We start from the raw sequence: 235,727 nt of genomic DNA, 5'->3' as shown, positions 1-235,727 counted from the left end.
ATTGACACAGATCAGATAATTATTAAATCAACAATGTACAATGCACAGTGAGTTTGTCAATGCTGCTTGTTCATTTGTCAACACAAATGGAACAATTGTGGTGCGCTCATTCACTAGTGGAGAATATTATTTTTGAGCTGAGTCTTGAAGGTAGAGACATTTGTAGGATGCTTTCATTTATTACAGAAAAAATATATTAATTATTATTGTATTTTTATAGAAAATTTCAAGCACAAAAGTAGAGGAAATATTGAAATAAGCATGCATGAATCCACTACCCAACCTCAATTATCATTAACTCATGACCATTCTTTTTATTCTATATTTCCGTCCACTTCATACCCCAATGAGTTGTTTATCCATTAAAAACCCCAGACTTCATCATGAGGTCAAGCGATTGAGACCATCCTGACCAACATGGTGAAACCCCGTCTCTACTACAAATGCAAAAATTAGCTGGGCGTGGTGGCACGCGCCTGTAGTCCCAGCTACTTGGGAAGCTGAGGCAGGAGAATCACTTGAACCCGGGAGGTGGAGGTTGCAGTGAGCCAAGGTCACACCACTGCACTCCAGCCTGTGAACAGAGAGAGACTCTGTCAAACAAACAAACAAACAACAACAACAACAAAAACCCAGACTTCATACCATTTCATCCATAAGTATGTCAAAGTATGTCAGTATATTTATGTAAAAGATAAGGATTATTTTTTCTAATGTTACTGCAATGCTTTTAACATACCTCCTCCTCATTATAATAATGCCATAGTATCATCAAATATCCAGTCAGATTCAAATTTCCCCCTCTTGCCTCATACTGTAAATATTTTTACAGTTGGTTTACTTGAACCACGATTGCATTTGGTTGACATGTGAGAGACACATATGAGTAAGAATGGAAGGGCAGATGTTGCAAGGTTTTCTTTGACTTCCTAGATGAGATCATTTCTTCCTCAGGATACCATGCACACTCCCAGTTGGGCATATATCCCATATGCTGCTTTGTGTAGATGCTTTCTTTCTCCTTATTTCCAAAATAATAAATACATATTGAAGGAAAAACTTCCGAAAATACAGATAAGGAAAAAGGGGAAATATCTGATAGTGATAACCAATGCAAACTTTAGGGGTATGTCCTGTTGTTGCACATTTTTTCTAAGAAAACTTTACACATATATTTATAAAATTATATCTCTCACTGTGATTACATGCTTACATATCTGGCTTTCTACCACACTAGACTGTGAATTTTTCAAGGAAAGGATCTTGTTTCACTCATCTTTGATTTCTCAGCCCTTCTTACAGTGTCTAGAAATCCATCTGCTTAAATAAATGAAGGGATGGGGGGTTTCCTGTTTACCTTTGGTCTTCAAATCCTGAGGCTATGATGGCTATCCCACATTGGAGGATCTTGACACTGTCAGGACAATTCTCCACTCAGCACTTTCATTACAAAGGCGTAGTCTCACAGAAGAGATGTTCATGAAAGGGCTAAGAATAGAGAGCCTGAGCTGGCAAGGCCCTTGCAGTTACAGAGTTATAGGAATGGATCTGTTGCTGTGAAAGAGACTGACACAGGATGCCAGCACTAGAGGTGGCTGCTGATATAGACGAAAGGAGAAATAAATGTGAAATCTAGAAATTCACCATCAGAGGAAAGTTGAAATAACAAAGAATAATGTAAATGAGCAAATAACAAGACTTAAGGAAAGTGAAGGCATGGAAATGAAAAGAAAAGGGCACATGAATAAGGAAAGTGGGCCCAAATGACAAGATCATATAGGCCACCTACAGACTGAAAGGTGCCAGAAATAAATCTGAGAGTGGGTAGGAGGAGAAAGTAGTAAACTTGTCTTGTTCACTTATCTTGCTTGTACCATAGTTGAACCAGATTGGGTCAGTCACCTACCCTGGGGGCATAGGAGGAAGATGCAAGAACTATGTTTGAGTGTTCACTCCAGAACCACAAGGGTAGAATGGCTTCCCAGAAGGAATCAGGGTGAGGCTATAAAGTAAACAGAAAACAACAGATGCACATGACACCATTAAATATAGTATTTAAAATGAATTAGCATTATTGAGTGAAAATATCAGGTTGCCTATCAGCAATGTGTTTCCTATTATAGAAAGTGTGTGTGGCTGGGCGCAGGGGCTCAGGCCTGCAATCCCAACGCTTAAGGAGGCTGAGGCAGGAGAATCTCTTGAGTCCAGGAGTTTGAGACTGGCCTGGGCAACATAGGGAGACCCCATCTCTCCTACCCCCACAAAATAAATAAATAAATAAATAGATAAATAAATAAGCTGGGCATGGTGGCGCATGCCAGTAGTCCCAGCTACTCAGGAGGCTGAGGTGAGAGGGTCACTTGAGCCCCGGGTCTGTAGTGAGCCATGATTGCAACACTGCACTCCAGCCTTGTTGATAGAGTGAGACCCTGCCTCAAAAACAAAAAAACAACAACAACAAAAAAGTGTGTGTGTGTGTGCACATGCTCATACCTAGAAATTTATCTGGAAGTCTATTTCCCATAATATTTACAATGGTTACCTGGTTAGGATTTTTCTTTGTTCATTATGCAGTTCTGAGCTCCTTATATTTTCAACATGAGTATGTACTATGCTGTTTTATAATCAGAAAAGAACAATAAAACAACACAGTCTATGTAAATAATTTTATATACTACAATGTTTCATATTCCATTATGTTTCAGACAATTGTAATAAACTGTTTTCATTTGGGATGTGAGAACACATTGTGATAAGGTCAGTGGAAGGGAAATTAAAATTTGGTGGGAGGGTTTTTTTGTCTTCTCTGACACTCTGCTACTACTTGAGTGCCATTCTAAACAGTTTTTCACAGTGTACTGTCATTACTTACATGTCCTTTTCATTGTAACCTCCTAGAGGGGAGGGACTTGTCAGTACTCATCTATTTACCTCAGTGCCTAGCGTATGTAGTAAAGAGGTCATAAGTGTTTGTTGAATGGAATCTTATCATCTTATGAATCTATCTATAGCAGTTCTCTTACATGAGACTTGGTACCTTTTTTCCACGTGTATTCCAGGAGTATATTTCAAGTGGCCAAACCGCACAAATTCCTCATTAGCCCTGCCCATTCCCTCATTTTCCAGGGACAATGCCGCCAGGTAGACATGGGCATGCTTGAGGTGGGCTAAGACTTCCCAAATGCTCCTCAGGTTAGCACCCACCCTCTGCCCTGTGAGGCTCTGGAGCTGGGATTTGTGGCACTAGGAATTTGGAATAGGAAACTATTCTAGTTCTTCCCCCTGTTCAGTGATGCAGGTATGGGGGTTAGCAGGGAGGGAGATAAAAGGTACAAAGTGGCGTTTCTTTCTATAGGGTTCAGCCTTGGGGAATCTGCTAAAATACAGAGGGGATGTGCTCCCTTTTGAATCTTCACAAGGTACTAGCCATGCAACGTGTGTTCAGCTTGCATGAAGTTAAGGCCATTCTTGACCCCCTTCATTAGTGTGGTGGTCAGGCTGGCCCTGAGTGAGCTGCTTCAAACTCTTAGAAGTGTTGGTCAAGATCATCTGGATTTCTAAGGAGGAGAGAGTAAGCATCAGAAGCTTGGCCTCTGGCTGCTGGAAGGCACCTTTCTCTGGGTTGTGCAGAGGTGACAGAGCAGTAGGTGCACCAGAGTCATCCTTCATGGACCTCTGAGGTCAGGTAGAGGACAAGGTGGAGAAGGGCACCTGCCCTGACTCACCCCTGTCCTGGAGGTCATACAGATGCTGATTAGTAGCATAGGAATGTGGCAGGGCTAAAGGAGTTAGAGACTTTGCTCAAAGTAAGGGGCTCCACGAAATCACTGCTCTCTGGGCCTACTGTGACTATTACAGGGTGGCAGGAATTGGGATTCCTCTGTCATTAGGTGTGGTGGGCTTTGAGCATGAGTTGTTTCTGCTCCATGGTTATAATGAGTGAAGATGATGAACAAGTGCCAAGAATCATGTCTTAAAGGAAGGCATGATTGGAGTTGTGATCAATGGCATAAACTGGGTCACCAAAGCAAGAGATCCAAAAGCAAGAACCAGAGCTCACTGCTTAAAGGGGCAGCGAAACTCAGTGAATTGATGAACCGGAGTACTAGGAAGAAGGTTGGTCTGGAAGAATTTTTGACTTGGTGCTTAGGCACCTACAGTAGCTTTTTATGCAGGTTGTTTCCTGCTTTGACTGGTTGTGCCAGATCCATTAAAGGAACTGAAATGGACTGGCTGGGATATGTAGAAATGGGTACAGTCTAAGCGTCACGCCAGCACTCATGGCAGACCTTAGCTCTCCATTTCTCTTCTTTATGAACGCAGTGAGAGGTCTCCACAGGGCAGAAGGATTCCCATTTTAAGTTCTGGGTTTTTTTTTTTAATGTTATAAAAAGTATTTGTTTGTTTGTTTGTTTGCTTTTTTGAGACTGGGTCTCGCTCCATCACCCAGGCTGGAGTACAGTGGCATGATCTTGGCTCACTTGAGTCTCAACTTCCTGGGCTCAAGCGATCCTCCTGCCTCAGCCTCCTAAGTAGCTGGGACTACAGGCGTGCGCCACCAAACCTGGCTAATTTTTTTTTTGTAGAGATGGAGTTTTGCCATGTTGTTCGGGCTGGTCTCAAATTCCTGGGCTCAAGCAATCCACTTGCCTTAGCCTCCCAAAGTGCTGGGACTACAGGTGTGAGCCACCACAACTGGCCCCTTTTTAAGTTCTTATCTATAGATTCTAAGAGAGTCTAAGTTTCTAAATTTCAGATTCCATGAAGTAGTATTTCCTCTACATCAGTATCTGGGGCCTGGATGTGATAACTCAAAGAGAATTTCTCCCTAGAGGTCAACCCAACCATAGACAGTGGGAAGCAGCTTCTATCTAGTTGTACCAGATCCTGGTTGATAAAAAATGATAGCAAGGGACTGAGGAATCAATGTCCAGATGCAGGCAGTCTCCAATGGACCAAGGTGACAGTTCTTGTTCCTTGCCTTGGCTCCATGTTAGATTCCTCGGAGGGAGCTTCTAAAGTCTTCCCAAAGAAAAACAATGACCTAGAGACTGATGAAACTCTGGCCCGGTAGCACTAGAGCATTGTCCAAAGCTGGGCTCTCAAGTGAGTGGTAATGGTGGCTTAGAAGCCCCTCTTATGTGTGGCACGAGGGCTTCCTTGATCCATGTGGGTTTAATCCACTTACCTGACTCATGGTTCTGGAAGATTAAAAATATCTGGAAATCTTGCCTAGAAAGTTGAAGCAGCTCTGAGAAAAAACCAAGTCCTTAAATGGTGTGTATGTCTCTACACTTTTTGGTTCCCTGCTTTAACCCTGATTTCATCTTTTATTGCTGTCTCCCTTGCTTTCTTTAATCCAGCCATGTTAGGTTCCTTGCTTTTGCTCACACACAACAGGCCTGCTTCTTCTACCTCAGGATCTTTGCTGTTGCTGTTTTCTCTTCCTGGAATGCTCTTCCCCTAGATATTTCCATGACTCAGTCCCCTACATACATTATCTTTCTGCTCAAAAGTCATGTTCTTAGGAAGTCCTACTGTCTCAAGTTGGGTTTCCTGGAAAGCCAACTCTGAAGTGGAAATTAGTATGCAGGAAGTTTGTTAGGGAGTGCTCTTGAACCAACTCCTATGGAAGAGAAGGAATGGGAAAGAAGTAGGATTTGGCAGAGGGACAAATTGAGCTGCAATGCAGTCTCAATAGAAGACCTTGCCAAACCTACAAGGAATTCTAAAGATGAGAGGACTCTTCAGAGCTGTCCTGAGCTGGAGTGGGAGGGCTCAGCTTTTACATTTCTGTGTAGATCAGTCACGGGGTGTGAGCCTTTCCAGCATGACCTCGGATGAAGAGGTTCTTTTCAGCAGCTGGAGGAATAAGTCTTTGTGTCCTGAAGGGGGATCTGAGGAGTGTATCTCAATGCTCACCACACATACTCTGGCCCCCTATTTAAAATTGTAACCCCTTCCCCTGCAATCCCCCTTCTTATCAGTTGCTTGTTATTTCTCCATTGCACTTACCACCATCCAGTGTATTGCACCTTCACTTATTGTTTTTATTTGTTATCTCTCCCCCACATCTAGAATGTGAGATTTATGTGGACTGGGATTTTTGTCTGCATACTATTTTTCATTGCTGTATTCCTAGCATCTACAATAGCATCTGACTTATAGTAAGTGCTCAACAGATATTGATGCCTGGAATTTGCTTTAAAATACCCAAGAAAAGAAAATACACAGTTAGATAAATAGATAAAGAGAAAAAATAAGAGTGGCTATTAGTTGATAATTATTGTTTCTTGGCAATGAATACACAGGCGTTCAATATACTATCCTCTCAAAATTTTTCACAATAAAAAGCTTTGTACAAAAGGTTTATTTTAAATTTACTCCTCACTGAGGGAGGGAGTAGTAAGAGAGACTATTCTTCTTTCCTCTTCCTTCTCCCAGTGGTATTCTGAAAATACAATTTAACATCTTCCTCAGTGGAGCAGAAAATCAATAACGTTGCTCTGGTGCTCTAAAGCCCATCCTCCAGCCAGTCGTCCTCCGGTGACCCAAAGTGACTTAGCTGCCAACTCTTCTGCAAGATTAGTGGTGCAATTAACAATCCTTGAAGAATTAGGCCAGCATTTCTTGTCAGACACTACATAGGTATACTTCGAATGAATGTAATCTGAGAAACTAAGAGTGATTAGTGATTCCCCCCGGCCCCACCTCCCGCCCCGCTTTCAATAAGGCATGAAACAGTGGCCAGGAGGAGCCTGTGTGAAAGTCCTCAGCTCTTCCCAAAAGAGAGGATGGGTTGTTGACTCATGGAGGGGGCGGGGTGGGGGCAGGGAAGAGAAACCAGCAGTTCCTTTTTCTCTGCTGCTCCTGTGGCCTGTCTGACCTTCTTTCTTTCTACTCTCCCTAGCTCCCTGAGCTCCAGGCACACTGGCCTCTGCTGCTGCTGACATGGCCAGACCCACCCTTACGTTGGAGCCTTGACTGTGACCCTCTTGTCTACATGGTTTATTTCCTCACCTTCCCCAAGCCTTAGCTCAAATGTCACCTTCTCAGTGATGGGCTTTTTAAAATTGCACCCTCTTTCTCCACTCCTGTACTCCAAACCCCATGACCTTGTTCTACTTTTTAATTATTCCTTGCCACTTGTCTCGTTCAAGCATGCTATATAATTTATTTATCCATCTATTTATTATTATATAATTTATTTATCTAATAATATAATGTATTGATCCATCTATTCTGAGTGCCTATAGTAGTGCCTGGCATGTAAATAGTCATGGAAAAAGTTGAAAGAATAAATGGAGTTGAGTCCTGTGTTTCTCAGTATCTATACATTCAAGATTTCTTCCAAGTCAGTCTTGGTTTTAATTACATTACTATCAGTCTCTCTCTGCTTCCCTTCCTCTTGCCGTATACCTCCATCCCTCCAGTTCATACTTTAAAGCAACCAGGGTGATCTTTAAAAAATGAGTCTGATCAAAGATAAGTGTGGAGTTTAGGCAAAGCAACATGGGAAGTTTTATCCCCCTATGCCCAGTCACAGCAGGGAGCCATTACCACCCAAAGCCTGAGCCTGGTGTGAGAACTGACAGGACCTGCAGCCTTCAGTAGAGGATGCAGCCAGCAGGAGACAACCCATCAGAAAGGCAGCCAAGGAAATAAATCTCCTGACTCCACTCTCCTCCCTTCCTCTCATTTCCTACAAGTGCCCCCCAGTGACTGAACTCAACCAGAAACTAGAGGACAAGGGTGCCATTGAGGCAACCCTTAGAAGTCAGCCTTCTTGGGCACAGGGCAAGGTGGACAGTGGAAGTTAGGAGAAGGAGAACATGGAAGATACCCACTTTTTCTCTTCTATCATGTTGCTCTGGTCCCAAGGCCACCCTTCATATCACTCCCAAAATATGACAAGCTTTGTCCCAACTCAGGACTTTTGCACCTGCTCTTCTTTCTGCTTATAGCTTGCCTTTACAAAATTAGCTCCTCATCCTGTCCTTACTCAATTATCTTCTATTACATCACCCTATTTCTTTCTTTCTTGGTATTTATGACAACATTTAATAAATTTGCTTCATGGTCCATCTCCTCCTCTAGACTATGCAAGCTCTTTGAGGCCAGGAACCTTGTCTATCTCATATTCCAACACGTGGAACAGAGTCTGGCATGGAGTAGGTGCTCAATAAACATTTTTTGAGTGAATGAACACATAAATGAATAAGCAAGAAAGTTTTAAAAGAAAATGAAGGTGAGCTGGCTGGCCAGATATTAAATTATAAAGCTAAAGTAACTAAAACAATTTGGCCCCAGCACAGGGATAGAAAAAAACAGTCCAGAAATAGAACCACTGTCATAGCTTTCTAACTAGTTTCCCTGCAATATGGTGGTTTAGTACACTGTACAAGTGGCATTTAAAATCAATCTGTTTTGTGCTGCTATAACAGAATACCTGAGACTGGATAAGTTATAAACAATAGGAGTTTATTTGCCTCATGGTTCTGGAGCTGGGAAGTCCAAGATCAAGGGGTCACACCTGGTGAGGGCCTTCTTGTTGCGTCATAACATGGTGGAAGGCATCACATGCAAGACAGTGTGCAAGAGAGTTGAACTCACTTTTACAACAAACCCATTCCCACGATAAGGACATTAGTCCATTAATCCCATTAATTCCAGGGTTAGGCTCTGTCCTCATGACATAATCACTTCTTAAAGGTCCCACTTCACAACACTGTTGCACTGGTGATTAAGTTTTCAACACATGAACATTGGAGGGCACATTTAAATGATGTTTGTATGATTAGCTAACAATTTTTTATTAAAATGTTTGGGAGGCCAAGGTGGGTGGATTGCTTGAGCCCAGGATTTTGACACCAGCCTGGACAACACAGTGAAACCCCATCGCTACAAAAAATAAAACATTAGCCAGATGTGGTGGCATGAATCTGTAATCTCCGCTACTAGGGAGGCTGAGGTGATAGGATCACCTGAGTCTAGGGAGATCAAGGTTGCAGTGAGCCATGATTGTGTCACAGCATTCCAGCCTGGGCGGCAGAGTGAGACCCTGTCTAAAAGAAAACAAAAAAGAAAAAGAAAAATGAATGTATTCCTCACACCTTCATTGAAATAAATTGTATACAGATCAAACATGTAAAGTGAAAACATGAAAAAAAATGTGTGAATACTTTTACAGTCTTTTTGTTTGTGTGCTTTTTTGAGACAGGGTCTCACTCTGTTACCCAGGCTGGAGTGCAGTGACATGATTATGGCTCACTGTAGCCTTGATGTCTCAGGCTCAAGCAATCCTCCCATCTTAGCCTCTTGAGTAGCTGGGACTGCAGATGTGAGCCAACATGCCCAGCTAATTTTTTAATTTTTCGCAGAGACAGGGCATCCCTACATTAACCAGGCTTGTCTCAAACCCCTGGGCTCAAGAGATCTTCCTGACTTGGTCTCCCAAAGTGCTGGGATTACAGGCATAAGCCACTATGCTCAGCCTACTTTCATAATCTTGAGAAGAAAAACACTATCCTAAACATTACAGATAGAAAACATAAAGGGCTGGGTGCTGTGACTCATACCTGTAATCCCAGAACTTTAGAAGCCAAGGTGGGAGGATCACTCGAGGCCAGGACAATATAGCCTGGACAATAAGCCAGACCCTGTCTCTACAAAAAATAAATATATTAACAGGGCATGGTAGTGCATGCCTGTAGTCCTAGCTACTCCACAGAGGGTAAAGAGGGAGGATCCCTTGAGCTCGGAAGTTGAAACTGCAGTGAACTGTGATTATGTCACTGCACTCCTGTCTGGGAGATAGAGTAAGACCTTGCCTTAAAAGAAAGAAAGAAAGAAAGAAAAGTAAACATAAAGAAAAAGAATGATAAGATATCTAAAATTCATGTTTTAAAAAATTACAAAAGTGTTATAAGTTTGAAAAACCAGGAAAATACCTGCAAAACTTAATTTCCATAATATATAAAAAGCTCATATAAATCAACGATAAAATGGAAACACTCTAAAAGAAAAATAGGAAAAGGACACAAACAGAAATTCAAAAATAGGAAGAAAATTCATTAAGTTATAAAATGTTCATTTTACAATGAATATAAAATATCATTTTTGAATTTTCAAATTAGCAACAATTGAAAATATTGACAACACTAAATGTTGACCAGTATATTAGTTTCTTACTGCTTCTGAAACAAACTACCCCAAATTTAGGGGCTTAAGATGACAAAAATTTATTATCTTATGGTTTTGTAGGTCAGAATTCCAATACTTGTTTCACTGGGCTGAAATCAAGGCGTCGGAAAGGTTGCCTTCCTTCTGGAGACAGTAGGGGAGACTCTAAAGAAACTCCGTTTCCTTGCTTTTCCCAGCTCCCAGCAGCTGCCGCATTCATTGCTCATGGCCCCTTCCTCCATCTTCAAGGCCAGCGAGTTTGCTTCTCCCTCTGACCTTTCTTCAGTGGTCACATCTCCCTCTGACAACAGCCTGAAAAGGTTCTCTCCTTTAAGGACCCATGTGATTAGGCTGGGCCTACCCAGATAATCCAGGATAATCTTCTCATCATGAGGATGTGATCATCCTCATGACTTAATCACATCTGTAGAGTCCCTTTTGTCGTAGAAGGTAACATACAGGTTCCACATATTAAGACAAGAACATCTTTGGGGGTGGGATGAGGTGGAAGAAGATGTATAATTCGGCTTACCACAGCCAAGGTGAGGGAAAAAAAGGGACATTTCATTTAGTTTTCCTGATAAATCTTACTTTAAGAATGTGCTCTAAGGCAGAATAACCCAAATTGTGTTCTTCAGAACTTTATATAAATTTTCCTCTTAGGAACACAGGAATATTAGAAGATTCGCATTACACATTAGCATCATAAAGTTTATGAGGTCCACAATTTAAAAAACAAAACAAAAATAGTTTTTAACATTTCCTAAACTTCTTTAGCCATGGAATCTACTTTCTTGCATAACATTGGTTAACATTCAATTACTAAAAGTTATAATATAATTGAACTTTACATTCATATGTATAAATACAATACATACTATACATATATAATTATAACAAAGGGTTGTGTTCCTATTTTGTCTCCACAACTAGCTCAGTCTTTGAAAAGAACACTCAGAAAGAAATATTGCAAATAATAAATATGTGAGTGGTCAAAAACTTATGAAAAATAACACCCAATGAGTAATAAGAGAAGCACAATGTTTCAAAGGAAGAAACTATTAGTTTTCTTTCAAATTTAGGAAAGGTTTTTGAAAAGATAAATGCTAGATTTGGCAAGGATATGGAAGAACGTGTCCTTAAGTATATCGTTCTGGTGAGAGAGCAATTGGCATAAGCCTTTTGGAAAGCAGGTGGGTTATATAAATCAAAAGCCTAAAAATACATATGCCAGATGCCTGAGATGAAAAGATATGTACCCCTTGGTTTAGCAGTTTCATTTCTGAAGTGATCAGCGGTAGAAAAGAATGAGCTACTGCCACATGCAACAACAGGAATACATCTCGCACACATAATGACGAGTGAAAGAAGCCAGACACAAAAGAACACGTGTTTTTGTTTATATGAAGTTCAAGAATGGGCTAATTTATCTATGGTGGTAGAAGTCAGAATGGTGATTATTCTGGGTCTGGGGGTAAGTATTGGTAGGGAAGGGACATGAAGGAGCCTTCTAGGGTACTGGAAATAGTAAATATCTTGATCTGAGTGTAATTACATGGCTGTATACGTATTTAAAAATTCCTCAAGCTGTAATTAGGTCCTCTATTGTGTGTATATTATATCTGAATTTAAAAAAAACTAACATATATATATATATATATGAAGACCCAAGGCCATGTTTAAAGTGATCCTCGATTAGCAAAGTCAAGACAATTTTAGCATTAAAATAATGACTGTAGTGACTGAGGATATCTGAGAGTAATACTTTGGACAAATAAAAATCCATGAATCCATAATGGATACTCAAAAAAAACAAAAAACAAAAAAACGGTAGGGGCTGGGGAGTAATCCTTCTTCTTTACAGAAGAATGCAAGCTAACAAATCAGAAAAGAATTCTAGAACTAGAAAATCATCACTTTACAACCTCATATTACAAGAATTATCAATGACCGCTTAAACCATTAGGTGAAAAATGATTGGGGAACAGAGTAGTCACAAGATTTCAAAATATCACCCCACAGATTACTTGCTAATTGCAAACAGAAAATACGCCTTGCAACGGAGTGACTTAGTAGGCATCATTTTAATTTGGTGACCAAATTCAGCATCAGTCACTGGCATCAACTCAACATTATGTGCCTCTTGATGTGTTGTGAGGTTAAGTACACAAGCATCACTATCAGCTGTTATATGCTGCCTAAGATGCTAATTTCTCTGGTATGGAATAGAACCTGGACGCTGACGTTGGAAGTCTTCACAAGCTCCCCAGAAGAACTTAGTATGCAGTTAAATTAGAGACAGAACCATTAATTTAAATATTTGCAAGGTACATATTGAGTACCTCTATAAATTATTTTGTAATTGCATACTAGAGTCCTATTGAAATGAGCTGAGGGAAAAAACACAAGTGCGATGGAAGACTACCTTCCTGATTTTGGTAAGCAGCCAAGTAATCTTTTTCAAAGACCCTTTCCCTTCTTTTTGCACTATCATAAATTTTTAAAGAATATGTGTCTTTAAAATATGCCATAGTAAGAAATTACAAGTCAATGGGAAAAAAGGTTTCTACAGATCAAAGGTAGTTAAGTGCTACTTAAGGATATTTTGGCTGAGCGCAATGGCTTGCGCCTGTAATCCCGGCACTTTGGGAGCCCAAGGTGGGCGGATCACTTGAGGCCAGGAGTTCAAGACCAGCCTGGCTAACATGGTGAAACCCCCACTCTACTAAAAATACAAAAAATTAGCTGGGCGCGATGGCGGATCCCTGTCATCCCAGCTACTTGGTAGGCTGAGGCAGGAGAATCACTTAAACCCAGGAGCCGGAGGTTGCAGTGAGCAGAGATCGCACCACTACACTCCAGCCTGGGCAACAGTGCACAACTCTATCTCAAAAGAAAAAAAAACGATATTTGATATAATATTTTAATTTTAAAACTGTGTATTTTGAAAGTAGAATGGTGTTTGCCAGAGGATGATGGGAGGAGAAAATAGGGAGTTATTGTTTAATGGGTATGGAGTTTCAGTTTTACAAGATGAAAAGAGTTATGGAGATGGTTGGTGGTTATGGTTGCACAACATTATGAATGTATTTAATGCCACTGACCAGTGCACTTAAAAATTGGTGAAGATGATAAATTTTATGTTATATTTACTTTACCACAATTTTTAAAATTGGAAAAAATATGTATTTTTCCTCTCACTGCCCAATATAAACACTATCAGAAAAGAAGGTTTTCACTATTTAAATAATATTTGCCCTGACAGATTACTGCTAGTCATGAGGCAATGAATGGCAGGGTGCAATTTTACAATGCAAAAGTCAGGCTGTTACCACATATTGTATAATTCTATTTATATAAAATGTCCAGAATGGATAAATCTTATAGTGACAAAGAGTAGATTAGTGGTTGCTCAAGGCTGGGGGTGGTGGTGGTGGTAGTTGGGAAGTGGGGGTGATGCCTGCTAATGAGTATAGGGTTTCTTTCTGGGGTGTTGAAGATGTTCTGAAAATATTTACAGTGATGGTTACGCAGCACCGTGAATAGACTAGAAATCACCGAGCTATACACTTTAAATAGGTGAATTGCATGGTATATGAATTATATTTGAATAAGGCTGTTATTTTTTAAAGAAATCAGTCTGTCACTCCCTGAATCTAGGGATCAATCTTAACATCACAAATAGTGGAACAACCAGACATATGGGCATCCTGCTATAATGCAATTTAAAGTACCACTAAAATAGTCTTGCCAAAAAAAGTTTACTTGAATCTAATAAGTCCTTTAGATCTAAATTCCAGGGGCTAGAGGAATAAATCCTGCCTCCGTGAGGAAGCAATGAGACAACTCCAGAAGGTGGAAAATTCTACCAGACTGTTAATAGAAGAGACTACTTTTCTAGCCTCCTCAACAAGTCACTGTCATGGGAGGATAAGTGTGGACTGAAACTGTTCCAGATTGCACAAGACTTAAGAGATGTAACAAATGCAAATTGTGGGCTTTGATTGGATGCCATTTTGAACAAACCTCTAGAAAGAATATTTTTGTACAATTGGAAAATTCAGATATAGAATGGGTATTTTATGATATAAAAGGAATTATTGTTAATTTCATTAGGGATTGTTGTTACATGTTCTTAATTTTTAGAGATGCCTACTAAAATCTTTAGAGCATGAAAAAACATGATCTTTATGATTTACCTTAAGAAACATCAGAAAAAATATAGAGGAAGCAATTATGGCAAAATGTTAATCATTGTCAAGTTTAGATGAGTATATGGGGGTTAATTTTACTATTTCCTCTCCTTTCCGTAGGAAAATTCTCATTAAAAGAAAAACCTGTAAGGCCAGGAAATTGTAAAATCTGTAATAATAATCCAAAAGAATTATCCAAAGATTTCTCTAAAAGATGTTTGATTAAATACAGGAGTATAAGTACTTTTTGACAAAAATGAGGGCTATATAAAAGTACAGGTCGACCAGGCGTGGTGGCTCATGCCTGTAATCCCGGCACTTTGGGAGGCCAAGGAAGGCAGATCACTTGAGACCAGGAGTCTAAGACCAGCCTGGCCAACATGGGGAAACCCTGTCTCTTCTAAAAACACAAAAACTTGCTGGGTGTGGTGGCACATGCCTGTAATCCCAGCTACTCAGGAGGCTGAGGCACAATAATCACTTGAATCTGGGAGGCAAAGGTTGCAGTGAGCAGAGATCGTGCCACTGTACTCCAGCCTGGGTGACAGAGCAAGACTCTGTAAAAAAAAAAAAAAAGAAAGAAAGAAAAGACAACTCAAATGTTATAGAATTTTGTATTGCATTTCATTTCATAAAACATTATTCTTTCTAAAATGAAGGGAATTTAAAATACATATAACTAAATAATTTTTATACCAATGTATGTAAAACTTTTCATGCACATAAATTAACAAATCAGGAAAAACCTGTTATTACATTGTCATTTCTACATTGAGATTACAAAATAGGGCAATTTTAGCCATATATAAAATTTAGAAGTATTATATTCATAAAATCCCAACAGAGGTCAACAGACAACAGTAGGGAAAAAAGAACTTGTTCTAAATTTTCCGATATACTAATCTAGGGTTCCACAGTCCAGTTGCCTCTCTTGCCCTGTCCACTCAAAGATCTCTGTCTTATTTGTAATATTTATTATCATTCAGATAATCTGGGGAAGCAGAGGTCCATAGTCAGATTCTCTCAACAGGGTCAGCAGCAAATCATAATTGAATGGCTATTTTACCCTACTTCTGCTCAAGCCATTATTAGCCATACTCAAAACAGGTTTACTGTGAAGCTAGTGAAGCTTACTTAAGGTTGTACAAGCCCCTTCCAAGGCCCAGGGAAAAGCCCTAGCTAGTTCACATAGCCATATACTTTCACACAATTTTAAAAAGTAAATCTTTAAAACTCAATTAGTTCAGAACTCTGTACTCTAACTTCCCACCAAATTTCTCCCCATGTTGGATGTTGGGTGAATAGCCATAGGCATTTCTGGAAGTTAGATAAAGGAAAGTTAAGTTGGGATATATTGAGTTTAGTAGGATAATTTAAGTGTCTCATAGTCACTTCCATGTTGAGTTAGATTATTGCTAGTCTGGCTGATATAAGAATGGATTCCTAGAACACGCCTACTGCCAACTGTGCCAACTCATCTGGTATCCAGGCACAAAAGTGCATGGCTAGAGGTCCCATCACAATGTGAATGTGTCCTATAGCTTCTGGCACCAAAGTAGTATGTCAACAGTGGAGGAGAAACAACACCCAAAGTGCGATGTAGTAACTGGGATGACCAACATTGCTGCAGAGAACAATATGAGGAGCATGCAAGCGGACTAAATACTCCAACCTGAAGACAAAGAGTCAGACCAGTAAAACAATAACCCAACTGTATGCTGTTCATCAGATACATACTTTAAAAATAAGGACATGGAAAAGTTGAAAGTAAAAAGAGAACCATATTGAGCCCAAGCTACCATGTGGAAAATTCTTCTAATCATCAGAAGTGTAAAATTATAAATAGCAGATTTAGTTCCTTGTCAAAATGAAGTTTTTTTTTTCAAGTATATATTTGATAATGCTGGGTAAACAGCTTTAAATACATGTTTTTTTCTGATAGGGATCTCACATTATAGACTTGATCATAATTCCTGTGTTTGTGGATCATAAATAGTAGCAGTATTACAAACAGAGAGTATGTTCTTGTGTAACATTGTATGTTTTAAGCATCTCAACAAACAAAAATTTAAAAAACCAAATTTTGATCAACATGCTATAGGACAGATTGAGCTTTTTTCTATTCTCTCCATGTAAACTGATACTATAAAATCAATGTCATATGAAAAAATTTGCAGCCAAAAATGGGGAAGAAGGGTGGTATAAAGATGTATTAGGCAGTTAATGAAAATTTTATGCTTTTTAAGGATTTTGTGATGTTTTGCTGTTTGTCAGCTTTTCAAAATCTGTATTGTGTTATCATTTCTTTTCTTATCAAACTAAATACTCAACTTTTCCAAAGAAGACATACATGGCCGGGTATGGTGGCTCACGCTTGTAATCCCAGCCCTTTCGGAGGCCAAAACAGCAGATCACTTGAGGTCAGGAGTTCAAGACCAGCCTGGCCAACATGGTGAAACCCTGTCTCTACTAAAAATACAGGACTGGGTGTGGTGGCTCACAACCTGTAATCCCAGCACTTTGGGAGGCCGAGGTGGGCGGATCATGAGGTCAGGAATTCGAGACCAGTCTGGCCAACATAGTGAAACCCCATCTCTACTAAAAATACAAAAAATTATCTGGGCATGGTGGCGGGTGCCTGTAATCCCAGCTACTTGGGAGGCTGAAGCAGCGGAATCGCTTGAACCCAGGAAGCAGAGGTTGCAGTGAGCTGAGATTGCGCCACTGCACTCCAGCCTGGGCGACAGTGTGAGATTCCGTCTCAAAAAAGAAAAAAAAATTAGCTGGGCATGGTGGTGCAAGCCTGTAATCTCAGCTACTTGGGAGGCTGAGGCAAGGGAATTGCTTGAACCTGGGAGGCTGAGATTGCAGGGAGCCGAGATCGTGCCACTGTACTCCAGCCTGGGTGACAGAGCGTGACTCTGTCTCAAAAAAAACAAACCATGATATCAAAGAGATATCTGCATTCCACCATTCATTGCAGTACTGTTCATAATTGCCAATATATGGAAACAACCTAAGTGTCCATCAATGGATGAATAGATAGATAAAGGAAATGTGGCATATATACACAATGGAATACTACTCACCCTTAAGAAAGCAAAAAATTCTGTCATTTATGACAACACAGATGAACCTAGAGGATGTTGTGTTTCCCACCTTGGGAGCCTTTGCACAAACAAGCTCTGACTGGAAGTCTCTTTCATAGGCTCCTTGCCCGACTGGCATCTACCTTCAGGTCTCAGCTAAAATGACACCTCTAAAAAAGACCTTCCCTAATCCCACCTTAAAGTCATTTTTCTCTAGTCTCTATCACATCACCCTATTTTCTTCACTTATCATGATCTATAGCTATATTTTATATCTAAGCGCTTCAGTAAGCATCTCTAAGGTATAAAGACATTTTCTTATGTCCTGTCAAAGAACAAGACCACTATTCAACATCTGAAACACAAAGCACAAAGCTGTATTTATCACTTACTTAAGTAAATGAGTGGGATGCTGGTCAGGGACAATCTATCTGTGTAGAACTGATTGACGACCTTGTATTGGGTTTTTAAAAAGAGTGTAGTTCAGAGATTGGTGCATTTTTAGAAGTGGGATTAGGTTTTCATCAGCTGTAGACACAAGGTCACTCAGATGAGCCTGTTTCTGATGGCTTGGCATTCAGAAACATGTTCATTGGAATCAGTCTCAATGGACTGACTTTCAGAAGCAGGAGATTCACAAATGGATTAAATTGCAAATTGGGCCAAGGCAAATTGTCATTGATTGATTAAATGGATTTAAAACCAATTCTGTGTAAATTAGTACAACCTCCATGGAAAACAGTATGGAGATTTCTCAAAGAACTAAAAACAGAGCCACCATTTGACCCAGCAATCTCACTGTTGGGTATCTATCCAAAGGAAAATATCATTATATCAAAAATATACCTGCACTCGTATATTTATCACAGCACTATTCACAATAGCAAAGACATGGAATCAACCTAGGTGCCCATCAATAGAGGATTGGATCAACAAAATATGGTACACATACACAATGGAATACTATTTCGTCATAAAAAAGAATGAAATTCTGTCATTTGCAGCAATGTGGATGGAACCAGAGGCCATTATCTTAAGTGAAACAACTCAGACACAGAAAGACAAATATCGCATGTTCTCACCTATAAGTGGAAGCTAAGTAATGTGTACATATAAAAGCAGAATGTGGAATGATGGGCAATGGGGATTTGAGGGCTGGGAAGATGGGAAGATGGGTGGGAGGTTGCTTGGTAGGTACAATGTGTGTTGCTCCAGTGATGGATGCACTGAAGGCCTTGACTTCACCACAATGCAATATATCAATGTAGCAAAATTGCACATATACCTCATGAATATACACTATATATGCACACACAGACACACAAATACATATATATGCTTATATATGTGTATATGTATATATAAATAGTGCTTGCAGTTATTTTTACCATGATTACAGAACTATAATTTATTTATTAAGCAGGTTAAAAAGCAGTTGTAGTGGCTACTTGTTACAATAGCTTTGGTACAATCAGTCTTTTCCTAGAAATGTCAGGACTTTTTCTATTCTCTACCATTATCATTATCATTACCATTATCAGTGGTTCTGGTCATAAACCATTGTCTGTCTGTGAAGAAATGTGTAAAGAAACTGAGAATAGCCATTTAGAAGTAAGTACAACAATTTCACAGGATAATTTTATGTCTGTTGACTCCAACAATAGTAAAAACAATGACTCTTGTTTGTTGTGCATCTTTTATTTACTTCATTTTTCTACTAATTAATTTTTATTTTATTTCACAACTGTAACTTTCTGCAATGGATTGGGGAAAAACTGTTCCTTCACCACAGGTGGAGAAACACTGACCCAATGCCCACTACATACTGAAATTTTCCCAATTATTCCCAATAATGTTATTTTTAGTTGGTTTGCTCAAACCATTTGATTATTGTATCTCTTAAATTCTTGTACTCTAGAACAGTCTTCCCTTCCCCGCTTCTTTCTCTCATGCCATTGACTTGTAAAGAAACCAGGCCAAGAAGGAGGATATTGAATGTTTCCAACATAAAGAAAGGATAAATATTTGAGATGATGGATATGCTAATTACCGTAATCTGATTGCTATGAATTATTTTTATCAAAACATCACTATATACCCCATGAATATGCACAATTATTATTTTCTAATAATTTTTTTAAAGACACCAGGTCAATTGTCTTGTAAAGTTACCTTCTCCTTAAAAACCCCATTCTGGTTTGTTTGATTGCTTTCTCAATATTTTTTCCCAGCCTGTGGCTTGCTTTTTCATTTTCTTTTCTCTTGAAAAACAGATTTTAATTTTGATAGTCTAGTTTACTGATTTTTGTCTTTTATAGTTTGTGACTTTTGAGTTATATTTAAGGTAGCCATAGGCCAAAAAAAATCCTCCAACCTCACACCATATGCTAAAACTAACTCAAAATGAATAATAGGCCTAAATGTAAAAGCTAAAACTATAAAAAATCCAGAAGAAAACATAAGAAAAAATCTTGCCCTTGTATTTGGCAAAGATTTCCCCAGGTTATTTGGATGAGCTGCCAGGATTGAGAACAACTAATTCATTTCTGATAGCAACCCAGGTCAATGTGACTTAAGAGGAAGTTTCTTAAGTTTCAGTGTTTCTTAAATATTAATGTATATGTTACTGGTGGAGGGTCTTGACGAGTCATCTAGGTTCTTGGTGTTTTGAACAAGGAATTGGACAAAACACACAAACAAAGCAACAAAAAACCAGATGAACGAAAGAAGCAATGAAAGCACAGATGTATTGAAAGGAAAGTACACTCCACAGAGTGGGAGTGGCTTAAGCAAGAAGCTCAAGAGCACCTGTTGCAAAATCTTCTGGGGTTTCATTACTCTTTAGAGGTTTCCTATTGGTTACACCCTATGTAAATGAAGACATGGCCCACAAGCAATCAGAGGCTGAAGTGGAGTTATGCCCTGTGAAAATGAAGACTTGGCCTGCGACCAATCAGAGGCTGAAGTGAAGGTTCCCTGTCTCCAGACCTTATTCTCTTGCTTCATATATACATATCACCTGTTTTTCTAAAAAAAACAAAACCAAACTATTTAGTAAGTCTTGGAATTGCCTTACCGCTGGTCTTTATTTTTATTTATTTATTTACTTTTTTGAGACAGTCTCCCTCTATTGTCCAGGCTGGAGTGCAGTGGTGCAATCTCAGCTCACGGCAACCTACACCTCCCCGCTCAAGTGATTCTCATGCCTAAGCCTCCCGAGTAGCTGGGACTGTAGATGCGTGCCACCATGCCCAGCTAATTTTTATATTTTTTTGTAGAGACGGGGTTTTGCCATGTTTCCCAGGCTGGTTTCGAACTCCTGGCCTTAAGTGATCTGCCTGCCTCAGCCTCCCAAAGTGCTGAGATTAGAGGGGTGAGCCACCCCACCCAGATTTCTCTGGTCTTTTTGTTATGTGGAGACATTATTTAAACTTTAAGCCACTTTTAGTTGGGTGTACAACACTCATCTGTAAGCATCTTAACAGTCATGTTTTTATAATCTCATTTTTAATGTCTACAAATAGCTCACTGAGTGGGTGTATCACACTTCTTTTTAAGAAAAGAATCACTTTCCTTCATAGACTTCTAGGAGGGACTTTACTGAATCAAAGAGTATAATAATTTTATGATTTCTTGTTTATATTGCCAAATTTCTTTCCAAAGAGTTTGTATCAAAAACTGTCCACTCTCTTGATATGAAATACAAATCAATTTAGGTTAAAATATCAATTAAAAGGGAAAATAAATAAAACCATTTATTCATAAATAACATGTGTGGGAGACCAGAATACACCACCACAAATATGCCTCTGGCATAAGGATTGTTGAGCTAAAGGTAATTAAGAAACAGTAGGTGCAGGAAAACTTTCTATCATCCCTATATTTCCATAGAAGCAGAACATACCTTGACAAAGACAAGAGGTATGACCCCATGCTCCACACACATACACTTTCTACCAGAGAGAACAAAAGTTAACCATTGAAAACAACTGTAGACCCTTATGGGTCTGGAGACGGCATCAGAGAGCTCTACATTAACAAGCATTACTGGCCGGGCCCGGTGGCTCACGCCTGTAATCCCAGCACTTTGGGAGGCTGAGGCAGGTGGATCACGAGGTCAGGAAATCGAGGCCAGCCTGGCTAACATGGTGAAACCCTGTCTCTACTAAAAATACAAAAAAATTAGCCGGGTGCAGTGGTGGGCGCCTGTAGTTCCAGCTACTCAGGAGGCTGAGGCAGGAGAATGGCGTGAACCCGGGAGGCAGAGTTTGCAGTGAGCCGAGATAGCACCACTGCACTCCAGCCTGGGTGATAGAGCGAGACTCTGTCAAAAAAAAAAAAAAAAGTATTACTAACTGGCCTTTTTATTTGCCTTCTCACAAGTTACCTCCCCTAGAGACTCAAAGTCCTTTTCCTATGTCTTGTCATTTCTCCAAAAATTTGCCATTCTTTGTTGAAAATAGTATATAGGCTGGAATTCAAAGCTAGTTCTTTGAGAACCACTCATTTCCTGGGTCTCTCCCAGGTATATATGAAATGTACTTGTTAATAAACATCTGTTTGCTTTTCTCTTGTTAATCTTTTATTTATTTATTTACTTATTTTGACACGAAGTCTTGCTCTTTCGCCCAGGCAGGCTGGAGTGCAGTGGCGTGATCTGGGCTCACTGCAACCTCCGCCTCCTGGGTTCAAGCAGTTCTCCTGCCTCAGCTTCCCAAGTAGCTGGGATTACAGGCACACGCCACCACGTCTGGCTAATTTTTGTATTTTTGGTAGAGATGGGGTTTCACTATGTTGGCCAGGCTGGTCTCGAACTCCTGATCTCAGGTGATCCACCCGCTTCAGCTTCCCAAAATGCTAGGATTACAGGCGTGATCCACTATGTCTGGCCATTGTTAATCTGTCTTTTGTTACGGGGGTCCATTTCAACTAAGAATTTATGACAGTTGAGTAAAAAATTATTTTTCTTCTCCTACACATGATTGTGTATGTAGAAAAGCCAACAGAGTCTAGTTGTTGTTTTTTTTTTTTTTTTTGAGACGGAGTCTCACTCTGTCGCCCAGGCTCCAGGCTGGAATTCAGTGGCGTGATCTCAGCTCACTGCAAGCTCTGCCTCCCAGGTTCAAGCAATTCTCCTGCCTCAGCCTTCCAAGTAGCTGGGACTACAGGTGCCCGCCACCATGCCTGGCTACTTTTTTGTATTTTTAGTAGAGACAGGGTTTCACCATGTTGGCCAGGATGGTCTTGAGCTCCTGGCCTCGTGATCCACCCGCCTCGGTCTCCCAAAGTGCTGGGATTACAGGTGTGAGCCACCGCGCCTGGCCTAGAGTCAAGTTTTTTAACGGAATAAATGAATTTAGCAAAATTGCAGAATACAAAATAAATACCTGAAACTTTCCTATATTTCTAGAGACAGTCAGTCATTCGTATCCATGGGATCTGCACGCACAGGCTAAACCACCCATAGATTGAAAATCTTCAGAAACAAAATTCTACAACGTTCCAAAAGCAAAACTGGAATTTGCCATGTGCTGAGTGCTATGCTGAATCACGCAAATGAAGTGATTTATAGGCATTGTATTCTGTATTATAAGTAACCTAGAGATGATTTAAAGTATACAGGAGGATGTGAGTAGGTTATATTCAAATACTATGTCATTTTGAGAGACAGGACTAGCTGGATTTCCTAGGCCAACTAAGAATCCCTAAGCCTAGCTGGGAAGGTGACCGCTTCCACCTTTAAACACGTGGCTTGCAACTTAGCTCACACCCAACCAGTCAGGTAGGAAAAAGAGCTCACTAAAATGCTAATTAGGCTAAACAGGAAGTAAAGAAATAGCCAATCATCTATCGCCTGAGAACACAGTGGGCGGGACAATAATCGGGGGATATAAACCCAGGCATTCCAGCCAGCAACTGCTACCCTCTTTGGGTCCCCTCCATTTGTATGCGAGCTCTGTTTTCACTCTATTTCACTCTATTAAATCTCCCAACTGCACTCTTCTGGTCTGTGTTTGTTACGGCTGGAGCTGAGCTTTCGCTCGCCGTCCACCATTGCTGTTTGCCGCCGCCACAGACCTGCCGCTGACTTCCATCCCTCCGGATCCGGCAGGGTGTCTGCTGTGCTCCTGATCCAGTGAGGCGCCCCTTGCCGCTCCCGATTGGGCTAACGGCTTGAGATTGCTCCTGCACGGCTAAGTGCCCAGGTTCGTCCTTATCGAGCTGAACACTAGTCACTGGGTTCCATGGTTCTCTTCCGTGACCCACGGCTTCTAATAGAGCTGTAACACTCACTGCATGGCTCAAGATTCCATTCCTTGGAATCCGTGAGGCCAAGAACCCCAGGTCAGAGAACATGAGGCTTGCCACCATCTTGGAAGTGGCCCACTGCCATCTTGGGAGCTCTGGGAGCAAGGACCCCCCGGTAACAGTTTTATATAAAGGACTTTAACATCCATGAATTTTGGTAACTGTAGGGGATGGGGGTGGTCTGGAACCAATCTCAAATGGATACTGAAGTATGACTATACTTGTAACAATTAGAAAATAAATAATTTTAAAAATACAGAATTTTTAAAATACAATTTACAAGAGCCTTAAAAAACATCAGATGGGCCGGGCACAGTGGTTTGTGCCTGTAATCCCAGCACTTTGGGAGACTAAGGCAGGTGGATCACTTGAGGTCAGGAGTTTGAGACCAGCCTGGCCAACATGGTGAAAACCCATCTCTGCTAAAAATAGAAAAATTAGCCAGGTGTGATGGTGCATGCCTGTAATCCCAGCTACTTGGGAGGCTGAGGCAGGGGAATCACTTAAACCCAGGAGGCTGAGGTTGCAGTGAGCCGAGAGAGTGCCAGGGCATTCCAGCCTGGGCGATAGAGTGAGGCTCTGTCTCAAAACAAAACAAAACAGAACAAAACAAAAACCCAAAACCAACCAACCAAACAAAAAAAATTCAAATGTCCAGGGATATATCTAACAAAATGTGCAAGATCCTTATGCTGAAACTGTAACATCGCTGAAATTTTAAGAGACTTTAATAAATGGAGAGAAAGGGAATGTTCATATATTGGAAGGCTCAACATTGTTAAGATTTCCATTCTCCCCACATTGACCTATGGATTTCACACAGCCCTAATCAAAATCCCCGCAAGGTCTTTTGAAGAAATTGACAAGCTGATTCTTAAATTTGCATACGAAAATGCAAAGGAATTGAAGAGCCAAAACCATTTTGAAAAAGAATAGAGTTGGATTTCTTATACCACTTGAGTCTGAAAGTTACTGTGAGTTACATATGTAAAGTTATGTAATCAACTAGATGAATATCAATGGAGCAGAATAAAGAATCTAGCAATAGGCTCAAGGTGCCAAGTCCATTCAATAGAGAAGGAAAGTCATTTTTGTTTGTTTGTTTGTTTTTTCAAGACGGAGTCTCACTCCGTCACCCAGGCTGGAGTGCAATGGTGCAATCTCAGCTCACTGCATCCTCCACCTCCTGGGTTCAAGTGATTCTCCTGCCTCGGCCTCCCCAGTAGCCGGGACTACAGGCGCTCGCTGCTACGTCCGGCTAATTTTTTGTATTTTAGTAGAGACAGGGTTTCACTGTGTTGCCCAGGCTGGTTGCAAACTCCTGAGTTCAGGCAGTCCACCCCCATTGGCCTCCCAAAGTGCTGGAATTACAGGTGTGAGCCACCGCACCTGGCCAGGAAAGTCATTTTAACAAATGGCACTGAAGATTTAATTTTTTGATACTGAATATAAACAAATTTTGATAGTCACTCATTCCATATACAAAAAATAGTTCAAGATGGATAATAGGCCACATAGCAAAGGCTGAAATCATAAAGCTTTTAGAATTTCACTATTCCTGTAGTAGCTGCTAGCCACATGTGGGCTGTGGAGCACTTGAAATGTGATTAATCCAAATTGAGATGGGCTGAATTTCAAAGACTCGGTGTGAAAGAAAAACTATGCAAAAATCTGATTAATCATTTTTTGCATTGATTACATATTGAAATGATAATATGTTGGAAACACTTGGTTTAATTAAAGTCAATTTCAGTCTTTTTTTTTTTGCTTTTTTTAAATAATGGGGCTACTACCACATTTTAAATTATGTATGTTGAATCTATAGGCAATGACACTCCAACAGCAATGAGCATGTCTAATGCAGAAATCTTGGTTTCTAACACCATCCTTCAATAAAAGGAATCAAGGATCCTTGGAGAAGCAGGTGATTGTAAGACGGGCAGAAGATATACAAGACGACCCTGCAGCATCTTGTAGTGCCTGAAAGTAAGAAAGTGTTCAAAACAAATCTACATTGATGGAGGCATGAAAGCCAACTGAAAGAGCTCCCAATGGTCAAAACTGGAAAGATTCGAGGGAGAAATGACTGCCATAAGATAACCAGCAGTGTTTGCCACACCGGGTAATAACGTGGATTATGTTTCAGATGGAACTTCTTTCACCTGCCCTCCCCTGGCCACTTGCTATCTGAGCATTTATTGAGCACCCATTTTGTGTTAGTGCTGAGAATATGATGTTGAACAAAATATGGTCCTTGACCTCAGGAGTCATGGTGCTCTCATTAGGTGGTCTGGTGGAGAGAGGTGTTGCTAACGTAAGGAGGCAGGAAAAATTCAAGAAGTGAGGGAGTTAGGGGTAAGTATGTCCAAGGCAGTGAAAAAGGGATTATTTAGGTATTAATGAGGCTTTAGGGCCTTCAAAATCAGGAACCGAATCACCTTTCCTCAGCATGTATATATATGTATATATATACATATATATATACACACATATATATATATTCCCCAGCATGTATATATGTGTGTGTGTATATATATATACGTGTATATATATATATATATATACGTATATATATATATGATAGTCCTGAGGTGGTAATGATACTGATGGGCTGGGGTAGGTCCACAAACACTAGTGGGACCTTGACCTCAACCGGTATCCAGGCTCTTGACACCATCACAAGAAGAAATTCAGGGATGAGTCAGAAAATAGTGAAAAGATGAAGATTTATTGCAAAGCGAAAAGTACACACTCAAGAAAGGGGAGTGCAGGTGTACTCAAGAGAGTTGCACACAAGGTTTTCGGGTACTATCTTTATGGGTTTCTGTAACCAAGGGGTGACATATTCATGAAGATTCCTGGAAAAAGGTGAAGATTTCTCAAAACTGTGGTGCCACCCACTTTTGCACTAAATAATGGGTGTTCCTGGAAGTGTCATGGTGCTGGTGGGCATGTGATTACGTTAATGAGCATATAATGAGGTTCTAGGAGAAACCTACGTCAAATCCAGTGACATGTTGGGTTCAGTCAGTCTTAGCCATCTTGGTCCACACCCTGTTTCTCAGGGTCTTATCAGCCCATAGCCTCTGCAGCTATTTCAACAGTTGCCTTTTGCTAGTCATATGAAATTGTTGCCTGGAATTTTCTAATCTCCTACGGCCACCTTATATTATTCCTCTCTCAGTAGTATAACTCTGACTATAAAATTAAGATCTAATCATCTACAGCACTCATAGACATTATCTTTAAACTAATTCCACAGGCAAAAGGCTAATTACAGGGTTTTTGTAGCCTTTTGTTGGTATATAGAACTCTATATGCTGTATGTTTTTATGGAGGCTGCCTGGAATTTGCTGTATTGTTTCTGAGGCTGTCCTTTACACTTCAAAAATTTCTTATGAGCATTTATGTCAAGATTAAGGAAGCCAAGGTAATAGAAATAGGCCAACACTTGGTGAATTATTGGAAAGTTTATATAGGCAGCTACATACATAAGATTAGCCATCCTTGGAAGATTGAACTCATTTCATTTACTCTCTCCCCAATAATAATGAAGATTCTACAATGGAAACAGGAGTAAATATGTAATGTATTTTTTATTGATATTAAAATACATGAGATAATATTATTTGTATTTCCAGACTTGAGGCCATCCTCTGTATCTCCACCCCTGACCACTCCCTTGACCACATACATATCCAGTTACCTAGAGCACTGGATGACCGGCAAGCATCTCAAGTCTCAAATGCAACTACTCAAGCTCCTTCCTCCCTCACTCATGCTGCATCTCAAGAAGATGTAAGCCAATTATCCAGAGGCACTGAGGGTCCTATGCGACTGCACCATCATATCCCACAACCTGCTATTCACTGTTATTCTGCTTGTCCAGTCCATCTCCCTCCTCTCAATCTCCCCTCTGCCCTAGTTCAGGCTGCCATCATTTATTCGTTTATTTGTTCAGTAAGTATTTCTTGAGTACATATCATGTGCCATTCATATTCTGTGCCTCAAATAGAATAAGCAGTGAACAAAACACTCAGTGAACGTCACTGAACAAAACTGACACAAAACCTGCCTTCACAGAGTTTGCATTCAGGTGGAAAGGGAAATAAAACAGATAAGCAAAATACACATTGCTAGAAAGTTATGGGTGTATAGGAGAAAAAATAAAGCAGAGAAGAAGGACATGACATTTAGAGGTGGGGTTGAAAGGTCTCAATAAGGAGGTGACTTTTGTGTAGACTTGAGAAGGAAATGAGGGGGCTAGCGTTGTGGATATCTGGGGCAAAGCCTCCAGAGGAAAGAGTATGGTAAAAGTCCCTGGAGTGAGATTATGCCTGGCCTGTTCTAGGCATGGCAAAGGGGCCAGTGGGAATGGAGTAAAGTGAGCAAGGAGGAAAGGAGTAGAGAGGGATGGAGTGAAGTCAGAGAGCTAATAAAGACAAGATGCCGTAGGTCATTTTCTCAGTGAATGGGAAGCAAAGCCATCAACTGAGAATTGAAGTGATGTTCCTGTAAACAATTTAGTACCTTTGCCTTTTTTGTTTGTTTGTTTTGTTTTTCTTGGTACCTTTGCATTTTGAGGCACATTTTTATACCTATTTGTTGGAGATTCACCTAGGGATAGAAATGTGGGGTTGTATAGGATGTAAATGGAATCAAATAGATTTTTTAGGATTAAATTTTTTCTGATTTTAAAAGTAGGAAATACAAAAGTGTTTAAAGAAGTAAATATCACCTGTGACCACCTCTCCCAGAAATAAGTATATTTTATAAGTATACTTTAATATATTTTATTTAAGTATATTAATTTTTCAATGTGATTAATGCCAAAAGGAGAGTATAAGCCAATTTTATGTATAGCTTGATTACAATTATAAAAATGTGCTTAGAGAAAAAAGGATCAGAAAGGAGCATAACAATATGCTAACGGGTTATGTTAGTAAAAATATATGTGACTTCCTTTCTCTATTTCTAAAAATGTCTGCAATCTTATAATATTCTTAATGAGAAAAATTAATTTTACAAGCTTTTTAAAAATAGCTTTTTTTTTTTTTGTTTTTAAACAAAGATATTTGTTTTGGCAGTCCTCAAAGGAAACTTCTAGAATTACTATACAACTGTATTGACCTAGCGTTTGCCAGAATAATTCTTTTTTTCATTCATTGTGACATGGTACACCACTTTATAGGACTGGATTTGCATAGAAAATACTATTGAAATAACAGAAGGTACCTATTACTGCCTGTATATTCTGCCAACGTTTAGGAAATACTGCCACCAGGTGGATGGTAGGAATTTAGCTTTTGTCCCTTGATTTCATGTATCCTTCCTGTTGCCTTAATTCTGTACAGAAAGTAAGAACAGACAAAACTGACTCTCTGTGTGTGTGTATGTGTGTGTGTGTGTTTAAACACTGGGGGCTTTGGTTGAACCAGGAGGGTAAGCTCAGACAGTTGCTTATGTATGTGTGAACCAAGGAGGAAAGATGAAATCCCAACTAAGAGGACAGCTGAAGTGGAAATCTTGGACAGACTGGATTTCACATCCAGCACACTGAGTAATGCATGCTGATTCTAATTTTAGGGTCTATCCTAAAGAAATAATTATGGATACTTTAAGATTTAACACTGATGCTGCAAAGACTTAACATTGGTGTTTATTGCAGTGTTTATTTTTACTAAGTAAAACAAGAATCTAAATATCTTGCGATTGAGGATTAATTGAATAAATAATGATACGTCTCTGCAATTAACCACTCTTTGACCATTAAAATGAGGTTTAAAAGTATGTAATGACAATGAATGATGTTTATGATATACTTTTGAGTGAAAAATGGAGATAACAAAGTAGTATATGCCACACACAGCTAAAAAACTATAAGGGTATACATAAAAATATTAGCAATAACAATAGTAATTAACATATATTCAGTGCTTACTATGTGCCAGAGAAATTAAAATACCTATCTTGGACCTGCCTTGTCCTCCCTTCTCTAATTTAGTCCTTCTAGTGCTTCTCACTGCTTTTATATCAGTTTCTATTGGGCTCTAGACCCTTTGGAAAATCTTGTAGAGCATATGGGCCCCAGAGAGACATTTAAAAACACATAATATGAAATACAAAGCATTAAACAGGAAATCAATTACATTGGAATACAGTTATTAAAATATCAAAAAATCAAATTTGTGATATAGTTTTATATATACACATACATCTTTTTTTATTATTATACTTTAAGTTCTAGGGTAGATGTGCACAACGTGCAGGTTTGTTTACATGTGCCATGTTGGTTTGCTGCACCCATCAACTCATCATTTACATTAGGTATTTCTCCTAATGCTGTCCCTCCCCCAGCCCCCCATCCCCCAACAGGCCCCAGTGTGTGATGTTCCCCACCCTGTGTCCAAGTGTTCTTATTGTTCAGTTCCCACCTATGAGTGAGAACATGCAACGTTTGGTTTTCTGTCTTTGTGATAGTTTGCTGGGAATGATGGTTTCCAGCTTCATCCATGTCCCTGCAAAGGACATGAACTCGTCCTTTTTTATAGCTGCATAGTATTCCATGGTGTATATGTGCCACATTTTTCTTAATCCAGCCTATCATTGATGGACATTTGGGTTAGTTCCAAGTTTTTGCTATTGTGAATAGTGCCGCAATAAACATACGTGTGCATGTGTCTTTATAGTAGCATGATTTATAATCCTATAGGTATATACCTATACCTATAGGTATAGGTATTGGTATAGGTATTGGTATAGGTATAGGTACAGGTATACCTATACCAATCCCAGTAATGGGATTGCTGGGTCAAATGGTATTTGTAGTTCTAGATCCTTCAGGAATTGCCACACTGTCTTCCACAATGGTTGAACTAATTTATACTCCCACAAACAGTGTAAAAGTGTTCCTATTTCTCCACATCCTCTCCAGCATCTGTTGTTTCCTGACTTTTTAATGATCGCCATTCTAACTGGCATGAGATGGTATCTCATTGTGGTTTTGATTTGCATTTCTCTGATGACCAGTGATGATGAGCATTTTTCCATGTGTCTGTTGGCTGCATAAATGTCTTCTTTTGAGAAGTGTCTGTTCATACCCTTTGCCCACTTTTTGATGGGGTTGTTTGTTTTCTTCTTGTAAATTTGTTTAAGTTCTTTGTAGATTCTGGATATTAGCTCTTTGTCAGATGGTAGATTGCAAAAATTTTCTCCCATTCTGTAGGTTGCCTGTTCACTCTGAATACACATACATACTTCTTTATTAATTCATTTAATAACAAGCTATAGTACAAGGTCTAATAATTTCTGAATAGATCTATTCATAAATGATATTTTAAGATAATTACAATAATCATTATCTATAAAAAAGTGTGCAGAGGCTCACGCCTGTAATCCCAACACTTTGGGAGGCCGAAGCAGGCAGTTCCCTTAAGGTCAGGAGTTTGAGACCAGCCTGTCCAACATGGTAAAACCCCGTCTCTACTAAAAATACAAAAAAATTAGGCGGGCGTAGTGGCGGGCGCCTGTAATCCCAGCTATTCTGGAGGCTGAGGCATAAGAATCGCTTGAACCCAGGAGGCAGAGGTTGCAGTGAGCTGAGATCACGCCACTGCACTCCAGCCTGGGCGATAGAGCAAGACTCCATCTCAAAAAAAAAAAAAAAGTGATATTCATTGGTGACAAAGTCACAGGTACTGCTAAATACAATTGTGTTTTGTTGTCTATATTTATGACTGAAATGTTAAATTGCAGCTGATGCTTAGAGAAAATAGATGTATTTTTTTCCCCATCCAGCCATGTTCCAGCCAGCTGTCACACTATGTCATTCCTTTTTCAAACCCCTTAAATGGCTTTCTGTGTCACTTAAGTCAAAATCCTTACCCCAAGCAGATCTGGTCTGAAGTTCCCTTTCTGATTTCACTTCCTGCCATTTCCTACTAGTCTCACCCTCTCTCCCTGCCATCCAGCCACACTGGCTTCCTTCCAGTTCGTTGATCACAAGCCAACCACAGGCCTGACTCAGGGCCTTTACTCTTGCCATTATCTATTCCAGGGCGTTTTCCCCTTAGATAATGGTAGGGCTTGCTCCCTTATATCAGGGGTCAACAATCATTTTGCATAAAGAGCCAGATGGTAAATATTTTAGGCTTTGTGGGCCATATGGTCTCAAATCTGCTGTGATAATGCAAGAGCAGCCATGGAGAATAAGTAAATAAATGAGTGCGGATGTGTCCCAATAAAACTTTATTTTTGGATGCTGAAATTTGAATTGCATATAATTTTCCCATGTCAAAAAGTATTATTCTCTAAAAAATTTTTTTGTTAACTATTTTAAAAATATAAAAACCATTCTTAGCTCTCGAGCCACACAAAAACAGGTGTGCAGTCAAATTTGGCCCACTGTTCATAGTTTGCTGAACCCTGCCTTACATCGTTCAGGTCTTTGTTCAAATGTCATCTGTTTGGAGAGGTCTGCTTTGGCCACTTCCTCCCAAAAGCCCTTCCCTTCTCTTCTATTACTTTACCTGGCTTTATTTTTCTTCATTGAACTTCCTGGGCCCTAACATATTATATTTTTATTTGTTCATTTTCTGTATTCCTTCTAGAATATAAGTACCATGAGGCAGGGCCTTAGTCGTTTTCCTTGCTGCTATACCCCCATCAGCATGACAGTGCCCAGCACAAAGTAAATGCTCAAATACTTGTTGAATGAATGAATTAGTACTGGTCATCTCGCTGTGAATATACTTACCAGAATTATAAGTTTTCTTAAACTGTGGTGGCCAGAATTGAAAATTGTTTCCCAGTTACAGTCTGAATCAATGCAGAGTAGGATTTAAAAATGCTTATTTTAATGCAGTCATTTTTATAAACCTGTGTATTCAAATTGAAATTTTGGCAAACCAGATTACTCCAAAACTGTACTTGTGAGTGATGTTTTCTGAACCTATATCTAGTTCTCAATGTCTATATTGTTGGTTTGATTTTGTGCTTCAGTCTGCTTTAAATTCTTATAAATTTTGATTCTGTTAGCTTTCACATCAGCTATTCTGGCCATCTATAGATTTGACAATTATACTGTGTCTTCAGCCACACCTTTCAGACCAAGGCAGAGAGGAGGACTGACTCTTGTGACTCCTCCAGGTGGCCAGAACACCATTAATCCAGACATCTGGGATAAATCCTGCAGGTCACCCATTAGGCCAGGGTAATATCGAAGTCGTTCGTGCAAGAACTGGAAATGGAGGTACAGGGGGATTTCAGATAATTCAACTAAAACCCAAAAGCTGTGATATGCAAGCATATCCTTAAAAAGGGAAACGCCTAAGATTAATATTATCATGTCTAAATAAAATGGTGCTTTGTTGCAATGTCTATCACCCAAATTCATAAACTATATTCATACAATGGAGTACTGCTTAGCAGTAAAAAAAAAAACAAACAAACAAAATGCTGATACACGTAACAATGTAAATGAATTTCAAAAATATAGTGTAGAGTATAAGAAGCTAGACACAAAAGGATGCATAGTGTAAAATCCCCTGTATGTAAAGCTCAAGATCAGGTAAAACTAATCCCTGGTGGTAGAAACGAGAAAGCTATTGAGGTGGAGGTATTGGCCAGAAAGGGGGATGAGGAACTTTTCTGGAATGATTGATGGTTATACCAGTATATATATATTTATTTGTGAGAATTCTCCAAGCTGTTCACTAAAGATTTGTGTTTCTTTCTATATGTAAAATACATTTCAATATAGTATGACTTTTCAATAAAAAGTGGCTGGTTTTAGTCATTAGTTTCTTGTGGGCTTTGTAAGCATGAGGAAATTAAATTTCTGAGTTGGCCAGGCTGAAGTTAGAGTCTCATCAATGGTAAATTTGCCAAGGGATCTGCCGTTTTATAGAGGCCTGTGGGGGCCTTGGTCAGCATAATATTTTGGTGTGATAATCAGTAGGGATTTTGTCATATTTTTCACGGAAAGAAAATAAAAGATGTCTATGGCATTAGTTTTGCTGTTGAAAACTAGACTAAATAAATTTGACATGACTTGCTCTTGGTGAATCCTTGTTGGCTCCTGATAAATATATTTCTTTTTTAAATTGCCACAAATTGTGTTTTATTCTCCATTAAAGATTTTTCCAGGTTTACTAGTTTGTAGTTTTTGGTACCCACAACATTCTTTTTAGAAAATTAATACATTATTTGCCTGAATTAAACCTTCTGGCATTTCTTATTAAGAGGCAAGTTGGAGTCATAAAATGTATTTACTTTTTCATGGAATTGAAAGGAAACGTCCTAGGCAAGTTCATTAAGAATCCAAAGAAGATCTCTTCTTTTGAGGTAAGCAATCAAGAACAGTGATCAAGTAGTTTTGCTTCCCATTTAGATCTGGTTTGAATCTTAGCTCACAGATGTGTCACCTTAGGCAAGTTTCTTAACCTTTCCAAACCCCATTTTTTCTAATCTGTAAGAGGGATTGCTATGGCAATTACACAGGGAAATTTTTGTAAAGCACTTAACACAGCACCCGACACATAGTAGCTATCATCATCAACATTATCAGCAGTCTCATCCTCCTCATCTTCATTAACAGGAGCCAGCCCCTCTTGGATTGATTTTCCAGGGCAGTATTTTGTGAACCTCAGTAGAGTGCTCCATGGGCACTTGATTTTTTTCTGCCGACTGACTGACTGAGTTCAGAAGGATCAATTCACACATCAAATTCACAAGAAACTGCTTATTTATTCATTTGTAATGACAAAAGACAGCTGCATCAATATATTCTTTCCTTACACATATAATAGGGAAGCCAAATTATCTATGAAGGTGGTTTGATTAGTACAGGCTCATTGTTCCTTCCACTGGAAACACCCCTTTCCTCTTAGGCACCAAACTAGGTTACAGCTATAGACATGCCAATAGAATTGTGCTCACTGGAGATGACACACAGGCACCCATTTAGACCTTACTGCTGACTGTAAATGATCTTTGTGGGTAGATAATTAATCTTACCCATTACATGTTCATTTTTATCATTTCATTTTTGGAACCTCTATCTTGTGGGCTTTTGGGGGTACATCATTGTCTTTAATTGTTCATACTTCGTCTTTGACTAACTTCAACAATTTCTTCCTTAAAAACTAGCTCTGAAATACCATGCTTTATAGTTGGATAAGAAGGTAGTGAAAGGTGAGAAGTGGGGGGTTGAAGGATATAACTGTACTGTCTTTCTGTTCAAAATATCTTTCTGTGGCCGGGCATGGTGGCTCACGCCTCTAATCCCAGCACTTTGGGAGGCCAAGGCAGGTGGATCACCTGACATAAGGAGGTTGAGACCAGCCTGGCCAACGTGGTGAAACCCCCTCTCTACTAAAAATACAAAAATTAGCTGGTTTTGGTGGTGCATACCTGTAATGCCAACTATTCGGGAGGCTGAGGCAGGAGGATCACTTGAACTCAGGAGGCTGAGGTTGCAGTGAGCCAAGATCATGCCACTGCACGGTAACAGAGCAAGACTCCGTCTAAAAAAAAAAAAAAAAAAAGCCCAAAAAACAAAAACAAAAAAACCCAAAATGTCTTTGTGTATTTATATTATTTAAAAAATCATCAAAAATGTTCCAACTACATAGAGGTAATGTTAGAAAATAGGTAATAGCCGGGTGCAGTGGCTCACGCCTGTAATCCCAGCACTTTGGGAGACTGAGGCAGGTGGATCACCTGACATCAGGAGTTAGAGACCATCCTGACCAACATGGTGAAACCCCATCTCCACTAAAAATACAAAAATTAGCTGGGCATGGTGGAATGCACCCGTAATTCCAACTGCTGGGAAGGCTGAGGCAGGAGAATCACCTGAGCCCGGGAGGCAAAGGTTGCAGTCAGCCGAGATTACATCATTGCACTCCAGCCTGGGCAACAAGAGCAAGACTCTGTCTCAAAAAAAAAAAAAAAAGTAAATAGGTGATAATGGCTACTTTTTTTTTTTCTTTTTGACATGGAGTCTCGCTCTGTCGCCCAGGCTGGAGTGCAGTGACGCGATCTCAGCTCACTGCAAGCTCCATCTCCCAGGTTCACACTATTCTCCTGCCTCAGCCTCCCGAGTAGCTGGGACTACAGGTGCATTCCACTATGCCCAGCTAATTTTTGTATTTTTAGTAGAGACGGGGTTTCACCATGTTGGTCAGGCTGGTCTCGAACTCCTGACCTCAGGTGATCCACCTGCCTCGGTCTCCCAAAGTACTGGGATTACAGGCATGAGCCACCGCACCCGGCTATAATGGCTACTTTTATTGAGCAACCATTGTGTGCCAGATCCTAAGAATAGCCATATATTATTACATTTAGTCCTTACACTCAGAAATGTAGTTTTATTCTCATTATTCAGATGAAAACACTGAAGATCAGAGAAATAAACTGCCTAAGATTACACAGTGAGTAGCTGGCAGAAGCAGCGTCTGAACAGCCCTCTGATTCTACAGCCTGTGCCCTTTCCTCCACATTACATTCAGGAAACAAGTCCTGTCCTGTTTTTAAGATCATTGGTTCTTCAACATCTTAGTTTTGAATCACAGAAAAGTAGAGCATTAGGTAGACAGGATTTCATAAGAAAAACAATTTAATAAGATAAACAAATTATTGGACAAGATCATAGTACAGGATAAGATCTGATCTTGCTTTGGGAAGTTTGAGAACAGTCATTACACTACTTATGGTGACTGGGTTCAAGCCCGGAGATGTCTTAAATAAGTGAGTAAGTCAACGTCATTGATGTCCCAAATGTCTATGGATCTCACTCTCTGATAACAGTTTCCAGACTTTTGAACTTCAGAGATATAAATAAATAACAAAGTGGGAAAAGGAATAAAAATAACCTTGCAAACTTTTTTATTTTGCCCAGTAAGGATGTTTTTAAAAAAGTCACACTACTCTGTACTATGACCTTTGTTTCCATAAAGATTAAACATTTTAGCGCTCCTCTCCTCCCAAACTGGAAAAATATAATTTGAAAACAAAGGATTGTTCCTCCAAAGAAAGAATAGTTGGTAACCTTAGTCTCCATATATATTCCCCATTGTCATTATTTTTGTCATATTTGCAGTAAAGGGGAGAACTCTGTCTTTTAGTGGTTCTGGTATTGGATAAATGAACTTACTTCATAGTTCCCAGAAATAATCTTTGTGTAAATTACAACTAAATCAGGAAAATGGAACAAGGTAAAGATCATATAGAAAGCTAATTGATCTTGCTTTGCATATAGACCTTCAAGTTTAATTTTTAAAAGTTGTTGAGTGACATTTCCATTTCTGGTATTTATTAAAAATTTGCAGGGTAAAGCATAAAGTTTTAATCTGTTAATCATTTGTTTAAGGTGGTAACTAATCTTTGAGAGCTTGAGGCCCAATGTATTTGTATTTCGACATTAGCCTGAGCCAGGGGTAAGTCAAGAACTAGCAGGAACTTCTCAATTTACAAATCCTAAGAGAAGAAAACAAGGAAGTTTCATTGCTTCAACCAAAAATGTTTACTAAGTGCTTATTTTAGTTTTGGACATAGGCACTAATAATATAGTTTATGGAGCCACTAGACCCCGAGCTCTTTAAGAGCAGACTCTGTGTAGTCCCAGCTGCTAACAGGTCCCAAGCCAAGTGAGGAGCACAAATAAAGTTTGTTGAATGAATGCGAGAATAAATAACAAGCACTTCTAAAAATCACAACAAAGACAGGATGAAAGGAAGCTTGTTTACTTAAACACGACTAACTAGAATCAAGGGATATGCCTTGACATTTATGAGGTAAATTTAGGAGAAATAAAGGAAACACAGGATAAAATAAAAATAAAGTAAAAGTGGGCAAAACCAAAATAATCCTAAACTGAAGCCAAAAACAAAGTCTTTCCCTCCCAGCAGCTCTGGATCCAATATTGGAGATGGACCCTTATTTAAGAAAACTGGAATTAGGCATTCTCATCATAAAATATATAAGTGGAATTTTGTTATTATAAAAAAGATATGTAGTATTTGCCAGAGAGGGCTCAGTGAGAGGGGTATTTTTTCTACTTCTACTGATTTTACTAGAAGATAGGACATGGATTTATATATATCTATATTTATTTATTTTCTTTCTTTCTTTCTTATTTATTTATTTATTTTTTTTAGATGAAGTCTTGCTCTGTTGCCCAGGGTGGAGTGCAGTGACGTGATCTCGGCTCACTGCAAGCTCCGCCTCCTGGGTTCACGTCATTGTCCTGCCTCAGCCTCCTGAGTAGCTGGGACTACAGGCACCCGCCACCTCACCTGGCTAATTTTATGTATTTTTAGTACAGACAGGGTTTCACCGTGTTAGCCAGGATGGTCTCGATCTCCTGACCTTGTGATCCGCCTGCCTCGGCCTCCCAAAGTCCTGGGATTACAGACTTGAGCCACCGTGCCTGGCCTAGTTTGTTTTCTTTTTACTTTTTTTTTGTTTTTGAGATGGAGTTTCGCTCTGTCGCCCAGGCTGGAGTGCAGTGGCGCAGTCTTGGCTCACTGCAACCTCCGCCTCCCAGGTTCAAGCAATTCTCCTGCCTCAGCCTCCCGAGTAGCTGGGATTACAGGCACTCACCACCACGCCTGGCTAATTTTTTTGTATTTTTAGTAGAGACAGGGTTTCACCATGTTGGTCAGGCTGGTCTCTATCTCCTGACCTCATGATCCACCCGCCTTGGCCTCCCAAAGTGCTGGGATTACAGTCATGAGCCACTGCGCCCAGCCCCTTTTTTTTTTAGACAGGGTCTTGCTCTGTCGCCCAAGCTGTAGTGCACTGGCACCACCTCGGCTCACTGCAACCTCTGCCTCCCGGGTTCAAGTGATTCTCTCGTGCCTCAGCCTCTCCAGTAGTTGGGATTACAGGCATATGCCACCACACCCAGCTAATTTTTGTATTTTTAGTAGAGATTGGGTTTCACCACATTGGCTAGGCTGGTCTTGAACTCCCAGCCTCAAGTGATCCATTGCCTTGGTCTCCCAAAATGTTGGAATTACAGGCATGAGTCACTGCACCTGGCTGGATTATAGCTTTATTATAAACTTCTATTGAATTCTCCAAATATATAAGGCAAAAGAAAGGTGCTATTTTTTGAGCAGTTGGTTCACAGTATATGTTAAATAATTGGTCTTTTGATTATTTCCACCAGCACTCTCCCTAGGCATCATAGTGTCTCCACTATGCTAGGTAAAATTTAATAATAATAATAACTTTTATTATTAAATTTGACCTGAAACACTTGTGTAGCATTTATTCTGTGCTAGGCAGTGTCCTAACTGCTTTATACGTGTTAATTTATTTAATTCTTATAACAGTCAATGAGGTAAGTGGTATTATCACTCCCATTTTACAGATTAGAAAGCTGGATATGGCATGGTTAATTTGCCCAACATCACATAATTAGCAAGTGATAGATCTAGGATTTGAACTTAGCATGTTTCTCGAGTCTTTGTGCTAGATTGCCTCCCACTTAGGATTTTGTTCATTTGAAATACCAAAGGAATCCGACACCAGACTACAAAATCAGAATCTCTGGGAGTAGGAGTCCACCATCTTGAATTTTTTTTTTTTTTTTTTTTTTTTTGAGATGGAGTCTCCCTCTGTCTCCAGGCTGGAGTACAGTGGCGCGATCTCGCCTCACTGCAACTTTCGCCTCCAGGGTTCAAGCAATACTCCTGCCTCAGCCTCCCGAATGGCTGGGACTACAGGTGCTCACCACCACACCCAGCTAATTTTTGTATTTTTAGTAGAGACGGGGTTTCACCATGTTGGCCAGGATGGTCTCAATCTCCTGACCTCCTGATCCGCCCACTTTGGCCTCCCAAAATGCTGGGATTACAGGCTTGAGCCACCGCGCCCAGCCCACCATCTTGAATTTCAACAGGCTTTCCAGGTGGTATTTGGGAACCAAAACCCTAGGTTCCTCTTCCTTTGTCTTGCCACTCTTAGTCAAGCAATCACCATGACATAGTGGTTGTTGTCTGTGCATCTGCATCAACTCTTTAGAACAGGTGTCAACAGCTTATTGAAAATCTCAGAAATAATACTGAAACATTCGCAGAAATTCTGCAACACTAATGCTTTTGATGGCACAGAGAATGATGTGTGGAAAAACCTGACATTGACAATTCTGAGTTGAAAAGTAATTCAGTAGAGTTGAAGTCTGAGTGAGAGAGAGTTTTGGGAAGTTTTGACCAATTTATTTTGCTTATATATATATTTTTTGGTGTAGGCTCAAGAGAGCTCAATATGATAAAAAAAATCAAGAGATCTTTTGATAAGTTTGAAATAAATATCCCAAGTAATAAGAAAGCAATGTGTCACAGTTTAATTGGCTGTTTTTGTTCCTTTTCTTGTTTTGTTTTATATAACATAATGGTTTGTCTTAGAATCAGTGACATCTTAGATTAGACAAAATACAAGAGATGAGGCCAGGCGCGGTGGCTCACGTCTGTAATCCAAGCATTTTGGGAGGTCGAGGTGGGTGGATTACCTGAGGTCAGGAGTTCGAGACCAGCCTGGCCAACATGGTGAAATCCTATCTCTACTAAAAATACAAAAAATTAGCTGGGCATGGTGGTGGGTGCCTGTAATTCCAGCTACTCGGGAGGCTGATGCAGGAGAATCACTTGAACCAGGGAGGCGGAGGTTGCATTGAGCCCAGATCACGCCACTGCACGCCAGCCTGGGCAACAGAGCAAGACTCCGTCTCAAAAAAAAAAAAAAGAAAGAAAAGAAAAATACAAGACATATTATCTTAGTCTTTAAGAATTACCCTTTGGGGCTGGGTGTGGTGGTTCATACCTGTAATCCTACCACTTTGGGAGGTCGAGGTGGGAGGATTGCTTGAAGCCAAGAGTTCAAGACCAACCTGGTAAACATAGTGAGACTCCATATCTTAAAAAAGAAAAAAGTATCCTTTGGTTCCTGATACATGAATGTGATATCAAAATTCCTTCTCAGTAAACCTGGATTCTTATTTAGAAAGAAACCAGAACAGTGAATTAAAAGGTGAAAAAAAATCTTGTGAACCCAAAGGACTAGATGGTAGAGTCTAGAATGCTCCTTCCAACCTGGGCAGCAAAGTGAAAACCTATCTCTACACAAAATAAAAAAAAATTAGCTGGTCATGGTGGTTCGCACTTGTAGTTTCAGCCACTCAGGAGGCTGAGGTTGGAGGATCGCTTGAGCCTGGGAAGTAGAGGCTACAGTGAGCTGTGATCACACCACTGCACTCCAACCTGGTGAGAACCTGTCAGAAATAAAAAGAAAAAAGAAAAAAAGAATGCTCTCCCATCTCCACACCTTTCTTTCACATTATTTCAACCTGGTCGAGATGTTTGAGGTGGGCGTGTGGTGGGGGAAGTCAAGGACAGAATAATAACTGGCTGATCTGAAAGGTTTTGCACTAAAGGTGTAAATAATTTATCATAAAGATGGTGTAATTATCCCAGAGTGTTTAGCTTGTCATGCTGGCTCCTCTTAGGGTTCAAGCAGAAGCCTATTATATTGTTATCATATAATGAGATAATCTCAAAATAACATTACTTTGCTCCTATATGTACAATTAATTTGTAAGCCACTGCCAATTTATTAACCAAACTCTAAGAGAAAGCTATTAAAAAACAAGACAAAACAAAAGCAAGGGTTCTAAAGCTAGCCCGTAATCAATTATTACACAGGGTGATTCAAAATATTTTTTTAAAAAGTGAAAAATTATGGCTGCTCTGCCTATGGAGTAGCCATTCTTTATTCCTTTACATTTTTTTTTTTTTTTTTGAGACAGAATCTTGCTCTGTCGCCCAGGCTGGAGTGCAGTGGTGTGATCTTGGCTCACCGCAACCTCTGCTTCCCGGGTTCACGCCATTCTCCTGCCTCAGCCCCCCTTGAGTAGCTGGGACTACAGGTGCCCGCCACCACGCCCGGCTAATTTTTTGTATTTTTAGTAGAGACGGGGTTTCACCGTGTTAGCCAGGATGGTCTCGATCTCCTGACCTTGTGATCCGCCCGCCTCGGCCTCCCAAAGTGCTGGGATTACAGGCTTGCGTCACTGCGCCTGGCCTATTCCTTTACTTTTTAAGTAAACTTGCTTTCACTTTACTTTATAGGTTTGCCACAAATTCTTTCTTGTGTGAGATCCAAGAACCCACTCTTTGGATGTGGATCCAGACCCCTTTCCGGTAACATCTTCCTGGTGAACCATGAAGGGATGATACTGAGGAGGCCATGACCCGAAGGAAATAGACCGCAACACTAATTGGCTGACTTTGGGTAAGTGGTGGGGTACTCAGGTAAAGGATGGGATTGGGTTAGAGGCCCAACTTAGGGGAGTTAGAGTCCCTCCTAAGACAGACAGGGTTAAAGGCCCCTCTTAATAAAAGGCAAGAATGCTTGACCAAACTTGGGTTTGAAGCCCAACTTAGGAAGGTTAGAGTCCTTCCTAAGATTTATGGGGTTAGAGGCCCCTCTCAGTAGAGTCCCTCTTGGTTAAAAATGGGTTTGGCACTGTGGGATGTTAACTGCTATTCTCTTTGAATTAATCTGCCTTGTGCTGTTTGCTGAAGGTTGTAGGTGACAGGGTTAGGTATGTACAGGATCGTGGGAAATAGGGAGCTTTTTTTTTCTCCCCCAAAGGGGAAAATAGAGAGCTGATGGGACTGCTGGAAAAAAAATCCCTTCACTACCGACAAGCAGCTGCCTGAACTTTTGATTCAGTGTTGCTGCAATGGGTGGGTCTCTCTCTGGCCTCTCTGAGCTCCTCACCTTCCCTACACTGCCACAGAAAATGGTTTTCTCCTTTTCTCTCCTTTCCCTTTCCTATCTTTCCTGTTACACAGGGCGACCATCTTGCCCAGAGATCACATTTTGAAACTTCTGGTCGAAGTTGGATTAAAGATGACAGGGCTCATCCGGGGGCAAGCTTGACCCTTGCCAGTTCAATATTGGATGCTAAGAGGAGTGGCTAATGTCTGTTTTGTCACACTTATTTTACCCTGGCTAGAGCAAAATGGAATAGAAAATGTTAATTCAGGTTCCCCATGCGGCTGGTTGGGTGACATCTTACAATATCGAGAGGGTTTTGCCTATGATTCCATGAAACGAAAAAGATGATTTTCCTTTGAGTTGCAGCTTGGCCCCCAGGGCTTTCATGAGGTGAGCAAGGTCATTAGGGCTGCTCAGGGAAAGAAAACCCAGAAACCTGGCATGCTTGCCAAAGGGTAAGGAGTTCTTACCAGTCAGACTTCTCGTCTTTCTCCCTGTGCAAACTGGTTGAGTGAATGGTAAAAATCAATGTTTATCTTCTCTGCAAAGTTTTGATTAATGGAAAAAAGGATGTGTGAGGCCAATCTTAAGATATAGTGAATCTGGTGTACTTTGTGCTATAAATTTGTCTTTCTGCATTGTTCTGTCATAAAGAAGAGTACTTTAGGATAGAATATCGGCTTAGGACCCCCGTAAGCCTGCTGTTCAAGACACTCCAGGAAACTGGTCAGTTACAAACTTTGCTGCAGGTCTCTGAAACAAAAAAAATTAGATGAAGTTTCCCTCTCATCATGTTTTATGTCCTTGGGAGCTTGACCTTGTAACCATGTGCTGTTACTTTCTCTTGGTCTCTGCTATCCAGGGAACAGGAATTTTGGGGTTCATGTTATACTTAGCCCTAAAAATTATCTTGAGCAGTTAAAAGCCTGTGCAAGCTCAAAATTGGCTGCTCTAGGCTCCTTCTGGGAAGGGCAATGGAAACTGCCCAATGCTATAGCTTAGTTGCAATTTAGATTAACCCTGCTTATTCCTGTGAACCAATCAGTGATCTCTGACTATAGTTCAGAAGAAACAGGAGGGATGGGTAGTGTAAAAATCTGGTTCAGTATTCTAATTCTGGACATTTATTGGAATCAGCTAGCAACCCAGTATCAGCTTGGTTCCAACAGTTGCCAGTTCATGGAAAGCCTTCTAATTTAGTTTATTTGGGATAATTTTATTTATTTTGCTTTATGTTGTGGAATATATTGCTGTTGTACTCTTTGTGTAGGAATGCAGGATAAGCTTACTGAATGTTTCCTTAAATTGAACACTTATTAATCTTCCAGAAACTCAAGATTTATGAATGGCCCTTGCCATACCAACACTTTCTGACTGAGCTCCTCTTTGCCCTGGATGCAAAAGACCCTAATAGTTAGGCAGGAATATCATTGCCCCTATTCAGCCTGATCCATCTCTTACAGAAGATAGATCTTCATCCCTTTATAACCCTTAGGATTAAGGGTTCCCTTGTAAAAGAAAGGGGGGAAATATGTAGAGGCGTTTGATCCAGAGCAACTCCATCTTGAATAGAGGCTGGGTAAATTGGCTGCATGTGTAGGAAGTTAGGGTTTCTGAGTTACAGGATGAGATAGGAGGTTAGCACAAGATGCGAGTCATAAAGACCTTGCTGATAAAACAGGTTGTGGTTAAGAAGCTGGCCAAAACACACCAAAACCAATATGGTGATGACAGTGACCTCTGGTTGTCCTCACTGCTCATTATATGCTAATTATAATGCATTAGCATGCTAAAAGACACTCCCACCAGTGCCATGACAGTTTACAAATGCCATGGCAGCATCAGAAAGTTACTTCATGTGGTCTAAAAAGGGGAAGAGCCCTCAGTTCTGGGAATTGCTCACCCCTTTCCTGGAAAACTCGTGAATAATTCACCCCTTGTTTAGCATATAATCCAGAATTAACAATAAGTATAAGCAGCTGAGAAGCCCATGCAGCTCCTCTGTCTATGGAGTAGCCATTCTTTACTCCCTTACTTTCTTAATAAACTTGCTTTGACTTAAAAAAAATTATTAGAGGCTGATAAGGCAGAAAAAGCATCTTACTGGGGGTGTGAAGTGAAGAGAATCTGAAACCTGGCTTGATTTTGTAGCGTGAGAATAGGCAGAGAGTGTCCTATAGGAATCACTGGTCACAGATCAATAGCCAAAACTCTAATAATTATTTTAGTTCCATAAAAGCAAATATGACTTTTTTTCTTTAACTCTGAAAGAGTTTTAGGGAATTACGGTTTTCTTAAGTTAGACTTCTTTCTGTAAGTAGCCAGTGTTTTTTAAAAACTATCCAACTTTTGGCCAGGCGCCGTGGCTCACACCTGTAGTCTTAGCATTATGGGTGGTTGAGGTGGAAGGATCGCTTGAGCCCAGGAGTTTGAGACCAACAACATAGGGAGACCCTGTCTCTACAAAACATTTAAAAATTATCCAGGTGTAGGCCGGGCATGGTGTCTCACGCCTGTAATCCCAGCATTTTGGCAGGCCGAGGCGGGAGGAGCACCTGAGGTTGGGAGTTCAAGACCAGCCTGACAAATGTGGAGAAACCCTGTCTCTACTAAAAATACAAAACTAGCTGGGCATGGTGGCACATGCCTCTAATCCCAGCTATTCGGGAGGCTTAGGCAGGAGAATCGCTTGAAGCTGGGAGGCGGAGGTTGCGGTGAGCCGAGATTGCACCATTGCACTCCAGCCTGGGCAGCAAGAGCGAGACTCCATCTCAAAAAAAAAATAAAATAAAATAAAATAAAAATCATCCAGGTGTAATGGCAGGTGTCTGTAGTCCCAGCTACTCAGGACACTGAGGTGAGAGGATCACTCAAGTCCTGGAGGTTGTGGTTGCAGTGAGCTGTGATGGAGCCACTATATTACAGTCTGGGTGACAGAGCAAGACCTTGTCTCAAAAACAAACAAACAAAAAACTATCCAACTTTTGTTAGAAAAAATGGTTAGAAAAATTATAATTCATAAGAAGTCTAAACAAAAGTTAAGTGTGGTCTGCTAGCTTTGGACTTGGTACTCATCATGACTCCAACTCAAATAAATGAGAAAGTCACTCATCCAACTGGACATAAAGGAATATAGGGGTGCAGAGGCACACTCATACTGCAGTAGATGAAGAGATAGGAAGAAAAGCCACCATGTGAGAAGCAGTACAGGGAGCAGGCTTGGGTGGAAGGAGCGAATTCAGGTAAATGAATACTAATTGATCAAAGCATCAGTCTGGATGCCTATAGAAATCACAACGTAACGTGCTGTTCAGTCGCTGTAAGGTGATTAGCTTTCTCTGAGCGTACCGTGTAACTTGTTGCCTCTATTTTCGCATATGCTTTTCATACCTCTTTGCCTGGTGAATGCTTCAGGAACTGGGCAACTTAGGACTGATCAAGAAAAAGGAAGGGCAACAAAAGAGTTTAATAAAAAGGATGCAGCAGGCATTTCATGGACTTCAGAAAAGAAAAGGCAGTTGGGCCACTGAGAATGTGCAGTTGGAAAGCCAGGATCAGAGTCTGTAATTCCATTGCTGCGGCCTCTGATCTCCATTTCCTGCTGTGCTCTACCTTGTGTCCTGCTTCTCTCTGCAGCACAGCCTTTTCTGCTCATTTAGGGTTCCTCAGCTCCACACTTTGGCCTGTCCTTGTGCTCCCTTCAATCCCACCTTTGCAAGTTCTTTAAAGTCCTACATCCGCTATTGTTCAAGTGAGGATCTCTGTGTCCCAAATTCACATTCCGAGCTCAGAAAATCTGGATGGTGCAGCCCAGCCTATAAATTAGTTTTCACTTGAATAGATGTAGAGCCCCAATTCAATCAGCTGATCCAGGACTTTGTGGAGATCAGATGGGACAAACATAGTCAGTTAGGATCCCCCTTTTAGCAGAGATGATAGATGGAGGAAATTTCAAAGGGGGCATGATTTGGATTGGCATCTCAAAACGTGTCCACTATATTTGGCATAATTATTACACTGTACTCTTAATACCATTGTTACATTGTATGGGATTGTATCATTTTTGTATTTTTCCTACTTCATTAGACTTTCAGTTCTTAGAGGGTTCTTCACCAAAGGTACATCTGACAATTTATTTTGCCTATTCCCATGAATTTCTTGACAATTCATAGCTTAGATTTCTGTCTACAGAGTCTTGCATTGTACGACTTCCGTGTGCTTCTGTTTCCTCATCTATAAAAAGGGGTTCATAAAACTGCCTATGTTATTAGGTAGTCATAAGCATTAAAGATAATGTGCTCCATAAATATTACCTATCATATTATCTTTTTTTCTTTATAGCCTCTTTCCTCACGTGCCAAAATGTTTGTGTGTGCTTGAACTGAATTTTCTGTAGGGAAGTCATGAATGAGTTTTTGCATTAGGAATATGTGTATCGATTCCCTAAAAATAATCCTAATCGTGCTCTCTTACAATTCCATTTTGTACTTGCCACAGATTTATCTTAAGGTATAGCTCTTTCATATCGTATATAAATTATTTGTTTATGTGCTTTAATATGTACTAAATAAGTCCCTGAAGTCAGGGAAAGAAGTTTTTCTGCCTTTGCCTCATCTTTGTATCCCTAGAGTATTTGTTGCTGCCTGGAATGAAGACGCTCTCAGTATTTAATTTAACCAATCTCTGAAGATATACTTTTGAGCTCATACTCTAGCAAACAGACTCTGTAGACAGAGATCTAAGCTATGAATTGTCAAGAAAAATTATTCAAGACTTGGAAATAGGCAAAATAAATTGTCAAGTATACCTTCAGTGAAGAGCTGGGCATTGCCTAGGAGAATTTTAAGGATTGTCTGATATTATTTGATTGATTTGCTATTAACTAGGCTATTTAAAAACATTGAGAATAAAAGCTAAATTTTTGGAAAACTGATAGCAATATAACTAACTCATTTTCATAAGCAATGCAAATGAACTGTCAGGTAGAAGATATAAATCTCCATAAGTCAAATTCTTATTTGAACTATTTTAACATCTTACTGGTTTCTTAATCAAGGAATGAGTTGAACAAAATCTTTGGCATAATTTCATTTTATATTTGCATGGGAGTTGTGCTGCTAACTCACTGAAAAAGTATATTGTGATATAAGTAATAAGATAAATCTCATAGTGAAGACACAAAGATTTAGGGGAACAGAGGGTGGGATAAATTTATTTAACATCATTGGGAGGAAAGGTTTTACCTAGGTGATTTTAAAGCTGGGCTTTGAAGACAATGTTGAATTGGGGTGGAGCCGTGTTTGAAGAGGGGAAGGGAGAAAGACCTCTAGGCAAAAGAAACTGTTAATACGGTGGGGTTCATGGACTCTGTTTACCAGAAAGACTACTGGCTCCTTACCAACTGCTTTTCAAAGGTGGTGAGATTTTGAGGTTGTAGGCCTACTGACACTGTTGTAGAGCTATGGAAGTCATCATCCACTCCAAGATCAAAGGCCCAGCAGGCCCATAGACTTGTTTAGGAACCCTCTGCAATGCCTGTCTTTTAAACAAATTTAAACATGTCTTTTGCATTTGCATTTGAAATTTTACATATAAGTGTGGACAAATTATTGTGTTTTAAAAATAATGAAATATACTCCATAAAACTTTATATCTTCATTTAAAATTTAATTTTGCAACTGATATGGAATACATAATGTTAATCTGAGCATGATTTCCTAGTTTCTTAAACTTCTTCATAGACTTAAAGAAAGGCCATCTTTTGTTTAAAAATTTAAAATCATTGTTTTCCCAATATAAAAGCAACTCATATATATTCAGTGCAGAAAAATTGGAAACAAATGTGGAAAAAAATTGAAATTAAACTTGTTTATAATTCTATCAACTAGACATGAGTGCTGTTAACATACTTTCTAGAACTTTTTCTTTGTACACACATGGAGTTTCTGTTAATTAACAAAAAATGACTGTTTCTTTTTATTGAGGTAAAATTCATATAACATAAAATTAACCATTTGGAAGTGAACAATTCAGGGGCACTTAATACATTCACAGTGTTGTGCAACCATTAACTCTATCTAGTTCCAAGACATTTTTATCACTACACAAGGAGACCCTGTACCCCTATTCATTTCTTCCCCTGGGCCCTGGCAATGCCAATGTGCTTTCTAAGATCTCTATGGATTTACCTATTCTGGAAATTTTCATATAAATGTGTAGCCAGTGGGGCCTTTGTGTCTGGCTTCCTTTATTGAGCATAATGTTTTCAAGGTCATCCACATTATGGCATATGTCAGTACTTCATTCCTCATGGCTGAATAATATTCTATTGTATGTAGATAGCACAATTTATCCATTCATATGTTGGTGGTCAGCTTTCTCTTTTTACAATCTTCTTTTTGAAAAATGCAATAAAAACCTTAATCTATCCTGAACATTTTTCATAATCTTTCTTCATATGTAAAAGGGTTAATGGTCACAGGAATATGCCTATACAAATATGCTTGCAGTATATAGAACTAGATTAAAAGGAGAGTCAATTGATAACGTCAGATTTTTTTGGTTAACACCTGATGCATGTGGGCACACCCACATGCAGGGAAATACAAACCACCACCACCACCACACAACAACAAAAAACAAACACTGGACCCAGACCCTCTGGCACATGCTTGTTTCTGCTGCCCCCAGATACAATTTTTTTCCTGCAGGCAGGGATGCCATCTCTTCACCATGAGGAAGTGCTGATTCCTCTCCCCTCTCACTTCCCTTTAGGAGTGTGACCATCCTGGCCCACCCCTAAGAGTACTGTGCAATACTTGGTGATTTCAACACCACAATGCCTGATTGTTGACTGATTTTTCTCTCAGCAACCAGAACAACATAAGTTCATTTTTCTCTCTAAGTCTAGCACCGAATGAACTTGTTTCTCTCTCTCTTTAAAATTGTATTTTGCTTAAGTACCATGCCAGCAAAATTAATTCATTTCTTCAGATGCACAAAATGGTCTGTTGACTACCCAGCAGGCCATGCCTGATTTAGTAACTAACTTCAACTTTTGTTCAGTCCTTATCCTTTATCTCAACACTACTGGCTTTCTATCCCACAACTACCATCTGCCCTCCCGACAGGATGTAGTATTTTGTTTTCTGAGGCCTTGGAAAGGTATGTAAGTTCTAAAATATTTGTGACATTTTCACAAAATTTACATAATGTACCCTGATACAGTTAATAACTACTTGGCTTAGTTAACATTTCTTGAGTTCCTACTGTGTTCCAGGTACTTTGCCAGGCTTTAGCAATTAAACACACACACACACACACACACACACACACGCACGCACGCACACACACACAGCTAAGAGTATGAGTTAGAATTAGCAACATCTCTAACAGAGACACAAAACACAGTGGCTTAAATAATATAGAAGTTTATTTCTCTCTAATGTAAAAATCCAGATGGAGAAGACCAAGGCTGGTGAGAAGGCTCCACAGTTGCCTGGAATTCAGTGACAAGTGACAAGCTTCCAGTTGTTGTTTTTTTTTCTCTTTCTTTTCTTTTCTTCTTTCTTTTCTTTTCTTTTTTTTTTTTTTTTTTTTTTTTTTTTACAGCATCTCATTCTATTGCCCAGGCTGGATGTAGTGCAGTGGTGCAATATGGGCTCACTGCAACCTCCACCTCTGGGGTTCCAACAAAACTCCCACCTTGGTCTCCAGAGTAGCTGGGACTACAGGCATGCACCACCATGCCCAGCTAATTTTTGTATTTTTGTAGAGACAGGGTTTCGCCTTGTTGCCCAGGCTGGTCTGGAACTCCTGAGCTCAAATGATCCACCCACCTCAGCTTCCCAAAGTGCTGGGATTACAGGTGTGATCAACCGAACCCGGCAGCTTCCAGTTTTCTACTCCACCATCCCTAGGGTTGAACCCTCATCCTCATGCTCCAAAATGGAGCTTCAGTGATCTCATCTATGTTCTAGGGAAACAGGATGGAGGAAGGAAGGAAGAAGGCATAAAAGGTATGATAGCTACCTTTTAAGGAAAATTTCCAGAAACTACTGTACTTCTGCTTTGATCAACATCTAATTGATCACAACTTAGCCATATAACCAAGTGGCAACAAGGTAGGCTGGGAAATGTATTCTTTATTCCAGGCATCTATTTCCCAGCTAAAAACTGAGGGTCCTGATGAGGAGAAAACAGATAATAGGTAAGGCAATCAGAAATTGTCAACATCAAGACACAGTCCCTGCCCTCTAGGCAGAAAAGGTAAGAGAATACTGTGAGTATATAACAAAGGAATCTAATTCACACTGTGCAAAGTTTTCCAGAAATGGGGGTGCCTGAACTGAATTTTTAGGGAAGAGTAGGAGTGAAAGAGTGAAATAGGCAAAGAGTATGGATTTTTTTTTTTTTTTGACAGAGTTTTCACTCTTGTTGCCCAGGCTGGAGTGCAGTGGTGCGATCTCAGCTCACTGCAACCTCCACCTCCCAAGTTCAAGCAAAGTCTCCTAAGTAGCTGGGACTACAGGCGCATGCCACCACACCTGACTATTTTTTTTTTTTTGTATTTTTAGTAGAGACGGGGTTTCATCATGTTGGCCAGGGTGGTCTCGAACTCCTGACCCCAGGTGATCTGCCCACCTTGGCCTCCCAAAGTGCTGGGATTACAGGCATGAGCCACCACGCCCGACCAAATGGTGGTAATGATAATAGTGAGGGAGTTTCTGGAAAGGGAAATTAGCCAGTGGCCAGAGGCTTGAAAGGAATTACTGTATACTAGTGTGGTTGTACCCTACATTTAGAGGTCAGGAATGTTGAAAGATGAAGTTGAAAAGATAAGCAAGGGTGAATAGTTTTTGTGTCTGGTCTACTCTGTATAATCATTCATACGATAAAATGTTTAAAAAATTAGTTACCACTTAAGCTCTTGCTTAAATGAGTTTATAAAAGTGCTAATCAGTGATCATTAAGGAAATAAATTGTATACATAGAGCATATTACTTTTCACAGTACAATCATAAATAGGTACCTGCAAAAATATGAACCAATATTCTCTGTACTCCTTCTAAATGGTCAGTGTTCTGAGCCTAGCAACAAAATAATCTAACTAGATGAAAACTTATTGTATTCACCTGCTTATAAGATGCATAAAGATTCACCTTTACACCAGAGAAAGGTATGTAAAAACTGCCCCATGTCCAATGCACTTACATTAGAGATAAAAAGCCAAATGCATAATGAATGAGAAATAGCTAAGAGTCTGAGTTACAGTCACCAAAAAGACAATAATTTAATGCTACCTCTAGCAGAGAAAGAGAGCAGATACGTAAGTTTTTGTTTTTCATCCTATAAGTGGCATTCTTACCTAAAGCAAAAGCAAATATAACAAATCAGAGGCCACAGAGATGGTCAAAGCTAGAGTTTGAGGCTGTGATACAGATTTTTTTGTAAAGATGCCGATAACTTCTTCTATACCCATTTTCAATGTGACTTTTCTGTTCTTCCCATTGAAAGGTGGATTTGTTTTCCTAGTTCTTGAATCTGTGCTGGCTCTGTGACTTGTTTTGACCAAGGAATATGATAGAAGTGACTCTGCCCTTCAAGGCTAAGCATGAGACTGCCATGTACAAACGTTGGTCTAGTCTATGGAGGGCAAGATGCCACATAAAGGGGAACTGAGGCACCCCAGACAACAACTAGTATCAACTGCTAGACATGAGGCCATCTTGGACCTTCTACCACAGTTCACTGCAGTTGTATGAGTGAAACCAGCAGAACTTCCCAACCAATTCACAGAACATACGAAATAATAATAATTGTTGTTTTAAGCCACTGTGTTTCAGAGGGGTTTGTTAAAGTGATAACTGATATAGGTTCACACCTATGATATTTTAGATTAAAATGCATCATTGCTATAGTTTATGACTGAAAAGCAATACAGGTATTGTTACAACATCAATTTCAGGCTTTAACACAATAGACTGCAAAATGAACTGGTAACAGAAAGTCAGGGCTTCCATTGCTATACTACTGAAGAAACCAGAAGCTTAAAGTGTTAGACATCCTAGGAAAACTGTAAGGTCCCCACAACTGGAAGAAATATTTTTAAAAAATAGGTATTAGATCCTCAAACAAATGGAATCACTTGAGAATTTAATATTTAAATTATATAGATAGCTCAACAAGAACTAATAACAGATATATCAAAGATCAACATTACGATGCTGTAGATTTATGAGTAGAAATTCCAGTTACCTCTGTAGGTAAGAGTAATAATGACACAAGTCATGCCCCTTGACTCTTTTTTTTTGAGACAGAGTTTCACTTTCTGTTGCCCAGGCTGGAGTGCAATGGTGTGATCTCGGCTCACAGCAACCTCCACCTCCCGGATTCAAGTGATTCTCTTGCCTCAGCCTCCTGAGTAGCTGGTATTACAGGCATGCACCACCACGCCCGGCTAATTTTGTATGTTTAGTGGAGACGGGGTTTCTCCATGTTGGTCAGGCTGGTCTCAAACTCCCGACCTCAGGTGATCTGCCTGCCTCGGCCTCCCAAAGCTCTGGGATTACAGGCGTGAACCACTGCGCCTGGCTGCCCCTTGACTCTTGAAGATAAAGTCCTTGAGTTCCGTGGTGTAGTGGACAACCTCCAAAATGGCTGCTCACGACTCTCCCTTCCTGGCACTCACTTTCTTGGGAAATAGTCTCCCACACTAAGTTATAGCTGGCCTGTGCACCCAATAAAATATGGTGGAAATGATGGCGTGTGACTTCTAAGGCTAGTTTATAAAAGACATTGCAGTTTCTACCTTGGTCTCTCTCTTGGATCACTTGCTGCTGGAGCAGTCAGCCGCCGTGTCTTGAGGACACTCACACAGCACTATGGAGAGGAACACATAGGAACTGAGGCCTCCATCTATCTATTAGGCTCAACTTGCTAGCCATGAGAGCCTGCCATCTTGGAAGCAGGGCCTTTAACTTCAGTCAAGACTTCAGATGACTGTATCCCTGGCTATTTCTTTTTTAGATAGCTTTATTGAAAGTATAATTTAATTACCATACAATTCACTAATTTCAAGTATACAATTCAATGATTTCTAGTAATTTTACAGAACTGCCCAACCATGACCACAATCTAATTTTAGAATGTTTATCTCATGCCAAAAAGAAACCTCATATCCATTAGCAGTCACTCTCAGTTCCACCTTCAGCCCCAGGCAACCACTAACCTATTTTCTGTGACTGTAGATTTGTCTTTTCAGAAAATTTCATACAAATGATTTCATACAAACGAATTATGTGGTCTTTTGTGTCCAGCTTCTTTTATTTAGCATGTAGCTGACATTTTGATTGCCATCTCATGAAAGACTCTGAACCAGAACTTTCCTGCTAAGCTACTACTAAATTATTGATTCACAGAAACTGTGAGGTAATGAATCTCTACTGTTATTTTTGGCTGATAAATTTTGGGGTAATTTATTGCACAGTAATTGATAACTAGTACACATCGGTAGGTGATACTGCTGGGAAACTAAGTCCCACATTTAATGGCACACATTCAATGGGCCATTAAACCCAACCCCAAAGGTACTATTAAGAGTTGTGTTGGGATCTCAAATCAAAGCAAAAAGAAAAAAAAAAGAGTTGTGGACATGATAAATTATATCTTACAATTCGATTAGCATATTTTGTTAATGATACAAAACTGCTACTTTTTCTAATTTTTAAAAGAAAGCCCTTTCCAAAATTAGAAGAAAGAATTTCCAATTTGTTTTTAGGTCCATGAAAAAATTTGCATGAACAAGGAAGAGATGAAATTGTGGACAGTCAAAAGTGTGGTCTAGCTGCCCTGGTGGGCTACCAAGGAAACTTGCCATATTAGTCTGGAGTGAGTTTTGACTGATCAGATTGGACAATAAAAGGCTCAGCTGTAATTCCAGGAGACTTAATTAGTCATTTGCAACCTTAAGATACAGCTATCAAGAAGCCATTTAAAGGATTCATGAGGGAAGAGAACAGGTGGATACAGGCTTCAGATTTTGAGTTTGATACCGAGAGGAAGAAAGAGGCTCACAACTTCACAACTGTGTGAATGGGCCAAAACTTCATGGAATGCTGTAAAACAAGAGCCAAATGTGAAATGGTTTAAATAATGTGAATTAGTAACACTCTTGGAAACCTGAGTACAATTTGTTGTTTGATGATAGTTTTGACTTGGTTTCTAATGCAGTGAAGGTCAAAGATTAAGAGACTCATCTAGAATCTAGTAGTAACAAAAAGGAACCCTTGGATATGGCGCGGGGGAAGGGAGGAAGGGGGGGGGAGGGAAGGGGAGGGAGGGGGGAGAGAGAGAAAGAGAGAGAATGCCGCAGGTCATTAGGTATTATTTTTCATTCCTCCTGCAACTTTCTACTGAAAAGATTACCAACGACTGACAGATCTTTGCCTCCAATCTTCCCCACCCTTCCCTTTATGCTTCAAAATGCTACAAAGTCATCTTCCCAAAGCAGCTCTGATTATATAAATTTTTGCTCAGAAACATCTGATATACCCCCACTGCATGCAGAGTGAAATCTGGGCTTCTTGGAGCATTCAAGACTCTCCATAATATGTTTTGGTAGGCCAAGAGTTAGACCACTTGGATACCTTGATCTCTTGCTAAGTATTATTTACTTTCCCTACCCTATAAATCATCTGCCTCAAACATTAATCTTTGTACCTTCAACACCCCCTCTATTTTCTGTACTGTATTTGCAGCATTTCTTGTCTATCTCAGCCTGTCAAAATTAAACTCAGCGTTTATGTCAGGTTATGTCTCCATAATGCCTTATCCACGCCCTTAGTCAACATTCTTCTTCCTCTTCTGTGGTGCATAAAGACTTTTATATCTCAATCACACCACCTTTGGCGTTCTGCCTGGTTTTACAGATAGTTATGTCTTGGTGTCCCCTACTTCCTTACCCTGTGATTTAAGCATAGTATGGGTTAGAACATTTGCCATGAATTGGCCTGTGGCAGGGAGCTGATGATCCTTGTTATCAACCATTCAAAGTTTAGCAGATAGTTTGGAAAATCAGGCGATTCTGCTAATTCATGAAATTACTCATGAAAAAAAGTCGAAAGGAGTCACCCGTCTCTAAGGCGGCTTTTTGCTGTCTAGAATAACCGTGACAAAAGGTGGGAGCAAAATAATTAGCTTTCAGGGGAGTATGGCTTCTCTAAATAGTTGCAAGATGCCTACATTGTTTATGTAAAATAAAATATCTTATGTACTGCACTTTCGAAAAGACTGAAGATATCTAAGATATCTCCAGGTGGAAATTCCCGGTGACGGGTGTCCTTCTGAGGTCAACGGCACTGACCATTGCACACTGTATTCTGGAATACGTTCAACACAGCAAAACCGGCTCGTGGCGCGTCCCCGGCGTCCGACTGCTGCGTGGCCCCGAGCGACCTGCACCCCACTCGCCCCCGCCCCCACCTCCGCCCCAGTCCGCAGCGGCTACAGCCCGGGAGGCTCCAAGGGAACTCCCGCACGTCTGCGCGCGCAATCACGGGACGGCGGGTCGGCGTGGCGCGCGCAATTGCCCTGGAAACCACGGCGCGCGCACGCGCAAACGCGGGTGATGGGGGGAAGAAAGACTGAGCTGAGAGCTTTGCCGCGGGGGGAGGGCTCTACCTCGCTCCCCCGCGGTGGGCGCGCGCGCTGGCCCGCTCCCTTGCTGCACGCTCCCGGCTCGCGCGTTCCCCCCGGTGCCCTCCCCCGCCTCACAAGCACCCTTGCCCTCCCGCATTTGTGCGCCGGTGCAGCAGGCAGTGGGAACATCCGGGCATTTCCGCAGCTGAGCGGCGACCCGGGCGGCGGCGGCGGTCGAGGAGCTCCCATGGCAGGGACGAGGCGGAGGGAAGGCGAAAGGGGGGCGAGGAGTTAAGCCAGAGCCTCCGCGGGGCGGGTTTCCGAGGGAGGCACAGAGGGAAACGGCTCTCGCAGCCCGAGGAGGGTCAGGCGCGGAGCTTGTCGCACCTCCCGCGCATTCTGTCCAGCCCGGGCTCCGGAGATGCATCTGCATCAGGTCCTCACCGGAGCTGTCAACCCTGGAGACAACTGCTACTCCGTGGGCAGCGTCGGGGATGTCCCCTTCACGGTGAGCGGCGGCCGGGAGCCCTAGGGGAAGATACCAGGGGCCAGACGCGGGGGCAGGGACCTCCTGTCCAGGGCGCACGCCTCCTCAGGAGGCTGTGAGATGTTGGTGGGCCCCACCCGTGGCCCCTTTGCAGCCTTGGGGTTTAGTTCCCCCTGGGACCCGTGGGACCGTGGGTCCTGCGTCTGGTGTAGGAAATCACCCGTTAGGGGAAAGGCTTAGGAATCCACCGCACTCTCCACCCCAAGCAAACGGGCCTGAGGTGACTGGACTAGAAGGCTCCTCCTAGGGCGGCCCTTCGGTCTGCGGTGGAGGAAAGTGGTGGTGCGGCTGAAACCCCAGAGCGTCCGTTTCGCAGCTGCTCTCGGCGTGGAGGCGAAGAGACTTGGTGTTGGTCTCGGAGCGTGGAGGTGAAGAGACTTGGTGTTGGTCTCGGAGCGTGGAGGCGATGCTGCGCCTTGGCTCCCCCTGCCCGCTGTGCTAGGGCAGCGAGGAGCTGCTGGAGTCTGTGGCTTTAAGCCTGACTCTGTATCTCCTGATAATGCAGGATCTTAATTCCAACAAAAAGATAGAAAAATTCATCCTCCGCGCCCGAAAGATTTAGAATGGAAAGGTTAGAGTCACAGTGGCTTGGAGAGCTGTCTCATTTATCAGGAGGTCGTAGTTTGGTAATCCTCCTAGATAATATTTTAATCTGTAAGGTAGCCTTTTTTTTAATATAGTAAGGCAATGTGAAAAATTTACAACAGTGCTTGTTTGAGAAAAGTGTATGTATACATAACGTTTTAGAATCTCCTTAAAAGCTAGATGAAGTAGACATGTTTCTCAAGGAGATTGGACTCATCAGTCCTTTTTGAGAGTGGAAATGTTTAAACCAAGCCTTGGAGCTTCGTTTACTCATAGATAGACTCCCATAAATTGAGTTCTTTTTTAAAGAATGAAATTTATACATGGTCTTCCTTATAAGGAACTGTAGGCAGCCAGACCTTTATTAAATATATTTTGTAAACTGTTCTTCTTGATAAAACTGGAAATTCCGTAATGGTATGCTTTTTAGACAAGGAAAACCCTTTGATGTCTGCTTTCCAACAGTGTTTTTAAAACTGCGGAAAATAAAGCTTCAGCAAAACTGCAGAATCATTATGTAGCAGTGCATTCTGGAACAGAATTTATTTTTTGACGTTTTGTGATACATTAACCCCAGAAGATTGCTTTTTAGCCATTTTAATTTTTTAGTGTAATCCACTTGGCCTAGCTCCAGTTTAGAACGACCCCTTTTGTCATCTGTGTTTTATGTACATGTGACTTAAAATATTCATATAGAGCTGAGCTTTGTCTTCAAGTGTGTGGAGAATCTTGGTTTTTGGGGATAGAGAGAAGAAATTTCCCTGTTCCCCAGTAGTGCAGATAGGAAGTTCCTCAGGGTTAGAAGAGTGGGCCTCTTTCATCAAGAAACAAAGCTGGAATCTTTGGTTATATTTTCCTGCTAGAATGGTGGTGGTAGTTTTCTGCTTCCATCTAAAGTGGAGTGCTGTCTCACGGCAGGTCTGGTATGTAGAACTAAATAAACGGGTTCAGATGCAGCCTGGAAAAGCCTGTGTAAGAACTGTTAGTGCTGTGCAGGTGTGGTTATGCTGTAGGCCACTTGTGACCAGATGCTTAGAGTCATTTTCAAATCTTCTTGCACTTCCCTAATTCAGCGTTTCACGAAGTCTAGTTGACTCTGCACTGTCTACCAGATTTACTCCTTTTCATATCCTTAACCACCACCTTATTTTACAATCTTATTGGTATTAATATAAAAGCTTTCAAAACTGTCATGTCCGATAACTTCTTCATCCTCCACACCGCTGCTAGGATAATTTTCTTCAAGTGTCATTTTACTATATTACTCTTGGCTTAAGAATATGTAATTGTTTTTAATAGCTGTGTTAGGAAATGTAAACTTGTCAAGTATTCTCCATCTTTGACTTTATTTTTAATTATATGTACTCCTCACTTTGGCCCCTCTGTTACATACTGATCTTCTTACTCTAAACTGCATTTTTATGTTGCAACAAGACAGTCCTTTTGGGTTTCCAAATTCGACTCAAAATTTACGTGGTTTAGGATGCCTGCCTGTGACACTGTTATTTTGGTCTTTTGACAAATGTAAATACAAACCCATTTTGCACACCATCTCATTTAACTACCTTAGTTTTGAGCGCACTGATCCAGTTTTAATTTTGCCATGAACTAGAAATGATCTCTTGGGCTTTGTGAAAAACAGATTGAAAAACAAAACAAAACAAAACAAAAAACAAGCTGCTTTCAAGCAGTCTATATATAATCAACTAACAAATACTTAAGTTCCTATGTTTGTAAATATAGGAATAATAAATAGTAATAATAGTAAAATAAAATAAAGTAATATAATAGTAAAAATAAAAAGCAAGCTCCTCTTCATGGAGCCTGTCACTTGATTTTAGAGCAATCAGATGAAGAAACTTTAGTTCTGGATCAGATGATTAAAAGGGGGACCAGCCAGGACTTGGAATGAAGGTCTTGTGACTTCTCATTGTGTGGGCTTTTCTTGGTAGTATTTCCTTCTTAATATCAGAGTGCCTGCTCTGGAGAGGGTGTGTGGGTGCGTAGGTGGGTTAGTGGATGGATGGAAGGCCTCCCAGACATAGTGTAGAAGGAACTACTGTCTTGCAACTAACTCATGATTCTTAGCTGATGTTGTGTTTCATGGTAGCCTGAGAACCTTTTCAAAATACAATACATACTTTATTTCAGAGTCTAAAATTGATACATCTTTGAAGAACAGAATTGTTCTAAAAGGATTTTGAGTTTATGACAGTGTAATAATTGAAAGAAATGTGTGTTATATATTTTGCTGTGCATGGTGGGTGGCGTGATTGGTTGGCTGTGAATGACTACTTGATGTCGTGATGTCCCAATTTGTGCAATATTGACATGGTACTGCAGTCTGTAGTGGACAATCTCAGCTGATGTCTGTGGTTTTAGTGGTATCACGTAAGCTATGATGCTTTTCACTTGTGTTTAGGCAGTATACAGCTGTTTCCTTAAACATTCGATTGTGATTTCGTAAATGTAGCTGTAGATATCACATTTTAAAACATCACCTTTTGAACAATTTTGTTCTTTTCAGTGTAAGATCTAGGTTTTCGAAATGTTATCCTGCAATAAGTCAAATCTCTGGTAGTTCAAAGAGATGATCTTCTCCCGTGTATGAGCTTTATTATACTTTATTTTGCCTTTAAGACATTTCTTACTACCCTTCAGTGAATGTTTTGAGGGTTTATGCAACAGATATTGTAAATTTCTCATTATTTATGTTATTACTTTTCTGAAAGATAGTCCTTGGCTATTTTTTAAACTTTACTGCACATATTAAAATATTAATTGAAATAATGATCATACGTGATGATTTTTTAAATTAAAAATTCATTTGGCCTTAAGGCTTGCAGACTATTTTGAGATGTATAGGGGCAGTTACTATTATTCCAGTGTGACATGATTTCAACACATTGATCAAAGTTTACAAAAATTAGTAAGTCATTTGCACTCTTAGGGAATTTATAATATACTGGCAGAGATTAAAATGATTTATATAATTATAACATAAGGCAGATGGAAGAGATTGTAGTTGGGAAAACAAGAAGAGGTTTTATGGAAGAGTAAGGTTTGGAAAGATAAGAACAACAGAAGCAAAGGAATGGCATAATACGAAGGATAAATTATTGAGTGACTGTTTTCTTTGCAAAAGTTACTTTTTAATCACAGGACTTCTTCATTAAATAACAGACACTCTTAGAATGTTGAAAAAATATAATATGCAAACATTACCTGTAGCTTTTCAGGAAAACGTACCTGGTATTCTGACATTCAATTTTTTTTTTAAATTAAAATACCAACAAAAGGTTGGAAATAAATGGAAAACCATTCATTTAAAAATTAGAAAATAATGTTGTATAACCTCTTTTATGGCATTTAGATATGTCTTAACTCTATTGTAGAATAAAATTTCAGTCCTAGAGTTATGGTAACACCAAACCTTGAAAATGATCAACCAGTTTATACATTTAGCAAATGTTGAACACATAGGTGTGCTAAGCTTTGTGGGTATTAAAAAAAAAAAAAAAGAATTACAAGACATAGTCTTGATTTCAGGGAGTTTATTGAAGAAGTGTAGGAACCTGGTAGTCTAATACGAGAGTAAAAGACACATACCTAACCACAGTAGGCCAGCTGTGCAATATTACCAGCATTTAAGTGGGAATTCAGGAAGACTAAGAGAACTTTTGGCCAGGGGAATCAAGGGGTTGGTTAGAAACATGCTTCTGTACTGGCTGGTTATTAATGTGTTAACCTGTGCTGAGAGGAAAGTGAAAGACAGAAGTCAAGAATTTAGAATGGACTTGTTTTCTAAGAGAAATTGGCCTTTTTGTTCTTGGAGTGTAGCTTCTTGTTTGTTTAAACGGATACATTTAAAACCTTGTGGGCTTGGGCTTAGTGTCAACCAGTAAGTGAATATAGGGTTTATAAGTTCTTATGTCCCTGCGTAGATTGTTAATTAGCCTTCTTGCTTGTAGCAAGAAGACTCCTAGCAACTACTCAGAAACTCTGGTAAGGTTCTGAATAATGTCTTCCCCAAAAATGGGAGGTCAGAGACCAACTACTTGTATGGTGTTGGTGAAATCACTTAAACATGTTTAGGTCTTTGATCTGTAAAAGAAGTTCTTAAAGATATTCTTTAAGTATTTAGACCACGAATGAAAATTATATGGACTTCTCTAGAGATTTTCAGGGGTCAAAAGAGAAAATGGACTAGAAACATAAAGTGGTTGTGTTGAAGTTGTAGGTCTGGAGTCTTTATCGTATATTGCTTCTCACTTGTATTTACAAGACTTGATCAGATCTCACTTGTATTTACAAGATTTGATCAGACCTCACAGTCGGGGAGTCTGACCTCCTTTCTGGCTCAGTAGATAGGCCATTCAGAGCATTTATGAAGTAGTGGGTCTAGGAATGAGTCTTTGGGCTTACAGCTGAGGAGAAGCCTCTTGATTAGGTTTTGGTCCTTGGCACCTGGCAGATGATAGTTGCCTGCGACTGTCATAGTACAGTATTGGGTGGGAGATGGGACCAGTGTGATGGTGTTTAGGTTCTCCTTTCGCAGCTTTCCTTTTCCCGTGCAATGCCTTTATTTTAGTTTCTGTTCTTAGGATTTGGGCTATTTAAAATATTACTTTAGAAATTATAATCAGATTATCTTAACTTGGATCTTGGTAAATTTTTAGAACAAATCAGAGTCTCAGTATTTAATTATCTGAAAGAGCACAGGATGTTGGGTGACAACCATAATGGCACAGTAGAAAAACAAGTCATGCCTGACCAATTTAATTTCCTTCTGTGAAACCAAGGCAGTACTTAAAATGGGATATAATATAGAATATCTAAAATTCAGATTTAGTCAGACTTCTCTAGCTTGTCAGTTTTTTTTTTTTTTTTTTTTTTTTTAGATGGAGTCTCACTCTGTCACCCAGGCTGGAGTGCAGTGGTGCAACCTCTGCTCACCACAACCTCCATCTCCTAGGTTCAAGCGATTCTCCTGCCTCAGCCTCCTGAGTAGCTGGAATTACAGGTGCGTGCCACCATGCCAGGCTAATTTTTGTATTTTTAGTAGAGACAGGATTTCACGATGTTGGCCAGGCTGGCTTGAACTCTTGACCTCAAGTGATCCTCCTGCCTCAGCCTCCCAAGGTATTGGGATTATAGGCATGAGCCACTGCACCCGGCCATTTGTCAGTAATTTTTTAAAACAAATTTGGAAGCCAAATATTTCAGTAGAAGTTTTAGGGTTTTCAGTCCTTTCGAGTTTGTAGAATCCTTTTGCATTATGTTAGTGCTCTGAAACCCTGATCCATGATGTAACTTGGTATTGAGGGACAAGTACATCTTAACAAAGGTGACATGACTATATTCACTCTCTCTTAAAGATAGCTCATGTAATCCTGGAATTTGATGTAAATATGAAACCAGTTGCCTGCACTTCTTATTTTTGTGTGTGTGGGTTTTTGTTTTCTTAAATTTCTTTTTTTTTCGTTTGCCTGCAAGTTTTACTCTCAAATCCTCTCATTTCATGATTCCTGAGGCTTCCTTTAATGCTATCTACCCCTAGTCCTGAACACCTAAAAAATGTAATGGTTATCATTTATCTCTTTCAGATACAGAAAACAGAGTTAGGCCCCTCTAAATAATATACATGGTAATTTGGTGGGAGTGATTTTAGGGGAATAAATAATACCCTCTTAGATGGATTATCATTGGAGAGATGTTCCTTTAGGTCCACTGTCTTCTAAAAACTGAGCCTTGGGAGTAATAACATTTAATTTAATTCATACTAAATAATTGTTGTTTTCTTCCTGTGATTTTAGGAGAAACCCATTGGTTCGTACTAAATCAGTAGTGTTTTCTTCTTGTGATCTAAGGAGAAACTCAAAAAGTCGTAAGTGTGTTTTGCAAGTAAGCATAGATGGACACAAAAAACTCATAAACATTCTGGCTTAGACTCATTTCACAGATATATGTAGCTCATCCGTTAGCTGTAGTTCAAAAACAAAATTCCATACATTTTCTTAGGAGTAATGATTTTGGTTTTGTGCTAGCAACTTCTTCATATCATCTCTGGCCTTGACTGCATCCACACTTAAGAGGATCTAATCAGCAGGAGGTAATCATATTATCATCATGTACCTTTCCCATAATAACTCCCATCATTCCTTTTATGTGGATGAATAACCAATGTTTTCAGCAAAGGCCACTTCCTCCATTTAGGTTCTAAATTGGGTGTGATTTTGTCCACCAGGAGACATTTGGCAGTGTCTGGAGACATTTTTGATTGCTGTGACTGGAGGTGGGGAATTGGTACTGCCAACTAGTGAGGAGAGGCCAGAGATTTAGATAAAACGTCCTACAGTGCACGGGATAGTCCTCCACAATGAAGAGTTACCAAGCCCAAAATGTCAGTAGTACTGAAGTTGTGACAAACCCTGATTTGTACCTTACGGTTTGCATCTCTCTTTCCTACTCAAGTGCATGATTCTAGCAGTTTCTCCCTTCTCTCATAAAAATGCTTTTTCTGCTCTATTGAAACACTGTCTTCATTTAGCCTTCTTAGTTTTCTCCTACCATGCTTAATTGCTTCTTCTCAGCCTGATTCCAGATTTGTATACTCAGCTGTTTCTTTGACATCTCCTCCTTGAAGGTCTAATAGCTATCACAAAGACCTCATAACATTTTCCTCTTCCAGTCTTCCCTAAATCAATAAATAGCAACTCCACTTTTCTTTACTTTCCTTGTAATCTACCTTTTCTCTTCCATTTATGTCCCGTATCTAATGTTAGCAAATTCTAATGGTTATACCTTCAAAATGCGTCCAGAATCTGATTACTTCTTATCTCTACTGCTGCCACCTTGGTGCAAGACAGCATCATTTTTTTCCCCTGGATAATGGCAGTTGAATCTTAAATGGTCTTCCTGCCTTTTCTGACTCTAGCCTATCCTCCTTCAGTTTATTTTCAACATAGTAGCTAGAATGCTCCTGTTAAAATACAAATAAAATCTTGTTAGCCCCTTATTCCAGACTTTCACGTGGCTTTTTTTTCCACTCAGAATAAAAACCTGAGTGCCTGCAATGCCCTCTATTGCTATTTCTTTAGCACCTAAAACAGAAGGTGGTACAAAAAAGTACTCAATAAATTAGTAAATGGAAAGGATACTTAGTGTAATACACACATAGTAAAAACAGTGATCTTTTCATAAGGCTATTTTTTTATAATACTTCTTGGTATAGGTCAGTGGCATTAAGTCATATTTAGAAAAATCAATTTTATACGATGAAGGCAGAGAGCTTTGATATAATATAGGTGTAAAGCTGTGCTGCCCTGGTTTACTCCAAGGATATATATTAATGTATCAGGAGGAATTGACAGGTGGTTCTCAAATTTTCCTCAGTGGTGCTTTTGAAAGACTTAAGTATATAATGAATTAGAGATTAGCCTGACAAATACCTGGAGTGTAGAGATTCTGTACTTTAGGAGTTTAATATGTTGTATTAATTTGCTGGGGCTGCCATAACAAAATAATACAGACTGGGTAGCTTAAACAACAGATTTTTTTTCCTCACAGTTCTGGAGTTTGGAAGTCCAAGATCTATGTGTCAGCAGATTTGGTTTATCTGGAGGACTTTCTCCTTGTCTTGTACATTGCCCCCTTCTTGTTATTTCCTCATATGGCTTTTCCTTTGTGTACATGCACTTGCGGTGTCTTTTTCTCTTCTTAGGGACGCTAGTCTTATAGGGCCCCACCCTTAAGATCTCATTTAACCTTATATTACCTCTTGAAAGGCCTTACCTCCAAACACAGTCACGTTGGTAGTTAGAGTTTCAAGCTATGAATTTTGGGGTTACACAATATAGTCCACAACACATGTTAACAATCAGCTGAGCTGGTCCTGGAATTGAAAATTGAGGAGCCTAGCAAAGACATGATTGAGGTGGCCACCCTACTTGGTGGTAATCTCAGCTCAACCAAAGGAGTACTCTTGGATAGAAGCAAGATTCTGTTAAAGAAATTTTAAGAATATGCTAATATGTGGACAAATGGAAAATTCAAACATGACTGTGATAATTTTATGCTGGACAAATTTTATATAGACATAATTACAAGCACAGTTTGGCCATTAGAAGCAAAAAGCAAATAAAAACCCCAAAGAATTCAGATTTTTTTGGTTTAAAAAATTAATATAATATCTGCATTGTAAAAAAGTTATAATTCCAACAGTGTTGAAATATAGAAAGTAAAACTGAAAGTTTCCAGTTCCCAGAAGAATTCGTATAACTTACTGGTTATCCTTTATTCAAAAAATATTTTGGCACCTAGACATTGTGCATACAGGATAAACTAGCTATTGAAGTGTACTGTTGTATAAGAGGACTTGGTGTATGTTGTTATGTTGCAGGAAGTCAAGGACCCTAAACGGAGGGACAGGCTGAAGCTATGGCAGAAGAACATAAATTGTGAAGATTTCATGGACATTTATTAGTTCCCCAAATTAATACTTTCATAATTTCTTACACCTGTCTTTACTGCAGTCTCTGAACATAAATTGTGAAGATTTCATGGACATTTATCACTTCCCCAGTCAATACTCTTATGATTTCCTATGCCTGTCTTTACTTTAATCTCTTAATCCCGTCATCTTCGTAAGCTGAGGATGAATGTCTCCTCAGGACCCTGTGATGATTGCATTAACTGCACAAATTGTTTAAACAATATGAAATCTGGGCACCTTGAAAAAAGAACAGGATAACAGCAATGTTCAGGGAACAAGGGAGATAACCTTAAAGTCTGGCTGCCTGTGGGCTGGGTGGAACAGAGCCATATTTCTCTACTTTCAAAAGCAAATAGGAGAAATATCGCTGAATTCTTTTTCTCAGCAAGGAACATCCCTGAGAAAGAGAAGGCGTCCCTAAGGGGAGGCCTCTAAAATGGCTGCTTTGGGGCTGGCTGTCTTTTACGGTCATAGATGGGGGATGAAATAAGCCCTGGTCTCCCTTAGTGCTCCCAGGCTTATTAGGATGAGGAAATTCCCACCTAATAAATATTGGTCAGACTGGTTGTCTGCTCTCAAACCCTGTCTCCTGATAAGATGTTTTCAATGACAATGCATGCCCGAAACTTCATTAGCAATTTTAATTTCAACCCGGTCCTGAGATCTTGCCCTGCCTCCATTTGTCTTGTGATATTTTATTACCTTGTGAAGCATATGATCTCTGTGACCCACACCCTATTCGTACACTCCCTCCCCTTTTGAAAATCACTAATAAAAACTTGCTGGTTTTGCGGCTTGGGGGGCATCACGGAACCTGCTGACATGTGATGTCTCCCCCGGACACCCAGCTTTAAAATTTCTCTTTTGTACTCTTTCCCTTTATTTCCCAGACTGGCCGACACTTAGGGAAAATAGAAAATAACCTATATGAAATATTGGGGGTGAATTTCCCCCGATATTGTTATTAGCTATAAATTAGTTAAATTGGGGATCATGTACTAATGTGACGATTTGATTATGGAATAATTGAACTATAGCCATTCTTCCTGGCAGTATTAAATAGTGCTATCTCTATGTGGTTGGTATATAGAAAACAAGGCAATTTTTAAAAGTAGTAGGATTAATATTTATCTTGTATATTAAATTGGTACGTGAAATTAAGTCTGCTTTACAAATTAAATCTAGTCTAGTATCTTCATTTTGTGTCTGGAATTGGTTCCTGCCAGTGGGTTCGTGGTCTTCCTGACTTCAAGAATGGAGCCGCAGACCTTCGCGGTCAATGTTACAGCTCTTAAAGATGGCATGGACCCAAAGAAAGAGTGGTAGCAAGGTTTACTGTGCAAAGCAAAAGGACAAAGCTTCCACAGCATGGAAGGGGACCCGAGCGGGTTGCCGCTACTGGCTGTGGTAGCCAGCTTTTATTCCCTTACTTGTCCCCTCCTGTGTTCTGTTTCTGTGCTATCAGAATGCCCCTTTTTCAGTCCTCCCTGCAATTGGCTACTTTTAGGATCCTGCTGATTGGTGTGTTTTACAGAGCGCTGATTGGTGCATTTTACAATCCTCTTGTAAGACAGAAAAGTTCTCCAAGTCCCCATTCGACCCAGGAAGTCCAGCTAGCTTCACCTCTCAATTTCATAGATGGGGATACTAATACTTTTGAGAAGTTAAATGATTTAATGAAGGCCACCTAGTTAGTACTGTGATAGAATTAAGACTGGAACACAAAGCTCCCATTTCTCCCTCCCACCCCGCAAGATGTAAAAAGTAACATATGCCCTTGTAGATAATTTGAAAAATGCTGAAGAAAGAGAAAATCATTTATAATGGCACAATCCAGAGATAACCCCACTTAACATTTTGGTAAATTGGACTGAGGCCTCATGGAGGAAGCTCATATTATTACTGATTTGAGAATGTTTACCTGTAATTTTCTTTCTTGAATGATTTTTGGGTAGTTATTTTGCTAATAATTTATTCTATTTTGTGTAGATTTTCAAATTTATGAGTATAAAGTTGTTCACAGCGGCCTCTTAATATCTTCTTAGGTCTGCAGCATCTCTGTTGCTTCTTTTGTCATTACTGCCATTGGTTATTTGTGCCTCTCCCTTTTTCTTCAGCAAAGGTTTATCAACTTTATTAATCTTTTTTAAAGAACCCACTTTAGCTTTACCACTTCTCTCTGTTATATACTTATTTTCTATTTTATTAATGTTTTTCTTAATTTATTATTTCCTTTCTTCTATATTATATTAATTGTGCTGTTTTTCCCCTACCTTATTGAGCTAAATGCTTAGCTCATTTTTGTCTTTCTCCCTAATAGATGAATTTAGAATGTACGTTTTCTTCCAAGATCTGCATTCTCTGCATTCTACAAAGCTGTTTTTAAAACCATGCACTCATAAGTAATTTGGAAGTAAATTTCTGAATATATGAGACTTTTAAAGTTACAAATATGCTTACTAATTTCTAGCATAGCTGTATTGTGTGCAAGTGGCATGCGGTATGTACTTCTAGTCTTTTTAAGTTTATTGAAATTTCAGTTGGTCAGTTTTTATAAGTTTTTTTTTTTTTTTGAGATGGAGTCTCGCTCTGTCGCCCAGGCTGGAGTGCAGTGGCGCGATCTCGGCTCACTGCAAGCTCTGTCTCCTGGGTTCATGCCATTCTCCTGCCTTAGCCTCCCAAGTAGCTGGGACTACAGGCACCGGCCACCATGCCCGGCTAATTTTTTGTATTTTTATTGGAGACGGGGTTTCACCATGTTAGCCAGGATGGTCTCGATCTCCTGACCTCATGATCTGCCCGCCTCGGCCTCCCAAAGTTCTGGGATTACAGGCGTGAGCCACCGTGCCTGGCCTTTATAAGTGTTTCATATGTGCTTAAAGAAAATGTGTCCTCTTCAATTGTTGGACAGAATTTTATATATTTTAGGTCAAGGTTGTTAATCATGTTCTTTAAATCTCCTAAAACTTTACCGCTTTTCTGTCTGCTTATTCATTTTGCTGAGAGATGTGTTAAAATCTACTATAAATATGCATTTATTCCTATCTTGTGGTTTTGTTAATTTTGTTTTATTTATTTGTGCTTACAAGTTTAAAATTATTATATCTTCTTGGTGAATTGATCTGTTGATCATTAGGAAGTAACCCTTTTTGATTTCTAACAGTGCTTCTGCAGTGTACTTTCTCTGGCATTAATATAGTTTTATTAGCTTTCTTTGGTTGGCATTTGTACAGTCTTATCTTTTTACTTCAACTTTTCTGCATAGTTACGTTTCAGATCGTTCTTCCAAATACAGTGATGCATTGATTAACAATGAAGATGCATTCAATATATTGCTAGGCAATTTCATCGTCGTGCAAACATCATAAAGTGTACTTACACAAACCTAGATAGTTTTTTTTTTTTTTTTTAAGACTGACTTTCACTCTTGTTGCCCAGGCTGGAGTGCAATGGCGCAATCTCTGCTCACTGCAACCTCCGTTCTCCCGGGTTTAAGTGATTTTCCTGCCTCAACCTCCCAAATAGCTGGAATTACAGGCATGTACCACCATGCCTGGCTAATTTTTGTATTTTTAGTAGAGGTGGGGTTTCACCATGTTGGCCAGGCTGGTCTCAAACTCCTGACCTCAGGTGATCCATCCTCCTTGGCCTCCCAAAGTGCAGGGATTACAGGCGTGAGCCACCACACCCGGCCACAAACGTAGATAGTATAGCCTAGAACATATCTAGGCTATATGGTATAGCCTGTTGCTCCCAGGCTACAAAGCTATATAGCCTGTTACTGTACTGAATAATGTACCCAGTTGTACTGCATTGGTATTTGTGTATCTAAACATATCTAAATGTAGAAAAGGTACAGTGAAAATATGGCATTATAATCTTATGGGACCACCATCATAGTTTATGTGTGGTCCATTGTAGACCGGGTCCGTTGTAGAATGTTACGTGGCACATGACTGTAAAACATAGTTGGATTTTTAAAAATACAGCCTGACAATTTCTGTGTTCACTAGAACTTTCACTTCATTTATACTTAATGTAATTACTGGCATGTTTGTGTTTAAATTCACAATCTTACTATGTGCTTTTTATTTGTTCCTTTTGTTCTTTGCTCCTTTTTCTCCTTTCTTGTGTCTTTTGAAATGAATTTTTTCATTCAGTTTTTTCCCTCTAGTCCTAAGACTCCATATTCTGTTTCTATTCTTTTGCTAGTTACTCTAGAAATTACAGGATGCATTCTTAACTTATTTCACTTATTGAAGCCTTATGAGGGTTTACATTCTTTGTAGACAATTCAAGAACCTTTTGTATTGCTTTTTAACTCCCTTCCTGCTTATAATATATCCTTCTATGGTAAGCCTATTTTTATAACCCTGGAAGACATTATTATTTTACAGAGTCAATGCTTACTTAGATTTACCCATATGTTACTTTGCTCTTCGTTTCTTCCTTCCTCTCTTACATTCCATTTGAGATCATTTTCCTTCTTCCTGGAGAATCTCCATTAGAATTTCCTTGGTATCAATCTGTTAGTGTTGTAATGTTGTCTTTTGTTTGTCTAAAAAAGCCTTTTTTTTTCATTCTTTTTTAAACTTTTAGTTTCAGGGGTACATGTGCAGGTTTATTATACAGGTAAGTTGTGTGTTGCTTGGTTTGGTGTACAGATTATTTTGTCACCCAGGTAATAAGTATAGTTCCCGATAGGTAGTTTTTTGATCCTCTCCCTCTTCCTTCCTTCCACTCTTAAGTATGCTGTGGCATCTATTGTTCCCTTCTTTGTGTCCATGTGTACTCAGTGTTTAGCTTCCACTTATAAATGAGAATATGTGGTATTTGGTTTTCTGTTTCTGCCTTAGTTTACTTAGGATAATGGCCTCCAACTACATACATGTTCTTGCAAAGGACATGATCTCATTTTTTTGGCTGCATAGTATTCTGTGGCATATGTGTACCACATTTTCTTTATCCAGTCTATTATTGATGGGCATCTAGGTTGATTCCCTGTCTTTGCAATTGTGAATAGTGCTGCAGTGGACATACGCATGCATGCGTCTTCATGGTATAACGATTTATATTCCTTTGGCCATATACCCAATAATGGGATTGCTGGGTTGAATTGTAGTTCTGTTTTTATTTTGTTTCATTCTTTTTTTTTTGAGACTGAGTCTTGCTCTGTTGCCCAGGCTGGAGTGTAGTGGTGTGATCTTGGCTCACTGCAACCTCCGCCTCCCAGGTTCACGTGGTTCTCCTGCCTCAGCCTCCCAAGTAGCTGGGATTACAGGTGCGCACCACCACATCTGGCTAATTTTTGTATTTTTAGGAGAGAAGGGTTTCACCATGTTGGCCAGGCTGGTCTTGAACTCCTGACCTCAAGCAGTCTGCCCACCTCAGCCTCCAAAAGTGCTGGGATTACAGGTGTGAGCCCAGCCTATTTTGTTTCATTCTTGAAAGGCCGTTTTGCTGTCTTTTAGCAGGTAGACAGGTAGGTAGAGCATGGCAGTGTTTTCTTTCAGCACCTTGAGGATTATAGTCTTCTGGTCTCTACTGTTTCTGTTGAGACGTAAACTGCTAATTTACTGTTGGTTCTTTGAAAGTTATATATTTTTTTCTCTTAGTTGCCTTTGAGATTTTTTTCCTTTGTGTTTCTGAAGTTTTGCTGTGTTTGGTCTATGTATACATTTAAAAAATCTGCTTGGGAGTTTTCAAATCTGTAAATTAATATCTTTCATCATTTATTGAAAAATTTCAGCTGTTTCTTCAAATATTGCCTCTGCCCTGATTGACCTTATAAAACAAATAAATATGTTTCAGACTTTCTGACTTTATTTCTGTGACTAATACCTTTTGCCATGTTTTCTATCTTTTTTTTTCTTTTTTCTTTTTTTGAGACGGAGTCTCGCTCTGTCGCTCAGGCTGGAGTGCAATGGTGCGGTCTCGGCTCACTGCAAGCTCTGCCTCCCGGGTTCGAGCCATTCTTCTGCCTCAGCCTCCCGAGTAGCTGGGACTACAGGCACCTGCCACCGTGCCTGGCTAATTTTTTGTATTTTTAGTAGAGACGGGGTTTCACTGTGTTAGCCAGGATGGTCTTGATTTCCTGACCTTGTGATCCGCCTGCCTCGGCCTCCCAAAGTGCTGGGATTACAGACGTGAGCCACCGCGCCCGGCCTTTTTTTTTTTGGTGGGGGCAGAGTCTCACTCTGTCACCCAGGCTCTGGAGTGCAGTGGAGCAATCTCAGCTTACTGCAAGTTCCACCTCCCAGGTTCAAGCGATTCTCCTGCCTCAGCCTCCCGAGTAGCTGGGATTACAGGCATCCATCACCATGCCTAGCTAATTTTTAAATTTTTAGTAGGGACAGGGTTTCGCCATGTTGGCTAGGCTGGTCTCGAACTCTGACCTCAGGTGATCTGCCCACCTTGGCCTCCGAAAGTGCTGGGATTACAGGCCTGAGCCACCTTGCCCGGCCCCATGTTTTCTATCTTTTTATCCTTTTGTGCAACATTCTAGATGTTTTTTTCTAATCAATTTGCAAATCCTATATTCAGCCATGTCTAATTTGCTGTTAAAGCCATCCGTAAGTTCTTAGTTTTGGTTGTTACACTGGTTCTTTCATGAGGTCTTTTTTCCTTGTGTGATAGATATTGTTGACTTTGTGTATTTGAAAAAAGACTTTTAGGAATAACCTAAGGCCCAAGATGGTGGTATCTTACCCAAAAGGGAATTTTAATTTAATTAGGTGACATGTCTTGGGGATTTTACTGTTTAGGGAAGACATTAATTCAAGCGCAAGGCTTGAAATTTTCTAAACCATCTAAATGATGCAAAGACAGATGCGAATCTCTACAAGTGGCCGGGCGCCATGGCTCATGCCTGTAATCCCAGCACTTTGGGAGGCTGTGGTGCGTGGATAACCTGAGGTCAGGAGTTCGAGACCAGCCTGGTCAACTGGTGAAACCCTGTCTCTACTAAAAATACGAAATTAGCTGGGCATAGCGTCGTCCCAGCTACTCGGGAGGCTGAGGCAGAAGAATTGCTTGAACCCGGGAGGCAGAGGTTGCAGTGAGCTGAGATCGCGCCACTGCACTCCAGCCTGGGCGACAAGAACAAAACTCCCATCTCACATCCACACCCCCACACACACACATACAAAATCTCTATAAGTGTGTTGGTTTAATTCTAGGTCTCTAATGTTATGTGGATTAATCTTCAAGATTTCAGTTTAAAGTGTTGGGTAGTTTATTGGAGTCCCATCTTTTGTCAGATGGAGCACTTTCATTTTTGTTCCTCTAGATCCAAGAGACCATCAAAATGCAGCTCAGTTTTACCCTCACTCTTTTAGATTAGCAAATGCTGTTAGGACAAATTGGCATTCAGTGCTGAGCACAGCCTTATGTTCTCCTTTTCTCTTAGATTTTGGCCCACTAATTCCTCACAGTATTTTTTATTTTTTTAGCTCTTTGAGTGTTTTTACATCTATGTTCATTAAGAATATTAATCTGGGGCCGGGCGCGGTGGCTCACGCCTGTAATCCCAGCACTTTGGGAGGCCGAGGCGGGTGGATCATGAGGTCAGGAGATCGAGACCATCCTGGCTAACAAGGTGAAACCCCGTCTCTACTAAAAATACAAAATATTAGCCGGGCGCGGTGGCGGGCGCCTGTAGTCCCAGCTACTGGGGAGGCTGAGGCGGGAGAATGGCGTGAACCCGGGAAGCGGAGCTTGCAGTGAGCCGAGATTGCGCCACTGCAGTCCGCAGTCCGGCCTGGGCGACAGAGCGAGACTCCGTCTCAAAAAAAAAAAAAAAAAAAAAAAAAAAAAAAAAAAAAGAATATTAATCTGTATGGGCTGGGCCGGGTAGCTCACACCTATAATCCCAGCAGTTTGGAAGGCCAAAGCAGGCAGATCACTTGAAGTCAGGAGTTCGAGACCAGCCTGGCCAACACGGTGAAACCCTGTCTCTACTAAAAATACAAAAATTAGCCAGGCATGGTGGCACACGCCTGTAGTCCCAGCCACTTGGGAGGTTGAGGCACTAGAATCACTTGAACCCAAGAGGTAGAGGTGGCAGTGAGCTGAGATGATGCTACTGCACTCTAGCCTGAGTGACAGAGTGAGACGCTGTTTAAAAAAAATACATATATTTATATGTTTTTTTCCCCCGTTGTACTGTTTTTGTCGAGTTTTGGTATCATGCTAAGATGTTTTTTGTATATTTCATGAAGCTTTTTGTGTTTTAAATTTAGATCCTATGATTCATTTTGAGTTAATTTTTGTGTAAAATATCAGATTAGATTTTTTTTTTGATATATGAACATCCAGTTGTTCCAACACCATTTGTTGAAAAGCTGCCCTTTCTCCATTGAATTGCCTTTGTACCTTTGTAAAAAATCAATTGGCTATATTTTTGTGGGTCTATTTCTGGAATCTGTATTCTGTTGCACTGATCTATGTCTCTATCCTTTTGCCACAATACCACTGTCTTGATTATTGACTTTATGGTAAGTCTTATAATTGAGTAGTGTGATTCTTTGAACTTTATTCTCTTTTTTTACAATTGTTTTAGTTATTCTAGTTCCTTTACCTTTCCATTTAAATTTTAGGATCAGTTTGTCCATAGCTACAAAAAAAATCCTACTGGGAATGAACTTGATTGCCTTTCTTTTAAATCTGTAGATCAATTTGTGGAGAAGTGACATCTTTGAGTCTTCCAATTATGAACATATGTCTATATTTATTTAGATCTTCTTTGATTTTTCATCAGTGTTTATGCATATAGATCTGATACATGTTTTGTTAGAAGTATTTAATTTTTCAGACCTATGTTAAAATGGTATCTTTTTAAACATTTTATTTTCCAATTGTTTCCAGTTGTTCATGGCTGCACAGAAATTCTGATTTTGTATCCTGTGACCTTATTAGCACTAGGCTTCTTTTTTTTTTTTGTAAATCTCTTGGGATTTTCAGTGTAGATATCCACACTAGCTGCAAATTAGACAGTTTGAATTCTTCTTTTCCAATGTATGTGTTCTTTTTTTTTTTTTCCTTATTGCAGTACTAGGTTTTTTTTTTATAGATGCCCTTTATAAGGCTGAGAAGATTCTTTTTTATTCCTTGTTTGCTGAAAGTTATTATCATAAAGGAATCTTGAGTATTGTCAAGTGCTTTTTCTGTATGCATTAATATGGTTATATATTTTTTCTTTAAATTATTAATGTGTGGATTGCCGTGATTGAGTTTTGAAAATTGAATCAGTCTTGTAGTACCAGTATAAGCCCCACTTCGTTATGGTATATTATTGTTTTTATTTGTGGCTGGATTTGATTTGCTAATATTTTATTGAGTGTGTTTGCATCTGTGTTCATTAAGAATATTTTTTATTATGTTTTTTCTCCTGTACTGTTTTTGTCTGGTTTTGGTATCATTGTAATACTAGCTTCATGAGTTTGGAAGTATTTTGTCCTTTTCTTTTTTTTTTTCAGACGGAGTCTCACTGTGTCACCCAGGCTGGAGTGCAGTGGTGCAATCTCAGCTCACTGCAAGCTCCGCCTCCCGGGTTCGCGCCATTCTCCTGCCTCAGCCTCGTGACTAGCTGGGACTACTGGTGCCTGCCACCACGCCCGGCTAATTTTTTTTTGTTTTTTAGTAGAGATGGGGTTTCGCCATGTTAGCTAGTATGGTGTCGATCTCCTGACCTCGTGATCTGCCTGCCTGGGCCTCCCAAAGTGCTGGGATTACAGGCGTGAGTCACTGCGCCCGGCCGTATTTTGTCCTTTTCTACTTTCTCTCAGGATTATGTAGAATAGGTGTTATTTCTTTTTTAAATGTTAGTAGAATTTATAAGTGAAACAATCTGGGCCTGGAGTTTTCTTTTTCAGAAGGGTTTTAACTATACGTTTAATTTATTTAATAGTTAAAGGACTATCCTAGTAATATGTTTCAGCTTGGGTGTGTTTTTACTGTTTTTGGTTTTAGAGGAATTGGTCTTTTTCATCTGTTTCATTTTTATAGGTTTGCGTATAGAGTTGTTTGTGGCATTTCGTTATTATACTTTTAATGTGTGCAGGGTTAGTACTGATACCCCTCTTTTATTCTTGATATTGGTAATTTGTGTCTTTTCTCTTTGCCTATCTTGCTGAAGTTTTTATGTTATATTGCTCTTTTGATTTCATTCATATTCACTCTTGGTTTTCTGTTAATATCATTGATATCTGCTTTTTTATTGTTTCCTGCCTTCTATGTGATTTGGAATTGTTTTACTCTTCTTTTTCTAATTGATTAAGATGGAAACCTATGTTATTGATTTGGGGAGTGCCCACACTTCTTTAAACATTTTTCTACTAGCCATTTTAACATCTTTGTCAGTTGATTTCAACATCTGTGTCTTGTTGTCTCTTCTCTTGCAAGTTGAGATTTTCTTAGTTCTTTATATGAGTAATTTTGGATTATGCCTGGACATTTAAAAATATTACGTTATGCGACTCTGGGCCTTTTGTAAATCCTATGGAGAATGTTGATATTTTTGTTTTAGCAGGAATTAGAGCTGGCTGGGTTGAGATGGAAAGGTTTGACCAACCTTCTGTATATTGTAGTTTCCATGTAAGTTCCATTTTCAAAGCCTTTGCAGTGCTAGCTGAATATACTCTATCCTGTGATGTGCCACTGAGTGGCCAGTATGGAACCTGGGCAGTGGTCTCAAGGTCTTTGCTCTGCTGTTTAAGCTTAAGATTATGCTTGCACAGCCTGGGGATGAGCCCGGGAGTTTACAAGCAAGTTTGTTGAGTTGCCTTTCCAGACTCCTCTTTCTGTGACTTTCCTGGTACTTTCTGGTTTTCTGGCTGGAAAACCAGTCACTTCCTGTGACTGTACCTGTCTATATTCAGTGCCAAAGTACCTGTAGAGAAAGAAAAAGAGCAACGTGGATCCACTCTACTCTCTTGGGGTCATGGCACCTCAGAGTAGAACTGTGGAATTATTTGGGGGCTGTGATATCAGAAAATAGAGAAAAGGGAAAAAAAAGATAAAGGGAGAATTTTTCCTCCCTTTCTGTGAACATTAAGAGTCTCCTTTCCCATTCCTTGAGCCAAAAGTAAATGGCTTCTCCTGGAGCTCTCTGTTTTTGCTGCTTGGTTTAGGCCTGACAGTCCAGGCCTAACTTAGTTCAGTAAAATGGGAAACTCTGCTAGAATAGTGAACTTCAAACTCCATTCTTCTTACCGCATTTATCTGCTATAATTCACCTTATTAAGAGTCCTCAAATAGCTGTTCTGTGCTTTCTGTTTATGTTTTATGGCTGCATCAAGTGGGAGAGACATCACTGTGGTTACTTTATTTTACTTGGAACTGGAGCTATGATGTCATTTTTCATACCATCAAAAAGGACCTAGCAACAAATCTAATGATATATGTGTAAAACTCCTATAAGCAAAATTAATAAACTTTATTGAGAGACTTAAAGGAGATAAATACTATGTTCATGGACTGGAAGATTCACTACTGTAAAAATATCAACCATTTCCAAGCTTATTTATGTATCTTTGATGCATTCCCAATCAAAATTTTAAGAGAATTTTGTGGAATTTGATAGAATGATGCTAAAATTTTATGGAGCTAGATAGTGCCAAGAATAGATAAGGCAATATTGAAGAGCAATAAAGAAGACTTCTACCAGCTCAAGACTTATAAAAGTTGTAGTCATTAAGATAGTGAGATGGCAGTCTGAGGACAAATACACCAAAATCAGCACCAGAAAGAGACCCACACATTTGTTGATGTTTGATTTATATCACAATTGGCATGGTAGAGTAACAGGATGGTTGATCTTTTCAATCAGTGGTGCTGGGACATCTTGTTATCTACATAGGAAAGAAGGAAGACTTGGTCCCTATCTCACCCCATACATAAAAATTAACTCCAAGTAGATTAGAGATGTGCAAGACAGAACAATACATATTTTAGAAGGGAGAATTCAGAGGAATACATGTAGAGGAAAATGTATTGCTAACCTTGAGGTTGCAAAAGATTTCTTAAAACATCAAATTTTTTTTTTTTTTTTTGAGATGGAGTCTTGCTTTGTCACCCAGGCTGGAATGCAGTGGTGCAATCTCGGCTCACTGCAAGCTCCGCCTCCCAGGTTCACGCCATTCTCCTGCCTCAGCCTCCCGAGTAGCTGGGACTACAGGCGCCTGCCACCACGCCCGGCTAATTTTTTGTATTTTTAGTAGAGATGGGGTTTCACCACGTTAGCCAGGGTGGTCTCAATATCCTGACCTTGTGATCCGCCCGCCTCGGTCTCCCAAAGTGCTGGGATTACAGGCATAAGCCACCATGCCTGGCCAAATTGTTTTATTTTCCTCTAATTTGATCTTTCTTGAGAGTGTCTGTAAACTCTCTGGAGAGTGGCTGTTAACTGTATGTCTGTCCTGATGGGGCTCCAGGGATTATTGTGGAGCTGGGATATGACCATATGAGATGGTCATGGATGTTTACAGTCTGTCTTTCATGAGATAGTTTTTTATCTTGGTAGATGTCCTAATGCTTAAATGTCAGACCTATGGCCAGGTGTTCTTCTCACAGGAAACTTATACTGGCAGATACCCTTGTGGTTCTTGTCCTATCCGTGTCCAGTTTATTTGACCAAGACAGCCACGCTCTAGGAGAACCCTGACCAAGCGGAGAATTAGGTTCAGGTGTGTTGGTCAGGTGAGCTACAGAGGAGATGGTAAAACAAAACGCATGAAATAACAAGCAGTTTTAATTTCAGATTTTAGAGAGAAGAGAAAGTAGCACACCTTGCAAGGTCAACAGGAAGAGGGGTGCCACCTAGGACACGCAAGTGCAACCAGTGGATGGGATGAAAGAGAAAGGACCTAGGGAACTAAAGCCTTTACTGGGGTCCAGGGTGTTCTTAACCAAGCAAGTTTCCTATGAGGAGTTCTAATTTGTAGGTTGGAGCAAGCAGGCATGAGTCATGCTGTGACTAAGAGGTGGTCACTGAGGCATATCTGTGCAGGGTTTGGGGTCATTAGGGTGAGTCAGGTAGATTCTACCTAGCTCTCCTAAAAGGAGGTGATAACCAGGAGGTGGTTGTAAAAGGCAGGTATCTTGATTGACCACATTGAGGACCTGGGAGGAAATGGAGAACTAAAAACTGTGTCAAGGGTGACTGAGCCCTGATTCTTGAATGAGAAAGTCAGACTTATACTTGAAACGAATGCCAAGGCAACCTAAAATTATAGGAATTCACTACACAAATAAACCACAATTGCAGATAGAAATATTTTGGATATTGTGAGCCAGGTTTCTCATTATTGAAGAAGAGAGTTACAAGTGTAGAAAGTGGGAAGGCAGCCGGGTGCAATGGGTCACACCTGTAATCCCAGCACTTTGGGAGGCTGAGGCGGGCAGATCACGAGGTCAGGAGATTGAGACCATCCTGGCTAACACAGTGAAACCCTGTCTCTACTAAAAATACAAAAAATTAGCTGGGCATGTTGGCACGTGCCTGTAATCCCAGCTACTTGGGAGGCTGAGGCAGAAGAATCGCTTGAACGTGGGAGGTGAAGGTTGCAGTGAGCCAAGATGGCACCACTGCACTCCAGCCTGGGTGACAAAGCGAGACTCCATCTCAAAAAAAGAGAAAGTGGGAAGGCCAGAATGAACCTTGTCAATATAATTGCATTAGAGGCATTAGTGTGACCTCATAGATGTGTATGTGTCTATACACATATGAATATATTACATGTTTATATGAATAATGTGTGTATGTATACATGCATATATTTGTGTATATTTAAACAGACATAGAGCAGTGATGTATAGGTATAGAGATATGTAGATATGATACGGATGTTTGTATTGGTGTGTCTTTGATCCTAAGCCCTTTCAGTGGACAGTTGAAAATAGATATGTGTGTGTCTGTCTATAGATACATACATAAACATACACACACATTTGTTTTCCTAACTGTCAGCTGAGAGGCCTAGAAGCAGTGATACCCCTGTAGCAGTGAACACAACTGGCATCTAGATCTTGGTTTCTAAATACCTTTGTCCACTAAAAGGAACCACTATTTCTTGGAGGAATAGCTGATTTTAGGCTGGAGCATGAAAAATGAGATGAATCTGGAATTTCTTGTGCCAGAAAGTAAGGAATTGCTCAAAGAATGGTCATAGCATGTCATAATGACACTGGAGCTAGCTTAAAGGTCTTCCACTGGCCAAATCTGGGACAATCTGGGTATGAAAATAAATGATAGTGGATTATAACCCTTTGAATAAGATAAAAATCCATGAATTTTTACTGATATAAATAAGTACACAAATAAGGAACGCTCTTCTTTACAGAGGGAAACTGACAAATGATGCAACGATGGAATTAGAAAATTGCCATTTGGCAGCCATCATAGTAGTACTAAAACTAATGGATGAAAGTTTAGTAAGGAACAGGATATTTACATAATCTCAAAATATATTCCCACAGTATACTTATTAATTATAAAGGAAAAACAACATAGAGGAGAAACCTGGAAGATACTATCTGCATTTGCTGTCCAAAGTAAACATCATCAGAGATGGGGCAAATTAACAGAAGTGCCACCTGATAAAATGCAATAAGAACATTGCTACATTTCTGTGGTATTCCTGCCCCAAACCCATAACCTAAATCTAATTGAGAGGAAACATCAGAGAAACCTGCATTTTAAGATATTCTATAAAATAACTGATCTGTGTTCTTCAAAAGTGTTAATGCCATGAAAGACAAAGAAAGAGTGAAGAATTATTCCAGATTAAAGGAGTCTAAAAAGACATAGCTAAACACTTAATCTGGAATTTTCTTTTACTATAAAGGACACTATTGCAGCAGTTCAAGAAATCTAAGCTCTATAGATAATAGTATTTTATCAGTATCCATTGCCCGATCTTGATAATTGTACTGTGGTCATATAAGACATTTTTAAGGGGAAACATTAAAGTATTAAGGAATAAAAAGGAATCATGCCTGCAACTTTCAAATGGTCCAGAAAAAAATATATGTATGTATACAGAGACAAGGGTAAAGCAGATGTAAAATATTAACATTTGGGGAATGTGGTATACAGGAACTTTTTATAACTTTGTATAACTGTATAAATTTACAACTTTTTGTAAGCCTGAAATTATGTCAAAATAAAAAACTAAAAGTAAAGGAAGTACTGTATCATAAAAGGAGATTAATGATAGATTGGACTACTTTAAAATTAGGAACTTCCTCAAAGATAGCATTAAAAGTGAAATGCAAGTTGTGGAGTTGGAGAAAAGAATTGCAACATCTATATTTGACAAAGGACTAGTATCCAGAATATAACAATATCTACAAATAAGAAAATGATAACAATAACGGATGAAATATTTGAACAGGTGCGTCACAAGAGAAAATCTAAATGACCGGTAAATATTTGAAAAGGAGCCATAGCTCATTAATAATCACAAAAAGACAGATTGAAATCAGGAGATTCTATTATATACCTAACAGATTTGCACAAAATTACTTACTCTCACATGTATCTGGTGATGGCAAGGATGTCCAGTGATGGGAATTCTCATGCACTGCTAGTGACAGTATAAATTGGTACAACTATTTTGGAAAACAATTTAGCATTAATGCCAAAATTTAAGATACGCCTAACCTGTGATCCATCAGTTCCTCTTTTGTGTGTATATTCTAGAGAAATGCATGCACGTATGCGAGATTTCCCTACAAGAATGTTCATAGCAGCATTGTATGTAATAGGCAAAATGTCCATCAACATTAGAGTGGATAAATTGTGGTACATACCAGGGAATATTAATAAGAAATGAAAGTGAGTGAATCACAGTTACATACACCAGGATAAACTTCTGACCTAATGTTCAGAGAAAGAGACACAAAAGCATACAGTATGATTCCATTTACATAAAGTTCAGAGGGGAGGCAAAACTAAACCATATTGTTTAGGCATGCATACAGAGGTTGAAAAACTACAAAGAAAAATAAGGGGGTGATTTCCCAAAAAGGGTAGTGGCTACTTTTGCTTGAGACGGAGAAGTGTAATTTGGAAGGGACAGATAATCTTTTGAGTTGCTGGAAATACTCTTCTCTTCTTGGGTGGTGGTTACACATGTACTCACTTTAATTTATTCTTTGTGGAGGATGTTTTAGGTACACCTCTGAATTTAAAACATTGTCTTAGTGGGTTTTGTGAGGTTTTATGAGGGATTATGTAGGTGCATGTTTGTCTGCTTTTTTATTATTATTATTATACTTTAAGTTTTAGGGTACATGTGCACAACGTGCAGGTTAGTTACATATGTATACATGTGCCATGTTGGTGTGCTGCACCCATCAACTTGTCATTTAACATTAGGTATATCTCCTAATGCTATCCCACCCCCCTCCTCCCACCTCACAACAGGCCCCGGTGTGTGATGTTCCCCTTCCTGTGTCCATGTGTTCTTATTGTTCAGTTCCCACCTATGAGTGAGAACATGCGGTGTTTGGTTTTTTGTCTTTGCGATAGTTAGCTGAGAATGATGGTTTCCAGCTTCATCCATGTTCCTACAAAGGACATGAACTCATCATTTTTTATGGCTGCATAGCATTCCATGGTGTATATGTGCCACATTTTCTTAATCCAGTCTATCATTGTTGGACATTTGGGTTGGTTCCAAGTCTTTGCTATTGTGAACAGTGCCGCAGTAAACATATGTGTGCATGTGTCTTTATAGCAGCATGATTTATAATCCTTTGGGTATATACCCAGTAATGGGATTGCTGGGTCAAATGGTATTTCTAGTTCAAGATCCCTGAGGAATTGCCACACTGACTTCCACAATGGTCGAACTAGTTTACAGTCCCACCAGCAGTGTAAAAGTGTTCCTATTTCTCCACATCCTCTCCAGCACCTGTTGTTTCCTGACTTTTTAATGATCGCCATTCTAACTGGTGTGAGATGGTATCTCATTGTGGTTTTGATCTGCATTTCTCTGATGACCAGTGATGATGAGCATTTTTTCATGTGTCTTTTGGCTGCATAAATGTCTTCTTTTGAGAAGTGTCTGTTCATATCCTTCGCCCACTTTTTGATGGGGCTGTTTGTTTTTTTCTTGTAGATTTGTTTGAGTTCATTGTAGATTCTGGATATTAGCCCTTTGTCAGATGAGTAGTTTGCGAAAATTTTCTCCCATTCTGTAGGTTGCCTGTTCACTCTGATGGTAGTTTCTTTTGCTGTGCAGAAGCTCTTTAGTTTAATTAGATCCCTTTTGTCAATTTTGGCTTTTGTTGCCACTGCTTTTGGTGTTTTAGACATGAAGTCCTTGCCCATGCCTATGTCCTGAATGTTATTGCCTAGGTTTTCTTCTAGGGTTTTTATGGTTTTAGGTCTAACATTTAAGTCTTTAATCCATCTTGAATTAATTTTTGTATAAGGTGTAAGGAAGGGATCCAGTTTCAGCTTTCTACCTATGGCTAGCCAGTTTTCCCAGCACCATTTATTAAATAAGAAATCCTTTCCCCGTTTCTTGCTTTTGTCAGGTTTGTCAAAGATCAGATGGTTGTAGATATGTGGCATTATTTCTGAGGGCTCTGTTCTGTTCCATTGATCTATATCTCTGTTTTGGTACCAGTACCATACTGTTTTGGTTACTGTAGCCTTGTAGTATAGTTTGAAGTCAGGTGGCGTGATGCCTCCAGCTTTGTTCTTTTGGCTTAGGATTGACTTGGCAATGCAGGCTCTGTTTTGGTTCCATATGAACTTTAAAGTAGTTTTTTCCAATTCTGTGAAGAAAGTCATTGGTAGCTTGATGGATGGCATTGAATCTATAAATTACCTTGGGCAGTATGGCCATTTTCACGATATTGATTCTTCCTACCCATGAACATGGAATGTTCTTCCATTTATTTGTATCCTCTTTTATTTCATTGAGCAGTGGTTTGTAGTTCTCCTTGAAGAGGTCCTTCATGTCCTTTGTAAGATGAATTCCTAGATATTTTATTCTCTTTGAAGCAATTGTGAGTGGGAGTTCACTCATGATTTGGCTCTCTGTTTGTCTGTTATTGGTATATAAGAATGCTTGTGATTTTTGCACATTGATTTTGTATCCTGAGACTTTGCTGAAGTTGCCTATCAGCTTAAGGAGATTTTGGGCTGAGATGATGGGGTTTTCTGGATATACAATCATGTCATCTGCAAACAGGGACAATTTGACTTCCTCTTTTCCTAATTGAATACCCTTTATTTCCTTCTCCTGCCTGATTGCCCTGGCCAGAACTTCCAACACTATATTGAATAGGAGTGGTGAGAGAGGACATCCCTGTCTTGTGCCAGTTTTCAAAGGGAATGCTTCCAGTTTTTGCCCATTCACTATGATATTGGCTGTGATATGACAGACCGTCATAGATAGCTCTTATTATTTTGACATACAACCCATCAATACCTAATTTATTGAGAGTTTTTAGCATGAAGGTTGTTGAATTTTGTCAAAGGCCTTTTCTGCGTCTCTTGAGATAATCATACGGTTTTTGTCTTTGGTTCTGTTTATATGCTGGATTACATTTATTGATTTGCGTATGTTGAACCAGCCTTGCATCCCAGGGATGAAGCCCACTTGATCATGGTGGATAAGCTTCTTGATGTGCTGCTGGATTTGGTTTGCCAGTATTTTATTGAGGATTTTTGCATCAATGTTCATCAGGGATATTGGTCTAAAATTCTCTTTTTTTGTTGTGTCTCTGCCAGGCTTTGGTATCAGGATGATGCTGGCCTCATAAAATGAGTTAGGGAGGATTCCCTCTTTTTCTTTTGATTGGAATAGTTTCAGGAGGAATGGTACCAGCTCCTCCTTGTACCTCTGGTAGAATTTGGCTGTGAATCCATCTGGTCCTGGATTTTTTTGGTTGGTAAGCTATTAATTATTGCCTCAATTTCAGAGCCTGTTATTGGTCTGTTCAGAGATTCAACTTCTTCCTGGTTTAGTCTTTGGAGGGTGTATGTGTCGAGGAATTTATCCATTTCTTCTAGATTTTCTAGTTTATTTGTGTAGAGGTGTTTATAGTATTCTCTGATGGTAGTTTGTATTTCTGTGGGATCAGTGGTGATATCCCCTTTATCATTTTTTGTTGCATCTATTTGATTCTTCTCTTTTCTTCTTTATTAGTCTTGCTAGTGGTCTATCAATTTTGTTGATCTTTTCAAAAAACCAGCTTCTGGATTCATTGATTTTTTTGAAGGGTTTTTTGTGTCTCTATTTCCTTCAGTTCTGCTCTGATCTTAGTTATTTCTTGCCTTCTGCTAGCTTTTGACTGTGTTTGCTCTTGCTTCTCTAGTTCTTTTAATTGTGATGTTAGGGTGTCAGTTTTAGATCTTTCCTGCTTTCTCTTGTGGGCATTTAGTGCTATAAATTTCCCTCTACACACTGCTTTGAATGTGTCCCAGAGATTCTGGTATGTCATGTCTTTGTTCTCATTGGTTTCAAAGAACATCTTTATTTCTGCCTTCATTTCGTTATTTACCCAGTAGTCATTCAGGAGCAGGTTGTTGAGTTTCCATGTAGTTGAGCGGTTTTGAGTGAGTTTCTTAATCCTGAGTTCTAGTTTGATTGCACTGTGGTCTGAGAGACAGTTTGTTATAATTTCTGTTCTTTTCCATTTGCTGAGGAGTGCTTTACTTCCAACTATGTGGTCAATTTTGGAATAAGTGCGGTGTTGTGCTGAGAAGAATGTATATTCTGTTGATTTGGGGTGGAGAGTTCTGTAGATGTCTATTAGGTCTGCTTGGTGCAGAGCTGAGTTGAATTCCTGGATATCCTTGTTAACCTTCTGTCTCGTTGATCTGTCTAATGTTGACAGTGGGGTGTTAAAGTCTCCCATTATTATTGTGTGGGAGTCTAAGTCTCTTTCTAGGTCTCTAAAGACTTGCTTTATGAATCTGGGTGTTCCTGTATTAGGTGCATATATATTTAGGATAGTTAGCTCTTCTTGTTGAATTCAGCCCTTTACCATTATGTAATGGCCTTCTTTGTCTCTTTTGATCTTTGTTGGTTTAAAGTCTGTTTTATCAGAGACTAGGATTGCAACCCCTGCCTTTTTTTGTTTTCTATTTGCTTGGTAGATCTTCCTCCATCCCTTTGTTTTGAGCGTATGTGTGTCTCTGCACGTGAGATGGGTTTCCTGAATACAGCACACTGATGGGTCTTGACTCTTTATCCAATTTGCCAGTCTGTGTCTTTTAATTGGAGCATTTAGCCCATTTACATTTAAGGTTAATATTGTCAGGTGTGAATTTGATCCTGTCATTATGATGTTAGCTGGTTATTTTGCTCATTAGTTGATGCAATGTCTTCTTAGCCTCGATGGTCTTTACAATTTGGCATGTTTTTACAGTGGCTGGTACTGGTTGTTCCTTTCCATGTTTAGTGCTTCCTTCAGGAGCTCTTTTAGGGCAGGCCTGGCAGTGACAAAATCTCTCAGCATTTGCTTGTCTATAAAGGATTTTATTTCTCCTTCACTTATGAAGCTTAGTTTGGCTGGATATGAAATTCTGGGTGAAAATTCTTTTCTTTAAGAATGTTGAATATTGGCCCCCACTCTCTTCTGGCTCTTGTAGAGTTTATGCCGAGAGATCAGCTGTTAGTCTGATGGGCTTCCATTTGTGGGTGGACCTTTCTCTCTGGCTGCGCTTAACATTTTTTCCTTCATTTCAACTTTGGTTAATCAGACAATTATGTGTCTTGGAGTTGCTCTTGTCAAGGAGTATCTTTGTGGCGTTCTCTGTATTTCCTGAATTTGAATGTTGGCCTGCCTTGCTGGATTGGGGAAGTTCTCCTGGATAATATCCTGTAGAGTGTTTTCCAACTTGGTTCCATTGTCCCTGTCACTTTCAGGTACACCAATGAGACGTAGATTTGGTCTTTTCACATAGTCCCATATTTCTTGGAGGCTTTGTTCGTTTCTTTTTATTCTTTTTTCTCTTAACTTCTCTTCTTGCTTCATTTCATTCATTTCATCTTCCATCACTGATACCCTTTCTTCCAGTTGATCGAATCAGCGACTGAGGCTTGTGCATTCGTCATGTAGTTCCTGTGCCTTGGTTTTTAGCTCCATCAGGTCCTTTAAGGACTTCTCTGCATTGGTTATTCTAGTTAGCCATTCGTCTATTTTTTTTTTCAAGGTTTTTAACTTCTTTGCCATGGGTTCGAACGTTCTCCTTTAGCTCGGAGTAGTTTGATCGTCTGAAGCCTTCTTCTCTCAGCTCGTCAAAGTCATTCTCCGTCCAGCTTTGTTCCGTTGCTGATGAGGAGCTGCTTTCCTTTGGAGGAGGAGAGGCGCTCTGATTTTTAGAGTTTCCAGTTTTTCTGCTCTGTTTTTTCCCCATCTTTGTGGTTTTATCTACCTTTGGTCTTTGATGATGGTGACGTACAGATGGGGTTTTGGTGTGGATGTCCTTTCTGTTTGCTAGTTTTCCTTCTAAGAGTCAGGACCCTCAGCTGCAGGTCTGTTGGAGTTTGCTGGAGGTCCACTCCAGACCCTGTTTGCCTGGGTATCAGCAGCTGAGGCTGCAGAACAGCGGATATTGGTGAACAGCGGATCGTTCCTCTGGAAGTTTTGTCTCAGAGGAGTACCCGGCCATGTGCGGTGTCAGTCTGCCCCTACTGGGGGGTGCCTCCCAGTTAGGCTACTCGGGGGTCAGGGACCCACTTGAGGAGGCAGTCTGTCCGTTCTCAGATGTCCAGCTGAGTGCTGGGAGAACCACTGCTCTCTTCAAGGCTGTCAGACGGACATTTAAGTCTGCAGAGGGTTCTGCTGCCTTTTGTTTAGCTGTGCCCTGCCCCCACAGGTGGAGTCTACAGAGGCAGGCAGGCCTCCTTGAACTGAGGTGGGCTCCACCCAGTTGGAGCTTCCCACCGCTTTGTTTACCTACTCAAGGCTGGGCAATGGTGGGCGCCCCTCCCCCAGCCGCACTGCCACCTTGCAGTTTGATCTCAGACTGCTGTGCTAGCAATGAGCGAGGCTCTGTGGGCGTAGGACCCTCCGAGCCAGGCGCGGGATATAATCTCCTGGTGTGCTGTTTGCTAAGACCATTGCAAAAGCACAGTATTAGGGTGGGAGTGACCCGATTTTCCAGGTGCCGTCTGTCACCGCTTTCTTTGACTAGGAAAGGGAATTCCCTGACCCCTTGCGCTTCCTGGGTGAGGCGATGCCTCGCCCTGCTTCGGTTCACGTTCGGTGCACTGCATCCACTGTCCTGCATCCACTTTCCGACACTCCCCAGTGAGATGAACCCGGTACCTCAGTTGGAAATGCAGAAATCACCCATCTTCTGCGTCGCTCACTCTGGGAGCTGTAGACTGGAGCTGTTCCTATTCGGCCATCTTGGCTCCACCCCCCTTGTCTGCTATTTTTAATGAGAATCTCAAGCCTTTACAAATTAAAAAAATACAAACAAAAACTTACTGTCCACTTCTCTCTCTCTCCTCCTGTCCTAGCAAAATATAAGCACATGTGGCAGGATCCTGTGTGTATTTTCTACCACATTATGCCCTGTGTGCCTGGTCTAGAGTAACTGCTCAACAGACATTTGTTGACTTAATGCTTAGCAGTTATCGTATTATGAATAGTTGTTGAATAAAGAGTTAAAATGGAAGTTGGGTGCAGTGGCATGCCTGTAGTTTCAGCTACTTGGGAGGCTGAGGTGGGAGGATCACCTGAGCCTAGGAGTTTGAGTCCAACTAACATATTGAGACCCCATCTCTTAAAAAAAAAAAATTAAAATGGAACTAGTCAAGGCAGATTACCTTAGTAATGGGAAATTTATTGTAAGGATATAGAAAAGAGAATAGTAGACAAATCTTCCAAGAGTCTTGTAACACAAGTTGTAGTACAGCTGAGCCTCAGTTATCAGGGACTCATTTCTGTGGACTGCTTACTCTTTCTAGTGGGCTATGTGGTCTCTTACAGTGTCTGTTCCTCTTTTTGTGTTGGGTCTATTAAAACTGGCTTACATGAGAATCACAGTGACTTCCCTGGCCTCTGTGTACATAAAGCCATTTTGGCTTTAGTGCCTGTTAATACCTGCTACATTTCTTGATTTTACTAGTTGAATATCTAGGAAGTAGAATCTGACCCAGTTCACTCTTTTAAGCCAGACCACATCATAGCTTGCTGGCTAGCCTATGGCTTTTGGTATTAAATTCTTGGTCTTTGGAATCAAGTGTCAACGCCAGATCCAGTCAGTTTTATACTGTTGATCACGTGGTCTGCCAGGGCTGCTCTTTCAGAAGGACTGTAGATGGGGCACTTTTCTCTAGAAAGGCCTGTGAATAAGATGAACAATACATTTGACATGATAAAGCATAATTTTTCTATTATGTGTTGTTTAGATTGTTTGCTTTTTTATTGCTTTACATAATGGTGCAATAAACATCTTAATACTAATTGTGATCTTTGTTTGCATGTCTGGATGTTTTCTTAGGGTCGAGTCCTAAAAAGAGATTTACTGAATCAAAGTACTCTATTTAATTCTCTTTATAGTCTCTTAATTCATAATATCGAATTATTTTCCAGAAAAGTTGTATGGTTTGATGCTGTACCATACTCTAGCTCATTGCTTTTTCTATACTTTATTAAAGGCTGAAAAAAAGTACATTTAGCTATCTAATGCTCAAAAGCCTTGCAATCACATATTCTGGGTTCCAAGCAATCACAGATAACTTTAGTAACTGCTATCACTGTATGCATCCTGTTTTGCTCTCTTTCCTCCCAGAATTCTCATTGTACTCCTTACCCTAATTTCATGGCCAAATCCACATTTTCTTTGAAGCCCTGCTCTGTATATCCCTAATCTTTGTACCAGTTTTGCTTCTAGTCAGGGCAAGAGGCAAATGTACTGAAGTAAGAGCAAGGTTTATTTTAAGATACACAATAAACCATCAAGGAAGAGCAATTGGACTTCAGAGTAATTGGAAATAGAAAGCTGGTAGTATCAACTGCTTTGTTTTAGGGATTTTATGCATTGTTTTCTTACAGGTCTTTCTTGTCTTTGGGCATCTGATCTATTTGCTTCTGAAACTTGTGAGTTCCTCTTCAAGTTGCACATGATTCTTAATAGTTGCCTTATTTCTGAATATGCATGACTTTTCAGCTCCACTCTTTCTGGTAACTCTGGGTCTTTTGGTTTAAATTTCCCGGAGTAGACTTTGATTGGCTTAGCTCATCTTTTCCAGCTGGTTATTAGCCACCGTCATTTCCAGATGGTTATTAGTCATTATTCTGGACCATCCTCTAATTCTGCCATCTGTGAGGAGGGGAAACATCACAAAGTAAAGAACATACTGTGCCTGCTTACCTACGGCTCTATGTAAAATAGTGCACACTGGATTATTTAATCTTTTGGAGACTTTTTGAAGCAAATTTGTGTACAGCCACAGAAATACAGTGTAAAAAAGGGGTCTCAAATGATCTAGCTGAAATCTTTCATTTGGCTGCTGAAGGAAACATCTATAGGAAGATTGTGATATACCCATTGTTACAGTGTTAGCTCCTCTAGATTCTCAGGAATATGCTCTTTCCATCATACTGAAGGTGTTGGAAGTTTAATTACAGTTTAATAGTATAATCACAATTTAATAGTTTAATCATACTATTTGAGCAAAGTTTTTGGGACACTGTTACGACTATTTCCCTCAAAATATCAACATTTAGATTAAATGGTTTTCCAGAAATTTCCAATAGTTACAAAAATAATTTGAAGTTGTCATAAATATTAATTTATGTTGGTATATATGACATAATATACAATTAACTTTAAAACTTTCAAATGTAAAATGTATTAAGAACAAATTGAGAAACAGTATTGTGGCTGGGTGTGGCAGCTCACACCTGTAATCCCAGCACTTTAGGAGGTTGAGGCCTGTAATCCCAGCGCTCCTGGCCAGATCACTTGAGCCCAGGAGTTCGAGACTAGCCTGGACAACATGGTGAAATACTATCTCTACCAAAAAATACAAAAAATTAACAGGGTGTGGTGCTTGCACCTGTGGTCCTAGCTATTTGGGAGGCTGAAGTGGGAGGATTGCTTGAGTCTGGGAGGTGGCAGTTGAAGAGAGCTGAGATTGTGCCACTGCACTCCAGCCTAGGGGACAGGGTGAGACCTCATCTCAAAAAAAAAAAAAACCCCTAAACAATATTGGGTCATCACCATCAGAGTGAACAGGCGACCTACAGAATGGGAAAAAAATTCTGCAACCTACTCAGCTGACAAAGCACTAATATCCAGAATCTACAATTAACTCAAACAAATTTACAAGAAAAAAACAAACAACCCCATCAAAAAGTGGGCAAAGGATATGAACAGACACTTCTCAAAAGAAGACATTTATGCAGCCAAAAAACATCTGAAAAAATGCTCATCATCACTGGCCATCAGAGAAATGCAAATCAAAACCACAATGAGATACCATCTCACACCAGTTAGAATGGCGATCATTAAAAAGTCAGGAAACAACAGGTGCTGGAGAGGATGTGGAGAAATAGGAACACTTTTACACTGCTGGTGGGACTGTAAACTGGTTCAACCATTGTGGAAGTCAGTGTGGCGATTCCTCAGGGATCTAGAGCTAGAAATACCATCTGACCCAGCCATCCCATTACTGGCTATATACCCAAAGGTTTATAAATCATGCTGCTATAAAGACACATGCACACGTATGTTTACTGCGGCACTATTCACAATAGCAAAGACTTGGAACCAACCCAAATATCCAACAATGATAGACTGGATTAAGAAAATGTGGCACATATACACCATGGAATGCTATGCAGCCATAAAAAATGATGAGTTCATGTCCTTTGTAGGGACATGGATGAAGCTGGAAACCATCATTCTCAGCAAACTGTCTCAAGGACAAAAAACCAAACACTGCATATTCTCACTCGTAGGTGGGAATTGAACAATGACAACACATGGACACAGGAAGGAGAACATCACATACCGGGACCTGTTGTGGGGTGGGGGGACGGGGGAGGGATAGCATTAGGAGATATACCTAATGCTAAATGATGAGTTAATGGGTGCAGCACACCAACATGGCACATGTATACATATGTAACAAACCTGCACGTTGTGCACATGTACCCTAAAACTTAAAGTATAATAAAAAAAGTTATTTTTATTTCTTTAGAAGTAGCTATTTTAAAAAGTAGTATTTTACTTCATTATTTGTTATGAAGCAAATTGTTACATACTCCAAGCTTTTGAGAATAAATTTGAGGCTAAAAGGTGACTGTAGGTTTTTGTATATGTTGGCCAGGCCATGGGACTGATTTTTACAGTATTGATTTTTTTTTTTTTTAGAGATTTTTGACAATGAATACTTTGAATGGTTTATTCTTAGCACTGACATATAAATAGTTATTAAAAGCACTGACATATAAAATATAAGATATAAGATTTTTGATTTCCACTTCCGGATCTACCTTTTATTGAGAATGCAGGCAAGCTGGAGATAGAGTTGGTTTTATAATGGTTAATTAGAGCAAATAATTAATTATTGCATATTTTGCTTTTCAAGGTCTCATTTTCCTTTCAGATATTACTACCACCAGTGAAAAAAACACGTTTTTCTTCTTTATCAGAGGTATATAAATAGACTTAGTTTGGACCACAAGTTTGTTTCTCTTTAGCTTAGTACTTAGAAGTTTGTTATAGCTCCATCTATTAGTAAATTATCAAAATTGGCTAGTTTTTTTTTAGTAACATTAAATTACTCTTTTTAAAGTCTAAATTTAAAATTTTACTTTTATAAAGAAAGTTCTTTCTTTCAGGCCAGTTGCTGTTTTGGAGTAGTTAGGAAGAAATTTGAAATCATCTTGCCTTTTACCACTTACTCATAAACGCTTAGAACGTTTTCTTAAGTTTTCTTCTGTTGTTTTTTTCTTCCCATAGATTTTTGTTTTTACATATTTGTAGTCAAGCTTTGTCTTATGTTTCCCTCGACATAGCACCCACAGCTTTGCGTTTTTCTACTGCTCTTGCATAAATTTTGTTAATTTTGCATTTTCTGATATGAGTTGTTTCTAAGAGGAACAGTCCCTTTGATTACCACACAAGCAGTCGTTATTAGGTTATTTCCAACATTTCCGTACTCATCATTGACTTAGGTTAAACTTTTTTGCTGTAAGCTTTCTTCATACTGTCTAGTTCCTTTTTCATGTATTTATTTTGCTTATTCAGCACTCTCGAGTGGACTTTGGGCAGTTAGAATAACTGAATCATGTCAGTAAAGTGTGTTCTCAATCATGTGGACAAAAGAACTTATTCAAATGCTACCCCTTCCCTGCTTTTCTTACTGTAGTGTGGACTTACATCTCAATGGTAGGAGTTTTATGTATCTTGGAGTTGGCGGTGCCTTGTGGTGGGTGGGAGTTAATAATGGTAAGGGTTTGTTTGTAGGTGTGAAAAACTGCAGAAAGACAAATGGACCAATAATATGAATAGTCAGTTTACAGAGAAAGAAATATAAATGGCTGATAAATATGTGAAAAGATGCTTATCTTCTAATAAAAATACAAATTAGAACAGGGAGATGTCAGGTTTTGTTGGAATGGAAAGATTAAAACATTTGATAATGATTGGGGTTAGTGAGTAAGTGGAGAAATAGGTACTTTTATACAGCTTGGGGCTATAATCTTTTTGGAAGACAATTTGCAGTTGCAATTAATTTTAATCACTGATCCAGCATATTATATCTTAGAATTTATCCTGTAGGGATTCTTGGACACATACGCATATATCATCTATACATACATGTTCATCGAAGCATTGTTTGAAATAGTAAAAGACTGGAAACAACCAAAATTAATTATGGCAAAGCCACAACATGAAATACTAATACTGTGCAGCTATTAAGAAGAATGAATATAAACAGAGCCAAAGACAAAAACCACATGATTATCTCAATAGATGCAGAAAAAGCCTTTGACAAAATTCAACAACCCTTCATGCTAAAAACTCTCAATAAATTAGGTATTGATGGGACGTATTTCAAAATAATAAGAGCTATCTATGACAAACCCACAGCCAATATCATACTGAATGGGCAAAAACTGGAAGCATTCCCTTTGAAAACTGGCACATGACAGGGATGCCCTCTCTCACCGCTCCTATTCAACATAGTGTTGGAAGTTCTGGCCAGGGCAATCAGGCAGGAGAAGGAAATAAAGGGTATTCAATTAGGAAAAGAGGAAGTCAAATTGTCCCTGTTTGCAGACGACATGATTGTTTATCTAGAAAACCCCATCGTCTCAGCCCAAAATCTCCTTAAGCTGATAAGCAACTTCAGCAAAGTCTCAGGATACAAAATCAATGTACAAAAATCACAAGCATTCTTATACACCAACAACAGACAAACAGAGAGCCAAATCATGGGTGAACTCCCATTCACAATTGCTTCAAAGAGAATAAAATACCTAGGAATCCAACTTACAAGGGATGTGAAGGACCTCTTCAAGGAGAACTACAAACCACTGCTCAAGGAAATAAAAGAGGACACAAACAAATGGAAGAACATTCCATGCTCATGGGTAGGAAGAATCAATATCGTGAAAATGGCCATACTGCCCAAGGTAATTTACAGATTCAATGCCATCCCCATCAAGCTACCAATGACTTTCTTCACAGAATTGGAAAAAACTACTTTAAAGTTCATATGGAACCAAAAAAGAGCCCGCATTGCCAAGTCAATCCTAAGCCAAAAGAACAAAGCTGGAGGCATCACACTACCTGACTTCAAACTATACTACAAGGCTACAGTAACCAAAACAGCATGGTACTGGTACCAAAACAGAGATATAGATCAATGGAACAGAACAGAGCCCTCAGAAATAATGCCGCATATCTACAACTATCTGATCTTTGACAAACCTGAGAAAAACAAGCAATGGGGAAAGGATTCCCTATTTAATAAATGGTGCTGGGAAAACTGGCTAGCCATATGTAGAAAGCTGAAACTGGATCCCTTCCTTACACCTTATACAAAAATCAATTCAAGATGGATTAAAGATTTAAACGTTAGACCTAAAACCATAAAAACCCTAGAAGAAAACCTAGGCATTACCATTCAGGACATAGGTATGGGCAAGGACTTCATGTCCAAAACACCAAAAGCAATGGCAACAAAAGCCAAAATTGACAAATGGGATCTAATTAAACTAAAGAGCTTCTGCACAGCAAAAGAAACTACCATCAGAGTGAACAGGCAACCTACAACGTGGGAGAAAATTTTCGCAACCTACTCATCTGACAAAGGGCTAATATCCAGAATCTACAATGAACTCAAACAAATTTACAAGAAAAAAACAAACAACCCCATCAAAAAGTGGGCGAAGGACATGAACAGACACTTCTCAAAAGAAGACATTTATGCAGCCAAAAAACACATGAAGAAATGCTCATCATCACTGGCCATCAGAGAAATGCAAATCAAAACCACTATGAGATATCATCTCACACCAGTTAGAATGGCAATCATTAAAAAGTCAGGAAACAACAGGTGCTGGAGAGGATGTGGAGAAATAGGAACACTTTTACACTGTTGGTGGGACTGTAAACTAGTTCAACCATTGTGGAAGTCAGTGTGGCGATTCCTCAGGGATCTAGAACTAGAAATACCATTTGACCCAGCCATCCCATTACTGGGTATATACCCAAAGGACTATAAATCATGCTGCTATAAAGACACATGCACACGTATGTTTATCGCGGCACTATTCACAATAGCAAAGACTTGGAACCAACCCAAATGTCCAACAATGATAGACTGGATTAAGAAAATGTGGCACATATACACCATGGAATACTATGCAGCCATAAAAAATGATGAGTTCATATCCTTTGTAGGGACATGGATGAAATTGGAAACCAACATTCTCAGTAAACTATCGCAAGAACAAAAAACCAAACACCGCATATTCTCACTCATAGGTGGGAATTGAACAATGAGATCACATGGACACAGGAAGGGGAATATCACACTCTGGGGACTGTGGTGGGGTCGGGGGAGGGGGGAGGGATAGCATTGGGAGATATACCTAATGCTAGATGACACATTAGTGGGTGCAGCGCACCAGCATGGCACATGTATACATATGTAACTAACCTGCACAATGTGCACATGTACCCTAAAACTTAGAGTATAATAAAAAAAAAAAAAAAAAGAAAAAAAAAAAAAAGAAGAATGAAGTAATTTCCTCTGTGCTGATGTAGAAAGTTCTTCAAGATACATTGTTAACTAAGTGGAAAATAAGTGGCAGAATTGTGTATAGCATGATCCCATTTATGTTAAAAGAAGATATATAAAAGATATACTTTTATATATTGAACATTTCAGGAAGGGTTCATAGGTAATTATTAAGTAATTGCTTCCTGGGAATGAGGAGGGGAGGGGTAAGAAGGGTGAAAAGGATGAGAAGGTGACTTCATTTTCTTATTTAATTTTAAAATTTAATATATGTGTGATTTCCTCTATGAAAAAGAAAATCTTGTTACTGAAAACATTAATATTAAACATTTTATGTGCCTTATTTACCTTGTACATGATTTCAATGTATATGTGACTTGTGAAATTTCTTGCTTAATCAGGAACGTATTAAGGAAACCTATTTGTCCTTTTTAGAAATTAATAATTCTGAGAGTATCATAAAGAGCTAGGGTTTTAATTAGGTGACTAAAATGGAGAGAAGGAATGGGTGTTTTCCTGGGAAATCTTTGTTAATCTGTGTTTTGTCCTCTTGGTTGTAAGATTTTTCATATGTCAACACTGGCCTCTTAAGACTTTCTATAAGATCTCTTGGTACAGCCAAGTAACCATCAAAGCCCAGACAACCCTGCCTTCCTGTTAGTTTTTTTGTTTATGAGCAAAGATCACAGCAGAAGTGAAGAATTTAAATGCAATTAATAAAGAGCAAAAAATTTGAGCAACAGAAAACGAAACGATAGAAAAATGTCATTAGTAAAGTGGAAAAAACAGTAAAGAGGGCTGAGTTTGAATTATAGTCATGTATTTACCTTGTGACATAGGAATTTGATTAAATCCTGTGAAATTCCTTTTTCAAAAATATTAAGGTGGGATTAATAACCAACTTCTAGGATTGTGGCAGTCTTGAAAGAAAGATTAGGAATATAGAATGAAAATAGTATAATACTTGTCACCCAGTAGGTTTTTAATAAATGGTACCTCCTTCTTGTAATTATTTTTCTAACTCTTAATAAAATGTACCTTCTTCAGTAGAAAAGTAGACATATTTACATTGATCAAAACTCACTCCCAGGGAGCGGTGGGAGTTTAATAGTAACACTCTTGATATAGTATTCTTGGTAAGATTATAGTACTTTGTTAAACCTCTCAACATGCTTAGTACACCTTGATTTATCAGGTTTTGTTTCTTTTTTTTGGTCTTTGAAGTTTAGACACTTATCAGTAGTTGTCAATGATCTCAAACTTTGACCCTGTAACTTCCGGGATGTTAAAACATCCAACTATTCTATAGTAAATGCTAATGTAATTAATCTATTGTATGCTATAGTTTCATAGGAAATGTGGTCATGTTTGTTTAAGCTTTTTAAAAGTTTTCCTTTTGTTACTCTCCACTTCAATTTATCTGAGACATAAAGGAAATTTGAGAAATTAGAACAGTGTTTGTGGGATTAGAGTATTAGTTTTCTTTTCTGAAAATAATGTAGTTAAGACAATTATATATAAAACTAAAGTTAGAGAAGACTGAATGAGTGTGTTATGCCTCTTCACACTGCATTTTAAAAGACCTCTCAACATGCCTAATACTCCCTTATCAGTGCTTTTTTTGTCTCTTAAATTTAGACGCATCTGTCAGTGGTTGTCAGTGATCTCAAAATTTGCATTGTTCATTAGGACATTAAACCCTCTAGAGCAGCGGTCTCCAACCTTTTTGGTACCAAGGACCGGTTTTGTGGAAGACAGTTTTTCTACAGCGAGGGGTGAAGGAGAGGGATGGTTTTGGGATGATTCAAGCACATTATGTTTATCATTAGATTCTCATAAAGAGCATACAGCCTACATCCCTAGCATGTGCAGTTTACAATAGGGCTTGAGTTCCTATGAGAATCTAATGCCACCGCTGATCTGGCAGGATGTGGAGCTCAGGCAGTATTGCTCACTCACTCACTGCTCACCTCCTGCTGTGAGGCCCAGTTCCTAACAGGCCATGGACTGGTAGTAGGAATTGGGGACCCCTGCTCTAAAGAAAGCAGCAATATCTTTATTGTGGTAATAGTACCACAGCAAAGAAAAGAAACACATTCGCACAACTTTAAATACAATTTTTCGGAGTTCAGAGACCTACTGAGGCCATCTATGACTTATGTCTATTAGACTTCAGGTTGAAAACTTTTAGTTTCAATGTTCAAAGCAGAGAATACTTTTCTCTTTCCTAATAGGATGGATTTGGTCTATAAGAATAGGATTATAACAAGTGAGGGTTAATATTTTTAAAGTTTTTTTTGGATGTAACAGCTTATGCTACAGAATTATCTCTGAGCTGTGAATTACTAATATCAGCTAATCATTCTTTATCATCAGAGAAACAGTTTAGTCCTTTTATAAAACAAATCCTCCCACATGAATGGAAGGAAAGCAATTTTTCTAAGACTCTTCCTCTTTTCTTGGGCCTTCTCTGTGTGTAGGGGCTGAGCCATATCCTTGATTTCAAGATAAAGTGTTTTATAGGTCAGTACTGTTAGAAGAGCAGTACACTCGTATATTGTGCTCTGGCACAGGTCAGCTCTACAAAGAATCCAAGGAGGGATAATCCGGTCAAGGGATTCCATTTCTCCAGAAAAGGCTTGCAGTCCTTTTCCTTGCCTCCCTATAATAATCCTGTGGCCTATCTCCCACATGTGAAGAGGTTAGTTTACTAACTTTACTAACTTAGCTTAGTCAGAAGTATTTCATTTATCTAACACAAAGGAGCCCACATCCATACTCTCTGGGGTCAATTTAGTATTTGCTTGTAGTCTTAACGAACACCCTGTTTTCCTCCTGCACTATAAATTCTTCCTCTGGTAAAACTAGATTCTGAAAAAGAATGGAACAAAATCACTTTTGATCTCTCTAAAATTGAGAGAATGGGAATCTTTTGAGTAAATTATAGATTTTGTATAAACTGTTGGTCTTTACAGAATGCTTATTCTGTGCTCCATGATGTGGTAAATTAATTGGGATTACAAAAATGAACACACTCCTTCTAGCACCAACAGGATCTTCATGGAATAGAGGTAGGGCAATGCAATGGAAAGAGCAGGAACTTTACTGTGAAGCAAATGAATCCTCATTCAGTGAACTAGGGCAAATTACTTACCCTTTCTGGGCCTCAGCTTCTCTGTCTTCAAAAGCAGGCCTGTGAAGATAATGATAATTTTTGTAAAGACCCTAGCAAAACAGCTTGATCATAGTAGGTATTCAGTAAATGGTGAATTATAAGGAAGGCTTTGGTAGATTCTCTTCTAGTAGATCTTCTACATTTATTGATACTGTTAGCTGGAAAATCAGTCAGAATCTCTCCCTCTTTTCTTAAGCTTATGAGGATAGGTTGGCCAAATTATTAGCAACAAGGCAGTGTCAGTGTTTCAACTCCAAGTTCTTTGACTAAGTTTCTAGGTACTTAGACTTCTGGAGCCAGACATTCGGTTAGGAAGACTTTAATAATTTATTTACTATACAGCTATTTATTGACAGCTGCTTATGTGCTAGGTGTTGGGACCACAATGGTAAACAAGGACAAGGTAAGGTCCTTGCTCTGATGAACCATTCAGTATAGTGGGAACCAGACAGACATTAAACATGCCTTAAAACCATTAAAATCTCATGGGCCCTCAATTACAGAATGCATGTGATTCAGTACTGACTGATTATATGAGTCCCTTTTTCTTCCACCCTTGGATTATTTATGCATTAGACTCTTTAGAAAATGCCCCTGTGCACTTTTTCAAGCTGTTAGTGTGCAATAGTTTAAGAGATTCCATTCTAGCAGTAATCATGGTTATTATATAAAATGGTAGGCATTGCGTAACTCTGGTTCAACAGGAAACTAGCACCAGACATAAGTTGTTCCATTTTGATGGGAATTACTAGTTTGGTAGGGGGTTTGAGACCATTCTAAACCAGTGGTCTTTAAACTTTCCATTTTTTTCCTTTTCTTGAGACAGGGTCTCACTTAGTCACCCAGGCTGGAGTGCAGTGGTGCAATCATAGCTCACTTCAGCCTTGACTTCCCGGGCTTAAGTGATTCTCCCACCTCAGCTTCCCGAGTAGCTGGGACTGCAGTCGTGTGACACCACGCTCAACTAATTTTTGGATGTTCTGTAGAGATGAAGTCTCACTGTGTTTCCCAGGCTATTCTCGAACTCCTAGGCTCAAGTGATCTTCCTGCCTTGGCCTTCCAAAGTGTTGGGATTACAGGCATGAGCCACTGTACCCAGCCTCTTAACTTTTAGTAGCTGTGTAGTATTCCAGTGTAATTCAGTAATTTATTTAACTACTCCTCACTGATGAGTGGTATGATTATATTTAGTTTTTGCTACTATAAATACTGAGGCTCTGAATGTCCTACATATATTTTGGCAAACTTTTGTATATATACTTATAGGGTAAAATAGGGAATATTTGATCAAAAGGTATATTGTACTTAAGATTTTGATAGATATTGCCAAATTATTTTATCCATGTAGATTTTAATTTAGTCTGGTGTGGGACTGAGCAGTCTGTGTTTCTAACAGGTTTCCTAGGTGATTTTGATGCATCCAATTTGAACTATTGCCGGATCAGAAAAATGGAGTATAGTACACATTCTCTGGAAAACATCAGGCAATTATGGTTATCTAGGGAAGAGTAAAAAGCCTTTTCAGTGACTGAGCCGTAAGAGTGAATTTATCTTAAGTAGCACTAGTTGCTAGGGATGGCACATCTTTAGAGAAACAAAGTGTACTAATATTTATCTGGAATATTTTATGTCTTTTTGATATATAATGTAGGGAAAAGAATGTAAGAATTGTAAGGACCTGAGTTTGAACACTTTGCATTTAGTAACAGTAATCTTGGGCAAATTAATGCACTTGAATTTTTCTTTATACAGTGATAGTATCTACCCTCCAGGTTTGTTGCAAAGATAAAGAGAGAGTGATCCAACACTTGTTGAGTACTTCTTCTGTCTTCTACTATTTTATGACTGTCTCTGTCATGGCAGTTTGTCATTTAGTTGTAATTAGTAATTTACCTAGTCATCTCCCCATTAGAGTAACTGGGACCATGTCTTGCACTTTAGTGTTCTCAGTCCCTAGCCCAGACTTGAGACTTGGTGCACTGTTCTGTTTCTTAAATGACTGTGTAAATTTTCCATTTTAATTTTCACAAGTATCCTAAGAGACAAGTATTATTTGCTTCATTTTACCATGAGGAAATGCTTAGGGAACTTAAATAACTTTCTTAAGATAGCACAGCATGGCATAACCAAAACTGAAAACTGTGTGTGTGATTTCAAACTAGATAAAGTCTGCTTTTTCCATGAATCCACTTTGCTGAGATAATGATATAAGGCACGTTGGAAATTTTGAAATTGTTCCTCAAGAGTAAGATGATTTTTGTTATTTTAATACTATACTTTAAAAATTAGCATGGTGATCCAAACATTTCTTCTGCATATACTCAATATTCCCCTTCAGTTTGGCTTTCCTGAATTCATGGTATAACCAAGTCTGCCTTGTCTATAAGAATGTAAGTGATCATTTCCTCCTGTGAGTGATTTTCTCCATATTTTTCTTGCTTGAAATTCTGTCTTTGCTTTTCTTTTGGTGAACTTTTTGATTTTTATAAACACATGGGTTGAAGATGTTTTATATAGTGGTTATGGCAGGATTTTGGTAACATTGGAAGTTTTAGTAGAATTAATGTCTTCCTGTCTGGTCTTTATCTTCATTTCCCTCTTTCATTAGCAGCCTTATATGGATCCCTTCAGGGCATGGGTCACTGATTCAGATGTCATCACATGTCAGCCCTGGCTATTGGATATCTCTATTTTGTAGGTCGTAACCACACTGCTTAAGGGTGTGGAAACAGTGCGGAAAAATACCATTTCATAAGTTTTATGTTTATCTTGCTTTTAATGGAGCTTTTCTTTTGAGAATTGGGTTGTTAGGTTGTTTTGAATATTTAATCATAAGTAGTTTGGAAGAAAAAGAAATATGTCCCAACTCTCTGACCCTTAGGTCATAAAATTCACAAAGTTGCAAAACAGGAATAGCATACAGCAAGAAGTGTTGCAATAGGAAGAAATGTGTGGTTTTACTCATTAGAGTTGGACATGGGAATTTTCCCAACAATTTAATTCTGTGTTGTAGTCTATTTTCAAGATCATATAGTGGTATTTGCCCAATATTCTATATAAATTCATTCATTTTCTATTTTATTTGACTTTTTTACCTTTGGTAAAACAACTTTGGGTTGGTTTCCTTTCTCCCTCAGGCCTGATGATGTTGGGGATGGATGGTGGATGTTGGAGGCAGGCTGCGTTGTGGATTCATTTGAGTCTTGATGCATTTAAGTTTAGCCATTGCCTTAGTGCATGTAATTCTGCCTTTGTTGTTCATGTTTATTTAACTAGCTCTTTAAGGCATGTGGAATTGTGTTGGAAAATGCATGCCTGATTTCTATCTTGATATTTCTTAAGCCTGGTTTGAACCCTGGGAACACAGTTACAGTCTTCAGTGGCTTAGTATTTTTAGATGGAGCTTTTATACTTTAGGGTTTACTGAGATGAACTTTGGAGAGAAAGTCTAAACAGAATGACTTATGACCTGCAGGAACAGTGGCTGTTCTAAGAACTGGAAGAACCCTTTTCCTATTAGTAACAGTTGTTGAATGATAATGCATGGAGTGTCATCAGTTTATTTTTTAATGTGACTTTTAATGTTCTTATTTAGAAATTGATATTATATTAACTATTTTGTAAAATGTCCCAAGGTATACTTTATAATGGCAATAAAATCTAAGATAAAATAGTATGTAATAAGATTTCAAAAGTTACATATCTTATGTATTGTAAAACTTTTTTTTTTTTTTTTTTTTAGGCATATGGATCAGGCTGTGATATTGTTATTTTGGCAAATGACTTTGAATGTGTACAGATCATTCCTGGTGCTAAGCATGGAAACATCCAAGTCAGCTGTGTGGAGTGTTCTAACCAACAAGGAAGAGTAAGGGATTTAATTTCTTTACTGAATGTCATTTAAAAATGTGTTTAATAATCTCAGAATCTTCTTATCCTTTTATGCAAAGCTTGCGTATAATTTCTTATGTATTGCTTGGGTGATTATTAGCAGAAGTTGCAAAGTGATAGGTTTATACAAATTGTAAAGTGCCATTAAACTGATAATTTGATAATTGTTCTACAGCTGTATGTATACTGTCTTCAAAGATCTGTAGGCCTTACAATCCTGTGCATACTGATATTCTGCCAGTTAATACTTCTAGCAGCCATTAAGCCAGTAAGGGGAAGTAAACTTTTTTCTTCTCTACCTAGCACCCCTTATATCACTCATACTATAACATCAAAGTTTTATTAAGAAACTCTGCAAGTTGTTAATATCTAATATCATGCTTGTCATATAGGAAGTGCTTTGTAAAGTCTGTTAACATAATGAAAGATTTTTTGTTGAGTGAAGAGTCTTATGGTTCATTCAGGCTTTAAAACAGAGGTTTTATTTTGAAATAGTTAAAATTTCATCATATGTACCTCTCCCCCAATTTTCAAACATAATGTACATCAAATTTTGGTGGCATGTCAAGTAAATATAGGATGTTTGCTGTATACTCCAGCAATTCAGTAAGGCCAGTATTATGTAGCCGAGTTGAATGTCTCTACGAGAATAGAGTAATAAGGTTTTTACCTGTAATCATTGTAACAGTTTAAACAATCTTAGTGTTCTAGAAATTGTTATTTATTGGGTAACAAATTTGATCAAGAGTATGTTAAATCAGAATATTCATGGTGATAAATAGTAATCATACAAATTTATACTGAATGATAAATTATGGTTACTTTATCATACCATTTATCCTGCCCTATCCTACTGCCCATATCAAGCCTTAATATTTGTGTAAATGTACCAGTACTTGACAGTTCAGTGATACATTTGACCTAGTATTGAAACACGATTTCCTGGTGTTTCCTGGTACTTGTTTCTTGCTTTTCTAATTTTTCCCCCCAGGTACTCCCCACCCTCAAGCATTGCTTACACTTAGTTTAGAAAACATGGGGAGTGTCAGATTTCTCTTTTTAATTTTTTGTTGCTCTTCTCTCTAGGCCAAGCAAGGTAGCTTAAGCCTGCCTAAAGTTGTATGATAGTTGTCAGAGGTGAATTTTAGTAAATAACTCAAGTGCTGGTGATAATCGCAATGAACACACATTCTCTGGAAGTAAAACTTTTTAAAAAAGTATATAAGACATTGGTATTCATACCATGGGAAACAGAGCAACTTGTGTTTCTACTTTTCTTGAGATGGTTTAATGTAAATAAGGCAAAATTATAATATCTTTATTGTCTTTATTGACATCTTCGTTTAGTCCTTTTATCCCCCAGTCCTTGTGGTGATAACTTTCACATTGGTGACCTTGTATTAGTCTGTTATAATCATTCATTCATTGATTGACATGTTGAATGGAATTATTCACAACACTTTTTGCGTAAGTGTCATTTGAAGTAGCTTTCTGTTGTGGATTATGATTTTTCTTGGAAAGAATGTTAGATGTTGGATAAGAGTTAAAATCACTTTTTGGTATAACAGTGCCTTAAAATCACAGGGGATATTTTTGGCAGGCCTTAAAAGAATATATACCTAATTGAGTTTTAAAGGTTAACCAGGGTGCAGAGGTGTCAGAAAGGACGGTTTTTGGTCTATTCCCTGTAGTTAATTCCATCTTACCAAGAGGAGAGTGAACTTAGAAATAGCCTTCAAGAAATTATTGGAAAACAGGCTGTGGTAGTTTCTGGGAACAGAGGGATTTATGTCTTTTCTTACCAGGTATGTGACCTGGAACAAAATCCTCCTGGTCCCTAAATTTCTTGCTTCAGTCCTCTGGAGATGTCTTCATCAGCTCTTTCCCCCAGGTGCAGTTTATGGCTCCCTGACTTCTCCTTAGCCTGTTTTTTGTATTCCTTCCTCTAGATGGTGTCCCAATTGGTATTTTCTGTTTGATGGTATAATTAGGCCATTTTATTTGAAATATTTTTAAGACCTGTTATTAGTTGATGCTTTTCTCATAGATTTTATATTATTTTCACTGGATTATAAAGTTTCTGACAAAGATGCATGCTTTTGAAATGTATTTTTTAATAGTTATTTTATATTAAAAATAAAATTCTTATGAAAAATATGATTTTTTCCCATATGTATATATATATTTTTTATTATACTTTAAGTTCTGGGGCACACGTGCAGAACGTGTAGGTTTGTTACATAGGTATACACGTGCCATGGTGGTTTGCTGCACCCATCAACCCATCATCTACATTAGGTATTTCTCCTAATGCTATCCCTCCCCTAGCCCCCCGACCCCCTGACAGGCCTCAGTGTGTGATGTTTCCCCCAGTGTCCATGTGTTCTCGTTGTTCAACTCCCACTGATGAGTGAGGACATATTGTTTGGTTTTCTGTTTGTGTGTTAGTTTGCAGAGAATAATGGTTTCCAGCTTCTTCCATGTCCCTGCAAAGGACATGAACTCATCCTTTTTTATGGCTGTGTAGTATTCCATGGTGTATATGTGCCACATTTTCTTTATCCAGTCTATCATTGATGGGCATTTGGGTTGGTTCTAAGTCTTTGCTGTTGTGAACAGTGCTACAATAAACATACATGTGCATGTGTCTTTAAAGTAGAATGATTTATAATCCTTTGGGTATATACCCAGTAATGGGATTGGTGGGTCAAATGGTATTTCTGGTTCTAGATCCTTGAGGAATTCCCACACTGTCTTACACAAATGGTTGAACTAATTTACACTCCCACCAACAGTGTAAAAGCGTTCCTATTTCTCCACATCCTCTCCAGCATCTGTTGTTTCCTGGCTTTTTAATGATCACCATTCTAACTGATGTGAGATGGTATCTCATTGGGGTTTTGATTTGCATTTCTCTAATGACCAGTGATGACGAACATTTTTTTTCATATGTTTGTTGCTTATCAGCTTAAGGAGATTTTGGGCTGAGACAATGGGGTTTTCTAAATATACAATCATGTCATCTGCAAACAGAGATAATTTGACTTCCTCTCTTCCTAATTGAATACCCTTTATTTCTTTCTCTTGCCTGATTGCCCTGGCCAGAACTTCCAGTACTGTGTTGAATAGGAGTGTTGAGAGAGGGCATCCTTGTCTTGTACTGGTTTGCAAAGGGAATGCTTCCAGTTTTTGCCCATTTAGTATGATATTGGCTGTGGGTTTGTCATAAATAGCTCTTATTATTTTGAGATACGTTCCATCATTACCTAGTTTATTGAGAGTTTTTAGCATGAAGGGCTGTTGAATTTTGTCAAAGGCCTTTTCTGCATCTATTGAGATAATCATGTGGTTTTTGTCATCGGTTCTCTTTATGTGATGGATTACATTTATTGATTTGTGTATGTTGAACCAGCTTCTTATCCCAGGGATGAAGCCGATTTGATGGTGATGGACAAGCTTTTTGATGTGCTGCTGGATTTGGTTTGCCAGTATTTTATTGAGGATTTTTGCATTGATGTTCATCAGCCATATTGGTGTAAAATTTTCTTTTTTGGTTGTGTCTCTGCCAGGCTTTGGTATCAGGATGATGCTGGCCTCATAAAATGAGTTAGGGAGGATTCCCTCTTTTTTTATTGTTTGGAATAGTTTCAGAAGGAATGGTACCAGCTCCTTTTTGTACCTCTGGTAGAATTCAGCTGTGAATCCATCTGGTCCTGGACTTTTTTTGGTTGGTAGGCTATTAATTATTGCCTCAATTTCAGAACCTCTTATTGGTCTATTCAGGGATTCAACTTCTTCCTGGTTTAGTATTGGGAGGGTGTATGTGTCCAGGAATTTATCCATTTCTTCTAGATTTTCTAGTTTATGTGTGTAGAGGTGTTTATTGTATTCTCTGATGGTAGTTTGTGTTTCTGTGGGATCATTGGTGATATCCCCTTTATCATTTTCTATTGTGTCTATTTGATTCTTCTCTTTTTTTCTTTATTAGTCTGGCTAGTGGTCTATGTATTTTGTTAATCTTTTCAAAAAACCAGTTCCTGGATTCATTGATTTTTTGAAGAGTTTTTCATGTTTCCATCTCCTTCAGTTCTGCTCTGATCTTAGTTATTTCTTGCCTTCTGCTAGCTTTTGAATATGTTTGCTCTTGCTTCTCTAGTTCTTTTAATTGTGATGTTAGGGTGTCAATTTTAGATCTTTCCTGCTTTCTCTTGTGGGCATTTAGTGCTATAAATTTCCCTCTACACACTGCTTTGAATGTGTCCCAGAGATTCTGGTATGTTGTGTCTTTGTTCTCATTGGTTTCAGAGAACATCTTTTATTTCTGCCTTCATTTTGTTATTTACCCAGTAGTCATTCAGGAGCAGGTTGTTCAGTTTGCACGTAGTTGTGAGGTTTTGAGTGAATTTCTTAATTCTGAGTTCTAATATGATTGCGCTGTGGTCTGAGAGACTATTTGTTATGATTTCCATTCTTTTGCATTTGCTGAGGAGTGTTTTACTTCCAATTATGTGGTCAATTTTAGAATAAGTGTGATGTGGTGCTGAGAAGAATGTATACTCTGTTGATTTGGTGTGGTGAGTTCTGTAGATGTCTATTATGTCTGCTTGGTGCAGAGCTGAGTTCAAGCCCTGGTATCCTTGTTAATTTTCTGTCTTGTCGATGTGTCTATTATTGACAGTGGAGTGTTAAAGTCTCCCACTATTACTGTGTGGGAGTCTAAGTCTCTTTGTAGGTCTTTAAGAACTTGCTTTATGAATCTGGGTGCTCCTGTATTAGGTGCATATATATTTAGGATAGTTAGCTCTTCTCGTTGAATTGATCCCTTTACCATTATGTAATGGCCTTCTTTGTCTCTTTTGATCTTTGTTGATTTAAAGTCTGTTTTATCAGAGACTATGATTGCAACCCCTGCTTTTTTTTGCTTTCCATTTTCTTGGTAAATCTTCCTCTATCCCTTTATTTTCAGCCTGTATGTGTGTCTGCATGTGAGATGGGTCTCCTGAATACAGCACACTGATGGGTCTTGACTCTTTATCCAGTTTGCCAGTCTGTGTCTTTTAATTGGGGCATTTAGCCTGTTTACATTTAAGGTTAATATTGTGATGTGTGAATTTAATCCTGTCATTATGATGCTAGCTGGTTATTTCGCCTGTTAATTGATGCAGTTTCTTCATAGCATTGATGGTCTTTACAATTTGGTATGTTTTTGCAGTGGCTGGTACCAGTTGTTCCTTTCCATGTTTAGTGCTTCCTTCACTAAGGAAGGAAGGCCTGGTGGTGACAAAATCTCTCAGCATTTGCTTGTCTGTAAAGGATTTTATTTCTCCTTTGCCTAAGAAGCTTAGTTTGGCTGGATATGAAATTCTGGGTTGAAAATTCTCTTTAAGAATGTTGAATATTGGCCCCCACTGTCTTCTGGCTTATAGGGTTTCTTCCAAGAGATCTGCTGTTAGTCTGATGGGCTTCCCTTTGTGGGTAACCCGACCTTTCTCTCTGGCTGCCCTTAACATTTTTTCCTTCATTTCAACCTTGGTTAATCTGATGATTATGTGTCTTGGGGTTGCTCTTCTCGAGGAATATCTTTGTGGTGTTCTCTGTATTTCCTGAATTTGAATTTTGGCCTGTCTTTCTAGGTTGGGGAAACTCTCCTGGATAATATCCTGAAGAGTGTTTTCCAACTTGGTTCCATTCTCCCCGTCACTTTCAGGTATACCAATCAAACATAGATTTTGTCTTTTCACATAGTCCCATATTTCTTGAAGGATTTGTTCATTTGTTTCACTCTTTTTTCTCTAATCTTGTCCTCTTGCTTTATTTCATTGAGTTTATCTTTAGTCTCTGATATCTTTTCTTCTGCTTGATCAGTTCGGCTATTGATAACTTGTGTATGTTTCATGAAGTTCTCGTGCTGTGTTTGTCCGCTCCATCAGGTCATTTATGTTCCTCTCTAAGCTGATTATTCTCATTAGCAATTTGTCTAACCTTTTTTCAAGGTTCTTAGCTTCCTTGCACTGGGTTAGAACATGCTTCTTTAGCTTGGAGGAGTTTGTTATTACCCACCTTCTGAAGCCTACTTCTGTCAGTTTGTCAAAGTCATTCTCCATCCAGTTTTGTTCCCTTGCTGGCGAGGAGTTGTGATCATTTGGAGGAGAAGAGGTGTTCTGGTTTTGGGAATTTTCAGCCATTTTGCACTGGTTTCTCCCCATCTTCATGGATTTATCTACCTTTTTTCTTTAATGTTGGTGATGTTGATAGTATTCCTTTATGTTTGTTAGTTTTCTTTCTAACAGTCAGGCCCCTCTGCTGCAGGTCTGCTAGAGTTTGCTGGAGGTCCACTCCAGACCCTGTTTGCCTGGGTATCACCAGCGGAGGCTGCGGAACAACAAAGATTGCTGCCTGTTCCTACCTCTGGGAGCTTTGTCCCAGAAGGGCACCCGCCAGATGCCGGGCAGAGCTCTCCTGTATGTGGTGTCTGTAGGCCCCTACTGTGAGGTGTCTCCAGTCTGGGTACACGGGGGGGTCAGGGACCCACTTGAGGAGGCAGTCTGTCCTGTATCAGAGCTCGAATGCTGTGCTGGGAGAATTGCTGCTCTCTTTAGAGCTGTCAGGCAGGGACGTTTAAGTCTGCTGAAGCTGTGCCTGCAGCCGCCCCTTCCCCCACGTGCTCTGTCTCGGGGAGCTGTGGTGGGCTCCACCCAGTTCAAACTTCCCAGCAGCTTTGTTTACACTGTGAGGGTAAAACCATCTACTCAAGCCTCAGCAATGGCGGATGCACCTCCTCCCACCAAGCTCGAGTGTCCCAGGTCAACCTCAGATGCTGTGATAGCAGTGAGAATTTCAAGCCAGTGGATCTTAGCTTGCTGGGCTCCGTGGGGGTGGGACCCGCTGAACCAGACACTGGAGAAAATTTCCTGTTCTGCTGGTTGTGAAGACCATGGGAAAAGTGCAGTATCTGGGCTAGAGTGTACTGTTCTTCCCGGTACCGTCTCTCACAGCTTCCCTTGGCTAGCAAAGGGAAATTCCCTGACCCCTTGTGCTTCCCATGTGAGGTGACGCCCCACCCTGCTTCAGCTCAACCTCTGCGGGCTGTACCCACTGTCCAGCCAGTCCCAGTGAGATGAACCTGGTACCTCAGTTGGAAATGCAGGAATCACCTGCCTTCTGTGTCCATCTCGTTGGGAGCTGTAGACCAGAGCTGTTCCTATTCAGCCATCTTGGCAGCTGTCCATCCAAATATGATTTCTTTGAATAGGTCAACCTTGTATATGATATGTAAAATAAAGCCTGCTGAATTTTTTGATAACAGGGGAGAGACTCTTAACTCCAGTACACTTCCAGGTATATTTATGGAAGGAAATAAACCATGAATACTGTATTGAGATTATATGTAATTAGTTTATACATTATTATGAAAAGGAAGATATCTTTATTTTACCCTTTTCTAGATATTAATGCTGTATTTATTCTTTTTTAGATTGCAGCTTCATATGGTAATGCTGTTTGTATATTTGAGCCCTTGGGCATAAATTCTCATAAAAGAAATTGTGTAAGTATTAACCAATAATAGAATACTTTTAGAATCTAGTTAACTTTAGAATCCAATTGATGTTAATAAAAAGCTCCTTAGGAGCTAGTGCTGAAAATAGACTAGAGTATCAGTGAAAAATTGGTCTAGTGCTTTATGTTAGGATCCTTACATTCACTACGGATACATCCCTAGTGCTTTTAGAAACCCAAGTCTCTAGAATATTGCAAATTGACATTTACTGTGTTAACTGAGATCTACCCTAGTTTGAACTACTGTTATTTCTTGTCTGGATTACTAATATCTATCTGATATCTGGTTTCCTGCTGCCTTCAGCCCCAGTGTCTGTTCTCAACAGAGGAGATCATGACATTTCTCTGCTTAAAACTTTGTAATGGTTCCATATTTCTCTCTCTTTTTTCTTTTGTTTTGAGACAGGGTCGCACTGTATCCCCTGGGCTGGAGTGCAGTGGCATGATCACTGCTCACTGCAGCCTCAACCTGTCAAATGGTCCTCCCACCTCAACCTCCCAAGTAGTTGCGACTATAGGCATGTACCACCATGGCCAGCTAATTTTTAAATTTTTCGTAGAGATGGAGTTTCCCTGTGTTGCTCAGGCTGGTCTTGAACTCTGGGGCTAAGTGATCCTCCCACTTCAGCCTCCCAAATTGCTGGAATTATGGGCATGAGCCACCATGCCCAGCTGCTCCATATTTCTTTCAGATAAAAAGCCAAAAGCCTTTTGTAGACTACAACTTCCCTTCTACTCAGTAGCACAGTTACTATGTCTCAGAGCTCACCTCGTAAGTTCTTGTCCTCTCTGGTTCTACTCTGGCCACATTGGCATTTTTACTGTTTCTCAGTTAACCTTCCCTCTTTGAGCCTTTGTGTTGTTTGTTTTCTTTGTCAGGAATGTTTTTCCTCCAGCTATCTCCAAGGATAGCTCCCATAGATCCTTTAGGTCTTTGCTCACTAATACCTTGTCAATGAGGTTTACCTTGACCACCCTTTAAAAAATTGTACCCCCACTTATCTTGCTATTTAAAAATTTTTTTACAGCATTTATTTATTTATTGTTTACTATGTAAAATGTTATCTAAAGGTACATAAGGGTAGGAAGCTTTTTTCACTGATGAGTCCCCAGTACTTAGAACAGTATCTGGAACAGCCAGGTGTGGTGGCTCACACCTGTAATCCCAACACTTTGGGAGGCTGAGGCGGGTGGAACACGAGGTCAGGGGTTTGAGATCAGCCTGGCCAACATGGTGAAACCCCGTGTCTACTAAAAATAAAAAAATTATCCAGGTGTGGTGGCACGTGCCTATAGTCCCTGCTGCTAGGAAGGCTGAGGCAGGAGAATCGCTTGAACCCAGGAGGTGGAGGTTGCAGTGATCCTGGACTGCACCATTGCACTCCAGCTTGGGAGTCAGAGCAAGACTCCATCTCAAAAAAAAAAAAAAAAAAGTATCTGGAACATAGTAGGTATTCCTAAATGTTGGTTGAATGAAGAAGTTAGGAGTTTAAAAAGCTCACTTACCAGCTCAGCTAAGTGGTTAAGCATACCACATTGTGAACCATTCAGATTCATACTGGGTGCTATATTATATTTGTCTTACTTAATGTTCAAAACATCTAATGTGGTTAGAATTAAGCCCTTTAAAACATCCTGCATGCATTACATTTTTACCATCACTCAGAAATAATCAAAATTGCAAATGCTAAATCTGAATGCTGAGTATATATTTACAAATAATTTTTAAAGTATATTTTTAAGTGAAATGCCTTAAAACAAATGGTTTTGGTATTTTTTCATTAAATATATGTATTTGAATATATCTTTTTACATTCCCCCAAAACAGTATAAATTAAAATATTAATCTTTCCCTATAATAGTATTGTGAAATGGATATCAAATTTTGGACTACTTAAGAGTCACCTAGAGCACATACTAAACATTTAGGTTTCCAGGTCTCATTCCCCAAATTTCTTCAAGGTAGTTGCTCCACAGATTGCACTCTGAGGAACACTAAAGGAAAGAATATTAGGGATGTCTATAATTTTAGGAATTATTTAATTACTACACTAAAATAGATTTGTTGAACAGTATTTAGTGTTATGCTGTTGTGATTGTTGTTTGGTCAGCAGTGGTAGGGTTTAAAAATAGCATTTTCTCTGATTATAAAATATCAAATAATTTTTGGATAATGAAGTGCAGGGTTTGCAGATGCACACACACACACACACACACACACACACACACACACACACACACACCCCACACACACATTTTTTTTAGATATAGAGTCTTGCTCTGTGACCCAGGCTGGAATACAGTGGTGTGATCATCATAGCTCACTATAACCTCAAACTCATGGGCTAAAGTGATCCTTCTGCCTCAGCCTCCAAAGTAGCTGGGTCTACAGGTGTGAGCTCCCATGCCCAGCTAATTTTTAAAGTTTTTATAGAGATGGGGGTCTTGCAATGTTGCCCAGGCTGGTTTCAAATTCCTGGCCTTAAGCAATCCTCCTGTCATGGCCTCCCAAACTGTTGGGATGCAGCTATGTTTTAAAATTCTGCCTTGAGGTAGTCAGGAAACCTTGTATACATTTTAAAATTGTTAAATATTCTTAAAATATTATAACACAAAATGGCATTACCGTTTAAACAGTATTATTTGCCAAGCCGTTAACATATAGCTTGCCTAAGGTAACATAGCTTTGCAAAGCTTTTCACAAATGTCCTCTCACAAAAGGACATTTTATATTTATGTACTACAAAGAAATATGTAAACATTTAACATCTTTATGCCAGCCATTACAAACGCTGAAGATAACAAAATTATGACACAGTTTCTGCCCTTGAAGAGTTGCAATTTAGTGGGAGGAGAGTCAGATGTATAGACCAATACTAATTCCATGTGATCAGTGTTATAATGGCAGAATGTAAAAGTGGTATTGGTGCTGCCAGGATGTCAGAGAAGGCTTCATAGCAGAGATGATGAGTTAGCTAATCTTAGTGGAAGGATAGGGGTTTGCAGATGGAGACGTGAGGAATAGGATATCCTAAATATAAGAAGGTATTTATAGGCATGAGAAAAAGCGTGAGAGAACCTGCTTTGTTTGGGCATGGCAAGGAGCTCAATATGGTATAATAAATAGTAGTGGAACCAATGAAAGTTACGTTAAAAACAGTATATGAAAATAATAGTGAAATATTTTCATCTTTGTTCCAGATCTTAAAGTCTTAAGTTGAAGAAAATGATAAAATGGTAGTGTTTTGGGATATTATTTGAAAAACATCTTTTTCTTTTTTCTTATTTCTTTTTGTCTACGTATTTCAGCAACTCAAGTGCCAGTGGCTTAAAACTGGGCAGTTTTTTTTGAGTTCTGTGACATACAACTTAGCATGGGATCCTCAAGGTATTTAGCAATTGTATTTAAAATTATTTAAATTAAATATTTGTTTTAAATGTATGATAATAATGTGATATAGTCTCCCATAATAAGAAAATGATCAATGTATTATATTTTCTTTTTGTTGATGAATATAATTTTTCCTTCTTGGTATACAGTGCTTTGTGCAATGCTTAATTTACTATTCTGTTTTTTCCCCTGCCTTTGTGTGTTTTATTTCAAGAAGCAGTTATGATTTGTTTCCTAGTTAATGTGTACTGCCCTTTACTCTTGTTGTATTTGCTAAGAAACACCATTGGAAATAAAACAGAGACCAAAAAAACTTCACCTCATTTTATCATTTGTATCAGGAAATTACTATCTTTAATTTTGAAAAATTAGGAATTTCTAATGATAATAGCTGTTGTCCCTTTTTATATTCACAATTAATAAGGATTCTTTTTATATTTCATGTGTAAAACCACATTTTATTAATTTGTAGTTATGCCTTATATCTCGAGGACATTTTATGTGGTATATATCAGAGTTTTGGGGACTTTGTTATTCTATTAATACATTTGTTGTTAGTTTTTTTGACTTGCTTGATAATAATAGCTCTTTGCCAGTAAGCTTTACTTTGTTGTTCTCAAATCTTCCTTAAGAATCTTTGTTGTCCAGAAGATTCTTTTTTCTTATAAGGGACTTTAAAAAAATATATACCAAGTGTTTTTCGTTGGCGATATTGCTTACTTTTCACATAATATTAATAGTTTACAGATCTAAACAGAAGCCCATGTGCATTTATTTCCCTATATAATATTTGCATATTCATCATAACATTCTTTAATTTTCAGATAATAGATTGTTGACAGCAACTGATTCTATTCAGTTGTGGGCTCCTCCAGGAGATGATATTCTGGAAGAGGAGGAAGAAATTGATAATACAGTTCCTCCTGTTTTAAATGATTGGAAGTGTGTCTGGCAGTGCAAGTTAGTGTCTATTTCTATTGTTATATTCATTAATTAAAAGCAAGTGCTTCCTAAAATATGTTTCCTTTCACAAAGATCTTTATTTTTTGATGGTACCATTGCATTTAGATGCCTAGAAAGTAGATTTTTTTCTAACCAAAACCCATATAATAGCATTCTTTAATTTGTGCTATAGTTAATCATTTAAAAAAAGGATGAAAGTATTTTCATAGTTATAGCCCCAGGACAGGAGTTGACAGGGTTGATACATAGGAAATACTCATTAATAGATTGAGGTAAGGATGGAGAGGGGGAAGATGTGAAAGTTGCCAGCCACTCTTTCAAGTGGAAGATGTACTATTAACAGTCATATAGATTATGTGACGAAGACTAGTCAGGGATGATGATAAGCTCAGCTTTTAACATGTTATATTTAGGATGTTGGTGGGACATGTAGGTGGAGATATACTGTATTCATGTTACTTACATTCTTCTTTTCCCAAAGTGAATGTTGGATTAGTTTTAATAAATTTACATTTTTATGGAGGTGAAATATTTTATTTATATTTTTAGGGAAGCAAAAACAGTCTTATTCTGAGGATTCTGACTTTGATGTTACAAAAATCTCATCTTGACCATTTTTATATACAGTACACCAGATTTTAAAAGGGCTAATTGCCTAACTCTCTCTTTTTTAGAACCTCAGTATCTGTACATTTGATGGAATGGTCTCCTGATGGTGAATATTTTGCTACTGCTGGAAAGGTAAAGGATCAAACAAAAACATACGAAATAAACAAATAAAAGAATTTAAAATGTTCCTTATTTATTTTTATTTTCAGTTTTCTCATCTGTAAAACTGGGATAATCCTCCTTGGCAAAGCTGGCCTGAAGAATAAAAGTGGTGTTTGTAAAAGACCTGGTATTTTGCTCACAGGTTGTAGGCGCTTGGGAAATAATGGCTATTCTTATTACTCTTATTTGACCTTGGCTTATTTGCGTTTTTAAAAACTAAGTTTTGTGTTTAAAAATAGCATATGTACATAACTTAAAAAGTAAAATAATACTGGATTCACAATGAAAAGATGTACTGCTTGCCTCATTATTCCAACGCTAATTCCTGTGTCCAGGAGGCAATTATTTGTCAAGTTGAATATTTTGCTATTTCCTTCCATGTCCTTCAATAACTTGCAGGTGCTCCCATTTCTTGATTCTGCCCAGCCCCCTGAGTTATATATATTATTTTTTGCCTTCCCACTGTAGAAGCTGAGGCTTTAGCTTGATAAAGGTGAGGGGTTGATATCCCCAACATCATCTTCACATCTAATATATACACATATTCATTTCACTTGCTCCTATCTTCCTGATGTAGGTATCTCATGATTTTGGGTAAATCAGAAGTTATTGTTTATGTTATTAAGATTGTACAGATTATTCTTAATAGTAATTACTTTGGAGATAGTAATTGCTTTGTTTTATGGTTTGCTTTTTTTTCTATATACCTAATTCATCCTTAGAACTGCTTTGACTCTTTTCTCAGTATAATCCCACATAGGAGGTATTCTGGGAACATGAGTTCTCTTTGCTCTCATTCAGCTTAATTGCTCTACCAGTCTAAAATAGCAGAGCTACCATTTTCGGATTTTCTTTTACCAACTTTGGGAAATTCTCTTTGCCTCTCTCCTTTGTTAAATTTTCTGTTTCTTAGCATCATTTATCTTCCTTTTTTCTTGTTTTGATGGAGATATCCCCCAATAGGTTCCTGAAGAAAGGTGAATGGGAAAAAACATTTTTTCAGGCCTTACGTGTCTGAAAGATTTTTTTCTTATGCTTGATTTTCTCGGGCATAGAATTGGGTTGAAAAATCACTGACCTTCGATATTATATCTCAATAAACTTTTTAATTGATATATATATGGGATACATGTGATATTTTGATACATGCGTAATGTGTAATGATGGTCAAATTAGAGTATTTAGGATATCCATCACCTCAAATGTTTATCTCTTTTTGTGTTGGTAACATTTCAAATCTTCTAGTTAATTGAAATGTACAATATATTATTGTTAACCATTGCCACCCTACTGTACTATTGAACACTAGAACTTATTCCATCTATCTAACTGTGTATTTGTACCAATTAACCAATTTCTCTTCATCTCCTTTTTTAGCTCCCACATAAGATTGAGAAAATAACGGTACTTTTTCTTTGTGTGCTTGTCTTATTTCATGTAACATAATGACTTCTAGTTCCATTTATGTTACTACAAGTTATAGGATTTTGTCCTTTGTACAGCCAAATAGTATTCCACTGTGTATATTTACCACATTTCATTTATCCCTTCATTTACTGATGGGCATGTAGGTTGATTCTATATCTAGGCTATTGTGAATAGTGTTGCAGTAAACATGGGAGTGTAGCTATCCCTTTGATACACTGATTTCCTTTTTTTTGGATAAATACCCATTAGTGGGATTGATGAACTGTATGGTAGTTCTAGTTTTGTTTTTTTGAGAAAACTCCGTACTGTTTTCCATAACCACTGGCACCTGAGCAAGCTGCCTGTAGGCCCAAGGACTGGTCCTCCTGGACCTGTGACTACTGGCGTCTTGTATGCTGCCTGGGAGCCCAAGGGCCTGCATGCCTGGCCTGCCTCTGCCACCACGGGTGCCTCAGAACTGGCCTGTCTGGTGTCCCTGTCTGCAGCAAAGCCTCACTACAGCCTCTGCTACCAACCACAGCCTAAGCCAATGAGTAACTCACAGCCACCACTGACACTGACTACACCTGAAGAAATTGTATGAAGACTACTCTCCTGCACTCACCCAGAATCAAAGCCAAAGCACACTATCCAACTAACGCTACGACATTTGGGGGACCTGTTAAATCTGAAACTCATGTCTTTCAATTCTGAGAGATTATATTATTTCTTTCGTGTTATTTCTTTCTCTCTCTGAATCTTTTCTTATTCAGATATGGATACTTTTACACTAATTCTCTATTTTACTATCTTCCCCCTTTACTGTTGTCCACTTATTCATCTTTTTCTTTTAATTTCTGGGGGACTTTTCAGATGTAACTTCAAAGTAATTTTTTTCTGCTATTAAATTTTTAATTTTTAAGAGGTTTTAAAATTCTCTGATTTTTTTTAAATTACAAAATATTTCATAAATTAAAAAAGTATATATAAAACATGTTATATAAGATATAATAAAGAATAAACAAATACACATGTACCCTACTCCTCAACTTGAGACAAAGAACATAAAACAAATGGGTCCTTTATCTTTCTCCATGCATCTCCTTCCTCCCCTCCCACCCCAGGCAACCAGAATCCTGATTTTCATGTTTATTATTTTATTTAAAAAAGTTTCACTCATCTAAATTCCCAAATAAGGTAATATTTAGTTTTCCACAGTTCTGAACTTAACAGAGTTTGTGTTTTTCTTTTTTTTCTTTTCTTTTTTTTTTTTTTGAGACTGAGTCTCAATCCGTCACCCGGGCTAGCGTGCAATGGCACAGTCACGGCTCATTGCAGCGTTGACCTCCTGGGCTTAGGCAGTCCTCCTGCCTCAGCTGGGAATACAGGTGTGTACCATCACATCTGGCTAGTTTTTTTTTTTTTTTTTTTTTTTTTTTGGTAGAAATAAGGTTTCATTATGTTGCCCAGGCTGGTCTCTTTTCCCTTTATTTATGATGCCCTAAATTAAAAAAATTTTTCTTCAAACATGAACAGAAAGGTACTGAACTCCTATGTACCCATCACTTAGTTTCAGCAGTTATCACTCAGCCAATCTTGTTTCATCTGTACTACTCCTCCCCCAGTTGGATTATTTAGGCTTGTGTCACTGATGTCATTCGTCTGTAAATATTTCAGTATCTACTTTTGAAGTATAAAGATTTTACAAAAATATCCACAATATATAGTGAGTTAATTGTAGTTTGAATCTTGTTTAGGAAAATTTCTTACTGTGATGCTATAAAAGTATTCTTTTTTATTTTCTCCTAAAATCTTAAAATTTTAATCTCTTATAATTAAGTCCCTAATCCAAATGAAAGTTGTCTCAATAACATTTACTGAATAGTTCATTCTTTTTCCATTGATCTGCCATACCATTTCTGACATGTATTAAATAATGCTGCAGCAGATGTCTTGTACATGTCTGTTAGGCTCTTGTGTGGATTTCTCTTGGGTATATACATAGGAATAGAATTGCTGGGTTATATGTTATATGTATCTTTAATTTCAGTAGATAATACCAATCTGTTTTCCAAAGTTGATATACTAATTTACACTCTCATAGTATACAATAGTTCCTGTTGCTCCTAGCCAGTGCTGATGTGGTCTGACTTTTAAACTTTTGTAAATTTGGTAGATGTCAAGTACCACCTCCGTGTAGTTTTTTTTGCTTTTTGTTTTTTTAGAGACAGAGTCTTACTCTGTCACCCAGGCTGGAGTACATCGGCCGATCATAGCTCACTGTAACCTTGAACTCCTGGGCTCAAGCGATCCTCCTGCCTCAGCCTCCTAAGTAGCTGGGACTACAGGCATGCACCACCATGGCTGGCTAAGTTTTATCTATTTTTTTTTGGTAGAGTTGTTATCTCCTTATGTTGCCCAAGCTGGTTTTGAACTCCTGACCTCAAGTGATCCTCCTGTTTTGGACTCCCTAAGTGTTGAGATTACAGGCGTGAGCCACTGTGCCTGGCCTCCTTGTAGTTTTAAAGTGCATTTCCCTGATTATTAATGAGGCTAAATACCTTTTCATTTATTTATTGGGTATTTGGATGACTGATTTAAAAGAAAGTAACTGGGCAAGTTCCTTGCCTGTTTTTAAAATAGTTTTTGGTCTTTTGTTGATTTGTAGGAGTTCTTTATTATGGGTATGAGCTTTTTGTCAGTTACATGTTTTGCAAAGATCTTCTCCCACTCCATTAGTTGCTCATTCATTCTCTTAATGGTATCTTTTGATGAGAGATATTTGATTTTAATGTCAAATATATCAGTGTTTTTCTGAGTCCTATTTAATAAGTTTTTCATACTGTGAGATTCTGAGGGTTTTCCTATGTTACATAATCTTCTAGGCCAGAGTTGCTTTAAGTTTTTTTGTGCTGTGTATTCCTTTGCAAATCTAGTGAAGCCTATAATAACTTTCCTCGTAGTATGATGTTTTTAAATGCATAAAATAAAATACGTAGCATTACAAAAGAAATTATTGAAATACAGCTTCAAGATATTAAAAAATACGTTTGTGATAGAGACATTATGTACTTTTAAATTAATGCATTCGGTAACAAAAATTGCACTTAAAATATGGGCAGTTTTAATTGTGTTTAGCTATTGTATGTGGAATTAAAATTTCAGTATCTCACTTTCTAAGGTGAGGGTAGGCTTTCCAAGAACAACAAAATTCACTGAAGGCTTTTTGGGTTGATCTCTAGTTGTAGAAACGTTAAATTTTACTGTTTTATTGCTCAGCAGTTAGTTGGCACAGAGGTAGTTGCTTAACGGTTGCATGAACAATATAGACAGGAAGACTGCAATCATGTGCGGTTTAGTAGTAGTTCCAATAACTAACAATTTCAAAGTAGAAATGAGTGTAAAAAATACTTTGAAATATGCAGTAACTGTCATGTGATATGAAAACATCTTTGATTCTGTTAGAGACAAAATCATATGTACTGCCAATACTACTTTGTTTTTTTCAATTAGCATTTATGAAAATAGAGAAGTAATTGTTTTTCCCCATTAAGGTTCATGATGCCTTTGGGTCTTAGTTTTCTTGGTTTCTTCAGAAGCAGACCCTGAGATAAGGATTCAAGTGTAAGTAATTAATATGGGGAATGATCACACGAAATATACTGGATTGGAAGGAGGGAAGTGAAGGCACTTAATAACCTTTATTAAGTGTATTAAGAAGCTTGAATCTCTGGGTCCTCTGGGAACCCGTGTTCCTCACTTGCATCGTGTTCCTTACACATGTTCTTTACACACATCATTTGAAGGCAGGTGAGGGCCAGGCATCAGTTCTCAGCACTCATAACCAGCTCCTAGAAGACCTCAGACAAAAAGATGTAGATGCTTGCAGTTGAAACTGGCACACCAAAATGCTAAGGCATGATGGGATACAAATGATGTGTCAAAAGTATCTTTTATATCTTGAAGTCTATCCACAGGACCTTTGGGTCAGAGGACCTCAGGCCAAGAGCCTCTGGTCTAGAATATGGACATTTTATGTTTTATCTTTCACATTCAGGTCTAAAATCTATGTGAAATAATGTTTAGATGTGATTTGAAGAAGGTCAAGTTTTATTTTTTCCTTATGGATATCTGGTTGTCTTGAACAATTTATTGGAAAAAATCTTCCCTTTCTTCATTGTTCTGCATTACCACTTTTGTCATAAAATCAAATGTCCATATTTCTGTAGGTCTGTTTCTAGGCTCTTTTCTCTAGTTCATTGGTCTTTCCTTGTATGAGTGTCACCTGACTTAATTGCTATAGCTTTAAATTAAGTCTTGATATCTGGTAGGGCAAGTCCTCCCCTCTTGTTTTTCTTTTTTAAGATCGTCTTATCTATTCTTGGCCCTTTGCATTTCTATATAAATTTTAGAATAAATGATAATTTTTACAAAGCAAACAGAAAACCTCTTATGATTCTGATTGGTATTACATTGACTGTGTAGGTCAGTTTGGGGAGAATTGACATCTTTACTATAATTAGTCTTCCCGTTTATGAACATGATGTATCCATTTATTTTAGACCTTTTTTTCCTCAGTAATGTTTTATAATTTTATCTGTGAAGATCCCAAATATCTTTTGGGATTAATTCCTAGATATTTGATGTTTTTGATACTGTTATAAATGGAATCATCATGTAAATTTTTAAAAAATAATTGTTACTGGTATATAGAAATGCAGTTTTTGTATATTGGCTTTATGCCCAGCACCCTTACTAAACTCATTAATTCTAATAATTCATCTGTAGATCATTTTGGATTTTATATGTACACAATTATATAATCTATGAATAATGAAAGCTGTAGTTCATCTTTTGTAACTCTCCCATTTTTCATATTTTTCCTTTTTTTTTTAACTGCAGTGTCTAGGACCTCTAGCAGAGTGCTGAATAAACGTGGTGACAACAGGTCTATCTTTTTCTTGTTCCCAGTCTCAAAGGGATACCCTTCACTGTGTCATCATAAATATAATGTTTACTGTTGATGTTTGTGGTAGATACTTTTTTTTCAGATAAAGAAACTTTCCTTCTATTTGTTGTTTGCTAGATTGTTTTTCTAAACCACAAACGATATAGAATTTTAGGAAGCATTTTTTCTGCATCTAATGAGACAATTTTTATCTTTTTTTTTTGGAGACAGAATCTCGCTCTGTCACCCAGGCTGGAGTCCAGTGGCACAATCTCAGCTCACTGCAATCTCAGCTTCCCAGGTTCAAGTATTTCTCCCATTTCAGCTTCCCAAGTAGCTGGGACTACAGGCACCCATCACCATGCCGGTTAATTTTTGTATTTTTGGTAGAGATGAAGTTTCACCATTTTGTCCAGGCTGGTCTCGAACTCCTGACCTCAGATGATCCACCTGCCTCGGCCTCCCATACTGCTGGGATTACAGGCATGAGCCACTGTGCCCGGCCATCTTTTTAATTTTTTAATAAGATGAAATACATGGACTGATTTTGTAAACCTTGTATTCCTGGAACAATCCCAACTTCATTATAATGTGTTATCCTTGCTGGATTTGATCTGCTGATCTTTTTTTTTTTTTTTTTCTTTTTTTTTTTTGAGACAGTGTCTCGCTCTGTCACCCAGGGTGGAGTGCAGTGGCGCGATCTCGGCTCACTGCAAGCTCTGCCTCCTGGGTTCACGCCATTCTCCTGCCTCAGCCTCCCAAGTAGCTGGGACTACAGGCGCCCGCCACCACGCCCAGCTAATTTTTTGTATTTTTAGTAGAGACGGGGTTTCACCGTGTTAGCCAGGATGGTCTCGATCTCCTGACCTCGTGATCCACCTGCCTTGGCCTCCCAAAGTGCTGGGATTACAGGCGTGAGCCACCGCGCCCGGCCTGATCTGCTGATCTTTTGTTTAAGATTTATGTGTTAGAGTGAGATTCGGCCAATAATTTTCCCGTTTTCATAATGTCCTTGACAGATTTTTATGTTGATGTTATGCTGGCCTTATAAATGGGTTGGAAAGCTCTCTTTTGTGAAGAGTTTATGTAAGATTGATATAGTTTTATTCTTAAGTATTTGCTGGTGAAGCCATCTGGATCAGGAATTTTCTTTGTAGGATTCAGTTTTTTAAATTATTCAGATTTTCTTTTTCTTTTGTATGTCAGTTTTGGTAAGTTGTATTTACCTATGATTTTTCAGTTTTATTTAGATTTTCAAATTTATTAGCACAAAATTGTGTAAAACACCTTATCTTTTAATATCTATAATACATGTATAGTGATTTCTTCTTCAGTTTTGATATTATTTATGCCTTCCCTCTTTCTTCATTCATCTCACCAAGAGTTTATCAATTTTGTAGGTCTTTTTACTGCCCTAAAAGTCTTCTGTACTCTGCCTGTTTTTAACTCTGGCTACCCCTGCTTAGTTGTTACTGTTATCTTTTCTACTTTTAAATGTTGGAGTGCCCAGGGCTCTTCTAGTCTTAAGATTTCTGATGCCATTTAAATGCCATTTTTGTATGCTGATGACATTCAACTTTGTATTTTTTGCCTGTACCTCTTCCCTGATCTCTACTTCCCTAACCCCTCAATCTACTCCCTGATGGCTCACCTTTAGAATATATCCACAATCTGCTTACTTCTTTACCACCTCCACTCTTATAATCTGGTTGAAGCCACCATTATTTATCACTTGTATTATTGTATTAAATTTTTAATTGGTTTCCCAATTTTTGCTGCACTTCTGTACAATCTATGTTCAAACCAGCAGGTGGAGTGATTTAAAAAATTGTTTTTTTGAGACAGAGTCTCTCACTGTCGCCTAGGCTGGAGTGCTGTGGCGCAATCTTGGCTCACTGCAACCTCTGCCTCCTGGGTTCAAGCAATTCTTGTGCCTCAGCCTCCCAAGTGACTGGGATTACAAGCGTGTGCCACCACACCTGGCTAATTTTTGTATTTTTAGTAGAGACGGAGTTTCGTCATGATGGCCAGGCTGGTCTCGAACTCCTGGCCTCAAGTGATCTGCCCACCTTGGTCTCCCAAAGTGCTGGGATTATGGGTGTGAGCCACTGTTCCTGGCCTGGAGTGATCTTTTTAAAATGTTGTCAGATCTTGTCACTCTTCTTTTGTACAAAACCGTCAAAAGCTTTTCCATTTCATTTACCAAAAGACCAAGTCTTCGTGATGGTTTAGCATGCTCCATGCTTACCAGGACTCTCGTCACTGCTTCAACCTCATCTTCTGCTAACTCTCACCCCTGCACACTCCACTCCATCTAATTTGCCTCATTGTTTTTAAACTAGATTTTAAAAATAAAACACTGAAATTTTGATAAGCCAGTTCAATAATCTACAAATAATAAAACAGTATTTCTGGATAGAAATGTAGAGACACGTGAAGAATTTTCTGTAATGTCTTGAGAAGCGTGGGTATCTCATGAAGGGTACACTTGTCAGAATCACTGGAAAAACAGTTTGAGAAATAATATAATTCATGTCTTTTTTTCCTTTTTAATTTTATTTTACGTAATTCATGTCTTGATCTCTAAAACAGGCAGTCACCTTTAAAACTTTGGATCTTTAAAAACAAATACCCCATTACTCCTAAAATTTGACTGAAAAAACTCACAGATTTGTCTTTTTTTTGTTACTCATATTTCTTAGGATTACCACGTTAATAAGTGATTAATAAAGCCAGTCATTCCTTTGACTTAACAAATCCATAATAGGTGAACCTATGGATGATTTAATATAGGACCAGTTCAGCATGTCAGAGAGCTGCTGGAGAGTCATACTGGAATCCAGCTTTATGATATTCCCAGTTAATCATTGCTGATGTCAGCTTGGATATTGTACACACTGTGCATCATTTGGAGCATGTTTTCCTATTGCCTCCTTTTAAATATCGTTAATGGCACTATGATCATGGATAGGTATTGTATACACTTAAGTTTTCCTTGACTCATGTACAGTTAACCCTTGAACAACATGGCAGTTAGGTGATCCAACCCCCTGCACAGTCAAAAATCCCTGTCTAACTTTTGAGTCTCCAGAAACTTAATTACTAATAGTCTACTATTGACTGGAAGCTTTTCCAATAAAATAAACAATAAATTAACACATTTTGTATGTTATAGGTATTGTATACTCTACTCTTTTTTTTTTTTTAAACCCTGCATGTGGCATCCAATATGTGCTATACTCTTTTAAGGAAGAGAAGAAAAATGTTACTAAGAAAACCTTAAGGAAGAGAAAATAAATTAACCGTTCATTAAGTGGATGTAGATGGTCATAAGGTCTTCATCCTCATCATTTTCACATTTAGTAGGTGAGAGAGGAGGAAGAAGAGGAGGGGTTGGTCTTGCTGTCTTGGGTGGCAGAGGCAGAAGAAAATTCACGTGTAAGTGGACCTGTGCAGTTCAAACCCATGTTATTGAAGGGTCAACTGTACTTTAACATATATATTGTTTGATTTTTTTTTATCATATAACGGGGCAAAGAAAATGCATTTTAGAATTCTAGCAATCTGCACTTGTGAGACACATGAGAATCTTTTATAGTTGTATTCATATCATAATAGACTTTATATACGTAAAATTGATAGTGCATTTTGGACAAAAAGTTGATTTGAAATTATATCTGAAATTAACAACCTTCATTCACATGTTTAGCAGATATTCTTTTGAACACCACCATATACCCTGAACTGTTGTGTGTGCTGGCAGTCTTATGATGAAGATGATAGACAAGGCTTTTGTTCTTATAGGACTTAATTTCTGGTGAGGAAAGACAGAAAAAAATATCAAGTATTAACAAGTGCTGTCCAGAAAATTAAGACAGGATGATATAGTAGTGTGATTGGGTGTCTGTTAGAGTGAGTGATCTATAGAGAAAGCTTTGCTGAGGAGATAACCTTTAAACTGAGAATTGAATACTACGAAGGAGACAACTGTGAAGTTCAGGGGAAAGAGTGTTTTTGGCCAAGGGAACAAACACCAAGTGCAAATGCTCTGAAATAGGAATTAGCAGGGCTTGTTAAAGAGCAACAGAAAGCTGGAGTGTAGTGGTTAGACCAAAGTTTGAGATGCATCTGAGTTAACATATCAGATAGGATAAGACAGTCAGGAGTTCTCTGGCAATTTGAATTCTTTAGCCAAAGGCGGTGTTTAAAGTTATGGGTCTGGATGAAATTAACTAGGGAGAACGTGTGTATTAGAGAAGAGAATGGGACTCAGGATCAAATCCCAGGATCCTCAAACATTAAGAAATGATAGAGAGAGGGGAGATACCTACAAAGGATGCTGGGAAGGAGTAACCACTGAAATAAAACGAAAACCAGGAGAATGTGACATTAGAGAAGCCAAGAAAAAAGGTTCAAGGAGGGAATGTCAGTTAATTTTGTCAAAAGACCTAGAACACATGGGAGAACAGTTAAACATCTGTAGATAGTACAGGCCTAACTGTGCGTAAATTAAAGCAAAGAAACTTTTGTGGAATCATAAAGTTTTAATGATCTTAGTGATCACAGAAGCAGCTAAGGTTTTTGAAGTCCATGTCTCTGCCCTCCACTGCCACTACCTGTGTCAGCATCTTCGGGGCTGCAGACCTTTACAGTAGTCTCTTAAGTGATGTCCTGCAAACATCCTCTGATTGGTCTGCCCACAGGAGCCAGCCACCTGAACATGCCGTTCTCCTTTTCACCACCTTTTAATGACTCCTATTGCTCCTAAAATGAAGATTATGATCTTTACCATGGCCTGTGAGGCTCTGCTGTATGATCTGGCCCTTCCGTGCCTCTCCAGCTTCATTCCCACCTTAATGCCTACGACACTGATGTCCTTTCAAGGCCTTGAATATGCCAAGCTCTTTCCTGCTTCCACGTCTTTTTATGTGCTGTTCCCTCTGTCTAGGGAATACCTACAATACCCAGACTTCCTTATTCTTTACCTGGTCGTCTTTTATGTATCCTTCAACTCTCAGTTTAAATACCACTTGCTTAAGAAATCCTCTGATCTCCCAGGCAAGGTCAAGTCTCCTTATTAAATACTTTCCTGGTGCCCTCTGCTTCTTTCTTATAGTGCTTATCACAATTGTAATTAAAACAATAATTTATATCCTTACTTAATGTTGCCTTCCTTTCTAAAGAATAAGCTCTGTGGGATTAGGAAATGTATTTTATTATTTCTGTCTCTTCCTCTGCCTCAGCTATATCCCCAGCCATTCACATAGTGGCTTCTTTCAATAAATACTTGTTGTTTGAGTAAATCTTGTAAATGTTCCATAGTTGTACAGGCAGTTAATGGCACATCATCATTATCTATTAGTACGTTGAGGACTGATTTTGTTTTTAAGCCTGAGAATGGTTGGAAAGCCCTTGAGTTTGCTTAGAGTGAAATGTGGCTCTTTAATAAATCTGTATCTGGACATAATCAAATGTATAATAATTGGTTCTTATGAAACATAGTAAAATATATGTAATTAGATTGAATTAAGAATAGTAGCTTGATACAAACTACAGGATGCCTACCCTTCCCTGAAAGAGACATATGAACTGTTAAAATTTCCACAAAAATTTTATTTTCTAGATTATTGAGTATTATTTTCATTGTGTTAGTCACGTCTCCCTAAGCTGCTTATATCCAGTTATCCTAAGAGTTAAGTGTTTCATAATTCTTATGGAAAGATAATGCTTTTCTGGTAAGGATCCTATGGAGGTTAAGCAAATGTGTCTTGGATTGAAAAAGCTATTTTCTCACATTTTTGAGAATATACCACATCTGATTAAGATTATCCTGATAAAAAGAACAGAAAGTAACTTTGGAATGTTGGGCAGTTTTTTTTTTTTTGGTACAATCTGTTCTGCTTCTGTTAATAAAGCCAAATTTGAATTGATAAAACAGATGGTCACTGTGGATCTCCCACTAGAAGGCATTTTCCACCGCCTCTGCTACACATGACAGGGTTTTATTTCAGGTGTTGTGAGACTCAAATTCAATTACTTCCAGGATTTTTAATATTACGGTCCATTGAGCACTTTGGCTGGTAAGATCTATTTTTTATAAATGTGGTAAATTAAATTTTTCTTAGGCTTAAGAGTATTTTAAATTTCTATCTGAACTTAAAATAAAGCCTTACTTACTAAAGAGCCTTTTCTACCCAACGTGACATACCTGATTAAATCTTTAGTTTAAGAATTGGTTTTCTCTGGTTCGCTTACTAGGAGATGTTTGCTGAAATTCTATTCGTTTATGTTCATAAAGTTTGTATTGGAACATTTTAAAAAATAACACTTGGTTATTTTGTAAAATTTGCAAGTAATTTAAAGTATCCTGTTTTCTTCAAAAAATGGAATTTATCTTTTCTTTTTTTGAGTTCTCATGCAGCATGGTGAATATAGTTAGTGATAGAATAGTGTATATTTTAAAATTGCTAAGAGTAAATTTCAAGTCTTCTCACCATAAAAAACATTAAGTATTTGAGGTGATGGATATGTTACCTAGCTTGATGTAATTATCATGTTATATTCGTGAATTATAACATCACTTCATACTATGTAAATGTATACAATTATAAGTTGTCAATTTATAATTAAAAAGGCAGCATTTTCTTTGAGAGAAGATTATGCCTTTGAGTGAAAAACTGGGTTTTGCAAGGGCTAGGATGAGAAGATTTCTTGAGGGGAAGGGTTGTCCCTTCTATGCTGATTTTGCTGAGGGTTTTAATTATAAAGGGATGCTGGATTTTGTCAAGTGCTTTTTCTGCATCTGTTGAGATGATCATTTGATTTTGTTTTTAATTCTGTTTATATGGTGTATCATATGTATTGACTTGTGAATATTAAACCATCCCTACAACTCTAGTATGAAACTTACTTGATCATGGTAGACAATCTTTTTGATATGCTGTTGGATTCAGTTAGCTAGTATTTTGTTATGGATTTTTGCATCTATATTCATCAGGGATATTGGTCTGTGGTTTCCTTTTTTTGTCATGTCCTTTCCTGGAGTTTCTGCACAGTAAATGAAACAGTCAGCAGAGTAAACAGACAGTCCACAGAGTGGGAGAAAATCTTCATGATCTATACATCTGACAAAGGACTAATATCCAGAATCTATAAGGAACTCAAACAAATTAGCAAGAAAAAACCAAACAATCCCATCAAAAAATGGACTGAGGACATCAATAGACAATTCTCCAAGGAGGATATACAAATGGCTGACAAGCATATGAAAAAATGCTCAACGTCACTAATGATCAGGGAAATGCAAACCAAAACCACAATGCGATACCACCTTACTCCTGCAAGAATGGCCATAATCAAAAAACCAAAAAATAATAGATGTTGGTGGGGATGTGGTATAAAGGGAACACTTTTACACTGATGTTGGGAATGTAAACTAGTACAACCACTATGGAAAACTCTGGAAATTCCTTAAAGAACAACAGTAGAACTACCATTTGATCCAGCTATCCACTTCTGGGTATCTATCCAGAGAAAAAGAAGTCATTATATGAAAAAGATACTTGCACATGCATGTTTATAGCAGCACAATTTGCAGTTGCAAAAATATAGAACCAGCCCAAATGCCCATCAGTCAATGAGTGGATAAAGAAATTGTGGTATATATATATACACACCATGGAATGCTATTCAGCCATAAAAAGGAATGAAATGACATTCGCAGCAACCTGGATGGAATTGGAGACCATTATTCTAAGTGAAGTAACTCAGGAATGGAAAACCAAACATCGTATGTTCTCACTCATAAGTGGGAGCTAAGCTATGAAGATGCAGAGGCATAAGAATGATACAATGGACTTTGGGGACTAGGGAGGAAGGGTGGGAGGAGAGTGAGGGATAAAAGACTACAAATTGGGTACAGTGTATACTGCTTGGGCGATGGGTGCACCAAAATCCCACAAATCACCACTGAAGAACTTATTCATGTAACCAAACACTACCTGTTCCCCCAAAACCTATGGAGATTAAATAAATAAATAACACAAAAACACTAAACAAAAGTGAACTTAAAAAAAAAAGCTAGGAATTTCCCTCATGCACTCAGGTAACTGCAACTCCCCCTTTTGATATGTTGTACTTTCATTTTCATTCATATTTTCAACATATTTTAAAATTTCCCCTGTAATTTAGAAGTTTTTAGTTTTCAAATATTTGGGAATTTTCTAGATAACTTTCTGTTACTAGTTACTTAATTTTGTTGTGGTTTTACAGTTTTAGACAATAACAGATGAAATAGGGACTGCTTCATTTGAGGGGGAGATTGGTGGGAATGGGAGAAGGGCTAGAGTATCACCTGCTCCTGGGGCTCTTTGTATTTCCATTGTGACTTTTGAGGGGCTCTCGGGTACCTGTAGAATTTCTTTGTTACGTAGTCTGAAACCACTGCATAGAATGTGCTGTAAATTTGATTATGTGAAAATGATGCTATGCTGAAGAAGATACTTGGAGGAAAGCAACTAGTACATTGTTAAGTGGCTGTCTAAGGGCAAACACTTAAAAGATTTGCTGTATAATTAAAATATCCAAAAAAAGAGACATTAATGGAAATTTTTGTTTCATTATGCAGCACAAATTGAGAATGAGTACCAAGATGAAAAAAACAGAATTGTTTGTCTAGTCCAAATGAAAATATTTGGGTCAATGCATACTTTTCAGGAATACATAATTGCAGAATTCCTCAGAGGTTATATTTTTGCATAAGCGATAACATTTATTATTTCCCTTTAATGCAGTTTTTATTATTGGTTATAAAGCACTATAAAAGATAGTTTCTGTTAAAATACAGTTGTTTAGCCTTTAACTAAATTGTTAGGACTAAGTAAAATGATTAAGTCAGTGCCTATTGTTATACTTGTAAATATTTTAAGTGGGCATTGAGGTGGTTCCTGACAGCTACCTCCATGCATTCTTTATCATCACTTAGAGTAGGGATCGGAGAACTGTGGCCCAAGAGCTAAGAATGTTTTTTACCTTTTTAAAGGGATGTAAGAAAAAAAGAAGAATCTGTGTCATAGACCTGTGTAGCCCACAAAGCCTAACTTATTTACCATCTGGCCCTTTGCAGAAAAATTTGCTGACTCTTGATATAGAGCAAGAAACAATTCATGTTCGTGAGGTGAAGGGTGAAGGGCTTCACTGTTAAAGACCACTTCAAAAAGGAAAGGATAACAATGACTGAAAAGATAGCATGGATCTTTCTAATTCTTTCTTAACTAACTTATTCAAGGGGCTAGCATCAGAATCTTTTTTCTGTACTGACCAATTTATGTCTAAATGGGAGAATTTGGCATCAGTCTGCATTTGAAAAACAATATCACACAGAAAAGATTGATAATGAATAGACTGTTCATTTATTTTTCAAGAATAGTTTTCTTTAAAGTAATGTAATTTTGAGATAAGTTTTGTATTATGTATAAGTCACATATTAGTTTTTAGATGTAACTTAATTTTTAAAACTTCTTCAAACCACTTAAATTTTGAATTGTGTATGTACAAATTAATTTTATATTGACCTATGTATTTTTCAGGATGATTGTCTTTTGAAAGTGTGGTATCCTATGACTGGTTGGAAGTCTTCAATTATACCTCAGGATCATCATGAAGTAAAAAGGAGACAGTCCTCTACTCAATTTTCTTTTGTTTACTTGGCACATCCCCGAGCTGTGACAGGTTTTTCGTGGCGCAAAACTAGCAAGTATATGCCCAGGTTAGATGAATGAATCATGTAGCTTTAGTTTGCATCCTTAAATGTTTATAAAAATAATGAAAATAAAGTCCTTTTATTTACATGGTGGCAATTAATAGCATAGGCTCTGGCATCAAGCTGCCTGAAATCAAATCCTACTATTAGCTTCATGAGTTTTTGACTAAATTTCTTAAGCTGTCTATGCCTCAGTTTTTCTCTGTAGAGTGAGGGTAGTAATAGTACCTACCTCAGAGAGTTACTGTGAAACTAAAATGTAGTTTGTGGGTGGGAAGTGCTTAGTACAGGCCTTTGCACATACTTTGTGTCCAGCCAATGAAATTGTTGGTAGTAGCTGTGGTACTAGCAGATCCTAGCAAGAAAATGTTTGCAAATAACAGGAAAGCACACATTGAAGGGAAATAGATCAGTATTATGTCAATTATGTATATGGTGTTAAAGCATATAATGTACTCTGAAAAAAGTGGCCAGGTTGTGTTTTTTTTGTTGTTGTTTTTTTAAATCTGAGAGCTGTCAACAGAAGCTTCTCAAAGGATTTTTTATTATACATTTTTTCCTCATCATTGTGGCACCTCTTAAAGGTATTTAGAAGATTAAATAAACTGCAAAAAAGCTTATACAAATGATTCCTTTATTATATACAGGTCTAAGAAAGCTGTTGGGCACTCAGAAGCTTGCTTAGAAATCTAGTTTGTTCTTGAGGGAGGGTTATTTTACCTACTAAATATATCTGAGGATTGTTTATGCCTGATAGGAAATATAGCACACATTGTAGAGATGCTCAGTAAATGATAATGTGGGAAATTTATATACTTTTTGAATCTAAATATATTCTGCTTAAGTCATCTGCATCTATTTGCAGAATACTTTTGACTTAGATTCTGTGTGAGCATTTTTTTAAAGGGAGAATGATTTTTTTGTTCCTTTGTAACAAACAGGTAAGTTACTTTAGCTGCTCCATGCCATGCCGTTTTTGCTTATTTTAACTTAATGGAAATGGATTTATAGTTTGAAATTATATTCTCCTTACAGTTTTATGATGAAGATAATTATTTGTTTGTAACTGTTTGGGTTATAGGAAGGAGGATGTAAAGTGATGAAACTACTGCCATAAGCCAGATAGTTTAATTACATTTAATGATCTTTTATTATGGTCATTCTCTAATTTGCAATGATTAGGTTTTCTTTTGCTGTTTAGTTTGTATGTTTTGTTTAGGAGATACTAATAATCCTCTAGAGCCTGAATGTATAATCTGGCAGTAATTTCTGTTTCTTTTTTCAAAACAATTTCCCGGTTCTTATGATGTTCACAGTGATGCTATATATGATTTCAAGCTCTTTGATTGATTCCTTTTTTCCATAGTGTTTTGCACTAATGTTATCTTTATGCATGAAGAACCAAAATATTAATTAGTTAATGGGATTGATATTCACATTAACCTTTATTTATTTCTCTTTGTTGTTAGGGGTTCTGTCTGTAATGTGTTGTTAACTTCATGTCATGATGGTGTGTGCCGGCTCTGGGCAGAAACTTTATTACCAGAAGACTGTCTTTTGGGTGAGCAGATTTGTGAGACTACCACTTCCAGCATTGCCAGCAGCCTTTCTCATGCTGGAAGACACAAAGACAGAATACAGCATGCTCTTGAGGTATTATATTATTTAAAATGGTAAATGAATTTTGAAGATAATGTGAGCCTGGTGGAAATTCATGAACTAACATGCAGATGGCACACATGGTACATGTAATGAGTGAAATTAATAGCAATAAACTCTCATTTATGCTTGTAAGACTACTCATTTATTCCACTAAGAAGCCAAATGCAGAAATTAATGATCTCAGACATGTTTTATAGGTAAATATTATTAAAAGTTTTTTAAAAATTGATATTTTATGCTCAAGTTCTAGATAATATTATTTTAATTCTTTTGTTTTGCATGTCACATGTGAAAATCTATGGGACTAAGTATTAGTAAAATATGTAAAGATCCTTGAAATTAGTTGTAATTAAAAATATTTTGCTTTTGTTTCATAAAGATTAAAATCTTATTGTTCTAGTTAAAAATGACTATTTTGTTCCTTAAGAATAAAGATGTTTATTAAGATATTAGACACAAATGAACTGCTTTGGAGTTTCCATGATTGAAGATTTTGAAAATGAAATAATTTTTATAATTTTTAAATACAGTATGAAATAAAAGTGCTTTATAAGAAATTACGTTATAACACATAGCACAAATGATTGTGTCCCATATGATTAGGTAATACAATGAGATATATGCATTATTTTGAATTGTCAGAAATTTATTATAGTAAACTTAGATTACTATTTTTCTTGTGGCTGTTTTTTATTATTCAAATACTGTATGCTTATTCTAGAATTGGATTAAGAAAAGGAGAAGAAATACGGAATTTATAATTCAACTATTCTAGTCCTGTGAATATGTGTATTTTTCTTTATACGATTGAGATCATATTATGCAGTAATACTTTATAAGTTTTTTATACTTAATTTGTTTACAGTCTACATTATTGACTATACTTTTACATTATATATTTACATTGACAGTTTAAAGGTTGCATAGTCAAAGTGGCTTTGCCATTTTACCAAGCAGAAATATTATACAACTTTGACAAGTTAAGGATGTGGTCCTTAAAAGTTTTATGTGAAGTAGGCCTCCTCAGGTATTGTCTGTATTGGGCCATTCTTGCACTGCTATGAAGAAACGTCTGAAACTGGGTGATTTATAATGAAAAGAGGTTTAATTGGCTCATGGTCCTATAGGAAGCATGGCACCAGAATCTGGTTGGCTTCTAGGGAGGCCACAGGGATCTTTTACCCATGGCAGAAGGTGAAGCAGGAGCCGGCACATCACATGGTGGAAGCAGGAACAAGAGAGAGTTGCGGGGAGGTGCCACACATTTTTAAATGACCAAATCTTATGAGAACTCACTCGCTATTGCAAAGGCAATACCAACACCAAGCCATGCGGGATCCGCCTCATGACCCAAACAGCTCCCACCAGGCTCTACCTCCAACATTGGGGATTACAATTCAACATGAGATTTAGGCAGGGTCAAGTATCTAAACTATATCACTGTCTGTGATTGGGCGCTATTTTTACATTTTTTTCAATATTTAAAATGTAAGTGAAATTAAAAGCAGATGTCAAAACAGTTAAAGTTATCTTTTATTTTGATATTGATATTTAGTAGGACAAAGTACTTAATTTTTAAGTAGATATTTGTGATCACTTACTTATACTTATGTAACGTGTTTTATCTTCAAATTATATATGAGCCTTTGGAAACTAAGGGCTTTTAGACATCTTTGTATCCTCCATGGTACCTGATATATTGCTTTTCAAGTGTTTGTTAAATTGAATTATTGCCATGTAAAATAGAACAGAAATATAAGTAAATATGTAACCAGTGATTTGACAAGTTTTTACTGTCTTTTATTAATATTATTAATTAATATGTTAAGATAGTTTTTAAAAGAAAAAACGTAATTGTCTGACTTACGAGCCACTTGGCTTTCTGACATCCTATCCTTTCCTATGGAACTCCTTACTGTTAGTTCTATATAATTGTATATATTCTTAAGTTATATGTTTTGTTTCTAGGAGAAAATAGCCAGTATTAGATCAGTCTTGTCAGTCTAATTTAAAATGATGGTTAATGTCAAAGATCCAGTGAAAATAATTTGATAGGCAGTTTTGACCAGGGGTTCTCTAATGTCAATCTTAACCCTATTATCAAAGCAATGAGCAACCCCGTAGTGGGAGACCAGAGGTGGGGGACACACCATTGACCTGATACTGTTTTCCATATGCAAAATGAGAAGGGCTGTAGAAATTGAGAGGATGTGCCAGTTATGTTACTTTAATGAAGAAAGAATTGATAACATTTTATACTTTATTTAATTGAATGTGGGGAACAAAGGAAAGTAATAAAAAATTATTATGAAACATGGTCTTCGGAGTGGGTTAAGTTACAGAATAAGGAATTACTGTGAGGTGGGGCCGTGATATGGAGAAAAAAGATAATGCCAAGAATGACATGGCCCCATGACTAAAATAGTCCACATGATCACGCATGCTAATGAAGAATTTTAATCATATAGATTTATCTCTATTTAAACATATCCAAATTGCAAATTGTTTAAAACAATTTAAACAAATTAAAGATCAACATTTTAATGAGGTCTTTCCTTGTCTACTCCTATCTAAGTAGGTTCCCCTTGTTATTCTGTATTTTCATACCCTGTTTTGTTCTTTGTAATAGATATCATGAATTTGATTGTTTAGCTGGCTGTTTAATTCTAAGTGAGAGGCAGTATTGGGGAGGCAATATTCTTCCTGGTAGGAAGACTCAGGAATTTTTTTTTTTTACTCTTATGACTAGAAAATTCTGTCTCAGTACTAGGATATCCTGAAAAAAAAATCTTTGGACCTCCTAATATTAACGGGAATCTTTATTCATGTTTTATAGATACCATGAATAAGTATTTTTGCACACTGCTTTTTGCCTTGAACTAAAAGTTTACAAGAACTGTAGAGAATACATCCAAAATAGTTCTACTGTAATTTAAAAAGTTTCCTTTAAAATGATCAGGTTTTTATGGAGAAAAAAATCTTAAACCTCTTAATAATTAAGAGTACTTTGGTTGGCATTTATTAGAGGTTCCAGAGTTGGACTCAGCAACTATTTTTCTATTTTAGACAATACACCATTTGAAAAATTTAAGGAAAGGACAGAGGAGGTCATCTGTTCTTGTAACTCATGCTGAATTAATGCCCGACCAGACAGCAATGCATGAAGTTCAAAGACACATTTCCCACCATGCAAATGCACTCTGTCATTTTCATATTGCAGCAAGCATCAACCCTGCCACAGGTAAAGGATAAAGTTTTATTTCCCATAAATATGTTGAAGTCAGGTAAATAAATAGAAAAGTGGAACTACTTTCATAACCTGTTTTTTATTATTTCATGTTGCCTTTAAAATACTTAATTGGAGTAGAGATATAATATAAAGTACCATTTTTTGAATTGGGCCTATGTGATTGGGACTATGTGATTCTCAGGGTATTAACTTCAGTAACTATTTCTGAGCATCTTTGTCTAGACTATAACAAGCATTCCTAGTAAATTAGAGCTGTGATTGAACCTGGTATCACAAGTGGTGGCAGCCTGGTAAATTAGTGTAATTTCTCTCACTTCACAGTTTAAATCTTCCCAACTCTTCTTTATAACCTCCTCTAAATATATTTTTACAAAGTTTTCCTTATATCTCAGCATATCTTGTTTTCTACCCTTGTAGACTTTCTTGTCCTATACTAAGGAAAACACTTTTCCTTCTAACCTGAATATTTTCTTTTCCCTTTTTCCCCTATGTGACTGAGAAGTATTTTGAGGCAGGTTCTGTGTTGGCAAATGCATATTTGAGAGCTTCTATTTAAAGGCAATATGTTTTCCTTCTACATGGAAATGTAGGAGAAAGGCTATAAATTTTATATTACATTGCTCATAGAACTATATAAAGTTTTATATAAAGTTATAGTTGTATGTTATTGAACTGGAGGTCTGTTGCTTCAGAGTGAAGGGGCTTTTATTTTTAAATGTTTCTGTATGTAAATACAGTATTTAGTAAATAGAATTCTAAAAGGGTGATCTGCAGTGGTAACTCTAGATATGTGCTGTTTTATAGAGTAGCCACTGGCCCCGTATTAGCTATTTGAGCACTTGAAATGTGGCTGGTCCAAATTGAGATATGCTGTAAAATACACACTGAATTTCTAAGACTTAGTATAAAAAATAATGAAAAATATTTCATAAATAATTTTATTTCATATTGATTACTTGTTGAAATACTATTTTATATATGTTGAGTCAAATAAAGTATATTATTAAAATTACTATTACCTGTTTCATTTTACCTTTTGTAACGTGGCTATTGAAATATCTAAAATTACTTAACATGTCTTGCATTTTTGGTCTGCATTATATTTCTGTTGGGCAGTGCTTTGCCATCTGATTAAATGTTGTTTTGCTTATATTATCCTTTCTTATCTAATATCTTAATTGTATTCTAAGAATGTCTTTATAATTTGTTTTCAAAATGTGGTTTTAGATTTTTATGAATTTTTAACCTTTTTAAAAGAACCGTTTCTTGAATTACTGTGATAAAAATTCAACTTCAAAACAAAATGCAATTCGTGATAGTCTGCACTAAATTCAATACATATTAGAAACCTTGGCTTTTTAACTGTGTACACTATCCTAATTAGATGGAATAGGATCACAGAGGATGAGCATTCTGTCACATCATTTGAGCCTAAGGACTGGATATGTTCTTGTAGCCATTGGGCCTTGGTCTTCCCCATCTTCTTTACTAACCTTCACTAATTTTATCCATGCTCATCCTAACTTACCTACATATTATTTTAAAAACAATTTTGTTAAAAATGTTTAACATCATGCATTTTTAGTTACTGCATGTAAATATAACATTTAGGTTGACCAAATAGATTACTAAATGCAAATAATTTTATATTGTTAGGACTTGTCCTCTTCACTTTTTTTTCAAAAAATTTTTTGAAACTACAAGAAAGTTGAAAGAATAGTACAGCAAATATCCATATACCACTTACCGAGATTTACCACATATTAACATCTTGTCATTTATTCTTTTGTTCTCCTCCTCTGCCTGTATAGATATGTCTTTGCTGCCTCTTCCCTTATTTTTGACGGAACCATTTGAAAGTAAAGTTGTTGATTACAATACCCTAAATATACCCTAATTATCCTAAATATTTTCCATTACCTAAATATTTAAGAATGTATCTTTTAGTAAAAAGGGAATTTGCCTCCATAGCTGTAATACTGTTATTGCATGTGAGGAACATAGATAAAATAATATCATGTAATATACCATTCATATACAAATATAGATTCCTTTCTTAAATGCAGATTATTTTCTTTAAATTCCTCCAATCTAGAACAGTCCCTTTCTCAATTGTCAAAAAAAAATCTGTTAGTCTCAAAAAGTTGTCTCTCAGTTTTCTTTCAAAATGTCTCACAGTCTGAATATTTGTTAATAAGATTTAGGTTTAACATTCTGAGCAAGATTACTACATAGGCACATAGGTGATGTAGTGTTTTATAGGATTGCTAATTCACAAATCCTATTTTATATGATTTATTTCATTTTTATCACAAAACCAGAATAGTCATCCAGGAACTGGAAAGAAAGAACAAATTAGAGCATTTAACATTCATATTTATTGTAATAGAACATTACCAGAATGTCCATGCATTTTATCTTTAGATTTTCACTTCTTTTTGCAAAGGACAATTTTTCCTTCTGTTGAATGAATTATTTATAATATGGATTGAAATTAAGGAGATTAAGTTTTTGATTTATACCATTTTTTGGGCGGAGGAGGACAGGGTCTTGCTGTGTCACCCAGGCTAGAGTGCAGCCTTGACCTCTCCGGCTCAGGCAATCCTACCACCTCAGCCTCCTGAGTAGCTGGGACCACAGGTGTGTGCCACTACACCTGGCTAATTTTTGTAGTTTTTGTAGAGTCAGTGTCTCGCTGTGTTTCCCAGGCTGGTCCCAAACTCCTAAGTTCAAGCGATCCTCCCGCCTTGGCCTTCAGAAGTGCTAGGATTACAGACATGAGCCACCACACCTGGCCAATTTATACTCTCTTACATGAACTCATCAATTTCATAAATTTCAGTTACCTCAAATGGAGAAATTATCTTATACTTAGAATTTTGCCTGCCTTCTTGTGTTTTTTTCTTGATTTTATTTCCCAACAGCTATTTAGTAAAGTTTCAAACACTGAGAAAAGTTGGAAGAATAGTACAGTTAATACTTTTATATTCTTCACTTTGATTCAACAGTTGTTAACATTTTGCCACAGTTGCTTTATATGTGGCAAATGTCTCTGTGTGTATGTGTATGAAATGTTTTCTTTTCTCTTTCTTTCTTTCTTCCTTTTTTTTTTTGGAAACGGAGTCTTGCTCTGTCACACAGGCTGGAGTGCAGTGGAGTGATCTCAGCTCATTGCAACCTCTACCTCCCGGGTTCAAGCAATTCTCCTGCTTAAGCCTCCCAAGTAGATGGGACTACAGGCACACCCCGCCACACTGGGCTAATTTTTTGTATTTTAGTAGAGATGGGGCTTCACCGTGTTGCCCAGGCTGGTCTCGATCTCCTGAGCTCAGGCAATCCACCCGCCTCTCCCTCCCAAAATGCTAGGATTACAGGCATGAGTCACCGCACATGGTCGAAATGTTTTCTTAGTCTTTTCAAAGTAAGTTACACCTATCATGGTGTATCACCCTTACATTAGCAAGTATCTCCTAAAATTCTCTCACATAATCATAATATCATCATACCTAAGAAAATGATAAGTAATTCCATAATATCTAATATCCAGTTCATATTTAAACTTCTCTAGTTATCTCTTTTATAGCTGCTTTTCTGCTTTAATTTTTCATCCCCTGTCCCCAAACTGGAATTCACTGAAGGTTGATGCATTCGTGTATTTTGTTTTTAAGTTAATAGTTTAATTTCATATGTCTATCATTAATTCTTAAGATTTACATTTACCATTAAATTCAGTTAAAGTTTTTACAAATGCTGCTAAAATTATGTTGACTTGTTTAGCACCTTTTCTTTATATAGATTAGTCATTGTAAGCACTTGTCATGTTTTTAAAGAAATAAAAAAAATTATATTGAAATCTCTTTTATTTCCACAGATATTCCAAATGTCTTGGTTGGCACTGCATTTAATGTTGATGATGGAAATGGGGGCTTTGTAGTTCATTGGTTAAACAACAAGGAATTTCATTTTACATCATCTACAGAAGTATTTATGCATCAATTACGAAAACTTTCTGATAAGCAGGTAGATCATGAAAATGATGATGCAGATAGAGAAGATGAGGAACATTCACAGGAGGATAGAGAACGGGGTTTACATATGAAATTAGACCATGGTTAGTATCCTGTGTTCAGATTTTACTTACTCCAAAGTTAACAGCTTTCTGTGGTACCACTTTTAGTTTTGAATTCTTCCTTCCCGCTCTTCCTCCTTTTTACTTTTCTATTTGTTACACAAGTATTTACTGACCATCTGCCTTGGATCAGGTACTCTGCTAGCCCCTGCAAACATCATCTAACTCTATATGTTCTTTGGAAGCCATATCCTTTTCTGGGGAACAGGTTTTGCTAAATGGTAGTAATAATGATAGGGTGAATGAAGTTTTAATTTATCTAAAAGTAGTAACTGTAGTAACATTCAATTCAGACAAAAGTTTCCTTTGTTTTTTTTTCTGACTGTAAATTGGAAAAGAGATTTAGTTTTTAAAGATAGTATGCCATTTATTTATAGTCTAGTATGTAAATGAATTATTTAATGCTTGTATTGATAAATATATTTTCTGGTTCAGATTTATCCCTGGATAGAGAATCTGAGGCAGGTACAGGATCATCAGAACATGAAGATGGAGAAAGAGAAGGAAGTCCTAGAACTTACTCACGACTTAGTGTACCAATGCCACTGCCTACGGTTCTGCTTGATCGGAAGATTGAAACGCTGCTAACTGAATGGAATAAGAATCCTGATATGCTTTTTACAATACACCCTGTAGATGGTACCTTTCTAGTGTGGCATGTGAAGTATTTGGATGAATATAATCCTGGAATATTTAGACAAGTTCAGGTATATTTTATTGATGAAATAGTTATTACATTTCTTAAAATAGTAAAAAGAAATAAATGCTTTGTAGAGTTAGCATGTTTTTAGAATTACTGAAAATTTTGGTTTTGATAAGCATCTGAGTAAAGAATACTTCTTTCTTTCAGAAGGGATCAGTGACCATAAGCTTAGCAAACTTGATTAGTTAGAAGATAATGAATTTGGCCTTGAAATGCAGTACTGAATATTTAAATATATGTGTTGATTTTTGAGGGAATTAATAATATTTTGAATAAGATTAAGAAACTACCCTGAAAATGTGAATCAGGATGAGCTCCTCCTTGTGGCCAATTTGATGAGCTAAACGAAGCTGCCTTTGTCATCTCTCTCAACTTTATTGCTATTTAGATCTGTGGCTGTGGTCATTTTGTTGTACAAGCAAAGCACTTGAACTTTTTTTCTTCAGCCTTCTCTTAGGCCATGAATAGAGATATGGTATTACCTAAATAGAGCAAGGGGACTGGACCATAAAGAGGTTGAAAATGACATTTTTTGATAAGAAGCTGAGATTTGGTATTTTGAGAATAGAAGTCTTTTTTTTGAGAGGAGGTAAACTATTTGCACTGAATCATATAATTATGTTTTTCAGGTTTCTTTTTCTTCTCGGATTCCTGTTGCATTTCCCTCTGGTGATGCAAGCTCTCTTAGTAAAAATATCATGATGTATGCCTGTATAAATGCGACAAAAGATTCTCACCACACGCTGTTACACCAGGAGGGGATGTCTGTAGGCAGTCCTCACGGATCACAGCCACACTCTAGATCCCACAGTACACATATGAACATCTTAGCTCCCACAGTAATGATGATCTCTAAACACATAGATGGTTCTTTAAATCAGTGGGCAGTCACTTTTGCTGATAAGTCTGCCTTTACCACTGTTCTAACTGTATCTCACAAATTTAGATATTGCGGTCATCGATTTCACCTCAATGACCTGGCATGTCATTCAGTTTTACCACTGTTATTGACATCCTCTCATCATAATGCTCTATTGACTCCTGAATTAGATTGTCAGTGGGACTCAGACAATAAATTAAGTAGATTAATGGACCCTGTAAAACATATAAAAGGTTCCTCGAAACAACCTCTTAGAAATGCAGCAACTCGTACATTTCATGACCCAAATGCAATCTACAGTGAACTTATTCTGTGGCGTGTAGACCCAATAGGACCTTTGTCATACACTGGAGGAGTATCAGAATTGGCTCGAATTAACTCTTTACATACCTCAGCGTTCTCTAATGTGGCTTGGCTTCCAACTCTCATTCCCAGTTACTGTCTAGGTAAGTGTTCATTGTAATTGTGAAATTAACACAAGCTTTTAAACTATTATTTGTTATATACGAAATGGTTTATATTTGTTGTCATTAAGATTTTTAATAAGTATTCAGTTTTCATTAAGGTGATTTTTAATAAATATTCAGAATACAGGCATGAGACTGATTTTTAGAACTTCCAGAAGTTTTTAACCTTTTCTCTCATAATCCATTTTTTAATTAAACTTTTTGTTAATAATTTTGTATCTACTTATTGTGCCTGTTTAATTATGATTCTAGACCATGGTTAAGCCTAAAAAAAATGTGAATACTTGTTTCTTATCCTTTAGCCAATAAGAAAAATACACTACATGTTTAGAACCCAGAGGCCTTGTTTTCCTTTCTCAGGCACATACTGCAATTCTGCAAGTGCTTGCTTTGTTGCTTCTGATGGCAAAAATCTGAGACTCTATCAAGCTGTAGTGGATGCAAGGAAATTATTAGATGAATTGTCAGACCCAGAATCTTCAGTAAGTATTTAATAATCTTTATTAATTTATCTAAGGAGATAAAGAATTCTCTTTTGACTTTGTCTAGGACCTGTGTTTGTTAGTTGCTGTTTAGGGAGTAAGTATATGTTCTGGGCTGCATATGACATATATATGACACATTTATTTTTTCCTAAGCTGTGTTCCAAGGTACATGAATCAAAATTTTAGTGTACATACCACACATTAATACATTTTACATGAAAAGAAATAAAAAGGATTTTTTTCTAAAATATTATTTGTTTGTAACATATTTTACTCTCTAGTTTGGTTCTGTTAGTCTTACTTTGCTTAAAAGAAGTTTTAAGGCATCTTTACCAAGCTGTATGTTTAGGTTGGAAAATTGGAACTTTTTCAAGCTTGATTCACCATTTTAAAAAATTCTCTGGTTAGAATTTGTTATCAGTGGGTGGCAGCATCTCATTCTGATAGTTCTGTATCTGAGCTGGAAGTCATATATGTTAGTATCTAGAGTTGAACAGTAGATTTTCCATTTACCTATAAAAACAACTATTCTAATAAAAATGTTTCCAGTATTGAAAACCAATGACTATTTTTGAGCATCTACTATGTTCTCCTAGATGTAGAGGGAATACAAAATATAAGTTTCAGACCTACCTTTAAGGAGCTTTTAATTTAGCTGAAGAGAGAGCTTATTAATAAAAAGTTAAGTAGCAGTTTAAGACATAAGAAGAGGAGTCTAAGGGTGGTATGTAATTAATTGCCAAAAGGATGGCCCTAGAAGTGTTTCATTATTCAGAGGAGAGAGAGAGATCAGATTAAGGTAGGCATAGAATTCTTTATTAAGGACAATATTTGGGTTCATTCTTGATGAGTGGATAAGATTTAGAAAGATAAATTCTTTGTCTTTGCCTGAGTGAGAAAATTGCCTGGAAGTAAGTATAGATACAGGAAAGTACATGTGTAAAGCTTGTTCCAGAAACAGTGAGAAAACCATTTGGATTGGAGCTTAAGGTTTGACATAGAGAAAGTCTAGAAAAATAGAATCATAGAACTAGAATTGGAAGATATTTTAAAGGTCACCTGGTCTCACCAGCCATCTGATGCTTTATTCCCCTCTGCTTCATTCCTGCCAATTTGTCATCTGGCCATCGATGAGGGAGACTCAACTCTAAATGCAGCTCATTCTATCCTTGAATAGCTCACACAATCATATTGAAACGCTATTTGTTTTGTGTACATTCTACTTGCTAGTGCTAGTTCTACTTAGAATAAATCTAATATTTCTTGCGTATGAGAGTACCTCAAGATATTAAAAGACAGCTTTCTTGTAACCTGTGAACCTTACTACCTCAGGCCAAATCTGCTCCCCCTGTGCCTATCAAGTTTCTTTATCTGTTTTACATTTGACCCTGGTTACTCTTCTGAGCAGTTTTCAGTTTGTCTGTACTCTGAGCCTTGTAGGATGACTAAAACATAGCAATATTGTGACCTCTCTCATTAGATACATTTATGTTTTGACAGTCACTCCACATTCTTCGTATGTAATTGACTCATCATGAGCTGACTGTCAATATCCCGAAGTCTTTCCCCCTCCCTGCTCTCTGCTAAACCTTGTCTTCTCCATTCTGTATTTGTACATTTGGATTTGGGGTCCAAATGTAGACCTATTTTTCCTATTACATTTCATCTTGCTAAGCACAACTAAACAGTCCAATCTCTCAGTATCTTTTTGAATCTGGATTATGTTATTTAATGTATTTGTTTTTGCTTTATGACTATGTCACCAGCCTGTTTGAAGAGTGTTATACCTGCACCATCTGAGTCAGTTATTAATATGATAAATAGGCAGGTCTGAAGAAAGAGCCTAGCAGTATACATTTGAAATCTTTCTCCATTTTCATTTTTTGGAATGTTTTCCAGCTTGTTTCAAGGATTTCTGTGAGACAGCTTGCCATATACTTTGCTGAAATAAAATACAGTCTTTCTATCTTCTGCAGTCAACGAAGAAAGTCAAAGTTACATGAGGTGATTTGTTTTAATATATGATAGGTGTAATGTGCACACCTTGACATCACTTGGTGACCAAAACATTGTACTAGGTAGACATTAAGCTCCTTGGTCTGCCCTGCAGAAGTATGTTCTTTTCCTTTTTGAAAATGGGAATTTTTGCCTGTTTTTAGTTTTTTGCTATTGATGTCATTCTCCATGATTTGGGGGATTTTGTGTTTTCTTATGGTTCTATTTGTTCTCCATTATACTCAGTGTTTTGTTTTTGGTGGTTCCTCAAGGTTTTATAATATGCATCTTTAACCTCTCATAGTCTACCTTCAAATAATAATATAGTACTCAAAATATAATGTAGCCAGGCACGGTGACTCACACCTGTAATCCAAGCACTTTGGGAATGAGATGGGAAGATTGCTTGACCCCATGAGTTCAAGACCAGCCTGGGCAACATAGTGAGACCCCCCCATCTCTAAATATATACAGTAAACAACTTTCAATAGTGTCCCCAATCTCCCTCTCCTGTGGTCTTCAGCATGCATGTCCTATGAATGTTTTGTTAGGTTTATACATAAGTATTTCATTTATTCTACTGACTGTAAAGGGTGCTGTCTTTTTAATGTTGGTGTCCATGTAGTTATGGCCAGAATATACAAATACAATTGAATATACAAATACAATTGAATTTTGTATGTTTATCTTATATCCTGTAACATTGCTGAATGCATATATTAGGTGTAGGAGTGTTTTTGGTAGATTTCTTGGACTTTTCCATGTAGATAATCATCTCATTATAAATGGGAACAATTTTATCTCTTCCTTTCTAATCTGTATGGCTTTTATTTTTCTTATTTTGTTGCAGTGACTAAAACTTCCAACTCCATGTTGAATAAGAAGTGAGATTGGATGTTCTTGCCTTCTTCCCATTTTTGGAGGAAAAGCATTCAGTCTTTGATCATTACATATAATGTTAGTTGCAGGTTTAAAAAATTTTTTTAAAATTTTTGTGGGTACATAGTAGATGTATATATTTGTGGGGTACATGAAATGTTTTGATATAGGCATGCAATTCTTAGTAATCAAATAATGGAAAATGGGGTATCTATCACCGCATACATTTATCCTTTGTGTTACAAATGATCTAATTACACTCTTCTAGTTATTTTTAAATGAGCAATTAAATTATTGACTATAGTCACCCTGTTGTGCTATCAAATACTAGGTCTTATTAATTCTAACTATTTTTTTGTACACATTAACCATCCCTACCTCCCTGCCAATCCCTTACGACCCCTCCTAGCCTCTGGTAATCACCCTTCTACTCTATCTCTATGGGTCCAGTTGTTTTGATTTTTAGCTCCCATAAATAAGTGAGGACATGCAACGCTTGTATTTCTGTGCCTGGCTTATTTCACTTAAAATAACGACCTCCAGTTCCATCCTTGTTGCTGCAAAATGACGGAATCTCATTTTTTTTTTTGGCCAAGTAGTACTCTGTCGTATGTAAGTACCACATTTTTTTTTTCTTCATCCATTCATCTGTTGATGGATACTTAGGTTGCCTCCAAATCTTGGTTGTTTTGAACAGAGCTGCAACAAACATGGGAGTGCAGATACCTCTTCAGTATACCAATTTTCGTTCTTTTGGGTATGTGCCCAGCAGTGGAATTGCTGGATTGTATGGTAGGTCTATTTTAGCTTTGTGAGCAACCTCCATACTGTTCTCTATCATGGTTGTACTAATTTACATTCCCACCAATAGCATATGAGGGTTCCCTTTTCTCCACATCTATGCCAACATTTGTTATTGCCTGTCTTTTGGATATAAGCCATTTTAACTGGGGTGAGATGATATCTTATTGTAGTTTTGATTTGCATTTCTCTGATGATCTGTGATATTGGGCACCTTTTCATATGTCTGTTTGCCATTTGTATGTCTTCTTTTAAGAAATATCTGTTCAAATGTTTTGCCCATTTTTTGATCAGATTACTAGATTTTTTCCTGTAGAGTTGTTTGAGCTTCTTATATATTCTGGTTATTAATCCCGTTTCAGATGAGTAGTTTGAAGATATTTTCTCTCATTCTGTGGGTTGTCTCTTCACCTTGCTGATTGTATCCTATGCTTTTTAACTTGATGTGATCCCATTTGTGCATTTTTGCTTTGGTTTCCTGTCCTTGTCATATATTACTCAGGAAATGTTTGCTGAGACCAATGTCCTGGAAAGTTTCCCCAATGTTATCTTGTAGTAGTTTCATAGTTTGAGGTCTTAGATTTAAATCTTTAATCCATTTTGATTTGATTTTTGTATGCAGTTAATGATAGGGGTCTGGTTTTATTCTTCTGCATATGGATATCCAGTTTTCCTGGCACCATTTATTGAAGAGACTGTCTTTTCTCCATTGTATATTCTTGGCACCTTTGTCAAAAATGAGTTCACTGTAGGTGTGTGGATTTGTGTCTGGGTTCTCTTTTCTGTTCCATTGTTCTCTGTGTGTGTTTTTATGCCAGTACCATGCTGTTTTGATTACTGTAACTCTGCAGTATTATTTGAAGTCAGATAATATGATTTTTCCAGTTTTGTTCTTTTTGCTTAGGATAGCTTTGGCTATTCTGGGTCTTTTGTGGTTCCATATGAATTTTAAATCTTTAAAAAATTTCTATAAAGAATGTCAGTGGTGTTTTTATAGGGATTGCATTGAATCTGTAGATTGCTTGGGGTAGTGTGGACATTTTAACAATATCAGTTCTTCCAATCCATGAGCATGGAATATCTTTCCATTTTTTTTGTCCTCTTCAATTTCTTTCATCAGTGTTTTACAGTTTTCATTATAGAGATCTTTCACTTCTTTCATGAATTCCTAGGTTCTTAATATTATGTATGGCTATTGTAAATGAGATTACTTTTTGTTTGCTTGTTTGTTTTTGAGACGGAGTCTCTGTCACCCAGGCTGGAGTGCAGTGGTGTGATCTCAGCTCACTGCAACCGCTGCCTCCCAGGTTCAAGTGATTCTTCTGCCTCAGCCTCCAGAGTAGCTGGGACTACAGGCATGTGCCACCATGCCCGGCTAATTTTTTTTTTTTTTTTTTAGTAGAGATGGGGTTTCATTGTGTTAGCCAGGATGGTCTCGATCTCCTGACCTCGTGATCTGCTCGCCTCAGCCTCCCAAAGTGCTGGGATTACAGGGGTGAGCCACTGTGCCCAGCTGAGATTACTTTTTCAAAATTTCTTTTTCAGATTTTTTGCTGTTGGCCTATAGAAATGCTACTGGTATTTGTATGTTGATTGATATCCTGGAACTTTACTGAATTTATCAATTCTAATGGTTTTTGGTGGAGTCTTTAGGTGTTTCCAGATGTAAGATCATGCTTTCTGCCAACAAGGATAATTTGACTTCTTCCTTTCCAATTTGGATGCCTTTTATATCTTTCTTTTGTCTGATTGCCTGAGCTGGCACTTTCCGTACTACGTTGAATAACAGTGGTGAAAGTGAGCATCCTTATTGTGTTCTAGATCTTAGAGGAAAGGCTTTCAGTTTTTCCCCATTCGGCATGATACTAGGGTATAGAAGGTATGTTCCTTCTATACCCACTTTTTTTAGAGTTTTCATCATGAAGGGCTGTTGAATTTTATCATGCTTTTTTAGCATTAATTGATGCTAAAAAATTTTTGTCCTTCATTCTGTTGTCCTTCATTCTGTTGATGAAATGTATCACATTGATTGATTTGTATGTGTTGAACCATCCTTGTGTCCCTGTTATGATAAATGATCTTTTAATCATTTTAATCATATTGTTGAATTTACTTGGTAGTGTTTTGTTTAGGATTTTTGCATCAATATTCATCAGAGTTATTGACCTGTAGTGTTCTTTTTTTGATGTGTCTTTGTTTGGTTTTGGTGTCAAGGTAATACGGCCTCATAGAATGAGTTTGAAAGTATTCCTTCCTTCTCTATTTTTCAGAATAATTTTAGTGGGATTGGTATTCGTTCCTTTTTATATGTTTGGCAGCATTCAGCAGCAAAACCATTGGGTCCTGGGCTTTTCTTTACTTAGAGACTATTTATTATGGCTTTGATCTTGTTACTTGTTTTACTGATCTATTCAGGTTTTGGACTTCTTTTGTGGTTTAGTCTTGATAGGTTGTATGTGTCTAAGAATTTGTCCATTTCTTGTAGATTTTGCAATTTATTGGCATATAGTTGATCATAGTAGCCACTGTTGATCCTTTCAATTTCTTTGGCATCAGTTGTAGTATCCCTTTTTTCATCTCTGATTTTATTTATTTGGGTCTTTTCTTTCTTTTTCTTAGTCTGGGAAAAAACTTGTCAATTTTGTTTTATCTTTTCAAAAAATTAACTTTTTGTTTTATTAATCTTTGTATGATTTTCTTTGTTTCAATTTAATTTATGCTCTGATCTTTATTATTTCTTTTCCTTTACCAATTTTGGGTTTGGTATGCTCTTGCTTTTCTAGTTCTTTAAGAGTCATCGTTAGGTTGTTTATTTGAAGTCTTCCTTGTTTTTTGATGTAGGCACTTACAGCTATAAACTTCCCTCTTTTAGTACTGCTTTTGCAGTATCCCATAGATTTTGGTATGTCATGTTTTCATTATCATTTGTTTCAAGAAATTTTTCAATTTTCTTTTTAATTTCTTCATTGACTCACTTGTCATTCAGGAGCATATTGTTTAATTTCCATATGTTCGTATAGTTTCCAAAATTCCTTGTTATTGATTTCTAGTTTTATTCCAATGTGGTCAGAGAAGATGCTTGATATTATTTCATTTCTTAAAATGTTTTAAGACTTGTTTTGTGACCTAACGTATGGTCTGTCCTCGAGAATGATCCATGTGCTGAGGAAAAGAATGTATATTCTGTAGCTGTTGGATGAAATGTTCTGTAAATATCTATTGTTTTTGATAGTACAGATTAAGTCTGATGTTTCTTTGTTGATTTTCTGTCTAGAAGATATGTCCAATTCTGAGTGATGTCGAAGTCTCAAGCTATGATTTTATTGGGGTCTATCTCTTTCTGTAACTCTAATATTTGCTTGATATATCTGGGTGCCCCAGTGTTGGGTGCATATACATTTAAAATTGTTATATTCTCTTGCTGAATTGACCCCTTCAGCATTATATAGTGACCTTCTTTGTCTCTTCTTACAGTTTTTGTCTTGAAAACTATTTTGTCTGATACATAGTATCAGAAAATAATGATACTGATATCAGTATATCTGTCTGATATAAGTATAGCTATTCCTGCTCTTTTTTGGTTTCCATTGGCATGGAATATCTTTTCCCACCTCTTTATTTTCAGCCTGTGTGTGTCTTTATGTGTGAAGTGTGTTTTTTGCAGGCCACAGATTATTGAATTTTGTTTACCCATTCAGCCACTATATGTCTTTTGATTGGAGAATTTAGTCCATTTAGTCCAAGTAATTAGTAAGTAAGGACTTACTCCTGCCATTTTGTTATTTGTTTCTGGTTGTTTTGTGGTCTTCCTTCTTTATTTCCTTCCTGTGTTTCTTTTAGTGAAGTTGACTTTTGCTGGTGGTGTGATTTAGTTTTTTGCTTTTTATTTTTGGTGTATTCACTGTATGTTTTCTAATTTGAGGTTACCATGAAGCTTGCAAATATTACCTTACAACCCATTATTTTAAGCTAATTATGACTTAACACTGTTTGCATAAATAAACAAGCAAAAAGAAAACTAATAAAGGCTCTACTCCTTAACTTTGTCCTGCTACAACTTTTTGTTGTTACTATTTGTATCTTTTTGTACCATCTGTATCTTGAAAAGTTGTAATTATTATTTTTGATTGATTCATCATTTAGTCTTTCTACTTAAGATCAATTTACACACCACAGTTACAGTGTAATATTCTGTGTTTTTCTGTGTACTTACTATTACCAGTGAGTTTTGTACCTTCAGATGACTTCTTTTTTTTTTTTTTGGAGGCAGAATCTCGCTCTTTCACCCAGGGTGGAGTGCAGTGGCACCATCTCGGCTCACTGCAACCTCTGCCTCCTGGGTGCAAGCAATTATCCTGCCTCAGCCTCCCGAGTAGCTCACTCGCACACTGCCACGCCCAGCTAATTTTTTGTATTTTAGTAGAGACAGGGTTTCACCGTGTTGCCCAGGCTGTTCTTGAACTCCTGAACTCAGGCAATCTGCCCTCCTCGGCCTCCCAAAGTGCTAGGATTACAGGCATGAGCCACCACGCCTGGCCCAGATGACTTCTTATTGCTCATTAATGTCCTCTTTTTTCTGATTTAAGAACTCCTGTAACATTTCTTGTATGACACGTCTGGTGTTGATGAAATCCCTCAGTTTTTGTCTGTCTGAAAAAGTTTTTAGTTATCCTTCATGTTTGAAGGATATTTTTACTAGATACACTCTTCTAGGGTAAATTTTTTTTTCTTTTCAGCACTTCAAATATGTCATGCCTTTCTCCTGGCCTATAAGGTTTCCACTGAAATTCTGCCGCCAGACGTATTGGAGCTCCACTGTATGTTATTTGTTTCTTTTCTCTTGATGCTGTTGGGATCCTTTCTTTATCCTTGACTTTTGGGAGTTTGATTATTAAATGCCTCGAGGTAGTCTTCTTTGAGTTAAGTCTGCTTGGCGTTCTATAGCCTTCTTGTACTCGGATATTGATGTCTTTCTGTAGTCTTGGGAATTTCCCTGTTACTATCCCTTTGAATAAACTTTCCACCCCTACCTCTTTCTTTACCTCCTCTTTAAGGTCAGTGACTCTTAGATTTGCCCTTTTGAGGTTATTTTCTGGATCCTGTAGATGTGCTTCGTTGTTTTTTATTCATTTTTCTTTTGTCTCCTCTGTGTGTTTTCAAACTCATAAATTATTTCTTCTGCTTCATCAATTCTGCTATTAAAAGACTCTGATGCATTTTTCAGTATGCTAGTTGCATTGTTTAGCTCCAGAATTTCTGCTTGATTGTTTTTAATTATTTAAATTTCTTGTTAAATTTATCTGATAGAATTCTGAATTTGTTGTCTGTGTTATCTTGAATTTCTTTGAGTTTCCTCAAAACAGCTATTTTGAATTCTCTGTCTGGAGGTCACATATCTCTGTTTCTCCAGGATTGGTCTCTGGTACCTTATTTGGTTGATTTGGTGAGGTCATGTTTTCCTGAATTGTCTTGATAGTTGTAGATGTTCTTTGGTGCATGGACATTGAGGAGTTAGGTATTTGTTGTAATCTTCACAGTCTGAGCTTACTTGTATCTGTCCTTGGGAAGGCTTTCCAGATATTTAGAAGGACTTGGGTTTTGTGATCTAAGCTGTATCTGCTTTGGGGGGACCCCAAGCCCATTAATGCTGTGGTTCTTGCAGACTCTTCGAGGTACTGCCTTGATGGTCTTGGACAAGATCTGGAAGAATTCTCTGGATTACCAGGCAGAGACTCTTGTTCTCTTCTTTTACTTTATTCCTAACAAACTCCCATTCTCTCTCTCCCTCTCTCTCTCCCCCCACCCACCCCCCTTCTTTCTCTCTCTCTCCCACCCCCTCTCTCTCCCTCTCTCTCCTTCCCCCTCCCTCTCTCTTTCTCTCTCTCTTTTCTGAGCCATCTAGAGATGGGAGTGGAGTGTCACAAGCACCCCTGTGGCCATCACCTCTAGGACTGTGCTGGGTCACACCTGAAGCCAGCACAGCACTGGTTCTTGCCCAAAGCCTGCTGTAACCACTCCCCAGCTACCACCTATGTTCTCTCAAAGCCCTGGGGCTCCTGCAGTCTGCAGGTAGCAAAGTCAGCCGGGCCTGTGTCCTTCCCTTTAGGGTGACAAGTTCCCTCATACACTGGGCTGGTCTAGAAGTACCATCTGGGAGGTAGGGAGCAGAGTCAATAATCTTAGAAATCTACCTGGTGTTCTATTGTACTGTGGCCGAGCTGGTACTCAAACCACAAGACACAGTCCCTCCTACCCTTCTCTCTCCTTTCCAAAGGCAGACGAGCTTCACCCTGTGGCCACCAGGACTTCAGGCCTACAGGGAGTACTTCCAGACTACTACCAATGTTTTCTTAAGGATCAGGAGCTCTTTGGTTAGCTTGTTGTAAATGCTGCCTAGTCTGAGACTCACCATTTCAGGGCATTGGGCTCCCTTCTGGCCCACAGAAGATCCAGAAATGCTGTAAGAGCCAGGTCCTAGAACTGGGGACTCCAAGAGCCTGCTTGGTGCTCTACTCCCTTGTGGCCAAGCTGGTACCTAAGATGCAAGATAAAGTTCCCTTTACTTTTGCCTCTGCTTCTCTCCAATTTTAATATATGTGCTGTCGAAGCGAGCACATTGCCCCTCCTTTTCTCTAGCAGGAGTCTTGCCCTGTAGCTACCATAGCTGGGAATGTGCCGAGTCTCACCTCAAGCCAGCCAGTCTCAGGGTCTCATCCAAGACCCCTGGCACAGTACCTGGATATTGCTGCTGGTTATTCAGGGCCCAGAGGCTCTTCAGTTAGCAGGTGATGAATCCTGCCAGGGGTCTTTCCCCTCATGGCAGTGGATTCCTTTCTGGCCCAGGGTGTGTCTACAAATGTCGTGTGGGAAATAGGGCCTGGAAAGGGAGCCTCATGACTCTGACTGGTGTCTTATCCTGCTGTAGCTGAGCTGGTATCCAAGATGCAAAACAAAATCCTCCCCACTCTTCTGTCGCCTCTCTTCAAGCAGAAGGAAGGAGTCTCCTTTGGAGCCGTGAGTTGTACAGCCTGGGGTTAGGGAAGGGATGATGCCAGCACTTTTTTAGCCATCCCGCCTGGTGTCTCAGTAGGTTGCATGCCTCCCCAGCCCACTGTCTTTGGCCCAGTTCAGCCCTAGGACTCATCTAGGAGTTGCAGACCTTGTGGCCTAGATTGCCTTTCAAGTTTATTTAAGGCCCCAGAGAACCTGAGCCTTGTGGTGGCAAGGCTTTTGGGGAATCAAGCTCAGACAGATAGGATCAGCGATTCCCCTCTGGGTAGGGCTCCCTCCATGGGTGAGCGTCAGCTGAGTTTGGTCTGGTTTTTCTTTCTGCTATATAACAAGGCAGCACTGACTTCAGTGCTCACAGTTGCTTGCTCTTCCTTTCCCCAGTGCACAGAAACTCTCTCAGCACCACGCTGCTGCTGCCAGGGTGTGGGAGAAGAGTGGTGTTGGTGATTCAAGTGTGTGTTTCCTACCTCTTCAGTGCTTCTTTCAGTGATAATGAAGTTAAAACTGGGTACTGTGAATGCTTACCTGATTTTTGGTTCTTATGAAGGTGCTTTTTTTCGTATAGTGGTTAAATTGGTGTTCTTGCTTGGGGGACGATTGGGGGAGCCCTCTATTCTGCCATCTTCCTCTATTCCTACCTCCAGCTGTTGGGTTATTTGTAGATACTCTTTATCAAGTTGAGGAATCAAGAAAATTAACAAACCTAGAGGAGAACTTCCTCATATGTTTTGATTTCCTTTGAGAATTTCTCTTCGACCCTCGATTACTTAGAAGTGTAAGATTTAGCTTCCAAGCGTCCTGTTACTGATTTCTAGTTTGATTCCGTCATGGTAGAAAAATGTACCGTATGATTTCAGTCCTTTTTAGTTTGTTGAAGTTTGTTTCATGGCCCAGGACCTGGTCTATTTTAGTACATGTTCCACTCACTAAGCACTTAAAAGAATGTGTATTTTGTTGTTATTGGGTAGAGTGTTCTATGAATGTTAATTAATCCTGTTTTGATTGATGGTGTTGTTGAGTTCTTCTGTATCTTTACTGATTTTCTCCCTAATCATTCTATCAAGTCTTGAGAGCGAGGTATTGCAGTCTCCAACTATATTGTGAATTTGTCTGTTTCTCCTTTTACTTCTATAAGTTTTTGCTTCACATAGTTTTCAGCACTGTTCTTTGGTGTATATACATTTAGTTCAAATTCAAGGTGTTGGCAAGGCCATGCTCTTTCTGATATTCAAGGGGAGGATCCTTCCTTGCCTCTTCCTAGATTGCTCCTGGCAGTCCTTGGTGTTCTTTGGCTTGTAGCTGCATCACTGTCTTCTCATGGCCTTCGTCCATCTGAGTGTCTCTGCGTATCCTTTTTTTGTAAGGACAGAAGTCATTAGATTTTGCACCTACTGTAATCCAGTGTGACCTTTTTTTAAACTAGTTATGTCTGCAAGACCCTACGTTCAAACAAGGTTACATTCCGAGATGCTGGGTGGACATGAATTTTGGGAGGACACTATTTAACCCACTACTCTGATCAACTTTCTTTTCTCATCAGTTATATTTGTAGTTGCATAGTCAGGAACTTTCAAAGTCTCTTGAGCCTCCAGACTTCCTTGAGCCATTTTGACTTTGAGACCCCCATGCTATAAGGCATTCTGGGATTTTTTAACCTTTCTAAAATATAGACTATAGAGTCTTGCTCTTATTTTCAGTCTTAAACTCTTAAGATGACATGACTACTTTCTGTCACATTTCCATTATTTCTGCTCATCGTTTTGATTTTCTTAATACAATAGCAGTTCTCCTACTTACTTCTTCTACTAATTGTGAGGCAAAATGTAGCAAGAATTTGTCACATGCTCTCCTATTCCTTAAATGAGATTTTTAGTAGATGACAAGTAAAGGCTAGCTTTTTAAAAATTTTGTAACAGATACTTGAAAGCTATAAATATTGTTCTGTAGGTAGAGGGGTAGATTTAGGAAGCACAGGAAGGGAAATAAAGTGATTAACTTGCAGGGTAGAGTAGAATTGGTAGGTACTGGAAGCATGGAGATAGCAGGGAGTCTGTTGAGGCCAACTAAGCATGTGGGAAAACAAACCTGATCTAAAGTGGGATTTCATAGTCTAGGAAAGGAGAAGAGCAGAGCTTAGTAGCTGCTTGAATATGGATATGAAAACAGAGGATTCCAAGTGTGATAGTTGTTCCAGTAGCTATGGCAAGATAGTTTTGAGGTATTTACAATGAGTTAAATTTGGGACATGTTGAATGTGAGGTGACCTTGGTTTTAGATTCCTAAGTTTGGCTTGTTTGTTTATTTATTTATTTTATGTTTTTATTTTTTTGAGACAGAGTCTTGCTCTATCAGCCCAGGCTGGAGTGCAGTGGCATGATATCAGCTCACTGCAACCGCTGCCTCCTAGGTTCAAGTGATTCTTGTGCCTCAGCCTCCTGAGTAGCTGGGACTACAGGCGTCTGCCACCATGCCCAGCTAATTTTTGTATTTTTAGTAGCTAGGGGTTTCACCATATTGGCCAGGCTGGTCTTGAACTGCTGACCTCAAGTGAGCCAGCCGCCTCGGCCTCCCAAGTGCTGGGATTACAGGCGTGCACCACTGCGCCCAGCCCCTAAGTTTGGTTTAGATTGGAGATACTCCTAATGTTCCACATTAGGTACCAGTGCACATTTGGGATTTATTATTACAAAGACAGTACTTGAAGTCATTAGATCTCTAAAGGCATTAGTAATAGTTAATGTTCATAAATATGACTGTCAGTCATCAAGAAGAGATTTATGTTTAGCAGGCTATTTATGAAGACAGGGATTAAGTTTTTTTTATTCCATTTAAAGTATCAAAGATACAGTTGTTTTGGTGCCTAAAAAATAAGCTTTTGAATATCTAGATTGGTGAGATGCTAGATTGGTGAGATCCATTCATTCAGGTATTTAGTGAGTACTTACTAAGGTATTCTACAAATAAATAAAGGAGAAGTCATGATGAAAGATAGGGTGGTATAGTGTGTGCTGCTATTAGTAAAAACAAGCTTTTAAAGTAGGAATGATCTAAAGTGTAATTTGTTTTCACTCAGTAACTTATTTACTCAATCTTTAATTTTTATTGAGGACTCACTGTGCATAACCTTATAGTACATGGAAGAATAAATGTGCATATTGTACCAGGTGCTAAGAGTGTTAAAATGAATAGAAGTAGTCCCTACTTTCAAGGATCTTGTATCTATAGAGTCATATAAATATGTACATATAGTATGTAATAAGTGGTAAATTAGAAGAAAAGGCTGATTTCAGGATGTGAAATTCATTTAATTGGCCTCCACTTAAGCCAGCTCATTGGATTCATTGATGCTGTCCATTCCTTCTATAAAATATAGGATGGATGCTCATAGGGAATAGTATACCAGGCTTTGTTGATTCCACAAGTTGACTTGTAACCTTAACAATAATAACAGCTGGGAAAGTTATTTAACCTGAAAAAAATGCTGCTACTACTACTACTACTACCACTACCACTACTACTACTACTACTACTACTACTACTACTACTACTACTACTACTAGCAAACTTTTATCTAGTGATTATTGTATGTCAGGCTGTCTTCTAAATGTTTTATATATATTAACTCACTTAACCTTCCTGGTAACCTTAAGAAAAATGTAATATTACTATCCATACTTTAGAGGTAAGGACACTGAAGCATAGAGAAACTTAATTACTTGTCCCAGTTTAGTCAGCTAGCAATGGTAGGACCAGGATTTGAACCCAAGCAGCCTAGCTCTAGAGACCAAACTCTTACAACTACGGCTGTCACTCAAGAGCCAGCTGTGTTTATTTTCAACCTTGTATATGTCAAGTTGTACATATTAGTGTCATTCTTAACTTAATTAAATATTATATAAATTGATGAAATGTGAGTATAAAAAACGTGAATGTTTTTATAAAAATAAGTGCTTTGGAAGCAATTTTGCTAAAAATCACTAATTAGGCATGGTCAAAACAACTGTAAAAGATTCAGGAGGAAATGGTTTAAGAAAAACTGCACTCGAATTGCTTTGTAGGTGTCTTTATGTTTTTACTCCCATTTATGTATTTATGTATTTATTTATTTATTTATTTTGAGTCTGAATCTTGCTCTGTCATCCAGGCTGGAGTGCAGTGGCGCGATCTCAGCTCACTGCAACCTCTGCCTCCCAGGTTCAAACGATACTCCTGCTTCAGCTTCCTGAATAGCTGGGATTACAGGTGCGCACTGCCACGCCCAACTAATTTTTGTATTTTTAGTAGATACAGGGTTTCACCATGTTGGCCAGGCTGGTCTCAAACTTTTGACCTCAGGTGATCCACCCAGCTCGGCCCCCCAAAGTGCTGGGATTAGAGGTGTGAGCCACCGTGTCAGCCTATTCCCATTTAAAGAACTGAAAAATACAGCCAGGGCCTTACAGGGGTGGCATACGCAAGAAAGACCTGTAATTCCCATTAGCAAGCCCATACTCCAGGGTCTTACTCAACACCAAAATATCAGTTATTTGTATACGTTTATGTTTAAAATAAAACAAAATGTTTAAAGTATACATATTATTTTAAAAATGATTCTCTGGGTTAACTGACCTTGCTGAGTGATTTGTCCTCTCTCTGTCCAATGCTGTCAGTTAAGATGGCTTTTCTTATAGTTAGAAGCAACATTTAATCCAGATTGTGATGGTTAGGAAAGAATTTCTGGTGGAGATAGATATCTGAGATAAGACTTACTGAATGGGTAAGACATGAAAGTGAAGGAGGAAAAGGATATTTCAGGTAGAGATAACAGCAACTAACAATGCACAGAGGTAGAAGAATGTGCATAGTAAACTGTAAGTAGTTTATTACAGCCATAGCATAGAATGTGAATGGCTGTTGGAAATAGCTGAGACTGGATAGGAAGTTAGAGGTTAGATTGTGAAAAAATTTGTATTGCTTTCTTTATGATTTTGCTCTGCTTTCTCAAAGTCTGTTCTCAACATAGGAGTTAGAATGATGCCCTTAAAACGTAGTTCAGGGCTGGGTGCGGTGAACCCTGTAATCCTAGCATTTTGGGAGGCCGAGGCAGGTGGATCACGTGAGGTCAGGAGTTCAAGACCAGCCTGGCCAACATGGTGAAACCCTGTCTCTACTAAAAATACAAAAATTAGCCAGGTGTGGTGGCGTGCACCTGTAGTCCCAGCTACTCGGGAGGCTAAGACAGGAGAATCACTTGAACTCGGGAGGCGCAGGTTGCAATGAGCCAAGACCATGCCATTGCATTTCAGCCTGGGCAGCAAGAGTGAAACTCCATCTCAAAAAAAAAAAAAAAAAAAAAAACAAGAGACTTTGTCAAAACCAGAGAAGCAAAGAAGGAGATTTTGAAAATATTATTAATGTGTTTGTTTCCATTAAAGCCAGAAAAATAAAACTATAATTAGTCCAATTTCTGGTATAAATAAATTTAAACTTAAAGTAATATGTGAGTTTTAATGCACCTACTTTTCAATTTTTTAGCATTTTTTAACTACTTTGATGTTCTGGAAAAATGTTAACTACAGCCAGGTGTGGTGGTTTATGCCTGTAATCCCAGTGCTTTGGGAGGCTGAGGTGGGAGGATTGCTTGAGGCCAAGAGTTTGAGACTAGCCTGAGCAACATAGTGAGACCCTGTCTCTACAAAAAAATTAAAAAATTTGTCAGGCATGGTTGCATGCACCTGTAATCCTAGTTACTTGGGAGGCTGAGATAGGAGGACCACTTGAGCCCAGGAGTTGGAGGCCAATAGAGCAAGACCCTGAAAAAAGAAAAGAAGAATGTTAACCATTAAAAAAAAATATACATCAAAACACATATGTGCAGTTTTGATGCACATTAATGGTATCAGTGTGGCTCATTAAGATACTCTTGGGTTCTATATTTAAATGTTTGATATTTTGCTCATTATGGATTGTTTACATTAATTTTGATTTTAAAATATTGCATTAAAATATTATTTTTCTTGATTATTGAATTTTTGAGCACTCTTTTAAATTTTGCACCCTGGGCGAATGCTTTACTTCATTCTAATTTCCAGTAGTATCTTCCACTATAAAATGAGTTCCTTGGTTGGAGGTGATGTTGAGTGAGATTCTGTAGAATTCTGGAATTCTGTAGTGTAGTGTTCAGAAAGTCTGTTAATTATAGTGCTGGCAGAGAGTTGTGGGCAGGGAAAGCAAATCCTTAGCTGGAATACATAACTATTCTTGTGAGGGGATCTCAACCTTGGCTGCACATTGGAAGCACCTCAATCTCTGTGGGTGGGACCTAAGCATCATTGATTGTTAAAGCTCTCCAGGTGATTCAGTGTGCAGCCAAGATTGAGAACCAGTGATCTACAGCAGTCCTTCTTAAACTTTAATATACGCATGAATCCTATGGAAGTCTCATTAAAATACAGATGTCTTAGTTTCAGGGAGTAAGTATGCATTCATAAAAAGCTTCCCATCACTGCTGGTCCATTGACTACACTTTGAGTAGCAAAGCTTTGTTGTGTGCTACAAAAATTTCACTGTTTTCACCTCACCAACTATAGGCCACAGTTGAGTCCAGATTTCAATGAACAAACCCAGCAGACTGTTAACACCATTTCTTTTTTTTTCCTTTTTGGACGGAGTCTCGCCCTGTCACCCAGGCTGGAGTGCAGTGGTGCAATCTCGGCTCACTGCAACCTCCGCCTCCCAGGTTCAGGTGATTTTCCTGCCTCAGCCTCCTGAATAGCTGAGATTACAGGCACCCTCCATCACTCCCCACTAATTTTTATATTTTTAGTAGAGACGGGGTTTCACCATGTTGGCCAGGCTGGTCTCTTAACTCCTAACCTCAGGAGATCCACCTGCCTTGGCCTGTCAAAGTGCTGGAATTACAGGTGTGAGCCACCACCCTGGCCCTGTTAACACCATTTCTAAATGTCTGAGCTAACACTTTAAATCATGAATCTTGGGTGAACATACCCATATCAGTAAATTCAGCCCTACCTAACTACATATTTTTTTCTTTTGATCTAATAACCCTAGAATCAATTTTCTTACATGCTCTCTGGAATCCTACTGATACAAATAAGAAAGTTTCTACAACTCCAGTGTATATGCTTGTACTTATATCTCCCTACCTTGTACTTATATCTCTAGGCGAAGCTAGCCTCTAACCCCTCTTATTGGCCTTTTTGAGGTAGTGAAAAGTGGTAAAGGTGGGTGCTGAGGAGAATGGGCATTTCTTTCTGAGGCAACCGTTTCAGATGAAGTTACTGAAAGGTTTTTATGCAAGAGAAAGCTGGTTGGAACATGGGTGAGGAGGACTGTTCTTTTTAGCAGAAAGTTTTGGGATTTTGGGGTTCCAAAGTTAGGCTTCATTTGTTTGTTCATACATCCTTATCCCAAGGCACAAGAGTCCCACTTCTTCTCAACCCTTGCCCTTACCTTCGGTCTGGCAGGGTTGTACTTTTAAATGGCATTGCACATCTGCAGACCACTCAGGCATTGGGCCAGATCTTCAGCCATGTCTGTCTTGGGCTTTAAGGTTGCAAAAATGAAGAAGATATGATACCTTGAAGTTATATGCTATTTTTGTAAACATTATAGTTTTCTCTCTGCTTAACTTTAGACTTAACATGAGAATGAGTATGGAAAGTTGAAGTATTTCTTTGAATGTATTACATTCCATTGCCAATCAGTGAATATTTAGAGGGGGCCTTAAATGTCCAAGATGCTGTATCATATTGACATTAGATTATAATTTGTTGGCCATTAACATTTTGTGTTTTTTATTTACAGAAACTTATTGGAGAAGTGTTTAATATTGTGAGCCAACAGTCTACTGCTCGACCTGGCTGCATTATTGAACTCGACGCAATAACCAACCAAGTAAAAACATGCTTGTGAATTGGTGATATTCGTATACTTTATCCCATGGTGTTTTATATGTATATGATATATGTCATTCTCAGAATAATTTTCTTGTTTGTTATTAAATGCAGACAACTTATGTTGATTCCCATAGTGAAAATCTACTAATGATTTAGGGATTATTTTTCTCCTTGGGAAACCAAGAACTGTATGTTCTCATTTATAAGTGGGCGCTAAGCTATGAGTATGCAAAGGCATGCAGAGCAATATAATGGACTTTAGAGACTCAGAAGAGGGAGGGTGGAAATGGAACTAGAGATTTGAAAAACCACATGTTAGGTACAGTGTACACTACTTGGGTGATGGGTGCACTAAAATCTCAGAATTCACTACTAGTTCATCCATGTAACAAAAAAACCACTTGTACCCCAAAAGCTATTTAAGTAAAATTTTTTAAAAAAGGAATTATTCTTCTCCAGTTGAATTGTATTTGTAGCAAAGGAAATTTGATTCATTTAGAGAAACCATGACCTTGATCTTGAAATGCTGAGAGAAAATACAGTGCAGCTGCATAGAAGGGTCGGGTTGTGGTTTCTCATTTTATATTATTACTCTTTTCAACTCAATAGAGGGTAACCTCAGTTTCAGAGTGTTTGCCTTGTTAGGCCCCATGTTGGGTACTTTTGTGAGGTCCTTTAAAATGCAGATGAAAGTCAGATTCAAGTGGACATATACTTTTTAATCACAGGTCCTTTGTGTAGTATTCCTCCCCAGCTACTACCTAGGAAAGAAGGAGAACCCTTCTCCCTAGAGGGAGATGTAAAACCCATTTTAGCCCTCAGGATATTTGTTTCTTTAGGACTATGTTTATGGTCTAAGGGATAGAACTAACATTTATTCCAAATGTGAAAAGGATTAGTTTGGTAAAGAAGCTACCAATAGTTTTAAACAAGGAAATGAAGAAAGAGCCAACTATAGTTGAAAGCAAGTATAGAGTTACATCATAAATTTTCTTTAGTGTCTTGCACTTTCTATTGGGGAAAATGTACTCATTTCTGCTAATATAGATAAAATACATCATCTCTTGATAGCAGAACTGGGGCTGCCAGACCCATATTGCTAATACCTCCTGGGAAATGCTTAACTTTTTAATCCCCAGTGCCCCACCTTTCTTCAGATTCAGCCTGTGATTTCTTTTTTCTACTCAATAGGAATGTAGAAGAGTGGGTTGGCTTCCTTCCTATAGATAACTTAATTTTTAATGGATTGGATGTTAAATTCATCCCCTACTTTAGCCTCCTTTGCACTCATTACCATGGGATATTAACACAGTCTGCTCTCACAAAGCAGTTTTTTTACTTCATATTTGCTCAACACTTTTTCCCCTGCTCCTTGTGCCTATTTTTAACACAGGGGCTGGTAAACTGTAAGCAATAATGAATGACAAAGTTTAAAATTCTTTCTAGGTTTGTTCCCAATGTGTTGTATGATTTCTATATCTGTGAAGACATCACCCTTCTCTTTACTTTCATCTATTGTTTGTCCCTTGGGGAAATGACCTCCTAGACAATGAATGTGAAGAGATTTTTAATGTTTCTACCTAGAGAAACACAAAATACCCTATAACTTTCATAAAATTGTATGGCCCAACCTAATATTATAATCCTTTTATTTCTTTCTATTATGTAAAGAGGCAGGTTTTCCTTTATTCTATAAGATTATAGACTCCTCATCCAATGCCAAGATAATCATAGCTGCTTCCTTTTCTTGAAATCTCTGGGGGAGCCATCTGATTGATTGTCTTAATACACTTCCAAAATAAGCTTTTGTTTGGATCTAGCCTTTCCTTGAACTTCAGTTCCTGTTAAGGTTCTAAGTAGCCATTCGTGATAGTCTTAAAACATGGTCATGGAGCATAGCAGTTGACAGTGATGTTTCATCCATCCTTCGAGGGGTTCTAGTTACTTATGTGTAAGTTTAGTTCTCTAGAGATGTATCATCCTGCTGGCTGTTATAGGATCCCTCATAATTCCCACTAGACAGAGCTATTGGGATACTTCGAGGAGCTTTCTGGGTTTTGTTTTGTTTTTTGGTTCTCCAGTGGAATTGAAAAAATTACAAGTTGTGTAGTAGTCTAGTGTGTCTTACATAGTGCAGCCCTCCCTAGTCAGTTGTGAATCTGATGCTTTCAGGCTCAAAGTGGTGAAGGTTGCTTAACTGTTCTTTAAATTTGGAATTTGGGTTTTTTAGCATCTTTTTTTTTTTTTTTTTCCTGAGAAGCAAACCTGTTGATTTGTTTGTACTAGAGCTCTTCTATTCTGCTATTGGCTGTGACATTTTTGAAAGTAATTTTTCTCTGACCAGGATAGTTTTAATGATTCTCTTCTGTTGCTTTTTTCTTTCTAATTAGTAGTGGTAAAGAATAGAAATTGTTAGATATATTTCTTCTGCATTAGCATTGGGGAGGTGACAGATGGGAGATGGGAGACAGGGAATTTCAAAGATAAAACCTCTTCATTTTTTTTTGTATTTGTAGTGTGGCTCAAATACACAGTTGCTTCATGTGTTTCAAGAAGACTTCATTATAGGATATAAACCACATAAGGAAGATATGGAGAAAAAGGAAACAGAAATATTTTTTCAGCCATCACAAGGTACTTTAAAAAAATAGTCTGCATTTGTTTACCTTCATGCTAAAAAATGATCTCTAAGTTTTCACTGAGTATGGATCTTCAAAAGTTACCACTCTCATAATTTTTGACAGATTCACCAGTTAGTTCTGTCAAAATTGCTTGCTTGTAGATGAAGAGGGCTGTGGGTGAAAATTACTTTTTGCAAGACAATTCATTGGTGACATCAACTTTTACTAAGAAATGGTATCTGTGAACCTTAATTTGTTTTAAAAAGTAAGTTTCTTCAACTCTATAATTAAATTATTTTGATTGGTAGTTCCATTTGGTATCTTAAGGAAAACAGTTAATTTTATTACAGGTTTTAAAAAATTACCAGTAAATTGCTTCAGACCAATGATGAATATAAGATATAAGGTATCATGTTGTGTGGGACACTAGAAACCTCATGGAAATAGTGAATGCAAGGTACCATCTCACAGTTTTCCCCTTTGAAGTGTGGTATTTTTTCCTTTTTGTGAAAGTAAGTAGTTTAACCCTTTCAAAAACAAACAATATGACGTTTAGTTTAAACTTTATAACTTAGCTTAAAATGTTCCCTTCAGACGTTAAACTTTTATTTAAGTTTTTTAAATTGGCAAATAAAATTGTGTGTATATATATAACTTCATAATTATAAAACCAACATGTTCTATTTGAAAAGCCATGTCTTTAAGAATTAAGTGTCTATGGCGAATATTTAGTTTACAAAGGGTTTTCAGATAATTAATCTCATGTGGTTACAAATTGTGAATATCCAGATGGACATATTTAATTTTCTTAGTGTAGTCTTCATCACGAAATTATGTATAGCATCTAAGGAAACTGTTTCTATGTAATTTGTGCAGACAATTTCCTTCGCTTTAGTGAAAATCAGATTGAGGTCCTGTATTCTAAGAAGCTTAGCTCAAACATCTTTTCACTCGTCAGACTAGTAACTTGTTTTTCTTTCGTATATCTTTCTTCATACACAAAACTTTTCTTATTTGTGTTATTCAATTATGTTAAGTTTTATTTCACTATCATTATAACAGCAGTACTGCTTTACCAATTTAAAATTTACTTTTCTGTAGTATCTTACCTTTGCCTGGGTTAATCTTTTTAATATGGTTTCCAACAAATGTAGCTGCCATTTATCACATTATTTCTAACAGGAAAGATATGCCAGCTTACCAGAATTCAATGCTTATATAAAGTTGGTACTTTTCTTTATAATATTTTAATTGACTTGCATTAAAAATTTTCTTTATTTCTCGCTTTTGATATTTGTTATGCCACTGCTAAATCAGGCCAAAAGATTTCCTCAGTGCTTTCTTGGTTTTCCTTTAGTTTTTGTGTGAAATTTCTCTTTCTTCCTGATTTTATAGCTGTGTTCTTAAAGGACTTGTGTAGGTTTCTCCTCTTCTCTGCCTCTGCTTTATTTTGTACTAAGTTTTAATTTAAAGTTAATTACCCTTTTAGTTAAGAAAAATGCCAAAAATAGACAAAATTATAGTGCATAATTAAATGAACCTCCATATTCCCATAATGTAGGTTAAAGATTTTATCACACTTGCTTTGTCTACACAATTTTTCTTTTCCTTTTCCCCCCGAATTTTTTTTTTTTTTTTCCGAGACAGAGTTTGCTTTGCTGCCCAGGCTGGAGTGCAGTGGCGTCATCTCAGCTTACTGTAACCTCCACCTCCCAGGTTCAAGCAATTCTCCTGCCTCAGCCTCCCGAGTAGCTGGGATTACAGCTACTCGGCTGTAAGCCCACCTGGCTAATTTTTTTGTATTATTACTAGAGTCAGAGTTTTACCCCATTGGCCAGGTTGGTCTTGAACTCCTGACCTCAAGTGATCAGCTCACCTTGACTCCCAAAGTGCTGGGATTACAGGCGTGAGCCACTACGCCTGGCCCCCCTGAAATATTTTAAAGCAAATCCACCTACAGTGTTGTTTCACTTCCATATGCGTTTCTAAAAATAACTTCCTTACATATTTGCTGTTATCAAATTGATAATAAAATTCCTCAGAATCGTGCAATAACTACTCCATATTTCTTCCAGTTGTCTAAAAAATGTTGAGCTTTTTGTTTGTTTATGTGTTTTTGTTTGAATCTATATCCAAACAAAGTTTACATATTGTGTTTTCATTGTCTATTTAAAGAGTATTTTAATCTAAAGTGATACCTTATATACACCCTCATTATGCCACTGACTTGTTTTAGAGCAAGTTTATTTTTATTATTATTTTTTATTATACTTTAATTTCTGGAATACATGTGCAGAACATGCAGGTTTGTTACATACGTATACATGTGCCATGGTGGTTTGCTGCACCTATCAACCCATCATCTACATTAGGTATTTCTCCTAATGCTATCCCTCTCTTAGCCCCCCACCCCCCAACAGGCCCTGGTGTGTGATGTTCCCTTCCCTGTGTCTGTGTGTTCTCATTGTTCAACTCCCACTTATGAGTGAGAACATGCAGTGTTTGGTTTTTCTGTTCCTGTGTTAGTTTGCTGAAAATGATGGTTTCCAGCTTCATCCATGTCCCTGCAAAGGACATGAACTCATCCTTTTTTATGGCTGCATAGTATTCCATGGTGTATATGTGCTACATTTTCTTTATCCAGTCTATCATTGATGGGCATTTGGGTTGGTTCCAAGTCTTTGCTATTGTGAACAGTGCCGCGATAAACATACATGTGCATGTGTCTTTATGGTAGAATGATTTATAATCCTTTGGGTATATACCCAGTAATGGGATTGCTGGGTCAAATGGTATTTCTGGTTCTAGATCCTTCAGGAATTGCCACACTGTCTTCCACAATGGTTGAACTAATTTATACTCCCACCAACAGTGTAAAAGCCTTCCTGTTTCTCCACATCCTCTCCAGCATCTGTTGTTTCTTGACTTTTTAATGATTGCCATCCTAACTGGCATGAGATGGTATCTCATTGTGGTTTTGATTTGCGTTTCTCTAATGACCAGTGATGATGAGCATTTTTTCATATGTTTGTTGGCCACATAAATGTGTTCTTTTGAGAAGTGTCTGTTCATATCCTTTGCCCACTTTTTGATGGGGTTATTTTTTTCTTGTAAATTTGTTTAAGTTCCTTATAGATTCTGGATATTAGCCCTTTGTCAGATGGATAGATTGCAAAAATTTTCTCCCATTCTGTAGGTTGCCTGTTTATTCTGGTGATAGTTTCTTTTGCTGTGCAGAAGCTCTTTAGTTTAATTAGAACCCACTTGTCAATTTTGGCTTTCGTTGCCATTGTTTTTGGTGTTTTAGTCATGAAGGCTTTGCCCATGCCTGCGTCCTGAATGGTATTGCCTAGGTTTTCTTCTAGGGTTTTTATGATTTTAGGTCTTACGTTTCAGTCTTCAGTCCCTCTTGAGTTAATTTTTGTATGAAGTGTAAGAAAGGGGTCCAGTTTCAGTTTTCTGCATGTGGCAAGCCAATTTTCCTAGCACCATTTGTTAAATAGGGAATCCTTTCCCCATTGCTTGTTTTTGTCAGGTTTGTCAAAGATCAGATGGTTGTAGGTGTGTGGTGTTATTTCTGAGGACTCTGTTCTGTTCCATTGTTCTATGTATCTGTTTTGGTACCAGTACCATGCTGTTTTTGTTACTGTAGCCTTGTAGTATAGTTTGAAGTCAGGTAGCGTGATGCCTCAAGCTTTATTCTTTTTGCTTAGGTTTGTCTTGGCTACGAGGGCTCTTTTTTGGTTCCATATGAAATTTAAAGTGTTTTTTTCTAATTCTGTGAGGAAAGTCAATGGTAGCTTGATGGGGATAGCATTGAATCTATAAATTACTTTGGGCAGTATGGCGATTTTCACAATATTGATTTTTTCCTGTCCATGAGCATGGAATGTTTTTCCATTTGTTTATGTCCTCTCATTTCCTTGAGCAGTGGTTTGCAGTTCTCCTTGAAGAGGGTCTTGTAAGTTGTATTCCTAGGTATTTTATTCTCATTGTAGCAATTGTGAATGGGAGTTCACTCATGATTTGGCTCTCTGTCTGTTATTGGTGTATAGGAATGCTTGTGATTGTTGCACATTGATTTTGTATCCTGAGACTTTGCTGAAGTTGCTTATTAGCTTAAGGAGATTTTGGGCTGAGACGATTGGGTTTTCTAAATATACAGTCATGTCATCTGCAAAGAGAGACAATTTGACTTCCTCTCTTCCTATTTGAATACCCTTTATTGCTTTCTCTTGCCTGATTGCCCTGGCCAGAACTTTCAGTACCATGTTGAATAGGAGTGGTGAGAGAGGGCATCCTTGTCTTGTGCTGCTTTTCAAAGGGAATACTTCCAGCTTTTGCCCATTCAGCATGATATTGGCTGTGGGTTTGTCATAAATAGCTCTTATTATCTTGAGATAAGTTTCATTAATACGTAGTTTATTGAGAGTTTTTAGCATGAGGGGCTGTTGAATTTTATCAAAGGCCTTTTCTGTATCTATTGAGATAATCATGTGGTTTTTGTCATTGGTTCTGTTTACGTGATGGAGTACATTTATTGATTTGTGTACGTTGAACCAGCCTCTCATCCCAGGGATGAAGCCGACTTGATCGTGGTGGATAAGCTTTTTGATGTGCTGCTGGATTCGGTTTGCCAGTATTTTATTGAGGTTTTTCGCATTGATGTTCATCAGGGATATTGGCCTGAAATTTTCTTTTTTTGTTGTGTCTCTGCCACGTTTTGGTATCAGGATGATGCTGGCCTCATAAAATGAGTTAGGGAGGAGTCCCTCTTTTTCTATTGATTGGAATAGTTTCAGAAGGAATGGTACCAGCTCCTCTTTGTACCTCTGGTAGAATTTGGCTGTGAATCTGTCTGGTCCTGGGCTTTTTTGGTTGATAGGATATTAATTACTGCCTCAATTTCAGAACTTGTTATTGGTCTATTCAGGGATTTGACTTTTTCCTGGTTTAGTCTTTGGAGGGTGTATGTGTCCAGGAATTTATCCATTTCTTCTAGATTTTCTAGTTTATTTGTGTAGAGGTGTTTATAGTATTCTCTGATGGTAGTGTTTATTTCTGTGGGATCAGTGATGATAGCCCCTTTATCATTTTTTATTGTGTCTGTTTGATTCTTTTCTTTTTTTCTTTATTAGTTTGGCAAGTAGTCTATCTATTTTGTTAATCTTTTCAAAAAACCAGCTCCTGGATTCACTGATTTTTGGAAGGGTTTTTTGTATCTCTGTCTCCTTCAGTTCTAGAGCAAGTTTTTTTTTTTAAAGAAGTTTCTCTGACTACTTACTTGTGATGTTGTTTAAACTTTTTCTTGTCTACTGTATTGCCTGTACAGTGGAAGTTAGCTCTACAGACTTGATTAGATCTGGGTTCAACATTCTGGGTGATGCCATGTACTTCATATGTATCATACCAGAAAAAAAAATTTGGATATCTCACTTTTAGTCATATTAAGATTCGGAAGATTCAGTTGGTGGTGGTGTCATTATAGTTTGACAGCAGTCTTTATCTCATGGCTTCTTCCATTGAATATTATTGATCTTAAACCAGTTATTTCATTAGGGATTGAAAAATTATGATTTTCCAATTTTATCAGTTCTCATTTATTTATTAGCTGGAAAGCATCTGTAAAGAAAAGCATTTCTTTATCAACTAGGGCTATTGGATTACTTTGAAAAACAGTTCTTTTTGGAAAGGTTAAGTGCTTAGTTATTTCCATTTAATTGACAGTTTCAGAATGAGGAGTCTGCGCGCTGGTTATCTCTAGCTGCTACTGTTGAATTTATTGTTGTTGTTGGATTTCTTTGTCTTTTAAGTATCAATATGAACTCATTTTAAGAAAACTCTTTAATGAACTATAATATACATACAGAGAAGTACTCATATAACTCAATGGATTTTTAGGTATGTAGGATATTTCAGTCAGTTGCAGTCATTTTTTAAATGCTTACATAGTGCTATATTAGGCTAGTAAGTAGCATTTGAAGTAGGTCCTGTGTCCTTTTGACATAACCTCATTATTGTAATAGTTTACTTTCTTTCAGGAGCAAGATTTTCCTGGGTTTATCTTGTAGCTGTCCTTTGCAAGAATGGAATCATCCTTCCAAACTGTTTCTTTTTTAAAAATTATTATTATACTTTAAGTTCTGCGATAGATGTGCAGAACATGCAGGTTTGTTACATAGGTTTACACGTGCCATGGTGGTTTGCTGCACCCATCAACCTGTCATCTATGTTAGGTCTTTCTCCTAATTCTTTCCCCTTCCTAGCCCCCTACCCCCAAACAGGCCCTGATGTGTTATGTTCCCCTCCCTGTGTCTATGTGTTCTCATTGTTCAACTCCCACTTATGAGTGAGAACATGCGGTGCCAGACTGTTTCTTCTAATGAAAATGGTTAGAGGCCACAATTTTAACTCTAGCAGCGCTCATTACCAATATGTTGTCATTATGAGTTTTAATGATTAAGGAAAGCTTTTATTATCCTGCATTAGATCTCATTTTCAGTTATGAAGAATCTAATTTTCAGCAGGGAAAATTATATATACAAGTAATGTCTTTTTTTAAAAAATGCATGAAATTTCTACAAAATTTTTTCTTTACCCTACCACTGCTCCTTCCCCCACAACTTAAGTTTTTTTTTTTTTTAATGCTGTTTTCATGCAAGAAAAGCAGGATGAATGTTTATTTTATTATTTCTTTTTAATTGCCAGTTTTCTAAATAAGGCGTAAGTGCCCCAGTTACTCCAGGGGCATCCTGTGAGGCTGGCTTGAGCTTTTGTGTGCTCAGCACCCCGCTTCCTTCCCTTCTATCCTCCTCCCATTCTTCTGCTGCTGCTTTCTTTCCTTTGCTTTCTTTTTTATGTACCCTTTTTTGGTATTTGTGTGAACTCATAGTTTGTAATAGGATAAATACGTTTTAACAAATTGTATTCAGTTTTATTCTTTGATGCTCAAAATGTCCCCTCTTTGACTAGTAGGTATCCTTTCATGTTAGCTTTTGTGTACTTTTGACGTAATTTCATTAGTCCTTGATAGCTATCTAACTTTCGGTACAAAAATTATATAAAACTCCTCCTTAAAGTCTTTCTTGCCTTTTCTTCCCAACTTCCATGCATATCAAGAGGTGGTGGTAGCTTTTAAAAAGTGTTTTTTTAACCCCATAAAAACATACTAATTTAAATATCCTTTTCCTTTGAATAATAGGATACCGCCCACCACCATTTTCAGAAAAGTTCTTTCTAGTAGTAATTGAGAAGGACAGCAATAATAACTCTATTCTGCATATGTGGCACCTTCATCTTAAATCTGTACAAGCATGTTTAGGTAAGTAATTATAGTTTTATACAGAGATGATACATAACAAATTTATTTTATAGAATATGCTTTACTTTGGTTAATTCTGTAAAATGAAGTTCCATTAAACTGTAAATTGAGTTGCTGAATTATGTCTCTTCTAAACTTTTAATTACAAGGTCATAAATCATTAATGAAACTGGTTAATTCTAAAAACCAGCCTAAGGGCACATTAGACATATTGAAAAAAAATAAAAGCTTTGTTTATTTTTTTCAGTGAATATTTATTGAGTGTACATTATGACTGTTCTAGATGTCCATAGAACTAATATTGTACTTTTTTGTTAATACACATTCCCATCCAATACACTGCACATCATCAGCTTTATCATCATTAAAATAAGCAGAATTGGCTGGGCGCGGTGGCTCACGCCTGTAATCCCAGCACTCTGGGAGGCCGAGGTGGGCGGATCACGAGGTCAGGAGATCGAGACCATCCTGGCTAACATGGTGAAACCCTGTCTCTACTAAAAATACAAAAAATTAGCCGGGCGTGGTGGCGGGCGCCTGTAGTCCCAGCTACTCAGGAGGCTGAGGCAGGAGAATGGCGTGAACCCGGGAGGCAGAGGTTGCAGTGAGCTGAGATTGCACCACTGCACTCCAGCCTGGGCGACAGAGCAAGACTCCATCTCAAAAAAAAAAAAAAAAAAAAAGCAGAATTGCTGTTTGATGAAATATGATTGAGTGCCTGAGACTTATAAGCAGAACTGTTTTTGTAGAGCATTAAGAAATACAGGCTGGGCATGGGCATGGTGGCTCATGCGTATAATCCCAGCACTTTGGGAGGCTAGGGCAGGACGATTGCTTGAGCACAGGAATTCGAGATCAGCCTGGGCAATAGAGTGAGACTTCATCTCTACAAAAAAATAAAAAATTAATTAAGTGTGGTGGCATGTACCTATACTTGGGAGGCTGAGATGGGAGGATTGCTTGAGCCCTGGAGTCAGAGGCTGCAATGAGCCGAGACTGCACCACCGCACTCCAGCCTAAGTGACAAAGTGAGACCCTTGTCAATTTTTCCATTTCAAAAAAAGAAATGCAATTATGATTAAAAAATTACTTCAGCCATTCTTTTGCTGTACACATTTAGATTAATCTCTAAACTAATTGGGAAATCTGTAGTATGAAGCAAAGAAATTGATCACAGATTTTTTAAAAACAAACTTTTCCTTTTTGAGAGATAATTGTTAAAATGAAGAACTGCATGGATAGCCATATCACATTGAATCTGCTTTAAACTGTTAACTCAAAATATTTGAGTTGTAAGATTTTATTATGTCTTGTAATTAATTGATTTTATACAACTTTTTATATAACATTTAATACAGTGAAAGAATAATTTGTACTTTTTTGTTCACATGTATTATACATTATCACAATTGTAGCAGTTCTAACTGGGCCATGAATTGGCATTAGAAAAGCCAAATTATGTGACAGAACCTTTACCTTCACCTAGTTGAGCCTAATCTTCTTGAGGCACCAGGAATTTAAAAATTCTTTCAAAGCCTTTGGAGTTAATTCTTTGCATTATATGTTGTTTGATAGAAATGCAAGAGAAGGGATCTGAAACCAGTTCATCAGGAAGAGATTCACCCAGCAGAGAATGTAGTAATTTCTAGAGTTGGGCACAGAAATGGGAGTGGCTCTGAAGAGATTTATAGGGGTAGTAACAGGTCCTTGTGGGAGGACAGGAACCATGTGATTTTGTTTGTCCCCACTGCTTATGAAGCGTGTGTCTCACTAAAGCCAGGGCTAGAGTTGAGTTGCTTGCCTACCCTGTTTGTGACAGCAGTAGGTCACAGACAATGAGATTACAGTAGAGGCAAATAATGTACTCTTTTTAGCTGTGATAGAAAGCATCTATCTTTTTGTTCTAATCTTTGCTGCAGATTTAACAGTGTATCCTGCCATTCACATTTAACGCTTGAATTTACTGCAGTAGTGAATATCCTGTTAGAGGATAAATGATTGGTTTAAATTTTGTTAGAGAAGGAAACATGTTGAGTACCTTCTGGGTGCCAGGCACTGAGATTGGTGCTTTATATATGTGAATAGATATTATCCCCAGTTTACTAATGGAGTAAGGGTATGTAACTTGACCAAGTCCCATTATATGGTTTGTCACAGAACTAAGTTTCAAAATCAGGCCTTGTTGACTCTAAAGTCTTTGCTTTTTTTCCTGCTCTTATTTTCTTTCTTAGCATGAGATATATGTTAGAAAATAGTATGATTTACAGGAAGAGAAATGATGTAGTTTAACCTTAGTTTGCTGGTGAGAAAGTAGCCAGAGATGGTGGTGAAGTGCCTGGCCAAAGGAAACACATCTCATTAGTGATAAAGCCAGGAGTGGGACTCTGTCTTCTGACTACGGATCCAAGTTTGTAGTCTTATTTCATTTTACAAAAAAATGTGAAAATATTTCTTACTTAGTGGCCTGCCATTATAAGATAGATTGACATGTTTAACAGAAACAAAAGAGGATTATTATTTATTGAATATTCTGGTGCTCTTTGAGATGTACAAGGCAATAACAACACATCATCCCTGCCTTTAGTGAATTTGTAGTCCAATGGGGAGAGACAGATAAATAAATAAATATAGAGTATCTCTTATATGTCACGGAAGAACAGATAACTGAATCAGAGATTTACACTCACTGGAAGTTCTTTGGAAGATCAAGTCAATATGGCTTACAAAGGCTGTCAACTAATACTATCTTAAATTTTCTTAGAACTTTTGGTTTTTGTGTTTATTCTTGAAATCATTCTCTGATTTGAGTACTTGATAGGAGGCTACTAGTCTAATGTCTTCTTTGCCCCTAGCTAATTACATGGCCTCAGGAAAATCACTAAGCTCTCTGAGTTTAAATTTCTTAATCTAAAAGTGAGGCAGTATATTGTTATTTCCTAAAGTTTGGTTCATGATCCATCTATTTCAAAAACACCTGGGCTGCTTTACTGGGATCTACCCCATATCATCTAAATCAGTGTCTCTGTGGTTAGGCCTGGGAATTTGCATGTTAACAAATTCCTCAAGCTTTTAATGTGTTTTAAAGGTTGTAAGCACTGGACTGTATAAGGGGTTTCTTTTAGCTTTTACATGTTGTGATTCTTCCCTGTCAGTCTTGCATGATGGAGTTGGTGCTAAGAAAGAGTAAAATTGTAAAAAAAAAAATTTAAGCTTATCAGGGTAACTAAGCAAAAGTTTGAAAATTGACCTTGTCTGCAAAGTAATTTTTTTAAAAAAATTTATTGATGCATAATAATTATACGTATTTATGGCGTACATGTGATATTTTTATACATGCATAGAATATGTAATGATCATATCATGGTATTTAGGATATTCATTACCTTGAAATTTATTGTTTCTTCGGATTGGGAACATTTCAGATCTTCTCTTCTAGCTCTTTTGAAATATACATTGTTGTTAACTGTAGTCATTCTACTGTGCTATCAAACAATAGAACTTATTTCTTCTACCTTCATGTTTGTACCTATTAAAGAGTCTCTTCACCCACCCCACAACCCTTCCCATTCTCTGGTATCTATTATGCTATTATCTACCTCTATGAGATCCACTTTCTTAGCTCTCACATATGAGTGAGAGAACAGGTGATATTTGTATTTCTGTGCCTGGCTTATTTCACTTAACATACTGACCTGCAATTTCCAACTGTGTTGCTGCAAATGACAGGATTTCATTCTTGTTTATAGCTGAATAGTATTCCATTGTGTATATATATGACATTTTCTTTATCCATTTATTCATTGATGGATACTTAGGTTGATTTTATGTCTTGGCTGTTGTGAATAGTGCTACAATAAATGTGGGAGTGCAGTTATCCCTTTGATATACTGATTTCCTTTCCTTTGGGTAAACACCTAGTAGTGAGATTGCTGAGTCATATGGTCATTCTGTTTTAAAAAGAGCTCTCTTTTCTCTATATCCTCACCTCCAAAATACTTTTAAGAAGCTATGTTTCTTAAATAATAACAAAGTAATATTCTAGCTCCTATTTATAGTAATGATATACATACATTTTGTAATTTTATAATTTATTTTTAAAGCTAAAGCTTCAGAAGGGGCTTCCTCTGAGAGTCTACTTTCAGTCCCTGGACAGAAGAACGTAGATTCTTCTCCAGAAACCTCTCCTAGTGTGAGCCCCATGCCACATTCTTCATCAATTGCCAATCTTCAAACTGCCAGTAAACTTATTCTGAGTTCTAGACTGGTGTATAGCCAACCCCTTGATCTCCCAGAATCAGTTGAAGTAATAAGAGCAACGCCTTCAGCAGGTAAGGTCACTTTAAGACTGGGCAGTGGTAGCTCAGAGTGATAAAATATATGAACTCTTTAGTGGATAAAATAGATGAACTCTTCTGAAATATGTTCTATGTTGACATTAAAATAAAGATTGATTTTCTATTAATGATATGTCTAGATGGTTAGAAACATGTCTTTATTAGAAATAATTTCCTGGCTGGGTGCGGTGGCTCACTTCTGTAATCCCAGCACTTTGGGAGGCTGAGGTGGGTGGATCACTTGAGGTCAGTAGTTCGAGACCACCCTGGCTAACATGGCGAAACCATGTCTGTACTAAAAATACACAAATTAGTTGGGCGTGGTGGCACGTGCCTGTAATCCCAGCTACTTGGGAAGCTGAGGCAGGGGAATTGCTTGAACTCGAGAGGTGGAGGCGGCAGTGAGCTGACATCACACTACTGCATTCCAGCCTGGGCGGGCGACACAGTGAGACTCCATACACACACACACACACACACACACACACACACAAACCCACAAAATTTCCTGTGATAAATGTAATCAGCTTGACAGAAAATAGTGTAAATTTTTTTTTTTTTTTTTTTTAGACGGAGTCTCACTCTGTCGCCCAGGCTGGAATGCAGTGGTGCTATCTTGGCTCACTTCAAGCTCCACCTCCCGGGTTCACACCCATTCTCCTGCCTCAGCCTCCTGAATAGTTGGGACTACAGGCATCCACCACCATGCCCAGCTAATTTTTTTTGTATTTTTAGTAGAGACGGGGTTTCACCGTGTTAGCCAGGATGGTCTCGATCTCCTGACCTCGTGATCCACCCACCTCAGCCTCCCAAAGTGCTGGGATTACAGGTGTGAGCCACCACGCCCGGCCAAAATAATGAAATTTTTTTTTTTTTTTTTGAGATGGAGTTTCGCTCTGTCACCCAGGCTGGAGTGCAGTGGTGCTATCTTGGCTCACTGCAAGCTTCGCCTCCCAGGTTCATGCCATTCTCCTGCCTTAGCCTCCCGAGTAGCTGGGACTACAGGCGCCCACCACCATGCCTGGCTAATTTTTTGTATTTTTAGTAGAGACGGGGTTTCACTGTGTTAGTCAGGATGGTCTCGATCTCCTGACCTTGTGATCCGCCCACTCGGCCTCCCAAAGTGCTGGGATTACAGGCGTGAGCCACCGCGCCCAGCCAATAGTGAAAATATTTTAATGTGAGGTGTCTTGCCTACACTTTGGAATATAATGATAGTAAAATTTTGAAGAACAAATACATTCATTTGTAAACCACTGAGGCTTTTTTTAAAATTTAAGACTTCATTCACATTGTGGTAATCACGTCTCACCTTTATTAAGAATGTTTGAACAACAGTTGGCAGATACTCTGAGGAAAAATGTAGGATAAAAGACTATAGTTTGGGTGGTCTGGAATGATACTGACTTTAGCAAGGTAGATATTTTGAGGGCAAGTCTGGCAGCTGTGTTTAAAGTGATCTACTTGCAGAATTTTAATTGGGGAGTTTCTAGAATAGTGTTTTTGGGAAACCAAAATTGGAGGTTCGGGGCCGCTAAAATTACTGGTGAATGATATTCAGTATAGGTGTTTTCTTATTCATCCGTAAGACAGGTTTGCATTCACAGTTGGAAAGATCATATTGAGAAGAGTGTACTCTTGGGCTTTTGTGGCTGGTGCAGATCTAGGCCAGTTTGTTAATCTTTCAAAATATTTGAAAGGTTTGGGTTATACTCAAATAAGTTTATTGGAGTTCGTGATAATAAATTATATTTTACAGACGCCTTATAAAATGTCTTATTTGACAATAGTAATCTAGGGGAAACAGTAACTGATCCCAATTGTTTAGATGGAATAGGCTCAGATGATTAAGTAGCTTTCCCACTGTTAATGAAATTATTGATGGGTTGAAACTCAAATCCAGATCTTCTGACCTCAGATCTTTAATCTCTATATCCCCTTGTCTTACAGTTGACAACAGATGTGCATTGTTAGTCTTTGGCAGTCAGGAATAGATAAGAGGGTTCTGGTTCAGTGCTAAGAGAGGATGAATTAAACTTGGTAAAATGGGTAAGATCTATTGGTCTGTTTTGCGGTCTGAAACAAAATTTGGTGTACCACCTGGGGTCTGGATTATTTGAGAGAAGGTTAGGGGCATTTGAAAGGCAAATTGTAAAGCTCAGTTAAGTATTCATGATGAAAATGATTAAATATATAGTATGAAATTCTAAGGAGGCATGTTGTGAAGGTAAATATAAATAATAGAAACACATTAAGGGCTGACTTGTTTCAGTGCTTTTGAGTTTTATTTTAATTAAATGGTTGCCTCATTTAAACTTAATTACCTAAAAACAAATTAAGTGATTATTATTGCATACCTTGATTTCACTGATGGGCTCTTCAAGACCTTTATAGATATGTTGGCCAATGGACATTTAGTGGGATACTAGTTAAGAGGAAGACTGCAGAGATATTCTGAAGAAGCTCATAGTGACTTTAAATTGATCACATTCCAGAATTTGATTACTACCATATTATTTTGTGGCTTTATTATTATTACAACTAACTATTTGCTTTTTCTTTTTTAAGGCCATCTGAGTTCTTCTTCAATTTATCCAGTGTGCCTTGCACCTTATTTAGTGGTTACAACTTGTTCTGACAATAAAGTACGCTTCTGGAAATGTTGTATGGAAGCCAACCCAGAGTGTAATAAAAGTGATGAGAAAGAAATTTATCATTGGAAGAGATGGCCTTTGATGAATGATGAAGGAGAAGATAATAGCAGTACAGTGAGCATTGTGGGAAGACCAGTTGCTGTTAGCTGTTCATACACAGGTCGCCTTGCAGTGGCTTATAAGCAGCCTATCCACCATAATGGTTTTGTTTCTAAAGAATTTTCCATGCATGTTTGTATATTTGAATGTGAATCTACAGGAGGATCAGAGTGGGTTTTAGAACAAACAATTCATCTTGATGATTTGGTTAAGGTTGGGAGTGTACTTGATTCAAGGGTCAGCGTCGACAGTAATCTGTTTGTGTATAGCAAGTCAGATGCACTCTTGAGCAAGGATAGATATCTTATTCCGAATATCAAACATTTAGTACATTTGGACTGGGTATCAAAAGAAGATGGCTCCCACATTCTTACAGTGGGAGTCGGTGCGAATATCTTCATGTATGGAAGGCTTTCAGGAATTGTGACTGAGCAAACCAACAGTAAGGATGGAGTAGCTGTCATCACTTTACCACTAGGTGGTAGTATCAAGCAAGGAGTTAAGTCAAGATGGGTTCTTCTTAGATCTATAGACTTGGTATCTTCTGTTGATGGTACTCCTTCACTGCCTGTTTCTCTCTCTTGGGTAAGAGATGGGATATTGGTGGTAGGAATGGATTGTGAAATGCATGTATATGCACAGTGGAAGCATGCTGTCAAATTTGGAGACACTGAAGCTGATAGTTCTAATGCAGAAGAGGCAGCAATGCAAGATCATTCGACCTTTAAATCTAATATGCTGGCAAGAAAAAGTGTTGTTGAAGGAACAGCTATTTCTGATGATGTTTTTTGTTCACCAACTGTAATTCAAGATGGTGGCTTATTTGAGGCTGCACATGTACTTTCCCCTACTCTTCCACAATATCATCCAACTCAGCTGTTAGAATTGATGGATTTAGGGAAAGTGCGAAGGGCTAAAGCCATTCTCTCTCATTTAGTAAAATGTATTGCAGGTGAAGTAGCAATAGTTAGAGATCCTGATGCTGGAGAAGGAACTAAGCGACATCTCTCTCGAACTATTAGTGTAAGTGGCAGTACAGCAAAGGAAACAGTCACCGTAGGAAAAGATGGTACTCGAGATTATACTGAGATAGATTCTATCCCTCCACTACCACTATATGCATTACTTGCTGCAGATCAAGATACATCCTACAGAATTTCAGAAGAAAGTACAAAGATACCACAGAGCTATGAAGATCAGACAGTAAGTCAACCAGAGGATCAGTATTCAGAGCTGTTTCAAATCCAGGATATACCAACGGATGATATTGATTTAGAGCCTGAAAAGAGAGAAAACAAATCAAAAGTAATAAATCTTTCTCAATATGGACCAGCTTACTTTGGCCAAGAACATGCAAGGGTACTTTCAAGTCATCTTATGCACTCAAGTCTACCAGGCCTTACCCGTTTGGAGCAGATGTTCCTTGTAGCTTTGGCTGATACAGTGGCTACTACTAGTACTGAGCTTGATGAAAGCAGAGATAAGAGTTGCTCAGGTAAATATTCTCGCTAAAAATTTATAAAGTTGTACCTAATAGAAATATTTGTATTATCTCTATACTGACTCATTTACTGAATTGCAGTCTCAACTTTCAAACTTTGCAGGGAAAAGACCTCCTTAATAGGTAATTACTATTATATAATATGCTCAGTTAGAAAAGACGGTTGAGGCCGGCATATGAATGCATGGATTTGTGAGATCCATGTGCATTCTCTCATGAGTTTTTACACTGAAACCTTTGTGTCATTTTGGATTTATAATCTTGTTTTTTTGTGTGTGTTTGGGTGGGTTTTTTGTTTGTTTTTTTGAGACAGGGTCTTGCTCTGTTGCCCAAGCTGGAGTTGAGCGGTGCAGTCATGGGTCACTGTAGCCTTAACCTCTCAGGTTCAAGTAATCTTCCTATCTCAGCCTCCTGAATAGCCGGGACCACAGGTGTGCACCACCATGGGGCCCAGCTAATTTCTTTTTATTTTTTTTGTAGGGACTAGGTCTCCTTATGTTGCCCCAGCTAGTCTCGAATTCCTGAGCTCAAGCAGTCCTCCTGCCTTGGCCTCCCACAGTGCTGGGATTATAGGTATGAGTCACCATGGACTGGCCAAGTCTCTTGTTTTTTAACACAGATTGATCCCTATGATTTTTTCTTTGATAATAACAGCCCATTTGTTAATGTTACTATGGAATCATGAGGCTTATTGGGACCTCATGGGCTCAACTTGTTGGTCTTCCCATTTCTAGCCATAAACAACTTTTTACAATTACCTAATTTTCTCCAAAAAGTCTCTTCAGCGAGATTTCCATACAGTTAATGTCATACGTATTTTGCCTAATTCATTCTGTAACTAGAAAATTTTTGGCTGCTTCCTGGAACTAGATTCCATTCTCTTTTATGCACATAGTTCAGGGTAATGGTGTTGATTGTAAATGATGGCATTGGCAAAGGAAACTGAAAATTAATGATCAGAATTTCATTAATTCAATAAATATTTTGGAGGAGTGAAAAATTGCTATGTTTCAGGCACTTTCTTTACTTTATCATATTTAATTATCACAGTCTTCTAGCAGATAGCTATTATTATGTTTAACTTTATAGATGAAGACACTGATCCTTAAGAAATTAAGGGACTCATCTGAGATCACATAGGCATTAAGGAGTAGAAGTGGAGTTCATATGTGGATAAACTGTTGACTCAAAGCCTGTACCCTTTTAACTATTTCATGATTTCCAGATCTGTGGGGGAAAGGTAGCTGGAAAATATCTCTTCATATAGATTTACATCCTTATAGTATATCCCCCAAAGTTTTCTTCTCTGCAGGTTAAAATAACTAGAGACCTTCTAGGGTTTTGCCTATGACTTATTTTCTCACTATTAATTGGAAAAGAAAAATCTTAACCATTATGAGGTTGTATGCAGTTGAATGAGATTCTTCCCAGAACAACCTTAAGCTTGTGTTGTGTGTTTAATATATATTAGTTTTTACTGTGGGACATTAAGAAAGTAGGCATGGCATGATTTGTAAAAAATAGTTTATACTTTCTAATACAAAACTGTATCATTGGCTAAGCAATATAGAAATAGTGTATCCTGGACACAGTGGACATTCATGAGGTAATAAGGCAGGAATGAATGTCTCCATTTCACAGGTGGGAAACTGAAGCTCAGAGATTAAATGAGTTACACATCTCAGTAAATGGATTCTAAGTAAATGAGTTCTTCCATTTGTTCAGGTGAGACAACTTACAGTCATTCTTGACTCTGCTTTCTCTCATACCCAGTATCCAGTTCATTGGCAAATGCTATCAGTTCTATTAATATCCAGAATCCAATAATCAATTCTCATTACCTCTGCAGTTACTACTCTGGTCCAAGTCCCTGTCATCTCCTAACTGCTTTATTCTTTTTACCTCCATCTGTTCTTTGCTTAGGAACCAGTGATTCTTTTAAAACCAAATCACATTAAATCTCTCCTTTGCTCAACATATACTGGTGCCTTCCTGTCTCACTTTAGAATAAAAGTTAAGAGCCTTACAGTGGCCTAAAAGGCCCCACACGATCTATGCTCATTTCTACTCTATTAGAATGCTCTTCTTCCAGATTCATGCATGGCTTGTTCCTTTACTTCCTCAAATTGCTGCTGGCATGTCATCTTATTGGAGAGTTCCTTCCTGGCCACACTGTATGAAATAGAACTCTCTTACTCCAGCATTCCCTATCTCTCAGTCCTGCTTTATTTCCCTTCATAGCATTAATTTCCACATATTATTTGTTTATTGTTTGTCTCTACCTCCTAAAATATGATCCCCAAGAGAGTAGGGACTTTGCCTTATTCACTGCTGAATTCCCAGTACCTGAAGAGTCCCTCACATGTAATAGATGCTTGATTTGTTGAATGAATAAACGGACGAATGAGCATGGTGGCTCACACCTGTAATGGCAGCACTTTGGGAGGTTAAGGTAGGAGGATTGCTTGAGGCCAGGACTTTTAGACCATCTTGGGCAACATAGTGAGATCTCATGTCCATAAATAAATAAATAGATACATATTAGGTTGGTGCAAAAGTAATGGCAAAACTGTAAATACTTTTGCACCAACCTAATAGCTATCTATCTAGCTAAATAAATAGATGGATGGATGGATATAGGTAATGGGAAGCAGAGCTGGGGCTTGATCTTTGGCAATTTAAAAGTTTTTGTTTTTTTTTTTCTGGAAAATACTATTTGATTCTATAATCATTGAGTACTTCCAAAGTGTCAGTTATTGGGCTAGGTGCTGTCTGTATTTTTGCTTTGCTTTTATCCAGCAGTGGCTATAGTTTTGGTTACGCTTGCCATACCTTCATACTTTGACTAAGTGGAATTAATTTGTATAAATAAATTTGTAGAATCAAGGTGAAGGTTCAAACTAACCATGTAACACTAACTAGCCTGGGTATTCAAATTTTAAATCTTTGATAGTACCATATTTCAGTTAATTTAACCAAAGTAGAAAATACTACCTGCTTAAATATATAACAAATGATTTCACATCAGTTATGTAATTTCCATTACATCTCATCGGAATTCATGTAGAAAATATTATTAAAAGTTGTACCTAACTTACCATAGTTAATATATTTTTTATTGGATTTCCAGATGTCTTTCATTTATTATGAGTCAATATAAATGTTCTTGTTATCTATTCTAATAGTTAATTGTATTTCTCCAAATCATTTTTCTTTTAAGAGTTTAGTAGTCACATTTTTTTTTGTAAAGATAATTTTTTGTAAAGACGTTAAAGTGTTCAGGAAGGAATACACTAAAACTTATGTATTTTATATAAATTATGACTAAGTTTAATGTTTGTTTTATAGCTTATCAGTTTGTGGCCTCTTGCATTCTTTTTTCCTTAAACATATTTCCTGTTTAAATTACAGGAAGAGATACATTAGATGAGTGTGGTTTGAGATACTTGTTAGCTATGCGCCTACACACATGCCTTTTGACATCGCTGCCTCCTTTATACCGAGTGCAGCTACTTCATCAAGGTAATTCACTCACTGTTTGAAGCTTTGCACAACTTTTACTTAATATTGGAGCGATGGGGTGTATCATGTTTGTGTGTAAACATTAGGTAAGTCATTACGTGCACACCTATCACTTGGCTTAAGATCTTTCTGTCACATAGTACCCACTTACCATTTTTCTATGTATCCTTCAGCTCTATTCTGTGACTTTTGCTCATCTAACTAAGTTTTTTAGAATTTATTTACTAGAGTAGTAGCTTAGGGGGTAAATGTGGTATGCCTGAGGTTGTAACCCAAAGTGGCTGTCTACAGAGTAGCCCTGAATATCTTGATGTCTTTTCTTTGAAAAATTATGTAAACTTTGCTCTGCGATGTGTTTTTATATTTACTTTAATGTAAGCATTATGTTCTAGTTATTTGCCAGCAAGTAAAGTTGATGATTCAGGAAGATCTGCCATATTGATAACAGTGGATTTGTGTACTTCAGGCATACTGCTACACCTGATTTGAGACATAAGGATTTATATCAGCCTTCGTATTACAGATTAAAAAATTGAAACTATAGAATTAAAAGTGACCTGCCCAGGATACAGGACTATTTATTAGAAGAGTTGGGAGTGCGAATCCCAGTCCAGAGCTTATTTCAGTGGACTATATTTCTTTTGAAACCAACATCTTGGAAAGAGTCCCATAATATACGTCTTAGTATTATAGAACCTAGAACACTAGGCTTGATACACTGTTATTCTTACCCATGGCACTTACCCTTTAACCTATGAATGTTCTTTGAAAACATAACTATAAATAGCTATCTGAGATTCTGTGTCTAAACTATATTTCATCTGCCCAATCCTTTGTTTTTGAAATAGATTTTGCTGAGGTATTTTTTCTATTTGAATTATCACTCTAATGAATAACCTTGTACCTTGGCATGTAAATATTTGCATTCCTGATTATTTCCTCATGCTAGTTTTCCAGCAGTGGAATTACTGAATCAAAAGGCATGAAAATTCTTCAGTCTTGATAAGTATTACCAAAATGCCCTTCAGAAATGTGCTCATTTACATTCCCAGAAGTTTGTATACACGTACTACGTACCAACAAAAATTGAAAACAAAAAATTATAAAAAATATAAAATAAAAAAGAAGTTTGATGATGCCAAATCTCAACCCCATTGCCCACATTTGATATTAACATTTTAAGCAATCTATGCCATTTGGATAGGTTTTTAAAATGGTATCTCCACGTTCTCTTAAGTTTTAGTTTTGGGTGATAGTCAAGTGGTATTGAATCAGTTAATGACAATTTTGTACATTTCCTAGGGCAGTCTAAAACACTTCAAATTTCTAAAGCTGTGTCAAATTCCATTTTCCCTTTGACTGCAGTTAAAACATTGGCGATGAGAAGTGACTGGTGTTGTAGGTGTTGGTCCTGGGAGCAGTTTTCAGGGAAAAGTTAAGTAGCCAGTACATAGATAGAAAAGCTGAGAAGAGCAAGAGCAGAGGTAAACTGCAGAGAATAGCCTGCCATTGGTAGGTAAATAAAAAGAAGTGCCTATTCGTGCCCCTGTTCTTTTTCTTCCCTAATAACTTTTTTCACCTCTGCAGGTTTTCAAATACATTCACTGCTCTTAATCTTACTTTCTGAACCTAATTCTTCTGACATGTCTGTGTGTATTTTTGTTTCTTCTTATACCAAAATTTTAATTAATTTAAGGATATAGAATGTAATATGCTATGTATTGTCATTTTATATTATATATTTTATATCAGCAAAATTATGCATTTTGTGTTGCCGTATATTAGTTGCTGAAGCAGAATATCAATTATTTGATAAAGTAATTCTCTCACAGCAGACAGAGATTTAAATAGTGAAAAAATTAGTCTGCCTTTCAGGTTATAAAAAACTAAATTTATTTTATTAATTTTTTCTGGTGTTTTCCCCTAAATTTATAGTGGCAGCCAAGACATGTTGCATTAATTTTGTGGTATGATTACAAACACAGTTGTTATATGAGTGTTGGCAGTGGGAAATTTAAAAGAGTTAAGATTGTTATTCAAAATAATCATAATAGTTTTTATTTTATACTTTCTAAAGAAATTACAGTGAAGCAGTAATTATTAGAAAAGCTTTAAACTATGTACAAAATCTATATAGTAGTTGAAAATGGAAAAAATTATGTGTAACAATATAGATACTTAATAGCATTGAGAGGCCTATGTTGTAATGTGACTTTCATTGACCTCAGACATTTCTTTGTTTCTAAAATGAATTCATACAGATGGCTACTTGGACTAGTTTGGCTTCTTTCCAAGGCTTCCCAGAGTTCTTGCCAGCATTCCCATTATTGATTACCATTCTGTGTGGTTCACATTCATTATGTTTCGTTTTTACCTGCTGTAAGTCGAATATCAGTAAGAGCGTTATCAGTAATTGAACTGTTGATAAATCCATTAGTACTTAAAAGTCTAATAGCGTCAGTAAAGATTTTGTTGCCTCTTCAAACAGCCTAGATCCCTGTCAGTCTTCTCCCAGGTAAAAAAAAACAAACAAACCCAAAACAAAAAACAATGTTCACCAAAAAGCATCAGTATTAGGCAGCTTTAAACTTTTAACTGAAGGCACTAAAAGCAGAGGAATGTACATCATGATTGTAACTTATCCTTATTATTTTCTGGAACTCTTACGAAGTTTAGAGCTTGCTTTGAAGTGATATTTAGCTCCATGGCTAGAGAGAAGAATGGGGTAGTGGCACTGGAATCGACATCCAGGACTGTGAGCCAAGTGCTTTTGACTTGAATAAAGCTTTCACCACACTTTCCTTCCCCTGGGCTCTTGTGGGGGATAACACACCTTGTGTCCTCTTGGGCGGGCCGGATTCACAGGTCCTGGTGACAGAGAAACCTGGAATCGGGCCTGGGCCCTACCTTCCTAGTTATGTGAGCTTGGGCAGCTCTTATGACCTCTTGATAAATTTGGTGTACCGTACATGTGAATGGCCTGATATTCAAATATTTTTCTTTCTAATGATTAAGTTTTAGTGTCCCTATTTTTGTAGGGGAAATGAAAACAAATGTTTGGGGAAAAAGAGATTTGGATTTTATGTATCACATTATTGATCTTGTATTCAGAAACTTTTATAGTATAAAGTCCTGAATGATGACAGACTGCCTTTCATTCTTTCTTTCTGCTTCAAAATTCTTTCCAAAATGAATGCGTATGTGACTGCATGAAAAATTGTTTTTCTTCTTATTTGATACAGTTACGCAGATTATTATTTTATATTTCCAATTTAGGTGTCTCTACATGCCATTTTGCCTGGGCTTTTCATTCTGAGGCTGAAGAAGAACTGATTAATATGATTCCAGCAATTCAGAGAGGGGACCCCCAGTGGTCTGAATTAAGAGCTATGGGCATAGGATGGTGGGTGAGGAACATTAACACGCTTCGAAGATGCATTGAAAAGGTAACTTTTCTTTAGTGGATTTTGAGTTATATTAAAAAAACCTTTTCCTAACGAAAAAAAGATACTATCTCCCAGAAAACCTGTAGTGGGAAATTTGTTTGTCTATCTTGAGGTCTTGAGAATTTTTTTTTTTTTGGAGATGGAATTTCGCTCTTGTCGCCTAGGCTGGAGTGCAATGGTGTGATCTTGGCTCACTGTAACCTCTGCCTCCTGGGTTCAAGCGATTTTCCTGCCTCAGCCTTCTGAGTAACTGGGACTACAGGCGTGCGCCACCACATCCAGCTAATTTTTGTATTTTTAGTAGAGACAGGGTTTCACCATGTTGGCCAGGATGGTCTCGAATCCCTGACCTCAGGCGATCTGCCCTCCTCGGCCTCCCAAATGGCTGGGATTACAGGCATGAGCCACCATGCCTGGTGAGACTTTTTTAAATAAAGTTTTTTGGAGATTACAAAAACTTGACCTTTATAAAATGTCCATGCAGTATGATATTGTGTCTTTCTATATAGGCTGAATTTATAATATATCCGTGGAATAATAATATTTTCTGTTATTAGTTGAGGTATGCCCTGGTTTAAGAAAATGGAAAAATCTAACTTTAGAAAGTAAACTTGAGTTCTTGTTTGTTATTTACAATACATTAAAAAACTCTTTTTATACAAAGGACTCTCTGCATCACTAGTTGAATAAGTAGCAAACGTTCTTTGCACACTTGAAATCTCATTGGATAAAAACAGTTTTGATTTGTATGTACTTGAAGAACATATCTGTGGCAGCAAGTGAAATGGCTATCAAAGTTTTTAAGGCAGGTTTTTGGAGTCAGTTTTCTGGTAGATTCCTTTTAGGAAAAAAATTCAGTTCAGCTCTCTACCAGGTTTGGTGCCAGTTGCTTTTCATAAATAATTCCATGTTATGTTCTAATCAACCCCATGTCATCATCTCCATTTTACATATGATGGAACTAAGATTCAGAGAGGATGGGTAACAAGCCCAAACTCCAGTCATTTATAAATGTTAGATTTAGCCTGTGCCTTTTCTACTTTAGCAGGATTAGGAAAGTGGAATTCTTATTCATATTTTCCTTTTAGTCCTTTGGAATTCCCTGGAGTACAATCAGTGGTACTATATTTGTGAAGTATGAATTTGTTTCTCCGAAGGATGCAAAGACCTTTTCCTGATTTATTCCTTAATAGTAGTTCCCCAGAGAAGACTCAACTGGTAAACTTATGTAAAATGCATATTCTCCATCCCATAACCAGAGATTTTAATTTGGTAGTGGTAGGGCTGAGGTTTCTTCATCTTAATCAGCATCCCATGATTCTGGTGTGCATGGTTCTCAGATCACAGTTTTAAATGTGAGTATAAAAGTATTATTTTACTGTTACGTGTAAGGCTGCCAACAAAATATCAGTATTTCTTTTCTCAAAATAAGCACAGATATAAGAAGGAATTCATTCCTGCACCAACTAAAAAATGTGATCTCTGATGTACAGGAAAAGTTAATTGTTAAAGGATATAAATGATACAGTTTCTACATTAAATGTTTTATATTCCAAAGCACTGGATAAAAGAGGACATACTTTATCTGAAATGTTTCAGATGTATCCCACAAAGATTTTACTTCTTGTCAACATGTGTCTTGTCATTATGATTATCTGTGATAATATACACATGATTTATTTCCACAAGTAATTTATTTCTTAAAATTAAATCAAAGGGATATGTACATTTTCTGCCTCAAAATGTATATTATAAATCAGCTGAATACAAATAAAATTCCTCTAAAAATTATCTAACATATTGAAGCACTAAGTTAAATGATAGGGGGCAGACAACACAATTAAAAGGGGGAAGGGAAAAGAGTATTGAGAGTAAAGCATTTTCTTTTTTCTTTTTCTTTCTTTCTTTCTTTTTTTTTTCTTTGAGACAGAGTCTTGCACTGTCGCCCAGGCTGGATTGCAATGGTGTGATTTCGGCTCACTGCAACCTCCTCTTCCTGGGTTGAAGCAATTCTCCCAACCAGCCTCCAAGTAGCTGGGACTACAGGCGTGCGCCACCATGCCTGGCTAATTTTTGTAGTATTAGTAGAGACGGGGTTTCACCACGTTGGCCAGACTGCCCTCGAACTCCTGACCTCAAGTGATCTGCCTGTCTCGGCCTCCCAAAATGCTGGGATTACAGGCATGAACCACTGCGTCCGGCCCGAGAGTAAAGCATTTTCATGATGTAATTTTAGATGTCTTTTCCCTTTCTCCCATACCTTAGTATTATAGCTTCCTGCTTTGCCATCAATGTGAGCTAATTAATAAAACATCCACTGTTGTTTTGTCATTATGCCTTTCAACTTAATGATTTGCAGAGGCTATATCTCAGCATCTTGGAAAAATAAGGTATGGCCTATATGCTCTTATGTTTAAGACAGTATGATTGCATACAATATAACATGTTGAATTTTCAAGAAAAAGCTCACATCTATTGAATATTCTGCCTTCTTTATTGCTTTCTATGTTAGTTTCAGTTCTACGTGGTTTCTATTCCCTTTTCTAACCCTTACTGTGTGACTGTAGGCAATTCACTTAACCTTTCTGTCTCAGTCACTTTATCTATAAAATGGGAATAATGATAGTGCCTCATGGTTTGTAGTGATGCAATAAGATAACAAAAGGTGCATAGACTCGTGCCCAGGACGTGGTAAATAGTCAATAAGTGCTGGCTGTAATTAGGATTTTTACCATAATTACTGGCTTGCGAATGGTTATCTCTAGGAGCATGTATTAATATTATAACCTACTGGAGATTGTGAAACAGAACCAACTTTTTCTGTCTCCACAGTTTCTATCAGCCATGGAAGTAGCAGGGGAACATTATTGTTGATTAATTGATTGTAATTCTTATGTCAAATTGTGAATTTAATATTTTATTTATCATTTAGGTTGCCAAAGCTTCTTTTCAAAGGAACAATGATGCCTTAGATGCTGCACTATTCTACCTTTCAATGAAGAAGAAAGCAGTAGTGTGGGGTCTGTTTAGGTAAGTTGCCTTGACACTTAACGTGATTCAACAGAATGAAGATTGTGCTGTGAGTAAGAAACCTAATGCTTTTGAAAATAATTAGGTATATGAGCTTCATCAAATCCACTTCTATGCGACCTGGTTCCTTTAGCTGAAAAAAATGGGTAAAATATCTTTTCAGCTTAATCTAGAGGATGGGATGTTTTAAAAGTTGATAAAAGCACTTTGCAAAGTAAAAAATGCTGTTTCCTATTTATGTATACATAAGGCATTATTGACCTTCCTTCTTAGAAGAAGTGAAGAGATGCTTGATAACAAATGCCTGTCCTTGAAGTTATTGTTCTTCTTTTAGATTTCTGTTTGAGGTTTTTATTTTATATTATTATACATTCTGTAGAACATTTTAAATTTGGTTTAACCACTTTATGTTTATGCTCGGTCCCCAGGTCACAGCATGATGAAAAAATGACAACATTTTTCAGCCACAACTTTAATGAAGATAGATGGCGAAAAGCTGCTTTGAAAAATGCTTTTTCCTTACTTGGAAAACAACGCTTTGAACAATCGGCTGCTTTTTTCTTGCTAGCTGGTTCATTGAAAGATGCCATAGAGGTATAAATAAGAAAACACACTATATAATACTTGTAAAAGATTGAAAACCTAAGAAGGTTGTAGAGGAGATTGTAACTTTTGGTCATATGTTTGTTAGGACACAGAATAACTACAGAGGTTGCTGTACTTAAAATAGTGGCACTGTGGTAAAGGAAAATATGAATAAATTCAAGGGAGAAACAAATGAAAAATTTCAGGCTGGGCATGGTGGCTCACGCCTGTAATCCCAGCTCTTTGGGAGGCCAGGGAAGGTAGATCACCTGAGGTCAGGAGTTCAAGACCAGCCTGGCCAACATAGCAAAACTCTATCTCTACTAAAAATACAAAAATTAGCCAGGTGTGGTGGCACATACCTATAGTCCCAGCTACTCGGGAGGCTGAGGCAAGAGAATCACTTGAACCCGAGAGGCGGAGGTTGCAGTGAGGTGAGATTGTGCCACTACACTCCAGCCTGGGCGACAGAGTGAGACTCCATCTCAAAAAGAAAAAAAGAAAAATTTCATATATGGCACATTGCATTTCAAGACTATGTGTAAAATATATGAAAAAAATGCTGAAAAATAGTTTATGAATGTCTTCTTCCAGACCATCTTGTGATTCTGAACTGTTTAAAGTACATAGGTCACAACCTCCTTATTCTGTGCAGAAAGGCAGATACATTAAGCTGTTTTTTTAAATGAAATTCATAAATAAGGAACTGAAACTCCAGTTTGTACTGTTTTATAATAGTTTATAATATTAGAATATTATATTAGAAAACGATGTGAGGAGGTAAAACTTCCCACTTTTTGATATGTAATCCTAGCAGCTGATTATGAGAGTAATTACAAATGTTTGTGTTTACTTCTGATATCTTCCTCTTAGATTACTATCATGAACAATATGAACAGGTAAAGGACAAATACAGTTGGGAATAATATATGATAGAAAAACAGGAAATATTCAATTAAGTGAAAGTACTTTAGTATTTTAAATTTAGAATTAGTTGGGTTTTTTTTTACAATTATCCCAGGCATATGAGTTTCTTTTTTTAAATAACAAATACTTAAGATTTTAAAATTGGAAGTTTAGCTTAGAAGATATTCAAGCAAAGAGAAGTGTTGACTGAGAGATGCTCATATTGCCTAAATGACCTCAAATGCTCAGAACTGGTAGTTGCATTAGAATACAGGCTCCCAGAGACTATGAATAGAACATATGGCTGTATTTCATAATTTATTTACTATTTAAATATGAGGCAGATAGTAATAATTATGATTATGCAGAAATATGTTTGGAAATTAAGAGGAAGTGGTATATAAATTCTAGTGTCATATATAGTATTTAATTTAAAAATGAATGTTATTTAAGTTGATCTTAAGTCTGAGATGATATTAATATACTTTGTTTCATGCTTATTTTATAAATGATCTGTCTAGTTTGGAAGCTACTGGGTTCCAACCTGTTACTCTTTTTGCTATTCTTTAATCTCCTATCAATCATTTAACTACCCTTCACTGTCCCTTCGCCCACCATTAGGATATAAATGGTAGATAATTTCAGGGTATTGATGGGATATTTCATCTCTCTAAATAATTATCATTAAGTAAGATAAGTATTAATATTTAAATTTGCAGGTATGTCTTGAAAAAATGGAAGATATTCAGCTAGCCATGGTTATTGCCCGTTTATATGAATCTGAATTTGAGACTTCATCCACTTATATATCCATCCTAAATCAGAAGATTTTGGGTTGCCAAAAGGATGGCTCAGGATTCAGTTGCAAAAGATTACATCCTGATCCTTTCCTGCGTAGTCTTGCCTATTGGGTAATGAAAGATTACACCCGAGCCTTGGACACATTACTGGAACAAACACCAAAGGAGGATGATGAACATCAAGGTAGGACGTTTTGTGGATTTCTTTTTTTTCTTTTTTAAAGGAAGAGATACTTTCTGAACTAATGTTCACTTAGATTAAGAAAAATCATTACCAGATTTGCTTTTCAACTTTGAGAATTTATTATTAAAATTTCTTGTGTGTCTAAAGGATTAGATAGGATTACCATCCTATTCTAATTACGTATATATTTAACAAGCATACAAAATGTTTGCCACATTCTGTAGCTCTTTTTACATAATCATATAGCCATTTTTTTTAAATGGAAATTTTGGCTGTTACACGTATTGGTTTGTCACATGGGCCTGGAAAAACTTTATGCCTCTGTGGTAAATTTTCTTTTTTCCTTGTTATCCTAAATAATTTAGATATTACAAGCACTTAAAGGATATTTATCAGCATTGTTTTCAATAATTTGAAAGGAATGGAACATTTTAAGTTTTTGTCAATAGAATAGTTAAATACGTTTTAATATATCCACATATAGAAACAGTGTGTCATTAAAAATTGAGGTAGATACATATGTTAATATGTGCTGTATTTTTAAGTGAAAAAAAGTAAGATGCACAGCAGTGTGGTTCTTGTTGCATTTGGCATATGTATGTTGTACAAACATGCACCTGAATGTGCACACATGTTATGTCTGCCTCCTCCATTTCCTTTGGTTGTTTCCTGAAACAAATCATAAGAAATGAAATACTGGTCATTGGTCACTGGCTACCTTTTGGGAATAAAAATGAGGAGATCCTTGTCTTTGACTTTTGACAACTTGACCATGTGCCTTGGAGAGGATCTTTTTAGGTTGAATCTATTTGGGAGTATTTGAACACCCTGGACCTAGATGCCTATCTCTTTCCCAAGACTTGGGAATTTTGGGCTGTTACTTTATTAAATGTGTTTTCCTCACCTTTTCCCTTTTCTTCTTCTTCTGGAATGCCCATAATATGAATATTTGTTTACTTAATAGTGTCCCATAAATCCTGTAGGCTTTCTTCATTCTTTTTTTTCTGTTCCTCCTTCTTCCTTTTTTTTTTTTTTTTTGGTTTGCCTGAGTTATTTCAAAAGACCTGTTTTCAAGTTCAGAAATTCTTTCTTCTGCTCGATCTAGTCTGTTGTTGAAGCTCTTGATTATATTTTTTATTTCATTCATTGAATTTTTTAGCTCTAGTATTTCTGTTTGGTTCTTTTGTATGATATCTATCTCCTTGGTGAATTTCAAATTCACATCATGTATTCTTTGCCTGATTTCATTTAGTTGTATATCTGTATTCTTTTGTATCTGAATGAGTTTCCTTAAGACTATGATTTCCTTAAGAATTATTTTTCTGGCATTTCATGTTTCCTTGTGACTAAGGTCTGTTACTGGAGAATTAGTATTTTCCTTTCCATTCTTTTCCTTTGGTGTCATATTTCCTTGCTTTCTCATGGTTGGTGTGTTTCTACATTGATTTCTATGTATCTGGCAGAAAAAGTTGCCTCTTCTAATTTTATGGAGTAGGTTTCATAGGGAAAGACTTGTTACTATGAATAGGTCCTGAGGTGTTGGTTTGGTGGAGTGCATTGGTTAGATGGATACAGTAGTGTAGTCTCCATGTAGCTTCTTCACCTGTAATCCACATTAGTGGCATTTGCAATCCTCTCAGTTGCCTAGGCTGAAAGAGTTTGCGGTGATGGCCATGTAGCTTTGCCAGGTGGGCTCGCTGGGCAGTTTTTCAGGTTGGGGTGCATATGTGCACACAATGGGTCAGCCAGCTTAGGGTCTGGTTGGCTGGGATTGGGGCCACAGGTCTGTTACTCTGGCCAGGAGTGTGGGTACATGGTCACTTGGCCAGCCTGGAGGTGTGCCTGCCAGAAGCAGCCCACAGGGCTCATATGTGGCCTCACGGCTACTCAGCTGGCCTGGGGTTTTGTCTGTTAGGGGTGGGGATAAGGCTATTTCTCAGGCCCATGACACGATTGCATGGCTGCTCAGCTGGCCTGGGGGTGTTTCTGCAGGTGTTGCCCATGGGTTATTTGTATACCTGTGATGCAGGTGCAGGGCTGCTCAGCTGGTCTGGTACTATGTTAGCTGGGGTGGCAGTGAGGCTGCTCCTCAGGCCTGAGGTGTGGGCATAAGGCTGCTCAGCTGGCATGGGGGCGTTTCTGTTAGGGGCTCATGGGGCTATTTCTCAGGTCTGAGACTGGTGCAAGGCTGTTCAGCTGGCTAAGGGGTGTGCACACTGGGAGCAGCCTGCAGGGCTGTTTGACCAGGCTGGGATGTGTCCACCAGGGATAGCCCACAGGGCCGTGGAAGTGGGCTCTTGGCTGCTTGGCTGGCCTGGTGGTGTGCTGCCAGGGGCGGCTCGAAGGACTATTTCTCAGGCGTTGATTGCAGGCGCAGGGCCTTTGGCAGGCCAGAACTCTGAGTGCAGGGAGCAGGGGCGCTGCACGCTGTTTCTGAGGTCCTGAGTGTGGGCATGTAGCTGCTTTGCTGGCCTGGGGGCATATCAGCTGCTCGTAGGCTTGGAGACCTCTCCCATTTGGGGGAGGGTATGTATGTAGTGGTTTGGCTGGCTCAAGGGCAGGTTCACCCTGGGCAAGACTGCCAGATTGTTTCTCTGACCAAAAGTGTGATGGTAGGGGTTGATTTCCCTGCCATGCAGGACCAAAGTCATAGCCAGTCATGGTCCTAGGCTCTGCATAGCTGGGATTGTAGCATTCAGCTACCCATGTAGGCTTGGAATGAAGACGGGTCCCCAGTGTTGGAGAGGTACAGTGACTCCTGGCCCCCAGAGCAGTGCGCATGCCAGAGGTGACTGGTCTCAAGATAGTGCTTGTGCTGCAGCAGCTTGGCTCACTGGCGGTAGGTGGAGGGCACACACCTTATGCTCCTAATCTGGGTCAGTGCCGTTGCGTGAACTTCTGACGTCTCTCCAAACTGGACACAGGGCTTGCAAGTACTATGGGATTCTTCTGTTGTAAGGACTGTAGATGTTTGTGGTGGCCATGAGGGCTGATGGGGATCTTCTGTTTACCTTTTCCCCTCTGCAATGAGAAGTTCTTCCTGACTGTGGGCAGATCCAGTCTGGGTGGGGGAGATAGGGCTGCAGAGGCCGGGTACCTCCACACTGCTCTCCTAGACTTGCAGTCACCACAGGTGCATCTCCACTCCCCTGCTGCACTCTAGTGCTCTCCCTTTGACACTCCAGTCAAATCTTAGCTGTTTATTCATTGCCTTGGTCCTTTCTTTTCGGAGGATGAATGCCAGGTGTGTCTAGCAGCCATCTTGCTGGCATCATTCTCTTGGTTTATTTTTATGGATGCTCAGATTGTTCTTTCACAAATGGGAACTTCTTCAGGTTTCTGAATTCTTCTGGCATTATTTCTTGATAGTTTTCTTGCTTTCTGGTACTACAAAATGTTTAAGGGTCATCTTGTACATTTCCTGCCCCAGACCTGGAAATGACCATTCCTCCAAAGCATTCTGCTTCCTTTTAGTGGGGAATAATATTTAGAAACTATAGTTTGGGCACCAGGATCCTCATTGGTACTAATCTTGTCATAATTTCTAGACTATTGCAATGAATGGAATTAGGAAATTTTTTTTCCTTAGAATTTAGGAGTTTACCCTGCTATTTCTCATGCACATATAGATTATAGGGTTCTTTCTTCTTAGATGTTAAGTTTGTGTCTTATAATGAAATGTTTGGATTCTCATGGCATGAACATAGTTATTTGCTATCTATGTGCATATAAGTTTCAGAATAATAATATAGATATTTTTATAATAACATGATTCTGAACATAATTTAAGCTTTTTTGCAGAATTTTTTTGTTTTATGGTACATTCTGCTAAGGATGTACAGTCAAATTACTTGTTTTTAACTCACTTTTTAGAGTTCATCTCTGTGTGATTATGCTACCAACTTGATAGACTGATTTGTTTAATTTTGCCTTTTGTGAATTGTGGTTTAGATTTGGTTTTATTTTAAAATTATGTAAAATGTTGACATGGTGTTAAAATAAAATATATAAAACCAGTGTATTTTCAGAGAAATCTAGCTCTTTTTTTCCCTGTTTTGCTCTCCCCTTTTAAGGAATCAATTAAAATTTTTTGTGTTTGTCTTCCATTTAAAAATGATAAGCCAATATGCATGAGTGTGTATTTGTATTTCCTCTTCACTGTCTTAGATAGATAAAAGGTAGCTTACTACATGTACTTTCTGCATCTTCTTTTTCTTAGTGTATCCTGGACATCACTCTATAGTGATGGGAATCACTCCGTAGCATATTGGGAAATTCTTTCTATTTCAGCTGTACAGTTGTAATGATTGTATATGCCATAGTGTAACCTATCGTAGGTTAATATTTACATGTTGTTTTTTTGAAGAAATGCTGACGTATTTTATTGTTTTGTAATGTAAATACATATTAACACAATGCTTTGTGATTTTATCTGTTTGATTTCTATAGTTATCATCAAGTCTTGTAACCCGGTGGCATTTAGTTTTTATAACTACCTTCGAACTCATCCTTTGCTCATTCGAAGAAATCTTGCCTCCCCTGAAGGAACTTTGGCAACCTTAGGTCTCAAAACTGAGAAGAACTTTGTTGATAAAATTAACCTCATAGAAAGAAAATTATTCTTTACCACTGCAAATGCTCATTTTAAAGTTGGATGCCCTGTTTTAGCCTTGGAGGTACTCTCCAAAATTCCAAAAGTAACCAAAACATCTGCCTTATCTGCAAAAAAAGATCAGCCTGACTTCATTTCTCACAGGATGGATGATGTACCTTCACATTCAAAAGCTCTGAGTGATGGCAATGGAAGTTCTGGCATTGAATGGTCAAATGTAACTTCATCACAGTATGACTGGAGTCAGCCAATAGTAAAAGTTGATGAGGAACCTCTTAATCTTGATTGGGGTGAAGATCACGACAGTGCCTTAGATGAAGAGGAAGACGATGCTGTTGGTTTAGTGATGAAAAGTACAGATGCCAGGGAAAAAGATAAACAATCAGATCAGAAGGCCTCAGACCCTAACATGTTATTAACACCTCAGGAAGAGGATGATCCTGAAGGTGATACTGAAGTTGATGTGATTGCTGAACAACTAAAATTCAGAGCTTGTTTAAAGATCCTTATGACTGAATTAAGAACATTGGCTACAGGTTATGAAGTAGATGGAGGAAAACTCAGATTTCAACTCTATAACTGGCTTGAAAAGGAAATTGCTGCCTTGCATGAGATATGTAATCATGAATCAGTTATTAAAGAGTATTCCAGTAAGACATATTCCAAAGTAGAGAGTGATCTGCTGGATCAGGAAGAAATGGTAGACAAACCAGATATTGGTTCCTATGAGCGCCATCAAATAGAAAGAAGAAGATTGCAGGCCAAACGAGAGCATGCAGAAAGACGAAAGTCGTGGTTGCAGAAAAACCAAGATCTCCTGAGAGTATTTCTCAGCTACTGTAGCCTTCATGGGGCCCAAGGTGGTGGTTTGGCTTCAGTAAGGATGGAACTCAAATTTTTGCTACAAGAATCACAACAGGTGTGAATATCACTTTTTTTTCAATCTTGGTTATTTCAGTAATTTCAGTAGCTCTTCCAGTTATAGCTATAAAGCTCTTTTACTACTTTTTACTAGTTAATCTAAATATGTTCAGCTCCTCTCTTTATAGGAGGCAGATATTTATACTCTATGTGTCTTAGACTGAAGTTTTGATAATAAGGAGTAGGCTTAACAGCTTGAGAGTATTCTTGTGTCATATTTATCTATATACCATCTACATCTAGCATAGTACCTGGTACATACTGGGTGCTCAATAAATTTGTGTAGAATGAGTGAGCGAACATATTCCCTTTACACAATGTTTATCACCAGTATTTCTGTCAGAGAACTGATAAAATTTTTTAAACTACTTTGAAAAAAATAATTCACTATCACCCACAGGAAACTACAGTAAAGCAGCTCCAGTCTCCACTACCACTGCCTACCACCCTACCTCTGCTTTCAGCAAGTATTGCGTCAACAAAAACAGTCATAGCTAATCCTGTATTGTACTTAAATAATCACATCCATGATATACTTTATACTATTGTTCAGATGAAAACACCACCTCATCCCAGTATTGAAGATGTGAAGGTAATGTAAAGTTTATGATCATTTGATATTATACACCCTGAGAAGGTAAATATGTTATACCTGTCTTTTAATTCGAACTTAGGGGAAATATTTCAAAGTGCTACCTTTCTCACTCATGATCAGTTCAAGACTATTAGTCCAATGAATGTAATTTAAAAGTAAGTGTTCTTACTTCTGGAGAAGTTATTGTCTTCCTTTAAGACAGACAAATACTTTTGGCAATAAAACTAATTTTCTTGACAGTATTCTTGCTACTTAATATCCCTTTAGATCCTCCATTCCCCTTAAATGAACCATTAAGTTGGAAATATGACTATTTGTTTACATGCCAAGATATTATGAAAATACAAGTTGGGGAGTATCTGGGAGGGAAGCATGACTGGTCACAAATGGTCCCAGAGAGAGTGTCCTTATTACTGTTTCCTTGGTGGTTGTGTTTATTGGAGGCAATAGTTAGAGGCAATCAGAGTTTTGGCAGTTACTACTGCGAACTATATTGATACCCTGTGCTAAGATCTTAAAAACTGATACAGTCCAAGAAACACTAGGGAGCTTGGCAGGATCTGGGGAGCTAGCTGATCAGACTTTTCACTGTCCCAGCCTGAGTGTATTTGTGCTATGCTTTTTCCAGTTCTACTGGCTGATGCACAATTCAGGTCCCCTGTTTTCTTATTTTTTATTTGTTTTGTTTGACAGGCACATTTACTCTCTGGCAGCACATTCTTCTAAAGGCCTGGTCATAACCAATTAGGGACTTCTCATCCATATTATGAATTAACCTGTATTAGTATTTTAGCAGAGATTATTTAAATCATTTGTTAGGTGAATAGGGACACGCAGAAAAGGCATAAAAAGCATATGAATTCAAAGTAAACATTTCTAGTTCCTAGACATTTGGATAAGGCTTTCAAAGAGTAATCTGTATAAGGTATGAAACTGTTTCTAAGGTCCCTTCAAATTTAAAGATTTTGTGAGTCTGAAAATATTGATTCAGTATAGCATTTCAGGGTGGTGGGTTTTTTTTTAATTATATGGAGAAATTTAAAACTTTCTAAATGTAAAATTCTAAGACTGTCCTCAATTCATGAGTACCAAGTAAATTACTTTCTGGAAAATCTGCTGTTTCACACAGTGATTGACACATTTACTAAAAAGATTTAATTCATTTTCATTGATAAGATTAAGTGTTTATTTTCATCAAGGCGAATTTCGTGAGGCAAGCTTAAATAAAAACTCTGAAAATTCTATTCTTATTTTCTTCTGCTTTTTTTTAAATATTACTATTTAAGCTAATTGTTAGGGTAGGACAAATGCCTGTAATATGAACATTAGCACTTTGCTCAGGGCCTCGTAAACGGCAGGCTCACAGTAAGTAACTGTTTGATTAAAATGTGTCTGAAACAATCAGCTTTATTGTGGCATGTGTATAAAGGTGGGTGACAGTTACTTTAGAAGATTTAAAGCAGAGTTAGTAGTCTCATCTAGGATTCAGTCTTATTTATGATGTTGCTAGGTTTCCTGGATGTTTTCTAATTTTTGAAATATTACTGTTGTGTAGAAATGTTAGTACAAAATGTAATTGTGACTGTTTTGGTTTTAGGTGCACACACTTCATTCACTAGCAGCATCACTTTCTGCATCAATTTACCAAGCATTATGTGACAGTCATAGCTACAGGTAAAAAAAAATCACCCAAAATAGTATTAATACAGCAAAAACATTAAACTGTTCCAGAGTTATATTAAGTTTCTATTTCCTAGGGACTGAAAAATCCCTAAATATGACAGCCATGATATTTTAATACATGCGAGAGAATCAGAAATAAAATAATTATTTGTTTAGTTGTCACCTAGTAGTCACAGAGAAATATAGAAAGTAACAAATAGTAAATGTAAATTACCATCATTACCATCCTTTTTGTTTTTAAGAAAGAAGAGTTTACTGTCCATAATAACTTATAATATGAAATTTTCTAATTGTTTTTCCTTAGAAACAATTTCTTTTTGCATTGGATTAGCAGCTATTTAACTAATTATCCATTGAAATAAAAAATACTTTTGAAAAATGAAAAAGTACATTCCTAAAATGGAATTATTTAAATTACTTTTACCTACCCATTTACATATGATGTAAAAGTCTTTGGAAGTGATATCAATTAGAAGAAATGGATTGAATTTTTCTAAATGTATAATTGCCTTCATTAGTGTGTACTTTGCATTTTAATGACTAGAGCAATGTAAGTAGCAGGAAATTGAATCACTTGGAAAGATAACCTAGATTTAAATGAATAATGTTAATAAATGAAAAGTTTATAATAGTAGATTCACATTAAATTGATATTAAATATATTTCTGGCTTTCTTTCTTGTAATGGTAGCAGCCTTTTGTGGGAACATTTGGTATCAAGTAAAGAATTATCTATCAAAATGGCCTGTACTCTGATTGTAACTTAATTAGGCTGTGTCTAAATAACTCCAAAGATTGGAAATGTAAATAAGGAAAAAAGTTGATTTAGTTGACTGTTGTCATCTAAATGATCAAAGATAACTTGTTTGATGTCAGTCACCATTAAAATGGCACCAAATGAAAATGCAAATACATTGTTTTTAAATATATATTTTCCAGTTGGTCGGCTATGATTTACTAGACTCAGCTTGACTTTCCGCTTTTATATTTTCCCCAACTTCACAAAGATAGCCATTATAGAGAGGGAAGTAAATATTATTAAATAATATTTAGGGACATTTGGTTTTAGGTTTAGGTATTTCTAAAATGTGATTCTCTGGGTTTTAGTTCATAACTTTAATTTAGGGTTAAACTTGCACAACTTTGCAGAGAAAAGAAATGCAACCTACTAGTCCCTGAAACTTTCTGCCTACTGTATCCTAGTACCAGCAGTAGTCTCCTTACCTCAGACTTTGTAAAAACACAAAATAAAAATTACTGCAAATAGAAAAGATTTTAAAGTATTAAAGTGGCATCTGGAAAAAATTCTAAAGGAATAAGTGTCATCTGCCCAACATAATAAAATTTGTTACTTTGTTTAAAAGAAACAATAAGCATTTGTAACTAATTTCAGTAATTTTCTAAAATAAATTTTTATTAGAACAGTGAATGCATTTTAAGAATTTTTGTTTCTTAAAATAGGTGTCTAAAATAGATGATATACATAAAGTGCAATTTTTTATTACCTCTCAGGATGATAAATAACTGAACCTATTTGTTTTAGCAGTCAAACAGAAGGAAATCAGTTTACAGGAATGGCTTATCAAGGACTTCTTTTAAGTGATCGTAGAAGACTAAGGACAGAAAGCATTGAAGAACACGCAACACCAAATTCATCTCCTGCTCAATGGCCTGGTGAGAATTTAAATGATTAAAAAAAAAAAATCTTCTAGTTGGCAATTTCTTCCTAAAAGCCTACTGACCAGTTTCCTGCTTGTTGCTGGATTTAGTGAGTGGTTCCTTTCTTTCTTTGTTTTTTGATGATGTTTTTCTGCTATGGATTAGGAACTATTAAGTACTGCAATATTGTCTGAAGACTCAGGAAGTTAAGGCTTCATAAAACCAGCTATGTTAACCAACATAAAAAAGCAATGTCTTAACATCCTTCATAAGGATGGAGCACATTATCTTTCTTAGAAATGTTAAATTAGAGTCTTAGAAAATCACAGACATATTTTCACAGACATACCATAGAAAATACAGTTAGTTGTTCTCGGGCGTGTAAATTTATGTATTGGGGTAGGAGTGACTATTCTGTGGTACATATATCATGCTGTCTGACAGTCCTTTTTTTCTTGTTGGCTCTCTTTCTCATTCTCTACATCAGTTGTTTCAAAACTTCTCCACTCTCTTCAATATCCTAAGTGTATATTTCAGATTACTGTAACCATTGCCTTGTAGAAACACATTGTTTTCATTTTAACCTCTTATTTCAAAATAATTTCAGACTTGCAAAAAATTGCAAACATAATACTAAATTTCACCCAGATTCCCCAAATGTTAACATTTTACCATGCTTGCTTTGTCATTCATTTCTTCTCTCTCACTCACTTGCTGTTTGTGTATCTAAGTGTATTTTTTTTGAAAAATTTGAGAGTAAGTTGCAGACCAGATATCCCTTTCCATCTAAACATTTCAATGTGTGTTTCCTATAAACAGACATTCTCACATAATTATCCAATTTAACATTTATGTTCTCTAATCTACAGACCTTTTTTGAATTTTGCCAGTTGTCCCACTAATGTGCTTTTGGGGGCCCATATGTAACATTTAGTTGTCATGTCTCATTAGTCTCCTCTTATATTGAGTAAAGTCTTCCTTCTTTCTCTTTCACAACTTTGACACTTTTGAAGAGTACCAGCCAGTTGTTTTTTTAAGTGTCCCTCAATTTGGGCATTTCTGATTTTTTTTCTATCTTTCCTTATGTTTATTTATTTTATTTTATTTTTTGAGACAGAGTCTTGCTCTGTCGCCCAGGCTGGAGTGCAGTGGCGCAATCTCGGCTCACTGCAACTTCCGCCTCCTGGGTTCAAGCAATTCTCCTGTCTCAGCCTCCTGAGTAGCTGGGACTATAGACGCATAACACCATGACCGGCTAATTATTTTGTATTTTTAGTAAAGACAGGGTTTCACCATATTGGTCAGGCTGGTCTCGAACTCCTGACCTCAGGTGATCCACCTGTCTTGGCCTCCCAAAGTGCTGGGATTACAGGTGTGAGCCACCGTGCCCAGCCCTGATTTTTTTCTTAATGTTGGATTCAGGTTACGTATTTTTTGGCAGGGATACCACAAAAAAGATGTGTCTTTCTCAGTAGGAGATATCAAGAGGCATATGATGTCATTTGGCCCCAGCTGCTGTTAACTTTGATCACTTGTTAAGGTGGTTTCTGCCAAGTTTCTCCATTGTAAAGTTACTTTTTTTTTCCTTTGTAATTAATCAGTATCTTGTGAAGAGTTAGTTTGAGACTGTGTAAAATATTATACTTTCACTTGCTAATTTTAGCATCTAGTGATGATTTTTGCCTGAATCAGGTATTACTGTGGGGTTACTAGCTGGTGATTTTCTAACACTATCACTCATTTTATGTATTAGTTGAAATTGTACTTTAAGGAAGAGCTTCCCCTTCTTACCTTTTGTTTATCTACTCATTTATTATATCAGTGTAGACAAATGGATGATTTTATTCTATAGGCTATAATCCATTCCTATCTTGTTTATTTTGTTGCTCAAATTATGGAAATATTTTGTAAAATATAAATGCATAATTTTGGATAAGTTGCAAATTTGGATGTTTTTTCCTTCTGGTGCTTCATCCTGACATACGTCTTATGATTTTATATACCCTTATAGGTGTGAGCTCACTTATTAATCTTTTGAGTTCAGCCCAAGATGAAGACCAGCCAAAACTGAACATTTTGCTATGTGAAGCTGTTGTTGCTGTTTACTTAAGTTTATTGATACATGCTCTTGCCACAAATTCCTCCAGTGAATTATTTCGGCTTGCAGCCCACCCATTAAATAATCGAATGTGGGCTGCTGTTTTTGGAGGCGGTGTAAAACTTGTTGTGAAACCTCGAAGACAATCAGAAAATATTTCAGGTAAGATACGTTTGATACCAGTAATGTATGTAAATGTTAATCATTTTGAATGTTAAAATTTTTTTTAATGTTTCAAGAAATTTCACTTTGAAAATAAGCGATGCTTAAAGTATAATCACTCTTGTTATGACAGCAAATAATTAAACCCATGATATAATAAACATATAGTTTGTTACTTTTATTTTTATAGAAATAACATTTTTGAGGTTGATAAAGCAGGACATGTTTGAAGAAGATTAAAAATAGAGGAAAGGTAAAGGTAAATACAGAAAAAATGTTAAGGAACAAAGTCATACAAAAAGAGTAGTTCCTAAGACAATAAAATGAAAAAAAAAAAGCAAAAACAAAACGGATAGTTCTTAATTACAGAAAGAAGAAAATTTAAGTAAGTGTTCAAAATCTTTAGCGCATACCAGCAGTTGGCTTCAGATTAAATGTATGGTCATGTGCAAGATAGCCATTCCAATCATACACACAGTTTTTAAATTCTATTTTTTTATTCTCCAAAATAGGTTCCTTTAGTCTTCAATGTGATAGTATTATTCCATTTTCCTTGTGTGTTTCTTCTTCCCTCATGGCCAGAATATATTTTTCATCCCACTTTTGAAAATGGTATGATATGGTGAGGTATAGACTGATGCCGCAGGAAAGATTTCTATCTTGATGCTGATATATAGAAATCATCTTAATTCATCCTTAGAAATGGACATATTACAGATGAGAAATCAGTGGCACACAAGTTTAATGACACTAACCTCTGTCTTCATTGTCTGTGATTGAGTTAAATAAATAGGTTCCTGTGTAAGTCATTGTAAGGGAGATGATCTTATCAACTCCCACTGCTTCCATTCCCATCAAATGTGGATATCTGAATCTCTTTCTTGCTGCTTGGTTATAGTCCACTTTAAACTTAAAAGTTTTTCTCCAAAATTGTTTATTTCTCTGCCTGAGTTTTCTGATTTTTTGTTCATGGTAATTTATCCATCAAATCATCCATGCTTAAAACCTGCCAGTACATATTAATATTTGCATTAATTTATTCACTTAACACCTATCAGGCAATTAACAAAGATATTTCAGGTAATGATAAGAACTGTGATAAAAATGGAGTAAGTGGAAAGACGGTGATGAGGGAATGGGAATGGACCAGTTTAGTTAAGGTGGTTGGAAGACATATTTCTGATGAGATAGCATTTGAGGAGAGCTGTAAGGAAGTTGGGAATCACACCATGTGGATATCTGAGACCAGAGCATTCCAGGCAGATGAATGCAAAGGTCCTGAGGTAGAATTGAGTTTGGCCTTTTCCAAGAACTACCCAGGGACCATCATGGCTGTCATGAAGAGGGAGTGTTGTAGGAGATGAGAATAGAAGAGTAGCTGGGGCAAGTTCCTTTAGGATCATGGTAAAAGCGTTAGTTGTTCTAAAGAGAGGAGGTGACAGAATCTGATTCAGCTTTTCAACAGAACCGCTCTAGCTGCTTTGTGGAGAATAGACTGGGTAACATAAATAAGAGTAGGGAGGCTGGTGGTAGGGAGGCTAGTTCACTTAAAAGATAATTGTGGGTTACCATCAAGGATGAAAGGATCAACAAAGTGTGGTATATTCGTGCAATGGAGTGTTACTCAGCTATAAAAGGAATGAAGTACTAATGCATACTATAATCTGTATGAACTTCAAAAATAGGCTAAGCCAAAGAAGCCAGACACAAAAAGTCTCATATTGTCTGGCTCCATTTATATGAAATATCCTGAATAGGTAAATCCATAGAGACAGAAAGTAGACTGTGGTTGCCATGGGCTAGGGGGAGGGAGAAATAAGGAGTGACTGCTTATTTGGTATAGTGTTTCCTTTTGGGGTGAGGAGAATGCTTTGAAACTAGATAGAGGTGGTGGTTGCATGACATGTTAAATGTACTAAATATCACTGAATTGTACACTTTAAAATTGTTAATTTTATTTTATGTAAAATTTGCCTCAATTAAAAAGAAATAATAGTGGTTCATCCTAGGGTGTTAGTTATGGTCAGAGTGAAAAGTGATCATATTCTGGGTATAGTTTGAGGTTAGAGCCAATGGATTTGTTGATGAATTGTGTCTGGGGTAGGGAAGATAGAAGAGTTGAGATAAAATTATTTTCTGTGATGGGGAGGTTTAGGAGAGGAGCAGGTTGACTTCTACTTTCTGGCCCTCCCATACCCAATTCCTGAATCCTTTTGCTATTTCTTTTGTGTATCACTCATATACAACCCTTCCTCTACTTTTTACCACCCACCATATTAGTGCAGGCTGTTCTTATGTCATCTTCCATCTTCCTCTCTAATTGATCAGACAAGCCATACCTCATTGTGTGACTAAAACTTAAGAGGTGTTAGTGAGAATTGCCCAAAACATAAGTTCCCAGGTTCATAGCCACAGACTTGTCCTAACCTAACTCTAGACTGTTGTTGATATTACTTCCCTCCATGACTCCTGTCTACCAAAAGTAATTTACTCCTCATTTACCCAAACCTTCTTTGATTATTTGTTTATATTGTCCTTTTCCATTTTCCCATTGAACTTCTGCCCTTCTTTTAAGGCACACTATTAAATTCTACATATTCAGTGAATCTTTCTTGAACCTCATAGCCAGGGATAATCAGTCAATCACTCACTTTAATATTTATTGAATATACCACTTATTTAGTGTATTTTATATAGAATTACTTTAATCCTTATTTTAGGGAGCACATGGCAAGATAGGCTTTAATGCTTTATCTCCATCTGTATCTCTGCCATGACTGCTGGAAAGCTGATTCAGTAACTAGAAAAGTTTAGAAGCACAGGAATAAGTAATTTAGTTTAGACCAAAACATGGCAAGAGTAGGATAAAAAGAAAGCTTAACTCTATCAATTAACAATGGAAAATGAATGCTAGATTTTTTTTTCCTTCTATCTTCATTTAGCACCTCCTGTCCTTTCTGAAGACATAGATAAACACCGTAGGAGATTTAACATGAGAATGCTCGTCCCTGGAAGGCCTGTAAAAGATGCTACCCCACCACCGGTGCCTGCAGAAAGACCATCTTACAAAGAAAAATTTATTCCTCCCGAACTTAGTATGTGGGATTATTTTGTTGCAAAGGTAAGGAGTGTGAGGAATGCAAGCTTTAAGAGAAGTCTATCATCTATTTTATTAACTCTTGCATGTGTCTCACATAGGAATGATGGGGTAGCTTTTGGATTGAATCACCATAGTTTAGACGTTTAATTTATTAAGTCCAGAAACTGAATAGTCATAGTAAATTCGAGGATGATCAGTTACCTGATGATGTAGGAGACAAATTAAAATCACATGGGAGTTATGTATAAATTAGAAGTCAGCTTATTACATAATCAGCACCATCTTTTTCGAGTGACTGGAATACTTGTATCTACCACCTAGACACCCCTCTTCTAATTATCAGTGGCTCCCTTGGTAAGCATGGAATTAGAATAGAAGGAGATGGATGGACATTTGGCGGTTTTATCAGGCCATGATGAGGCCCCATGATACATCTCTGTTTTCCCAGCGCAAAGGAAACTTCTCAGGGGATCAGAATACTCATGGTGACTAGATCTGGTATAGCCCCATTTCATACCATGCTGGGTGCATGCTAATGTTTGCTTTTCTGCACTTTGCTCTTTTGAGCTCATGATTCTCCTTCTGTTGGTATGTTTCCCTCTTTACATGTGTTAACTCTGTTGTTACCTTGCTGTGCATACACATGAGGGAATACATCTCCAGAGTCATGCCTCTTCCCATTTTTAGATTTTTATTAGATCTCAGAGTTATTGAGGCGCTGATCCCGCTCCGTTTTTTTGTATGCTAAGCTGATCCTTAAAAAGTCTTTCAACATGAGTTTGGAAGCTTTGTTTTGTTATCTAAAGACTCTGAGGCCAGGTGCAGTGGCTCATACCTGTAACCTCAGCACTTTGGGAGGTTGAGGTGGAAGGATTGCTTACATCCAGGAGTTTGAGACCAGCCTGGACAACATAGACCATGTCTCTGCCAAAAAAATTTTAAAACGTAGGTGCAGTGCTGTTTGCCTGTAGTTCTAGCTGCTTGAAAGGCTGAGGTGAGAGGATTGCTTGAGTCCAGGAGGTCAGCGTGGCAGTGAGCCATGATTGTGCCACTGCACACCAGCCTGGGTGTCGGACTGAGACAGTGTCTCAAAAAAAAAGACTTTGGTTACGTCAGTGGTTCTCAAAGTGTGGTCTCAGAACCGGCAGCATCGGCATTCCTTGGGAACTTGTTTGAAATGCAGATTCTTGGGTCTTCCCTCAGACCCCTCAATCAGAAACTCTGGGAGTGAGAACCAACAATCTATGTCTTAACAAGCTCTCCAGATGGTTCTAATGTGTGCTGAAGTTTGAGAACTATGAGCTTAGGCACATTGTGAGTGCAGATTTCCAGGTTTACACTCTATCAGGGTCCGAGTTATACTTCCAGAGTCATTCTGGCCTATCCCTTAAGGCTGCCAATTGAGTTGCACTTAGTTGTATTTAGCTAATAAACCAGGGAAATAATAAAGTACTCTTAAAAATGTATAGGCAGTTCCCACTCCTACCTTTTTAAAATTTTTATTTGCCACGAATGAAAGCTCATTGCATCATTAATGTGAGTGATAACAACATTAAGATTTGTAAATGGTAATGTGCTAAATTTTTGTTTTTCAAAAATGTTTCCTCCTGATATATGTTCTGAAAATTTGGAAAATGCAAAATATTATAAAGAAGGGAAATAGCACTCATCTGTGCAACAAAGATAACTGTTACCATTGTGGCCAATTTACTATTAATCTTTTTTCCTCAGATTAAAAAAATGTATAATTGGATCAGTATATGTAGTTTTTTTTCTGTTAACATTAACAAGGTAAACAGTTTTTATGCCATTAAAAACTTATATAGCTGTCATTTTAAAAACTTCAGTGTAGAAAACTTCCAACATACACAAAAGGAGAGATAATAGCATATGAATCTTTTATCTACCATCATGTAGCTTCAAAAATTATCTACTCATGGACAGTCTTGTTTCATTTATACCTCTCCCCACTACTTTGTTTGGAAGCAAATCCAAACATCATGAAATTTCATTCAAAAATATTTCATTATTTATTTTTGAAAAAAAAAAAGGATTTTAAATAGATCTACATTAGTGTTACACCCACAGAAGCACACCCACAATTCTTTAATATTATCACATATTCAGACAGTATTCACATTTCACCAGTTGCATCTTAAATGTTTTTATATAGTTGATTTGTTCAAATCAGGATCTAAAATATGATTCATACCTTGCAAGTGGTTGCTATATCTTCAGTCTCTTTTAATCTATAGGCTCCACCTCTCTCTCTCTCTCTCTCTCTTTTTTTAACTTAACTCCCACCTTTTTCGTTTGCCCTGAAAGAATTTTGACCTTTAGAATTTTTCAATGGATTTTGCTGATGGCATCACCATATTTTGTTCCTCTGAATCTTGTCAAGTGAAAATTAAATCCAATTTCATTCTGATTGGATAGGAAGAGGGAGTACAGGATTAACTTCATAGGTGGTTTTGTATATTTCTGTCAGGAAGCTTTTTATGATTTTAGTTGATCTTTGCCTACATTTATTATTTCAGTGAAAGTTTTAAATTATGATAATATAATCCTGTCATTCATTTTTCATGTATTTGCTGGAATGTCTCTTCATCAACCTATTCAATTACCCTGAAGTACATTTTGAGTCGGAAAGACAGGATAAATGCTTTATTCTTTTGCTTTTGTGTACCAGTTTTCAAAATGATGAGTTGGTTCCCAAGCATCCTTCAGAGGAGGCCAGTGAGTTTTGTTTTGCTTTCAGCTTTGTTATGAACTTATAGATTTAAACATATTTTATATGTTTTAATCTATTGCAGTTATTTTTTTCTCATGGGGACTCAGATTATCCATCTTTGCCAGTGAGAGCCTCTTCCACAATTGGCTCCGAATCTTTTTGAGATTATTCCACTAGTGTTTGAGTTTGCCTGCTTTCTAGTTTTATTCTAGGCTAATCATGTATATTTCCTGCCCGTGACTGAGAACAATCACTTTTTTGAAATAACCTGGTTCCTTTTTGTGAGAAATTATATTTAGAAACTACAGACAGATGCTGGGGTGCTCGCTCTTACTTGGTTGATCATTGTTTCTAGATAAGCATCAATTATAGTGACCATGTAACTTTTCACTTTGTTAGTGATTTGATGTTTAAAATGCCAAGAATAGTATCTTTTAAAATATGTCTTGTTCATGAGCAGATTATTTCCTTAAGAAGTACTAGGTCAGGCCCGGCATGGTGGCTCACGCCTGTAATCCCAGCACTTTGGGAGGCCAAGGTGGGCAGATCATGAGGTCAGGAGATTGGGACCATCCTGGCTAACACGGTGAAACCCCGTCTCTACTAAAAATACAAAAAATTAGCCGGGCGTGGTGGCAGGTGCCTGTAGTCCCAGCTACTCGGGAGGCTGAGGCAGGAGAATGGCGTGAACCCGGGAGGCGGAGCTTGCAGTGAGCCAAGATCGTGCCACTGCGCTCTAGCCTGGGCAACAGAGTGAGACTCCGTCTCAAAAAAAAAAAAAAAGAAGTACTAGGTCCAAGGCTATAAACTTAAATAAGGCTTTTAATACATATTGCCAGATTATTTTCCACATTACTAATTTGTACTCTCTTGAGAATAGTGAGAGGATGCATCTAACTTTACCCCCTTATTAGCATTAAGTATTCCTTTTTCATTTTTGTTAATTTGATAGATTAAATGATTTTTATTTTCTGTTAGTGACATTAAAATTTTAATGATCTTATTGCCATTTGATTTTCCAGTTTGAGGTATTGACTGTTCATATTCTTACCTAAATTATCTGTTGAGATTATGGTATTTTTCCTTTTTCTGGATACTTTATCTAGAGATATTATTAATTTATCTTGTTAAGCTTTTTCTAGTTTATTTGCTTTAAAATTTTGTTTATTATGCATTTGAAGTTTTAAAAAGTTTATCATGCACAGAAATTTTAAAAAGTTTAAAAATTAGATCTATCCATACATTTCCTTATTGATTACATTGTTTTTCAGCAGAAGTCTTTTCCACTAATAAATGTGTACATTTATTTTACCTTCCTTCTCTGTTTCCTCCTGTTCTTTTTCTTTCTCCTCCTCCTTAACTTTTAATTCTCTTATTTATCTAGAATAAAGTGAGGAACAGACTGGATCAGACTTCATCTCCCATTCCCACACTTAGCTAACTAGTTGTTCCATTATTATTTATTAAATAATCTTTCTTTTTCTCCCACTGACTTAAGATGTTACCTTTGTCAGATTAACTTCTTATACGTGTATGATTTTTGTATTATATTTTTGCATCAATCTAGACTACATTTTTCTTACTTAGTTTAATATCCACTAAAAAAAATGGGATTTTTTTTATTTAAAAAAAATTCCCCAGCTAATCTCATCTATTTTTTCTTCTCTACGAACTTCAGAATCATTTTAAAGTTCCAAAACAGGAAGAGAAATTCACAGGGAGATTTTTATTGAAATTACTTAAAGCCTGTGTAAATTAACTTATAAAGAATTACAGTTTTTACACATTTCAGTCCTTCCCTTCATATAATTTTATAAAGATTTATAATTTCCTTCACAATAGCTCTCTCACAGCTTTCATAGTTTGTCCTTTTGTATTTCTTTAGACTTTTCTAACTATTTATTGCTGATCTATAAGAAGAAAACTATTGATTAAAAAAAATTTCACATCTAGCTATTCAGTTATTGAATATGAGAGTTTTACCTTGTCATCTTGACTTTTGTAGATGTAGCATTATCTGCAAAAGAAAATTTTTACTTATGCTGACACCATTTAAAATGTTTACTTTTATGTTAGAACAAAAATAATTATATACTAAAAATATTTTCTATATTAAATATATAATACATGTTATATAAAATATATTTTATATGTTTATGAAATTATAATCTTTAAAAAAATAATTTTACCTTTTATTGCAGCCATTTCTTCCTTTGTCTGATAGTGGTGTTATATATGATTCTGATGAAAGCATTCATAGTGATGAAGAAGATGATGCCTTTTTTTCAGATACACAAATACAGGAGCACCAAGATCCAAATTCCTATAGGTAAATAAGACTTTTCTTTCTCTCATTTTTTTTTTGGCTTTTCTTTTTGTAGAAAATATCAATGTTATTAATTTTAAATAACATTATTATCCTGAATTTATATAAGAAATGACTTATGTTTCCAGGTTACAAATTCTACACCTTTGAGGTCAATGTCTACATAGTGTTTTCTCCACCTCCAAAGACTAGCTTTTATGGAGAGTGCAAACACAAGCATCTTTAGTGAGGAAAAAATATGTAACTCATGGATATACTATTAGAGTTTAATATATAAATTATTGGTATACTATTAGGTTTCATGTGACTATGTGGTTAATCTTTTTCCACGAGGTAATTTTCAGCAAGTGTAATATAGTATTGCAAGTTTTTTGTATTCAGTGACCACAGAGGTGCCATTTTTGCATAGTAAATTTCAATGACAGCTTTTTTTCTGGGTTGGAGAGTGGGCTAAACAGTTGGCAGGGAACACCACTCTGTTTCTCCCATGATTTTATTTTTCACTTAAAGACTCTTTTTGCCCCTCCTTGAACAGCTGGGCTCTTCTACATTTGACAATGGTTAAACTAGCACTTCACAATGTCAAGAATTTCTTTCCTATTGCTGGACTGGAATTCTCTGGTGAGTTTGGAATTTAAAAATTAATGTTATTAAGTATAATAAATTGCCGTCAAGTTTCTCTTTACAAAATCTATATATAAGGTCATTTGGTACTTAAAAAATAGTGCATTAGATATTTTATAAAGTCTTGTTTATTTTAGGCTCCAATCTGTGACTTTATTTTTATTTTTTTAGATAGAGTCTCGCTCTGTTGCCCAGACTGTAGTGCAGTGGTGTGATCAGAGCTCACTGCAAACTCCGCCTCGTAGGCTCAAGCCATCCTCCCACCTCAGTCTCCTGAGTAGCTGGGACTATAGATGTGCTACCATGCTGGGCTAATTTTTGTATTTTTTGTAAGAGACAAAGTTACATCATGTTACCCAGGCTGGTCTTGAACTCCTGGGCTCAAACGATCCACCTGCCTTGGCCTCCTAAAGTGCTGAGATTACAAGTGTGAGCCACCACACCTGGCTTCAGTCTAATACTTTAGTTTATATCAAGAATCACTCTCTACACAGAAGATTGAGAAAGAGCAGAAACCCACTTCTGTTTTGTTGAAAGCATTAAGAATCTAAACTGTATTACATTAACATTTGCAGATTTATTTGTATTTTCAGAAGTATTATCTCTGAGAATTCAGATTCTATAAATATTTGGGTGATGATCGATATTTTTTATTAAAATAAATAACATATTCTGTCACCTTGTAGAGCTGCCTGTAACATCACCATTAGGTATTGCTGTGATTAAAAACTTGGAGAACTGGGAACAGATCTTGCAAGAGAAAATGGATCAGTTTGAAGGTCCACCCCCTAACTATATCAACACATATCCAACTGACCTTTCAGTGGGAGCTGGACCAGCTATTCTTCGAAATAAAGCAATGCTAGAACCTGAAAATACCCCATTCAAGTAAGAAAGCTCTTATAATGCTGATAAAGAGCGTAGCTTAACTTTTCTGGAAGACAGTTTGGCTAAATATGCCAATATACTTTAAAACATTCATAATTTTGAACCTGCAGTCCTATTTTTAGCAGAATACGCTTAAGAAAAATATCAGAAATTTGAATAGAATTTTTCCCAGTATTATCTGTAATTCATAGACATTCCATTTACATAAAGGAAAAAGTCTTTATTGTATTAATTTCCGGTGTGGTGTTTTTTGTTTGTTTGTTTGTTTGAGACAAGAGACAAGGTCTCACTCTGTCACCCAGGATGGAGAGCAGTGGTGCAATCTCAGCTCACTGCAGCCTCAACCTCCTGGGCTCAACCCATCTTTTTCACCTCTGCCTCCTGAGTAGCTGGAACAACAGGCGAGCGCCATCGGCTAATTTTTTTTGTATTTTTTGTAGAGACAGGGTTTCACCATGTTGCCCACACTGGTCTCAAACTCCTAGGCTCAAGCAGTCCCTGGTCTTGGCCTCCCAAAGTGCTGGGATTACAGGCATGTGCCACTGCGTATGGCATATTTATGTTCTTATTGTCAGAACTCTTACAGAATTTTTTTCTAACAATCTATATATGCAAATAAGGTGCTTCTGACTTTTGTCAGTAATTTAACAGTAAACACATTACAGGTTTTTAACTGATGTTTTGATCTTTTACCTGCCAATCTAGGTCCCTTTTGATAAGCAGCATGCTTTTTTTTTTGAGGTAGTGGACCCTGATTAATAGTTTTTACTATTAAAATAAGCTTGAAAGAACAAAGCTTTTTAGCTTGTTAGGCTGTTAGAATCGGTATCTATGACTTGTATTCATTGTTGATATGCTTTAACCAAGAGAACCAATATAAAGTATAATTTAAAAAGAGAATAATAAGAGATTCATTTGACTCTCAGCTTAACTGGTTCATTCAGTGTAATTAGAGAATTAGTTGCTAGATGAAATGATTTTTAGGAGAACTAAAAATTAAAAGTAAACTGTACAGTTTTGTTGAGCTTAATGCTGTGTCTTCTTTGCAATAGATTATGAAGGTTTTAAAAATAAATATCTTTGCAATAGATTGTGAAGGTTTTAAAAATAAATATCTGCAAATATAAACATATTTTCTATAGACTAAAGTAGTGTGATATGTTAATTTTTTTTAATAGGTCCCGGGATTCTTCTGCATTTCCAGTCAAACGACTTTGGCATTTCCTTGTTAAACAAGAGGTCCTTCAAGAGACATTTATTAGATATATTTTCACTAAGAAAAGAAAGCAGAGTGAGGTATTTTGAGAAAAATATTTTCTATTGTAATTTTTCTTTAGTTTTCTTTAACATTTCTAAGGAAATCAGTGCTTGATTTATTCTGAAATTTTCTTTCTGGTTGGGTAATAGTCAAAGTTCACTAAACTACCGTGAACTACTTTTAAGATAAAACCTTATAATTTTCATTTCATAGCAATGAAACAACATAGGTACTTTGATAAATTACATATATTCAAGTGAAAGTTGGTACTTTACAGTATTTGTCATTAGGTTTTTACACATAATAAACATTGTGATGGATGGCTTGAGGAATTTAATATATAAGCTTACTCTATAATATTCTCCAAATATGTACTTAAAATATAAAATAGCCCTTTAAAAGCATTTTCTTTACTTAGCACTTAGAAATGAACAGAATGATGATTTGAAGCAACAAATTCAGGATACTTTTGTGAGAGAATAAACTACAGAAATAGCAAATACAAGATGAAGGAAGATTGCTCTTACAAAGCAAGACAGAGGTTCTGCATTGCATGGTTATTTTTAAGCTAATACAATTAGTAATGTAATAGCAGACATGGTTCAAGAAGAATTAGCAGTTTGGGAGATTGGCAAGTGACCTCTTCCTTATAAAAGTGGGACCTTTTATATGAGCATTTCAGTCTGTTTGGCTATTTAGTGAGGTAATTAGTGAGGGAATGAGCAGTTTGAAGAGTATTCAGAGTTGAGCGTCTGATGTAATTAAAGATTTGGCAAACATGGCCGGGCACGGTGGCTCACACCTGTAATCCCAGCACTTTGGGAGGCCGAGGCGGGCAGATCACCTGAAGTCAGGAGTTCATGACCAGCCTGACCAACATGGAGAAACCCCATCTCTACTAAAAATACAAAAGATTAGCCGGGCGTGGTGGCGCATGTCTGTAATCCCAGCTGCTCGGGAGGTTGAGGTAAGAGAATTGCTTGAACCCGAGAGGCAGAGGTTGCAGTAAGCCAAGATTGTGCCATTGCACTCCAGCCTGGGCAACAAGAGCGAAACTCTGTCTCAAAAAAAATAAAGATTTGGCAAACACAATCAATGAGAAGAGAAGAAATGAATTATATTTCGCTTAGAAAAGTGAAAACAGAGAGAGTCCATACGGCTCAATTTCCCGAGATAAAGTATAAAATTGCTTCTCAGTTTTTCCTCATGCCCAGGGCAGTGGAACCTACCATACTTGTTCTTTTTCCCACTCACCCACTTACCTGAATGGTAATTGTGGTCAGCCCTTATGAACAGTCATTTGTTTTCTCTATGGATTTAAAAATTATATACTTAAATGAGGAAGTAGAAGAATGAACTGTAGAGACCTTTTGAGTCCTAGTTATAAGCTTTTTCATAACAAAAGACCCTTATGGCATTGAAATTATTGATGTGACTTTGTTAGGGAAATCAGAGGCAAATTATTTGCCTCTGTCATTTAAACCACTGTGTATAGCATTTCCTATAGTGATGCTGAGTCCAAATTCCATAAACTAAAATATAGGAATCTAAGATAGTGATTTAAAATAAAAGATTTTAGCCAGGCATAGTGGCTCACACCTGTAATCCTAGCACTAGGTGGGGGATCTCCTGAGCTCAGGGGTTTGAGACCAGCTTGGCAACATGGTGAAACCCCGTCTCTACAAAAGATACAAAACAATTATCCAGGTGTGATGGTGTATGCTTGTAATCCCAGCTACTTGCAGGGCTGAGGCAGGAGGATTGCTTGAGCCCAGGAGGTGGAGGTTGTAGTGAGCTGAGATCACACACCACTGCACTCCATCCTGGGTAACAAAGTGAGACCCTGTCTTAATCAATAAGATTTCTGGTCAATTAGGGGCTCTGTTATTCACAGAAAACCAGTTCATTGAGTGATCAATTTTCTGAGTGTTTTGTTCTTCAAATTATTAAAATTAATGATTTATCACAAGTATGTTTTAAGTATTGGTAAGGTTGATAGCAGCTTGACTGGTTGACTTGTCAGAGTGTAGAGTGCTGTGGGAAGCCAGGTGTCTGGGTTTCTTGGACCCTCCCATTCTCGTCTTGCCCTTCCCCACGAGTTTGCTTCTTCCTTAACTAATTCTCCCCCTCTCCGCCCCTTAGTCTCCCTTCCATTATGCCCCTCAGTCTCTGTGTGTTCTATTTTTCTTCCAGCAGTGGGTCCCCATGAACAGGGAAGTAGGACAGAGATAAACGGAATGTTTCTTAAAGTGCTATATAAGCATCAGTTGGCTCCAAGGAAGGGAAGTACATGGCTGGGAGTTAGGATGGAAGAATTTTTATCATGTACCCTTTTAATTTTAAAACATTGAATGGAATTACTGTCTTGTCCAGTACTGTCCCATAGAACTTTCTGTGATGATGGAAATCTGTATCTGCATAGTCCAACATAGTAGTCACCAGCCACATGTGGTTACTGAGTACTTGAAATGTGGCTAGCATGATTGAGAAACTGAATTTTAATTTTAATTGATCTAAATTTAAATAGTTACATATGGTTAGTGATTGCTGTTTTGAATAGCTCAGATCTGAAAAAAAAGGTGTTTTATTAAGAAAAAAATTATGAATAAAACATTAAGGCTGTTAGGACAAAATAAAAACTCGTCGTTAGGCTCAGAAATATGCAAAACTTACTAAAACTCTACCCAATCCAGTAAGAGTGCTTACATCTTTAAAATTGTCAAATAGGATTTTGGTAATCACTAAATTTGGCAAATTCAGAAAATTGACCAATAAAATTGGCAGGCTAATCCTAAAAATGCTGGGTGCATTTAAAAAAAATCCCTGAGAAATGCTGAAGTTATATATTTATAAGAATAAGATCTTTTATTCACTGAAGATATTACAGGAAAATATTTCACAAAACAAGTTTTTGGGAAACAGATTGGTGAATTCAGCTAGTTAAGACAAATAGATTCTTCAGCAGTTTGGCCTTCACTGAGTTAGCTGTGCCACACATTGACCATTCCTTGGAAGTTTTCTTGGATGCATCTTTATCAGCTGCAGCAGCCATAGGGGAGTCCCTGGAGGCATGGGCAGAAAATTTGAATGGCCCTTCGTGATGAAAGGAAGGCAGTCACCTGAAAAGGTATGAGGAAGAGTTTGTTTCTCTGATCAAACCTTCAGAGTTTCCACAGCAGAGCAGAAATATAACTTCTGATTGCAGCCATCCTTAGGACCCTGCATCAACCCGGGAGCAAATTACTGAGTTATTTCTTTTTCCGTGCCTGATTTTATTAAACATTTATTTACTTAGAGAAAAATCATCATATTCCTTATAAGAGTGAAATAATTATCAATATTTTGAATCTATGTTTAGAAATAAATATTTTAATTTGTATTTTAAATCAACCCCTATAGGGCAGGAATTTATGTAGCATCTTCTGCATCTGCTTATACAAATGGGCTTTAATTTTATAGATTACCAGTTATGTAACTTAGATTTCTTAAAACTGTATACAGATAACTAATTTTTATTTTGAAATAGCTTTTATGTTCTTGTGTTTATGTAATAGTCACATTAATTTTGCTCTTTTGGCTTTGTGTTGTGTTTATTTGATGACTGTTTTATTCGGTTTAATTTTTTCTTGATTTTGCAAATTCATTTTTATCATCTTTAAGTGGTGGAGTGGCCATTTCAGCTTGAAATATTTCACTGTCTTTATAATTTCATTCCATGCATGTGTTTTGTGTTTGTGACGGTGTGGTGGTATTTAGTCTATAGAAGAACATGTGGAGCAGGTCAACCAAAACTGCATAGCAGAAGATTGCCACATCAAGGTAGTATTCCAAGATCTTGTATTTAGCTCATTCTTTAAAGTTCAAGGAGCTAACGCCTCATCTCTGATACTAACCATGACCTGCCCAACTGGCTAACTACTCAGAGAACTCATAGTACTCCCATACCACTTCAGTGGCACAGGGGAGGAGATGCTTCACTGTATCTGGCTTGCTCTGTCTTGCCCTTGGTTCTTCTCTTTCTTGCTCCCTGTCCCATCTTCACTTGTCACTTTTTCTGTTTTAAGCATGGCTGTTTCATCTTCTTGATTCTGCCTTTTCTTTCCTTCCCATCACCAACCCTAAGCCATTGCATCTTCCTCTCATCAGTCTCTTTTATTCCTTTCGAAGTATCCCTCTTTACAACTTTTCCTTATTTCTGTCTCACCACCCTTACTTCAAAGGGTGGTTTCTTTGCGGTTTTCTATGGCTTTTTACTCCACTCTGTGCCTCTTAATGTATACACATTCTTATTGCAGAATATTTATGCACTTTTGGAAGAGCTAAGAGAGACATACTACTGTATAAATTACTAATAAAAATATATTAGCCATGTTTTATAATTAATCAGTATCTTACCATCACAGTGGAAATTGGGGTGATTACAGGACATCAGAGAATTTAAGCAAATTTTCCAAAGCTAGTTTTCAACACATTAAAGTTACTCTTACCCTTTTTTCTTGCTGCTGCTGCTGCTGCTGCTGCTACATTTTCTTCTTATCCTACATTTAAATCTTATGGGATGTGCATAACTCTAAATAGAGCTGTGCTGCAGCAACTAAAACTGCTGATGAATGTTTTCTAGGTTGAAGCTGATCTGGGCTATCCAGGTGGAAAGGCGAAAGTCATCCATAAGGAATCTGATATGATCATGGCATTTTCTGTTAATAAGGTAAAAGCTCTCATCATTATACACAGTGTATTTCTCCTTAGTGAAATTGCTTAAATCATCGATTCTGCCTTTGCTTTATAGGCAAATTGTAATGAAATTGTTTTGGCTTCAACACATGATGTTCAAGAACTTGATGTTACTTCTCTACTGGCCTGTCAGTCATACATATGGATCGGAGAAGAATATGACAGAGAATCCAAAAGGTTTGTCTCATAGTCACTTTTACATATAGTTTTCTGTAAGAAGTACCCACCAAATGGTTATGCACATGATTTGAATTATTTCAAAAGGTATACGTGTATCTCCTTCATTTGGGTAGGTGACAAATATAATTGGTTTAGCTGCCAGTGAAAGTCTTTGTCTACATTAACTGAATGAATTACACTTCCATTAAACCCTACACTATTGATAATATTTCAATAAGGATAATCCCTAACACTTGGCTTCATGATATTCAGTAAATTAATCTGATCTGGATAATTAAAACAGTAGACACAAATATGTTAATTACACTGAGTCACATTTACCGAGTAATTTTGCAGTGTTTCTTCTTATCACCTGATAAGCATACCTTTTCTTAAACATAAAAATGTAGACGGCTTTACTTTTCATTGAAGCTATGGACACTGCACCAAGAGTGTTTTGCCATTCTTACCTATTTTGAGGTTTCTTCTTTGTGGTTTGCCTTCCCTCCTGCTTTTCTCCAGACTCTTAGAAATTGTTCATGCTTGAGGATGGTGCCATGATAGTTTCTCTCCTCATTTTGTTGAATTCTTTTTTTTGTTAGTATGTGATATAACTAGGATTTAATATCACATTTCAGAGTAGATATAACCATGTACTATGATACAATCCATCCCAACAATTACTTTCACATTTTATATGTCTTACTCCAAGAAATCTTTAAACTCAAATTTCTTTAAACGTGTTAATTTGATACTGAGCTATCTGTACTTGAAGAGAACATAATATTTTTCCATAGATAACAACAAACTTTTGTTTCAACTTGTGCAGCAATAAAGTTGTCCCCAAACAACATTAGACTAAATTTACATTTTGCCAAAAGGGAAAAAAGTTAACCAGTATTAACATTGGCGATTAGGACTTGTACCTAAGTTTTTCTCATGGCTACTTAGTTTTTAAAATAAAGATTGTCCTATGGGTACATAAGAAGATTTTTAGTTGGAATTTGTGTTAAGAGAAAAGGGAATGTTCACAGTAACACATGAATGTTTTTCACAGTTCAGATGATGTTGATTATCGTGGTTCCACTACAACTCTTTATCAACCCAGTGCAACATCCTATTCAGCAAGTCAGGTGCATCCACCTTCATCTCTGCCATGGCTGGGCACTGGACAGACTAGCACTGGAGCTAGTGTGGTATGTTATTTACTTATAGGTATCATTTCTGGATTTGGACTCTGAAAAATCAGTTGGAATCTCTTTGACATAGGAATGATCCTAAATTTCAGGGACAAACACCAGTAGATAGGCCATGATAATGACAGCTGACATTTATTGTGGCTTTTTTATTTGGTGACAGGGTCTGGCTCTGTCGCGCAGGCTGGAGTGCAGTGGTGCAATTTCGGCTCACTGCAGCCTTGACCTCCTGGGCTCAATTGATCCTTCCATCTCAACCTCCCAAGTAGCTGGGACTACAGGTGCATGCCAGCGTGCCTGGCTAATTTTTGTATTTTTTGTAGGGATGGGGTTTCACCACGCTGCCCAGGCTGTTCTCGAACTCCTGGGCTCAAGTGATCTACCCGCTTCAGCCTCCCAAGGTGCTAGGATTACAGGCATGAGCCACCACACTGGCCTCATATGACTTTCTTAGTGTCAGATACATGCTTTTTCTCACAACAATCCTAGGTGGTAGGTGCTATTATTACCCTCCATTATCATTTTACAGATGAATAAACAGATACAAAATGGTAAAGCAAAGTTAAAGGGGAATTCATGTCTACTTCTAAGTGCTTGAAAGCATGTCAGTAACATTCTTGTCACTGTAGCTGGAGGGGTCCCATTCTTATGTTCTGCTCTGAAGCATCTGGAGGTGCTCCTGAATATCCTCAGGGAGGGGCACTTGAAGAAGAGTTCCTTTATTATGAGATGAAGCTCCTTGGTAACCTCACAGGCCAGGGCTATACCAGCAAGTGACTGTGCTTCCTCACCCTCTTCAGACAAGTGTTCTATGTAGTGGTTCAGAACATCCATAACAGGCTTTATCTCAGTAATAAGCAAGGTGTAAGAGAATAAATGTCAGAATTTATCCTGAAGCATATCCTTCCTCATCTTTTCTGCATACACAAAATAAAATTTTTAAAATTTTCTTTTAAAGCTTATGAAAAGGAATCTACATAATGTTAAGAGAATGACTTCACACCCAGTCCATCAATACTGTAAGTATTTATGACCTAATAATTGTAAGTGTCCTCATTTGGAGGTTGATTTATAGAATAGAAAATATTGGAACTCTTTAATTTCTTATTTCCTGCTTTTTCTCTTGTGTTTCAGATCTTACAGGTGCTCAGGACGGCAGTGTACGAATGTTTGAATGGACGCGGCCTCAGCAACTTGTCTGCTTTCGTCAAGCTGGCAATGCAAGAGTTACTAGATTATATTTTAATTCACAAGGCAACAAGGTTAGTTTCTGGGGGCTACTGCTGAATTCATCTGAAAATAGTTGTGGATATTTAGGAGTAAGTGATAAAAGTGCATCGAAAAATGAATTCAGTGACCCTGGATTTAAACTGAGTAGACAGTTTGTTGGAGTCTATTCATACACTCTCTTTTCTTCCAATAGAAGCAAAAATCTACAAAATTTAGTATGGATTAATCATCTATTTAAAGATACTAAATATACTGTGAGAGTAAAAAAACTGCCTGTGTTGAGTGTGTTGGTGATTCCTGTAAGCACAGTAAAGTTCTTGAGAGAAACCTAGTTTCTTACTAAATTTCATCAGTAAGAGGTTAGAGGAAAACAGTGAAACAGGTAAGCAGTTAAGAAGTAATGGAAGGGCCAGTCACAGTGGTTCACACCTGTAATTACAACACTTTAGGAGCCCAAGGCAGGAGGATTGCTTGAACTCCAGCATTTGAGACAACCTGAACAACAAAGGGAGACCACATCCCTACAAAAATTTTTTTAAAAAGCCCAGGCATGTGCCTCTAGTCCTAGCTACTCAGAAGGTTGAGGCTGGAGGATCCCTTGAACCCAGGAGTTTGAGGTTATAGTAAGTTATAATTGCACTACTGCACTCCAGCCTGGGTAACAGAATGAGACCCTGTCTCTAAAAAAATTTAAAAAAAAAGTGACAGGGAATTTTTTAGCACTTGGACTTTTTGGGAATGACAGCAACAGAAACATAGTTAGAGGCAGAATGTTTATTTAGTAGGGCCTTAGTGAATCTTCCTTCCATGTTTTTACCTTTGCTGTGGATGCTAAGAACATGTGTTTAGTAGTTATACTGTTCTTACAGTGTGGTGTTGCGGATGGAGAGGGTTTTCTGAGTATCTGGCAAGTTAACCAAACTGCATCAAATCCTAAACCTTATATGGTAAGTATCACTAAATGTTCCCAGGGCGCATATACACAACACTTTGTTCATGAAGTGTCTGTTTCAGACAGTGAATCTCATTGGTGGTCCTATTGGGAAAAGGATGATTTTTTTCAGCAATCCCAGCCTGACAGCAGCACCCATCCTTACCCTAGTTTTAGACTGAAATGACCTGAAAAACAAAAAGCCTTGCTTTTCACCTTGAAGTACAGTTTATATTTTAAAAATTTTGGGGGCTTTCCCTGTGTGTGGTACAACTTGGGTTTTTTTTCATTATTATTATACTTTCATCCATTTTGAAAACTCTATCTTCTTAATATACACATGATAAAATTCTGTCATTAAGAATCAGGTTCTGCCGGGCACGGTGGCTCACGCCTGTAATCCCAGCACTTTGGGAGGCCGAGGCGGGCAGATCACAAGGTCAGGAGTTCGAGACCAGCCTGACCAACCTGGTGAAACCCCCTCTCTACTAAAAATACAAAAATTAGCCAGGCATGGTGACACGTGCATGAAGTCCCAGCTACTCGGGAGGCTGAGGCAGGAGAATCGCTTGAACCCAGGAGGCGGAGGTTGCAGTGAGCTGAGATTGTGCCACTGCGCTCTAGCTTGGGCAACAGAGTGAGACTTCGTCTCAGAAAAAAAAAGAATCAGGTTCCAAACATCTGTTCCAATTTGTTCCAGAATTGTGCTTACCAGATTATAAAATAACCAATCCCAATGAGCCACCTTAATCCAAATTGGATTACAAAATAGTTGGTGATGAAGATAAGTAGATCTTTACCTGATGGAGATATGGTGGGGGAAAGGAACATGGGGGAGGGTGGAAGGTGATGCTGTCCTGTGTGAAACTTCAGGCTTCACATATATGGAGGGAGGTTCAGAACGCCTTGAACCTCCTGGGACCAGATAGATTACCCAAATACTTTTTAAAATTTTTCTAAACTATACATATGTTCTTAATTATGTGTATAAGATAATTCTCTTAAATTAGGACACTATAGACTGTACCTTGTCTATGCAGAAATGGAAGTAATCTTGAATTTATACTTTTGTCTTCAGTCAGATCTGTACCACTATAATTCCAGACAGAAAAACATGCATTATATTTTAAAATACCTTGACATCCTAAGACTAGTTGGGTCTGTAAGCATTTCCTTTGTGACTGTTAAAGTTTATTACATGTATTTGAGATCATTAGCACTAAAATTGACGGGTCTTAGGTAGGTTCATGTACTTTGATGTCCTATTCTTACATAATCTGAAAAACATGACCTTTAATTCTGTTTTTACCAACTCCAGTTATTAAAAATTATTGGACAGTAGCCAAATAATATACACATGACAGTTAAGCCTCATACTATCACTTATTCTTTTATCCTAGACCGAGTTTTTAAAAACTATTTTTAGCTCATGCATATAGTATGTTATTAGCAGACATGTATGTTGGTACTGTATCAAATTTTATCCAATGGTAAAATAACATCAGTTGCACTTTGTTTTTCGTAGAGTTGGCAGTGCCACAGTAAAGCCACAAGTGACTTTGCATTTATTACCTCTTCAAGTCTAGTTGCCACATCTGGACACTCCAATGACAATAGGTAGGTTGACAGAAAAGCAAAGTAAGAAATATAAAAACGTTAGAAATCCATACCTTTAGCAAGAATACTTTTCTATTAGTAGGGTTTTTCCACTCTAGGCATTAAAAAAAAAAACTTTGTTACATAATTCTTATTTCAGAGTGTTTTTTCTTACCAAAAAGAGAAAAGCAAAAATGAAAGTTATTCCTAATATATGTAATTTTTATTTTAAAGCTATTCAGTCTTTTTTAAACTACTACTGTTAACACTGTTAGTTTCTCTAGGACTAACAGGCATCTGATATTGTCTCCATCATTCTCAACATTTTTATTTTATTGCAGTAGGTTTGGGGGAATAGGTAGTGTTTGGTTACATGGATAAGTTCTTTAGTGGTGATTGCTGAGATTTTGGTGCACCCATCACCTGAGCAGTGTACACTGTACCCAGTGTGTAGTCTTTTATTCTTCACCCTCCTCCCACCCCTCCCAAGCCCCCAGAGTCCATTATATATCATTCTGATCCTTTGCATCCTCATAGCTTAGCTCCCACTTACAAGTGAGAACATACGACATATGATTTTCTACTCCTGAGTTACTTCACTTAGAATAATGGCCTCTAACTCCATCTGGGTTGCTGCAAAATGTGATTATCTCATTCCTTTTTATGAAGTATTCCATGGTGTATATGTACCACATTTTCTTTATCCATTTGTTGGTTGATGGACATTTAGGTTGGTTCCATAGTTTTGCAATTGTGAATTGTGCTGCTCTAAACAGGCATGTGCAAGTGTCTTTTTCATATAATGACTTCTTTTCCTCTGGGTAGATACCCAGTAGTGGGATTGCTGGATTGAATGGTAGTTCTGCTTATAGTTCTTTAAGGAATCTCCGTATACTGTTTTTCATGGTGGTTTTACTAGTTTACATTCCCACCAGCAGTGAGGTGTCCCCTTTTCACCACCTCCATGCCAGCGTCTATTGTTTTTTGGTTTTTTAATTATGGCCATTCTTGCAGGAATAAGGTGGTATCGTATTGGAGTTTTAATTTGCATTTTCCTGGTAATTAGTGGTTTTGAGCATTTTTTCCTGTTTGTTGGCCATTTGTATTTTGAGAATTATCTGTTCATGTCCTTTGCTCGCTTTTGATGGGATTGTTTTTTCTTGTTAAGTTCCTTGTAGATTCTAGATATAAGTCCCTTGTCAGATATATACATTGTATTTTCTCCCACTCTGCAGGTTGCCTTTTTACTCTTGCTGTGCAGAAGTGTTTTAGTTTAATTAGGTCCCATTTATTTATTTTTGTTGCATTTGCCTTTGGGTTCTTGGTCATGAATTCTTTAAGTCAATGTCTAGAGTAGTTTTTTTTGATGTTATCTTCTAGAATTTTTATGGTTTCAAGTGTTAGATTTAAGTTTGACCCATCTTGAGTTAATTTTTGTATAAGGTGAGAGATGAGGATTCAGGGACTAACAGGTATTTGACACTGTCCCCATCATTCTCAACATTTATTTTGACCTCACATGGTTTTCATTAGCAACACATGCCCATGAATAACATCTTGTTTCCCTGCAGTGGCTACCACCTGGGGATATAAAAGCATTCCTTATACTCAGGAAGTCATATCAGTTTCCTGGAGTGGCAATGGAAAGGAGATGGGGTAGAGGATGCAGAGACGGGCAGGACCATGTGAGATGGAACTGTGTAGTTTGACCCTACCCCCATCCTAGTTGGGAATCACTACTCTCTATAGGTGTGAGTGAACAAAAAAGATAAGAATGAATAAGCAAAATATTTGACTGAAAGACAGGTTGTCCCTGATGACGACTTATAACAATCATTTATGATGTATTTTTGTTATTGTGTTTCTTTAAAAGAAATGTTTGCCTCTGGGACACATTAATATCACCCGGAAACAGCCTCATTCATGGTGAGTTAAGGTCTATGATTTTTAAAAATATACCATGAAGGAATAATACACCATGAAGGAATGCTTTCTTGGTTTTAATTAGTGAATCCAGTGAGTGTTTATTGACAGGTTGAAAATGGAGAAATATTTAGAATGAATGACTAAAAATTTGGAAAGTTAATTAGCATATCTGGCTTCCTTGCTGAGTTAAAGATATATGGTCTCAGAAATCCAAAATAGTCTTTATATTCTATTCAGAAAATATGGTATGGATAGTGGTACTACTAACAAGGCTATTTAAGAAATTAGTTGCAAAGTATTCATTGAGCTTAATAGAAAATAACATATTTTAAAGAATTAAACCTCATCATAAAATACTTTTTGTCTTTTTTTCCTTTTTGTGGAGATCAAGGTCATGCTGTATTGCTCAGGCAGGTCTCAAGCTCCTAGGGTCAAGCTATCCTCCCACCTCTACCTCCCTAAGTACTGGGATTACAAGCATGAGCCACCACACCTGGCCCTAACCATAAAATAAAACAAAGGTTAACCTTATTATAATGACTAGAAATGTAAACAGTGCCATTTAAATATTATTCCTTTTAAGACAATACTTGCCAAATTAGTGTCCTAACTCTGTCTTCCACATAGTACCACCCAAAAAGTGCTCCATGCTCAAGTAAGTTTGGTTAAATGAAGTAGATTGTCAGAAAGACAGAAAGATTCTCAGTCTTTTAATACACTGATATGCATTTTGAAATATGTAGTTAATTCTCAATTTTATTGCAGAATTCTGCAAACAGTGGTTAACATTGCTTACAGATTTTCTGCATGTTAATTTGAATCTTTAATCATATTAAAATGCAAATACTCCTGGGAAGGATAATGAACTTCTTAACTTGTAACTGAAAACATTCACACATTTTCTCATAGTGTCGTTGTTTCAATTACTTACCTGAAAAGAACTTTTTGTACGGTACAGCACTTGGCTGGGTTAATACTCACCAACTTTGAGAAGGTTGGTCTCTGCTCTTCTGTATACTTTTTATGAGGCAGTATCACTTAGGGCTTAAGGTTTAAACTTTCTTTTTCTCTCTGTGTTCATTTCATATTGAGATTATGGATAAAAAGTTTGTTCTGACATTGCTTAACATTTTTCTTTAATCATGTGATTACAGAAATTCAATGACTTACAAAACAATAAATGTACCTTAGAATGAAAAATGCATCAGTAAGGTCTGTATTTAAATGTGGATGTAGACATCATAATTACCAAGACAAGAAATTGTTTTGAGAAATTCTCTGATGTTTTTCTTCTTCAGGTTTCACGTGCCACGATCATGGTGCCACGGTACTGCAGTATGCACCCAAACAGCAACTCCTAATCTCGGGGGGTAGGAAAGGACACGTCTGCATTTTTGACATCAGGCAAAGGCAGCTCATTCACACGTTCCAGGCCCATGACTCAGCTATTAAGGCTCTGGCCTTGGATCCCTATGAGGAATATTTTACCACAGGTTCAGCAGAAGGTAACATAAAGGTGAGTCAGTACAAGAGGTTGGAATGTGCTAAAGACTGATTGGAAAGAGAAAAAACAAAAACTCCACATTCTTTGAAATAAAGCTTCACTTTATTTCACTTGGGCTACTGCATGGAGATACTGCATATCTCAACACTCTGCCGCCTCCCCATGCTCCTGTATGGTTCTTTCTAAACTGTTATGGTCAATGAGATTATCAAACTCATTGGACTCAGGCCATTAGAAAGCTTTAAAGCATTCTATTTTGAGTAAAGTGTATGAGTTTAATGCATGAAATTTTTTGATGACATTAGTTTGGCTCCTTAGAAGCTTCTCCCCTCTCCCTCAGTACTCTTGTGTGTGGTGGAGGTGACGTTTCCAGTAAGTGAGCTAGTGCAGATGCTCCTTGACTTTATGGTGGGATTATGTCCCAACAAACCCATTATAAGTTAAAAATATTGTTAAAGTTGAAAAACATACTTTCAACTTAATATTTTCAACTTACTATGAGTTTATTGAGACTAACCTCAGGATAAGCCAAGGAGCGTGCTGAATGCGTATTGCTTTCACACTGTCATAAAGTCAAAAAGTCTTGTCAAACCATCGTAAGTAGGGGACTGTCTGTACCACACTACTTTTACATAGCCTTAGGACCTAGCTCAGCATGAGGAACACATTTAACTGAATTAACTCAAATAGTTAATTGAATTAGAGATGGGCTACATATGGTTAATATGAAGCCACAAGAGGATGTGAAGGAAAATATGGAAGGAGGACAGTAAATGAATCGTGGGAGTGGTGTTATCATTTCCCACTTAGATAAGCTCTTAGGAAAGAGGCAGTGGGTGGGAAGGTTGGGCTTTAGTGAGATCACTTGGGCCAAGGGAGCAGAAGGGCCATGTTTTTGCTTTTGGTCTTTTCGTAATATATTTTTAACTCCTTTTGTTTTGCACTAGGTTTGGAGATTGACAGGCCATGGCCTAATTCATTCATTTAAAAGTGAACATGCTAAGCAGTCCATATTTCGAAACATTGGGGCTGGAGTCATGCAGATTGACATCATCCAGGGCAATCGGCTCTTCTCCTGTGGTGCAGATGGCACGCTGAAAACCAGGGTTTTGCCCAATGCTTTTAACATCCCTAACAGAATTCTTGACATTCTATAAAGATTGGGGTTTTATTTTTATATACATTTCAGTTAAAAGGCACACTACAGTCATCACTAGGCAATTCTGCTTTCTAAGCAGTTGTATTGAAAACAGAGAATCTCTGTGTAGAATTTGAATATGACCCAAGCTGAGTATTATCTAAACAGGTTGGTGGAATGAATGCGCATGTACCTTATTATGCTGACATACTAAAAAAAATAAAACCTAGTATTGTATGAAGGATAGCTATTCTTTACAGCATTTAGCAAACCTGATTCAGAAAACATTTGAGATTAGCAAATTAGTAACTTGAAATAATGAAAAGGACGTTTATACCAAATTAAGGAAGAAAATGTTGCTGATTTGGGTTTTTCTTCCTGTTCTTACCACTGACTGAAGCATGCCTGCAGTCTCCTCCTCTGTTGAATGAAGGATAATCATAAGGTGTTTGTTAGGAGCGCTAGACCACCTGGAAAACTTTCTTAGCTGTGGAGCAGTGCGCAGTGACCAGTTCTCTGCTGTGAGAGGCCGTTTCCATTCTTTCCTGCTGAATATTTTTCCTGTTAGTGTTTATACTGAGCTAGTACTGTAACTTGCAAATGAGTGCAAATTTAAATGCAATGTTTTACTCACAATTTGCACATTCACATTTTTTGGACTGCTAGTTTTTCTATTTAAATATTTGCCTTCATGTTAGGAATGTACTATGTGAACATGACATATTTGTAGTTAACCAAACACACCTTCTTAGTCCAGTTTAGTACTTTTTCTTTTCGTGTATTCAAGGTTAAACACCCAAACATTTAAGGATATGTTGAAACTACACCAATAGAGCATTTCATATCATAATTAAAATGAATGTTAGGCTTCTTGTGGCCAGTTAATAGTTGATGAGATTGGTGACATTATTTATTGCCACAGCCTATTGTATAAACTATGCAGAGTTAAATATTTGCTTGTAAAATATTAGCCAATGTTGTCATTATTTTGATGTATTTCCTTGGTTATGACCAAAAATATGTTGAGATACTGAAACTAATGTCTGTGTGTTTAAATGTTTACCAGCAAATTGTCTTATCATGTTAATGAGAATGTTCAATGCCTGTGTGGTAAATAGTAAATACAATGGCATAAAAGTAACTTTCTCTGAAGATGTGATGTTCAGGCTGTGAAATATATATGTAAAAGAAAAATAAATGTTATTTGTTAGAGTTTTTAGTTTGATACTGTTTTTGACCATTGAGATTTTTAATTTGATAAAATGTTTAACTGTTAGAGAATTTGCAAGCTATTTGGCAGTCTATTCATTCATAAGTAAGTATTTACTGAATACCTTCTATACCAAAAGCCATTCTAGGAAATGGGATACAGTGGAGAGCCAGACAGAGAAAGCACACAATGTTGAGATTTAGCGGGGCAAGAGCTAACCTCACTATACCTTCTCCAGACAGATTTGAAGTTTATTGAATGAAGTACTAACCTCGTACCCAAAACTCAAATCTGAGTCTTGGCTATTTGCTTGCTCCTAAGTAAGTAAGGGAAGTCAGAATATGCCCACTGATAAGAAGAGCCAGGAAAATAAGCTTGTGAGTGACATCTCAATGCCTAAAGCAAAACTGATTCAAAGGAGCTTTCAGAAAAAAGGGAAGAGAACTTTCTCTGTCAGGTAAAAGCAGTAAGAGACTCTAGATTCACCTTCTAGCTTGAAACAACTAAAAGAAAGAAGACGACAAAATATATAAACAATGGTTCTCAAGACATTAAGCATCAGGTAGGGAGGGACAGTGATTCCTGAGAGGTGAGCATTTTAATTGTCCCAACTTACCACCTCAAGAAAGTTTCCAGGCCACAGGCAGGGAGAGAACCCAGGCAGAGCCTAATGGTTTCTCCAAGTTGCCAAGATGATAGAACTGCGAGTCTGGGGAATATAATGAGGATAGAGTTCGCAGGCCAAAGGCCACAGAGGGGCACAGGGAGAGGTACACAGAAGGTCTGTATTAGTCCATTCTCACACTGCTATAAGGACATACCTGAGACTAGGTAATTTATAAAGGAAAGAGATTTAATGGACTCATAGTTCCACGTGGCTGGGGAGGCCTCACAATCATGGCAGGAGGAAAAGGAGGACCAAAGGCACATCTTAACATGGCAGCAGGCAAGAAAGCGTGTGCAGGGAAACTGCCCTTCATAAAATCATCAGATCTCCTGAGACTTATTCACTATCACAAGAACAGAATGGGAAAAACCTGCCCTCATGATTCAGTTACCTCCCACTGGGTCCCTCACACAACACTTGGGGACTATGGGAGCTACAATTCAAGATGAAATTGGGTGGGGACACAGTCAAACCACATCAAGATCTTCCTCAATATTTTGCTGAGAAAGGAATCAGTGTATGTGTATGAGCAAATTGCTGGCACCCAGAACAATAGCCATCGAAAGGGATTAGAGGTAACAATCTAATCACACAAAGCTAGGAATTCAGCAGGAGGCCCCCCTTATCTGTGGCTTTGCTTTCTGTGGTTTCAGTTACCTGTGGTTAGTCATGGTCTGAAAATAGGTGAGGACAGTACAATAAGAAATTGAGAGAGGGAGAGACTATATTCACATAGGTTTTTATTACTGTATATTAATTGTTCTATTATTGTTGATCTTTTACTGTGCCTAATTTATAAGTTACACTTTTTGAGACAGAGTCTCACTGAGTCGCCCAGGCTGGAGTGCAGTGGTGCGATCTCAGCTCACTGCAACCTTTGCCTCCCGGGTTCAAATGATTCTCATACCTCAGCCTCCCAAGTAGCTGGAACCACAGGCATGTGCCACCATGCCCGGCTAATTTTTGTGTTTTTAGTAGAGATGGGGTTTCACCATGTTGGCCAGGCTGGTCTTGAACTCCTGACCTCAAGTGATCTGCCTGCCTCAGCCTCTCAAAGTGCTGGGATTACAGGTATGAGCCACCATGCCTGGCCTAAACTTTATCATATGTGTATATATAGAGAGGAAAACACATATATAGGGCTTAGTACCATCTGCAGTTTCAAGCATCCATCCACTGGAGTCTTGGAACATCTCCCTTGTAGATAAGGTGGGGGGACTACTGTAATTCATATTCTCACCAACCAGCTGGAAAACCTCATAATTCATGGGGCATTAGGTAGTACTCTCAAGGATTTTGCTGCAGTAGCAGGACAAAATTAGTCCTAGGATAAACACTATCATGGTCCTGCCTAAGAAAGCTAAAAAGGAAATGACCAAAAGCCAAATAGCTAAATTTTATCTGAAAACATAGCTCCAGAGTATTTGTAGGAATACAAAAATATCCAACACTCAACAAGGTAAAATTCACAATGTTTGACATTAAAAAAAATGCATGAAAAGTAGGTAAATACAAACCATAATGAGAGGGAAAACATACATCAAAACAGATACAGAAATAACACAGGTGATAAAATTAATAGCATAACTATTTCATATGTCCAAGAAGCTAGAGAAAAAATTCAATGTTAGGAAGAGATGTGGAAGACACACAGATTCAAATCAAACTTACAGAAATGAAAAGTATAATGTTTGAGATAAAAAAATACACTAGATGGGATTCACAGCAGATTAGACATTGCAGAGTGAAAAATTAGTGAATATGAAGGCACAATAGAAACTATCCAAAAGGAAACACTTTTAAAAAACATTGGAACCAAATAACACCAGTGAGCTCTGGGACAACTTTGAGCATCCTAATATATGTGTAATTGGAGTCCGTGAGGGAGGAGGGTAAAGGAAAAATATAATTAAAATAATGGCCAAATATTTTCCAGTTTTGATTCAACCACAGATCCAAGAGCTTTAATGAAACTCAAGCACAGGAAACAAGGAAAGTAGAGCCATACTCATCATAATCAAATTGCTTAAAATCAATGATAAGAGAAAAATGTTAGGATCACAAAGAGAAAATAGACACATTGCATACACAAGAACAAAGATAAGGATGACAGCAGATTTATTTCAGGAACAATGCAAACCAGAAGAGTGGAGTGACATCTTTAGAAGTTTTGGAAGCAAAAAAGCTGTCAATCTAGAATTCTTTGACCAGTGAAAATACCTTTCAAAAATGAAGTTTACATAAAGACATGAAAAGGGTAAAAGAATTCATCGCCAGCAAATCTGCACTATAAGAAATATCAAAGGAATATAAAGAAAGTTTCTGAATCAGAAGGCAAAATGATACCAGATGGAAATACGGATCTATTCAAAGGAATAAAGAGTACCAGCAATTATAACTACATAAGTAAATTACATAAAGACTTTTCCTCATTGTTTAAATCTCTCCTAGACAATTGTTTAAAGCATAAGTAAGGCCAGTCATGGTGGTTCATGCCTGTAATCCCAGCAATTTGGAAGGCCGAGGTGGGGCGGATCATCTGAGGTCAGGAGTTCAAGACCAGCCTGGCCAACATGGTAAAACCCTGTCTCTACTAAAAATACAAAAATTAGCCAGGCATGGTGGTGGGCATCTGTAATCCCACCTACTCAGGAGCCTGAGGTGAAGAATTGCTTAAATGTATGACAACAGCAGCACAAAGGCCAGGAGAGAACTAGAAGTATACTGTTGTAAACTTTTTACACTATATGTGAAGTGATATATCACTTAAAGTTAGATAAAAATCTACAGTATAATTAGTTTGGGGAGTGACATCAGCAATATAGCAGGATGGGACTTTCCAATGCTCACCCCCTCACAGAAACACCAATTTAAAGGACTATCCATGCATGAGAATACACTCACAAGAGCTGAGGAAACCAAATGAGAGATTACAGCACCTGAATGTTGCACAGAAATCAGAAAAGATGCTGTGAAGAGGATAGGAAAGAGTTTTACATGACCCATCCGTGCCACCCTCCCTCCACCCCTGGGTAGTATGACGTGGGGAGAGATACCTTCTGCATGGGGGATAGAGAGGGAGGTGAGCACCAGAATGGTGCCTCGGACCCCAACACCAGGCCTGCCCCAGTAAAACCCAGTGCTAGACCCCTATTGCCCAGATTTCAGGCCAGTTCCCGCAGACTGAGCCTCTAAGCCCATCTAAGCACCAGGCAGGATCCTGCAGCCCCAGGCCCCTCACTGGACTTCGTCTCTGGGCCCATACAATTTCTAAGCTCACCTGCAGCAGCCCCAGGCTCTGGACTGGTTCCAATGCCAGGCCAGACACCATAGTCAGGCTCCAGGATGGCCCCAAGGACTCAGTCCTCAGACTCATCCAGCAACAGGCAGACCCTAATGGATATAGGCTCCAGACAAGATCCCATGGAGCTGCCTGCAGGCCCGCCTTGGTGCCAGTGGACTTATTCTCTCAGGCCTACCCCAGGGCTGGGCTGTCCCCAGTGGCTCCATGCTCCAGATTGTTCCCAGGGCTGGGCTGGCCTCTATAGCCCTGGGCTTCATGCTCCCTCCAGTGTTGGTCCGGTCCCTGCAGCCCTAGTCATCAAGGGGACACCCATGGACCCAAGCTCCAGGCCTGCCCTAGCACCAGTTTAGCACTTGCAGCCTCAGGCTTCAGACCATTCTCA

At 37.8% G+C, this 235,727-nt stretch overlaps 1 protein-coding gene and 1 long non-coding RNA gene across 24 annotated transcripts, besides 7 other annotated features; both read left to right on the top strand.

Moving 5' to 3' along the window:
• Positions 6,649-6,966: a transcriptional cis regulatory region, noted in NCBI's record as "candidate enhancer chr15.1151 targeted for multiplex CRISPR interference". NCBI's record gives its function as "positively regulates SCG3 gene expression with high confidence in K562 cells {active_cell/tissue: K562}" and the evidence as "EXISTENCE:mutant phenotype evidence [ECO:0000015][PMID:30612741]".
• On the top strand, positions 23,461-54,483 carry LOC105370816 (uncharacterized). 2 transcript variants are annotated; one of them, XR_932236.3, is made up of 5 exons: positions 23,461-23,670; positions 25,599-25,759; positions 41,908-42,070; positions 53,881-53,992; positions 54,342-54,483. It is a non-coding gene; the product is annotated as an uncharacterized LOC105370816 (long non-coding RNA). The 2 variants fall into 2 exon arrangements; XR_932234.3 differs by having other exon boundaries at positions 53,881-54,483.
• Positions 26,481-27,061: a transcriptional cis regulatory region, noted in NCBI's record as "candidate enhancer chr15.1149 targeted for multiplex CRISPR interference". NCBI's record gives its function as "positively regulates expression of the SCG3 and TMOD2 genes with high confidence and the LYSMD2 gene with lower confidence in K562 cells {active_cell/tissue: K562}" and the evidence as "EXISTENCE:mutant phenotype evidence [ECO:0000015][PMID:30612741]".
• Positions 56,259-56,478: a silencer, noted in NCBI's record as "silent region_6432". NCBI's record gives its function as "represses an Ori minimal core promoter by ATAC-STARR-seq in GM12878 lymphoblastoid cells {active_cell/tissue: GM12878}" and the evidence as "EXISTENCE:reporter gene assay evidence [ECO:0000049][PMID:35858748]".
• Positions 56,396-231,376, top strand: DMXL2 (Dmx like 2). Of its 22 annotated transcripts, none has more exons than NM_001378458.1 (44): positions 56,396-56,708; positions 102,986-103,111; positions 110,609-110,680; positions 114,001-114,079; positions 114,907-115,042; positions 115,720-115,786; positions 131,759-131,937; positions 133,401-133,584; positions 136,660-136,834; positions 140,715-140,954; positions 141,408-141,679; positions 142,305-143,001; positions 143,383-143,504; positions 162,000-162,089; positions 164,608-164,725; positions 171,914-172,033; positions 176,134-176,361; positions 178,936-180,615; positions 184,033-184,143; positions 187,420-187,589; positions 190,522-190,619; positions 191,048-191,213; positions 192,830-193,094; positions 197,544-198,625; positions 199,028-199,219; positions 200,820-200,896; positions 202,451-202,578; positions 204,575-204,823; positions 207,766-207,944; positions 212,856-212,983; positions 213,516-213,601; positions 214,291-214,492; positions 215,671-215,788; positions 219,507-219,569; positions 220,372-220,458; positions 220,540-220,661; positions 221,701-221,839; positions 222,798-222,858; positions 222,974-223,101; positions 223,939-224,016; positions 225,526-225,617; positions 227,470-227,522; positions 228,821-229,038; positions 229,974-231,376. In NM_001378458.1, the coding sequence occupies exons 1-44, from the start codon at positions 56,622-56,624 to the stop codon at positions 230,181-230,183; spliced, it is 9,174 nt and encodes a 3,057-aa protein (NP_001365387.1). In that variant the 5' UTR covers positions 56,396-56,621; the 3' UTR covers positions 230,184-231,376. The 22 variants fall into 22 exon arrangements, 19 of the variants coding, with proteins under 19 accessions (NP_001365387.1, NP_001365386.1, NP_056078.2 ...); NM_001378457.1 differs by having other exon boundaries at positions 202,448-202,578; XM_047432317.1 differs by lacking the exon at positions 56,396-56,708 and adding an exon at positions 56,953-57,115 and having other exon boundaries at positions 202,448-202,578.
• Positions 56,849-57,258: an enhancer, noted in NCBI's record as "active region_9404". NCBI's record gives its function as "activates an Ori minimal core promoter by ATAC-STARR-seq in GM12878 lymphoblastoid cells {active_cell/tissue: GM12878}" and the evidence as "EXISTENCE:reporter gene assay evidence [ECO:0000049][PMID:35858748]".
• Positions 75,321-75,615: an enhancer, noted in NCBI's record as "tiled region #1269; K562 Activating DNase unmatched - State 5:Enh". NCBI's record gives its function as "activates a minimal TATA promoter and a strong SV40 promoter by Sharpr-MPRA in K562 cells {active_cell/tissue: K562}" and the evidence as "EXISTENCE:reporter gene assay evidence [ECO:0000049][PMID:27701403]".
• Positions 109,844-110,350: an enhancer, noted in NCBI's record as "H3K27ac-H3K4me1 hESC enhancer chr15:51861014-51861520 (GRCh37/hg19 assembly coordinates)". NCBI's record gives its function as "activates a minimal SCP1, AML or CMV promoter by ChIP-STARR-seq in naive H9 embryonic stem cells {active_cell/tissue: H9 hESC(naive)}" and the evidence as "EXISTENCE:reporter gene assay evidence [ECO:0000049][PMID:30033119]".
• Positions 228,525-229,724: an enhancer, noted in NCBI's record as "MED14-independent group 3 enhancer chr15:51741640-51742839 (GRCh37/hg19 assembly coordinates)". NCBI's record gives its function as "activates an origin of replication core promoter dependent on BRD2, BRD4, P300/CBP and CDK7 cofactors, and independent of MED14, by STARR-seq in HCT116 cells {active_cell/tissue: HCT116}" and the evidence as "EXISTENCE:reporter gene assay evidence [ECO:0000049][PMID:35650434]".

The sequence above is a fragment of the Homo sapiens genome, chromosome 15, assembly GCF_000001405.40.
Source record: "Homo sapiens chromosome 15, GRCh38.p14 Primary Assembly".
NCBI lineage: Eukaryota > Metazoa > Chordata > Mammalia > Primates > Hominidae > Homo > Homo sapiens.
The sequence above is the reverse complement of the archived record's forward strand: the minus strand, read 5'-3'. Positions and strand labels throughout refer to the sequence as shown.

What these genes read in the sequence shown, in the direction of transcription:
- DMXL2 (NM_001378457.1), top strand. Translation starts at nt 56,622, where the DNA reads ATGCATCTGCATCAGGTCCTCACCGGAGCTGTCAACCCTGGAGACAAC. An exon ending in GTTCTAACCAACAAGGAAGA is followed by an intron (nt 103,112 to 110,608) that starts GTAAGGGATTTA and finishes ATTCTTTTTTAG; the next exon opens with ATTGCAGCTTCATATGGTAA. An exon ending in CTTAGCATGGGATCCTCAAG is followed by an intron (nt 114,080 to 114,906) that starts GTATTTAGCAAT and finishes TTTAATTTTCAG; the next exon opens with ATAATAGATTGTTGACAGCA.